Raw genomic sequence first — 288,358 nt, 5'->3', positions numbered from 1 at the left:
TTCCCTACTCCCCAATCCGACTTTTGGCCGTTTCCATCGAAGAAAGCCACTCTCCAAGATCACACATTCACCAGCCGTCCCGCTATGGCATCATCGATTTTTTCCAGTGGTCAAACTAGACTACTAAACAAACATTTGCAGCGGTCATGGAATCATGCCATCGACGTTGTGAAAAGTTTGTATGACTGCAGGTAGATTGCGTCGAGAAGTGACAGATGTTTCACAGTTCTCGTGTGATCAGTTTCTTAGAGAAAAACCAGAAGTGTTATAACTTGAACGCACCTTGCAGCATTTAATCGTGTTACCCAACATACTCTTCGGGATGTCCTGTAATTACTTTGACCTTCAAGGCGACCAGGCCTGCCCCCATGGAGTATATGTGACACACAATGCGATGAGCGTTTGGTCTAGTTCACATTACTGGCAACATCCATTGACCAAGGTGACTACAGGTGGAAATAGTGAGACTGTGTACCACTGTCTCCAATAAGAATATTCAAAGTATATACAATCGTCTCTATGCATTACTTTAGGACTTTACTGTTTCTACAGGAAGCTACGAATGAAGTTACATTTTTTGCCGAAGACAATCTATCATAGGTGTCTAATCTGCTACTATAATAATACACTCCTGGAAATGGAAAAAAGAACACATTGACACCGGTGTGTCAGACCCACCATACTTGCTCCGGACACTGCGAGAGGGCTGTACAAGCAATGATCACACGCACGGCACAGCGGACACACCAGGAACCGCGGTGTTGGCCGTCGAATGGCGCTAGCGGCGCAGCATTTGTGCACCGCCGCCGTCAGTGTCAGCCAGTTTGCCGTGGCATACGGAGCTCCATCGCAGTCTTTAACACTGGTAGCATGCCGCGACAGCGTGGACGTGAACCGTATGTGCAGTTGACGGACTTCGAGCGAGGGCGTATAGTGGGCATGCGGGAGGCCGGGTCGACGTACCGCCGAATTGCTCAACACGTGGGGCGTGAGGTCTCCACAGTACATCGATGTTGTCGCCAGTGGTCGGCGGAAGGTGCACGTGCCCGTCGACCTGGGACCGGACCGCAGCGACGCACGGATGCACGCCAAGACCGTAGGATCCTACGCAGTGCCGTAGGGGACCGCACCGCCACTTCCCAGCAAATTTGGGACACTGTTGCTCCTGGGGTATCGGCGAGGACCATTCGCAACCGTCTCCATGAAGCTGGGCTACGGTCCCGCACACCGTTAGGCCGTCTTCCGCTCACGCCCCAACATCGTGCAGCCCGCCTCCAGTGGTGTCGCGACAGGCGTGAATGGAGGGACGAATGGAGACGTGTCGTCTTCAGCGATGAGAGTCGCTTCTGCCTTGGTGCCAATGATGGTCGTATGCGTGTTTGCCGCCGTGCAGGTGAGCGCCACAATCAGGACTGCATACGACCGAGGCACACAGGGCCAACACCCGGCATCATGGTGTGGGGAGCGATCTCCTACACTGGCCGTACACCACTGGTGATCGTCGAGGGGACACTGAATAGTGCACGGTACATCCAAACCGTCATCGAACCCATCGTTCTACCATCCCTAGACCGGCAAGGGAACTTGCTGTTCCAACAGGACAATGCACGTCCGCATGTATCCCGTGCCACCCAACGTGCTCTAGAAGGTGTAAGTCAACTACCCTGGCCAGCAAGATCTCCGGATCTGTCCCCCATTGAGCATGTTTGGGACTGGATGAAGCGTCGTCTCACGCGGTCTGCACGTCCGGCACGAACGCTGGTCCAACTGAGGCGCCAGGTGGAAATGGCATGGCAAGCCGTTCCACAGGACTACATCCAGCATCTCTACGATCGTCTCCATGGGAGAATAGCAGCCTGCATTGCTGCGAAAGGTGGATATACACTGTACTAGTGCCGACATTGTGCATGCTCTGTTGCCTGTGTCTATGTGCCTGTGGTTCTGTCAGTGTGATCATGGGATGTGTCTGATCCCAGGAACGTGTCAATAAAGTTTCCCCTTCCTGGGACAATGAATTCACGGTGTTCTTATTTCAATTTCCAGGAGTGTAGATAGTACGTAACCTGAAGAATACATTCGCAGCTTCATTCATTAGGAACAATGCTTCAGGGTGATTATTCTTTTGTGACTGGTATTACGAGGCTAACAAACAATCACGCTATTGCAGTGCCTGAAAGATGAAGTTCTGTCTATGTATCGACATTATTGTCAGCACTGGGATATGTTGCATAAGAAGATGAGTTTGGAAGACAATGAAAGGTTGATAATCCCTGGCTCTGTCAATTTTGTGCTGCTGAACGGTTGCCAACACAATGGCTATCCGATGGACCCCTGTACATGTAGGCTAATCCTTTAGGCATTCAGAAGTCCACTGAGTCAATCGCGCGTCCTTGGTCTCATACTGAAAGACAATGTCACCCGGTGTGATGACCTGTGCAATTGTTAACAATCCAAAGGCAATTTCTAACACAGGAAATGCATTAAGTTTTGAACTTTGTAGCAACATTATCCTATTTACTAAAGTGGAGTCGTTCAAAAAGTAACTCGATTCGTGAATCTGTGTCTCATTACTGGTGACCTTGTCTATTTATTTCATAAACAGACATCTCAAAATTAGCACACCCACCAATAGTAAACACAGATAAGCACCTACATGGAATAGTCCAATGTAAATGCAGTTCTGCACACACATAAATATAAATATTTTGAGATGTGCTGCTACAGAACAATGCTGAAAATTAGATGGGTAGATCAGGTAACTTAACTGAATCGGGGAGGAAAGAACTTTATTTCATAACTTCACCATAAGAAGGAATCATTTGAAAGGACATATTCTGAGGCACCAAAGAATAGTTAATATGGTAATGGAAGGTAAAAATTGTAATTATAGACCAAGCTTGACTACAGTAAATAGATTCAAATGGATGTGGGAACTTTTTCAAAAAAAGTAGAAAGTAGTTGTTAGGTAATAACCATCGAAGAAGTGTGGGCCAGATAGTGCAGGAAAAATTAGGTGACAGGTAGCAGGTCACAAGTTTTTTCAAGCCCAGTCCATATCTTAACCAAGTGATCGAGGATGTCGCATCATTGTGCAAGTGTTTTACAAAGCAGGATCATGTTGTGATGATGGAGTGGGAAATAGTATTCACGGGGATCATGACCACAATATTGAGTGTGACCTGGTAAAAATAGCATCTGCAACGAACCATACAAATAGTGGCTTGGTTCCAGCTTTTATGATCGGCCCCAATTGAACAGGTCTATCAGGAGGGTCAATATGGAGCTAGATATGCTATTTCAGGTGGCTGCTTTGTCAGGCATAGGTTTGTTTCCAGTTGATGGTATTGGTAGGTGGGACTTCACAAGACATGGCCTGTATCTCAAAAGGAATGGGAAGGGTAAACTGGCTGGGATGATAGCGAAATCTTTAAGGGGGAGCACTGAAACTCATGGGAGTACCTCTTTTCTAGACTAAGATCAATGTCCAATGATTCAACATTGAATGAAATTAAGCTTAATGAGAGACAGACAGGTACTAGAATTAAAATATCACAAGATTCTCATAAAAAACAGTGAAACATAATGTTAGTATACTGCTTAAGAATATCAGGGGATTAAAAACAAAGTAGATGAGCTTCTTGTTTGTTTAGAAGATTTAGAAACTGAGGGTAGAATAGATATACTATGCCTATCTGAACATCATGTAGCCGGCCGGTGTGGCCGTGCGGTCTAGGCGCTTCAGTCTGGAACCGCGTGACCGCTCCGGTCGCAGGTTCGAATCCTGCCTCGGGCATGGATGTGTGTGATGTCCTTAGGTTAGTTAGGTTTAATTAGTTCTAAGTTCTAGGCGACTGATGACCTCAGAAGTTAAGTCGCATAGTGCTCAGAGCCATTTGAACCATTTGAACATCATGTAGTCACAGACATGGGGACGGTAAATGTCGGTGATATAAGCTTTCAACACATGTAAGTAGAGACACTATGGAGAGAGGGTGAGTTGCCATATGTGTTAAAATATATCATAGTGTGAAAAATTTAGAAACTAAAACATTTTGTGTAGGGCAACATACAGAAGCATGTGGATGTGAGCTTAAACTAAATAATGGTACTTTTATAATTGTAGCTGTGTATAGGTCCCCATTGGGAAATTTTCAACTGTTTTTGAAAAACTTGGCTTCTTTGTTGTGCTATCTGTCAAACAGAGAGAAGCAAATTGTTGATTATGGGGATTTCAATGTAGATTTTCTGAAAGATAGAAAGTTTGATCTTGAAGTATTACTTGGTTCTTTCAATTTGACATCAGATATTGATTTTCCTACTCAGGTGGTACAGGAGAGTAGCACCTGATAGATAATGTTTCTATACACCAAGATAGATCTAATCAAATAAAAACTTTTCTGTTAAGAATGGTCTGTCTGATCATGATGCACAGCTAGTTACAGTATATGACGAAGCCCCATGATGATGATGATGATGAGGTCTCATACTCCGAGGAGCGTAGGGGACGACGCGGGAGACCTGCACTGCTGACTAGGCAAGGTCCTAGCGGAGGTGGTTTGCCATTGCCTTCCTCCAACCGTAATGGTGATGAATGATAATGATGAAGACGTCGCAACAACAGCCAGTCATCTCGAGGCAGGGAAAAATCCCTGACACCGCCGGGAATCGAACCCGGGACCCAATGCGCGGGAAGCGAGAACGCTACTGGAAGACTACGAGCTGCATATAGTAATGCAAAACCGTCCTCCAAAATAGTGCATTCAATTAACCACTTAACGATCAAAAATTTTAGGGAAAGCCTGCGACAGTTAGACTGGGATGAGGTGTACAGAGAACCTGATCCTAATTTAAAATTCAACCTATTTCATGATACTTTTGTAAATATATTTGAAAACCGTTTTCCCCAAAAAAAACAGTGAAATGTAGTTGTAAGACACCATCCAAAAAGCCATAGCTTACTAAATGATTAAAAATATCTTGTAAACAGAAAATGGAAACATATATTATAGCTACAAGGAGCAATGATCCAGAAACAGTGAAAAATTATAAAGCTACAGCACCGTATTAAGAAATGTTACTAAAAAGTCCAGAGGTTAGTGCATTACGTCTGAGATTAGCATGTCTGATAATAAAATTAAAACAATTTCGAATATTGTTTAAAGGGAAACAGGGCAACTGAGAGCAGGGAGATTGTATTTCTGTCAAACTCAATGAAAAGGTTGTTAACAAAAAGTCAGAAGTAGAAGACATTTTTAACAATTGTTTTTGCGTGTTGTAAACAAAATAGGATCCAGATATTCATTAGAAAATGCAGGGCAGTACATGGAAGAGGCAATACCTATGCAATTTGATAAATTTGAAATTCAACGCATCTCTCCTACTGAAATTAAGAAAATGATAAATTCACTCAAATTATGACATTTCCAACAGAATACTAAAGGCTTGTTCCCAACAGACAAGTAGGATTCTCAGCCACATATGTAGCAGCTCACTGAAACAGGGCATTTTTCCAGATAGATTGAAATACGGTATTGTTAAACCATTCCAACCATTGCATCAAAAGGGGGATAGGTCTGATGCTAACAACTACTGCCCAATCTCACTTCTGACAGCTTTATCCAAAATTCTTGAAAAAGTAAATGTATGCAAGTTTAGCATCACATATTTGTGAAAATGAGGTACCACCAAAATGTCAATTTGTTTTTCAGAAACGCTTTTCAACAGAAAATGCTATATATTCTTTCGCTGATCAAATATTAAATGCTCTGAATAACTGAACATCACCCACTGAGATGTTTTGTGCCCTCTCAAAGGTTTTTGACTGTGTGAATCATGAAATTTTCTAGAAAAGCTTATGTATGGTGGTATGAGTGGGGCAGTACACAAATAGTTAATTCATATTTAACTGGAAGAATGCAGAAGGTTGAAATTAACATTACAGATAGTCTGCAACAATCAGCAGAGCCCTCTAACTGGGGAGGGATCAAAAATGGAATCCCACATGGTTCAGTCTTGGGTCCCTTGTTGCTCAATATACTATACCCTACATTCATAAAGATGCAAAGCTAGTTCTTTTTGCTGATAATACAAGTATAGACTCACTTCCATCAAACAAGAATCAACTGAGGAAATTGTAAATGATGTGTTCAGAAAATTATTATGTGGTTCTATGCAAATGGACTCTCACTAAATTTTGAGAAAACACAGTATATACAGTTCTGTACATTAGATGGCATAACACCATTAATAAATATAGATTTTGCACAGAAATCTGTTGCCAAGGCATAATATTCAAAATTTCTGGGTGTGTGCATTGATGAGAAATTGAATTGGAAGGAACACATTTATGATCTGCTGAAACAGGTTCAGTTACTTATGCTTTTAGGGTTATTGCAAATTTTGGTGATAAACATATGAGTAAATTAGCCTACTATGCCTATTTTGATTTACTGCTTTCACATGGCATCATATATTGGGGGTAATTTATCATTAACAGAAGAAGTATTCATTGCACAAAAGGGTGTAATCAGAATAATAGCTGGAACCCACCGAATATCACCTTGCAGACATTTATTTAAGGAACTCGGGATATTCACAGTACCTTCGCTGTACATGTATTCACTTTTGAAATTTGTTATTAATAACCCATCCCAATTCAAAAATAATAGCGAAGTACATAGCTACAACACTATGAGAAAGGATGGTCTTCACTATTCTGGGTTAAATTTTAATTTGGGACAGAAAGGAGTGAATTATGCTGCCACAAAAATCTTTGGTCTTTTACCAAGTAGCCACACGGGGTAGCCTCGCGGTCTAAGGCGCCTTGTTACTGTCCGGTCGACTCCCACCGTCGGAGGTTCGAGTCCTCCCTCGGGCATGGGGGTGTATGTTGTCCATAGCTTAAGTTAGTTTAAGTTATGTATGTAGTGTGTAGGCTTAGGGACCAATGACCTAAGTAGTTTTGTCCCATAAGACCTTACCACAAATTTCCAAATTTCCTCTTGCCAAATTGCATTAAAAGTCTGACAGATAGCCAACAAACATTTAAAAACAAATTGAAATAATTTCTGAATGACAACTTCTTCTACTCAATAGATTAATTTTTAGACATGGAGTAGTAACTGCAGTTAAAAAAAATAATATATAGTGTAAAGAAAACTTACTTTAAACTGACACGTTCCAAAACATTACGAAATGTCGCATTCATGGTCTATGGAACAAGTATTAATGCAATGTAATGTAGTTATGCAGCGACAGTTATGCACAAGATAGACTAGTATTGAGACCTGCATCAAACCAATCTTTGGAATGAAAGCCACAACAAACAGCAACATAGTGTCAACATGTATGTAAAAGATTAGAGTTGTCATCACCTGCGATGGATAGGACAGCCACCACAGTGTATTAGCGTTGTTTGGTCGATCAAGTCTGACCGCATGAGGAGAGGAGCGCTGTTAAGTGCGCCAGGCATACTGCAACCCCTCCACATCAACGCCTGCCCTCCAGGCACGAGTGGTAGACTCACTACTGTACACTAGCCGGCCTGAGTGGCCGAGCGGTTCTAGGCGCTACAGTCTGGAACCGCGCGACCGCTGCGGTCGCAGGTTCGAATCCTGCCTCGGGCATGGATGTGTGTGTGATGTTCTTAGGTTAGTTAGGTTTAAGTAGTTCTAAGTTCTAGGGGACTGATGACCTCAGCAGTTAAGTCCCATAGTGCTCAGAGACATTTGAACCAATTTTTTACTGTACAGTAGACGCCACTGCTTGGAGACTAGCGACAGCAGGGCTACTGAATTGCCCATGAAATTAGAAGGCTGCTGTTAGCGTCAGAACATGGCCAGCTGCCTTTCGAGTGTTTCTTTGGAAGCATGGATTGCCGACGAGAGGCGCCGCATCATTTTCAACGATTAATTTCAGTTCTGCACCACCTCAGAGGCCATAGTCGGCGAGTATGGCGGCGCCGATGGAAGAGAACAGAATTTACCAATATCTTGGAGACACACTGGTGTTATCCTACAGTCGTTCTGTAAGGAGGAACGGGTATGACTTCAGTTCAGCTCTTGTAGTGATTCAAGGAAATCTTGCGTCGCTGTTGTATGCCACAGACACCTACAGGTTCGTTTTACGTCTGGTGAGACAGTATCCTGGTAGCTGACAACAATCCGATGCCATCTTTCAACAGGATAACGCTGTCCTCTCACGAAATGTATCTCTCTGAGCTGCCTGTGTGACGTTGAGGTACCCACTTGACCAGAAATATCCCTCGATTTGTCTCCAACAGAATATGTGTGGGAGGAGCACGAACGTCAGAATCGTTGTTGTACTAATATACAGTATATCGAGGGCCAGTTATAACAGACGTGGGCCCTTATCTGAGAGGAGGATATAATGGCTGTATTACAGTCTGCTCAAACAAATCAGTGCATGCGTCCAGGCAATAGGGAGTTCTGTGTCTTACTGAGAAGGGACCATCAGTTTGTTCGTACGGCTAATGTCGCTGTTCAATTAACTTCATGCTGCAATGACTGAAATAACACAACACAACCTCTCTCAATTTTCTTCCTCCACTTCTCCTAAGTAAGTCAACATTTTTACCACTGATTGTAGATAAAAATATCTTATTTTAGAAGGCACAGCAATAATGTAGTATCGAGACAAACACTTGACTGGGAAACGTAGTTCAACTGGGAACGAGAACATGCAAGACTTTGATAAGTACTTCTTAGAATAAATCAAGTAGAATGATCCTTTCTCGCTGTCTGATATCAGTGTCAGATTCTGAGATGGAAAAAAATTACATTGTCCTGTGATCATTCACACAACTGAAAGACTGATTTAGTAGTGAAGTTACCAAGCAACAATCACCTTTGTAATCTGTACATCAGCTTCTTCCGCATCAAAATCTCTTCTTTTCTTGCCCGCGGTTATTCGCAGTGTTGAGACATCTCGCATGGTCCTTGAAGTTTCGTCCCAGAAGCAGGCAGCGTCTGTGAATGAATTCGTACGTATGAAAAATTGTACTTTCTCTACCACACGCAACCCAGCGCTGTCATTCGTCTCAATTACGCACAACTGTGATGAAAGAAATTTTAATTACTAAGCCCCACGGTGAAGCTTTGAGAAATATTGTTATTCACGTAATTATTTTCCGCTTTGGGCTCAAATTTACTTCTAGTTATATACTTCGTAAACTGGTTTATGATTAATTATTTAATGTAGAAATTTTTCTGGTGTCATCAATACCAAACGTGGAATTTCAGGAGTTGATAAAGTCACAAGGATACTGTAGCAAAATATTCATACAGACGTTCGAGGCTTTCCATCGCAGTAGAACATCCACAACAACAAAACAAATACTTATACACTGAAGTTAAAATCTTGTGGGTCATTAGGCCGCGTCATGTTTCTTCTAAAATGTTCGACGTTTCGACCCCTCTGCTGGGCCTATGACTATGGCCCACCAATGGCAGCCATATGAATTTTAACCAATACTATCTCTACTCCAGCACGAACGCCAGAAAATTCCCCTTTATCAGTGGACGCGACACTCGTCTCTGACAGTGTTCTAGCAGTAGTGGACACCAAAAGATCCTGAGGAAGATCCCAGCAGAGGGGTCGAAACGTCGAACATTTTAGAAGAAAAATGACGCGGCCTGATAACCCAGAAGATTTTAACTTCAGTGAGAACGGCCACTAAAGCCTGCAGACTTACACAAATACTTATACAGTTTCCTCGCAGATGAAATCCGTGCATTGCACCGGGGCTTTAAACCAGAACCTTGCCTTTCGCAGGCATTGTACCTACTTACTGTTCCATCTTACTGAGCTATCGCGACCCGCCATCGCAGTTTTACTTCCGCCAGTATCTCATCTCCAAACTTCCAAATGAGGCAGCAGCTCTCTTACATACATCAGTCGGTATGAACATTTCCCGCGAAAGGCAAAATTCCCGGTAGGGTACATAGTTTAAATTTGCCAGGAAGCTTCAAAACAGCGCGCACTCCGCTGCAAAGAGAAAAAGTCATTCTGCTAATACTCATACTTCATAACGAAAGCAGGCAGAGACAGGCTGTTTTTCAGTTACTCCCTTCGATATGTATTTTTTTATTTAGATAAACTTTTATTGATACACATCGTTGCTTACTTTTATTTATTAAAAAAGCCTGGCCACTCTTCTGTATTAGTAGTGTCACAATCGATTCCCCAATAGGCCAATTTGGAAAGATAGGGCCGCGCGGAGTGACCGCATGGTTTGAGGCGTCATCATGTCACGGACTGCGCGGCCCCTACCGCCGGAGGTTCGAGTCCTCCACCAGGCATGGGGTGTGTGTGTGTTGTTCTTATCATAAGTTAGTTTCAGTTAATTTAAGTAGTGTGTAAGTCTAGGGACCGATGACCTAAGTAGTTTAGTTCCTTAGGAGAGCTCTTGGCAGGTGTACGGAATTTAAATAGGAAATTTATCGGTTTAGTTTCTTAACAAGAAAAAAATATGTCATTAACAAATGGTCAAAACAGCAATTACGTAACAACGAAGTAACATAAGTGCCAAGTAATAAGTTATTTCTCATTCATGAAACAACTGAGAACACTATGCATTGAGAACACCATGCATCCATTATAACAGAAATACACGGCCTAGTCACTTGAATGTGGCCACCGTCTACGTTCGACGCCAGCGTGCAATGGCAGGTGGCAGCATCAGCAGTGGACGGTATATAAAGCGTGTCAGAGAGCAAAAGGGCGCTATCCAAAACCGACACATTTAGCTGTGGGACACCACGGGCGGTACATAACGGGGGTGAACGACGGTTAGTTGGTTGGTTGGTTTAAAGGCGGGAGAAGGGACCAAACTACGAGGTCATCTGTCCCTTGTTCCTAATTAAACAATGCCACAAGTGTGAGAATAAAACGGACGAAACATATAACACAAAACGGAAAGAAAGGAAAAGCCACAAGAACGAAGGGAAGGCAACGAACACTAAAAGGAACAAAAGAGGACAAAAAACAACAGAGAGACGCTAGGAACAGAAGAGAGTGAAACATGAAAGCAGATTATAATGGGTGTCCAACCACGAGAATAAAAAGGGAAAGCCAGCCACTGTGCAACACATTGAAACCTCCACCCTAAAAGCACTAGGGTGGAGGACACAGAGGGACAAAGGACATGCGCTAAAAACTGCATAGAAGTATAAAACCCACTCTCACGGATAAAAGGCAGTGTGCTGGGAAAGTTAAAAGTCTGCCGCATGGCGGCTAAAAGTGGGCAATCCAGTAAGAGGTGGACTCTGGCATTTGGGAGCCACAGCCACACTGAGGTGGGTCCTCGCGACGGAGTAGGTAACCATGCGTTAGCCACGTATGGCCATTGCGGAGCCGGCAGAGGACAACTGATTCCCTGCGAGAGGCCTACATGGAAGACTTCCACACATTCATAGTCTACTTAATGACACGCAGTTTGTTGTGCGTGCTGTTATGCCATTCCGTCTCCCAAAGCCGGAAAACCCTGCGGTGTAAGACAGAACGCAGGTCAGCTTCGGAGATGCCTATCTCCAGAAGCGGTTTCCGCATCGCCTGTTTGGCCAGCCTGTCGGCAAGTTCGTTGCTGGGGATACTGACATGTCCTGGGGTCCACACAAACACCACGGAACGGGTGAACGACGGTTTCGATGTCTACGGTTGACTACATGTGCAACTGTTAAGCAACCGACTTTGCAGATGAAATAAAGGACTAGCAACAGTATCTCCTAAACGACTGTTCAGCTTACGTTTCTCCATATGGGTCTCCACAGCGGGCGCCAGGTTCGTGAACCCTGCTGTTCATCAGCGACAAAGGCTCGAATTCAAAAGATAGTACCACAACTGGACGTCCACTGAGTTGACGACCGGTGACCTTTGCAGATGAATCACGTTAGCTGCATTGGCGTGAAACGTCTGAAAGCAAACACCCTGCAACAATCTTCCGAAGGGTCCAGGCCGGAGTAGGGGAGCATTACAGTCTGAGGAATGTTTCTGTGCCATTCCTTGAGCGAACTCGTCATTACGGAAGGCACAGTGAATCAACATAAGTGTTCAGCCATCCGTAGGGATGATATCCACCCCTACCAGTGGTTTGTTTTTCCTCGTCACGATGGCATCTACCTGCAGGACAACGCAACGTGTCGCATAGCCAACGGTGTACGAGGGGCGTTTCAAAAGTCCGTGAGATGGCAGCACCGGCGCGTATCGAGGTCATGTTTAGTTAGTAGCATCTTTGGAAAGAACGCACACCAAGTTTCACCATATTGGTCTATTTCTTTGTGTTTGGCATTCGTGTGAATCAAGGAAGTCGAGTGGCTGTCAAAAAATGGACGAAAAACATTACTTTATGAAAGGCAAAACGCCTCAGGAGACTAAAGAGAAGATTGATAAACATTACGGCGACTCTGCACCTTCGATTAGAACAGGTTATAAGTGGTTTCAAATTTTCGGAATGGCCATATGGGCACAAGTGATGCTGAACGTTCTGGACGCCCTGTGGAGGTTACGACTGCAGAAATCATTGATAAAATCCATGATATGGTGATGGATGACAGAAGAGTTAAGGTGCATGAGATTGCTAGTGCTGTGGGCATATCGAATTAACATGTACGTAATATTTTGCATAAACATTTGGACATGAGAAACCTATCCCCAAGATGGGTTCCGCGATTGCTCACGCTTGACCAAAAACGGAATCGTGTGAAGTGTTGCAAGGATTGTTTGCAGCTGTTCAGGAATAATCCGCAGGACTTTAAGTATCGTGTCGTCACTGTGGATAAAACATGGATACGTTACTATACTCCTGAGACCAATCTAAACAATGGGTTACCAAGGGAGAATCTGCACCAAAAAAAGCGAAGACAATTCCTTCGGCCAGAAAAGGGTAAAACTATTACAGGTGAAAATTATTCGTCGTTATCGAACCGTTTGAAAACCGAGCTGCAAGAAAAACGGCGGCGATTGGACCGCAAAAACGTCCTTTTCCATCAAGACAATGCACCAGCACACACCTCAGCAATTGTGGTCGGAAAATTAATGGAAACAGGATTCCAACTCGTTTCACATCCCCCCTATTCTCCAGACTTGGCTCCTTCGGACTACTATTTGTTCCCCAATTTGAAAAAAATGGCTGGCGGGACAAAGATTTTATTCAAATGAGGAGGTGATTGCAGTAACTAATAGCTATTTTGCAGACTTGGACAATTCCTATTTTTCGGAAGGAATCAACAAATTAGAACAGCGTTGTACGAAGTGTATAAGTCTACGTCTAAGAATAAAAAAGGTTTACCCAAACACGTAAGTAGTTTTTATTTTTGTACGGACTTTCCAAACGCCCCTCGTACTTGCGTGGCACGAAAAGCACCAAGATGAGTTTACCGTGCTCCCCTGGCCATCGAGCTCCTCGGGTTTAAATCCAATCGAGAATATGTAGGACCACCTCGATCGGGCTTTTCGTGCCACGGATCCTCAACGGAGAAACCTAGCGCAGCTGGCCACGGCACTGGAGTCAACACTACTCCAGATCCCTGGCGGTACCTTCCAGTATCTCATTGACGCTACCTGTACGGCTCGCAGCAGTCCGCGCTGCTAAAGTGCTTACTCGAGCTATTGACAGACGGTCACATTAATGTAACTGGACGGTGTATATTGGTTAGTCAGTTATAGCACTGACGTGTCCCAATATACAACTGACGCAATTTTACAACTTGTCTCTAAGGGCACAATATTATGAGACCGTATATCCGCATTTTGCCCCTCGAATGACATTCATCCAGTGGCCAGTTAGTTCTCAGTTAGTTCTACATGGATGAAACGAGCTCTTGTTCACATTCTAAAGAGCTCTCTAAAAACTAAACTCCGTCCGAACAGGCCTTGCAACGCCCAACAGTACCGACCGGCCGCCGTGTCATCCTCAATCCACAGGCGTCACAGGATGCGGATATGGAGGGGCATGTGATCAGCACACCGCTCTCCCGGCCGTAAGTCAGTTTACGAGACCGGAGCCGCTACTTCTCAATCAAGTAGCTCCTCAGTTTGCCTCACAAGGGCTGAGTGCACCCCGCTTGTCAACAGCGCTCGGCAGACTGGATGGTCACCCATCTAAGTGCTAGCCCAGCCCTACAGCGCTTAACTTCGGTGATCTGACGGGAACCGGTATTACCACTGCGGCAAGACCGTTGGCCAAAGAGCTCTCTAAGGGAAGGCAAAATTCCTTAACAGTTGTGATTGACAGTTTTCTTTCATCGCACAGACGGGACTTCCTAATTAATTCGAATACACTCTATTACTCCCGTTTTACTATTATTGATGTTTAAGTTCAACCTCTTTTCAGGCCACTGTCCAATATCCACTCCATCCACCTGACCTTCCTAGTGATTTGGTGTCTGACAGAATTACACTGTCACTGGCATAGGTTTAAGTTTTTATTTCTTCTACCTAAACGTCAATTATATTTTAAATTTTCCTCATTTTCATTCACTGCTTGCTGAGACTGTACACATTAACTAATATGGGGGATAGGGTACAATCCTGTCTTTAACTCTTTTTGCCCGCTATCTCTCCTTCATGCCCTTCAGTCCTTGTAACTGCATTATAGTTTCTTTGCAAATTTGCAGAATCATTTTTTTTTTCCTGCATTTAATCTCTGATAACTTAAGAATATGAAGAGCTGTGTACCTATGACGTTGTCAAAAGATATTAAATCTGCAAATGATACAAATGTAGGTTTGTCTTCTTTCAAATTATCATAAGTCGTAGGGTCAATATTACTTCATGTTTATAAATGTAAATGTAGATTTTGGAGGGAAATATAGAGTTTTCTTTGTAACTTACCAGTTACTACGTGTCTCCTGGAGACGATGGTGCCCGCACACTGGAGATCGAACCACTCCGGGCGTTGCAGTTGACGGTAGATGAGTGCGTGCCACGGGATGTTTCCAGCGTGGCCCGACCAGCAGCCTGTGTGACAAATGCCACGATTACGGTTTCCCCTGACAGTGGTAAGCGACTGGGTTATCGAGCTATTTATTCAGTGGGCATGCGCATTTGGAGATGAAAAATGGTTCAAATGGCTCTGAGCACTATGGGACTCAACTGCTGTGGTCATTAGTCCTCTAGAACTTAGAACTAGTTAAACCTAACTAACCTAAGGACATCACACACATTCATGCCCGAGGCAGGATTCGAACCTGCGACCGTAGCGGTCACGCGGTTCCAGACTGCAGCGCCTAGAACCGCACGGCCACTTCGGCTGGCATTTGGAGATGATAACAGACGTAATTCAGCTTTATCCAGATATTTTGGTGCAAGTATTAGATTTTCCAGTTGTGCTCACTGTCAGGCCAGACATACCAAACAGTTGTTCTACGAGGTGCCAATGACATGAACAACATCTGATCAAAAGTAACCAGACATCCATATCTATTGCGGAATCGACCACTAGATGTCACGAGAGGCCAACTTGCATGTCTTCGGACATGGCCTAGTCATTGGTTGTCACCTGAGTAGCTAATCTATCAGGGACATTTACACCATTCTAAAGCTAAATTGTTAAGGCTTTCGTGGCCACTTGTTGACAAACTGCCTGTTCTGTCCCGGGTTCTTCGGCCGACGTTCATCTAATGATTTTATTGACGTTTCGCCAGCACGAGTGGCTGGCATTGTCAAAGCTTCACCCTCCACTGCGGGTGGTGAACTGGAGCCGAGCTCGCGGCCGCAGACTATATGTACGTGGCGCGCCAACGTCCGAGGGCTTCTCCTCGGTCATTTCCGGTGCGGTTCTTCTCTTGCTACCTGCGACGGTCGTTCGCTGCAGCACGGGAAGCCAGGATCCGTTTACCTTAAGGCTTTCCTCTTTCATGTTGAAGCTGTTCGCGTGTTTTTGTATTTCTACAGCTTCTCTGAACAAGCGGGTGTGATAGTAATTCTCTACAGCCAGAACTTCCGTGTCGGCGAATTTTATTACGTGGTCGGTCTCACTCAGTGCGTGCTCTGCCGCTGCTGATTTCTCCACCTGCCCCAACCCACAATGTCGCTTATGTTCTTTGATCCTGGTGTTGATTGATTGTCCTGTCATTCCGACAAACTTTTCCGCGTGTGCATTCCCGACATTGCAAGTGGGTCCCTTTTCTCCTTTGCCGATCTAAGACACTCTTTGATCTTCCTTGTCGGTTTGAAAATCGTCTTTACGCCATGTTTGCACAATATACGGCCGATTCTGTCCGTCACTCTGGGAATGTATGGCAGAAAGGCCGTACCCGACAATGTCGCTTATGTTCTTTGATCCTGGTGTTGATTGATTGTCCTGTCATTCCGACAAACTTTTCCGCGTGTGCATTCCCGACATTGCAAGTGGGTCCCTTTTCTCCTTTGCCGATCTAAGACACTCTTTGATCTTCCTTGTCGGTTTGAAAATCGTCTTTACGCCGTGTTTGCACAATATACGGCCGATTCTGTCCGTCACTCTGGGAATGTATGGCAGAAAGGCCGTACCCGACATTTCTTCTACTGATTCCTTACTTGGCCGAGTGTTTGGTGTGTTACACTTCCAGTATAATTTGTGGAGTACCCATTGTTCCTCAGAACACTTTCCAGGTGTTGCATTTCGCTTCTGAGGTGCTGCGGCTCACATATTCCTCCTGCTCGCGTCCCTAGAAGATTTCAAGCCGTCATAGAGGCGAAGGGTGCACACGACCCATATTACTGTCAATTCATAGATCTCCAGATATTTTTAATCGGGTAGTTTCCGTGCCGCTAAACCTATATACAGGCTGTTCGAAAACATTATTGTACAGCTGTTTGAGCATCCTAACTGAGTACGTTGAGATAAGTAACTAATAGTGAGAAATGTGTATTTAGAGTTTTATTTACATAAGTAACTAACGTTTAATTGTACACATATACAACACAGTTCATTGAAATAACGGAACTCTGGCTTCAGATGTTTTTGTGATAGGTGTGTAATACCTGGTCCACCAGCAGTAACCACACTGCGGTCTCTAAATTGCGGGTTGCACGGCAACGTTGCTGATTGGTGATTCTCCTCTCACACTGTCCAATACGATCTCTTCTGATTCTACTGTACGAGATTCTTTCTCGACTACCTTAGCCAGCCCGCTGTGGCTTGAACAACACTCCGTGGCAAGAGCAAAGAACGGACTGGTACATGTATTGCCAAGAAATTGATTGCAATGGGGAGCCGTTGAAGGACATGTTGAAGGCTAGAGAGGAACAGAAAGAACAAGACGTGTGATGCTTGTTGATATTGAAATGGGCGAAGGTACGAGTACCTGCACATTAAGGAAGAGGCAGAGTACAGGAGAATACCGAAAAAGAAGTAGAATTACAATTTCAATATGGTTCAACAACGAAATAAACGTATAGAAGTAAGCATACTTTAATTCTGATATGAATGCTACTTGCCACAAAGACCTAAAGTCAAAGAATAATATTGTCTTCCTTCAGTTCTGGATCGTAAAGCCGGCCGAAGTGGCCGTGCGGTTAAAGGCGCTGCAGTCTGGAACCGCAAGACCGCTACGGTCGCAGGTTCGAATCCTGCCTCGGGCATGGATGTTTGTGATGTCCTTAGGTTAGTTAGGTTTAACTAGTTCTAAGTTCTAGGGGACTAATGACCTCAGCAGTTGAGTCCCATAGTGCTCAGAGCCATTTGAACCATTTTGGATCGTAAATCTATTTATACGAGGTTGCCGTTAAAAGGAATAAAGCACACTGTAAGGCAATAATATTGTAATATTTCGCGGCTATACGCTCTGAACTAAAAGTGCAGTTAAGCTGCGGTTTATATATCTACACTGGAGAACCGAATAAACTGGTACACCTGCCTAATATCGAGTAGGGCCCCCACGAGCACGCAGAAGTGCCGCAACACGACGTGACTCGACTTATGTCTGAAGTAGTGCTGGAGGGAATTGACACCATGAATCCTGCAGGGCCGGCCATAAATCCGTAAGAGTGCGACGGGGTGGAGATCTCTTCTGAATAGCACGTTGCAAGGCATCCCACATATGCTCAATAATGTTCATGTCTGGGGAGTTTGGTGACCAGCGGAAGTGTTGAAACTCAGAAGAGTGTTCCTGGAGCCACTCCGTAGCAGTTATGGACGTGTGGGGTGTCGCATTGTCCTGCTCGAATAGCCCAAGTTCGTCGGAATGCACAGTGGACACGAATGGATGCAGGTGATCAGACAGGATGCTTACATACGTGTCACCTGTCAGTCATATCTAGACGTATTAGGAGTCCCATATCGTCCGACTGCACATGCCCCACACCATTGCAGAGCCTCCATCAGCTTGAACAGTCCCCTGCTGACGCGCAGGGTCTTTGGATTCATGACGTCGTCTCCATACTCGTACACGTCCATCCGCTCGATACAATTTGAAACGAGACTAGTCCGACCAGGCAACATGTTTTCAGTAATCAACAGTCGAATGTCGGTGCTGACAGGCCCAGGCGAGAGGTAAAGCTTTGTGTAACGCACTCATCAAGGGTACACGAGTGAGCCTCCGAAAGCCCATATCGATGATGTTTCGTTGAATGGTTCACAAGCTGACACTCGTTGATGGTCCAACATTGAAATCTGCAGCAATTTGCGGAATGGTGCACTTCTGTCATGTTGAACGATTCCTTCAGTCGTCGTTTGTCCCGTTCTTGCAGAATCTTTTTTCGACGGCAGCGATGTCGGAGATTTGATATTTTACCAGATTCCTGATATTCACGGTACACTCGTGAAATTGTCGTACGGTAAAATCCCCATTTCATCGCTACCTCGGAGAAACTGTGTCCCTCGCCCGTGCGCTGACTATAACACCACTTTCAAACTCATTTAAATCTTGATAACCTACTATTATATCAACAGTAACCGATCTAACAACTGCGCCAGACGTTTGTTGTCTTATGTAGGCGTTGTCGACCGCAGCGTTGTATTCTGCCAGTTTACATATCTCTGTATTTGAATACGCATTCCTATATCAGTTTCTTTGGCACTTGGGTGTACATCTGTATTCCTCAATATCGTGATACGTGCTTGTAAATGACAACGTTTAGGAGTCCCAAGAGCAATCCCACATCTCCTAAAATAACGTCATTTCCAGCCAGCAAAATGTGTTTTTAAAAAACGAGAGTTACTCGGAATGAAAATCCAGGATACAGTAAAACAAAAAAAGTTGGCGCCTTGTCATCTATGCTCCACATTTGAAGTGAAACTTGGCATCAACTTCTTCCTCCTGAGCCATGATGTCGTCGGTTGATGATTCGCCTTCGTCGTAATGTCACTCAAGATCCTCCTCGTCGAGGTTCGACACGGGTGACTTCTCGCATGTGTGGCCACAGTAACGTATGCAAATGATAGAATACTGCAGTCTTGCTTTTTTTAAGCCGGAGTATCCTGTGCTACATCGTTCCCTACATTAGCAAAGAATGATTTTACGTGAGGCGTCCGTGGCTCCATTTTTTGTTGCTATTATTGGAATCAACGCTCCTGTTATTGGGTCCACGGCCATAACGATGAATACCTTTCGTTACCCAGTTATGACTGTACTTGTTGGTAGGTACGGAAGGAATGGGACGGCAGTCTCGTAAGTTGGACTTTGGGCTTTGTCTCAGATTTAGAGATTTATCAGAGCGAAAGGTCGTCCAGCGTATCTCTGTTACTGTGTATTCGGTACAATGCCACACGAAACCTTTCTCTTGCTTCTGTAATTAGGCTTGCTGCTGCATGTGGATGTTTGAAAATACCACGTCAGTCAGGAAAGGGTTTCTCTCGAAAATGGTGCTGCTTTGGTAACAGAATCAGTAGGATCCTTCATAAACACAATATCAAGTGTGTTTTCTGTCCATACAACAAGATCGGGGGACTGCTGGGGAGTGTCAAAGACGACCTGGGGTTACGAAAACCAGGGATTTACAATATACCTTGTCACTGTGGCATGTCCTACATTGGCCAGACGACAAGAACTTTGGAGATCAGGTGCAAAGAACATCAGAGGCACACTAGATTAAGACAGGTGACTAAGTCAGCCATTGCTGAACACTGTCTAGAACTAGATGATGCCATGAAGTATGAGGATACCAAGATTCTAGCACAAAGACCCAGATTTTGGGACAGTGTTATAAGAGAATCGATAGAAATTAAAATGGCAGACGATCTTATGAACCGTGACACAGGGTACCAGCTAAGCAGAGCCTGGGATCCGGCTCTGGAATTGTTAAAGGAGCAATGGGGCCAGCTGCAACACTACACAAACAGAAGAACCAGAGACATGGAGATGGAAAACGAGCCCCTGACGGACTGCCAGGCGCACCAGACCGAAGATGAAACACCCAGAAGTGGGACTGGTGGGGGCGGACGGCAGAGGGAACATCCAGAGCCGCAGCGGACGAAAAACGGAGCGGCAACGCTCCAACAGGTCGTGGTGAGCGGGCGCGAAGCGCAGGGGGAATGCTTGGTACCCCAGACCGTAGATGAAACACCTCAGGAGCGGGTTTGGTGGGCGCGGACCGCAGAGGGAACACCTAGAACCCGCTATGACGGGTCCTTCGGTTGTGCAACTCACTGAGTCTGCCGACCATGCAAGGAACTCCCGAGAAGACGAGTCGCGGCCTGTCCCCCCTTTGTACGTCAAGTGCAAAGGCGGGTGGACAGCGCTGTTCGACACCATGACGAATTGCGCTCGGAACGAGGTGGTCTACGAGTCTGTCGATACAGACTCGCTGATCTGCGTTCGAGCTGCAAACGTGGCCGACAACATGGCGATCGAGGTCGCAGTGGCCGACCACATCGTCGACGCGCCGCCGGCGCGTGAGAAGGCACCTTCCGTAGGAAGGATGAAGACGACCGAGGCACTCCTCAGGGGGTTACCTAGGTGCTGTGATGAGGTAGCGGTCCGGGAAGGGCTGCTGCGAGCCGGGTTTGGTAATGCAACCGCAAGGTTGCACAACCGGACCAACAGGAAGAGGGCGCCGCTCTATGCCGTGACCGTGCAAACAGTCGACGGCGGGAGCGACATCTTCGACTTGCGGAGGTTGCTGGGCTTCCCGGTTACGACAGAGGCTCTCCCGACCGCCATGGACCCTCAGCCCCAGTGCTTCAGGTGCCAGGGCGAGGGCCATGTTGCGAAGTATTGCCGCAACGCGGCGCGGTGCGTCAAGTGCTCAGGCGAGCACGACAGCCGCGCCTGCGACCGCGGCAGCAACGTTCTGCCGACTTGTGTCCGGTGTGGCGGCCAGCACGTCGCCAGTTGGCGCGGTTGTGCGGTTTTCTCAAGCCGCAGCCGTGCCGGGGGCGGCGAGGCGGCCGCGGCCGCACCGAAGCAGCGGCAGAAGCGAAGACGACGTCGGAAACGGCGTAGGGCGCAGAACAGCCCGGCGCAGCTGAGGGACGGCGCAGCAGCAGATCCACCTGCCAGGGGCAGGGACGGCCGCTCGGAAACGGGCAGCCAAGACGCAGCTCGCGCTCCCGGGAAGAAATGTGGCCTCGAACTCGGCACCGCCGTGAGGGAGGCCACTGCAACCCTCAAAGCCGTCATGGCGGCAGAGAAGGAAGAGGCCTCGAGGCAACTGCGAGCAGTCTTCGCCCAAGGCCCCAGCGCAGTAGTACCTGCGAACACTCCTGCGACCTCGCAGAAGGACGTTCGCCCGCCTATCCCAGCGGTTGTCTCAGCAGCACCGCAGGTGAGAGGCGCAAAGAAAACAACCGCCGCCCCAGCGGAACCGGTGGCAACGCCGACTGCTGCGGGACCGGGCCCCACAAGGGAATGAGAAGCCAAAAGGGCAGCCTTCATCGCACAAGCGCGAGCGAACGGTAATACTTCCTCCGACGCTGAATTGGCGCAGCTCTCTGAACAAGCGAAGCTCATGGAAGCTACTTCACGGAAGGGCTGCGGCGTGCAGTAGAGGAGGACGCTGAACGGTAGCCGATCGCCGCCGTTCTGCACCAGCCTGATGAAGCTGCACCAAGTCACTGACGACAAGGCGCAGCAGACGGCCTAACAGCAACGCATGTGTTGCCGCGCCGAACTCTTATGTTACAGGGAGGAAGCCACTGCGGCCGGCCCAGAAGACTACAAGCGAGCCCAGCCGCAGCACCCGGACTGACCCAGCTAACGAAGACGCAGCACATAGGTAACGATGCACGATACCTCACGCTAACCCTACCTCACCTTGCATGCTCTGTCGCAGCTAGCAAGCCGCTACTGCCCTTACTACCCGCCCTTCTGTAGCAGAGGTTATTTTCCTTTGGCGCTGGCCTTGGCACTTTTTTTCCTCTGCTCTTACAACCGCTACCCTTCAATCGTTTTCGACCACTTCTATCTCCTGATGGACCATGTTAATGAGTAATCTTACCCAGACGCATGGATAACATCACAGCCCGCATCCTGTGACGCCTGATTCAAAAACTAACATGTTTATGGAGGTGACAGTAGAACTTTTGGTTTGGTCACCACGTTGGTGTGGGCGTGGAGGGGCCCCATTCACTCGAGTAGCAGTCTCAGGTCGCACCTGATGAAGGTTACGAGCTACGTGACCGAAATATCGTGCAAGTACGACGCTGATATCCGGCAGAACACCCGACAACCCAATATGTCATTAGATCGCCGGGAAAGCCTGAAGAGTTACATCAAAAGTCTCTACGGGGAGGAGATGTGTCAGAAAATCAAGAAGCTGGACAAGCTTCGGCAGAAGAAAGGGAAGATGCTGAGTTCTCTCAGTTTTTTGCTGAGGTGTCGAGATGGAGAAGTGGTACCAGTATTTACCAGAATTAAACATCACATCAACTCCAGAGCGGCGAACAAGATAAAACGCAGAGCCAGCATGGCACTGGTGAGAGAGAGGATTCGAGATATGCGCCACAGGTTAGATGTTGTGGCCAGGGAGCTGTTACACATTCATCTGTACATGGCAGCCTCCTTAACAAGAGAAGATTGGGATTGGGTAGACCGTGCCTCCTGGTCTTTAGCTGAGTGTGCTAGAAGGAATGCCTCATCTTGCCAATCTGCAAAGTTTGAGCGCCTGAGTAAGAAAGCACAGCAGATGGAAGAGACACGCGCTGTGACGAATATGAGTGGCATACAGTTTGATGATACAACCTTAAAGGTACTCAGCAAGGGTCTCAACTTTGCTACGACCCCTAGAAACGTACCCATTTCAGGTTTCGTCAGTGCAGTAGAGCAAGTTGCAGCCACACTTCCACCTAATGTGGCAGAGGAAATCCGCCGAGAGACCTGCAGGGCCCTCACCAAGGCCAGGCCGCCGAAACCGAACATCACAACCGAGGAGAGGCTTGCACTCAAGAAACTCCGGGAAGACAACAGCATTGTGGTACTGCCAGCAGACAAAGGGAACTCCACTGTCATCTTGCAGCGGGTGGATTATGATGAGAAAGTACGCCAACTTCTGGAGGACCCTGCATACAGAATTCTGGAGTGTGACCCCACGGACAAGGTGGCCAAGAAGACTAGTGCTCTCTTGAAGGAAACAGGGATGCCCGATAAGATCATCAGACAACTACGGGAAAAAGCGCCAGAGCCACCTACACTGTATGGTCTGCCTAAAATACACAAGGAGAGCGTGCCCCTACGTCCAATTCTCAGTAATATTGGGGCACCTACGTACACAACAGCCAAGTACTTGAAAGGTCTCCTGTCTCCATATGTGGGGAAATGTATTCACCACATCCGCAACTCAGAAGATTTCCTGCAACGCCTCAAGCAACTGCACATCACAGATTCGGACATCATGGTTAGTTTTGATGTGGTATCGCTGTTCACCAGGGTCCCACTGAAGGACTCACTAGAACTGATTGCAGAGAAATTTGACGGTGCTCTGTTGGACCTGTTCAGTCATACACTGACATCCACGTATTTCCTGTACAGAAACCAATATTATGAGCAAACTGAAGGTGTAGCTATGGGCAGCCCACTGTCCCCTGTGGTTGCCACCATGTTTATGGAGAGTTTTGAGGAGAGGGCATTGGAGACAGCCACATTTAAACCCACATGCTTCTTTAGGTATGTGGATGACACCTTTGTGATCTGGCCACACGGGATGGACAGGTTCAATGAGTTTCTTGAACATCTTAACTCATGCCACCCTAATATCAAGTTCACCATGGAACTGGAGAAGAATGGCCAGCTGCCATTTCTGGATGTACTAGTCCAGAGGAAAGCAGATGGATCAATTGGCCACAGTGTGTACCGAAAACCAACACACACTGATTTATATCTGCAGGCCAGCAGCTGTCACCACCCTGCACAGAAGAATGGGGTTCTGAAGACTTTGGTCCACAGAGCACGTGCCCTGTCTGACCAAGAGAATCTACCTATAGAGATAGAACGTCTCAAAACAGTTTTCTCCAAGAATGGATACACGGACAGACAAATTGAGAGGGCACTCCAACCAGCCACTATACCACAGGTTCCTGAAGAAGACCATGATCAAGCAAAGAAGGTGGCGTATCTGCCCTATGCTGGCTCTATTTCTGCCAGAATCAGTAGGATCCTTCATAAACATAATATCAAGTGTGTTTTCTGTCCATCCAACACGATCGAGGGACTGCTGGGGAGTGTCAAAGACGACCTGGGGTTACGAAAACCAGGGATTTACAATATACCTTGTCAATGTGACATGTCCTACATTGGCCAGACGACAAGAACTTTGGAGATCAGGTGCAAAGAACATCAGAGGCACACTAGATTAAGACAGGTGACTAAGTCAGCCATTGCTGAACACTGTCTAGAACTACACTCCTGGAAATGGAAAAAAGAACACGTTGACACCGGTGTGTCAGACCCACCATACTTGCTCCGGACACTGCGAGAGGGCTGTACAAGCAATGATCACACGCACGGCACAGCGGACACACTAGGAACCGCGGTGTTGGCCGTCTAATGGCGCTAGCTGCGCAGCATTTGTGCACCGCCGCCGTCAGTGTCAGCCAGTTTGCCGTGGCATACGGAGCTCCATCGCAGTCTTTAACACTGGTAGCATGCCGCGACAGCGTGGACGTGAACCGTATGTGCAGTTGACGGACTTTGAGCGAGGGCGTATAGTGGGCATGCGGGAGGCCGGGTGGACGTACCGCCGAATTGCTCAACACGTGGGGCGTGAGGTCTCCACAGTACATCGATGTTGTCGCCAGTGGTCGGCGGAAGGTGCACGTGCCCGTCGACCTGGGACCGGACCGCAGCGACGCACGGATGCACGCCAAGACCTTAGGATCCTACGCAGTGCCGTAGGGGACCGCAGCGCCACTTCCCAGCAAATTAGGGACACTGTTGCTCCTGGGGTATCGGCGAGGACCATTCGCAACCGTCTCCTTGAAGCTGGGCTATGGTCCCGCACACAGGCCGTCTTCCGCTCACGCCCCAACATCGTGCAGCCCGCCTCCAGTGGTGTCGCGACAGGCGTGAATGGAGGGACGAATGGAGACGTGTCGTCTTCAGCGATGAGAGTCGCTTCTGCCTTGGTGCCAATGATGGTCGTATGCGTGTTTGGCGCCGTGCAGGTGAGCGCCACAATCATGACTGCATACGACCGAGGCACACAGGGCCAACACCCGGCATCATGGTGTGGGGAGCGATCTCCTACACTGGCCGTACACCACTGGTGATCGTCGAGGGGACACTGAATAGTGCACGGTACATCCAAACCGTCATCGAACCCATCGTTCTACCATTCCTAGACCGGCAAGGGAACTTGCTGTTCCAACAGGACAATGCACGTCCGCATGTATCCCGTGCCACCCAACGTGCTCTAGAAGGTGTAAGTCAACTACCCTGGCCAGCAAGATCTCCGGATCTGTCCCCCATTGAGCATGTTTGGGACTGGATGAAGCGTCGTCTCACGCGGTCTGCACGTCCAGCACGAACGCTGGTCCAACTGAGGCGCCAGGTGGAAATGGCATGGCAAGCCGTTCCACAGGACTACATCCAGCATCTCTACGATCGTCTCCATGGGAGAATAGCAGCCTGCATTGCTGCGAAAGGTGGATATACACTGTACTAGTGCCAACATTGTGCATGCTCTGTTGCCTGTGTCTATGTGCCTGTGGTTCTGTCAGTGTGATATGTAATGTATCTGACCCCAGGAATGTGTCAATAAAGTTTCCCCTTCCTGGGACAATGAATTCACGGTGTTCTTATTTCAATTTCCAGGAGTGTAGATCATGCCATGAAGTATGAGGATACCAAGATTCTAGCACAAACACCCAGATTTTGGGACAGTGAATCGATATAAATTAAAATGGCAGACGATCTTATGAACCGTGACACAGGGTACCAGCTAAGCAGAGCCTGGGATCCGGCTCTGGAATTGTTAAAGGAGCAATGGGGCCAGCTGCAACACTACACATACAGAAGAACCAGAGACATGGAGATGGAAAACGAGCCCCTGACGGACTGCCAGGCGCACCAGACCGAAGATGGAACACCCAGAAATGGGACTGGTGGGCGCGGACCGCAGAGGGAACATCCAGAGCCGCAGCGGACAAAATACGGAGCGGCAACGCTCCAACAGGTCGCGGTGAGCGGGCGCGGACCGCAGGGGGAACGCTTGGTACCCCAGACCGTAGATGAAACCCCCAGGAGCGGGTTTGGTGGGCGCGGACCGCAGAGGGAACACCTAGAACCGTAGCGGACGGAAAACGGAGCAGCAATATAAGAGTTCCTGTCCTCCTCATGGAAGACAATAACATCGCTGCGAACATCGCGGCGTTGGTCGCCGCGTCAGAGCACGCTCTGGCGGCGGCCTCCGGCGCCCCGACCTCCGCGGCTGCTCCTCCGCCAGGGTATCGCCCACTCACAGCAGTCGAGCTTTTCGCGGTATTAAACCGCGTGGCCCAACCCGAAAACGCCTCGGAACGCGAGGCCGCGGAAAGGGCCTACATCAGGTTCCTACAGTACGATCTCCCCGCCGCACTGCCAGGCGCAGCCAGTGAAGAGGCCAAGGTACCGCCGGGAGCCCCGCCAGGCGTGTCCACGCAAGAGGACACTGCACTGCCGGAGGCGGCCCCGAAGGGAGCAGAGCCACCAGGCGTGGCGTCGGAAACACCCACTGCCCTGCTGGCCCCCCCTACGGTACAGGCCAGTCAAGAGGCTGCTGACCTGCCAGCAGCATCTCACCAGGACGATATTCCAGAGGCCAACCTGGAAAAACTAATCCGCGATGGCGAGGCTATGGAAGTCTCACTCCCATCGCGAAAAAGGCCGGCGGATGACGATGAGTCGTCCGAAAACACCTCTTCTTTTGCCCACAGAATGCCGCAGCAGAAGAAGAAGCAAAGCGCCACAGAAGACAATGAAGCCGCAGAGGAGGAGGAAGATGAGTTTGTCGTCCCCAAGCGGAGGCACACGGCTCGGGCAAGGAAGCTCGAGCAGGTGCAGCCGCTCCCGACGACAAACTCGTTCGAGGCCGTCCCAATCGACACCGAGGCTATGGAGGAGGCGCCAGTGCCGCCCAAAAGGGTGGCCCCACCACCAATCAATGTCCTATGGAAGGACACCTTTCGAGCCTTCCTTGAAAAATTCTCTGATGGTGTGTCCACACCACCCAAAATAAAATCCCTCGGGCGTGAGTTGTTGCGCATCACACCTGCAAACATGGAGGACTACCGCGCAACCATGAGAAAGATTCGGGAGGAGGGGCTGTTCTGCTACACTCATGATGCAGAGCGGCTCCCTCTCCTGAAGGTAGTCCTCCGCCGTTTGCCCATGAGTATGGAACCTGACCACCTCAAAGAGGAACTCCTCGCCCTGGGGTACAGCGTTAAATCCGCAGGCCTCATGAAGTCACCCAGGACACGGAGGGACATGCCGCTGTTCCTCGTTGTCCTGGTGGACAGCATCGAGGCAAGAAAGATATTTCAGCTCAAAACAGTAGCCACAGTTGACGTAGAAGTTGAGCCACTCCGGGCCAAGGGGCGAAGAGCACAGTGCTTCTCGTGCCAAGGCCTGGATCATGTGGCCCACTTCTGCACAATGCCAGCCCGTTGCGTCAAATGCGCGGGCTCCCATCAAAGCAGAGATTGCAAGAAGACCAAAGATGAACCGCCGAAATGCTGCAACTGCAGTGAACAACACGTTGCCAGCTACAGGGGCTGCAACCTGTTTAAAAAGACTAGGCGCCGCGGTCGCGGACGTGGAACGTCACGCCCAGTCCAACAAGGCACCAGCTATGCCACAGCCGCAAAAGGCGCGGCCCCAGCCCACCAGGGGCGACAGCAAGCACCCCCAGACGCCACGAGCAAGCCGGCTGCCACAAACCAGCCACCAGCAGCCCAGCCAGGCCCCACACCACCCGCAACAAGCACCAAAGACTGCAGTCAGGGACCACTGCGTCCCACCACCAGCCCCCCACCCCAAACACTGCAGGCAAATGCACAGGTGGCCAGTCGCATGGCACCTGCTGCACACATCCCACCGGTTCGGAATACTGCAACAGCCATTCCTGAGCCCCACAGTAAACCCTGTTTGGAGACAACACAGCTAAATGCCCTCCTGCACTCGTTGACCACAATGCTCCAGCAACTACCGGTGCTAGTGCAGGCAGTCACGGCGGCCCTCCAGGCCAGCACCGTCCCAGCCCCACACCATGGATAACCCACACATACATGGGCTAACCGTCTGCGGTTTCAACGCAAACGGCCTGGTAAGGCAGCAAGGTGAGTTTCGCAACTTTCTGCAGGATGAAGCAGTTGATATATGTCTCGTTTGCGAAACCCACCTTAAGCCTGGAGTCCATGTCAGGGCATCCAACTACGCCTGCTACCGCTATGATAGGCCGACTGCCGGTGGCGGGACGGCCGTGTACGTCCGACGTGCACTGCTGCACCACGCCACCCACCTCCCCGATCTAGTGTCGGTGGAAGCCACAGCAGTCAGCGTGTCCACCGCAATAGGACAGATAACTTTTGTTGCTGCCTATAAGCCACCACGTGCCACTCTCGCAGATCAGGATATCGACGCGCTCCTGGCGGCTGGGAGGCGGGTTTTCATTGCGGGTGACTTCAACTCGAAGCACGCGGAGTGGAACTCCCGCCTCACAAATGCCAATGGCCGCCGTCTCCTCCGAGCTGCCCAGAGAAATGGCGCCCTAGTGCTGGGGCCATTCGAACATACCATTTTCCCAGGTCGCCAGGGTCTGTTGTCCGATGTGCTGGACATAGCACTCCTCAAAGGTATAGGGCACCACATATCTGCATCGACGCGCTGTGCACTGTCATCAGACCACGTCCCAGTGATCTATGACGTGGACATCGTCGGCGCGGCCCTTCCGCCACGTCGCCCGAACTTCAGGCGCCTAAATCGAGAGCGCTATCAGGAGGAGATCCTCCCTCTCCTGACAGACGCCCCAGACCCTGCCACGGTCGGCACGGACGCTGCCCTGCGGTATCTCACAGAGAAACTAGTCCAGGCCGCCGAAGCAGCCTCACCGCCTCCGCCACAACATCCACCGGTGAACTCCCGTCGCCTCCCGCCCGAAATCAGGGAGACGATCAGGGAGAAAAACAGGCTCTTCTGAGAGTGGCAAATTACACGCCAACGTCACACGAAGGCCCGGCTGAACCACATGCGCCGGGAGATCAAGGCTGCAGTCGAGGCCCACCGTAACAGGGAATGGGCGGCCCTGGTGGAAACTCTTGACCCTGCTGACGGCAACGCCTGGTGCGTCGCAAAATCATTTTTGAGACGCCGTAGGCGCGTCCCACCAATTCAGGTAGGCCAAGAGGTCTTCAGCCACCCCGATGAAAAGGCGAACGTGTTGGCCGACCACTTCGCGGCGTCTTTCACACCCATGGAAGACGTCGTGGACGCAGATCACGTTCGCCTGGTAGAAACACAGCTCCCCACCTTCCTGGCGGCCAGAGCAGACGGTGACGACATTGAACAGATATCAGTAGAAGAAGTAGCCTTGCAGCTACGGACAATCAGCCCGAAAAAGGCGGGAGGGGTTGACGGCATCGTCGGCATCCTCCTGCGCGAACTCCCAGCAGAGGCATACCAGACGCTCGCTGACATTTTCAACACCATCCTGCGCACGGGAATCTACCCTTACGAGTGGAAACACGCGGAAGTGGTAGCAATCCCAAAGACGGATAAGGACCCCCGTCTGGCGGCCTCCTACCGCCCGATCAGCCTCCTGCCCATACTCTCGAAAGTATTCGAGCGCCTCTACGCCAAACGCCTCCTCAGACACGTAGAGGCAGAACATCTGCTTCCCGATGAACAGTTCGGTTTTCGTAGGGGCCACTCCACAGCACACCAACTCATGCGTGTCGTGGAGGAAGCCATGAGAGCCCTAGAGACCCGGGAATACCTTGGGGCGGTGTTCCTGGACGTCTCTAGGGCGTTCGACTCCGTGTGGCACGACGGCCTCGTGTACAAACTATTCGTGCACGGGGTCCCGACGTCGCACGGGGTGCTACTGAAGTCCTACCTCGGAAACCGGACCTTTCATGTGCGTCTTGAGGAGGGAGTGTCCACTCAACGACCGATACAGGCTGGAGTGCCGCAGGGGTCCGTACTCGGCCCCCTGCTGTACTCCCTCTACACTGCAGATGCTCCGCGGGTTGCGCGGGTGTCGCTCGCATTATATGCCGACGACACTGCGCTGCTCGTCCGGAGCATGAACTTGCAGGAAATGAGACGGCGTCTCCAGCTAGGGTGTGAGGCTTTAGGAAGCTGGTCCACGAAATGGCGGCTGAAATTTAACGCCGCCAAAAGCCAGGCAGTAATATTCACCAAAAGAGTGCTGCCACCTGACTTAGAGCCGCTGACGATCGCGGGAGGCCCCATCCCGTGGTGTAAAACGGCCAAATATCTCGGGGTAACCCTAGACCAGCGGTTAACATGGCGTCCCCACATACAGGAGGTAAAGGGTAGAGCTGCAGGGCGTCTTCGTGTCCTGTACCCCCTACTCAACCCGACTTCGACGCTTCCCCCTCGCCACGGCATCACCCTATACCTGGTACTGGTTCGCCCGGTGCTGGAGTATGCTGCCGTGGTGTGGGGAAATGCGGCCGAAACTCACATTGTTGAACTCCAGAGGGTGCAGAACCGAGCACTTCGGCTCGCCCTCCGTCTACCCTGGCGATATCCAACTGCGCAGCTGCACCAGCAAACTGGTATACCTCTGCTGAGAGATCGCTTCCGACAAACAGCGAGACAGTTTTATGTAGAGGCCAACAGGTCTCAAAATAGGCTAATCCAGGCACTTGGCCACCAAACACACCACAGGCCGACCACACGTTGGCCCGACCTGTTACGAGCATAAAAACTCGCAACAGCCAATGGATGCTACGCATCCGATAGGCCAGCCCGAACTAAGCCAGTTCCCTCCCGTACCATGTAAGTAAATATTAGCAGGAATAGCACCCGATGCTCACCCTGCCCCTTCACGAGCAAGGATTGCTCGCAAGTAAAGTGCGTGCGTGCGTGCGTACGGAGCAGCAACGCTCCAGCAGGTCGCAGGGAATGGGCGCGGACCACAGAGGAAGCACCTGCAGCCATTGGTGGAGGGGGAAGGCCATAGGCATAAATACTGGACCAGGTCCACTCGAGGAGCCCCCACAGTCGAGTTGTGGCAGCCGTAGCGCGTAGGTCACTGTAGCACTCGGCGCTCTGCTGCTGCGGGAGAGTAAGCGAGAAGATCGTACTGCGCACGGGTGGCAAATTGTCGTGCTGCTGTTCTAACGGCAAAAAAGCAAATTGTCAAACCCTAGCGCGCAGTATGGTAAAGATGAGCAGCGTGGGACGAGATGTCGCGAGAGGCGGCAACTTGGCGACAGAAGTAGTTTCCCCCGCTCGCGCTCTGTACATCAAGTGCAGGGAGGTCGAGTGGGTGGAACTCTATGATGAGATGGGGCAGAGCTGCGACAAGGAGGTCGTCGTTGAGTCCGTCGACTCCGACGCCACCATCAAGCTCCAGGCCGCTGACTGGGACGACTACAGGGCCCTGAAGGCCCTTGTGGCCGCTCACACAGTGGACGCCCCGGAAAGAGGTGCGATGGGTCAAAAGACTCGTCGCAAAGAAGTCACCAAGGCGCTCCTGAGGGGACTGCCTTGGATCCTCACGGAGCGAGCGGTGAAAGAAGGACTGCGCCGCCAAGGTTTTGTTGAGGCAACCGTCAGGCTGCACAACAAAACCAATAGGAAAAAACCGCCGCTGTTTATTGTCGCCACACCAGCGGCGGACAACGGCGGGAACATTCTCGACATCCGGAAGCTCTTGGGCTTCCACGTGCAGCCGGAGACTCGCCCCCCCCCCCCCCCCCCCCCCCCCACCTGGACACGAAGCCACAGTGCTTCAAGTGCCAGGAGGAAGGGCATGTGGCAAAGCACTGCCGCAACTCCGCCAGGTGCGTCAAGTGCGGACGTCACCATGACAGCCGCACCTGTACCAGCACCAAAGAAGTCCAACCGACGTGCGCCCGCTGCGGCGGTGAGCACGTTGCTAACTGGCGCGGATGCCAGGCCTTCAACGGCCGAAATCCCGCCACTGCACGGGAAACGGCGCCCCAGGCAAAGAGGCGACGCCGCAGGAGGAGGAGACGGCAACGTTCTGCAGCCGCTACGAGCAACGGAGGGACAGAGGCAACAGCGAGAGGAGGCAACGCCGCGGGAACAACGGCGGCACCCGGAGGAGATTCGACGACGGCCACCGCTCACGTGCGGCCGCCTTCCGCCGCCGCCTGTGGCAAGGGTGGTGGGGGGGGGGGGGGGGCGCGACGCAGCGAGTGGGAAGACGGCGGCGAGAGCTGGTCCCGACATCGAGTCGGCCCTCCAGGAGGCGGAAACACGATTCCGCATGGTTCTCCATGCAGAGATGGAGGCCGACTGCCTCACTCTCCGTGAATCCCTCCGCCGCGATACCACCAAGGAGACGCAGGCGCTGCAGACGGATGAGCAGCACAAAGACGACGGGCCGGCAACGAAAACAGCACACCCCAGTCGTGACCAGGCCACACAAACGGCCTGGCCGAAGAAGATGACGATCAGTCGAGCCACACAGGTCTCGTCATAAGGCAAGGGAGCACCGGCAGCACGTCAGGACTCAAGCGTCCAAACCAAGGAGTTCGTCAATCACTGGGCCGCCCTTGTGGACAGCGAAATCCTGGACGTCACCAACCCAAACTTGTCCGACCGAGATGAACACCAAATGAGCTTCCTGCAAAGCAAGGAGCTCATAATAAGAAAGGCGGAAGCCAGAGACGAGCAGTTCAGAAGAAGGCAAGAGGAGCAAGAGGTGGAGTGTGACAGAAGACGCGAAGCCGCACTTGCCCGCCGTGAACGCCAACGCCAACGCTGGCAACACTGCAAATAAAGAGTAGGCAAGTCATAACAAGCAGCTCTGGCCGGGTTTTGCAGGTTTTCCTTGGCCGCTAAGGTAAATACCGGAACTGTCCCCAACAAACTCCTGCAAATAAATAAATAAATTCCCAATTGGGAGAAGCCCCCCCCTCTTTTTTTTTCTTTCTTTTTTTTTTTTTTTTGCACCCCAGCGAGAGAAATAAAGAGTGCCACAGCAGAATAAACTTTACCCCTTGGCTGAAAAGAGCTAAACGCACGCTCTACAACAGCCCGCCCTTCTCCATCTGAGAAGGGAATGAAAAGTGCAAAAAAAAAAAAAAAAAAAAAAAAAACTCGAGGAGCAGTCTCAGGTCGCACCTGATGAAGGTTACTAGCTACGTGACAGAAATATCGTGCAAGTACGACGCTGATATCCGGCAGAACACCCGACAACCCAAGATGTCATTAGATCGCCGGGAAAACCTGAACAGTTACATCAATTTCTTTATTGGTAGATGTTACAACACGTCAATAACAGATTTGTAGAAATCGCCCATAAGAGTCAGTTTGTAGAAACAACCGACAGGGTGACTTTTTGACGTAGTGAAAGAGGAACTTGACCGGGTCAAATCCGGTCTGACCGGGTTAAGATACGAATAGTTCCGGCTACCAGGAAACCTCAAGTTGTTCCCGTTCACAGCCAGCACAAAATTATGTTCCGCTTCTAGAAAGAATCTCGCAATGGGCTCTGTTTTAATACATCCTGAGAGACTGAAACTGTTTGCCAGACCAGAAATAAAACCAGGGGCCTAGCTTTTGGCGGGTAATGCCCTTACTGGCAGAGGTTACCAGCCACGACTCATGGCCTGCCCTCACAACTTCAACCCTGGGAGTACGCCTCTCCTTCATCAAAGCTCTCTTGCGTACCTTGCGGATCTAGCACTCCTGGAAGAAAGTATACAGCAAGCAATTTTGCTCTGCTTGCTTGTCAAAATGACATTGTTCATCGACTATTCAGAACTATTGTTTTCCGATCGCAGATGACATTTGGTACGCTATACGTTATGATCTTTTGATGTAAACTATGTTTCATTTGGAAAGTGCCAATCTGTTCACGGGAATTATTCAGGAGATCTAACGCACAGCTTCAGCGATGCCAGACATACACTGATGAGCAAAAACATTATGACCATCGGGTTAATAACTTGTTTGTCCGTCTTTGGAACGAAATACATCACAGATTCTGGGTACCAGGGATCGGACAGATTGTTGGTAGGTTTGTTGAGGTAAGCGGCATTAGGTGTCGACGACAGATCATGTAATTCGCGTTAATAACGGGCCGCTGATCTGCATACACTTTGATGACGTCCGGTCAGACCAGATGGGTTCCATAGGATTTACATCAGGGGGGTTTTATCACCGAGACGTCAACGTGAGCTCATTATAATACTCCTCAAACTGCTATAGCATCGTTCTGCCTCCGAGACGCAGACAATTGTACTGCTGACAGATGACATCGCCAACGGAAAATACATCAAACATGGAGGTGTGAAGGTGGTTCGCAGCCGTCAGCGTCTCTTCGATTACTACCATAGGTACCATACCAGCGCAGGAAAATATTTCCCTTAGCGTAATACTGTTCCCACCATCCTGAGTCCGTGGTGCGCTGCACGTTTCGAGCCGCCATTCACACCTATGACGGCGTTTGTGGAGACGACCATCGACCTAGTGTAGCAAAAATGTGATTCACTCGAAGATCCTACACATTTCCGTTGATAGACGGTCCAATCCCGATGGTCCCGTGCCCACTGCAATCGTAATTGACGATGTCGTTGGGTCAACATATGAACACGTAGCGGTGATCTGCTGCAGGGCTCCATGTACGAGGCGTGTTTTTTTAAGTAAGTACCGTTTTGAAATTGAAAAAAGACGTGCTAAGATATCTCAATAATTTTATTTTTACATGAAAGCCTGTACCTTTATCTACTTTTCTACACAATTTCCGTCAATATTGATGCACTTGTCATAACGTTGTACCAGTTTATGAATACCCCCCTCATAGAAGTCTGCCGCCTGACTTGTTAACCACTGCATCACCACTGTTTTGACTTCGTCATCGTCTTCAGGACGCTGACAGCCCAGGTGTTTCTTCAAGTGCAGGAACAGATGGTAGTCACTGGGCGCAAGATCGGGGCTCTACGGAGGATGATCTAGAGTTTCCATCGAAAAGATGTGATGAGATCTTTGGTCTGATTCGCCACCTGCGGGTCGGGCATTGTCTTGCAAGCAAAACGATGACTTTTCTCAACTTGCCACGTCTTTTGTTCTGAATTGAACGGCGCAGATTGTGCAATGTCTTACAGTAAGCTGCTGCATTGATTGTCTCATTACGAGGCACAAATTCAACAAGCAATACTCCTTTTCTGTCCCAAAAAAACTGTGCGCATGGTTTTCTGGACAGAAATTGTTTGTTTAAACTTCACTTTTCTGGGTGAATCTGAATGCCGCCATTCCATGGACTGTTGCTTTGATTCTGGTGTGAAATAGGCCACCCATGTTTCATCCCCCGTAACAATTTGGCTTAAGAAATTATCACCGTCGTTGTGGTACCGCTTGAGGAAAGTCAATGCACTGTCTAAACGTTTGGTTTTGTGCACACCCGTCAACATTTTCGCTACCCAAAATGCGCATACTTTCCGGTAATTCAAGTGCTCGGTCACAGTGCCATACAAAACACTACGAGAAACATTAGAAAAGTTATCCCGCAAGGAGGAAATCGTAAAGCGTCTGTTTTCTCTAACCTTATTGTCCGCTTCCTGCACCAAACTTTCATTAACGACCGAAGAACGCCCACTCCGTTGTTCATTTGTGCGACCATCTTTAAATGCTCTCACCCACTTTCCTACCATTCCATCACTCATAACGTTTTCTCCGTAAACTGCACAGATCTCACGACGAATATCGATCGCTTTTAGGCCTTTAACACTAAGACATCTTATAACAGCCCGTACTTCACAGTCGGCGGGACTCACGATTATCGGAGGCATCTAAACACTCAGTACACAACGTAAACAAGAAAGAATTAGACTGTAATGGCGCCAGTGCGTAGATTAAGGTACAGGCTTTCATGTAAAAATTAAATTATTGAGATATCTTAGCACGTCTTTTTTTAATTTCAAAACGGTACTTACTTAAAAAAAAAACCACGTCTCGTACAACAGTGTAGGATGAACGGAGTGCTACGAAACACTCATGTGTGCACCAGCACTATGCTCTTTTGGCACAGATGCCATAGATCACCATCTAACCTATAGAGAAGAAGAACCTCCGAACCCTAAGTTCTGTGAAGAGTCGTAGACGTCCAACCATTTAGCGCCGGGTGGTAGTTTCAATGTCCTTCTAGCTCTTTCCGTACATATTCATGACAGCAGTAGCACTTGAACATTCGATCAGCATCGCCGTTTTTGATATAATCACAAGCTCAGCGTTGTAATAATCTACCCTTTGTCAAAGTCGTTTATGTCAATGTTTTTCCCCATTTGCAGCCGATAGCTTCGCTACGGTGATCCCCTCTCCGTGTCCGCTCCACTTGCACAGCTTCGTTACCGCGTCACGTGCCTGCAACGCCAACAGACGGCAACGTCGCGGCGGGCAGTGGTCATAGGGTTTTGGCATATCACTGTAAATGGAATAGCAGCTTTTGTTTGATAGGACAGAATGCACTCGCTCCCTGCAGTTCTCTTTTTGATGCTGAAATGAACAAACATACTGAACGAAAGTGCAGTTCCTTGTAGGAGAGAGCAGAAATGGATATGATTTTTTTTAATTGTACACGATCTATTTTTGAACCTTCAACACTGTCGTTCTGTGATGTATGGCAAATCGGCAGATTTAACCAAGAGTCCAGCCTTCAAGAGTTCGTGGGTTGGGTTGGGTTGCTTGGGGGAAGAGACCAAACAGCGAGGTCATCAGTCTCATCGGATTAGGGAAGGATGGGGAAGGAAGTCGACCTTGCCCTTTCAAAGGAACCATCCCGGCATTTGCCTGGGGCAATTTAGGGAAATTATGGAAAACCTAAATCAGGATGGCTGGACGCAGGATTGAACCGTCGTCCTCCCGAATGCGAGTCCAGTGTGCGTGGGATGGTGACAAGGAAAAGAAAAGTAACGATAAACACAGAGGTTCAATGAATAGTAAGAAGACGATGCGAAACGAAGACAATCTGTGCTGTCAGACCGTCTAAAACTGCGTTGAAGCTTATGCAACATCTTACAGTGGCTATATATATATATATATATATATATATATATATATATATATATATATATATATATATATATATATATATATATATAATACGACATTTTACGTACCTCTGACTCCTTCAGGTTTCAGCAAGGATTGTGGAACGGAAACTGCAACAGTAAACAAGAACATCAGTGTACCATTCGAATGATACTGGAAAGAAATTCATGAAACAACAGTTCCAACTAAATTATGCTAACAAAAGATCACCAACAGCCTGAATGTACCTTACTCGCTACGATACTCGATCTTAGTTATCACTGATTCGCATGAAGATATCTCCTTTCTCCCATCTAGCATGCTGAAACTTTCTGAAATGTCAAACTTGAAGAACCCGATTGTAATCAGAACCGCTATAAAGAAATCATGGGGTGTGATACAAGCCGGCTCGTGTTTACTGTCCGTTTTAACGAAATGCGCAGTGTTTGTTCGGTACTGATATGTAACTTAATTACAGATGAATATCCAATTTTCCTTGAAACTGATAAAATATTTGACCAAATTCGAGTGCAGCTCAGATAATAGGGATATACAGGTACACACTTCACACTCGCGCATTCTCTTAATCCGGTCCTCATCTACTTCGTAATGTAGTGGATATGAGTGATACCTATATCATCCTGTCTGCAGTCAAGCTTACTGCCTCTCCCACCACCTGCTGTACTTCTGCCCTACTCTCCAACGCTCTAGTTTTTTAGCATTGTGTCCTTACCCCTTCTTTATTAATGACAGGCGATCTTTCAGCACTCACTGGATAAGTCAAAACCATTTCCGCTGTTGCTCTTGAATAATCTTCTCCGAGTACTTCGCATTTTCATTTTTCCGGATCACAGAATTTCGGATCCTGTCCCTGCGGAGGTATTTCATTTGTAAATAGCTTACGTCCTGTCCAAAGGAACCATTCCTGCATTTACCTGAAGTGTTGTATGGAAACCACGGAAAATTTAAATCTGGATGGTAAGGAGGGGATATGAATCACTATCCTAATTTTTTATGTATATGAAACGGTACTTGTCCGGGAAAATAATATATCAGGACCAAAGAGATGTGTTGTTTATAATCGAATCATTATGTAGTTGCTGTGGAATATAATCACTCGACTATTGTCAGTCTGGATGTTTACCGAATGATATGGAGAATATTAAAAGAAAATTCCTCACTGGTTTCTTTGGTCAGCCTGAGAGCGCCACTAAAATACTCGGCAAACTATGATGGGTGAAGACACGAGAAAGCGATGTCATCGAGGACTGGCTCTGTCCCAAAATTCGAGTGCCGTTCCAAGACGCACATTGTCTTACTCTCGCTTTACCTCAGTCATTGACCACGAGGATGAAAGTAGAGAAATTCGGGTTTGTGAAGAGTGTACCGACAATATTCTTTACCGTCTATACGAATGGAACAGTGAGGAGTAGGGAGGGATAATTTTGTTACTGTTTTTCCTTCCGTTGCACCTTATAGGATAGCCTTGTGGTGTTACACCTCGCCTTCTTGCACTTCAGCCAACAAGCGGAACCCAATGAGGATGATTCCTTAGAGTGTGGCATGTGACTTGCTGGTGCGAATCTAGCAGTCACTTAGAACTTTGTTTAGTCGAAGATAATCATGGGAATATACACTAATGTGGTTCAAATGGCTCTAAGGACTATGCGACTTAACATCTGAGGTCATCAGTCCAATAGACTTAGAACTACTTAAACCTAACTAACCTAAGGACATCACACACATCCATGACCGAGGCAGGATTCGAACCTGCGACCGTAGCAGCAGCGCGGTTCTGGACTGAACACTGCGATAGCGGTATGAACGTATACCTATGGTGTCAGTTTCGCGTACACAAGGTATAAAAGAGCAGAGTATTGGCGGAACTGTCATTTGTGCTCACGTGATCCGTGTGAAAATGTGTCCGACATGATTATGGACGCACGACGGGAATTATCAAACTATGAACGCGGAATGGGAGATGGAGCTAGGGAATTCAATATTCCGAGATGAAGGGTGTCAAGAGTGTGACAATAATACAAAATTTCAGGCATTACTTATCACGACGGACAACGCAGCGGTTGACGACCTTCACTTAACGACCGAGAGCAGCGGTTTTGCGTAGAAGTTTCAGTGATAACAGACAAGCAACACTACATGAAATAATAGCAGAAATCAACGAGAGACGTATGAAGAACGTATCCCTTAGGACAGCGAGGCGAAATTTGGCGTTAATGGGCTATGGTAGCAGACGACCGACGCGAGTGTCTTTGCTAGCAGCAAATCGCCTGCAGCGCCTCTTCTGGGCTCTTGACCATAATGGTTGGACCCTAAGCGACTGGAAAACCGTGACCTGTTCAGACAAGTCCCGATTTCAGTGGGTAAGACCTGATGGCAGGGTTCGAGTGTGGCGCAGATCCTTAGAAGCCAAGGAGCCAAGTTGTGAACAAGGCACTGTGCTAGCTGGTGGTGGCTCCATATTGGTGTAGCCTGTGTTTACATGGAATGGGCTGGTCCTCTGGTCCAATTGAACCGATCATTGACTGGAAATGGTTATGTTCGGCAACTCATAGACCATTTGCAGCCATTCATGGAATTCATGTTCCACAAAAACGATGTCATTTCACCGAGCCACAATTGTTCGTTAACAATTCTGGACAATTCGAGCAAATTATTTGGTCACTCAGATCGCCCGATAGGTCCCATAGAAAATTTATGGGACATCGAGTGGCCAGTTCGTATATAAAATCCTGTACCAGCAAAACTTTCGCAATTATGGACTGCTATTGAGGCAACATGGCTCAGTATTTCTGCACGGCACTTCCAACGACTTTAGTCCATGCCACATCATGCTGCCGCATCACACCAGGCCGAAGGAGTTCCGAACGAGATTAGGTATCCCGTGACATTTGTCAACTCAGTGTATACACGGTGTTAGAAAACGATACCGACAAACTTGGAGGTGTTGTAGAAGGTGTCATGAGAAACAGATTGAAAATAGGAACCAATGTCCAGATATGTCATCCAACGATACTACGGAGTGTCGAAGTTATAGACGTCGGCACCTGCGGGTAGGCCATCCTTCAGGCAGCAAAAGTGACTTTGTAACATCCCTTAGGCAGTAAAATTGACTTTGTTTGCTGACGGACCATTGGCGGAACGTCTCTCAGTGTTGTTCGTTATTCAGTGATCGCGACTGATTGCCATGATCACTAGTGGAGGAGATAGAGATAGCTGCAGCGTAGACAGGTCTTCTCTTGTGGCGCTCTGTTGCCTTGGTGGTTGATGGTTTTGATCAAGGGTTTCCATTCATAGTTTATTTTTCTCCTATATACTGAAAAACAATGATTTTAGAGGGTTCCAGGAGAAAAACAAACTGCAGATGGAAACTTGAGACTGAAACCGTCAACCGACGACGCAACAGAGCATCGTATTCATGGGAGACAAGGCCTGTCTGAGCAGCAGCTATCTGCACCTTCTCCACTGGCAATCGTGGCAGTCAGTCGCAATCACTGAATAACAAACAACATTGCGAGAAGTTCCGCCTGTGGACCCTCAGAATGCAGAGTCACGTTTGCTGCCGAAGGGCTGCCCTTGTAACAGGCGCCGGCGCCTGTAACTCTGTAGCGTCGTTGGATGACGTTGCTGGGCACGAGTCCCTATCCTCAATTTGTTCCTTACGACACTCTCTACAACCCCTGGAAGATTTTCAGTATCGTTTTGTAACATCTTGTAGTTACAGAATTGGCAGTACCGCAACAAAACAATGAGAAGAGCACAATTTCTACTCCTTAGTGCCATGTAGGAATTAAAATCCATGGAGACTTTGAGGTTCGCAGATGACTTTGTAATTCTTTCGGAGACAGGAAAGGACCTGGAAGAGCAGTTGAACGCAATGGACAGTCTCTTGAAAGGAGGATATAATATGAACATCAACAAAAGCAAAAGGAGGATAATGGAATGCAGTCGAATTAAATCGGGTGATGCTGAGGGTATTAGATTAGGAAATGAGACGCTTAAAGTAGTAAATGAGTTTTGCTATTTGGGGAGCAAAATAACTGATGATGGTCGAAGTAGAGAGGATATAAAATGTACATTGGGTATGGCAAGGAAAGCGTTTCTGAAAAAGAGAAATTTCTTAACATCGAGTATAGATTTAAGTGTCAGGAAGTCGTTTCTGAAAGTATTTGTATGGAGTGTAGCCTTGTATGGAAGTGAAAGATGGACGGTAAATAGACAAGAAAAGAATAGAAGCTTTCGAAATGTGCTGCTATAGAAGAATGCTGAAGATTAGATGGGTAGATCACATAACTAATGAGGAGGTATTTAATAGAATTGGGGAGAAGAGAAATTTGTGGCACAACTTGACTATAAGAAGGGATCGCTTGGTAGGACATATTCTGAGGCATCAAGGGATTACCAATTTAGTATTGGAGGGCAGCGTGGAGGGTAAAAATCGTAGAGGGAGACCAGGGGATGAATACACTAAACAGATTCAGAAGGGTGTAGGTCGCAGTAGGTACTGGGAGATGAAGAAGTCTGCACAGGATAGAGTAGCATGGAGAGCTGCATCAAACCAGTCTCTGGACTGAAGACCACAACAACAATAACAGTGCGATGTATTCTGCATTAAAGGTTTAAAAAGCAACAGAAAATGGATATTAATTACTGAAATCTGGAAGAAAGAGTACACTAGTGTTCAGTATCAAATTCGCGCGTTATCAAGCATCAATCAAAATAAAAATTACAAAATGTAATCAAGGAAATCCCTGTAAGGTTGAGATCAGCAAGACAGAGAGGAGCAACAATGGAGCACAATGGTGCATTATCTGCCTAATGGGCCATAGCATCCCGTCGAGTTTTACCGACGGTGGCTGGGTGCTGTCCAGGAGCTCCTGTGTGATGGATGTGGACGTTATGTACTGACTGATGCAAGACACCGACAAAAGTGAGGCTGAGTGACCCTGCTGTGTCGTACTTAAAAAAATCTCGATCCCAGCAAGGAAACATCAGCTTTCCAGGGTAGGAATTATTTCCAGTTCCTCCTTAAATGGCTGTCCGTGCAAAAATCTATGTCTACCGGACCAGTGAATTCCGAGGTAACGCTCCAGGTCTGTTAGGCTGCCAGTCCTTGCCCGGTCCTAACCGCCAACTACATCCCAGGAATGTATCCCTCCACTCCTGCAGTTCTTCTTTCAACCAAGAAGCCTGAACGGTCACCACCGTCTTGTTACAGTTTGAAAGGCGTTGCCTTAAAATTACCCTGGCCCAAAATCATTCCTGAACAACGGGAATAATTATAAATAATGTCCGACTCACTCGCTTCCAGGGGTTTCGCAAAAATTCTGGAGGCAGATTTTTTTATTATAATTTGTAGCTTAATTCTCTAATACAGTTCAAGTGGTGTCACAGACTTTTAGTCTTCGTTAAAGGAAAGAAGTAACATTTGCTTTAAAGTGTCGTCGACGACTAGGTCATTCGAGACTGAACACGCGCTCGGAGGACTGGGGAAAAATGTACAACGAATTCGGATGAGTACTTTCCGAAGGAGCCTTCTTGGCATTCGTCTTAAAGGATTTAGAGAGACAACGGAACAACTAAAACTGGATTTCCTGACTGGGATCTTAACCATTGTCCTCTCGAAAGCGAGTCTAGTGTCTTACTCCTGGGAAGGTCGGTCGGTAGTCTAAGTTAGTTGTTGGACTAAAAGATGTGAATTGCAAAGAAGATATCATTGAGTTGGAAAACATTTAATACTACTTCCTGCTGACAAATTCTAAATTTGGGGTAGTTTATCTTTAGAAATCACTAATTGCGCCACCTGGTGAGGAAACTACAACGGATCTACACGGTTTCCAGTATTACTAAAACGTTGTGTGTAAGTGTAACCAGAGACATCGTCAGTAATTATCCTAGTTAGTTAACTTGGTACATGTCCCATGGGTCACTTTGCACGATATATCATAATGAAGTGCAACAATTCAATTCACGAAATATTAACAGAATCGGTAAATAATAGAAAGCAATATTCAGTTTAACAATGTAAATAAATATGTAATAGTTTTGCACAAGATAAGCTACTACTCTCTAAGTAAAAATTATACTGAGAGGTGCCCAGAAAGACAATTTTCTGCATATTTTGAAATTTATCTTCGATATCTGCAGGCATTTAATGTTGTTGAGTTACTGAGTTTCTGGTACCTATATTATTCAAACTTTCTTACTTGAAGTTAATTTTAATGAAGAGTAATAGAGATTAATTTTTCTTATAGTATTGTAATTATGGTGTCATTATTCATTCTCTATTCTAGTGAATTATTTGCAGCAAATCTACGACGGGAAGTATGCTCTATTTTAAAAACTAACTCCGTCTGAACAGGCCTCGGAAGGTCAGGCGGTACCGATCGACCGCCGTATCCTCCTCAGGCGCTAGGCTTCACTGGATGCGTATACGGAGGGACATGTGAGCGGCACGTGACTCACGCGGCTGCTGTCACTTTTCATGGACGGAGCCCCTACTTGCCATCAAGTAGTTCCTCAATTGGCCTAACAAGTGCTGAGTACACCCATCTTGCGAACAGCGCTTGCCAGACCGTGCAGTCACCCATCCAAGTGCTAGCCAAGTCCGACAGCACTTAACTTCGGTGGTATGACGGTGTTATCACTACGGTACGGGATTGGCTGTACGTACCATTATACTGCGTTTACAACATCTAACTCCTCAAGTAGTTGTGTACAAGTCGGTTGAGGGTGAGCAACAGACATTGTTATAGCAGGCTTTTGTACAATGAAGACATTCTTACTTTCTTAGGGATGAGTTACCCAAAAACAATAATATGAAGTGGAAAGCAAAATAACAGAATTCAGAGCTTATTAAATTGAATTGTTTAAGAAGCTCTAAACTGCATCTTTTTCTAATTTAAACTCTCATCAACAAGCACAACCAATCTTTTTTAAGCTTCCGCCTCATTTAGTACCTCTTCTTCATGCTTGAAAAATTATCGAATTTGTCGTACCGTTTCAAGTGCAGAATTTCATATACTATTCTTTTCTTAAAATTAAGAGAAAGGACATTTACATAAAATCGGCCAATAATCGTTATTTAAAATTTCCTCTTTTGTTATACACTACTGGCCATTAAAATTGCTACGCGACGAAGATGACGTGCTACAGACGCGAAATTTAACCGACAGGAAGAACATGCTGTGATACGCAAGCGATTAGCTTTTCAGAGCATTCACACAAGGTTGGCGCCGGTGGCGACACCTACAACGTGCTGACATGAGGAAAGTTTCCAACCGATTTATCAAACAGCAGTTGACCGGCGTTGCCTGGTGAAACGTTGTTGTGATGCCTCGTGTAAGGAGGAGAAATGCGTACCATCACGTTTCCGACTTTGATACAGGTCGGATTGTAGCCCGTCGCGACTGCAGTTTATCGTATCGCAACATTGCTGCTCGCGTTGGTCGAGCTCCAATGATTGTTAGCAGAATATGGAATCGGTGGGTTCAGGAGGGTAATACGGAACGCCGTGCTCGATCCCAACGGCCTCGTATCACTAGCAGTCGAGATGACAGGCATCTTATCCGCATGGCTGTAACGGATCGTGCAGCCACGTCTCGATCCCTGAGTCAACAGATGGGGACGTTTGCAAGATAACAACCATCTGCACGAACAGTTCGACGACGTTTGCATCACAGACAGGAGTGCCTGCGATGGTGTACTCAACGACGAACCTAGGTGCACGAATGGCAAACGTCATTTTTTCGGATGAATCCAGGTTCTGTTTACAGCACCATGATGGTCGCATCTGTGTTTGGCGACATCGCGGTGAACGCACATTGGAAGCGAGTATTCGTCATCGCCATACTGGCGTATCACCCGACGTGATGGTATGGGGTGCCATCGGTTACACGTTTCGGTCACCTCTTGTTCGCATTGACGGCACTTTGAAGAGTGGACGTTACATTTCAGATGTGTTACGACCTGCGTCTCTACCCTTCATTCGATACCTGCGAAACTCTACATTTCAGCAGGATAATGCACGACTGTATGTTGTAGGTCCTGTACGGACATATCTGGATACAGAAAATGTTCGACTGCTGCCCTGGCCAGCACATTCTCCAGATCTCTCACCAATTGAAAACGTCTGGTCAATGGTGGCCGAGCAACTGGCTCGTCACAATACGCCAGTCACTACTCTTGATGAACTGTGGTATCGTGTTGAAGCTGCATGGGCAGCTGTACCTGTACACGCCATCCAAGCTCTGTTTGACTCAATACCCAGGTGTATCAAGGCCGTTATTTCGTCCAGAGGTGGTTGTTCTAGGTACTGATTTCTCAGGATCTATGCCCCCAAATTGCGTGAAAATGTAATCGCATGTCAGTTCTAGTATAATATATTTGTCCAATGAATACCCGTTTATCACCTGCATTTCTACTTGGTGTAGCAATTTTAATGGCCTGTAGTGTATGTCTTTTAGGACTGATTATAAGAGGACCCAATATTGAACCTTGTGGAAATAACAGCAACTATAGAAGATATTGGTGAGAGTGTCTTTACGGCGTTGTTGTGTATCGAGGATCCAGTGCAGCGAGTGGTCCACCGAGGTGAAGAGGGCGTTGCCCTTGGGGCAGGCGTCGTCGCTACTGGGAGGCTGTGGCGTCGGCGCCAAGACGCCCCTCAGCGTCCACCAGGCGCCGCGGTCCGGGGCCCGAGTCAGCATGGCAGAACCCTCGTTACCTTGGCACACAGCGGCTGCAACATGGAGGCACGCGGCAAAGTTGTCACCACAGACTGCGCCTTCGAGAAATAAATCCCGCTGCTGCAAAATATCCTTACAAGGAAAGCATCCGCCCAGCAGGTCATCGGTTCTCTTCACCCTTAGCAGGGTTGTAGTACATACTTAGATGTCACAAATACTGCTCTAGTGCGATGTGGTTCTCGAGAGTTTCCGAGAAACTGCGATTCAAAGTTCTTTTAATCTGTTACTTACCCAGCAAGAGCACCAGCCATCAAGCAGCGGCGTGAGCACGACTGAGTAGGGCAGAAGACTATCTTTCGTCAAATACTCATTCGATGGTTCTTCAATCACCGCAGAAGGTTCTGGTAAAGGTTACATTTCAAAAATGCTGTAAGCGTATCTTTGCAGTGCAGTAACGAACGAACGTCGTAACGTCCTGAACGGTTATGAACTGTTGACTAACAACTCGATCACCTTTGGTACTGAAACAAAGCAGTCTGCAACATAGCAGGTATGAAGGCAGGCCACCCCGGCCCGTTCCACGAACAGAGTTCATAGCTGCTTTCTATTTATGCTCCAAAAGTAATGCAAATAAAAGAGTACATCGTTAGAAGCATGTTTAACGAGGTGCAACTTCACTGTAATGCCGACATGAATCTATCGATCAATAGCCGAAGTGGCGTCAAATCGAAAGACTTGCACCCGGCGAACGGTCGACCCGACGGGAGGCCCTAGTCACACGACATTTATTTATTTTATCACGATTCCTTGCTGTTATTCGATTGTACTGTACAGCACCCTCCGAATATACCATTATGATCATTACCATCATTATACCTGGCGGAAGAAACATGATTGATTACAGTGACATAAGTCTTTGATGGAAGGTTAAAACAAAAGATGAGACTCGAACGCAATACAGGCGGGATTGTAGTCTACGGCCTTAAGCCGTCCTCACACGGGACGAGTTAGCTGACGTTGATGTGGGAACTGTACGAGTTTCGTGACGTGACTTCTTGCCATTTCGTCACGTGAAACACATATAATACACTGCTGGCCACCGTAAATGCAACACCAAGAAAGACAAGAGGTAGCACAACAAAATTCATTTTGTAGATAACATGTTGACCGAGTATCAAATGATTACGTTTACAGACGTCTGTGACATGTGGTTCCTGCCAGAATCAGTAGCCAGAGTAGCCGCCATTGTTGGAGATCACCGCTGCCACACGTCTCGGCATTGAGTCAAAGAGACGTTGGATGTGTTCCTGGGGTACAGCAGCCCAAGCAGCTTCCACACGTTGCCAAAGATCATCTTGTGCGGCAGCTGGGGATGTAATCTGGGTCACTCGTTGAGCAACCATGGACCACATGTTTTCTATCGGCGAAAGATCCGGAGAGCGAGCCGGCCAGGGAAGCACTTCAATCTGGTTATCGACGAAGAACCTTTGGACAATGCGTGCCACGTGTGGTCACACATTATCCTGTTGAAATATGGCTGTGGCCGAGCCCTGAAGGTAAGGAAGGACAACTGGCTCCAGCACCTCGGATATGTAGCGCCGGCTATTTAAAGTACCGGCAATGCGTTCCAGAGGCGTGCGAGAGTAATATCCAATACCGCCCCATACCATAATACCCGGTGCAAGACCAGTGTGGCGGTGCATAATGCAGCTGTCCAGCATCCTCTCTCCACGGTGTCTCCACACTCGAATCCGACCATCGTGGTGCTGCAGACAGAAGCGTGCCTCGTCAGTAAAGACAAAGTCATTCCATTCTGCCGTCCACATCCGTCTGTCATCACACCATTGGCGATGGAGACGTCTGTGGTTCTGCGTCAATGGTAGACGAAGCAATGGACGTCTTGCGGACAGACCACTCTGCTGTAAACGGCGTCGAATGGTACGCGCAGACACTGGATGATGCGTTACAGACGCAATGTGCTGTGCTATGGTTCGGGATGTCACTGAGCGATCCGTCACTGCCATGCGCACAATTTGCCTATCAGCACGTGCAGTGGTGCACCGAGGTGAATGCGATCGACCACGTCGGTCCGTCGTACCCTCCTGCATCCAACGGTCACATATCCGCATTACAGTTGTTTGGTTTCGTCCAACACGACTAGCGATTTCTCTGTATGATAATCCACAATCTCGGTAAGCCACTATCCTTCCTCTGTCGAGCTCGGATACTTGATCAAACGATGTTCGCTGTTGTCTACGAGGCATAACTGATCGTCTTGTGAAACAACCAGAAGGTAAACACACGTGCCGAACGTACACTCGTCGAAATCGCCAAGCCTTAAATGGCGCTATGAGGTGGCGCCACAGGCGCGCGTGATGTGCGTTTGCGCTGAAATTCTAATCAGTTGCATATCTCATCGCTGCAAACCCATGGTGTAAATTTCACTTGATTCGGATGCTTCCTTCGGGGTGTTGCATTTACGGTGGCCAGCAGTGTAAGATCTGCGTTATTTTGGCAACGTGGCGCGTAAAGTAGAACCAATTCGAAGTAGGTATGCTCTCTACGACACAATCAGAGCTTGCGAGACGCCATATTGTATTTGTCGTTTTCAGCTGAAGGCCTTATTTGATGAGTTTTGTGTTATTAATTGCCGGCCGGTGTGGCCGAGCGGTTCTAGGCGCTTCAGTCCGGAACCGCGCTGCTGTTATGGTCGCAGGTTCGAATCCTGCCTCGGGCATGGATGTGTGTGATGTCCTTAGGTTAGTTAGGTTTAAGTAGTTCTAAGTTCTAGGGGACTGACGACCTCAGATGTTAAGTCCCATAGTGCTCAGAGCCATTTTTTGTGTTATTAATTACACCCTATGAATATGTTTTGTTTCTAAGCACTAGTACACTGAGGCTCTCGCAAAAACGTCATTTTTGGTACGATTTGATGCAATAAATTTACGTGAAACGTGCTTAAAGAATTTTTGTATTTGGTTGTCTTCGTGTTATAAGTCGCGTTCATGATAGAACGCCATTTTAAGGTAATAGCACATTGAAGATTCATCAAAAACGCGTCGTTCTTGGTAGGATTTGTTATAACTAAATGCCAGTTAGTAACATATCAGCAATTAGAGTATTCAGAAGATCGTGACAAGATCGTTCATTGCAGAACTTTAGTGTAGCGTGTTGGTAGAGGCACTGAATTACAAAAAACTGCGAATAAATTTCATAAAACGGTATTAACGTGTTCGTGTATCGTCGTATCCAGTTTCCAGTTTTTCATCTTCGCGTCTTCTAAAAGGTTGTGGGACTTCCTTATTACATTAATAGAAATAATTTCTGTAATATTTGATATTATGCAAATATAAGTTCGCTCTCTTTTAGGAGTGATTTTGTCCGATTTTTTGAAGTTTTATAAGTTGAAGTTCTTTTCTTTTTGTCTTATAACATGTTCATGGATTTTTGAAGTTCTTATTTATGTATACTACAGACAGAATAATATGACTAGAATATGGACAAAGAAGGAAAAGTACTTTTTTAATACAGCTTACGTAGGAATTTTACGAGCGTCCATTTTCGTAAACATACTGTGTGGTTTGCCGACATCTGCCGGTGGGGAAATCTGAAAGCACTAATCGCGTTAACCAGTTCGTCTAGTGTGCCGATGGCTCTGTGTCTCATGAGGTTGGATTTCGCGTGCGTGTCCACGTCAACTTTTATTTGCCTCGTCCAGTGTGAGGACAGATGTAGCAGGTTGCGCTAACGCTGCCGCTCGACCGCTGTCGATCTCGTATGGTATTCAGCAGATTCGGGAAAAAAACTTTGAACCTCGATTTATAGAAAATCCTTGAGAAGCGTATAGTGCTAGAGTTCACGTTTTTACTTCAAAGTAGGTACTACAAACGTCTTAAAGATGAGCAAATTTAGTGACCCTCTGAATTGAACGTAATTTACCGAGCGAGGTGGCGCAATGGTAAGGCTCCAGACTCTCATCCGGGAGTAGGGGCGTTCCCATTCAGATTCAGGTCTGCAGTGATTTCCATACGACCTTTAACAGAAGTGCCCCGACACAGGCATTTTAAGGAACCACCTAGCTCAGTCTGAGCTTGTGCTCCATCCCTAATGAGCACGACGCTGAGTTAGCTCCTCATCTTTCTTTCTACTGTAGTGATTTGAAGGAAGATGCAGACGATTAAGGTTTAACATTCCGTCAGTGAGGAGGCAGTCAGAGACGGGGTACAAACTTGAATTCAGCGAAGAGTGGGGAGGGAAAAAAACGCGCCCGTTTCAAAGGAACCATCCCAGCATTCACCTTCTTCGAATTAGGGGAACCGTGGAAACTTGAAACAGCCGATTCCTTCTTTATGCAAGTGTAATGGGCCACCCCGCTTGGTCAAGGTAAAAACTGATTTCACCTACCGGATGAGTTGAAAACAGTGATGTCAAATACCATGTATAACAGTTTTGCGAGCTACGGAGTAAGAACCAAATGTCGTATCAGGCTGCGTAACGGGAACTTCTGCAGACCGAATCAGATGAATGAGCTGCAGAAATACAGGGCGTCCAGAAAAGGTATTCCATAATTCGAGAGATGGTAGTTTTGACCAAAATAAGATAAAAAAGCCGGCCGCGTTGGTCTAGCGGTTCTGGCGCTGCAGTCCGGAACCGCGGGACTGCTACGGTCGCAGGTTCGAATCCTGCCTCGGGCATGGGTGTGTGTGATGTCCTTAGGTTAGTTAGGTTTAAGTAGTTCTAAGTTCTAGGGGACTTATGACCTAAGATGTTGAGTCCCATAGTGCTCAGAGCCATTTAAGATAAAAAAGTGCAATAAACAGACTCTAAAATGATGCGTTACGACCTATAATACTTGTCCATAGTCGCTACTGCAAGCTTCTTCCTATGATGAACGGCTATGATGTCCCATGGACCAGATTAGGAGAACTATAAATTATTAAATATTTTTCCACGATATTAAGCAATTACAGGGTTATTACAAATGATTGAAGCGATTTCACAGCTCTACAATAACTTTATTATTTGAGATATTTTCACAATGCTTTGCACACACATACAAAAACTCAAAAAGCTTTTTAGGCATTCACAAATGTTCGATATGTGCCCCTTTAGTGATTCGGCAGACATCAAGCCGATAATCAAGTTCCTCCCACACTCGGCGCAGCATGTCCCCATCAATGAGTTCGAAAGCATCGTTGATACGAGCTCGCAGTTCTGGCACGTTTCTTGGTAGAGGAGGTTTAAACACTGAATCTTTCACATAACGCCCTGATCATGATCTCCACCACGACCGATCCATCGGTTTTCCAATCTCCTGTTTAAGAAATGCCGAACATCATGATGGAAGTGCGGTGGAGCACCATCCTGTTGAAAGATGAAGTCGGCGCTGTCGATCTCCAGTTGCGGCATGAGCCAATTTTCCAGCATGTCCAGATACACGTGTCGTGTAACGTTTTTTTCGCAGAAGAAAAAGGGGCCGTAAACTTTAAACCGTGAGATTGCACAAAACACGTTAACTTTTGGTGAATTGCGAATTTGCTGCACGAATGCGTGAGGATTCTCTACCGCCCAGATTCGCACATTGTGTCTGTTCACTTCACCATTAAGAAAAAAATGTTGCTTCATCACTGAAAACAAGTTTCGCACTGAACGCATCCTCTTCCATGAGCTGTTGCAACCGCGCCGAAAATTCAAAGCGTTTGACTTTGTCATCGGGTGTCAGGGCTTGTAGCAATTGTAAACGGTAAGGCTTCTGCTTTAGCCTTTTCCGTAAGATTTTCCAAACCGTCGGCTGTGGTACGTTTAGCTCCCTGCTTGCTTTATTCGTCGACTTCCGCGGGCTACGCGTGAAACTTGCCCGCACGCGTTCAACCGTTTCTTCGCTCACTGCAGGCTGACCCGTTGATTTCCCCTCACAGAGGCATCCAGAAGCTTTAAACTGCGCATACCATCGCCGAATGCAGTTAGCAGTTGGTGGATCTTTGTTGAACTTCGTCCTGAAGTGTCGTTGCACTGTTATGACTGACTGATGTGAGTGCATTTCAAGCACGACATACGCTTTCTCGGCTCCTGTCGCCATTTTGTCTCACTGCGCTCTCGAGCGCTCTGGCGGCAGAAACCTGAAGTGCGGCTTCAGCCGAACAAAACTTTATGAGTTTTTCTACGTATCTGTAGTGTGTCGTGACCATATGTCAATGAATGGAGCTACAGTGAGTTTATGAAATCGCTTCAATCATTTGTAATAGCCCTGTATATCTGTCATAAGTAAAAGAAACTCTACTGAAAGTCAAGGAATAATGCGATTATAAAGAAAAACTATGATATGTAACATAAGTATTATTACTATCTTTGTTCTTTTTGGTATCGGCGTGAGACAAAACGCGCCAGACTCTCTCTTCCTTTGTCTTGTTCGGATAGGACGCCATTGTGAGCAATGTACGTAATACGGTGTGTACATGTTTTATTATTTGAGCAAAGAGCTCCAATATTTATCTAAAGCATTGCTGTTGTTAATTTTAACTGTAACCTGTACCACACATCACGTTTGCTTGTCCCATCATTTTTAAAAGAATTTCGGACGGCCCGCCGGCAGCAAGCTGAACATCGCTGGTCGGCGACAATTGGCCGCCATCAAGCGGCAATTTCAAATTATCATAATCATTATCTCGTTCTTCCCACAGGCGACGCTGGAGATCAGCGATAATATTTATTTCATTTATGGTCTATAGGAAATTGATACTTTCAAAGTGCTTAACGACTTATTCGGACGATTTACATTACGTGCAATAGGACACAGACTTGACCTGCACTAAGACGAAATTAAATCACACGTAGGACCTTACGTGTTGAAAATGGCGAAATACATTTTGTATTTGTGTATATAGCCTATAATGATTTACTGTTTTTGAGCACGGATTCGTCTAAGTAGCTTCAGTAATCATACAGGATCCCTCGCTACATTTTTGTGTCAGTAAAATATAAGCACGATCCGTGCCTTCGTATATATTTGCACTGAAACAAAAGCAAAATAAAATAAAATAATAAAAACCCACATTCTCATTCCATTGAACAACATACACATTAATAGATTGTATATACATACATCAAAAAAGTTTTGCATTACCCTGGTTGCCAAAACTCCTGAAGCCAGACGTTGATTGTGGATATTGTGTAAGTAGGCTGTTTAGATGTTGTTAACGTCACATAGCGCTCTGTATGAAAATCACTGACCGTGCTGTGTGCAGTCTGTGGCTGGTTTGCATTGTTGGAATTTGCTACTGTAGTGTTGGGCAGTTGGCTGTCAACAACACGTAGCGTTGCGCAGTTGGAGGTGAGCCGCCAACAGTGGTGGATGTGGGGAGAGAGAGAGAGGAGTTTAGAGAGCGGATGATCTGGACGTGTGTCCATCAGAGAGAGTAAATTTGTAAGACTGGATGTCATGAACTGATATATACACTCCTGGAAATGGAAAAAAGAACACATTGACACCGGTGTGTCAGACCCACCATACTTGCTCCGGACACTGCGAGAGGGCTGTACAAGCAATGATCACACGCACGGCACAGCGGACACACCAGGAACCGCGGTGTTGGCCGTCGAATGGCGCTAGCTGCGCAGCATTTGTGCACCGCCGCCGTCAGTGTCAGCCAGTTTGCCGTGGCATACGGAGCTCCATCGCAGTCTTTAATACTGGTAGCATGCCGCGACAGCGTGGACGTGAACCGTATGTGCAGTTGACGGACTTTGAGCGAGGGCGTATAGTGGGCATGCGGTAGGCCGGGTGGACGTACCGCCGAATTGCTCAACACGTGGGGCGTGAGGTCTCCACAGTACATCGATGTTGTCGCCAGTGGTCGGCGGAAGGTGCACGTGCCCGTCGACCTGGGACCGGACCGCAGCGACGCACGGATGCACGCCAAGACCGTAGGATCCTACGCAGTGCCGTAGGGGACCGCACCGCCACTTCCCAGCAAATTAGGGACACTGTTGCTCCTGGGGTATCGGCGAGGACCATTCACAACCGTCTCCATGAAGCTGGGCTACGGTCCCGCACACCGTTAGGCCGTCTTCCGCTCACGCCCCAACATCGTGCAGCCCGCCTCCAGTGGTGTCGCGACAGGCGTGAATGGAAGGACGAATGGAGACGTGTCGTCTTCAGCGATGAGAGTCGCTTCTGCCTTGGTGCCAATGATGGTCGTATGCGTGTTTGGCGCCGTGCAGGTGAGCGCCACAATCAGGACTGCTTACGACCGAGGCACACAGGGCCAACACCCGGCATCATGGTGTGGGGAGCGATCTCCTACACTGGCCGTACACCACTGGTGTCGTCGAGGGGACACTGAATAGTGCACGGTACATCCAAACCGTCATCGAACCCATCGTTCTACCATTCCTAGACCGGCAAGGGAACTTGCTGTTCCAACAGGACAATGCACGTCCGCATGTATCCCGTGCCACCCAACGTACTCTAGAAGGTGTAAGTCAACTACCCTGGCCAGCAAGATCTCCGGATCTGTCCCCCATTGAGCATGTTTGGGACTGGATGAAGCGTCGTCTCACGCGGTCTGCACGTCCAGCACGAACGCTGGTCCAACTGAGGCGCCAGGTGGAAATGGCATGGCAAGCCGTTCCACAGGACTACATCCAGCATCTCTACGATCGTCTCCATGGGAGAATAGCAGCCTGCATTGCTGCGAAAGGTGGATATACACTGTACTAGTGCCGACATTGTGCGTGCTCTGTTGCCTGTGTATGTGCCTGTGGGTCTGTCAGTGTGATCATGTGATGTATCTGACCCCAGGAATGTGTCAATAAAGTTTCCCCTTCCTGGGACAATGAATTCACGGTGTTCTTATTTCAATTTCCAGGAGTATATATATATATATATATATATATATATATATATATATAGGGTGTTTCAAAAATGACCGGTATATTTGAAACGGCAATAAAAACTAAACGAGCAGCGATAGAAATACACCGTTTGTTGCAATATGCTTGGGACAACAGTACATTTTCAGGCGGATAAACTTTCGAAATTACAGTAGTTACAATTTTCAACAACAGATGGCGCTGCAAGTGATGTGAAAGATATAGAAGACAACGCAGTCTGTGGGTGCGCCATTCTGTACGTCATCTTTCTGCTGTAAGCGTGTGCTGTTCACAACGTGCAAGTGTGCTGTGGACAACATGGTTTATTCCTTAGAACAGAGGATTTTTCTGGTGTTGGAATTCCACCGCCTAGAACACAGTGTTGTTGCAACAATACGAAGTTTTCAACGGAGGTTTAATGTAACCAAAGGACCGAAAAGCGATACAATAAAGGATCTGTTTGAAAAATTTCAACGGACTGGGAACGTGACGGATGAACGTGCTGGAAAGGTAGGGCGACCGCATACGGCAACCACAGAGGGCAACGCGCAGCTAGTGCAGCAGGTGATCCAACAGCGGCCTCGGGTTTCCGTTCGCCGTGTTGCAGCTGCGGTCCAAATGACGCCAACGTCCACGTGTCGTCTCATGCGCCAGAGTTTACACCTCTATCCATACAAAATTCAAATGCGGCAACCCCTCAGCGCCGCTACCATTGCTGCACGAAAGACATTCGCTAACGATATAGTGCACAGGATTGATGACGGCGATATGCATGTGGGCAGTATTTGGTTTACTGACGAAGCTTATTTCTACCTGGACGGCTTCGTCAATAAACAGAACTGGCGCATATGGGGAACCGAAAAGCCCCATGTTGCAGTCCCATCGTCCCTGCATCCTCAAAAAGTACTGGTCTGGGCCGCCATGTCTTCCAAAGGAATCATTGGCCCATTTTTCAGATCTCAAACGATTACTGCATCACGCTATCTGGACATTCTTCGTGAATTTGTGGCGGTACAAACTGCCTTAGACGACACTGCGAACACCTCGTGGTTTATGCAAGATGGTGCCCGGCCACATCGCACGGCCGACGTCTTTAATTTCCTGAATGAATATTTCGATGATCGTGTGATTGCTTTGGGCTATCCGAAACATACAGGAGGCGGCGTGGATTGGCCTCCCTATTCGCCAGACATGAACCCCTGTGACTTCTTTCTGTGGGGACACTTGAAAGACCAGGTGTACCGCCAGAATCCAGAAACAATTGAACAGCTGAAGCAGTACATCTCATCTGCATGTGAAGCCATTCCGCCAGAAACGTTGTCAAAGGTTTCGGGTAATTTCATTCAGAGACTACGCCATATTATTGCTACGCATGGTGGATATGTGGAAAATATCGTACTATAGAGTTTCCCAGACCGCAGCGCCATCTGTTGTTGAAAATTGTAACTACTGTAATTTCGAAAGTTTGTCTGCCTGAAAATGTACTGTTGCCCCAAGCATATTGCAACAAACGGTGTATTTCTATCGCTGCTCGTTTAGTTTTTATTGCCGTTTCAAATATACCGGTCATTTTGAAACACCCTGTATGACATTTGAACACTATTAAGGTACATACATTGATTGTTCTCTATCAAAATCTTTCATTTGCTGACTATGCCTCTCAGTAGTTAGTGCCTTCAGCAGTTAGAATCTTTTATTCAGCTGGAAGTATTGGCGCACGCTGTATTGCAGTAGTTTGACTAACGAAGATTTTTGTGAGGTAAGTGATTCATGAAAGGTATAGGTTATTGTTAGTCAGGGCCATTTTTTTGTAGGGCTTTTTGAAAGTCAGAGTGCGTTGCGCTAAAAATATTGTGTGTCAGTTTAAGCACAGTCATTTATAATTTTTCTAAGGGGACGTTTCATAATTGTATCACAGACACAGTCCCTTTGACTGTTCACAGATGTCACTAAACCCGTCCAAAGACGTAAACAAACATGAATGAGCAGCGTCTATTAGACGGACGGGGTTCGACAGCCGATCAGTTCCAGTCATTCCACCAGAAAGGAGGTACACGGCTCGTGTTGTCTGTAGTTAACCATGCCTAGACGATCAATACCGCAGTTAGATCGCGTCCGCATTATTACTCTATGCCAGGAAGTGCTCTGAACAACGGAAGTGTCCAGGCGTCTCGGAGTGCACCAAAGCGATGTTGTTCGGACATGGAGGAGATAGAGTGAGACAGGAACTGTCGCTGACATGCCTCGCTCAGGCCGCAAAAGAACTACTGTTGAAGTGGATGACCGCTACCTACGTATTATGGCTCGGAGGAACACTGACAGCAACGCCACCATGTTGAATAATGCTTTTCGAGCAGCCACAGGACATCGTGTTACGACTGAAACTGTGCGCAGTAGGCTGCATGATGCGCAACTTCATTCCCGACGTCCATGGCGAGGTCCGTATTTGCAAACACGACTCCATGCAGCCAGGTACAGATGGGCCCAACAACATGCCGAAAGGGCCGCTCAGGATTGGCATCACGTTCTCTTCATCGATGAGTGTCGCATGTGCCTTCAACTAGACAATCGTCGGAGACGTGTTTGGAGGCAATTTGGTCAGGCTGAAGGCCTTAGACACACTACGCAGCGAGTGCAACAATGTGGAGGTTCCCTGCTTGTTTGCGGTGGCATTACGTGGGGACGATGTACGCCGCTGGTGGTCATGGAAGGCGCCGTAACGGCTGTACGATAAGTGAATGCCATCCTCCGTGCGATAGTGCAACCATATCGGCAGCATATTGGCGAGGCATTCATCTTCATGGACTACAATTCACGCCTCCATCGTGCACATCTTGTGAATGACTTCCTTCACGATAACGACATCGCTCGACTAGAGTGGCCAGCATGTTCTCCAGACATGAACCCTATCGAACATGTCTGGGATGGACTGAAAAGGGCTGTTTATGGACTTAGTGACCTACCAACCACTCTGATTGATCTACGCCGAATCACTATTGAGGAGTGGGACAATCTGGACCAACAGTGCCTTGATGAACTTGTGGATAGTATGCCATGACGAATACAGGCATGCATCAATGCAAGAGAACTTGCTACCGGATATTAGAGGTACCGGTGTGTACAGCAATCTGGACCACCATCTCTGAAGGTCTCACTGTATGGTGGTACAAGATGCAATGTGTGGTTTTCATGAGCAATAAAACGGGCGGAAATGATGTTTGTGTTGATCTCTATTCCAATTTTCTGTACAGGTTCCGGAACTCTCGGAACTTAGGGAATGCAAAACTTTTTTTGATCTTTTGAAAATTTGTGATAAGGTCTTATGGGACCAAACTGCTGAGGTCATAGGTCCCTAAGATTACACACTACTTAATCTAACGTAAACTAACATACGCTAAGGACAACACATACACCCAAGCCCGAGGAAGGACTCGAATCTCCTACGGGGAAGACCCGCACGGACCGTGACAAGGTGCCCAAGACCGCGCGTCTACCCCGTGCGGTTATACACCCACCTACCCACACACACACACACACACACACACACACACACACACACACAAAGTGGTGTTACGATAAACTGCATTTACAGTCATCAATCAGAACTTTGAGTTGACCACATCAGTGCGTTACTAGGCATGGTCCTGTTGAAGGTGGTGTGCCGCTACCTTCCCCCGACCTCTGAACTGACTCACGCAGCCAGTTACAGGGGTACCTACAGTCTAGTTTCGATTCTGAACCAGGGTGCAACTTGGTATTTTTCGCATCAATAAACACTGCCAGAGGGGAAGGAAGTGAGAAGTGACAGGTGAATGTGCTAGGACTGATCAGGGTTAATCCGATACCTTTGGATTTGCAATCTGATACTGAACCGTGATTGATTTTCAAAGAATATTCTTAAGAATTTATTTTATTTTCTAGCGATTCATCAAGAACATTAACACATTTAATCACACTATGTAAGCATGGAAGTAGTTGCCAGGGAGTAACTGATGAAATCAGAACCAAATTCCTTTTAACAAATGGGAATTTTATTCACTTTAATAGTGCCTAAAAGCATTTTTTAAAAGAAACAGATTTAAAATTATAATCAGAAAGCATCCTCTAAATATCAAAGTTACAATTTATTCAGAGGCAAAAAGAAACAAGTTATGACTGTATGAGCTTTCGGGCAGAGACCTTGCTGCTCCCTTTTGACACGGCCGTAGTTACGACCGCTCACAACAGCCTCTGAAAGACCACATTGGTGCAAATCTGCAACACACCAGATAACTTCAAACTAAGAGTTTTAACAAAATTACACAAGCACACAAAGTATTCAGCCCCCCCCCCCCTGTAGGAGGGATGGAATGGTTCAAAACACTAACAATTAAAATATTAACCTTGCCACCAAAGGTGCAACCTGATTTTAACTTCTAAGAAAAGTCTTACGGCGAAAGGGTGGCAACTTTATATACTAAAATGATCATTTAAATAAAAGCCCATGAAATGCAATCTTATATAAAATTCTACAACGTTGGCCAAACAATAGTTAAGATAAGATGCTCTACAGTACACAGATACCGCCTCTCAAGACCATAGGCAATAATATCAAAGTTTCCAAAGATCAAAACATATTTCAGGTATTAGTCCGTTACATTCCAATTCGTTAACACACCAAATCCGACAAACATGATAGAGGCAGCTACTAACGTACGGTAGATTGATAGGGAGATTACCGAACAACCAAAACCGCAGGTTGCTCTAACCCGCCCCTGCTCCACAAGGGAAAAACAGCTACTAACGTACGGTAGATTGATAGGGAGATTACCAAACAACTCGAACCGCAGGTTGCTCTAACCCGCTCCTACTCCACAAGGGAAAAACGGACCACCCAATTTATAAACAACCACCTTCCCATGGGTGGGCAAACGGAGAAGAATGGTGGGACGACCACAAAGCAAAACGGCTGGTGACCTCACCAAGAAAACAAGTAGAGTTTAACAAGAGTAAATCAAACAACGTATCACCAATCACTTAACTTCTAATAAACTGCGATTTCTCGAGAAAACCTGGCGCAGCACCCCCAAATCTCTCTCCCGAACCGTCCGCTGCCAGCCGCTTCAACGGACGCAGGAAGGCGCGCCGATCTCCCGTCTCACGGCGTCGCACCTCGCACTGGCCAGACTGACGTCGTGGGTTGACTCCTGTTGCTCTCGTGTCGACCGCGAAGTCACTACCCCTCGCTATACGGCGCGGCCCACTGGACTCACGTGGCGACCTCACATGCGCCGACGCTCAAGACGGACAAGTCATCTTTTGTCTCAGTGCGCGACAGACCAACCTATCGATCCAACCGCCAATGACCATTGCCTGAGCAAACTCGAGCAGACTGGCGGCCTAACGCGCAGACGCAGATGCAGGAACTAAGCCCCGACCGGGCTACCACTCGCTGAGTTCTCTTACTGGCGGAGTGGAAAGACTCTCATTTTTCCAGCTTTAAAGGTTGATCCGAACGACAGACATACTAGCACTCCGAACGACAGACAGACACTAACTGCCTAACAAATGCGGACGAGAGACAGACTAGCAAGTTGGGGACGAGAGACTGACCCAGATTGACCCACTGGTGAGCTCATAGCGCCCCTTAAATGCACGTGAACAGGCAACCTTTCCCCTTTCCCACCAGAGGGAGACACCAAAGCTGCGATTGCCACAGCGGCGCCACCGTCAGAAACGGAGGGCGACTGCTTCACACTACGCGCTGCGGCGAGTTCTTCAAAACAGCAATTTTTACCATGGCTCAGATACTTTATCACATTTTTTTTTAAATTGCAGTAATATATTTCTCCTTATCATTATAATGGAAGACTATCACTCTACGCGGGAAATGGCAGACATGATCCTCTGTAATCGACTAGCAAATGGAACCAATGTAGCAGCAAGCAGATTACGTTAGAAGCTCTGCTGTTTCACAGTAAGAGGATAATGTGTTCTCATTTGTTTACAGCATTCTGTAGGTCAAATGATATTGCTTGCTGTTACATTGGTTCCATTTGTCAGACCATTACAGAGGATCACGTCTGACATTTCCCGTGTAGAATAATAGTCTTCCATTACAATGATAAGAAGAAATATATTACTGCAATGCAAAAAAAAGCGGTAAAGTAACAGATTGCAAATCCAAAGGTATCGGATTAACCCCGATCAGTCGTAGCATTTTTACCTGTCACTTGTCGCTTGTTTCACCTCTGGCAGTGTTTGATGCGAAAAATGCCAAGTTGCACCCTGGTTCAGAATCGAAACTAGACTGTAGGTACACCTGAAAAGGTAGCGGCGTACCACCTTCAACAGGACCATGCCTAGCAATGCACTGATGTAGTCAACCCAAAGTTCTGATTGATGACTGATTTACTTTACTTTTAAAAGCGTTTAACAATCTTATCAAAGCCGACCGTGGTGGCCGTGCGGTTCTAGGCGCTTCATGCCGGAACCGCGTGACTGCTACGGTCGTAGGTTCGAATCCTGCCTCGGGCATGGATGTGTGTGATGTGCTTAGGTGAGTTAGGTTTAAGTAGTTCTAAGTTCTAGGGGACTGATGACATAAGATGTTAAGTCCCATAGTGCTCAGAGCCATTTGAACCCTTTTTCTTACCGAGACTGCGCACAGTAGCGCTGTCGCGTCGTTCATTGCAACACTTGTGTTAGTGAGGTGGAGCTGGTGATAAGGCGCAGTCTTTGCAATTAATTTAGAATTGTTACTCTCCCGCTTTTTTTAATTGGCTGCCATAATTGACTGTATAGACTTACCCTTCTTGTCGGTGGCGCAAAATTTAGCATCTGATAAGAATGTCTTGAACCCTGGCTTTTCGACTAAACACTTGTCGGAATCTACGACGTTCACGTACAGCAACTTCAGTACAGAGTTTTCTGTAGGGCTGAAAGTCGCCACCTGTAAGTGACAGAAATGTTTAACTCGCTTCGGTGTCACATTAGCACAGTCTTACATGTATTACTACTCACTAGAAAAGCTTTCTCCTTTCTTATTTCTTCAAGTTTCTGAAGGAGTCTAATCGTCGTAGAAAGTTAATATTGGTGAACATTATTTGGCAGCCCAAAAATCTGCAGTGCGTCTATAGAACAGAACAAATTGAGTCTTTCTCTTTAATTTTGTATTGTATTGAACCAGGGACCTAGAAACGACGGAGACGCTTCGTCCCTGCCATAGCCCACAGTGATACACAATCCCACAACAGGCTACAGCAGTCCACCCACCCCACCGCCACCTCACACCGAACCCAGGGTTACTGTGTGGTTCGGCCCCCAGTGGACCCCCTCCCCCCCCCCCCCCTCAACCCCCTTCCCGGGAACGTCTCACACCAGACGAATGTAACCCCAATGTTTGCGTGGTAGAGTAATTATGATGTACGCATGCATGGAGAAAGTGTTTGAGCAGCAATCGCTGACATAGTGTAATCTTTAATTTTAGGTTAATTAAGTAGGAACAGAAAATATTGACAGAGAACTGCTCATACATAAGGGAAGATAAAAAAGTTTCCTTTCGAGCTTACACCCTTACCTACACGTCAATAAGGAGGGCATAAAAAGCAGAGTGGGACAAGCAAAGAAAACATTCTTGGTCTGAAGAAGTGTGCTAGTATCAAGCGTCGGGCTCAGTTTGAGACAGAAATTTCTGGGAATGTGCGCTTGGAACGCAGCATTAAATCACGGAGTGTAGGAAAACCGTAGAAGAGAATAGGAGAACCGAACCGATTCAAATCTGCTGCGTAGAACTATGTTGAAAATGAGGTGGTATAGTAATACAAGGAATGAGGAGGTTCCCCACAGAATCAGCGAGGAAAAGAGCCTATGGAGAACACTGACAAGAAAAAGGGACAGAATGACAGGACACGTGTTAAGACATAAGAGAATAATTTTTGTGGTGTCACCGCCAGACACCACACTTGCTAGGTGGTAGCTTAAATCGGCCGCGGTCCATTAGTACATGTCGGACCCGCGTGTCGCCACTGTCAGGATCGCAGACCGAGCGCCACCACATGGCAGGTCTCGAGAGACTGACTAGCACTCGCCCCAGTTGTACGGACGACATTGCTAGCGACTACACGATCGAAGCCTTTCTCTCATTTGCCGAGAGACAGTTAGAATAGCCTTCAGCTAAGTCCATGGCTACGACCTAGCAAGGCGCCATTAGTTACTTCATGAATCTAAAGAGTCTCACTTGTATCATCAAGAATGCTGTATACCAAAGGACGATATAAAAGTTAAGTGTTCTAGTAGCTACGTTCTTTTCTTTATCACATTCATTACGAATCCTGTTCCAGACTTAACGCCAGACGGCGTGAGTTGACGCGTGCCCTTTCGGCTACTTCACTGTGGACTGGCTGCCTTAACAGTCCACTACAATTTTTATGATGCTTGAAGGAGCTGTAGGTACAGACTTTGAGGGAAGACAGAGATTGGCGTACATATAACAAATAATGAACATTGGTTACAGGTGCTGTTCTGAGATGAAGAGATTAGCAAAGGAGAGGATTTCGTTGCGGGCCGCAGTAAACCACTCAGAGGACTGATGACGCACCCCAGCCCCCCCCCCCCTCCCCCAAAATAAACAGGAAAATCGGCCCATTCTCTTCGGAACAGCAGCATCCTTCCTCTGGATATCGGAAATAGGTCCTAGCTCACAAAGTAACGAGAAGACAAGCGCAAAGGGGTGGTGAGGAAATGACATATTAAAAGAGTGTTAATGAAAGACGAGCGCAAAGGGATGGTGAGGAAATGGCATGCTACAAAGAGTGTCGATGATTTTCGGTGTAGATTGTAGATTAGAGGGAAGAATATATATAGGGTGGTCCGTTGATCATGACCGGGCCAAATATCTCACGAAATAAGCGTCAAACGAGAAGCTACAAAGAACGAAACTCGTCTAGCTTGAAGGGGGAAACCAGATGGCGCTATGGTTGGCCCGCTACATGGCGCTTCCATAGCTCAAACGGATATCAACTGCGTTTTTTTTAAATAGGAACCCCAATTTTTATTACATATTCGTGTAGTACGTAAAGAAATGTGAATGTTTTAGTTGGGCCACTTTTTCCGCTTTGTGATAGATGGCGCTGTAATAGTCACAAACATATGGCTCACAATTTTAGACGAACAGTTGGTAACAGGTGGGTTTTTTAAATTAAAATACAGAACGTAGGTAGGATTGATCATTTTATTTCGGTCGTTCCAATGTGATACATGTACATTTGTGAACTTATCATTTCTGATAACGCGTGCTGTTACAGCCTGATTACCTGTAAATACCACATTAATGCAATAAATGCTGAAAATGATGTCCGTCAACCTTAATGCATTTGGTAATACGTGTAACGACATTACTCTCAACACCGACGTTTTTGAGATTCCAGATTCTCGCGCAATTTGTCTGCTACTGATGTGCTGATTAGCCGCGACAGCAGCTAAAACACCTACTTGGGCATCATCATTTGTTGCAGGTCGTGGGTGACGTTTCACATGTGCATGAACACATGATAACGTAACTATCCGGCGAACGGTCCAGACACTTGGATGATGTCGTCCAGGATGCCGAGCAGCATACATAGCACACGCCCGTTGGGCATTTTGATCACAATTGCCATACGATATCGATCTCTTCCGCAATTGGTAAACGCTCCATTTTGACACGGGTAATGTATCACGAAGCAAATACCGTCCGCACTAGCGGAATGTTACGTGATACGACGTACTCATACGTTTGTGACTATTACAGCGCCATCTATCACAAAGCGAAAAAAGTGGTCCAACTAAAACATTTATATTTCTTTACGTATTACAAGAATATGTAATAAAAATGGGGGTTCCTATTTTTAAAAAACGCAGTTGATATCCGTTAGGCCTATGGCAGCGCCATCTAGCGGGCCAACTACAGCGCCATCTGGTTTCCCCCTTCAAGCTAGACGAGTTTCGTTCTTTATAGTTTTTTCGTTTGACGCTTATTTCTTGAGATATTTGGCCCGGTCACTATCAATGGACCACACTGTATACAAGTGTGTGTGTGTGTGTGTGTGTGTGAGAGAGAGAGAGAGAGAGAGAGAGAGAGAGAGGGAGGGAGAGAGCTTACCACGGCAGGCACTCCGCCCGCTAGCGGCCGCTGGCTCGCCGTGTTGAGACACACGGCTGCCACGCTTTCTCCCAGAACCGCCGGTACCTCCAGTTCCACGATCGCCAGGCCGCGACCCCCGTCTTGCAGCTCGACGCGTGAGACCTGTCAACACGAGGCACTTTACATTTTCTAACATCACAGGTTTAATATTCGTACAGGGTGCTCTAGAGACAACATAACCTTCACGGAAAATAACATTTTCATAATGCGGGGCCACAGTCATAATACACTCCTGGAAATTGAAATAAGAACACCGTGAATTCATTGTCCCAGGAAGGGGAAACTTTATTGACACATTCCTGGGGTCAGATACATCACATGATCACACTGACAGAACCACAGGCACATAGACACAGGCAACATAGCATGCACAATGTCGGCACTAGTACAGTGTATATCCACCTTTCGCAGCAATGCAGGCTGCTATTCTCCCATGGAGACGATCGTAGAGATGCTGGATGTAGTCCTGTGGAACGGCTTGCCATGCCATTTCCACCTGGCGCCTCAGTTGGACCAGCGTTCGTGCTGGACGTGCAGACCGCGTGAGACGACGCTTCATCCAGTCCCAAACATGCTTAATGGGGGACAGATCCGGAGATCTTGCTGGCCAGGGTAGTTGACTTACACCTTCTAGAGCACGTTGGGTGGCACGGGATACATGCGGACGTGCATTGTCCTGTTGGAACAGCAAGTTCCCTTGCCGGTCTAGGAATGGTAGAACGATGGGTTCGATGACGGTTTGGATGTACCGTGCACTATTCAGTGTCCCCTCGACGATCACCAGTGGTGTACGGCCAGTGTAGGAGATCGCTCCCCACACCATGATGCCGGGTGTTCGCCCTGTGTGCCTCGGTCGTATGCAGTCCTGATTGTGGCGCTCACCTGCACGGCGCCGAACACGCATACGACCATCATTGGCACCAAGGCAGAAGCGACTCTCATCGCTGAAGACGACACGTCTCCATTCGTCCCTCCATTCACGCCTGTCGCGACACCACTGGAGGCGAGCTGCACGATGTTGGGGCGTGAGCGGAAGACGGCCTAACGGTGTGCGGGACCGTAGCCCAGCTTCATGGAGACGGTTGCGAATGGTCCTCGCCGATACCCCAGGAGCAACAGTGTCCCTAGTTTGCTGGGAAGTGGCGGTGCGGTCCCCTACGGCACTGCGTAGGATCCTACGGTCTTGGCGTGCATCCGTGCGTCGCTGCGGCCCGGTGCCAGGTCGACGGGCACGTGCACCTTCCGCCGACCACTGGCGACAACATCGATGTACTGTGGAGACCTCACGCCCCACGTGTTGAGCAATTCGGCGGTACGCCCACCCGGCCTCCCGCATGCCCACTATACGCCCTCGCTCAAAAGTCCGTCAACTGCACATACGGTTCACGTCCACGCTGTCGCGGCATGCTACCAGTGTTAAAGACTGCGATGGAGCTCCGTATGCCACGGCAAACTGGCTGACACTGACGGCGGCGGTGCACAAATGCTGCGCAGCTAGCGCCATTCGACGGCCAACACCGCGGTTCCTGGTGTGTCCGCTGTGCTGTGCGTGTGATCATTGCTTGTACAGCCCTCTCGCAGTGTCCGGAGCAAGTATGGTGGGTCTGACACACCGGTGTCAATGTGTTCTTTTTTCCATTTCCAGGAGTGTATATTTCTTTAAAGTCAGTACCACCATAGACTGTTGTTTATTTACAGTGTTACATTTACACCTACACAATCATTATTTCGGATTCGAAGTGCCATTATCAAGTGTTCTCTGAAAGCAGGTTAGACAATAACAGTGATATACATAACAAGTGATATAACCATATAACAATCCATATTTGTAATGCTTACGTAAAAGTATTATAAATTGCCTAAGATGGCGTACTGTCGTATTGTCTAAGAGTCGATATTTCTGGCAGAGCCTACAGCTTTGTTTCGTTACTGAGTACACCATCTTGACTGAATGACAGTTGGCTAAGTATCAAATTGTCTGTCAAAGACCTTTTTTTCATTTTTAGTCTTCGAACTCAGTGTCTGGTAGAATAGGAAATGTTAGGAACAATTTATTTTCTTTGGTGGTTGTTACATCTTTGCAGTACTTGTTTATCTTAGTATACAATGAAGTTACCTGCTCATAAACATAAATAGTATTAAACCTCTCGATAATATTCGCTTCATCCAAACATATAAAAGTCCAGCTGGTCACTGCTGTTGTTTAAAGTACATTTTAGCAGGTAAATATACAGCTTTGTACGTGAAATTAACACATGGCCAACTCTAAGTTGTGCAATTTTGCCTCAATTCAGAATGAATACAGTGCGGTGCAATTACTTATTCTACTCACTCATTAATTAACCAGTGAGGTTTGAAGCGATATTTATGATGTACATATCATCAGGCATGTAAATCCTGTTATATATGTTGGAACATTACTTATGAATAAGTGCAAATAACATGTCATGTACATAAAAGCATTTAAGCAAATAAAAGAATCAAAAGATTTCATGCTAAACAACATATTAAATTTAACATAATATAAAGAGTAGGGATATCCTAGTATTTGTTAATGGTTGATGAGATACAATTACAATGGTATTGATACATATGGCTGTAATCTTGGTGCTATAAATCTTATTTACATGTTATAGTAGTGACATCTTATTTATATGACGTAAAGATGACATAGTAATGTTAACAACTCGATCAGCTACCACATATGAAAGCCCCAAGTGGATTAATTCATATTTCTTAACAACAAAGATAAATGTAACATTATTGATCATAATAACTTCTTAGAGAGGTAATAAACAATTGAGAAGAAACAGAACACTATAAATCATTCATTGAAGACTGTAGGCATGTGGCATGTGTAAGGCGGGAGGTGTAGAAGGATGGGATGGATGGGGGGGGGGGGGTTATAAAATGACTAATGAAATTAAGAAGAAGCTATTATAGTGGGGTGTGGGCGTGGTGGGAGACAAAAGGGTAACTAACAAAGGAATAAGAATAAAAATGTGAAGCGAATGACTTTTTTTGTGAAAATGTGAATAAGTAATGAAAGAAAGCCGTAGACTCTGCCAGAAATATCGACTCTTAGACATTGCGTCTAATAGTGTATTTTAATACGACAGTATGTCATACCACTTATAACACTTGTAAGTAAGCATTACAAATATGGGTTGTTATAAGGGTTGTATCACTTGTTATGTATTTCACTGTTATTGTCTAACCTGCTTTCAGAAAACACTTGATAATAGCACTTTGAAGCCGAAATCATGATTGTGTAAGTGTAAATGTAACACTGTAAATATTCAGGGAAAATGGCTAGGTAAGTAATAAACGTCGTTGGAAATGGCCTCCACCATGCGATTCACACTACTCAATACAGTGCTGGAAGTTTGAAGACGTTCTTTTGTAAAATGAAAATACCTGCATTTGCATACACACTATATCCTGTCACCCCTGAAATGCTGAATGGACCACTCACTACATGTCACGAGAGGCAGACCCGCCAGTATCGACGGAGAGAATTGAGTTGTCAGCAGAGAGGCAGTAACAGGAAGGTGAGACGTTCAGGAGAGCTCAGTGGCCTCCAACGTGAAGGAGTCTCTGGACGTCACCAGAGTAACAGAGCCATTTTAACTCGTTTAAAACTGTTCAAGTTGGCTGTTGTGATTGTGAAATGGAAACTGTTATGATTCCCGTCGTCAGTTGTTATGATGACAGGTGGCCAATGCTAAATAGAAACATATATTGTAGGTTTGGCAGTGAAGTCGGTAAGGAACTGACTGCATAGTCTGTATCTGCAACGACTGAAATAATTAGTAGTTGTTGGTAAAAAATATATATATTGTACTTAACTTGTTTTACAGGCTTCTACATATAATTACAAACAGATATCTAGAAAGGCATTACTTATGCCATACTTGACTATGCGCCTTGTTAGAGGTTGCTTCCTATCAGGTGAAGGCTGTGCTACGTTCCCAGTTGACGTCCCGAGCAATAATGGACGAGAGCTCGCTAGATACTTGTCAGAAGCCTTGGAGCGGCGCTAGCGGTGCTGGTCGCGACTCGCGGGTCCAGCGATATCTATTACGGACCGCGGTCGATATCTGCAACCCCTAACAAGTGTGGTATCGAACGTTGATACCACAGAAACAAGAGGAAGAGCCACAACTATCATAAACTGACAGACAGGGACCGACGAGCATAGCGGAGGGAGCTTGTAAAAAGTTGCATGAAATCAGCAGAAGGACTTGGACGTAGAACTACTTAAACCTAACTAACCTAAGGATATCACACACATCCATGCCCGAGACAGGATTCGAACCTGCGACCGTAGCGGTCACGCGGTTCCAGACTGAAGTGCCTAGAACCGCTCGGTCACCCCGGCCGGCAGCAGAAGGACTATCTCGTGAGTTCCAAAGAGCTACCAGTAGTCCACCCAGCACTGTGACTGTGTGTAGGGAGTTATTGACAACACGGTACAATGGCAGAGCAGCTCCTGGTAAGCTAGACATTTATGTAGTCAGTACTAACCGACGCTTGAGATGCGGTGAAGAGTGACGTCGCTGGATAGTGGTTTACTGGAAACGAGAGATTTGGAGTGATAGAGTATACTCTGTGAAAATCAGATGGAAGGGCTACGGTTTGGCGAATGCCTGGGGAACGAACGAACGAACGAACCGGGCTTCAGCAGGGGCCCCCCGACCCCTGGTTGGCGAAGTCCTAGTAGGCTTACCCTACTTTGCCTCCAAGTCTTCTTACTTTTGGAGTGATTAATTCTTCTCTTTCATTTGTGTCTTCTTGTGGCCCTTCTCAGGTTGGTTAAACTTCTTGGTGTCAGCTCTGCAGACACTGGGTGGGCCCATGACAGGCCGACTTCGCTGCTCCCGGCGCGGACGGGACCTTATTTCGACGGCTGTTGAACAGCCGCCGGTGAGGCGGTCATCACTGTTTCAGCCACTCTTTGCAGCGTGTCGGCAAGGTGTGTTACCTTGTCGATTGCCGCAGAGAGTGCTGAAATTGCTGCGGCCAGCCCTCCTTCATGCGCTGTTGTAGCGGCGCCTTGGCTGGTTGCTGCTGGGTGACGTGAGGCGGCTGGCGCGTTACCACGCCTTTCGCCTCCCGTCGATGCGTGCTCTTCTCTGCGCGCCTTCCCTTGGACGTGGTAGGCGCGCTGGTCTTCGGGTGTGCGCTCGCGCGCACGTTTTCCAACGCGGATGCGCCGGCTTCTGTTGCCCCCTTCAGTGGGGACGGAGGTGGAAGCATTGGCTGCCGGCGTCTGTCTTGCGTGTGCCGGCCGCCTCGCCGATTTTGCGCCTAGGCGCGGACGGCGGAGGGAGCGGTCGGCAGTCGTCGTGGCCTGCTGCCCGTTTTGGCGAGCTATTGCGGCTTTGAAAACTTCGCAGCCGCGGTAGCTCGCCACGTGTGGGCCGCTGCAGTTCGCACACTTGGGAGCGTGCGACCGCGGTAGCGGACACAGTCTGCTGGCATGGTCCCCGGCACATTTCACGCACTTCTCGGGGAAGGAGCAGTGGCGAGCCACGTGCCCCATCCCCTGGCAGCGAAAGCATTGTACCAGGCCCCTCTTCTGCCTCAAGTTTTCGACGGTGACCTTAGTGTTTGCCACCCTCGTAAGCTGGTAGAGCCGCCTGTTTTCTGGTGTATCGGTGGCGATCACCAGAAGTGACGGCGACTCCTTGTGACTGACGTGCGACTTCACGCGCGTCACATTGCGCACGCGGAAGTCGAGCTCCGTCAGTTCTTCATGTAGCAGCTCGGGTTGAGCCGCCATGGGTAGTCCTTTGAAGACTATCTTCAGCAGTCGTTCGGGGACGGCGGCGTGTGTGTACCAGTGGAGGCCCTGGTTTGACGCCTCGCTCGTCACCCGAATGTAGTCTTCGGTGTTGGCGACTTGTAGCCGCACAAGGTTCCCTGTCGCAGCTCGCAAGGTGAAGTCGGCAGTCGTCCACTGCCTCACGAGTTGCAGGAACCCTTTGTAGTCTTCTGCCACCTCGAAGACTATGGGCGGCGGCCTCCGGTGTGACCGTCCGGTGGTGGAGACGGCTTCTTCGTCATCTTCTTCATTTGAACGGCCTGCTTGGGCAGCGGTCGTGGGCGCCGACTGCTCGGAAGTAGGCTGTTCAGTCTTATCTTCGACCGCAAGTGCCCCAAAGCGGTTTGCGGTCGATGTGGGCGGCGGTGAAGGCGTCGTCCTTGGTCTGGCCGCACGTCTCGACGTGACGGTCGTCCAGGTCGCTCCAGCTCCACTGTCGTCTGGTATGGCGCGTCGTCTGCCCCCGTTTGTTGAGACAGCGAGCTGCCTCCTCTTCTTGGGCGTCTTTTTGGCGCCGGTTGCTGCGGTTGTGTAAGACCTCTTGCGCCGCTCGCCCGCTGGGCGTTGCTGCGCGCTGGTCTTTATTCTTCGCGCCATCTCGTCGGCCGGGAGTGCGTGGTGCACTATGATATCCTCTTCTCCAGATACGTCGTCCATGTCGTAGTCCGTGGACGGTGGCCGGGTCGTTCTAGGCGGCGGGTCAGACGGGGCCGCCGGGGAGCACGCTCCTCCGGACGGCGGTCTGCCACACCAACATCTCCAGTTGGGGGGCCGGATGGGGCCGTCGACCGAGCGGGCTCGGCCGAACGGCGATCCGCCACACCCATTGCTCTGCTGAGCGATCCTCGAAACTCCGGGCGTGCCCACGACATCACTGCTCACTGCCGGAGCGACGACTGAGCCTGCCTGGGGAATGTTACCTGCTGTCATGCGTGGTGACAACAGTGCAGTGCCGAGAAGTTGGTATTACGGTATGGGATTGTTTTCATGGTTAGGGTAAGATCCCCTTATTGCGCCTACGGTAACGCTAAGTGCGGAGCGATATGAGCAGCATTGTGTTCTGCGTACTGTAGAACAATTTGCAGATGGGAGTTATTTGTATCAGCATGACAGTACATCCGGTTATAAAGCAGCATCACTGGCAATGATTCGTGGACAATAACATTCTTGAATCTGACATAGTTGGGATGCGTTAGAACGTCAACTTCGCTCAATGACTCGACCGTCCAACCCCACTATCTTCTGTGGCTTCGGCTCTTGAGGAAGAATGGGCTCTCATTCTTCCACAATACATACAGACGAGTATCAAATATAGGCCTTAATGTGAGGAAGAAATTTCTGAGAATACACGTCTGGAGCACACACTGTACGGTAGTGAAACATGGGCTGTGGGAAAACTGGAACACAAGAGAATCGAAGCATTTGAGATGTGGTGCAACAGGCGAACGCTATGAGGAGGTTCTGTGCAGATTCGGAGAAGAAAGGAATATGTGGAAAACACTGACAAGTAGAAGGAACGGGGTGATAGGACATCTGTTAAGACATCAGGAAACCACTCTCAAGATACTAGAGGGAGCTGTAGCGAGCAAAAACTGTAGAGTAAAACATCCAACAAATAATTGAGGACGTAGGTTGAAGTGCTACTCTGAATTTTCGAATTGGCTCTAAGCAATATGGGACTTAACATCTGAGGTCATCAGTCCCCTAGACTTAGAACTACTTAAACCTAACTAACCTAAGGACATCACACACATCCATGCCCGAGACACGATTCGAACCTGGGACTGTAGCAGCCGCATGGTTCCGGACTGAAGCGCCTAGGACCGCTCGGCCACAGCGACCGGCTACTACTCTGAGATGAAGCGGTTGGCGCAGGAGAGTAATTCGTGGCGGCCCGCATCAAATCAGATGACCCCCTCTTCCCCAACCCCCCCCCCCAAAAAAAAAAAGTAGTGACACCTCACGGAAGGTGTCCCCTGCAGAGTTCAAGACATCATGATAGTCAAGGATCGACACACCTCATATTCATGTCCGCTAATCGTTGTCTGTATACTTTTGGTCAGATAGTGTACGGGGTGTTTCAGATAATATGTTTTGCTCTGCAACTTGCAAAGTAATAAATGAAAGGAAAATTTATGTAGATAAGCAAACGTAAGAAATGTCGATAAGTAATAAACGTAATCTAAATCGAAGTATATATTTACTGTCACACAAGATTAATGTGGAATTTTCGTAAACGCCAGTGTTTATCAAAGAAAATCTATCCTACTGTGCAATGTCTTTGAGCATTAGTGTAAGTCACACTCTTTGGTTTGTTTACATCCTGTAAAGCAGTTGGGAGTTGTTACCTGCAGCAAAGTTTGAGTGGCGTTGTTACCAACGTAAATGGGAAACACCATCTACGTTTTCCGAACTGACTTGATCGCCAGGTTTAAATCTATGGCTGCAAGTAGCTGCGAATAATGCGTTCAAGTCGATCTTATAGTGTAAGTAATTCCATATACCTCACCACATTTAGTTCCTGTTTCGTTTTTTCGGTTTTGCGACAGATGCACAACGAGCTCCATAATGTTACAAACAATCGTTGATAGGCAAAACATTTTGACCACTAACATTTTGACCACTGCCCACCGCGATGTTGGATGCAGCCTGGTGGCGTTGCGACCATTTGACGCGATAACGAAAGTATGTAAGCGAAGCAGACACGGATGGGATCATCCTGGCGAAGATATGGACTGCAAATGGGTAATCTGTTGAGATAAGTGACTTTGACAAAGGGCAGATAATTATTACGCACAGCCTGTGAACGAGTACCTCAAAAACGGCGAAGCTGGCTGGGAGACCCGATCTGGGTTGTTGGGTCACCTGGTGCAAGTCTTTTTATTTGGCACCCCTTCGGTGTCATGCATGTCGATGATGATGAAATAATGATGGGAGAACATGACACTCACACAGTCCCAATGAGATAAAAACTCCCGACCGGACTGGGAATAGAACCCGTGCCCCCCGAGAGCGAGAACAGCAACGCGAATCACAAGACCACGAGCTTCTGGCGATGGCTCCAAAAAATCTCTTCAAAGTGGCTGTCGGAGGCTGCGTCGTGCAACATGAGTGTTTAATGTCTACCAGGCCCTGTAATCATCTCAATCTATTTTATCTTAATCTCGTGATGCCTATGTGAGATATACGCAGTCTTCTTCAGATATAGGTTCTACAAATTTATCTAAATTTCGCGAGGATACGTCATATTTATTCTCAAATTTACGACTTCAGTCCCCGAATGTTTCTATTGCAGGCTCCTATGGATTGAACCGACCTGTTAAGAGTCTAGTAGAATGTGTCTTAATCCATTCCATGTCTGCTGTCACGGCTACCTTTTAAGGACTCCGAACACTCGAACAGTACTCTAGAATTGGTCGCGCTAGCGTCTTGCATGCGAGTTCCTTTAAAGATACAATCCACATTACCGAAAACTCTTCCAACAAATCTAAGCCTACCGTTCGCCTTCGCTAATACTGATTTTAAGTGTTCGTCTTACTTCACATCACTTCTTGGTATTGCCACTAATTACTGTACCATGTGACAAGCTAAAGATGTTCACCACATATCTAGTTATCAGATACTATATGGTTCTTTCCCAAATATCTTAAATTTATCATCGATTACACAGAGCAGGTGTACATTACACCAGGTGGAAATTTTCTCAAAATACTTTTCTGTTATACTCCTCCTTACGCTACCTGGTTAATCGTTTGTATTCTGTGGAACACTGACGGTCCGATATACTGTACAGGCTTCTGTCAGTTAAATATTCCGCGAGCGAATAACAAATGAAATTAATATAACTTGACAATCACTAACCGATAAAACTGTAGATCAAATTTAAAGAATATTTTGCTTAAAGAAAAGGGAAGACTAATCAGATTAGGTATGGAAGAACAGGGCCTCAGTATGATAAAGTCTCAGAACGAGATAATCAATAGTATGTAAATGCAAAAAAAACGGGTTTTCACAACAGTTATTAACAATCGACCTTGAATCGTCTTAACAGAGGACTGAAAAACTCTGCATCTGCAAAGGGAAGTACGTCACCTCTAGTAATATATTCAGTATGATTTTGATTAGAGAGTGGAGTGTGGCTGTCATGAACTGCAACAGCGACGTCATCTGGAGGAAGTGTCCGGAGAAGACGCTCTGTGTACCCCGTCGTCGACCCGTTGCCTCTTTGTACAGTTCAAATGATAACAGGTAATCTCACTTTTCAGACAGCAGGTTCGATGGATGTATCCATATGTTGAAGTATATCTGCATACGTCACTGGCTGAAATGGCCATATTAGTTTTATGGAAAGTCTCCCTGAGAAATGTAAGAGAACGTCAACCATTTAAGCCTTCAACCGAACCGTGTAAGAAGTATCTTAGTGCTTTTACGCGCTTAAGCACCGAAACTCCACCATACCAAATATGACAGGATAAATTTCGGTCATCAGTTGCCAATTAATTTTATTATGCTTTACAGGTTTCGACAATTTAATTCGTCATCTTATTTAGCTGAGAGTCAGTATATTCTTCACAGAAATATAATGCCATAGTATGTACAGAAATTTACATATTGTGTATGATTATTTTAAACACTATTTATTTTAAACACTGTTTGACAATAACTGAATGACATCTACGAGGTATCTGTTGTGCTAGAAGTGAGGAATGTTCCTTGCTGCTTGCTTAACAGATACTTAGATGTCATTCAGTTACTGTAAATTGTCAAACAGTATTTAAAACAATCCCATACAATATGTAACTTTCTGTACATACCATGGCGTTATCGTTCTATGAATAATACGTTCGCTGTCTGCTAAACTAAGCTGCTGAGGATGACAGATTAAACTGTCGAAACTGGTAAATTATTTGCAACTGATGACTGAGATTTATCCTGAAAAAATAATACTTTAGTTGCTGAAAATTACAGCCATAAATCAAATAATAACGTAATAAGATGGCTGCGATGCTGGGGTTTATTTAATTTTTATGTAATGATATGGCCATTCACCAACAATTGGCTGTCTACAGAGCATTGTATTCGCTATTGCAGTGTTCCTTACCCGTATCAAAACAGCAAAATTTTCAGGGTGTCCTGCAACTTTTTGTGTCAGACTCCATCAAACCAAACGATACAAGCAACGTCTGTTAAATGATTTTTCCGACGCTGCCTCAGCATGAGCGGCTGGCATTGCCAGAGACCTCCCTCCATTGCTTGTGGCGGACCACACCAGCAATAGAGGGTGCATCACTAACACCGCCCTCCCTCCACCCCAGTTCTTTATTGAATAAAACTCCGCGCATAAAACAGCTTCAAATGTCGCGTTACTTTACAAATGAGTCAATGATATGATGTAAACCGTGTAAAAGCCTGTTGACTGAAGAAATAAAAAATTGAAACGTCTTGCTTCATTCTGAAGATCTACTGAATGAAAAGCGAAAATTTAGCAAGCGATAAACTTTTTTTTTATTTCAATATTTTGTGGAAGCATCAGCGCCGTGAGCTATGCTACCTCAAGATATATACTAAGTTTCTGACTTTAATATCTGACTTATTGTGTAAATCTTTAACGTGAGATTATACACCTTGATGAGCAGATTATGACAACATTTTAATTTTTTTTTAAATCGGTCAATAAACGAAATACTGAAAACTAATTTTTAATTACCCTTGGCCATTACATAGGCAACTTACAACTGCTACCGGGCGATTTTAGCCGTTTACAAACAAACAAGGGAGTTAAAAGAATGTATTCCGTATTTTGATAGTATGGACCAAAACAAGAGAAAATGCCCAGTAAACTTGGCCCATACTACCACCTGTAAAAATATGGAATACTTTTATTTTAACACACTGTGTTTGCCCAGCCACTCGTGCTGGCGAAATGTCAGACAAGTCATTAAACGAACGTCGGCCAACGGGCAAGATATCAAGAAGTGGCCACGAATGGTCTCAACAACTTTGTGAAAGATCAAGTTCGCTAATTTTATTCCGAGGCCGTGCACCAGGCTGCATTGTGAGTAAAGGATATTTAGAGAAATGCCATTCGTGTGACTGCATATTAAAATTACAAAATGTTCAAATGTGTGTGAATTCCTGAGGGACCAAACTGCTGAGGTCATCGGTCCCTAGACTTACACATTACTTAAACTAACTTAAACTAGGATCATCATACACACCCCTGTCCGAAGGAGGACTCGAACCTCCAGCGGGAGGGGCCGCGCAGTCCGTGACATGGCGCCTCAAACCGCGCGGCCACTCGATGCGGCTATTACAAATTACATTAATTCCTTGACAGCTTTTGATTTCCAATGTTGTGCGTCATACCTTTAGAATCTGAGAGCCTGTCTCTATCGCCTGTAGGCTCTTCACCTTCTTCCCCAGAGCCACAACGAACCCCGAGGCGTCAGTCGAATTGTTGGCAGTTCTGCCTTTAAAACAGCTGCCGTCTGAAACCACAATGATCAAACGATCCTTTTAGAAATCACCAAAAATGTTGAACACTTTTTAAAAAAGCGCGAAGCTGGCTATCACAATATCTGTATAATTTTTAAAGTTACGGAAGTGACAAATCCTGCTCAACTACTATGTGTACGCGATACTGCAGAATTTTTTTCCATGTGGATAGTGAAACTGTTATTATTATCACTATACACTCGCTACACGTGGTACATTCTTATTTTCAGGAGTTTTCGAAAAAGCAGGGAAGAGGCATTAAGTGATTCATAGAGAAATGAGGTACATGGTAAAAAATAAATGAACTTATTCCTGGGAGGATAAAAGGCGCTACGCGAACGCACCTTCTAAGTGGGAACAACGGCAAAGAAATCAAGTGAAAACAACGGCAAAAAATCGACGAAAGGCAAGGATCTGTCAATGTAGTATGAAACACCAACGAGTATAGAAATTTCAGCTTTTCGACGAAATTTCAAGAAATACCCAAGAAAGGCAATGTAAAGGAGAAACTAAAAATTACAACTGTGAAAATATTATTTCGTAACACGCATACACGATTCACTTAGGAATCGTACCAAACGAAGAGGTAGCAAACTTCAAGCACAAAAGTGAATAAAAATGTATGCTATCTCTACGTCTCGTGCGAAAGAGATTCCGTAATGCAGTTACGGCTGAAAAAGGATCATGTGACTGTTAGAAAATAGTATACTACCTGTCGCATGATTAACGTTTCCTCTGTTTGAACGTTAATAATCAGAACAGAAATAACAAGAATAATAAACTATGTTTAAATAAAAATCGCAACTGTTTGAAACGTTATAAATTACATTATGCATATGTTTTAGGGCAGTTTTATTTTCTAAGTCAAGTTGAATCCTTTTTTGTTGAAATGTGATATACACAATTACACTACTGGCCATTAAAATTGCTACACCAAGAAGAAATGCAGATGATAAACGGGTATTCATTGGACAAATATATTATACTAGAGCTGATATGTGATTACATTTTCACGCAATTTGGGTGCATAGATCCTGAGAAATCAGTACTCAGAACAACCACCTCTGGCCGTAATAACGGCCTTCATACGCCTGGGCATTGAGTCAAACAGAGCTTGGATGGCGTGCCCACGCAGCTTCAACACGATACCACAGTTCATCAAAAGTAGTAAGTGGCGTATTGTGACGACGTTTTCAATTGGTCAGAGATCTGGAGAATGTGCTGGCCAGGGCAGCAGTCGAACATTTTCTGTTTCCAGAAAGGCCCGTACAGGACGTGAAACATGCGGTCGTGCATTATCCTGCTTAAATGCAAGGTTTCGCAGGGATCGAATGAAGGGTAGAGCCACGGGTCGTAACACATCTAAAATGTAACGTCCACTGTTGAAAGGGCCGTCAGTGCGAACAAGAGGTGACCGAGACGTATAACCAATGGCACCCCATACCATCTCGCTGGGTAATACGCCAGTACGGCGATGACGAATACAAGCTTCCAATGTGCGTTCACCGTGATGTCGCCAAACACGGATGCGACCATCACGATGCTGTAAACAGAACCTGGATTCATCCGAAAAAGTGACGTTTTGCCAATCGCGCACCCAGGTTCGTCGTTGGGTACACCATCGCAGGCGCTCCTGTCTGTGGTGCATCGTCAAGGCTAACCGCAGCCATGGTCTCCGAGCTGTTAGTCAATGCTGCTGCAAACGTCGTCGAACTGTTCGTGCAGATGGTTGTTGTCTTGCAAACGTCCCCATCTGATGAGTCAGGGATCAAGACGTGGCTGCACGATCCGTTACAGCCATGTGGATAAGATGCTTGTCATCTCGACTGCTAGTGATACGAGGTCGTTGGGATCGCGCACGGCTTTCCGTATTACCCTCCTGAACCCACCGATTCCATATTCTGCTAACAATCATTGGATCTCGACCAACGCGAGCAGCAATGTCGTGGTACGATAAATCGCAATCGCGATAGGCTACAATCCGACCTTTATCAAAGTCGGAAACGTGATAGTACGCATTTCTCCTCCGTACATGAGGCATCACAACAACGTTTCACCAGGCAACGCCGGTCAACTGCTGTTTGTGTATGAGAAATCGGTTGGAAACGTTCCTCATGTCAGCGCGTTGTAGATAACGCCACCGGCGCCAACCTTGTGTGAATACTCTGAAAAGCTAATCATTTGCATATCGCAGCATCTTCTTCCTGTCGGTTAAATTTCACGTCTGTAACACGTCATCTTCGTGGTGTAGCAATTTTAATGGCCAGTAGTGTATAATTTTTGCATCCTCGTAAAGAGTTCAGAATGGAGTTACGTATTCTGGTGGTAAGATATTCAGTCAGCTCTCACTTAACGTAAAGGACGAAGTTGAGATCTCTACCAATTCAAAGGATAGTTAATTATATACCCCACTATGAACTCTTTCTGCCAATTATCTTAATGACTCGATTGAGGGATTCAAAAGTTCTGTTAGCTACATGGCAAGCAGCAGTCGTTGTTATAAAGCTGTACGGCAAGTAATAAGATACTATAAATAGGACTCAATATTTACAGATGTGAAAATATTTTCTTTGAAAAACACCACTGTAATCAAGTAGATACTAGTACAAATGGCAGATAAACTGCAGCTGAAATAAAAACGGAAGCAATTTTTTTCGAAGTAGAAGGTTTCGTACGATAAAATTTAGACGCCATCAGCGTGAATACCATTAAACACTAGCGACAGTTTATTTTTAATACAGTATGGATTAAGCTTCTCTGATTTTCTGAACTTTCGTTAGTCTCTCCCTTGCCTCGTTCCACATCCTTGAACATTCAACGGGAACGATGAATGAATGAATGGACGAATGAATGAATCTTACCGGTGAGAAGGTAACGATGAGTGAGCAGGGCAGCTGCGCATGCGTACTCGTGCCCGCGGCGATCCTTGGTACTCAGGTAGAGCTGCGCGTGCCACGGCGCCGTGGAGGGCCGACCGCTGAAGCACGCTGTGGACAAAACGAGCTCAGACTGTACTCATATCTACACGTGCAAGCAGTCAGACGTATGAAGCTGTTTCAAGCGAGGGAGAAGGGAGTTCGACTTTTAACGAATTCGGGGAGGGGGGAAGGAAGGAAGGTGCAGTCACTGGTACACTATACCCTATCGTTCAGTATGTCGGTCGAATCAGTGACATCGAGAGGCAGTGCACTATGGAATGATATGAAAAGTTTGATACCTTACTGGGCGCATGGAAATACAATCTAAGACAAGAACGGTTACGAAGGAATTATCCGAATGGGGCGGAAATCGGTAGATGTGATGTACATGTACAGACAAACAAATAATTACAATTTCAGAACAATTGGATGAGTTATTCAAGAGAAAGAGTTTCAACAATTGAGCAAGGCAATAATGCGTTGATCCACCTCTGGCCTTAGGCAAGGAATTATTCGGTTTGGCGCTGGTTGGCAGAGTTGTTGGATATCCTCCTGAGCCGTGTCGCGCCAAATTCTGTCCAATTGGAGCGTTAGATCATTAGATTCAGAGCTGGTCGGAGGGCCCTGTCCATAATGCTCCAAACGTTCTCAAATGGTAACAGATCCAGCAATCTTCTTGACCGAGGTAAGGTTTGGCAGGCTTGCTGAAGTCCAGGATGGCAGGCCAGGAAGTGCAACAAAACGGGGCGTAGAGTATCCTCGGTGTATCACTGTGCTATAAGAGTACACAGATGACAACCAAAGGGCTCGTGCTATGAAAAGAAATCGCACCCCCACACAATCACTCCCTGTTATCAGGCCGTATGGCGGGCGACAGTCTGGTTGGTATCACTGCTGTCTGGGGCTTTTCCGGAAATGTCTTCACTAGTCATGGTGGCTCGGTTCGAAACGGGACTCACCACTGAAGACAATTCTATTGCAGTCAATGAGATTCCAGGACGAAGACGAGTCTGGAAATGCCCCAGACAGCGGTGGGATGCCAACCTGACTATCGTCCGCATACGACCTGACAACCAGGAGTGATGTTCTGGGGTGCCATTTCATTTCCTAGCAGGATCTCTTTGGTTGTCATCCGCAGCATCCGTACAGCACAATGGCACATCGAGGTATTCTACGCCCCTTTTTGTTGGCCTTCATGGCAAGCCATCCGGCGCTTGTATGTCAGCAAGATAATTCTCGCCTGCACACAGAGATATTCTACTGCTTGGCTCCATGCTTGCCAAACACTATCTTAGCCAGTAATACCGCCGGATATCTAAATGGTTCAAATGGCTCTGAGCACTATGGAACTTAACATCTGAGGTCATCAGTCCCCTAGAACTTAGAACTACTTAAACCTAACTAACCTAAGGACATCACACACACCCATGCCCGAAGCAGGATTTGAACCTGCGACCGTAGCGGTCACGCGGTACCAGACTGAAGCGCCTAGAACCGCTCGGCCACTCCAGCCGGCGCCGGATATCTCCCCAACTGAGAACGTTTGGAGCATTATGAGCAGGGTCCTCCAACCACCTCGGATTCTGGACGTAACGTGGCACGAAACCCCTCAGGAGGGCATCCAGCACCTCTGTTAATCAATGCCAAGCCGAATAACTGCTTGCACAAGGCCAGAGGTGGACCGAGACATTACTGACTTGCCCATTTTTTGAAGCTCTTTCTCTTGAATAAATAAAGCAATTGTTCTGAAATTGTAATCATTCGTTTGTCTGTACATTTACATCACATCTACCGATTTCCATCCCCCTTAGAAAATTTATAAGTGGTGTGTCATTTTTTGTCTTACAGTGTATAATTATGGCTTCCGAAACGACAGTATAGTACTGGTAATGTTACTACGAGAAAGGGCTTTTAGAGACAAAACAGCTTTTTTTCCTCTTTTATTAAAAAAATCAGCGAGGCTCGTTCAGGAAAAGATGATAACGCGAGCGGATCTATTTTTATAGCATGGAGTGAAAATTGCGAAGTGAAACCCAGTGCCAGGATATAGCAGCTGCGGCATAAAAAGCATCTAGGGAGGCGCTGACATTTACGACCGCACCAGATGGATCTATCAGCATTAAAAGCATCTTTGACTTTGTGACATACACACCACAGATGAGATCAGTGTTCCACCAAGAGCAGCGCTTCATTGGCCGTTGTCCGGTATGTGTATGCCGCCTTCTTGCCGGCGGCATTGTGCGGGTAAACATTTCTTTGAATCAAAAGTTATGGATATTGCTCTTGAAAGCGAAATACGGCTACGTCATTAGAGGTGAAGCACAAACTTTGACAGTACAAGGCCGGAGGCGGCCATTGCCCGAGTCCTTTTCATAGCATCCGCCCGGTTCGTCCTACGGAAGCCACAGAAAATGTAAATCCGGGTGGTCTGACGCACGTTTGAATTTTGCTCTTCCCGAACGCTTCATCCTGGAGGTAGGCCGTCATTTTTTTCAACATTTATCGACTATCAGTTCACATAACCTGTTCCCTAATTTCCTGTATCTGATCATATATGTTCATCTTATATAGCATGACAATGGTGGTTTGCGCTTGTAAAAGATCTTCCAATGATAATAATAAATGAACAAAATATAGTATGCTGGAAAACGATAAAAAATAAAAATCTACAATTATGCACTTCTCAAATTAATTCCAAGCTTACACGCTGCTGTCCACCATCTTTCCGCTGGTCTCAGTAAAACTCGAGTTACAGCATTCTCTGGGCTAGCTGTATGGGATTTCTTGCTGAATGGTCTTGTGAGCCGCGGCACAGTCTGACTTGTGCCCCTTGTGGGCTGCTAGTTATTACGTTTTATGATACACAGTACGAACGAAAATTATGAAACACAGAAAAAATACATAGCTTAATAATTTCAGAAACAAACAATCATACAAGATATAATAAGAGAACGGAAGCAGCCGTTAAGTAGAATTTGAACACATTGGTGACGATAACTATTTATTACTGTATTAAAATGTAATTGACGAAACCTGAGAAGAATTTGGCAGTTCAGCTATTTGCATTCCTTTTTCCCCTGAACGTTAGCAGTTTCCTGCCATAAATTTGGCTGGCAATGTTATTTAAAATTGCTAGGAGTCAGGATTTTTTAAATATAAAGCAGATCTGTTTATCAATATAATGAGAGAACCAGACAGTACACGATTACAAGACTAGCGGTGAATATTTTGAACACACTACCTCGTAAAAGTATTTAGAGGTAATATTAAGAAGAAATACGATCATGTAAAATCAATATAGGGAAGGTGAACGGAACACTTAGATTTGTTAGAACGCTTCCGTGAAAATCCATTGCAGCTGTAACGGAAATCACATAAAAGATGCTAGTGCAACCAATTCTAGAGTAACGTTCCAGCTTTTAGAGTCCTCATCAACTAGGCATTAAGACAGAGATCGAATGAATTTAAAGCGACACTGTTAGGGTCCCACCAGGTCCCTATAGTCTGTATAAAAGTGTTACAGAAGTGCTCGGGGAACTTAAATGGGAATCCTCGGAAAAAAGCTGACGTATTTCTCACGAAACCCTGTTGGGTAAATTCAGACAATCTGTATTTGCAGAATTATGTGCGACCCTATGGTGCCACCGACGTAAATCTCCCGCAGGGGTCGTAAGGATATGATATGAGCAACTAGGATGTGTACAAACAAAGACATAGAATTTTCTCCCCGTTTGTTATGCGAATGGAATCGGAAAGAACATAGTAAATGTTCCTCAGCGATGCACTGTATTTGAACTGCGGAGTATCTGTGTGCATATAGATAAAGAATAACACCGTTTAGGGGACACTGTTATACAAGATGGTGTGGTGTCCCGAAATCTTGTCATTCACATATGGCCTATTGTCTTCTGTCTATTTTATGCAAGTAGGTTATGGTTCAGGTCTCATTACGAAATGCATTGTGCCCCTTCCTGGGTGCAAATACTTCTGTTTCTTCAAAAAATGTTCAAATGTGTGTGACATCTTATGGGACTTAACAGTTAAGGTTATCAGTCCCTAAGCTTATACACTACTTAACCTAAATTATCCTAAGGACAAACACACACACCCATGCCCGAGGAAGGACTCGAACCTCCGCCGGGACCAGCCGCACAGTCCATGACTACAGCGCCTGAGACCGCTCGGCTAATCCCGCGCGGCTCTGTTTCTTCCTCTCGCGAATGTCCAGGAACAATGTGTGAACACGAAGTCCCATGTGTTTGTGTCTACTCCCTCCGCTACGTATTGGTTCGCCACAACTGTAATTGGATTTTATTCGTGATTTTATCCCCAGTGATCTAACTATCTCCTCAGTATCCCTTTTCCGTAACCAATAGCGCGTTTATGGTCTTTAGTCTGGAGTGTGGTTTGATAAAGTCTTCACGCTAGTCTATTCTGTGCACGCCTCTTCATCTCTGAAAAATTACTGTAACAACCTACATCCATTCGAACATGCAAAATGAATTCCTACAGTTTTTTCCATCCACTTTTCCTTCCATTACTAAACTGATCATTTCTTAATACCTCAACTACCATCAACCAATCCCTTATTTTAGTAAAGCTGCTCCATAAATTTATTTTTCCCCCAATTCTATTCTATATACCCTAATTTGTTATTCAATCTGCCCATCTAATTTTCTGTTTTGTACAAGGCTACACTTCATACAAATCTATTCAGAAAATGCATCCTAATATCTAAATTTATGTTCTATGCAAACATATTTCTCTTTTTCAAAAACGCTTTTCTTGCTATTGTCAACCTGCTCCTTATATACACTATACTTCTCCCATCATCAGTTATTTTGCTGACCAAACGGGAAATTTAATCTTCTACTGTTGGTGTCTCATTTTTCATGTAATTCCCTCAACATCATCTGATTTAATTCAACAAAATTGCTTTACCCTTGTTCTACATTCTTAATCTTACATCTTCTTTTCAAGATACTATCCATTCAATTCTACGACTATTCTAAAACCTTGTCGTTTCTGACGGAATTATAATGTCTTCGGTAAACCTCAAAGTTTTTATTTTCTCTCTTTGAACCGTAACCCCATTTCGAAATTTCTTCTTTATTGCCTTCACTGCCTTCCCGAAGTAGAGAATAAATGTCATCGAGTAGAGGCTACAACCCTGTCTTACTTTCTTCTCAACTATTGTTTCCCTCTCATGTCCTTCGAGTCGTCTTATAACTGCAGACTGGTTTCCGTATAAGTATTGTACACCTGCTGCGTTCGGTATTTCAAAGAGTCTATTCCGGGCAACACTGTCTTAAAATTAACGTAAATTTAGAAATTATATACACTGAGGTGACAAAAGTCATGCAACGGCGATCTGCACATACACAGACGCTGCTAGAATCGTGTACACAAGGTATAAATGGCCTTTTCACTGGCGGAGCTGTCATTTGTCCTCTGGTGATTCCAGTGTGCGATTTGTGCTTTTACCAGTGGGGGGGGGGGTCTTAGGGGGTTAGTACAATTATATATGTTACTAGCTTGGACCGTGGCGTTACCCATGGTTAAACAGTTATTTTTAAATAGATGTTAATGCCGAAACTCGCTATTCACGCGTATGCACTATCAGAAAGGCCACTTTGTGAGATGTTTTAGTAAACCTTCAAATTTAAATCTCTTCTGAGTTGGTCAGGAATCATCATGTCTCAGTTTTTCAAAAAGATGGACAAGAGAACTGTGACCTTCAAGAAAAGCTCGAACAGCATTAAATGAAGAAGCAACCCAACGTACGCAAAAAAATACGGCCTAGTTTTAATAGCTGCGAGGATAATTCTTGTGAAACACTTTGTAGTAGTCTCTGATTTTTGGGACTTCGAGAAAACACAGAATATAAGGAATCTAAAAAAAACCTGTATATGGTATACATCTGCTACATCATTCATAACATCGTGGACAGCTAATTTCATTTTGTGGTTCATACAATGAACGACAGTTAAATCCTTATGTAAATGACTACGCAGTAGAGCTGCTACGCCTTTGTAAGGTGCAAGCATTGTTGAGCCACCATCTGTTGCGATACCTACAACGTGGTTTTTTAGTTCATCATTTGTAATTCCATACTTTTCAAGAGCTGCTAACAGTGTGCTGAAAATGCACTCTCCTATCCCACTTTCTAATTCAACAATGTCAAAAAAATAATCGCAAGCAACTCCCTCAAAGGACAAACGTATATACAGGGTGAGTCACCTAACGCTACCGCTGGATATATTTCGTAAACCACATCAAATACTGACGAACCGATTCCACAGGCCGAACGTGAGGAGAGGGGCTAGTGTAATTGTTTAATACAAACCATACAAAAATGGACGGAAGTATGTTTTTTAACAAAAACCTACGTTTTTTTAAATGGAACCACGTTAGTTTTGTTAGCACATCTGAACATATAAACAAATACGTAATCAGTGTCGCTTGTTGCATTGTAAAATGTTAATTACATACGGAGATATTGTAACCTAAAGTTGACGCTTGAAACCTCCGACGTTCAGTTGCGTGTTGTAACAAACACGGGCCACGGTCGGCGAGCAGCATCTGCAGGGACATGTTTACGATGACGACCGTGTTTACGAGTGTGGCTGTAGTGCACTGTTCTGGTTTGGTCTAGCTGTCGCAGTGTCCGCATGTAGCGCTTGCTGCTATTGTTATTCCGCATTCGTCTCCGCACGCAGAACAACTGTAGTACACCGTGTTACCAGACGTCTGTGATAGTGTAGTGTTGTAGGAACTGTGACCATGGTGTATTCGAACTCTGAAAAGGCGGAGATGATACTCATCTATGGCGAGTGTCGACGAAATACAGCTGAAGCCTGCAGGGTGTATGCAGAACGGTACCCGGACAGAGAGCATCCAACGTGCCGCACATTGCAAAACATCTACCGCCAACTGTATGCAACAGGTATGGTCGTAGCACGCAAACGGGTCCGTAACAGACCCGTCACAGGAGAAGCGGGTGCAGTTGGTGTGTTAGCTGCTGTTGCCATGAACCCACACATGAGTACACGGGACATTGCGAGAGTCAAAGTAGTGTCATGCGCATACTGCATCGTCACCGCTTTCACCCGTTTCATGTGTCGCTACATCAGCAATTACATGGTGATGACTTTAATCATCGAGTGCAATTCTGTCAATGGGCATTAACAGAGAATGCGTTGCAGTTCTACCTGTTTACCGATGAAGCGGGTTTCACAAACCAAGGGGCAGTGAATCTACGGAACCTGCATTACTGGTCCGTGGACAATCCTCGCTGGCTCAGACAAGTAGAGCGACAGCGACCGTGGACTGTAAATGTATGGTGCGGAATCATTGGCGACCACCTCATTGGTCCTCACTTCATTGCAGGGGCCCAAACAGCTGCAACATACATCGCGTTTCTACAGAATGATCTGCCAACGTTGCTCGAAAATGTCCCACTGGAAACGCGTCGACTTACGTGGTATCAGCGTGATGGTTCACCTGCACATTCCGCAATTAACACTAGGCTGACCCTTGACAGGATGTTCGACGGGCGTTTCATAGGACGTGGAGGACGCATAAATTGGCCAGCCCGTTCTCCTGATCTTACACCTCTGGACTTCTTTCTGTGGAGTACGTTAAAGGAGAATGTGTACCGTGATGTGCCTACAACCCCAGAGGATATGAAACAACGTATTGTGGCAGCCTGCAGCGACATTACACCAGATGTACTGCGGCGTATACGACATTCATTACGCCAGAGATTGCAATTGTGTGCAGCAAATGATGGCCACCACATTGAACATCTATTGGCCTGACACGTCGGGACACACTCTATTCCACTCCGTAATTGAAAACGGAAACCACGCGTGTACGTGTACCTCACCCCTCATGGTAATGTACATGTGCGTCAGTGAAGAAGACCAATAAAAAGGTGTTAGCATGTGGACGTAATGTGCTGTTCCAGTCTCTTCTGTATCTAAGGTCCATCACCGTTCCCTTTGGATCCCTACGTAATTCGGTGCTCTCCGATACACACGATCGAACAGCGGAGGAGTGGTACTCAAGCGTCAACTTTAGGTTACAATATTTCCGGATGTAATTAACATTTTACAATGCAACAAACGGCACTGATTACGTATTTGTTTATATGTTCAGATGTGCTAACAAAACTAACGGAACACCATTTAAAAAACGTAGGTTTGTGTTAAAAAACATACTTCCGTGCATTTTTTTATGGTTTGTATTAACCAATTACACTATCCCCTCTCCTCACGTTCGGTCTGTGGAATCGATTCGTCAGTATTTGATGTGGTTTACGAAATACATCCAACGGTAATGTTAGGTGACTCACCCTGTACATATTATTAAACAAGTTTTATTGGAAACATAATGATATTTCGGCATGTATGGTCAGAATGAAGCATATTACCGACTGATAAACCGTTAAGCTTTTGTAGTTCGATTACTGCAGGATACGATTTGAATGATAATTTCTGTTTAGCTATTACATATGCAGATCTGAACAACGAAGCAGTTGCGATTACTTTTTCTTGATGCCGCTTTCCCCACAATTTTGCACTTCAATGACGCATTTTTCTAAACTTTTCTTTTATACTCATGATTTCTATGCACTTCATGTGTGATTTGCACTTTGCATGATCCTCGATTTTATCATTTAGTTTTTTGGCGTTATTAGCAGAAACACCAGCTAAAAACGCGTTATCGATACGCACACGTTCACTGCTTTCCACCTTAAGTTCACGAACTTGTGACCACACTGTGCATATTACTAATTTTTTGTCATTTACGGAGAGCCACGCCTTAGTCTTTTGCCAGTTTTGAAAACTTGATAAGGCAACACAGTTTCCTACTATAATTTCAAGAGTACTGTCACTCCCATTCCTACCTTAAGACATGTCACAGTTTTCAGTCACCGGAGATTCAGTCTCTTCCCCTGTATTAGCACTATCATTACCGTTTTCTTTTTTACATTCACGGTCTATTTTAACTCTTTTAGCACCACTGTTAGTATCCTGACTGTCAGAGTTTGTACACGTATCCGGTAACGCACTGCTCTTAAGAAAATCAGAAATTTTGCTTTGTTTGAATGACATCCTGAAATTCCGTAGCTCTTACAGGCCCGGACGCACTCAACTCACTAATGAAGCTACTGAAGCGGGAACGTGTGAACATCGCCGTGTGTTTGGCGGACGCGAGGCAACGAACGAACGGCACCAATTAATTTGGAGTACGCGATGCTGGGGAGCCTGTGTTAAGCTCCACCCACGTGGTTCACGGCTAGCGATATCAGACTGTCCGATCCCGTCTGACCAGTACCGTTGCTCACTTCGCACTACTTTGTGCTTTCGTCCCAGAAGCGTTAGTCCGCGCCATACCGTTGCCAAAAGGTGGCCTAACAGTAAATGTTCGCACAGGTACCGGGGCGGTCACCGCCCTGTGTCAGAGCCCGGGGTGGGAATTTCAGCCTCCAGCTCACCCAACTCTCCGGTACGACTGCTGCGGTATGACTGCCACACTACTTCGCTCGCAAGCTCGCATGTAAACAGATGACGCACCTTAGACGAAAGCAACAATGGCAACATGATAATGATGATTTATTTCTAAACGTTTTGAAATGCTTAACTACCACATGCATGGAGAGTTGCATCAAATCAGTCTCTGGACTGAAGACAACAACGACAACTACTAGATAACACTTTTTCAAAATGAATAAGCAAACATATTAATAGTATTAATAGTAAGACTGTATTAAAAACTTTCAGTGTTCGGCTCCACAAATTTAAATTATATGTAAAGCTTTACTCCAGTGCGTGGGAAATAAACATCCCACGTAGGGATGCATAAACTAAAACCAGAGGAGGGGATGGTCTGATGCAGAGAGGGGGAAATCTCCCCCCCCCCCCCATCCCCACCCGTAAATCGCACACTGGGTGATTCATATGAAAACGTATTCGACGTGATTATGGCCTCAATGTGGGAATTAACAGACTTCGAACGCGGAATAGTAGTTGGAGCTAGACGCATTGGTGATTCCATTTCGGAAATCGTTAGGGAGCTCAATATTCCGGGATCCACAGTTTAAAGAATTTGCTGAGAATACGAAATGACCGAGTGCAGCAGCGTTTGCGTGGAGTGGTCAGTGCTAAGAGACAAGCAACACTGCGTGAAATAATCGCAGAAATCAATGTGGAAAGTACGACGAACATATCCGTTACGACAGTGAGACGCCCGGTAAATCACGCAGGGCTAACAGGTAATTAGGATTGTGGAAAGGACCAAGGGAGTTGCGGTGGGATTCATTTCACAATTGTAATTTATTATCATTTAGTTCACAAATACACTTTTGAAAGAATTAAATTTGCTTCGCGGCTGAAGGCCTCCAACCAGATGCTTTAGAATAAGTTCAATTTTGAAAAGACATGACACACAGTTAAATTTACGAATAAGATAAATCGTATACATATATGAGATCTGTGGTGTCACCGCCAGACACCACACTTGCTAGGTGGTAGCCTTTAGTTAGTATACGTCGGACCCGCGTATAGCCACTATCAGTGATTGCACACCGAGCGCCGCCACACGGCAGGTCTAGTCTAGAGAGACTTCCTAGCACTCGGCCCAGTTGTACAGCCGACTTTGCTAGCGATGGTTCACTGCCTACATATGCTCTCATTTGTAGAGACGACAGTTTAGCATAGCCTTCAGCTACGTCATTTGCTACGACCAAGCAAGGCGCCATATTCAGTTACTATAATTACTTCAAGAATGTATTCTGAACAGGTAATATTGTGAATCATGTACTGTCAAGAGCGACGTTCATCATTAATGGATTAAAGTTAAGTATCAAACTAATTACGTCCGCTTTCTGCATTCTTATTCCTTGTCATGTTCCAGACCTCACGTCAGTATAGTTCTTCCCTCTTCACGCCAGCCTGCGTGAGCTAAAACGCGTGCATTTCGGCCTCCACTCGTAACATGGTGTTGGCTCTTTTGCTAACACAAAAAGATCAGCAAGCGGAGCGGCTGAAGGCCGCCGGATTAAATCTTCATAATTGCAAATATACTATGATGATTACTGAAGGCAGAAGGCCACAATGTTTTAAGATGCTAACAGGGCTGATGGCCCACAAGGTGCACAGAAAGAGATAAACGCAATAAGATGCCTGAAGGCCGCAAAGTTCAAAATGGTTCAAATGGCTCTGAGCACTATTGAACTTAACTTCTGAGGTCATCAGTCCCCTAGAACTTAGAACTACTTAAACCTAACTAACCTAAGGACATCACACACATCCATGCCCGAGGCAGGTTTCGAACCTGCGACCGTAGCGGTCAGACTGTAGCGCCTAGAACCGCTCAGCCACACCGGCCGGCGCCGCAAAGTTAAATTCTGCAAATTAAGGAAATATATATTGCAACAATCGGTAAAACAATACATTAAGTTTAAAAATTTCCTTTTTGCAACACCAACAGCGGAAGGACAACAATAATTTGTAAAATCTTTCAGAGGAAATTACAATAACCTTTCAAGAGGACAGGGCGATAATGTTTGGACTTGAAGGAAACTCTGAGAACATGTTTCCAGGGCTGAAGACCCACAACTAACCTTGCCAAATTAAAAATATAAAATACAGTTATAACAACATTAACACTGCCAGAAGGATAATTAACAGAAAGGCACTCCTGAGTCTCCAGTGGATCGATCTGCCCTCGTTCACTTAAGGCGATAAGGCGAGACAGGTGGTGAGTCCAACTACACGTAATTCGTGCGAACCCAACCACAGGACAGTCACGGACCGACCGACCAAGGGCTTGCTTGCCACGACGGAGTACACGAGAATTCAAGGCCCCAAAAACAGATTACAAGTATCACTATCCCCAAACAAACGTGTACGTGAACTGACCTGCCAAAACTACACACCATGTTGGGCAGCAACAACAGGTGATGAAAAGACACTGCCTAAAAGCTACGTTAGAGGCCAGGGCAAGTAACCAGAACACAAGGCAGAAAATTCCTCTGGTGCACTTGACTATGAATAAATTAATTTGATCAATTACACCTGATGGCGGCTATCTCGAACACTTCACCCGTTGTTGCTCACAGGAAAACCTCCACGACAGCAACGCCGGAATCAACAACGTAATGCTCATGGACCAAGTTGTCAACACGGTACTGTGCAAGCTGGTGGTAGCTCATAATGGTGTGGGCCTGTGTTCACACGGAAAGCCCTGTGTCCGCTGGTCCAACTGAATCGACCACTGACTTGAAATGCTTAAGTTTGGCTACTTGGAGACCGTTTGCAGCCATTCATGGACTTCATATTCCCAAGCAACGATAGACTTTTGATGGATGACAATGGGTCAGGTCACGAAGCCGCAATTGTTCGCAGTTGGTTTGAAGAACATTCTGGAAAATTCGAGCGGATGATTTGGACAACTAGATTGCCCAACGTGAATTCCATCGAAAATTTATGGAACATGATCGAGAGATCAGCTTGTGCACAAAATCCTGCACCGGCAACACTTTTGTAATTATGTAGGACTGTAGAGGCAGCATGGCAGGAGACGAGGTACTGGCAGAAATGAAGCTGTGAGGACGCGGCGTGAGTCGTGCTTGGCTAGCTCTGATGGTCACTTGCCTGTGAATGGCAAAGGTCCTGAGATGGAGTCTCGGTCCGGCACACAGTTTTAATCTGTCAGGAAGTTTCAGCATGGTACAATGTTTCTTCAGTGGACTTCCAAAGACATAAGTCGACGTCAGGTCGAGTTGCTGCACTGCGGCGGGCAAAAGAAGATCGGACACGGCATTAGGAGGTATTCCACGACTTTTGCCACCTCGGTGTAAATGTAAGATTGCCTTTGATCGGTGTATCTCCAGAGATAAGCCGTGTGATCAGTTTTGCCTCGAGTGTTCCTTCTACCACTCGACCTTGGGGAAGATCACTTTAGGTTCCGGAGAAATGTAGGAACGCGCGAGGCAAAACTTATCTTCGAAGGATAGATTTCTAATACCGCTAGAGAGTGGCGTAGCGGAAGGCGCTCTGCGCTGACGCTAGAGGCAACTCACAGGAGAGCAGCAAGCGGCGCAGCAGCGGCAGTTGGCTGTCGACGGCGCTGAAGACGTGCTGGCCGGTGACGCAGCGGCCGGGCTGGTCCCAGTCGCGGTGCGCCGTGTTCACGCTGGTCACGCCCTCGAGCAGCCAACGGCCGTCGGCGGCGCGCCACACCAGGGCGCTGCCCCTCGCGTGCTGGCACACCGGCTCTGCAAGCAGCAGGACTCGCCTCACTCACTCACACTGATGCTGCAGGATGTGGTCGTTCGAGGCCCCACACATAGTTCACTCCCAGCCTGTCGAGGCCTGGGCCCAACACTTAAAAAATCAGCAAAATTTGCAGGGGTTATTGCACATCAACAGAACAATTTGCCATTAAAATTGGACACAGTGACGAAGAGGGAGGAAGCAGGGCTGGGAAGGGGGCTACATGCATGTGATGCCAGGGCTGGGGAAGGGGAAACTGTGTTGTGTACTTACGGTTAGTCACTGTTTTTGCTTATTGTACACTACTGGCCATTAAAATTGCTACACCACGAAGATGACGTGCTACAGACGCGAAATTTAACCGACAGGGAGAAGATGCTGTGATATGCAAATGATTAGCTTTTCAGAGCATTCACACAAGGTTGGCGCCGGTGGCGACACCTACAACCTGCTGACACGAGGAAAGTTTCCAACCGATTTCTCATACACAAACAGCACTTGACTGGTCTTGGATGGTGAAACGTTGTTGCGATGCCTCGTGTAAGAAGCAGAAATTCGTACAATCACGTTTCCAACATTGAGAAAAGTCGGATTGTAGCCTACCGCGATTGCGGTTTATCGTATCGCGAGATTGCTGCTCGCTTTGGTCGACATCCAATGACTGTTAGCAGAATATGGAATCAGTGAGTTCAAGAGGGTAATACGAAACGCCGTGCTGGATCCCAACGGCCTCGTATCACTAGCAGTGTAGATGACAGCCATCTTATCCACATGGCTGTAACGGATAGTGCAGCCACGTCTCGATCCCTGAGTCAACCGATGGGGACGTTTGCAAGACAACAACCATCTGCACGAACAGTTCGACGACGTTTGCAGCAGCATGGACTATCAGCTCAAAGACCGTGGCTGCAGTTACCCTTGACGCTGCATCACAGACAGGAGCGCCTGCGATGGTGTACTCAACGCCGAACCTCGGTGCACGAATGGCAAAACGTCATTTTTTCGGATGAATCTAGGTTCTGTTTGCAGCATCGTGATGGTCGCATCCGTGTTTGGCGACATCGCGGTGAACTCACATTGGAAGCTTGTATTCATCATCGCCATACTGGCGTATAACCCGGCGTGATTGTTTGGCGTGCCATTGGTTAAACGTCTCAGTCCCCTCTTGTTCGCATTGACGGCACTGTTAACAGTGGACGTTACATTTCAGATGTGTTACGACCTGTGGCTCTACCCTTCATTCGTCCCTGCAAAACACTACATTTCAGCAGGATAATGGACGACTGCTGCCGTGGCCAGCACATTTTCCAGATCTCTCACCAATTGAGAACGTCTGGTCAATGGTGGACGAGCAACTGTCTCGTCACAATACGCCAGTCACTACTCTTGATGAACTGTTATTACAGCCAGAGGTGGTTGTTCTGGGTACTGATTTCTCAGGATCAATGCACCCAAATTGCGTGAAAATGTAATCACATGTCAGTTCTAGTATAGTATATTTGTCCAATGAATACCCGTTTATCATCTGCATTTCTTCTTAGTGTAGCAATTTTAGTGGCTAGTAATGTATTTCAATTCCCCATCGGGGCAGGCTGGCAGCAGCATATGCGCTACTCTTCAGCCGAAAGACATAGAACAAACAATAGAAGACTTTAAAAATAACAAAGGAGGAAACATGGTGGGCACAGATATAAAAAAGAGGGAACATAATCGAAGACAATAGACAAAAAAGGGGCGACTGTAAAATGGAGGTAAAAACCGTAAAAAGTAGTGCACACAAAAAAACCACGCATTGGGACAATTAAAAGAACACAAGGCAGTGTATGACCGGAGCATAAAAAGTATCGACGGATGGCGTAGCACATAACAAATACTGAAAGTAATACTAAGGCCAGCACAGAATTAAAATCACACCTCTCGACGCACAGGAGAAACAGCACTAAACACAACACTGACGTGGTACACTGACGATGATCAAAATGGGGGATCTGCCAGATGCAAGGAGATGAGAGAGAACGGAAGAAGGGAGGGAGGGGAAGAGAGGGGGGAGATGAGCAGGGGGGGGGGGCGCCGAAGAGGGCCAGGTAGGGAGGAATGTGGGAGGGAAAGAGGCAAGGATGGGGTGCAGGGTCTCAGGGGAGGGGGAGAGGGGGGAAGGCGGAAAATCCGCTCTGGGAGAAGGAGGGGAGAGGAAAAAGGGGGCCCTGGGGAGGGGGGGAACAAGGCCAGGTTATAGTTGGAAGGAAGGGCGAAGTTCATCATCCGGGTGGGAGGGTAAGTTACTGTGTTAAGATGTATACATATGATTAGCAAGGTCTCAGACAAGGCGAGATTTATTCTTCAGGGAAGTCATTGTCCCGTACTGGCTCTTCTTATTTTAGAAATAAATCCTTCATTTCATAATTTTTCGCTTTAGTTAATTTCGCAGACATGGGCATTTTCAAGCTGCTTAATAGCAGTAGCACCATGAACAGAACTTTTATGTTTTACTCACGTCATCTTCATTTCCAACGTCGGAGTAAATGGAAAGGTCAGCCATTTGACGGGCGGCCAGTTAGCGGATTCAGTTAACTAGCAAGTAAATCAAAGCTGCTCACTAGTGTGCTCCCTCCGGTTGTCTACAGTTCTCTCATAGGAGACGATGAGGAAAAAGTTGAGGCAATTATCTAACGAATGAAGCAGACAGACGTTAACATTGTTGAAAGGATACAGTGTCACCCATCACATATCTATTTGGTGATTCGCCCCTTCGGCTGTCCATCAGTCCGTAAGAGCACGAGGGGGCGGAGATCTCTTCTGAACAGCACGTTTCAAGGCGTCCCACAAATGCTCAATAATGATCATGTCTGGGGAGATTGGTGACCAGCGGAAGTATTTAAACTCAGAAGAGTGTACCTGGAGCCACTCTGTAGCAATTCTGGGCGTGTGGGGTGTCGCATTGTCCTTCCGGAAGTGCCCAAGTCCGTCGCAATGCACAATGGACATGAATGGATACAGATGACAGGATGCTTATCTACGTGTCACCTGTCAGAGACGTATCACTCCAACTGCACACGCCCCAGACCATTACAGAGCCTCCACCGGTTTGAACAGTCCCCTGCTGACATGCAGAGTCCATGGATTCATGAGGTTGTCTCTCTACCCGTACAAGTCCGTCTGCTCGATTTGAAACAAGGCTCGTCCGACCAGGCAACATGTTTCCAGTCATCAAAAGCCCAGTGTCGGTGTTGACGGGCCCAGGCTAGGCGTAAAGCTTTGTATCATGCAGTCTTCAAGGGTACTCGAGTGGGCGTTCGGCTCCGAAAGCCCCTATCGATAATGTTTCGTTGAATGGTTCGCACACTGACACTTGTTGATGGCCCAGCAGTGAAATCTGCAGCAATTTGCGGAATGGTGCACTCCTGTTACGTTGCACGATTCTGTTCAGTCGTCGTTGGTCCCGTTCTTGCAGGATATTTTTCCGGCCGCAACGATGTCGGAGATTTGATATTCCTGATATTCACGATACACTCTTGAAATGGTCGTAGGGAAGAAATCCCCCACTTCATTGCTACTTCGGAGATGTTATGTCGCATCGCTCGTGCGCCGACTATAACACCACGTTCAAACTCACTTAAATCTTGATAACCTGCCACTGTAGCAGCAGTAACCGATCTAACAACTGTCCGAAAGAACAGATACCATCGGTGACCATGCAGCTCTCTTAGAATGAAATGATAATTAAATCGAGACCCGAAGCTGTCGACAGGCGTTGATATACACCAACAGAGACAGTTGGTGTGCCCCGACCGGGACTCGAAACCGGGATCGCCTGTATATTCTAAGAGAGCTGCATGGTCACCGATGGTATCTGTTCTTTCGGACATGTCCGAAAGAACAGATACCATCTTCACATATAGTTACATTCTGGACAGTACGAGCGAATGATTTGGCCACCCATATGCTCGACATTGGACATAATCGAGATGTCAGTTCGTGGACAAAACCCTGCACCGGCAACTCTTTCGCAATTATGGATGGCTATAGGGACAGCATGGCTCAATATTTCAACGGGGGACTTGTTGAGCCCATACCGCGTCGGACTGCTCCACTACGCCGGGAAAAAGGAGGTGCGACACGATATTATGAGGTATCCCATGACTTTTATCACCTTAGTGTACAAGTGTTCTTTCTTCACAAATGGAGTCAAAAGAGAGTAAACGAATCTTGGGGGGAATAAAAGGTCGAAATGAGTAGCTTTGAGGGTCATGTTGAACATACAGGAGCTACAAGTATCTCACCATCTGAGCTGTCAGCGCAGAATTTGTGTTCGGGTACCCGTGCATATATCGAGTCACCGATGCAGTCCTCTCGGCTGGTGTGTTTTATCTTCTGCAGTTTCAGAGTGAGATTTTTGTTCGAATCTGGAACGACCATCTGAAACAAAACATTATTTCACTGCAGAAATCGATTTGAATTTAGAAATAAAACATGATATAAGACTGAAAATAATGGAGTTATTCTTCGATTCAAGTTGTAGTATCAAAGTAGACGTTTAGTAGTTGACATGTTTTTTCACAGTTCCCCTTGTGCCATGACAACCGACATGTTTGTTTCGCCCATAGCCGGAAAGTTTTGCAGAAGGCAGACTGCCCATACATGTAATCGATACGAGCGCCACTGGGGACGAAGTGCGAGCAGATATGGATTGAGGCAGTCAGTCAGTGAAGAGTCAGCAACAAGAAGCCTCTTCCAGAGATGGTGCGCTGACGATCCGACACTGGGACTTCACTAACAGCCAACGCAATTCAGTGATAAAGCCGCGTTTACACGGAATGGTATCAACGACACACATAGCAATCATCAATGGTCGCACGAAAATTCGTACTCTATAGTGAGAACCAATTTCTAAGTCGGTTTTTCAATCAGAGTGTGGTGTGGAATGATCGATAGCATGTTGATAGGTTCAGTCACTTTAGAAGAGCGAATGGCGGGAGAGAATTACATGCATTTCTTGGAAATTTTGTTTGTCGAACACATTGCTGACATTCCTCTGACCACGCAGACTACAATGTAGTTCCAGCATGACGGAGTTACTCCACATTTCACCATATGTGTGAAGGAACATCTTACGCGCGCTTCTCCTAACCGCTGAATTGGTGGTGGTAGTGCAATTAACTGGCCACCAAGACCATCATACGTCATACCATTACATTTTTGTTTATGGCGTTGGATGAAATTTTAGGTATCCAAGTGAAAGGTAAATACGCGAGATGCATGCTTGACCAAATCGTGGACTCTGCTACCCCCAAAAGGGAACGTGCAGAGGAACTCAGACAAGCAACGTATGTCCTCCCAAGCGTGTAATATTTACTAACTGGTGTATATGTATACGTATGTAAACCTGACAACTTATTGAATAACACAGAAAATAAATAAAAATGTACATTAAATGCGTTCTATCTCGGGAACAATTTCGAATAGGAAATATGTCAATACGAAGTTTTTTGTTTCAAATGAGCGTTCCTGTAATATCCTTCTATTTGCAGTTTATCGTGCGTCGCTGGAGCGATGAAGGGCACTTAGCGACTGGAAAAAAGCGCAGGTCTTTCCCGTTTTGAAAAAAAAAAAAACAGCCGTAGAACATATGCACACAATAATTAGGCCTATATCGTTGACGTCAATTTGTCCTAGAAATAAGTAATATTTTTTATGCTTAAGAATTATGATGTTTTTGGAGAATGAAAATTTCCTCTATAAATATCAATGTGGATTCCGCAAACAGAGATCTTGCAAAACTCCTCCATGAGGAACGGCGCACAGGTTGATTGCCGTGCTGCTTGAGTTCGGATAGGCATTTGACCTCGTCACGCATTACCGTTTAGTAAAAAAATACGACCTCACCGGCTACAGGACTAGATTTGTGACAGGATTCAAGACTTCCTAGCAGATCGACGTCAACACGTCGCTCTTAACGGAATAAAATCGCAATCTAAACGTAGTTCCGGAGTACCCCAAGGAAAGCCCGCCGGGTTAGCCGTACGATCTAACGCACGGCTTTCCGGATTGGGAAGGAGCGCCTGGCCCCCTGCATTTGTGCACCGCCGCCGTCAGTGTCAGCCAGTTTGCCGTGGCATACGGAGCTCCATCGCAGTCTTTAACGCTGGTAGCATGCCGCGACAGCGTGGACGTGAACCGTATGTGCAGTTGACGGACTTTGAGCGAGGGCGTATGGTGGGCATGCGGGAGGCCGGGTGGACGTACCGCCGAATTGCTCAACACGTGGGGCGTGAGGTCTCCACAGTACATCGATGTTGTCGCCAGTGGTCGGCGGAAGGTGCACGTGCCCGTCGACCTGGGACCGGACCGCAGCGACGCACGGATGCACGCCAAGACCGTATGATCCTACGCAGTGCCGTAGGGGACCGCACCGCCACTTCCCAGCAAATTAGGGACACTGTTGCTCCTGGGGTATCGGCGAGGACCATTCGCAACCGTCTCCATGAAGCTGGGCTACGGTCCCGCACACCGTTAGGCCGTCTTCCGCTCACGCCCCAACATCGTGCAGCCCGCCTCCAGTGGTGTCGCGACAGGCGTGAATGGAGGGACGAATGGAGACGTGTCGTCTTCAGCGATGAGAGTCGCTTCTGCCTTGGTGCCAATGATGGTCGTATGCGTGTTTGGCGCCGTGCAGGTGAGCGCCACAATCAGGACTGCATACGACCGAGGCACACAGGGCCAACACCCGGCATCATGGTGTGGGGAGCGATCTCCTACACTGGCCATACACCACTGGTGATCGTCGAGGGGACACTGAATAGTGCACGGTACATCCAAACCGTCATCGAACCCATCGTTCTACCATTCCTAGACCGGCAAGGGAACTTGCTGTTCCAACAGGACAATGCACGTCCGCATGTATCCCGTGCCACCCAACGTGCTCTAGAAGGTGTAAGTCAACTACCCTGGCCAGCAAGATCTCCGGATCTGTCCCCCACTGAGCATGTTTGGGACTGGATGAAGCGTCGTCTCACACGGTCTGCACGTCCAGCACGAACGCTGGTCCAACTGAGGCGCCAGGTGGAAATGGCATGGCAAGCCGTTCCACAGGACTACATCCAGCATCTCTACGATCGTCTCCATGGGAGAATAGCAGCCTGCATTGCTGCGAAAGGTGGATATACACTGTACTAGTGCCGACATTGTGCATGCTCTGTTGCCTGTGTCTATGTGCCTGTGGTTCTGTCAGTGTGATCATGTGATGTATCTGACCCCAGGAAAATAAAGTTTCCCCTTCCTGGGACAATGAATTCACGGTGTTCTTATTTCAATTTCCAGGAGTGTAGATCCGTAAATACACTACTGGCCATTAAAACTGCTACACCAAGAAGAAATGCAGATGAAAAACGGGTATGCATTGGACAAATATATTACACTAGAACTGACATGTGATTACATTTTCACGCAATTTGGGTGCATAGATCCTGAGAAATCGGTACCCAGAACAACCACCTCTGGCAGTAATAACGGCCTTGATACCCCTGGGCAATGAGCCAAACAGAGCTTGGATGACGTGTACAGGTACAGCTGCCCATGCAGCTTCAACACGATACCACAGTTCATCAAGTGTAGTGACTGGCGTATTGTGACGAGACAGTTGCTCGGCCACCATTGACCAGACGTTTTCAATTGGTGAGATATCTGGAGAATGTGCTGGCCAGGGCAGCAATCGAACATTTTCTGTATCCAGAAAGGCTCGTACAGGACCTGCAACATGCGGTCGTGCATTATCCTGCTGAAATGTAGGGTTTCGCAGGGATCGAATGAAATGTAGAGCCACGGGTCGTAACACATTTGAAATGTAACGCCCACTGTTAACAGTGCCGTCAATGCGAACAAGAGGGGACCGAGACGTTTAACCAATGGTACGCCATACCATCACGCAGGGTGATACGCCAGTATGGCGATGACGAATACACGCTTCCAATGTGCGTTCACCGCGATGTCGCTAAACATGGATGCGACCATCATGATGCTGTGAACAGAACCTGGATTCAACAGAAAAAATGACGTTTTTCATTCGTGCACCCAGGTTCGTCGTTGAGTACAACATCGCAGGCGCTCCTGTCTGTGATTCAGCGTCAAGGGTAACCGCAGCCATGGTCTCCGAGCTGATAGTCCATGCTGCTGTAAACGTTGTCGAACTGTTCGTGCAGATGGTTGTGGTCTTGCAAACGTCCCCATCTGTTGACTCAGTGATCGAGACGTGGCTGCACGATCCGTTACAGCCATGTGGATAAGATGCCTGTCATCTCGACTGCTGGTTATACGAGGCCGTTGGGATCCAGCATGGCGTTCCGTATTACCCTCATGAACCCAACGATTCCATATTCTGCTAACAGTCATTGGATCTCGAGCAACGCGAGCAGCAATGTCGCGATACGATAAACCGCAATCGCGATAGGCTACAATCCGACGTTTATCAAAATCGGAAACGTGATGGTACGCATTTCTCCTCCTTACACGAGACATTACAACAACGTTTCACCAGGCAACGCCGGTCAACTGCTGTTTGTGTATGAGAAATCGGTTGGAGACTTTCCTCATGTCAGCACGTTGTAGGTGTTGCCACCGGCGCCAACCTTGTGTGAATGCTCTGAAAAGCTAACCATTTGCATATCACAGCACCTTCTTCCTGTCGGTTAAATTTCGCGTCTGCAGCACTTCATGTTCGCGGTGTAGCAATTTCAATGGCCAGTTGTGTATTAACCGTTCCTCCTTGGACACCCTGTAGAAATCAGTGGATTGATGAGAATGACACGGCGTGGCGTACGTACAAATGAAATATCCCTGTGATGCGGTTGGGCGCCATCGTCTACGCAGATTGGTCGCACAGAGTCCGTAAGGACCAGCGGCACCTCCAGCTCCACCACGGCCAGACTGTGCTCGTAGGCGGCGTAGACTGAAGAGTACGCGTCGTCCACCAGGACACGGGACACCTGTCAGAAAAATAAGGCAATTTTTGTAGTGTGGGACAAGCAAACTTATTATCTAATGGTTGACAGACCGACAAAAAAGTGAACATCCCAGAAGACATGATCGGACCTCAATGTAAATTCACTTCGTACACATGCTCACTGTTGGTGAGTATGTACATGTTTAGAGCTGCAATTCTCCGTGATAGGTAGAATGACCACCAAAAAGCATCAGTCTTGTTCGTATATAGTGTTGTTATGAGAGGTGGTGTGGTATAAATTATAAGGAGCATTAAAAGCGTCAGATGTTGGTTCACTATGAAAGACGCAGAGATGGCACAAACTCATTGGAAACACAGGATGAACACTTAACAGGGTTTGAAAGGGGCCTCACTGTATATCTCCATTCATCCAACTGGTCCAATATTCAGATTTGTGGAGCCTTGGGATGTGACACAGTGGCCTGGTGATGGACTGCATGGGAATGTGGTGGCAGACGCGCTCAGCATTAATGTTCCAGTCGACTACATTCTCCTAAGTAAATTAGAGTATTGTGGTGTCACCGGCAATGCTGTGAAATGGTTTGAGTCTTATCTATCTAACAGGAAACAAAGGGTGTTGTTGCGAAATACCTGTGCAGTAAGCAGTCAGCCTTCAGCGGACTGGGAATTAATTACATGTGGTGTTCCTCAAGGTTCCATTTTAGGTCCATTGCTTTTTCTTGTGTACATTAATGACCTCTCATCTGTTACATTGGCAGATGTTAAGTTTGTTTTGTTCGCAGATTATAAAAACATTGCAATAAGTAGCAAGTCAAGTACAGATTTAGAAATACATGCTAATCAAATTTTCATTGACATTAATAAGTCATTAAACTTTGAGAAGACCCACTATATGCAGTTCAGAACCTGTATGAGATTTATTTCCAACATGAGTATAACATATGAACACATGCAGATCAAAGAGGTTGACAGTGTTAAATTTCTGGGATTACAACTCGATAACAAATTCAGTTGGGAAGAACATGCCACAGAATTGCTTAAGCGGCTAAACAAGTCTGTATTTGCCTTGAGAATGATGTCAGATGTAGGAGATACAAATATAAAAAAAGTTGCATACTTTACTTACTTTCATTCTATTAAGTCGTATGGGATCATATTCTGGGGCAACTCATCAAACTGAGCAAAAGTTTTTAGGGTGCAAAGGCATGTAATAAGAATCATTTGTGGTGTAAATTTGAGAACATCTTCTAGAAACCTGTTCAAGGAACTTTGTATTCTAACCACTGCTTCTCAGTATATTCATTCCTTAATGAAATTTGTTGCAAGTAATACATCTCTATTTCCAACCAACAGCTCAGTACACAGTATCAATACTAAAAATAAGAAGAATCTACATAAAGGCCTAAAATGACTTACCTTAGTCCAAAAAGGGGTCCAATATTTAAGAACATACATTTTTAATAAATTGCCAGCTACCATTAAAAACTTGGTTTTAGATAAAGCACGGTTTAAACAGAGTTTGAAAGACTTTTTGATAGGCAACTCCTTCTACTTCATAGATGAATATCTTAACAGAGACTGTTAGGTTAAGTAAAAACATCTGTTAGATTTCAGTTTTCCCAACACTTGGTCACAACAGTCAAGATTTGGTATTTTATGTATAATAAATTTATTAATAATGCATAACAGTGTTTCATTCCGACAGTGTGTTAGTTCTGTAAATATTAGCTGTCCCAGTTTACTGCATTGTATTAACTTATTTTCGACTATCTCCTAAGAAATGATCAGGGTAGTAAGTATTATATTCAAATGTTTTATGTTTTATGTTTTTATGTCATACTTTCTGACACGTTCCATGCCCACGAGAATCATCTCATTTTTTGGGTCTATGGAACGAAAACTGAACCTTATCTAATCTAATCTAATCAGTCACAAGGAAGGATCGCCGTATTGTGTACGAACCACATGTTAACATCCTGACATATGTGCCGATATCCAAGAACAAGTGGTAACCCACCTGCAACACACTGTCATCCTGCACCATTGGTAAGAGACGAGTAGTAGCAGCCGTACTAGGGAATTGCCATCCGATGCGTGGGTTGTTGTTATCATCACAAGGGAAACAGCTCCGGTCCCGGAGGAGGTTCGAGTCCTCCCTCGGGCATGGGTGTGTGTGTTTGTCCTTAGGATAATTTCAGTTAAGTAGTGTGTAACCTTAGGGACTGATGACCTTAGCAGTTAAGTCCCATAAGATTTCACACACATTTGAACATTTTTGAAACAGCTGCATTGGGAGTCGTGCTGTGACTGTGAAGTATAGGCTGCTCATGAATGACATCGCATTCTGTTCAACGATTAACTACGGTTCTGCACTACACCAGACGACGATCGTCTGCGAGTATGGTGGCGACGAGGGCACAAGTCCCATTCTTCCAATGATTGCAGTGTTACTACTGTCGTCACGTTGTGGGAAGCCACTCGGTATCTTCAGTTCGGGGCTGGCAGTGATTGAGGGAACTCTGGAGGTACAACGGTACGACACGGACATCCTGCGTCCTCATGAGTTACCTCACAATTGACGGTGCCATTTTTCAGCAATACGTGTCCCTTCCCACTGTCTGCGAAATACTGAAAAACTCCCGTGGGCAGCGAGATCCTCAGATCTGTCCCTGATAGAACATGTGTGGGACCATCTCGGACATCAGCGTCATCCCAGTGCCAGTATTCATGATATCAAGGACCAGTTACAACACTTGTAGGCCAGCTTGCCTCAGGAGAGGACACAATGACTTTATGATCCCTTCCTAACCGAATCAGTCATGAATCTAGGCCTGAGTGGCTGCAGCCTCATATTAAAAAGTGGGCCCATACTGCCAAGTTCTTCGTAAATTTGACTCGATTTTGTAGTCACATACCCTTTCAGTCCGTAAAGTTTCATTTTGTTTCCTCCTCATCTGCTGGGCGCTTCACCTATTTTTGTCAGACAATGTATGTACGTATATTGATAGTGAAGGAAGACTTTAGACAATCAGTGGTATGTTGTTCACAAAAAGAAACAATTTAGTAATATTAAAAGTCGTAGATGTGGTTCAAATTTTAATTTTCTGCTTCTTGGAAATAATTTCGTTCCCTCGATTTTTTCAAGACGTCTCATGGCTGGGTAGATATTAGTTACACATTCCTCTGAGACTATTTACAAAGAACATTTCATATTTATTATAGTTTGCAAAAACGTTTGACAATTGATAAACATCTTATAATTATTATCAATATTATTACTATTTTAGAAACACTGTCAAACGAATCAAAATTTAGTTTGAAAAAGGAGGCATTTGCTTTATCTCTTTTTAGACACCAAAACTTTTACGTATCTTTTCCGAACGTAGCTTTTCTTTCCACAATTTGGCAAACAAATTCTTTCATACCATTTTCCTTGGCCTGGCTTGATAAACATGTAAGAAGTGTAACTGGATGAGTCTCGACTTGGTCATTGTGCATTCTCGCAGAGAATGCCAGCGATACTGAAACTGTGATAATGAGAAAAATTAAGTAAATAACTTCCTGAGACATTTCTTTAACCCTGCCACTTTCAGAAGCAAGTTGTCTTCCAGGAGAGGATACTTTACAGTTTAGAAGTATATCCATGGGAAATCTGATCCACTTCACACTTAAATATCCTTGAAAAGAGCAAGTGTTAGTGGTGGTAAGCTACATTCCAGGGCAAACCCATGATGACACAAGCTACGTCCCTTATCTATATCATCATCATCATCATCATCGCATGACAAGCCACACTTATTTTCAATAATGTCAGCATGCCCCCTCCCCTTCTTGCTCCACCTCCCCACTCCTTTCCTCTCCAGCCAATCACAGCGTACTGTTTCAACTGCAATTTAAATGAAACAAGCCAATCACAGTGTACCTGTCAAATTATGTAATCTTCACTTGAAAAATGGTGCTACGTTCAAAAAATATACAATATTTGCGTATGGAAAAAAATGTAACCTTCTTCTGAAATGGTATGGTGTCCAGAGATATTTGCGAACGCTACAGTATTTCCATTTCGAAGAAATATATATGCTTCACCTAAATTGTGCAAAAGTGATGCCATGTTCAATGGAATTTGTCAGTACTGCAGTATGTTATATGTCGAAAAAAGTTGTTAACCTTCACTTGAATTGGTGCCATGGTCAAAGAAATTACATAAGTATCTTCAAGTGAATTGTGTAAATTTGCGGCCGGCCGAAGTGGCCGTGCGGTTAAAGGCGCTGCATTCTGGAACCGCAAGACCGCTACGGTCGCAGGTTCGAATCCTGCCTCGGGCATGGATGTTTGTGATGTCCTTAGGTTAGTTAGGTTTAACTAGTTCTAAGTTCTAGGGGACTAATGACCTCAGAAATTGAGTCCCATAGTGCTCAGAGCCATTTGTAAATTTGCGCTATTCATCATAAAGACACAGAAACATACGTATCAGAGGAACTGAGTGTTGTGGGAACGCTGGAGGGAGAGAGAGAGAGAGAGAGAGATCGTTACGTCGGTGCTGGGATGTTTGTTTGTATGGCCAGATGGCTGCTAAAGGGTGCTAGCGCTTACTTCTATGAAGGACAAACGATATAATATATTGCAGATGAAATAGGGAGGGGAAAACGAACAAAAATACTCTAAATACAAAAGTTATTGTAAAAATGATTATACCCAAACAAAGGGTAGACGATCACTTGGTTGAATTCACACATTTACATACACCCTTTAGCATAGCGTATTATGATCACTTCATATATGATGAGTGACATTCAGAGTTTCAGTTGTACAACATTTTTACAAAGCTCATTCAACGTTTTTATACACTCCTGGAAATGGAAAAAAGAACACATTGACACCGGTGTGTCAGACCCACCATACTTGCTCCGGACACTGCGAGAGGGCTGTACAAGCAATGATCACACGCACGGCACAGCGGACACACCAGGAACCGCGGTGTTGGCCGTCGAATGGCGCTAGCTGCGCAGCATTTGTGCACCGCCGCCGTCAGTGTCAGCCAGTTTGCCGTGGCATACGGAGCTCCATCGCAGTCTTTAACACTGGTAGCATGCCGCGACAGTGTGGACGTGAACCGTATGTGCAGTTGACGGACTTTGAGCGAGGGCGTATAGTGGGCATGCGGGAGGCCGGGTGGACGTACCGCCGAATTGCTCAACACGTGGGGCGTGAGGTCTCCACAGTACATCGATGTTGTCGCCAGTGGTCGGCGGAAGGTGCACGTGCCCGTCGACCTGGGACCGGACCGCAGCGACGCACGGATGCACGCCAAGACCGTAGGATCCTACGCAGTGCCGTAGGGGACCGCATCGCCACTTCCCAGCAAATTAGGGACACTGTTGCTCCTGGGGTATCGGCGAGGACCATTCGCAACCGTCTCCATGAAGCTGGGCTACGGTCCCGCACACCGTTAGGCCGTCTTCCGCTCACGCCCCGGCCGGCCGAAGTGGCCGTGCGGTTAAAGGCGCTGCAGTCTGGAACCGCAAGACCGCTACGGTCGCAGGTTCGAATCCTGCCTCGGTCATGGATGTTTGTGATGTCCTTAGGTTAGTTAGGTTTAGCTAGTTCTAAGTTCTAGGGGACTAATGACCTCAGCAGTTGAGTCCCATAGTGCTCAGAGCCATTTGAACCATTTGAACCGCTCACGCCCCAACATCGTGCAGCCCGCCTCCAGTGGTGTCGCGACAGGCGTGAATGGAGGGACGAATGGAGACGTGTCGTCTTCAGCGATGAGAGTCGCTTCTGCCTTGGTGCCAATGATGGTCGTATGCGTGTTTGGCGCCGTGCAGGTGAGCGCCACAATCAGGACTGCATACGACCGAGGCACACAGGGCCAACACCCGGCATCATGGTGTGGGGAGCGATCTCCTACACTGGCCGTACACCACTGGTGATCGTCGAGGGGACACTGAATAGTGCACGGTACATCCAAACCGTCATCGAACCCATCGTTCTACCATTCCTAGACCGGCAAGGGAACTTGCTGTTCCAACAGGACAATGCACGTCCGCATGTATCCCGTGCCACCCAACGTGCTCTAGAAGGTGTAAGTCAACTACCCTGGCCAGCAAGATCTCCGGATCTGTCCCCCACTGAGCATGTTTGGGACTGGATGAAGCGTCGTCTCACGCGTTCTGCACGTCCAGCACGAACGCTGGTCCAGCTGAGGCGCCAGGTGGAAATGGCATGGCAAGCCGTTCCACAGGACTACATCCAGCATCTCTACGATCGTCTCCATGGGAGAATAGCAGCCTGCATTGCTGCGAAAGGTGGATATACACTGTACTAGTGCCGACATTGTGCATGCTCTGTTGCCTGTGTCTATGTGCCTGTGGTTCTGTCAGTCTGATCATGTGATGTATCTGACCCCAGGAAAATAAAGTTTCCCCTTCCTGGGACAATGAATTCACGGTGTTCTTATTTCAATTTCCAGGAGTGTATTTTCACTCATACACCAAAATCAGTTACAAATCACGTCTAATATTTTTACATTTTCGCAGTCTGAGCAATGACAGTGGTCATTCCCTAATAATGAACATATGTGAACAAACGATGGCAGATGGTGATGAAAAAGCAAAACTACATGCAGGTTCTGTTTCCCTGCCTGACATCCTTCTACGCTGCTGTCGAATATGGAAAAATGCAAATCAGTTACAAAGAGTATTGCAGTAATGCACTAAGAGAGGAAATGTGATAAAAATTTCCGATTTATTAATTTCCTTAGCTTTTTGGACCTGTCTTGAAAAGTGTACTTCATACGTGAAATTAGGCTAACTCAGGATAATGAGAACATGAAGTGATTTCCATACACGGTTTGATACTTCAGGTTTTCCAGTAAATTATAGATTCAGTATTCCATTTTTGAATGTGAATGAGATTTGACTAATGAAAAACTTATCGAATGGTAAACCAATCACAACATTTGTTGGTCTATGAGCTAAAATGTATGTACCTGAGTCGGAATAGAACGCATAATGTCCAAAGCAAAGTGTCTGAAACACTCTTCTGTTGAAGGCGTTAGCAGCATCGACGGCGTCTTCGTCGAGGGCACCCAGCGTGACACAGGCCACACGCAGCTACAATGCAGCCGTCACCGGCACATTTAAATCTCCAGCCGGCGTGCAGCCAGCGAGCTTGCTTTCCATTACTCGCTATGTCCAATGGGTGCATCAACTGGCCGGCGCATCTTTTTAAGCAGACGCACTCGGCGGTTTGCCCCAGACTCAATAACTCTACAGACTCAGATCAACGTTAGTATGGAAGACTGCAGTCAGGAAAATGTATCAACGTAGCACGATGCTACTAACCATTTCTACGTGTCAGTGTCTTACCAGATTGTATCAGCATTCAAGACCTCATTACATACAATCTGTGATAGAACCTTCAGTCAAAAACTTCGCAGTAGATAATTCAAAGTGCTATGTAGCTGCTACTGTTACACAGGCTAGGATTAACAGCACAGGATGACGAACATTTTCTACTTCTGATTGTTGCCTACCTTAGCCTGGCGCCATTACTGTCTCCTCCTCATTTGGGCTGAGAGGAAACGCCATTTCAGATTTCCCTACCCAAAAACAGTCTGAGAAGGTACTAAGAATCGAATCTGGGTCCTTCCACACTGAAGGCAGTGATGCTAACCATTCATATGTCGATTTTATTGTGTATGTGAGAAAAATGCAAAAATATTAAATAGCCTCTCTGAAGCATGTAAAAGTATTAAAAGTTATCTGAATGAAGGCGTCAAAAATGTAAAGATCACTGAATGTGATTTTAGTGTATGTGTAAAAAGTAAAAAAATTGTGCAATTTAAATGATGAATATCCCTCGTCATAACTAGAGTGTAAGTAATAGATTTTGTTGTATCGTGTATGCAAATGTGAACTGTCAACAAATGTGTATCTAGCTTTTCTTTGGACTGCAATATTTTACATAATAAATTTTATTTCTAAAGTATTTTTCTTTGTTTTTTTATCTTACATTCCCTCTGCGGTATAACATATTGTTCCTGCTTCATGCTAGTAAGCATTAAGTTAATTAGGGGAGTTGACATGAGTTGCCTTTTATCAGCTGGCTTGGCATGCAAACACTTCAGTGCTGATGTAACGAGGTCTCTATCTCTCTGTCTCTGTCTCTCTGTCTCTCTCTCTCTCTCTCTCTCTCCAGCTCCCCAAGTCCATTTGAGTGCATAATGTGTTTCCTCAGATTTGTGTACACGAGCGCGCGCGCGCGCGTGTGTGTGTGTGGGGGGGGGGGGGATGAATAGGGTCAATTCGGGCGAAACATTGTAATTATTAGAGAAACACCGTAGTATTGGCAAATATATTCCAACACGACCCCATTTCAGGTGAAGGTTAGGTTGCATATTTTTTCGATATGGAAATACTGTATGTCTTTTAACATGATGCCATTTTTATAAAAATCAAATGACAGCTACATTGTAATTAGTTGTTTAATTTTAATGGGCTGTAAAAATACTAGGTTTTGGTTGGTTGGAGATGGGAGAGGACAGGCCTGGGAGGCAGAGGGGAAGGCGGAGGCCATGATGCCGTCCCTGTTAGGAGGTGTGGCTTATCACATCATGACGACAGCACCTCAGACAAGTGGGGTGTTGTCAGTTTTTCGCGTACTCCATACATTTTTTTTTCCTTTATGGAGTTACGATTCCCCCCAAAGGGGGCGGGCTGGCAGCAGTTTAGTACGTCGCTCTTCAGTCTACAGAATTTTTAAAACATAAGAAGAAGATAATAAACAATAAAAGCAGGCAATAAAAATGGTGACTTAAATTGTAAAATGGCGGAAAGTTGTGGAAGTTAAAACATAAAACAGAAGGGGTGGCGATGCTAATTAAATACACAGGAAGCAGAGAGGTAAAATACTAGACAGACAATTAAAAGTACACGGCGACAGTCTGGTTTCTGTTCGCAAGAGATATAAAAATGACACCCAGCGACAGTATGATTTCTGTTCGCAACACGGAAAAAGACGCACAACGCTTAACACTCACTTAAAACTGCGCTAAAAAGTTGTCACACCACAGCCAAGGGCATATAGGGGGGACCTGGAAAGATTGGGGGGGGGGGGTGAGGAGAAATGGAGGAGGAGAGGAAAAACGAAACGGGAGGGGGAGGAGCCTACGGAGAGGACTCATAAGGAGGGGGGCATGGCAGACGTGAGAGGGGAAAGGCAGAGGAGGGGAATGCAAAAGGGGTCTAGGGAGAGAAGGGAGTCAAAGAGAGTGTAGGCGGGGAAGAGGGAAAAAAACAAGATGGAGGGTGGGGGGGGAGGGAGTCTAGGAAAAGGACAGGGGGAGGGAGAGGGAGGTGAGGATCAGAGTTGATAGGAGGGATAAATGGAGGGAGAGAGGGCATCATCCGGTAGGTGGAGTCGATAGAAGCCACCTTTGGAAAGGAGATGCGGGGTTTAGAGGTGGAGGGTAGGGAGGACTCAACGGTGAAGGTGCGGCAGAGGGCGGGGGTTTACTCCACATACTTCAACAGCAGCTGTCATATAAAAAGAAGTCTCAAACTATTCGAGCCAATTCGCATAGCTCTACAGGTCTGACTGTCTTTCGTATCTAACAGAGCTGTGTGTAACTATTTTGTGGACCCAGTCACAGTTTTCTCCGAAATGTTTCAAAGATTTTATCCTTACAGCTCATCAAGTTGGATACATTGGTATCAGCTGTTGAACTTTCTTATTTGGATTCGTCTCGTCGATGCCAGACGGTAGCACAAAACAGAGAAAATGTTTTTTCTGTTTGTGGGTTCCAGAATTATTCTTGAGCTGTCTTTCACAATTACCCTGACGTAGCACTTTACGAGATCCAAACAATGATTACTGCAGTGGATATACCAGCTCTCTGGCTGGTCTAGTAGAAGGATTTACTTCGCACACTTGTTCTGCTCAGAGGTACTGGCTGCACACCAAAACAATGGGAGCGTAGAAACTCAGTTCCTAGGAAGAACCTTTAAAGGATGTATCTCTTGGCAACGTTTGTGTCCTAGATTCCATCGAACGATATAAGCCCAGAAAATATTCTTTTCCTTGTGCGTCTCTGGGTCGACGCAACGCACAGAAAGTGTGAACTGTACCTGGCTAACTACGTTCATCTTTGAATCTGCCATAATTCCACAACATAGAAAAAATTTTAATTGGTCAGATTTTGTCACATGTGAGCCATAATTACGAGTACTTCGTTTTGTACATCTGGCAAGTGTCTCGGTGCTTCAGGCAGATCTTCAGTTGAGGTATACGGTTTTGCCTCTCCTTAAATAGTGTCACGAAGCTTGCAGTGTCCGTTTCATGACCTCACAGTGTGTCCAATTCAGAAACCCGAATGAAGTGATTATTGCAAGTAACGCGATTCTAACTTCCTCCTCATCGGACAGTCGCGGGCAATGTGAAGTAAACGCAGCACGAATTCGCCACACCAGTAGAGGCCGCGCTTCTTACAAGGGAACCTCCCCATCGCACCCCCCTCAGATTTAGTTATACGTTGGCACAGTGGATAGACCTTGAAAAACTGAACACAGATCAATCGAGAAAAACAGGAAGAAGTTGTGTGGAACTATGAAAAAAATAAGCAAAATATACAAACTGAGTAGTCCATGCGCAAGATAGGCAACATCTAGGAGAATATGGACTCAGGAGCGCCGTGGTCCCGTGGTTAGCGTGAGAAACTGCGGAGCGACAGGTCCTTGGTTCAAGTCTCCCCTCGAGTGAAAAATTTATTTTTTTTATTTTCGCAAAGTTATGATTTGTCCGTTCGTTCATTGACGTCTCTGTTCACTGTAATAATTTTAGTGTCTGTGTTTTGCGACCGCACCGCAAAACCGTGCGATTAGTAGACGAAAGGACGTGCCTCTCCAATGGGAACCGAAAACATTTGATCGCAAGGTCATAGGTCAACCGATTCCTCCACAGGAAAACACGTCTGATGTATTCTATACGACACTGGTGACGGCATGTGCGTCACATGACAGGAATATGTTGTCGACCCACCTAACTTGTACGTTTGGCGAATGGGTAAAAAGATTCTTCTACCTTGCCCGGTTTAGGTTTTCTTGTGGATGTGATTATCACTCCAAAAAAAGTGATGAAAACATAAGAGTTTGTCACATAAAGTGCAACAAATGAATGCAACAGTTTCGCAGTCGCACAGTTTTCCCGTGCTCTGTCAAAACGTATGTTTTTAACGTTTTCAAATTTTTCCGTGTGTAGACCGTCAAATCCTACATATGTCCAAGCAAATCTGAACATGTCCTGGAATTTTGGAGAGCGAAGTTGATTATGTGTGAGTGCCTAAAGTTTGATAATTGACGTCCGCAGCTCGTGGTCGTGCGGTAGCGTTCTCGCTTCCCACGCCCGGGTTCCCGGGTTCGATTCCCGGCGGGTTCAGGAATTTTCTCTGCCTCGTGATGACTGGGTGTTGTGTGACGTCCTTAGGTTAGTTAGGTTTAAGTAGTTCTAAGTTCTAGGGGACTGATGACCATAGATGTTAAGTCCCATAGTGCTCAGAGCCATTTGATAATTGACACGGACGGACAGATAATAATTTTCTGAAAAAAAAAATTTTAAACTTGTCACTCGAGGGAAGACTTGAACCAAGGACCTCTCGTTCCGCAGCTGCCCACGCTAACCACGGGACCACGGCACGTCTGAGCTCATAATGTCCTTGATGTTACTTATCATGCGCATGGACTACTCAGATCGTATATTTTGCTTATTTTTGTCTTAGTTCCACACAACTTCTTCCTGTTTTCTCGATTGATCTGTGTTCAGTTTTTCAAGGCCTATTCACTGTGCCAACTTATAACTAAATCTGAGGGGGGTGCGATGGGGAGGTTCCCTTGTTAGGTACATGATTTATTCGAACAGCACAACCACCGCACTAGGTAAGAATTATTACTCACTGAAGTGAATTAAAATTGTTCGTTGCACTTCATTTTGTGGTTATCTTGTAGTCTCATTCGATCACAGCGCCATTCACTGTCTGCATCGGCTACTAACTGCATACTTCTGACATGCCACACATCTATCGCCATCTGACAGTTCAGTGCAATTTTAGAGATTCCTTCCACTACATTTTTTTCCACGTAGAACATACCGCCGATATTCAGTTTAATAGCTATTCGGTTACGATTACATTCTAAAGATCGCATTAAAACCACTTACAAATTAATCGGCTCTCTATGAACTGGTTAACGATCAGCGAGCTGTTGATTTCCCATCCATGCTACTGGTGTAAGCACTGAACACCGCCGAGCTGGATTAGCCGAGCGGCGCAGTCATGGACTGTGCGGCTAGTCCCGGCGGAGGTTCGAGTCCTCCCTCGGGCATGGCTGTGTGTGTTTGTCCTTAGGATAATTTAGGTTAAGTAGTGTGTAAGCTTAGGGACTGATGATCTTAGCAGTTAACTCCCATAAGATTTCACACACATTTGAACAACACAGAACACCAAATTATGAGAAGCGCAAGGCCCATGTTAGGTTAAGGAAGCAGAGAAAGATAGCAGCGCTCTTAGTGACCTGATAGTGAACTTTGAATACAGGAAAAGTATGGCGTTTTTGTCAGTCTGCGTATTCTAGAAGACTCCGTCAGAAACTAAGATTAACTTCTCTTAATTTGGGTTAAAAGTCACGTAAATTTTTTAAAAAGACATCATATTTGCTTTTTGACAGTAAAGTTATTTATTTGTAAAACCCACTATTAGAATTTCGGCCATGTGGCTATTATCAAGTGGAAATAATTTTGCTTTAACTTTGTCAGAACCTTAGAAATTATCTGACATGACACAGAAGCTGGCTTCATTGTATTGTGTTCCTGATTAGGATTTTCCTGTGCCTATTGCACTCTTTGAATTACAGTGTAAATATGTTGCTCGTGTTCTGCTTAATTTTTCCTCAGATCCGTAATATTGACTGGGATACATGATATCCTTTTTTGTTTCCTACGAAACAGAAACTGTCTCGTCGCATGTGGACTCATGTCTACTTGTTAGTACTTGTGAATCCGTGTGTGAACAGCCCGATTTAAATATATAGTTTGTTGCTCCTATTCTCCGTATTTTCTTTTTTTTTTTTGCATCCGTTTTTCGTAATTTCTCGCATTTAATGAGGGACTCCGAACTTTTCATTGAAGAGGATGATGCATGATTCTAATACATTGATTTCTGCTAAAATGTATTCTTTGCAGTATTTGTTAATAACGCATGAATACTTCTGCGTAACTACCGTTACATTTTTAGCATTTGTAAGGAAGAATGTTCTAATCGCTAAGCTACGAACATACTTATTTACCTCTATATCCATTCTCTGCAAGCCGCTGTGAAATGCATGGCACTCAGTGGCAAGAAGCAAAGCCATTAAAAGTAAAATTACATAGTTTTTCCGTCACAAGATGTAATAAAGATGAATACCAATTCTGTCAAAACCTGCTAGCAGAGAGTTCTCCATTAAATATGGAAAAGTTCACAACACAGATGCTAACAAAAATGAAGTAGAACACAAGCAATATACTTACAATGCTTGTAAACCGAGCAGTTCATACACGGGTCGTAAGCAGTATCAAATATACCGGGTGATCAAAAAGTCAGTATAAATTTGAAAACTGAGTAAATCACGGAATAATGTAGATAGAGAGGTACAAATTGACACACATGCTTGGAATGACATGGGGTTTTACTAGAACCAAAAAAATACAAAAGTTCAAAAAATGTCCGACAGATGGCGCTTCATCTCATCAGAATAGCAATAATTAGCATAACAAAGTAAGACAAAGCAAAGATAATGTTCTTTACAGGAAATGCTCAATATGTCCACCATCATTCCTCAACAATAGCTGTAGTCGAGGAATAATGTTGTGAACAGCACTGTAAAGCATTTCCGGAGTTATGGTGAGGTATTGGCGTCGGATGTTGTCTTTCAGCATCCCTAGAGATGTCGGTCAATCACGATACACTTGCGACTTCAGGTAACCCCAAAGCCAATAATCACACGGACTGAGGTCTGGGGACCTGGGAGGCCAAGCATGACGAAAGTGGCAGCTGAGCACACGAGCATCACCAAATGATGCGCGCAAGAGATCTTTCACGCGTCTAGCAATACTTTTTTTTGTTTGGTTCTAATAAAACCCCATGTCATTCCAAGCATGTGTGTCAATTTTTACCTCTCTGTCTACGTTATTCCGTGGTTTATTAAGTTTTCAAATTTATACTGATCACCCATTACATAAGTCCGCAGAAGAACATGCTACAAAACTAGCTCCTGTTTTACGTGAAACAAAAGCCTATACTTAATTATTTACCCCACCCAGTTTTGCAGATGGAAGCATAATATGAGTAACGTATGTACAATGCAGTTCAAAGGGTGCAATACACACAAGTAGGTCGCAGACAGGAACACAGTGGAATGAAACCAGCTTCTATTTTGTACTAAACCACAATAAATATTGAAGACTTTAAATTTCCCAAGAATAAGATAAGATGATGGAAGAAATTTGGAAATTTGTGGTAAGGACTATGGGACCAAAATTGCTGAGGTCATCGGTCCCTAGACTTACGCACTACTACATCTAACTTAAACTAACTTACACTAAGGACAACACACGCACACCCATGCCCGAGGGAGGTCTAATGGGGGGAGCCACGCGAACCGTGGAAAGACACCTTAGACTGCACGGCTACCCCGCACAGCGATGATGGAGGACTGAATAGCTTTCAGCGCTCCAAGTGGCCTGGCAGCGAACCAAGGTCGTGTTACCGGAAGTCCCTACATAAGTTTAACCCCCTTATATAACAGGGCAAAGTGGTTTACCTTGCTTATGACGGCACCAGGTGCATCGGGATCCCAGTTGGCCGTGGCAGCGCCCAGCACGACGAACAGTTGGGACGGCGGCCTGCGCTCGTAGTCGGGGGCCTCGCCTTCCAGCCCGGACATGTCTGTAACATACCCATACGGCGGCACTCACACTCTCCACACTGTTGCTGCTGCTGGCAATTTGGTGCACAGCTCCTCCACTCTCTCTCCAAAACAAATTCTATTAACAATTGCACACGACTTCTTTGAGGTGAAAGGTGCTAGATAAGGCGGTACTGATGGAATGAACTGATGAGTTTAAGGGATCAGCCCACTAGCTCATTATTCCCTCCATGCTGAGAGTGTCAAATCAGTATTTCTAAGAGGAACGAGATGGACAGCCAAACATCTACACACATAGATCGAAAGCAACGTTAGAGTATGTGGTGGAGGGTACGTATGCTACCACTATCTGATTCCCCTTCTCTGTACCATTCCCGAATGACGCTTGGGAAGAGTGATGGTCAGTAAACCTCCGCATTAGCTCTAACTCCTCGAATTTTCTCGAAACAGTTGTGGGAGGAAGTAATACAGGGTGAATATTTAAACCGACAAACTCTGGGCGGTTGTTGGGGACATCAAAACAAATATTTTTCCCTAATTTCATTTTTTCCTATGAGGAGTATTTAAACTGGTAGAGGAAGATTTCTCTGGCGGCAAATTAATTAAACCAACAAACACTTTTCCATTTTTTGTGATCAAGAGACAACACATTAACACAACCCAATTTCAACTACAGTAGATTTTCAAATATACCTCCATTGACACGTAAACAAAGGTTACACCGGCGGATCATGTTCTGTCTGACACGGGCAAAAACCCCAGGAGTATCCTGAATTGTCCCTGCTGCTGCTACTATATGAGCAACCAGATCCTCTTCTGATGCAACAGGAGTTGCGTAAACAAGGTTGCGCATCTCTCCCCACACAAAAAAGTCCAGAGGGGACATATCTGGTGATCGAGCAGGCCGTGGTACAGGATCACCTCAGCCAATACACGTTTCTGGGAACCGACGGTCCAGGAATCGACGCACACGACGACTGAAATGTGCCGGCGCCCCGTCATGTTGGAACCAAATGTGTTGTCTTACAGGGAGCGGGACGTCTTCCAGCAATTCTGGCAATGCTCTGGCGAGAAAATTGTAATAGTGCCTACCATTTAATGGCTTAGGTAGCAGATATGGCCCAATTAAACAGTCCCCAACAACACTGACCCACACATTAAGGAAGAACCGCACTTGATGGGCGCTTGTAACTGTGGCATGTGGGTTATCCTCACTCCAAACATGCGAATTGTGCATGTTGAAGAACGCCCGAACGTTGCTTCATCGGTAAACAACGCAAACGTTGGAAATGTAGGAAGCGTTTCACAGTGTTCCAGGTACCACTACGAAAACTGTGCTCTGGGTGGATAATCAACTGGTTCCAGGTTGTGGACACTCTGTAAGTGAAATTGACGTAACAACCGCTCTCGAAGGACTGTTATTACATTCGTCTGATTCGTCCTCATGTTACGTGCAATTGTACGAATGCTGATTCAAGGATCCCGCTCCACATGCTGCAAGACAGCTTCCTCAAATTGCGGCGTTCTTACCGTGCGACGGAGTCCCTGATCAGGTAATGTGCCAAATGACCCGGTCTCACGCAGACGTTGGTACAGAGCAGCGAAGGTGGTATGATGCGGGATACGGCGATTAGGATATTGTTGTTGATAAACCCGCTGTGTAGCTCGTCCGTTGTAGTGCGCTACGTAGTACGCACCAACCATATCAGTGTACTCACTCCAGGTGTATTGCTTCATTAGTAAACAGAGACTGGTGGGCAGCAGTTGCCTACAACTGAAGAGCGTAATACGGTCTCTAACAATTTAAGAGCGTAATATGACCTCCACCAGTTTAAATAATCCTCATAGGAAAAAATGGCATTAGGGAAAAATATTTGTTTTGATGTTCCCTACAACCTCCTAGAGTTTGTCGGTTTAAATACTTTTCACACCGCCGAGTGCGTATTGCGCGCAGTTATTCGGTTTTTGAACGCAAAGGGCACTACGCCGATTGAAAACCATCGCCAATTGGTGAGTCGTGCATGAATGTCAAAAATGTTCGTAAGTGGTGTAGAGAGTCTGCAGCTGGTCGGACCGAAATTCACGACGAACAAAGGAGTGGGAGACCGCGTGGCTGCGAGCTGGCATGACATGGGCATACAAAAACTGCCACAGCGTCTACAAAAATGCATAGACAGAAATGGTGATTATGTCGAAAAATAGCTAAATGTTCAAGCTGTAAACTGATGTAAACCATTGTATAAAAAAAATAGGAGACCTATTTTTGGGATTACCCTCGTATTAATCCAACCTGGTAAAGGTCCCAGACTTACGAGTAATACTCAAGAATACGTCGAACGTGTGCTTTGTAGGCCACTTCTTTCGGGGGTGAATTATATTTCCTTAAGATTCTTCTTATGAATCGCTGTGTCGCATCTACTTTTCGAACAGTTTGTTTCAAGTGGTCATTACACTTTAGGTCGCTCCAGATGATTACTCATACGTATTTGCCGCCAATAGCGGATTTATTCGCCAATTTTTGTGCAATATGTTACATTTACTTCAGTTCAGTGTCAACTGCTAGTTGATGTTTTATCCAAACTTTTCTTTAACGTTACGTGGAAAAATTAGTAAGAGAAGCCAAAGTGGCAACAAATGGAAATATCACATATAGACAACCAAATATACTGGCCTATGCAAATGACATACTTTCAGTAGAAAATAACAATGGTGAAACTGAAACGCTAAGAATCTAAATGAAACTGCCATGAAAATAATGAAGAAAATTAATGAAAAAAGACAGAATAAACTATCACACAAAGCTAAAGAATGGCTACAGAACTACGCGATGACCTTTCCATAGAAGCTACAATTTCAAGGGCACTTCCGACTTCAAATACATTGGTTTAAATGCAAAGAACTGCTACAGAAGACAAATCGAATACCAAACTAGACTACGGAAAGCAAACAAAGTTTACCCTTAGCCACAAAACTTCTATCCTCCAAACTCTTGTCCAGAAAACTAAGCAGAAACACTGCAACACCATCAGCAGGTCAGTACTGCTACATGCAGCGAAAGCACAGAGCATGACCAAAAGTGGATGGCACCAACCATCAGTCTTAGAAAATCAACTGTAAGGAAAAATCTTTGAGCCAACATTTAACCAACCAACACAAAGATCGGTTTGGAGATCCAATGGATAATTAGTTAAGCTAGTCGACCAACCTTCTGTAGTGAACATTGCCAAACCGAGACATTTACTTTGGGTATGCCATGTTGTCAGAATGGACCCTGGCAGAATAATCTATTAGGTATACAGCAGGAACATGGAAGGCTCAAGGCCCCTGGACAACCAAGTAGCAGGCAACAAGAAGAGGTGACCTCAGAGAGTTAAGTAAGCTCCGAGGTAGCGATGAAGTGGGGATTTTTTCCCGTACGACCTTTTCGTGAGTGTATCGTGAATATCAAGAATCCGGTAAAACAAATCTCCGACATCGCTGCGGCCGGAAAAATATTCTGCAAGAACGGGACCAACGATGACTGAAGAGAATCGTTCAACGTGACTGAAGTACAACCCTTCCGCAAATTGCTGCAAATTTCAGTGCTGGGACATCACAAGTGGCAGGGTGCGAACCATTCAACGAAACATTATCGATATGGCCTTTCGGAGCCGAAGGTCCACTCTTGTACCCTTGATGGCTGCACGACACAACGCTTTACGTCTCGCCTGAGCCCGTCAACACCGACATTGGACTTTGATGACGGGAAACATGTTGCCTGGTCGGACGAGTCTCGTACTACAACGTGTCTTCACGACTTGCTTCCAAATCGTTGGATTGGACGCATAGGACCTGTATTTTGGCCGGCCTGTTCCGCGGATTTGACGCTTGTAGACGTTTTTCTGTAGGGAAAGCTGAAAGATGCTGTCTACAAGGACATAGCAACTACACCCGATGATGTGCAACGACGTATTACTATAGCCTGCTTGGACATCTCCGCTGAGGTGCTAGCATGTGTGCAGCAGTCGTTTCATATCAAAGCGTGTACCCCCACTGCTAGTGGTCAATTTGAACACAACCTGTGATGGTCAGCTGTCTCGTTACTGCTCAGAATCCACATGACAAGTGTATGCAGTTGTTCTTTAGTGTGTGCTACCACAGGTATTCTACAAGTGGCTGTGTGGGAACTTTTCAAAATACGATATCTCGTAAACGACTCGCACTAGAATCCAGCAAAAAACAGTATTGAGGTTCTGACGTACCCTACTTTTAGTCTGTTACTATCAACAGGCATTGTCCCGTTTAAAAAAGTATATGTTCGCACAAAAAATACACTTTCTAGATATTATTTCAGTCTGTTAATCGGCTGAAAATGTGATCCCCTGACTACCAATTCATTCTGTGAAAACCCCACATCAACAGCACTTTCCACATCCACAATATTTGCGGTGCAAGTTTTAGGTGATTCCCCCGTATAGTATATACACCAGGTGTCTCTCCTAAGATTCGTCAGGCGCAATTTTTTTTCTAGTGTTCCCACAAATATTTTCAATTTCGTTCTTGCGGTGTGTAGCCAGGGCTAGCCCGAACAAATACGGCTCATCGCACGTTTTATACAACGCCCAGTGTCGACGGAAAGCGACAGTTTGTTTCCAATTTCAAACAAAATTATTGTTAAAGCGGAATTTTACGTGCCATTCGGTAGAGCGCTCGCAAATTGGTGTAGTGGAATATTTGTTTCTTCGATTTGAATTAACAGGGTCAATAAGACAGGAATAATATAATAATCAGTACTCAAGGAGCGACTGAGCAGCAGCGCTGCTGCTTGGCGGTAGCACTCAGCACGGGCCAGGTTCATAACTGTTGCTGCTCTAGCACGGATTATTCTTCGTGTTTTACTGTACCTGTTAATATATACCGGTAAAACGAACAACGCACTAAATTAATTTGGGTCCGCTCTATTGAATGAGCATGTAAAATTCTGCTTTAAAAATCATTTTGTTTGAAATTGGAAACAAGCCGATGTTTTCCTGCGACATAGCGCGTCGCCTAAATACTTGGTGAGCAGCATTCATTTGGGCTGACTCCAGCTACACAATGCGAAAACGAATATGCAAATACTAGGAGAAACACCGGGGAAAACGCTCCTGACGACTCTTTGGAGAGACTCCCTGTATATACTCTAACACGAAAAGCGACGCATCACGAAGGAATTATCCAACTCAGACGGAAATTGGTAGATGCGATGTACATGTACAGACAAAAAAATGATTACAATTTCGGAAACATTGGATGATTTATTTAAGGGAAACAGCTTCAGAAACTGAAAAAGTCAGTAAGGCGTTGGTCCACCTCTGGCTTGGCATTAATTGACAGATTTGTTGAAAGTCTTCCTGAGGTATATCGTGCCAAATTCTGTCCAACTGGAACTTTAGATCGTAAAAATTCCTAGCTGATTGGAGGGGTTTGCCCATAATTGGAAAGAGATGTGGTGCTCTTGGTCATCAAGGTACGGTTTTTTTGTGACGGCCTTCGTAGTGACAACACTTCGCTGTAGAAACGGCCTACGAAGTCACCGCCACACTTTTAATAGCGGGCCGACCGGTCCGCTGGAACAGTGAACAGAAAGATGAAAACCCAAACACTCGGATTAAATGAAAGTCGGTACTTATCTTTATTAACGACGATACAGAACACAGTGGTGAACATGGTCTACAGAAATCTGTCTAGTTCGAGTCGGTGCGGCTAGGTCAGCGTCGGCTGACGACAAACAACAACTCTGCTGCGATGAACACACAACTGACTAGCAGGTACACAATTCGGTGGCGAGTATACAACTGAGCGGCGAATACAGAACTTTCCTAGCGCTCGCGACTCCAGCGCTTAAGAAGCCAGAAGCCAGCGGTGGCGCGCGCAGACTTGCGGCGATTTCCTGTATCGCTGGCGCTGCTTATGCGGACGGCGTCCGGACTTTGATGCTGCCAACCTTTTTGGCAGCGGGCTCGGTTGGCATTACTGGCTATGATATAACAGTCCTCCCCCCCCAAATCGCCGCACCGTCGTTGAATAATGACGTGGCGAGCGTCGACGGCGGGGGAGGGGTCTGGCCGCAGACGTAGCAGAAGAGACCGGGGCGGAGACTGTTGTCGGTGGCAGTCCCCGGTCCGCACCCCAGCATTGGCTGCGCGGGGCCTCGGGAAACACCGACGGAAAACCGAGGTCAGGGTGCACGCCTGTGACCACGGGCGCAGCTTCTGGTACTGGACGCGACGGGGTGTCGGGACCCACGAAGAGAGGCAGCGTCTCCTGACGCTGCGTCGACGGCTGCCGAGTGGGCGCCGGACAAGGCGCTGCGGTGTCAGACTCCTTGGGGGTGCCCAAGGAAAGCGGCTGCAGTACAGGCTGCACAGCCACCGCTTGGGAAGGCGGCCCGGCTGAGGGGTCGACGTCCATCAGCTCCGAAGGCGGTGGCGACTGAAGAGGGACCGCAGGCGCCGGAGCGACCACCCGGGGCGCTCCCGCATGAAGCTGCGCGGGAGGCATCAACGGGACGGGCTGTCGGCGTGGTAGCGGCGACGGCTGCTGCTGCTGCCCTGGGGGCGGCAGCGAAGTCGGAATGCGCGGCTGGAACCCGCCGCGGACCAAATCTGTGGACAAAGAACGAGCGGCAGAATCCGGGCGGCCAGCGCGGCGCAACTGGTTCTGATGCCTCCTGTGCACCCCAGTAGCACCTTGAACAGTATAAAAACCGCGACCCTGGACACGTATCACGATACCACGTTCCCAACGACGGCGACCGTGATAAACTCTGAAAAAAACGGCGTCGTTGCGCTGAAAACGCGTGCGATGCTCAGAAGCGGCGGGTCGATCCGGGGGGTGCAACAACCGTAGTAGGGTGCGATGACGACGGCCGTGGAGAAGCTCCGCAGGCGAAGGGCCGTCGCGTGGCGTGGTCCGGTACGACGACAGGAACGTGATGAGGGCCTGCTGACGAGAGTGCGTAGCACGAAGGCGGTCCATATGATCCTTGAATGTGCGGACAAAACGTTCCGCCGCACCATTCGATTGAGGGTGGAACGGCGGAGTAAGAACATGGCGAATGCCATTGGCAGAACAAAAATCTTCAAATTCAGCAGAGGTAAATTGTGGACCATTGTCAGACACTAAAACTTCTGGAAGACCCTCAATACAAAAAATTGAAGTCAACGCCTGTATAGTTTGTGCAGACGTTGTAGACTGCATGGGCACAACAAACGGAAAATTACTAAATGCATCTATCACGATGAGCCAACGAGAATTCCAATATGGACCAGCGAAATCAACATGTACTCGCTGCCAGGGACCGGCAGGGCGTGCCCACTCAAAATAGCGTTGAGGCGGAGCAGCTTGGTGTTCGGCACACGTCGAACAATCTGTAGACATCTGCCTAATCTGCGTATCAATGCCGATCCATGTACAATGACGGCGGACAAGCTGCTTGGTGCGGACCACTCCCCAATGACCTTGGTGCAACAAGTCGAGGACCTTGGATTGGAGCACTTGGGGAACCACTACACGAAGCTGGTCATTCTCGGTGCGTAACAGCAAAACTCCGTGCGAAACAGACAACAGATGACGTTGCGGATAATAGCGACGAACCACAGGATCCGATATGTCCTTTGCCGTGGACGGCCAACCACGTTGAACAAAACGTAATAGTAAACTCAGATGAGGATCCGTAGCTGTCTCACGTGCCACCTGACGATAATCAATCGGAAAATCCCGGAGGGATTGATGCTCATCGGCGTCAATCTGATGGCAAGAGTCGTCAGAGGAATCGAAGACATCATCCGCAGCAATCGGCAATCTAGAAAGCGCGTCAGCGTTTGCATGCTGAGCTGTAGGGCGATACAGTATCTCATACTGGTATTGTGATAACAAAAGAGCCCAACGTTGTAGTCTCTGAGCTGTCCGCTGAGGAACTGGTTTAGACGGATGAAACAGTGACGTCAGGGGCTTGTGATCTGTTACTAAATAGAATGGTCTACCATAGAGGTAGTGATGGAATTTTGTGACACCGAACACAATAGCCAACGCTTCCTTGTCCAATTGGCTATAATTACACTGAGCTTTGTTTAACAATTTAGAGGCGAACGCAATAGGACGTTCGGTGTTACCGACTCGGTGAGACAACACAGCACCGAGGCCGAAAGAAGAAGCATCACAAGCTAACACCAGAGGCTTGTTAGGGTCGTAATGGACCAGACAACGATCATTCAATAAAGCCTCTTTAAGCTGCTGAAAGGCTGATTGGCAATCAGCTGACCACACAAACGGAACATTCTTACGGCGGAGACGATGCAACGGTGCAGCAATCTGTGATGCATTAGGTATAAACCTAACATAATATGTCAATTTGCCAAGAACTGCTTGCAATTCATGCAGATTGCGAGGGGCGGGCAAATCACGAATAGCTGCTAAATGTGACTGGGAGGGATGAATGCCTTGAGCATTAATAACATGTCCCAGATACTCCAACTCCGTAAGGAAAAATGAACATTTATCGATGTTGCAACGTAGGCCTGCCTGAGACAACACTGTAAACAAACACTCCAAATTACGGAAATGTTCAGCAGGCGTCCGACCGGACACAACAATATCGTCTAAATAGTTGCAACACGATGGCACATTAGCCAAAAGTTGGGACAAAAAACGCTGAAAAACAGCTGGAGCTGACGCACAACCAAAAGGCAAACGCAGAAAACGGAACAACCCCAACGACGTGTTTATGACAAAATACTGTTGTGATTGCTCGTCGAGGGGCAATTGCAAATATGCTTCACGGAGATCAATTTTGGAAAAGAAACGAGCTTCCCCTAACTTATCCATCAGCTCGTCCGGTCTAGGCAAAGGAAAAGAATCAATGACAGTCTGAGGATTAACTGTCGACTTAAAATCAGCACACAAACGTAACTTGCCAGACGGTTTCTTTATAATAACTAAGGGAGAAGCCCACTGGCTCGCTGAAACGGGTTGAATAACACCGTCGTTTTGCCAACGACGAAGTTCATCTTCTACAGGTGCCCGGAGGGCGTGAGGCACTGGACGAGCACGAAAAAATCGAGGCTGAGCATTATCTTTTAACGTAATATGAGCGGCAAAGTTCGCAGCACAACCGAGTTCGTCTTTAAATATGTCACTGTATCGTTTACACAAATCGGTTATGCTGTCTTGAGGAACAACAACAGAATTAAGTTGCAACACATTGTCTTGGATAGACAGGCCAAACAAGTCAGTCTAATCCGAAAATGTTTACACTGTCTGTAGCGCGGAGCACTGTGAAGGAAACTGTTTTTGTATTGCCACGGAATGTGGCTGGCACGCTACATACACCTAACACAGGAATTTGTTCTCCACTATAAGTAGCCAAAGAATGTTTTGCCGCTGAAAGTTTAGGGCGGCCGATAGCCGCATACGTAGCACTATTTATGAGAGTCACAGACGCACCAGTGTCTAATTGAAAATTGAAGGTCTTATCCTGGATGCGTAGCGTCACAAATAGTTTATTACACTGTCTCTGGATCGGTGCAGCGGAGGCGGAAGACACAAAATCAGCGCGTTTAGCGCGTGTTCGCTGCTTACGACAACTCGTGGGTTGGGCGGGTGGAACAACAACTCCCGCTTCACTTGCAGTCTGTACATTACTTTTTACAGCGTTTGAATTACGCTTGGGTCGCATAGCAGAGGGCTGGGTGGGTGGCTTATTGCGAACAAGTTTATTACCCACACGAACCGTGAAAGAGTCTTTAAATGCGACCTTCTGGGCGGGCTGGCTTTGAAGAACATGAATATCCATGGGCTGGGCAGCACTAGAATTGTTCTTGCGTTTACGCAAACAAACAGTCTGGATGTGTCCTTTCCTTTGACAAAAGTGACAAACCGCGTTTCTTAACGGGCAACGTTCACGAGGATGAGCAAGAACACACTTAGGGCAAGACTTAACTCTATCATTTTGCACACGCGGCTGACGAATGTGTTTAACATGACGCGGCCGGCTAGTGTTTACAGTCTGACTCTGCCGGTGGGGCCGCGGGCGTGACATAACTTGCTTAGCACAGGCAATTTGAGAAATACATGGCTGATCTAACTCACACTCAGCATAGTCAAAAGTATCTTGGGCTTCAATAATGTTCATCACAGTCTCTAATGACGGGTCAGGCAACTTTAAGATAGCAGCACGAATACGAGAATCTGCAATGTTTTGAGTAATAGCGTCGCGTAACATGACATCACTGTAGGAAGCTCCACACACACAATTAAATCGGCACTGACGGGTGAGGCCCCGTAAATCTGTTAACCACTGTTTATTAGATTGATGTGGCAGTTTCTTTAATCTGAAGAACTTGAATCTGGCAGCTGCCACATGAACTCGCGACTCGAAATACTCAGCAAGCTTGGTAACAACAACGTCATAGTCTAAAGCTTCTGGCTTGGATTCCGGGAACAACTTACAAAGTAGTCTATAGACTTCCACGCCTGCAGTGGAAATTAAATAAAGCTGCCGCTCATTACCTGTGATTTTGTAGACTGACATGTGCGCCTGCAACTGCGCGAAATATTCTTGCCATTCTTCTCGTGATGCCTCAAAAGCACGAAAAGGCGGTGCTGCCTGTGCTTGTTCCTTGTGTGGTGGTGGATTAGCCGCTTGTTTGGCGATTGCTTCCACCAGACTTTGTATTTGCTGACTCTGTAACAAGATCAACTGTTGTAAATCGGCAGACATAGTGAACACAAATTAAACCAGCCCCCAAAATTCTATCTCAAGAAACAAGTTGAACCAGCCCTTCACACGAGTTCGGAAGTCCTCGTCGCCAGTTTTGTGACGGCCTTCGTAGCGACAACACTTCGCTGTAGAAACGGCCTACGAAGTCACCGCCACACTTTTAATAGCGGGCCGACCGGTCCGCTGGAACAGTGAACAGAAAGATGAAAACCCAAACACTCGGATTAAATGAAAGTCGGTACTTATCTTTATTAACGACGATACAGAACACAGTGGTGAACATGGTCTACAGAAATCTGTCTAGTTGGAGTCGGTGCGGCTAGGTCAGCGTCGGCTGACGACAAACAACAACTCTGCTGCGATGAACACACAACTGACTAGCAGGTACACAATTCGGTGGCGAGTATACAACTGAGCGGCGAATACAGAACTGTCCTAGCGCTCGCGACTCCTGCGCTTAAGAAGCCAGAAGCCAGCGGTGGCGCGCGCAGACTTGCGGCGATTTCCTGTATCGCTGGCGCTGCTTATGCGGACGGCGTCCGGACTTTGATGCTGCCAACCTTTTTGGCAGCGGGCTCGGTTGGCATTACTGGCTAGGATATAACAGGTTTGGTAAGCACGAAGACAAGTAGTAGAATAGTAGAAACTCTCGCAGTATGTTGCTGAAGTCTAAGTTCAGCATGTGAAATCTGGTTTCGCAGGACAGAGTGGATCAGGTTGTGGAGAGGGGCCCAAATCAGTTGTTGCTAGTTGCACAAACATACAACTTTATGTGCTTAAAAACACTTAATCACACATGACCTTAAAATAATTCAGAAACAATACAACAATGCAGCTGAAGGCCAGAACACAAGCTATTAAAATTGCATTAAGGAATACACACAGCTGAAGGCCTTAGCTACAAAACAGAAGAACTGAGTGCTTAACGCCTGGATGACAAGAACTCCAATAAGGAAATTTTAAAAGGTTTTAGACAAGGAGCTTTCAAATTTTAATTTAAGTAGGCTGAAGGTCTAATCTTAAAATATTTCACATAGGGTTCGTCTGAAGGCCATATACTGAACATAGAACAACTCAAGGCTTAAGGCCTGGATAACAAATTACGGTAGAGAGGAAAGTTTTGAAATTTCAAATGATTTTTTCTTTGATGGCTGAAGGCCATATTTTAAAATACTTCACATAAAGTTCGGCTGAGGGCCATATACTGAACATAAAACAACTCAAGGCTTAAGGCCTGGATAATAAATTAAGATAGAGAGAAAATTTTCAAATGATGATTTTTTTTCTTCAAACAGCTGAAGTCCATATCTCAAAATATTTCACATAATGTTCAGCTGAAGGCCACATACTGAACATTTAAACAAACTGAATTAATACACAGCCGAAGGCCTCGCACAGTACTTGAGACAAAAGAAAATCGGTTAGGTGAGATAGGCAGCCAAGCGTAACACTAAATAATCGGGTGGCAGCACCACCTAGGGACAGCTGAAGAACCAACCAACAACCCAATCAATTCCCTTCCACTCGACCAACGGCACGACAACCGAAAATATCAGCGAGAACGGAGATCGCAGCAGCAATACGTCTTGATTATTGGCATCTAAACACAGTCAAGGCAAAATAACGACTCAAAGAAAAAAAAAGGAAAAGGGAGAACAACATCAAGCTGTCGAACTACACGCCGTGCCGGACAGCGTCAACATGGCGAGGAAAACACACTGCTGGAAAATACGCTAACGACCAGGGCAGGTAACTGGAACGTTAATGGCCACAAGGCAGAAGATACCGCTGGTGCACTTCACTAGTAAGTTACAATCATTTCAATAGTTAAACACCACACAGGAAGACGCCTGCCAAATTTCGCCGACTCCAGCACACCGTACGTTGCTACTTGCAGGAACAGCCCAGGAAGCAACAACGGGCAATGAATGAAGAGATGTCACAGTAGTGGAGGTTTTGTAACAGGTTAACTGATTACTCAACTCCAGTATCCAGATTCGGTGGGCGACGAACCCGGCAGCTCTCGCAGTTAGTGCCTCACCAATCCGACCGCGCGTGCACGCCGCCAGCGGCCTCGGCCTGACCACACGCCGCGGAGGCTTCCTCGCTGCTCTGTCGCAGTCGACGGACTCCTCACACACACCACCACACGGAAAATATAGCGGTCACACCAACGATGGTACAGCAGTACTAGTATCGACAAACGCTGCTGCAGCCACTGACAGAGGCAAGTGAGCAACTCGTTGAGGTAGTAACTGGGGGATCAATAAGGCACCACTCGATGGTGAGAATATGCCAAAAGAGAAAACTGCAACAGCGCGAGCCACCCACGCATCAGGATGGTTTGCCACGAAGAGGTAGAAAACGTATCGCAGAATATGCTCGACGTACCGCCGTGTTGTAAGGGTGCCGTGAATGACAGCCAAAGGGGTCCTGCTATAAAAAGAAATGGCACCTGAGACCATCGCACCTCGTTGGCGGCCCGCAGTTCAGACAAGAAGGGAACAGAAGGGGCAGTCAGGTTGGTATCCCACTGCCGTCTGTGGTATCGCCAGACAAGCCTTCACTGGACATTGGGGCTCATTTCGAAGAAGGATCATCAGTCAATGATATTCTAGGCCAAATAAGTGTCTGGAGATGCCCTGGACACGAACAGCAGAATAATGCCAAGGTGACAGTCGCCAGCCATACGATCCCACGACCAGAAGTGATCGTCCGGGGAGCCATTTTTTTTTTCATGGGAAGACCTCTTTGGTTTTCATTCGCAACGTCCTTACAACACATAGGAAGGTCGCCGATATTCAACACCTCGTTTTGTTGCCCTTTATGGCAAGCCATTCTGGGCTTATGTTTCAGCAGGACAATGCCCGCTCGCACACGGCGAGAGTTATTGCTTGTCTTCGTGTTTGTCAAATCCTACCTTCGCCAGCAAGTTGATCGGATCGCTCTCCGATCAAGAAAGTTTGTGGCATTGTGGGCAGAGCCCTCCAACCAGTCTGGAATTTTGAAAAATTTGGTACGATATGACTCTGAAGGACATACGGTGAAAGGTGGCTACACTGAGCCACAGCGCCAGAGATCGCGCTAGAGAGTATTGTTCCGCCGCCTCCACTGGCAGTGATTCTTGAGATGTCGTGGTAGGCAGTGCTTGTTTAGAACTCGCAGTAGGCAGTGATTATTGAGATGTAGTAGTGGGCAGTGCTTGTCGAGGACTCGTAGTAGTCAGTTCGTGTTGAGGTGTGCTAGTGGGCAGTGCTTGTCGAGATGTTGTAGTAAGGAGTGCTTGTTCCATGTTGTTTGATGGGATAGACAGTAGATGGTTCGAATGGAAATACTGTAATGATCAGAGTGCTTTTCGTCAATATATATGAAGGTAAAATATTCCGTGTTTTTTTTCATTATTTCAGTGTCTTAAATAATGCGTCATTACAGGTTCAGCCAACAAAGCATCTGGCTTGTGTTCTTGGATTAGAGTGTAATTCTGGTTCTCTTGAGTAATTATGGTATTTTTATTTTCTTTAATTAATTCAGTATAAATGATATTTAAAATTTCTTGTGTTATTGAAGAAGAACCGTGCCAGATAAAAGATAATATTAATGCGTAAATATCATATAACTAGATAAAATTTTGGCTTTGCACTGACCTTTCAATAACCTAATATATAGAATACAGTAAGCAATACAAATTCTTTCATACATGTGACTTTACATAATAGTTTACACAAGTATTATGTGGTTAAACAATTCAATCAATAGCGTCAGCAATGACGAATATGTGCAGGTAAGAGTCTCATAACTTTTCACAACAGTAATACACAAAAAATCAGTTTATACAAATATTCACATAAACGCTTTCCATAGCCCAAGAAACAAGTAGTTGACAGTTCCAGCAGTAGCACCCAGCAATGGTCAACAGGTGCAAATACCAACAAGTAACATTATTTCAATAGAAGCAGTCCATCAGTGGCACCCAGTAATGTTGAATAGGTGCAGACACCAACAAGTAACACCATTTCAGTATAAGCAGTTCCATTAGTGGCACCAGCAATGTTGAGCAGGTGCACACAGCAACAGTTGACATCTTTTCAGTAGAAGCAGTCCATCAGTGGCACCCAGCAATGTTGAGCAGGTGCAGACATCAACAGATGACATCTTTTCAGTAGAAGCAGTCCATCAGTGGCACCCAGCAATGTTGAGCAGGTGCAGGCATCAACAGGTAACACCATTTCAGTATAAGCAGTTCCATTAGTGGCACCAGCAATGTTGAGCAGGTGCACACAGCAACAGGTGACATCTTTTTAGTAGAAGCAGTCCATCAGTGGCACCCAGCAATGTTGAGCAGGTGCTGACCGCAGTCCATAAAATTCACTATCACTAATCACACTGTTCATCAGCAGAAATTAAACATGTCCTAGTGGCACCAATCATGTAGAAAAAGTGCAAGTAACAGTCCATAATATTCCCTATCACTAATCACACAGTTCATCAGCAGAAATTAAACATGTTCTAGTGGCACCAATCATGTAGAAAAAGTGCAAATAGCAGTCCATAATATTCCCTATCACTAATCACACAGTTCATCAGCAGAAATTAAACATATCCAGGTGGCATCCACCATGTTGAATAAGTGCAGGTAACAGTCCATAATATTCACTATCACTAATTAGACAGTTCATCATACAAATAATAATAAACACACAAATGATATCATATAATTGTCATATTAACTATTACAGTACACAATAACAGTAAACCTATAATATTTATGGGTATCAGTGCAAGCCACAACAAACAAGTAAAATAATATTTAGGAGATAGGTTGGGATCACTTCTCTGGGATTATAAAAGGAAAAAACACAAAACACACTCACTCATCTTTCAACCACATTAGTGCTACTGTGTAATTGAATAGTGTTAACTGTGTAAATGCAATTCTGTCAAAATTTTATGTTCATCATGTGTATCACGTAGTAGTGGCAGCAATGTATAACAGTCAATAATAGTTAGTCAACGTCATAGTCATCATGTCAAGACCAACGTTTAAACACTGTTCAATTACACAGTAGTACTTAATGTGGATGAAAGATGAGTGAGTGTGTTTTGTGTGTTTTCCTTTCCTAATCCTACCCACCTATCTCCTAAATATTATTTTACTTGTTTGTTGTGGTTTGCACTGACACCCATAAATATTATAGGTTTAGTGATATTTGTGTATTTGTAATAGTTATTATGACAATTATCTGACATCATTTGTGTGTTTGTTATGATTTGTATGTTTAGTGTAAAAGCATTTGTATGTGCATTCAAACTATTGTTCATGCCTGAACTGTGTGATTAGTGATAGTGAATATTATGAACTGTTACCTGCACTTGTTCAACATTGATGTGTGACACTTAGAAATGTTTAATTTCTACTGATGAACTGTCTGATTAGGATAGTGAATATTATGGACTGTTACCTGCACTTGTTCAACATAATGGGTGCCACTTGGAAATGTTTAATTTGTGCTAATGAACTTTGAGTAACTGACTGATTAGTGATAGGGAATATTATGGATTGTTATTTGCACTTTTTCTACATGATTGGTGCCACTAGGACATGTTTAATTTCTGCTGATGAACTGTGTGATTAGTGATAGTTAATATTATGGTCTGTTACTTGCACTTTTTCTACATGATTGGTGCCACTAGGACATGTTTAATTTCTGCTGATGAACTGTGTGATTAGTGATAGTGAATATTATGGACTGTTACTTGCACTTTTTCTACATGATTGGTGCCACTAGGACATGTTTAATTTCTGCTGATGAACAGTGTGATTAGTGAAAGTGAATATTATGGACTGCGGTCAGCACCTGCTCAACATTGCTGGGTGCCACTGGTGGACTGCTTCTACTGAAATGATGTCACTTGTTGGTGTCTGCACCTGCTCAACATTGCTGGGTGCCACTGATGGACTGCTTCTACTGAAATGATGTCACTTGTTGGTGTCTGCACCTACTCAACATTGCTGGGTGCCACTGATGGACTGCTTCTACTGAAAAGATGTCACCTGTTGATGTCTGCACCTGTTCAACATTGCTGGTGCCACTAATGGAACTGCTTATACTGAAATGGTGTTACTTGTTGGTGTCTGCACCTATTCAACATTACTGGGTGCCACTGATGGACTGCTTCTACTGAAATGATGTCACTTGTTGGTGTCTGCACCTGCTCAACATTGCTGGGCGCCACTGATGGACTGCTTCTACTGAAAAGATGTCACCTGTTGATGTCTGCACCTGCTCAACATTGCTGGGTGCCACTGATGGACTGCTTCTACCGAAATGATGTCACTTGTTGGTGTCGGCACCTGCTCAACATTGCTGGGTGCCACTGATGGACTGCTTCTACTGAAAGATGTCACCTGTTGCTGTGTGCACCTGCTCAACATTGCTGGTACCACTAATGGAACTGCTTATACTGAAATGGTGTTACTTGTTGGTGTCTGCACCTGTTCAACATTGCTGGGTGCCACTGATGGACTGCTTCTATTGAAATAATGTTACTTGTTGGTATTTGCACCTGTTGACCATTGCTGGGTGCTACTGCTGGAACTATCAACTACTTGTTTTTTCTAAATCAAAAGCGTTTATGTGAATATTTGTATAGACTGATTTTTTGTGTATTACTGTTGTGAAAAGTTATGAGACTCTTACCTGCAAATATTCGTTATTGCTGACGCTATTGATTGAACTGTTTAACCACATAATACTTGTGTAAACTATTATGTAAAGTCACATGTATGAAAGAATTTGTATTGCTTACTGTATTTTATATATTAGGTTATTGAAAGGTCAGTGCAAAGCCAAAATTTTATCTAGTTATATGATATTTACGCATTAATATTATCTTTTATTTTTGTCTGTATTTTTTTGACGAATTTGGTGGTATTTTCACCACCAATGCTGGCAAAAATACCATCAAATTCTAGCCCGTGGAGGAAGGGCATATGAAAGGTGGCTACACTGAACCACAGCGCCAGAGATCGCGCTAGAGAGTATTGTTCTGCCGCCTCCACTGGCAGTGATTCTTGAGATGTCGTGGTAGGCAGTGCTTGTTTAGAACTCGTAGTAGGCAGTGATTATTGAGATGTCGTAGTGGGCAGTGCTTGTCGAGGACTCGTAGTAGTCAGTTCGTGTTGAGGTGTGCTAGTGGCCAGTGCTTGTCGAGATGTTGTAGTAAGGAGTGCTTGTTCCATGTTTTATGCAGTTGTTTGATGGGATAGACAGTAGATGGTTCGAATGGAAATACTGTAATGATCAGAGTGCTTTTCGTCAATATATATGAAGGTAAAATATTCCGTGTTTTTTTTTTTTCATTATTTCAGTGTCTTAAATAATGCGTCATTACAGGTTCAGTCAACAAAGCATCTGGCTTGTGTTCTTGGATTAGAGTGTAATTCTGGTTCTCTTGAGTAATTATGGTATTTTTATTTTCTTTAAGTAATTCAGTATAAATGATATTTAAAATTTCTTGTGTTATTGAAGAAGAACCGTGTCAGATGCGTACGTTGAGTCATACTTCCACACACAGAACAGTTACACTTGTGCTTTGGTTCCGTAGGTTTTATAGTTGCTGGGGACTTAATTAATTTCCATTTCATTCTTTGTTGTTGTTCTATGCAGTCAGATTGCGTAATAATACTAGCCAGGGCCAACCGTTTACGAGACTTCGTAATCGGACAAACAGCAACCAAATCAAGAAATTAAAATTATTTTCATTGTATTTTAATTAAGCCCCCATGCAACGGCAAATCCATCAATCAATGCCAAGCTGAATAAGAGCTTGCATAGAGGTCAGGGATAGACCAACGCGTTGTTGTCTTGCTCAGTTTGTGAATCTCGTTCTCTTGAATAAATCACCCAACTTCGCTGAAATTGTAATCATTTGTTTATCTGTACATATACATCACATCTACCGATTTCCGTCTCATTCAGATAATTCCTTGGCTTTGTTCTGTTTTCGTCTTAGAGTGTATATACAATGCTAACGGCTCTATGACAATTCCTTTGGGTACTCCTGAAATTGCCTCTACATTTGGCTATTCTCTTCCTGTAAGAGCGACCTGTTGACTTCAGTCTGTAAGGAAGACCTGAATCTAGTTATAATATCATTATTATGTTCAAATAAATACATTCGTCTAGGATGGACAAAGTAGATGAGACGGGTAAGGGAGGCACCATGGAGGGACGTATGCCAGCTCAAAAGAGCCTAAGGCACTCCGAAGTATATCAAATAGGGAGAGGCACACCTTCTAACATTGGACCTCATCATTACAAAAGATTGGCCAGTAAAATGTACGGAGTAAATAAGGTAACAACACCGTTAGACAACAACGATGACGTGTGTAGGAGGATAAACGAACTGGCGTCAGGTCAACCGACCAGTCAGGGGCAACCGTAGCGGCTACAGGGCATAATTTTCAACGGAAGACCAGCAGCCACCTCTGTCCTGCCTGACCTTCAATTAAGATTATACAAACTTCACTGCCAGACAAAGTGTATAATAAGTTCATCGCTAGGACGCCATCGGCAGAAATGAGCCTATTGTGACAGCTAGCTTCAGCGTCAGCCTTATCGCGGTAAAAGTGACTCACTCAACTAAAATGTGCGCCGCTGATAAACGGACACGTCATCCGCAGTATGATGGAGTGCTTTGTTTAAGAGAACGTTCATGGGTCAGTCCAGTGTGGTCGGCGTGGAGCCGACAGAGAATTGTAGATTACTGACGGGACGTTTTGTATGAAGAGATCCATGTAGAAACTTTCATGGTGCGTAGCTAGTTAGTTGTAGAATGGCTCTGAGCACTATGGGACTCAACTGCTGAGGTCATTAGTCCCCTAGAACTTAGAACTAGTTAAACCTAACTAACCTAAGGACATCACAAACATCCATGCCCGAGGCAGGATTCGAACCTGCGACCGTAGCGGTCTTGCGGTTCCAGACTGCAGCGCCTTTAACCGCACGGCTACTTCGGCCGGCCAGTTAGTTGTAGCTGTAGCACATCACTCACTATTCCGTGACGATAGAAGTTGTCGGGAGAGAGTCGCGAGAGTGTCTTTAGTTCTAGGATATAATTTTTGGCAGCCTTGTTGGTCAAATGATCTGCAAGTTCTTTACCTCAAATTACGGCGTTACGGTGTTTTGGAACTCGGTGGTATGGATCAGAATCCCAGTTTTGTTACTGTCGTATCGTTGTATATAACTTATTGCTTTCCACATGTTTCACCACATAAGAAGCTTATTTCTTCGTCTAGAGGAATTTTAGAGTAGTTACGGTTATCCCTTAATAACTTTTTGCTTTTGGGTTACAACCTTCTCATTATTTTTTCTTTAGGATGTTCCAATAGCTATTCATCATATTTTGCTGCTCTTTCCCGTTCTTTCAACATTCCTTCATTGTTTGTTTCTTTTATCTTTACTCCGCCGTCTAGTGCCTGTTTCCTATACCTTCTTCCCATAAGAAACCTTTTACTTTTAGAACTTTCCCTCTAAACTTTCATCTTTACGTTATTTCTTCTTCTCTTAGGTTTTTCTTGCGAAGTTTTTCTTGACCTCTTGAACCGAGGTGTTTGATTTTATATCCCCCCCCACACACACACACACAAAGAATTGGAAGCTCTTTTTGGTTAGGCTGATCTCATCAATTCTGAAACTACGTCTAAAGAACAACACAGGAGCAATCTCCTCTTCCTAACTGTATCTGATGCTTTCTGTCTTCTGCTAAATTTCATTGTTACTTCTTAATTTCTAAAATTCTCAAGTTTTTAGATAACCCATCATTTTCTTATAAATCTTCTTTCTAATACCTCTAATTTTTCAAGATTATAATTCAGTAATAAGAATTCGGTGGAATACATGCATGTGTTCACTGCTGTGTGGTAGTGCTTTATTTTAAGGTTTTCCTACATACGATTTCTTTGTCGTATGTATGGATAGTCATAATACACGCAGTATTTACCATTAAAGGTATCATCCTACACTGAAGATCCAGAGAAACTGGTACACCTGTCTAATATCGTGTAGGGCCACCGCAAGCAAGATGAAGTGCCGAAACACGACGTGGTATGGACTCGACTAATGTCTGAAGTAGTGCTGGAGGGAATTGACACTATGAATCCTGCAGGGCTGTCCAAAATCCGTAATAGTACGGGAGGGTGGAGATCTCTTCTGAACACCACGTTTCATGACATTCCAGATATGCTCAATAATGTTCGTGTCTGGGTAGTTTGGTGGCCAGTGGAAGTGTTTAAACTCAGAACACTTCCTCATTTTCTTATCTAATTAAATGAAGGCTGATGTGGAATGCCAAACGCTGGTCCCCGTCAGATGAATCGCCAGATGAGGTCTGACAAAGAACAGCAGTGGAAGAGACACATGGGTTGATTCCACTGGTGAAAGTGAAATTGGTGGTTTTGAGCTCACATAGTAAAGCTGCTTATGGGTCCCCTGACCAGAAAGTTTTGGGAACTGCTGTTTTATTACAGCGTTCATTCTTCGTGGGGAATGTGCCAGATTCATTTAGACTCGAATTCAGCTGATAATATGATTTTAGATCCGAAGGAAGTAGGGTCATCATCCCTAATGTTTACCATATTCTCGATAGTCTGGCGCTCTAACCTGAAACAGAAATGTTGGCACTTGATGGGTGCGGCAGGCGTCAGAAACAAGTCGAGAGAATGAATCCATATGGTTTCAGAGACCTTTTCAAGTCTAAAACATCTATGATATATATGTGCAGACTGAAGCGACGAATGGATATGTGTACCAAGGCCAGGATTCGAACCCAGGTCCCCTGCTCAGCAGGCAGATGCGCTAACAACTACGCCAGTGGTTTTGTACAACTGCCTGGACTACACTAGTACGCCTACTTCTTCAATCCAAACTCCCTTCAAGCCACAGCCCACTTGGTATTCCCCCTAAACTCGGATGGCGTTGCAAATGCTCACCAACGGTATTGGAATAGCATCTCAGCATTGAACAAAACGGGGGATCCCGCCTGAACCCAGTGAAAGGTCTCTGTTGGATTCTCTTCATGTTAATTTCTTAAATCTGTTGTCATTTAAGGCATAAATTCCTCTTCTAAATTTACTGTGGTGTTTCTGACTCTATCTGGGAGGAGACTGAGCAGTGGAACGCGTTACTTTTACACATAATCAAGAACGATCTGTCACACAATTACACTTTAAAACACAATTTATATGTAATTCACGTCACACAGTCTCATACAGAACCTACATCCGCTTTCTTTTATATACTGTATATGATAAGATACTGTCATCCCCCTTCCCTTCTGTGTGAAAGGATGAATGAGCAAATGTATTTCTAGTTGCATGCTCGATGGTAGCAGACAAGCTGGTCTGCTAGAGAACAGTAGGACCAGTGTCGGAACAGGTAGCTACGCTTTCTAAAAGCAAAGAGGTTTCTATTCTTAGTATGGTCCTGTCCGTCCCTTGTCATATTGGTATAGGAAGCTGTCTCTCTGGTCACTTCCGTTTTGTATCTGTGAAGCAGCCTCGGTAGGGGCCCACGCCAGTCTGTCCGCGGCGAGCGTCTGAAGTGGTAAGATCTCCAGCTAAGTGCGTCTCTGCTAAGTCCTTAGGACAATGGATTTCTTAAGTTCAGCCTAACTGAAAATTTAATCAACTTTATTTCAGGTTCAGATCTAAAATATCTAATGTGTTCTTAAATTGCAACGCAGTGTAATTTGAGTGTGAAGTTCAGAATATCTTCCAGTAGTTGCTTTGACACTACTTTGTGAGTAAAGTGGAACCACATGTTGATGGTCCTTAACTCTAACTAAGATCGTCAATCTTAAATGCGAATGTGCGTGAGATTATAACGTCTCGTCCTGACAATATTTTTCAATATAGCAACTTTTCTTTGTGTTCAACCCACGTGGGGTGTTCTTTGTGAGACCAGTACCATGTGCTTATACAATTGTTTGACCCATCAGGTTAATAGTAAGACAATAGTAACCAGTTCGAGGTTTTTCTTTTGTTAATTTGTGTTTCGATATAATTTATTTTAATTATCAAAATTATTGTGGAGTTACACTCTTTGTGTAAACCAAGTTGACCACGTGAAGCATTTGGTGTAATCATCAAAGTAGCCCTCAGCTATTCTTTTCGAGAAGATTTCACAGAGAGTTAGTATGAATTTAGTATACGAGTGTGTGGTAATTTCATGACGGACAGGATTGCGCTACGAACGTAACTTCTTTGGGTGAAAATTGAATCGGTTGATTGTGGTTAATTTCCTCTTGCATATGTTTCAACGTTCTTCGTGTGTTATTTTATGACTGCAGTGTTGTATGCAGTCTCCCAATCTTGGCTCCATATTTGATGTGTTCCGTAAGATTACAAACTCACATTTTCACAATCCTAAATAACGCACCAGTTTAGTTATGAATCAAGTTTAATACGCTGAAATCTTAACGGAACAATGATCAATGTTAAAATAAATGTCCAAATATAAACTGATTTATTTCTTTTTATTTAAATTAATTTAAATTATATATATATATATATATATATATATATATATATATATATATATATATATATATATATAAAAATCACCGGTTGTTGTAAGATGACTATTAAAAGATTATAATTAGTGTTAGTCTGGTTAGCAATTTGGTAAACTAGACTGGATACCTGGTGAAACAGCTGCTCAGTAATGCAAGGATAACTTCCCCAGATAGCTCACAGCTTTTAACCCGCTTTTATTATCTTAAATATCAGCACTGCTTTCAGAACAACTTAATGCATCAACTTTACACCAGGCATAGGTGTTTAAATGAAATGAAACTATATGGTTCCAGATACCTTTTCAAGTCTCAAATATCCATCATGTATATATGCAGGCTGAAGCGACGAATGAAAATTCGTACTAAGGTTGGGTTTCGAACCCAGGTCTCTTGCTCACTAGGCAGATGCACTAACCACAGAAGCTTTTCACAACTATGTGGTCTACCATAGCACGCCTCCCTCCTTAGTAAGTCGTCAGGAAGCTCAGTGCTCCACTCACCTGTGAGGAGGTGTCGGTCAGTGACGAGGACCCCAGCACACAGGTACTGGAAGGCTCCGGGCACCTCATCCAGCTGCAGGAAGATGGGCGCGTGCCACGGCAGCCCTGAGGTCGCCACGTCATCCCCAGACCAGCATCCTGCGGCAGAGCAAACTTCTCTAACAGCCACGGTCACCTTCTGCCTGGGAGAACACTGTTTCAAAGGCGTGTTCTAATGAACCTTCGGTTTTCTTACTGCTGTGAGTTGGTGTTATGGATACTGCTGCTGAGCATGTAACATTTTGAACAATTGTCTAATGGCAAACCTTTACGCTCCAAATAATATATAATAACGGTTGTCTACACTATACTGAAAGAAATAATGAATTAATGGTCGGAAATGCCAATTACCTTTTTATTATCATAAACATCTTACACCTTATAAAAAACAGCTTAAGCTCATATCAACAATTCACTCTTGTCTTAGTATTACAATGGCAAATAACCTTTTACCACACACTTTCAAGCATCCACGTTGTCTGTTGTACAAGGAGAAAAGCAGACAGGATCCTACCAACATCTTCCCCTTAGGTGTTTTTCTGGAGTTTCATAATTCATCGGTGAGCGTATCTGTTATTAAGGTGCTCATCGACATCAATATCAAAGTGGATGTTGTACCGTCGTTGAAAGCTCATCCTCCCGCAGAGAACAAGAGGTAGAGCCTCCAACAGTAGTGGCGGAACATCGTCGATGAACAACATGTGTAGTGCACCATACAACTGGGGTGGCAGCAAAAGGATCACATTACATCTACATCTGTGCTACGTAACCCACCTCACGGTGTGCGGCGGAGGGTACTTTGCGTGACAGTAAAAAAAATGTTCAAATGTACACTCCTGGAAATTGAAATAAGAACACCGTGAATTCATTGTCCCAGGAAGGGGAAACTTTATTGACACATTCCTGGGGTCACATACATCACATGATCACACTGACAGAACCACAGGCACATAGACACAGACAACAGAGCATGCACAATGTCGGCACTAGTACAGTGAATAGCCACCTTTCGCAGCAATGCAGGCTGCTATTCTCCCATGGAGACGATCGTAGAGATGCTGGATGTAGTCCTGTGGAACGGCTTGCCATGCCATTTCCACCTGGCGCCTCAGTTGGACCAGCGTTCGTGCTGGACGTGCAGACCGCGTGAGACGACGCTTCATCCAGTCCCAAACATGCTCAATGGGGGACAGATCCGGAGATCTTGCTGGCCAGGGTAGTTGACTTACACCTTCTAGAGCACGTTGGGTGGCACGGGATACATGCGGACGTGCATTGTCCTGTTGGAACAGCAAGTTCCCTTGCCGGTCTAGGAATGGTAGAACGATGGGTTCGATGACGGTTTGGATGTACCGTGCACTATTCAGTGTCCCCTCGACGATCACCAGTGGTGTACGGCCAGTGTAGGAGATCGCTCCCCACACCATGATGCCGGGTGTTGGCCCTGTGTGCCTCGGTCGTATGCAGTCCTGATTGTGGCGCTCACCTGCACGGCGCCAAACACGCATACGACCATCATTGGCACCAAGGCAGAAGCGACTCTCATCGCTGAAGACGACACGTCTCCATTCGTCCCTCCATTCACGCCTGTCGCGACACCACTGGAGGCGGGCTGCACGATGTTGGGGCGTGAGCGGAAGACGGCCTAACGGTGTGCGGGACCGTAGCCCAGCTTCATGGAGACGGTTGCGAATGGTCCTCGCCGATATTCCAGGAGCAACAGTGTCCCTAATTTGCTGGGAAGTGGCGGTGCGGTCCCCTACGGCACTGCGTAGGATCCCTACGGTCTTGGCGTGCATCCGTGCGTCGCTGCGGTCCGGTCCCAGGTCGACGGGCACGTGCACCTTCCGCCGACCACTGGCGACAACATCGATGTACTGTGGAGACCTCACGCCCCACGTGTTGAGCAATTCGGCGGTACGTCCACCCGGCCTCCCGCATGCCCACTGTACGCCCTCGCTCAAAGTCCGTCAACTGCACATACGGTTCACGTCCACGCTGTCGCGGCATGCTACCAGTGTTAAATACTGCGATGGAGCTCCGTATGCCACGGCAAACTGGCTGACACTGACGGCGGCGGTGCACAAATGCTGCGCAGCTAGCGCCATTCGACGGCCAACACCGCGGTTCCTGGTGTGTCCGCTGTGCCGTGCGTGTTATCATTGCTTGTACAGCCCTCTCGCTGTTTCCGGAGCAAGTATGGTGGGTCTGACACACCGGTGTCAATGTGTTCTTTTTTCCATTTCCAGGAGTGTATGTGAAATCTTAAGGGACTTAACTGCTAAGGTCATCAGTCCCTAACCTTACACACTACTTAACCTAAATTATCCTAAGGACAAACACACACACCCATGCACGAGGGAGGACTCGAACCTCTGCCGGGACCAGCCGCACTGGCCATGACTGCAGCGCCATAGACCGCTCGGCTAATCCCGCGCGGCGTGACAGTCACTTCCCCCTTTCGCGTTACAGTCGCGAATGGTATGCGGGAAAAACGGTTGCTGGAAAGATTCCATGTGAACTCGAATCTTTATAAATTTACGTTCATGGTATTTTCTCGCGTTGTACGTAGGAGGAAGCATATATTGGTTGACTCCTCTAGAAACGTACGCTCTGGGATTTTAAGAATAAACCATGCCGTGATGCAGAACTCCACTCTGGTAGCGTCTCCCAGTGGCGATGTCTGAGCAGCTCTGGAACGCCGTCGGTCTTTCTAAATGAACCAGTTACGAAACGCGTTGCTCGTCTTTGGATCTTCTCTGTCTCCTCTGTCAATTCTATCTGTTATGGACCAATATTCTGGCTAGGTCCTTTGTAGGTTGACTGCACTTCCTGAGGATTCTTCCTATGAATCTCAATCTGGCGTCTGCTTTACCTACGATTACTTTTATGTTGTCATTCCACTTTAAAACGCTACGTACGCATACTCCTAGATATTTTATGTGACTGCTTCCAGTGATTGTTCCGCAATGATGCGTCATTCCGCCTGTTCATGAGCAGTACGTTACATTTGTTTGTGCCGAGAGTGAACTGTCACACCATGCACCAAGCGTCGATCTTCCGCAGATATTCCTGCATTTCACCATAATTTTCTAGCGTTGCAACTCCTCTGTATATAACGGCATCGTCCGCGCAAAGCCTCATGGCACTTACGACGTCATCCACAAGGTCATTTGTATACAGTGTGTCCAGAAACAGTCTGAAAAGCTTGTAAGGATGTTGCAGGGTACGTTGAGCTGAGAGAACTGCCAGCCAAAAAAACTGATACGTTGCGAAGTTTTCAAGGTAATTAGCATTGAAGTTCACCAATCAGGCACTTACGCGTGCAAATTCAAGAGGCCCGCCAGCGACGGTGTCGCCAAACGAGTTCTTCGTCTCCTTTCCCACAGCGATACAAAATTTGCTTGTAGGACGGTAGTAAGGATCCAACAAGAGCTAAAGGCTGACAGCGAAATTGTATCTGCCGGGCCACTTGAATTTGCGTGCGCTAAGCCGTAACTGGGTAACTCCAATGTTAATTAACTCGGAAACGTCGCACCGTATCGTATTTTTTTCTTAAGAGTTCTTTCTTAGCACAATTTACCCTGCAACACCTTCACAAGCTTTTCATACTGCTTCTGACCACAGTGTACCTTGTGAAAAGTGTACCAAGTCCAGGATTCGAACTCAGGTCTCCTGCTCAGCACTCAGTCCCTTGGTGTAAGCCCGAATTTACTTTCATGTCTGAGGCTTCGTCTCCACTGAGAGTGACAAGCTGTGTTCTGTTTGCTCTAAACTCTCCAATTGAAGCACATTGGGGTGGCGCCATTGAGTTAGTAGACTGTCTGGCGCCACAGGTTCAAGGTGTAGTATCGGCTATCCCTCTTGCGACCCCATTGCCTATATCTGTGAGGAAGAGTTGGTATCTGTAAGTTCTGTCCTCAGAAGGTCTTTCCTTGCCGATATGTATACGGGGTTCGCTGGCCCGAGAGGGGGGCACGAAGTTTGGGGATTGGCGGTAGCGTCGCGCTAAGAGGTGGTCACGAGGTACCAGCGGCCGAAGCCACGAGCTGTGCAAGAAGTGCCTGCGCACAGCGAAGATACCTGAATAATTCACCGGGGTCAGCGTCGACTACAAGCAGCAGGCCGACATTCCATCGGTTGGTTGGCAACATTCATGTCGGACGACCGCGCGTGGCCTGGCTGCCCTCTTCTACCTGGCTGTCACCGGCATCACTCACAAGGGAACCTCCCCATCGCAACCCCCTCAGATTTAGTTATAAGTTGGCCCAGTGGATAGGCCTCGAAAAACTGAACACAGATCAATCGAGAAAACAGGAAGAAGTTGTGTGGAACTATAAAAAATAAGCAAAATATACAAACTGAGTAGTCCATGTGCAACATCTGCAACATCAAGGACAATATGAGCTGTGGAGCGCCGTGGTCCCGTGGTTAGCGTGAGAAACTGCGGAGCGAAAGGTCTTTGGTTCAAGTCTCCCCTCGAGTGAAAAATTTACTTTTTTTATTTTCGCAAAGTTATGATCTGTCCGTTCGTTCATTGACGTCTCTGTTCACTGTAATAAGTTTAGTGTCTGTGTTTTGCGACCGCACCGCAAAACCGTGCGATTAGTAGACGAAAGGACGTGCCTCTCCAATGGGAACCGAAAACATCTGATCGCAAGGTCATAGGTCAACCGATTCCTCCACAGGAAAACACGTCTGATATATTCTATACGACACTGGTGACGGCATGTGCGTAACATGACAGGAATATGTTGTCGACCCACCTAACTTGTACACTTGGCGAATGGCTAAAACAATTCTTCTATCTTGCCCGATTTAGGTTTTCTTGTGGATGTGATAATCACTCCCAAAAAAGTGATGAAAACGAGAGTTTGTCACATAAACTGCAACAAATGAATGCAACAGTATCACAGTCGCACAGTTTTCCCTGTGCTCTGTCAAAACATATGTTTTTCATACAACGTCCCCATACTACGGCGCAGTTACCTCGCATCGAACGGACAGATAATAATTGTCTGAAAATAAAAAATTAAACTTCTCACTCGAGGGGAGACTTGAACCAATAACCTCTCGCTCTGCAGCTCCTCACGCTAACTACAGGACCACGACGCTCCTGGGTTTATGTTGTCCTTGATGTTGTCTATCTTGCGCATGCACTACTCAGTTTGTATATTTTGCTTATTTTTTTCATAGTTCCACGCAACTTCTTCCTGTTTTCTCGATTGATCTGTGTTCAGTTTTTCAAGACCTATCCACTGTGCCAACTTATAACTAAATCTGAGGGGGGTGTGATGGGGAGGTTCCCTTGTCAGTAACCGCTGCGACGCACCGTGGATCCCTTGAACTGCTTGCTGATAAAGGGGAGTAACACTTTGTAATCCTCGTGGTGGTTTTTTTTTGTTTACCTGTCCTCCTCATTATTTACTGGTTTGTACCCAATCCTCTGAGTTCTTCTCGGTCGGGTCTTTGGTCGTAAATATAGGCAGGAGTATTGTACTAAGACACTAGTTGTCGTTTGAAAATTTGTCCCGCTATTATATTGTGTTTCCTTTCTGGTTTGTACCCGATCATTAATGTTCTAATTAATCAGCTTTTGGTCGTAAATACAGCTGGAACAATTGTACTACCGCACATGTTGCCGTTAAAGAAAAGAAGGACCTTGTGGTTAGATTTAGCTATTAACCGGTTGTGTCGTTTGATTGTAATTGCATTTCTCAGTCATTAGTTATAATCTGAACAACCTGTTGCACTAAACTGTTCGTTTCTATGTTTTAAAGGCCGGGTCATTATTGGTGTACGTTAGCTGGAACTTGTGGTGCTGTCGAGTGAGTTAATTGGTAATAAGTGTTCATAAGTAATGTTTTAAGACGTTACTTCAGAGTGGCCTTAATAACAGCCAATCAGTTTAACCTTTAAATATTAACAGCCAGCTGCCACCAGGACTTTAGTCAATTGTCAAAAGGGACGGGGTGGGGTCCAGTCACACCTTGGTTGCCGACTGAAATTAAGAGGTTGGTTGCTTTGAAGTAAGTCTTATCATTGTCATATTGTTTGCTAATCTAACCTTTGAGCACAGGTGCGCATCTTAACCCCGAACCTTTCGACATACTTTTTTACAAATCTTCAACATAGTGCAGCGCTTCAGCAACCGTGAATTGTTCAGAAATTAAGAAATTCAGCCTTCAGTTGTAGTTAATTTCTTTCGACATACAGCTTTCAAATTAAAAGTTAAGTCATTTGTTTTGAGTAACTGAATCACTCTTGCCATCAGTGGTGCTTACGTAGCTTTCATGTGGTGCAGAATGATATTTAATAAGTGTCCAGCGAGGTAGTAAACACCGCTGTTTTACCCGATAACGGGCGGGCTAAAGGTCCGGCCGTCTTGTAATCATTGTCCTATTGTTTGCTGTTTTGCAATACAGCATTTCAGATTTATTTTGCAAAGATTAAAAGCTTATTCAGCTTAAGGTTTAAGGTCAAGATAATTCTACAAATTTGTTCATTTTCTTAAAGAAAGTTTTATGGTTAAATGCTTCGATTATCTGTACAACACAGTTTATATATTGTTAAATAAACAAGTTGTGTGAATAGAAAGTTATATTGGTGGGCCCTCCCTTCCATGTTTTCCTTAATTCCAGTAAATACTACGCATCACACACACACAGCAGGTTTGATATTCCGTAGCTCGTATTTTGTTCACAGGGTGGCAGTACGAAGCTGTATCAAGCGCCTTCCGGAAGTCAAGGCATACGGTATCAACCTCGGCGTCGGTGTCTGCTGTTTTCTGGGTCTCGTGGACCTTCACAGCAAGCAGCGTTTCACGCGATCGTTATATTCGGAACCCATGTTGACTCCTATAGGGGAGATTCTCTGTCTCCAGAACTGTCATAATATATGTGTATAGAATATGTTTCAAAATTTTACAGCAGACCGTACGTCAGAGATGTACGCTACAGTTCTATACGTCTGTTCGACTACCCTTCTCGGAATCATATGATCCACGTTTTTCTTCCAATCGCTAGGAACGCTTCATTCCTCCAGCAATCTGCGGAACGCTGCTGTTGGAAGAGAAGAAAGTTCTTTCGCATCCTCTAGGTGGAATCGCATGGGCATCCTATGAGATATAGTGGCCTTTCCTTTGTTGAGCGATTTTAGCCGCTTTTCTATCCTGTGGCCACTTATTTCGATATCTTTCTGACGTTCGTGCGACGGTTTAGAGATGGAAACATATAACAATATTCTCCAGTGAAACCATTCTGGAAAAAGCCGTTTAGTATTTCCGCCTTCTCTCGGATACCGTCCGTTTCGATCCTGTTATGGTCACAGAGTGTCTGGACAGATGGTTTCGATCCATTTACTGATTTAACATAAGACCAAAAATTCTTAGAATTTTCTGTCAGCTTAATAGATAGAATTTTACTCTCTGGTTCACTGAACTCTTCACGCATAACTCTCATTTAGCTAATTTTGGCCTCGTTCAGTTTTTATATTTTATTTTTTTATGAGGGTTTGGCTACGTTTAAATTTTCAAAAAATGGCTCTGAGCACTATGGGACTTAACATCTGTGGTCATCAGTCCCCTAGAACTTAACTAACCTAAGGACATCACACACATCCATGCCCGAGGCAGGATTCGAACCTGCGACCGTAGCAGTCGCGCGGCTCCGGACTGAGCGCCTAGAACCGCGAGACCACCGCGGCCGGCCTTAAATTTTCAGTGGAGATCCTTTACAACATTGCGTGGCACATACTGTACGTGCCTAAGGCTTGTTGTACATTATTCTTGAACTTCGTTAGTTGATGCTTAACGTTTTCCGTTCTGGAGATGAGTTTTTCATATCCACCTCTCAAGTAACCTGAAATGTAATTATTTTGCTCGTATTGATATTGTACAAACAGATAGAAAACCATTACTGGTCATCCGTGACTAGCATTGCGTATGGAGTTTCATCATTCCAGATATAGTTAACGAGGGAGTTGAAATACAATCACGAAAAGAGGCAGCCTCCATAAACCACACCGACTGTAGGATGTTCGGCATTGCCGTACTGCGCTGGATAATCTATTGATACAATAAACCTCTTGGTTCAGAATCATTTGGACCTCTTTTCTGCACACGTTGTTTGTTCGAGATGTGCATTTTGCGGGCTGGATGGCTGATGCTTAGTAATGAACGTTCTCCCGCACGATCCAATACACTCGAATATTGCTGATCGAACAATTCTTTCCCGTGATCCGTCGATAGCTCTCCTTTGTTTCTGTCCACCCCGACATATATCTTCAAATTAGGATGACACTAGTTGCAAAATTTTTCCCCGTAAATTTATTTGGCTTCCAAGGCCGTGCATCCTGCTGCCTCATATATTAAATGAATGTTCGTAAGTTCCTACAACACGAAACGATCCATCGTTTTACAATCGTTAACTGTAAACAGTGCTAAGCTCCACCGTGAACAGGTCACAGGCTGTTTTGCATTGTTTTTCAAGAGACAGCCATTAATATCCTACGAGGTTCATTCCAAAAGAAATGCACACTATTTTTGTAAAAATACAGTATTCCTTCTGCATGTGTGAAAGTTTTACAGTGTGTAGATACATCCTTCCCGCTTGTTCTCAAACTTAGTTCAACCTGTTCCCGTGGGTGGCCCCGTCACAGCATGTCTTCAAGATGGCTGCTACACTTGACGTTCGTCAGAAGCAACGTGCTGTCATAGAATTCCTGTGCTGTGAAAACGAGACAGTGGGAAACATCCACAAGAGTTTGAAAAAGGCGTATGGAGATGCTGCTGTCGATCGCAGTACAGTTAGTCGGTGGGCAAGCAGGTTACGTGATGAAAGCGGGCACGGCAATATTGAGGATTGTCCTCGCAGCGGCAGGCCTCGTACTGCACACACTCCAGACAATGTGCAGAGTTAACGAATTGGTGACTGCTGACATACGCGTCACAGTGAACGAATTGTCACGCTACGTTGGGACAGGGGAAGGAAGTGTTTGCAGAATACTGAAAGTGTTGGCGTTAAAAAAGGTTTGTGCCAGGTAAGTTCCCAGGATGTTGACAGTGGCTCACAAAGAAACAAGAAAAACGGTATGCAGCCAACTTTTGGAACAGTATGAGAATGGTGGAGATGATTTCTTGGAAGAATTGTGACAGGTGATGAAACACGGCTCCATCATTTTTCACCAGAGACGAAGAGGCAATCAGTGGAGTGGCATCATGCAAATTCACCCAAAAAAAAAAAAAAATCAAAACCAGACCTTCTGCTGGAAAAGTTATGGCTATGGTGTTTTTCGATTCCGAAAGACTCTTGCTTGTGGATATCATGCCAAGTGGAACCACCATAAATTCTGATGCATATTTGACGACACTGAAGAAACTTCAAGCTCGACTGAGTCGTGTTCGACCACATCGGCAAAAGCAGGACGTTTTGCTGTTGCACGAGAATGCACGGCCACATGTCAGTCAAAAAACCACGGAAGCGATCAAAAAACTCGGATGGACAACACTGAAACACCCGCCTTACAGTCCTGACCTGGCTCCGTGTGACTATCGTCTCTTTGGGAAACTGAAAGATTCTCTTCGTGGAACAAGGTTTGAAGATGATGACTCCCTTGTGCACGCTGCCAAACAGTGTCTCCAACAGGTTGGGCCAGATTTTTACCGTGCGAGTATACAGGCGCTGGTTCCAAGATGGCGTAAGGCAGTTGAGAGGGATGGAAATTAAGTGGAGAAATGAAAATATTGTTCCTAAAGGATGTATCTACACAATGTAAAACTTTAAAACATGTAGAATAAAATATGAATTAAAAAAAAATAGTGTGCATTTCTTTTGGAGTGACCCTCGTATTAATTTTAAACAAATTACAGACACTTGCCTCGTAAACGCGTATCAGCAGAATTTCGCAGCACTGGTTCCGTATCAGAAGCGATCGCTCCTGCAGTGAGCTGCCAGTCCCTTCCTTCAGGCTTGATCCAGTAGCTGAGGCGCTGTAGTCGCATTCTGAAGAAGCAAGCTCAAATTACTATTCGACCAGTCAGGTATAGGTCGGCCATAACGTCTTTCAACTATAAGCGGCAGTCAAATGAAAACGAGATAAATGGAAAAAAGTAAGTAAACTGTTCATTATTTTAAAAGTAGTTGGCATAACTGTTAATACTGTTATTTCAGTTGGAGACATGGAAAAATGTCTGTGGTTGCCTGCGGAGCCACAATTGTGCCCAGACGTGCACCTCTTCGTCCGAAGAAAATCGCAAGACACGAATGCCTTTCTTCAGAGCTCCAAAAATATGGAAATCGCATGAGGAGAGATCGGGCTGTATGGAGGATGTGTAAGGGCTTCCCAGTGAAACTTCTGCAGTGTAGTCGAAACAACCTTGCTGTGGTGCCACCGCCAGACACCACACTTGCTAGGTGGTAGCCTTTAAATCGGCCGCGGTCCGTTAGTATACGTCGGACCCGCGTGTCGCCACTGTCAGTGATTGCAGACCGAGCGCCGCCACACGGCAGGTCTAGAGAGACTTCCTAGTACTCGCCCCAGTTGTACAGCCGACTTTGCTAGCGATGATATACTGACAAATACGCTGTCATTTACCGAGACGATAGTTAGCATAGCCTTCAGCTACGTCATTTGCTACGACCTAGCAAGGCGCCATTACCAGTTTATATTGAGATTGTAATTATGTATCATCAAGAGCGATGTTCTCCAATTATGGATTAAAGTTAAAGTATTCCAGAAGCTATGTACTATTTTTGGCTACTATAATTACTTTACCTTGTTCCAGACCTCACGCCAGCCTGCGTGAGCTTAAAAGCGTGCATTTCGACCTCCTCTAGCAACACGGTGTTGGCTCTTCTGCCAACACATCACTTGCCAACATGTGGGCGGGCATTACCCTCAGCAGAATGAGGCCGTGCGTCATCATTGCTGGGCGTTTCAACTTGATGCGGCGCTTCAACTTCACGTGGACATCCTTTATACAGCCACGATCTCTCCCCCATGCGATTTCCATATTTATAGGGCTCTGAAGAAAGACAATGTTGCCCGTCGATTTGCGTCGGATGAAGAGGTGCACTCCTGGGTACGATCACGGTTCCCCACGCAAACGCCAACGTTTTCCCATTAAGACACTGATCGTCTTGTCTCTCAGTGAGATGTACTAACAAGTATGGCGATTACTTTTAAAATAATAAACAGTATACTTAATTTTTCCACCTATCTCGTTTTAATTTGACTGCTCCTTAAGAATTTTGGACTGTTCCTCCAAGTATGATTGTGTTTAATATCACATCCCACATTTGTTCAAGCCGAGTTAGTGCCTGAATACCGGTCCCTGCAGCTCAACTGCTTGCTGCCAGACTCAAGTTTTTCGCACATCATCGCTTCTATAAATAGCTCACATTTTATCACCTGTTTAGCACGCTTTTGTAAAGTCATGATTAGTCATAAGCTTCTAATGCACGATTCTTTCCGAGTGCTGTAGTTGTGTGCTATGGTCTTCAGCCCGGAGACTGGTTCGATGCTGCTCTCCATACCGCTATATTCTGTGCAAGCCTCTTCATCTCTGAACAGCTGTTGCAACATACATCCATTTGAAACTGCATAGTGTATTCATCCCTTGATGTCCATATACAAATTTTACCTACTGCGCTTCCCTCCATGCCAGGGGGTGCGTCCTATCATTCGACCTCTTCTTTTAGACAAATTGAATCATACATTTCTTTCATACGCAATTCTATTCTGTACCTCCATACTAGTCTCTCTATCTACGCATCTGATCATCAACATTCTTCTGCAGCACAGTATTTCAAAAGACTTCCTACCAATTCAGTTTATATTGGATGCTTACGAACATCTTTTCTTCAGAAGTGCTCTTTTTGCTAAAGCCAGCCTGCATCTTATTCCCTCTCCGTTGCGGCCGTCATCAGTTACTTTGCGGTCCAAATAGCAAAACTCATCTGTTACTTTTAGCCTCTCATTTCCTAATCTAATTCCCCCAGCATCACCTGGTTTAAATCTATTACTACCTTGTTTCGTCCCGTTCAGTTGTTCTAACAAGTCCATTACTGTCTGATAGAATTATAATATACTCGACATACTTCAAAGTTTTTATTTCTTCTCCCTGAACTTTTATTCCTTTTCACAATTTCTCTATAGTTTCCTTTACTGCTTACTCAATGTACAGATTGAGTAACATCGAGGAGAGACTACAACCCTGCCTCATTCTCTTCTCAACCACTGCTTCACTTTCGTATCCCCCTATTGTTATTGTTAAGTCGTGTTACATCGCTACACGATAGCCTCTTAACACAGAACACAAGTACAAGTCTCGAAACTGAGTCCAGGAATAACAGATTACGAATTGTATGTGAAAATCCGTCCGGCACAATAAAACTCACGAAGTCCAAGTCCGTCGCATTGGCCATTGCTGAAATAGCAGCGAGATCACAGGGTCTCAACATTTATCCAGGATATCACACAAGTGGTTCTCCTCTGACGGCACGTGAAAACGCGCGTGGACAAGGAGCCGGTGACGTCACAGCTTGGAACTGGGGGCCAGCAAGATAGAAATCAACTTGTGACTTCACACTAGTAGGCTTGTACGCTACATATCGGGATCGCTCAGCCCCGTCCAGGGCCCACGGGAAATCAATATTTAATTGAAAAGGTACCCACTAGAGGTCTTAGTTTTACTGTGTGCTATCGAGAACTTGCATGCTTTTAAAAGTGCAGTCTAGAATTATTAAACTCTTATGAAGCAGTTACTCGCTCCCCGGCAGAGACGGGTGCTGGCACTCGGAGGACCTGCAGAGTCACGTGCTGTGACGTATGGGCCACGGCTGTCTTTCTCGTGGGCCTCGGTGGAACTCCACATTCCAGTACACTGCAGAGCGGAGCGCAGCTTGTGTGATGTTTGCTTCACGGCGAAGGACGTGGCCAATGAGTTGTGACATCGTTTTGCGTCACAAACAGAACATAGGGGCAGCGATATTGTACTGAGCTAAACTACATATTCAGGCAATTTTGGGTTTTCCTTCTTGTACCATACGCGGTATGAATATAAGCTGCTCCAAAGCATCAGCAAATTGAGTATATCTCGAAGACGCGTCGTTCTAGCTACGATTCGTTACAATAAAATGACAAAAACTATACATCAGTAGGTACTCGGCTTTCTGTTGTCGATATTTTTAGTGTCACAGCTTGTGTGCTGTGGAAGTATATCGTTTCAGTGCTGCGGCACAATGATGATGTATCAAAAACCTGTCTTTTTGGTACAATTTGCATATTAAATTTCAAATAATAATTTAGACGGTGCATTTCCTATACGGAGCCCCAGTTGCTATGTTGAAGCCGGTCACGGCAAAAGGTAGCAGAATCACATCAATCATCACCAAAAAAAAAGTTTCTCCTTTCGTTTCCTAAACTATTCTGGGTCTTTCTTATTAACTTAAGAGAAGTATTACCTGCAATAGTCGGTGTTATTTATTATAAATAGTGTATTTGTTGCAATTCCTGTTGGGAAGGCCAACGACTGGAACATTTTCCCAGTTGCCGGTCTTTGTCAGAATGTAAACACAAGTGACACACTTCAACTTTTTGCTACTACGAAATTTTCTGTATATAGGGTGTTACAAAAAGGTACGGTCAAACTTTCAGGAAACATTCCTCACACACAAAGAAAGAAAATATGTTATGTGGACATCGGAAACGCTTACTTTCCATGTTAGAGCTCATTTTATTACTTCTCTTCAAATCACATTAATCATGGAATGGAAACACACAGCAACAGAACGTACCAGCGTGACTTCAAACACTTTGTTACAGGAAATGTTCAACATGTCCTCCGTTAGCGAGGATACATGCATCCACCCTCCGTCGCATGGAATCCCTGATGCGCTGATGCAGCCCTGGAGAATGGCGTGTTGTATCACAGCCGTCCACAATACGAGCACGAAGAGTCTCTGCATTTGGTACCGGGGTTGCGTAGACAAGAGCTTTCAAATGCCCCCATAAATGAAAGTCAAGAGGATTGAGGTCAGGAGAGCGTGGAGGCCATGGATTTGGTCCGCCTCTACCAATCCATCGGTCACCGAATCTGTTGTTGAGAAGCGTACGAACACTTCGACTGAAATGTGCAGGAGCTCCATCGTGCATGAACCACATGTTGTGTCGTACTTGTAAAGGTTCAAAAATGGTTCAAATGGCTCTGAGCACTATGGGACTCAACTGCTGAGGTCATTAGTCCCCTAGAACTTAGAACTAGTTAAACCTAACTAACCTAAGGACATCACAAACATCCATGCCCGAGGCAGGATTCGAACCTGCGACCGTAGCGGTCCTGCGGTTCCAGACTGCAGCGCCTTTAACCGCACGGCCACTTCGGCCGGCCTACTTGTAAAGGCACATGTTCTAGCAGCACAAGTAGAGTATCCCGTATGAAATCATGATAACGTGCTACATTGAGCGTAGGTGATATATATTGGCTTTAAGTACTGGTTCATGTTTCTATCTTTCCAATATATTTCTTTTTCAGTGATAGCGAGCAGCTTCGAAAAAATCTTCTGTCCCATTCGTATGAAATTATCAAACGGATCCCGGTCTCGAAATATAATAATGAAGTACGTTACCTCAGTTTTGGTAGTCGATAATGTTACGCACGCGCCAACCGACATTACACTATACCTGACTTACATTCAATTAAAAACCGAAAATGGGATGAAAATTCAATCCAGTTATCGAATAACTTCTATTGGCATGTATCTCAGATCATTACACAGCAATCAGCAGTTCGCTGTTCAAGGCTCGAGTCTAGATTTTCTTCACGATTTTCCCCGCTCTTCTTCGACAATCACTAGTAGAGTTAACGCAACTACTTTAGGCGGGTCGACTTTCGTAAGGAAACTGCGTGATTCGCGAGCCAAATAAAACCGAGGACGGCCGTTGAAGAGCGCGAATCACATTAACCAGTTCGTCCCGCGTGCCGACGGCGCTGCCTCTGATGAGGTCGGTTTTCCCTTCCGCGTCCACGTCAAAATTAGCTGCCTCGTCACGTGCGAGGGCGGCTTAAGAGCGTTGGCACAAGCTAGTGATCTGCACCTGGACTCGGCGCGCTGTCCTGGGCATTTATGCGGCCACTGTTCGACACAGAAACGCCGATTAGCCTGCTAGTCAAAATGCTGCGGTGCCATTCCGGGTAGGTCCTGCACGCTCCGTTGTCTCTCTAGCCTTTCTCACACGATTATACAGAAACTATTCATTAAAAAAATTGATTTTTACTCTACGTATAGTTTTACATGTCAGCTTCGTGGAGAAGTGCTCATTAACTGTCGAGCGGCTCTAGGCGCTTCAGTCCGGAACCAGGCGGCAAGTTCGAATCCTGCCTCGGGCATGGATGTGTGTGATGTCCTTAGGTTAGTTATGTTTAAGTAGTTCTAAGTCTAGGGGACTGGTGACCTCAGATGTTAAGTCCCATAGTGCTTAGAGCCATTTGAACCATTTGCTCATCAACTCGCTAATGGTCATACTTATTGTGATATTCGAAGTTAAGCAAGACGGTAGGCGAATGTTAAAAAAAATTGTAATGAAAAATTTTTGTCGCTATCATTTTGGGTTTGGTACATATCGCGACCATACGTTGTTCCGGATGAAATTTATCTAAGATATTGACTTTTTCTTTAGACTTGGGAGAAGGTCTCTGTCGCCAGTCTCGAGAAAACGGAATTTATGTAGTACGCTTCCGCGAGAAAGTCAAATATCTCGGTGTCTGGCTGGACCGGAAATTACTCTGGGGGGACCACATACAACACATTACCAACCGAGCTAGCGCGAGGCTCAAACAGCTCTATCCTATGCTCAACAGGCGTAGCACACTGAACAGAAGGGTGTCGAGGTCCATGTACATGACACTTATCCGACCCCTGATGACGTACGCAGCTCCTGTCTGGGGATACGCTGCGCCTACACGCCTGCGCCATCTGCAGCTCATACAAAACAAAGTACTCAAAATCATAAGCAATGCTCCACGATACACACGCATCGCGGACCTTCACCGGGAATACCGACTTGAGACTCACGGAGGGAATCCACAAACTCACCACAAGACTATACAGAAACTCCAGACATTCGCAGAACCCGTTTATTCTGAATCTGGGGAACTACGACCACAACCATAGATGGAAACATAAAAGACCAAAAGACACACTTGTAAGGACATAACATCTATGGCCAAGCATACGCAAACATAACGGCACAGGCGAGCCCCTGTTAATCAGACGCCATTACTGGATATCCAGCTGAAATACACTGCCACTGGCACCACACAGGGAAGCCGTACCGTACATTGCATGCAAACAAGCTCCACACATCCCCCACACAGTGAGATGATCTATGGCCGATCTCCCACTACTGTATAACGATCTTTATTGTTCCAGGAATGTAGCAGCTGCAGCAACTGGGACACATCGCCATCGCTTGTCACGGTAATGATGCATGATACCTATACTAATAAATCCAACCTTGCATGAGCTATCGCAGCTAGTAAGCCACTACTGCTCTTACTACCCATCCCACTGTCGCAGAGGCTTTTTCCCACGGCACGAGCCATGGCATTTTTTTTCCCTCTGCTCTTCAAATCGGTACCCTCACTCGCGTTTCGTCCACTATCTATCACCTGATGGACCGTGTTAATGCGTAGTCTTACCCAGACGCACGGACAACATCACAGCCCAGCATCCTGTGATCCACTTACTTGATAACTAACATGTTTACGGAGGTGACAGTAGAACTTTTGGTTTGGTCACCACGTCGATGCGGGCGTGGAGGGGCCCCATCTCTTTAGCAAGTTCACTTCCGACCGCACACTCGCGAAGGTAAAATATTCATAACATACCTCATATCACCCACACCACTCGAGATAACGAAACGAGATTTTGCAAAATGATAGAGCACGCCGGCCAGGGTGGCCGTGCGGTTAAAGGCGCTACAGTCTGGAACCGCGTGACCGCTACGGTCGCAGGTTCGAATCCTGCCTCGGGCATGGATGTGTGTGATGTCCTTAGGTTAGTTAGGTTTAAGTAGTTCTAAGTTCTAGGGGACTGATGACCTTAGAAGTTAAGTCCCATAGTGCTCAGAGCCATTTGAACCATTTTTGATAGAGCACAATGAGGAGAGTATTTAATCACATTGCCGAAGGATTTTCTTTCTACACCCCATCTATATTTCATATACGAAAAAGTACAGCAATTAGCATATCATCTTTCCACTCCTACCCCCCGTGCAGTGTGAGGGAGTGAATCTTCTTACTACAAATAGCTTCTAATTCGTCGATGATACTGACTTTGACGAATAGTAGACAAGGTTCTGCAAGTTGCCACTGTGTTCACAGCTTGAGAGTTGTGAAAGAGTTATATTGGATTAGTTCTTCTCTGCAGCATCGTTCTAATAGAAATAACAAATTTAGTGCCTGTTTATCTGTATATAAAAATGTTACAAGAACATGATAGTTATTACTTTGTGAACTCCTTGAGACTATTCAATACAGTTAAAATAGATTATAAATATGTATAACCTATCTTTAATACATCAAAAAACAATTAAGGTGAATAAGATAACCACTTCACTCTGAATGGGGACACGAACAAAAAATTGGCACACTATTTGCTGCAAATTATTTCCATATTTCTCAGATAAATAACAGAGACATAATCCTTCGGTAAGTTTCCATTGCAGTCGATCACTGCTAAAAATACAATGGGTTATGGAATTCCACTAAAATTGCTAAAGAACTGACGAGTTATTTTTGTCTCTATTTTTAACCTATTCTCATTGGAAAAAGCAACTTCATTTATGAGTAACGACGACATTTCTCTTTGACAGGTTTAATTTTACCTCGTTTACAAAATTGTTAAGGCTTTCGTGGCCACTTGTTGACAAACTGCCTATTGGCTTCTGTTTCGGGTTCTTCGGCCGACGTTCATCTAATGATTTTTCTGACGTTTCGCCAGCACGAGTGGCTGGCATTGTCAAAGCTTCACCCTCCATTGCCGGTGGTGAACTGGAGGCGAGCTCGCGGCCGCAGACTATATGTACCTGGCGCGCCAACGTCCGAGGGCTTCTCCGCGGTCATTTCCGGTGCGGTTCTCCTCTTGCTACCTGCGACGGTCGTTCGCTGCAGTACGGGAAGCCAGGATCCGTTTACCTTAAGGCTTTCCTCTTTCTTGTTCACACTGTTCGCGTGTTTTTGTATTTCTACAGCTTCTCTGAACAAGCGCGTGTGATAGTGCTTCTCTACAGCCAGAACTTCCGTGTCGGCGAATTCTATTACGTGGTCGGTCTCATTCAGTGCGTGCTCTGCCACGGCCGATTTCTCCACCTGCCCCAACCTGCAATGTCGCTTATGCTCTTTGATCCTGGTGTTAATGGATCGTCCAGTCATTCCGACATAAACTTTTCCGCATGTGCAAGGTATACGGTATATTCCCGACATTGCAAGTGGGTCTCTTTTCTCCTTCGCCGATCTAAGACACTCTTTGATCTTCCTTGTCGGTTTGAAAATCGTCTTTACGCCGTGTTTGCGCAATATACGGCCGATTCTGTCCGTCACTCTGGGAATGTATGGCAGAAAGGCCGTACCCGACATTTCTTTTTCTGGTTCCTTACTTCGCCGAGTGTTTGTCTCTGTTACACTTCTAATGTAATTTGTGGAGTACCCATTGCTCCTCAGAACAGTTTCCAGGTGTTGCATTTCTCGTTCGAGGTGTTGAGGCTCACATATTCGTCCTGCTCTCGTTACGAGCGTACTAATCATGCCTCTTTTCTGGCTCGGGTGGTGGTTTGACAGTTTGTGCAGGTATCGGTCCGTGTGTGTCGGTTTTCGATACACGCTGTGTCCCAGGTTTTCGCCGTCCCTTGTGACCAGCACATCTAGACAACTGTCAAACCACCACCCGAGCCAGAAAAGAGGCATGATTAGTACGCTCGTAACGAGAGCAGGATACGCTTGGGCATTGAGTCAAACAGAGCTTGGATGGCGTGTACAGGTACAGCTGCCCATGCAGCTTCAACACGATACCACAGATCATCAAGAGTAGTGACTGCCGTATTGTGACGAGCCAGTTGCTCGGCCACCATTGACCAGACGTTTTCAGTTGGTGAGAGATCTGGAGAATGTGCTGGCCAGGGCAGCAGTCGAACATTTTCTGTATCCAGAAAGGTCCGTACAGGACCTGCAACATGCGGTCGTGCATTATCCTGCTGAAATGTAGGGTTTCGCAGGGATCGAATGAAGGGTAGAGCCACGGGTCGTAACACATCTGAAATGTAACGTCCACTGTTCAAAGTGCCGTCAATGCGAACGAGAGGTGACCGAGACGTGTAACCAATGACACCCCATACCATCACGGTGGGTGATACGCCAGTATGGCGATGACGATTACACGCTTCCCATGTGCGTTCACCGCGATGTCGCCAAACACGGATGCGACCATCATGATGCTGTAAACAGAACCTGGATTCATCCGAAAAAATGACGTTTTGCCATTCGTGCACCCAGGTTCGTCGTTGAGTACACCATCGCAGGCGCTCCTGTCCGTGATGCAGCGTCAAGGGTAACCGCAGCCATGGTCTCCGAGCTGATAGTCAATGCTGCTGCAAACGTCGTCGAACTGTTCGTGCAGATGGTTGTCGTCTTGCAAACGTCACCATCTGTTGACTGGCTGCACGATCCGTTACAGCCGTGCGGATAAGATGCCTGTCATCTCGACTGCTAGTGATACGAGGCCGTTGGGATCCTGCACGGCGTTCCGTATTACCCTCCTGAACCCACCGATTCCATATTCAGCTAACAGTCATTGGATCTCGACCAACGCAAGCAGCAATGTCGCGATACGATAAACCGCAATCGCCATAGGCTACAATCCAATTTTTATCAAAGTCGTAAACGTGATGGTACGCATTTCTCCTCCTTACACGAGGCATCACAACAACGTTTCACCAGGCAACGCCCGGTCAACTGCTGTTTGTGTATGAGAAATCGGTTGGAAACCTTCCTCATGCGGTAGCGTTCTCGCTTCCCACGCCCGGGTTCCCGGGTTCGATTCCCGGCGGGGTCAGGGATTTTCTCTGCCTCGTGATGGCTGGGTGTTGTGTGCTGTCCTTAGGTTAGTGAGGTTTAAGTAGTTCTAAGTTCTAGGGGACTTATGACCACAGCAGTTGAGTCCCATAGTGCTCAGAGCCATTTGAACCATTTGAACCTTCCTCATGTCAGCAAGTTGTAGATGTCGCCACCGGCGCGAACCTTGTGTGAATGCTCTGAGAAGCTAATCATTTTCATTTCACAGCATGTTCTTCCGGTCGGTTAAAGTTCTCCTCTGTAGCACGTCATCTTCGTGGTGTTGCAGTTTTAATGGCCAGTAGTATATAATAAGAGAAGAAATTTCACGTCAATTTTCATACTAGTAAATACTCCTTTTAATAGCTGCTGAAAACTCTTAGAAAATTACAGTACTGGACTGCAAAATAAAAAAAGACATAGCTTCTGCTACTCGCTGTAGATCAGAAAGTTTTTTATATTAACCATATAGCAAAATACTCTCTTCTTTGTGTACAATCACTTGCCAAAATCTTGTGTCATTGTCTGACATAGTTTACGATATATGAGGAATAAAACAGATGGAGACTCCCTCCCAAGCAACAAATAAAAAAAAAACTGTATCTCAGCTAAATTTCATTTGCGGCAACACATGGTGCAATATGCACCAAAAACAAAATCATAGCGACCTCTATTTCTTGTTGCAAACTTCTAGAATTTCACGCAGTGTCATACTTAAATGATAATATTATGTTAAGTATGACCATTATCGAAATTTTGACGGAAAGTCATCGAGTAAAACAGAAGTAATATCAGGCGTTCCCCAAGGAAGTGTTATAGGCCCTCTATTGTTCCTGATCTATATTAACGACATAGGAGACAATCTGAGTGACCGTCTTAGATTGTTTACAGATGATGCTATCATTTACCGTCTTGTAAAGTCATCAGATGATCCAAATGACTTGCAAAATGATTTAGATAAGATATCTGTATGGTGCGAATAGTGGCAATTGACCCTGAAAAACGAAAATTTGAAGTTATTCACATGAGTACTAAAAGAAATCAGCTAAATTTCGATTACGCGGAAAGTCACAATGAAGACTGTAAATTCAGCTAAATACTTAGGGATTACCATTACAAATAACCTAAACTGGAACAATTGGTCTACCCACAATAATATTGTGGGTAGACCAAACCAAAGACTGCGATTCATTGGCAGAACACTTAGAAGGTGCAACAGGTCTACTAAAGAGACTGATTACACCACGCTTATCCGCCATATTCTGGAGTATTGCTGTGCGATGTGGGATCCGCATCAGGTGGGACTGACGGATGACTTCGAAAAAGTACAAGGAAGGGCAGCTCGTTTTGTATTATCACGAAATAGGGGAGACAGTGTCACAGACATGATACGTGAATTGGAGTGGCAATCATTAAAACAAAGGCGTTTTTCGCTGCTACGGGATCTTCTCATGAAATTAGTTTTCTCCTCCGATTGCGAAAACATTCTGTTGTCACCCACCTACATAAGGAGAAATGATCATCACGATAAAATAAGAGAAATCAAGGCTCGCACAGAAAAATTTAAGTGCTCGGTTTTCCGTTCGAGAGTGGAACGGTAGAGAAACAGCTTGAAGGTGGTTCATTGGATCCTCTGCCAGGCACTTTACTGTGAAAAGCAGAGTAATCAAATGGTTGAAATGGCTCTGAGCACTTTGGGACTTAACTGCTGTGGTCATCAGTCCCCTAGAACTTAGAACTACTCAAACCTAACTAACCTAAGGACATCACACACATCCATGCCCGAGGCAGGATTCGAACCTGCGACCGTAGAGGTCACGCGGTTCCACACTGTAGCGCCTAGAACCGCACGGCCACTCCGGCCGGCGCAGAGTAATCATGTAGATGTAGATGTAGACTGGTTTGATGCGGCCCGCCACGAATTCCTCTCTTGTGCCAACCTCTTCATCTCAGAGTAGCACTTGCAGCCTATGTCCTCAATTATTTGCTGCATGTATTCCAATCTCTGCCTTCCTCTTCAGTTTTTGCCCTCTACATTTCCCTCTAGTACCATGGAAATCATTCCCTCATGTCTTAACAGATGTCCTACCATCTTTTCCCTTCTCCTTATCAGTGTTTCCCACATATTCTTTTCCTCTCCAGTTCTGTGCAGAACCTCCTTACCAGTCCACTAATTTTCAACATTAGTCTGTAGCACCACATCTCAAATGCTTCGATTGTCTTCTGTTCCGGTTTTCCCACAGTCCATGTTTCACTTCCATGCAATGCTGTACTCCATACGTACATTCTACGAAATTTCTTCCTCAAATGAAAGCCTTCGTTTAATACTAGTAGACTTCTCTTGGCCAGGAAAGCCCTTTTTGCCATTGCTAGTCTGCTTTTGATGTCCTCCTTGTTTCGTCCGTAATTGGTTATTTCACTGCCTAGGTAGCAGAATGTGGTGTCACCGCCAGACACCACACTTGCTAGGTGGTAGCTTAAATCGGCCGCGGTCCATTAGTACATGTCGGACCCGCGTGTCGCCACTGTGTGATCGCAGACCGAGCGCCACCACAAGGCAGGTCTCGAGAGACGTACGAGCACTCGCCCCCAGTTGTACGACGACTTTGCTAGCGATTACACTGACGAAGCCTTTCTCTCATTTGCCGAGAGACAGTTAGAATAGCCTTCAGCTAAGTCCATGGCTACGACCTAGCAAGGCGCCATTAGTTACTTCATGAATCTAAAGAGTCTCACTTGTATCATCAAGAATGCTGTATACCAAAGGACGATATAAAAGTTAAGTGTTCTAGTAGCTACGTTCTTTTCTTTATCACATTCATCACGTATCCTGTTCCAGACTTCGCGCCAGTCGGCGTGTGTGTACGTGTGCCTTTTCGGCTACCCGTCTCTGTGGACTGGCTGCCTTGTCAGTCCACTACACAGAATTCCTTAACTTCATCTGCCTCATGACCTTCAATCATGATGAGAAGTTTCTCGCTGTTCTCATTTCTGCTACTTCTCATTACTTTCGTATTTCTTCGGTTTACTCTCAATCCATATTCTTTACTCATTAGATTGTTTATTCCATTCAGCAGGTCATGTAATTCTTCTTCACATTCACTCAGCATAGCACTGTCATCAGCGCATCGCATAATTGATATCATTTCTCCTTGAATTTTAATTCCCACTCCTGAATCTTTCTTTTATTTCCATAATTGTTTCTTAGATGTACAGATTGAACAGTAAGGGCGAAAGACTACATCCCTGTCTTACACCCTTTTTAATACGACACTTAGTTCTTGGTCGTTCACTCTTATTATTCCAGCCGCGCGGGATTAGCCGTGCGGTCTCAGGCGCTGCAGTCATGGACTGTGCGGCTGATCCCGGCGGAGGTTCGAGTCCTCCCTCGGGCATGGGTATGTGTGTTTGTTCTTAGGATAATTTAGGTTAATTAGTGTGTAAGCTTAGGGATGATGACTATAGCAGTTAAGTCCCTCCCATAAGATTTCACACACATTTAAACATTATTCCATCTTGGTTCTGGTACATATTGTATATTACCCGTCTCTCCCGATAGCTCACCCAAATTTTTCTCAGAATTCCGAACTTCTTGCACCATTTTACATTGTCGAACGCTTTTTCCAGGTCCACAAATCCTATAAACCTGTCTTGAGTTTTCTTTATTCTTGCTTCCATTATCAACCGCAACGTCAGAATTGCCTCTCTCGTGCCTTTACCTTTTCTAAAGCCAAACAGATCGTCATCTAGAAATCCTCCAGTCTCTTTTCCATTCTTCTGTGTATTATTCCTGTAAGCAACTTGGGTGCATGAACTGTTAAGCTGATTGTGCGATAATTCTCGCACTTGTCAGCTCTTGCCATCTTCGGAATTGTGTGGATGATATTTTTCCGAAAGACAGATGGCATGTCGCCAGACTCATACATTCTACACACCAACGTGAATAGTCGTTTTGTTGTCGCTTCCCTCAATGATTTTAAAAATTCTGATGGAATATTATCTATCCCTTCTGCCTTACTTGCTCTCAAGTCCTCCAAAGTTCTTTTAAAATCTGATACTAATACTGGATCCCCTATCCCTTCTAAATCGACTCCTATTTCTTCTTCTATCACATCAGATAAATCCTCCCCCTTATAGATGCTTTCAGTATATTCATTCCACCTATCCGCTCTCTCCTTTACATTTAACAGTGGAATTCCCGTTGCACTTTTAATGTTACCACCCTTGCTTTTTATGTCACCTAATGTTGTTATGACTTTACTATACGCTGAGTCTGTCCTTCCAACAATTATTTATTTTTCTCCTTCTTCATATTTTTCATGCAGCCATTTCGTCTTAGCTTCCCTGAACTTCCTAATTATTTCATTTCTCAGCGACTTGTATTTCTGTTTTTCTGAATTTCCATGAACATTTTTGTATTTCCTTCTTTCATCGATCATCTGTAGTATTTCTTCTGTTAACTATGATTTGTTTGCAGTTATTTTCTTTGTACCTGTGTATTTCTTTCCAGCTTCTGTGATTGCCCGTTTTGGAGACGTCTATTCTTCAACAACTGCACTGCCTACTCGACTATTCTTTATTGCTGTATCTACAGCCTTAGAGAACTTCAGGTGTACCTCGTCATTCCTTAAAACTTCCGTGTTCCGCTTCTCTGCGTATTGGTTCTTGCTGACTAATCTCTTAAACTTCATTACCACATAGTTATCTGAGACTATATCTGCTCCTGGGTACGCCTTACAATCCAGTATCTGATTTCAGAATCTCTATCTGACCATGGTGTACTGTAACTGAAATCTTCCTTTATCACCCAGCCTCTTCCAAGTATACGTCCTCGTCTTGTGCTTCTCGAACACAGTATTCGCTATTACAAGCTGAAATTTATTACAGAACTCAATTAGTCTTTCTGCTCTTCCATTTCTTGTCACAAGCCCATATTCTCCTGTAACCTTTTCTTCTACTCCTTCCCCTACAACTGCATTCCAGTCCCCCATGACTATTAGATTTTCATCTCCCTTTATGTACTGTATTACCCTTTCAATATCCTAATATACTTTTTCTATCTGTTCATCTTCAGCTTGCGACGTCGGCATACATACCTGAACTATCGTTGTCGGTAATGGTTTGCTGTCGATTCTGATAAGAATAACCCTATCACTGAACTGTTCACAGTAACACACTCTCTGACCTAGCTTCCTGTTCATAACGAATCCTATTCCCATTATACCATTTTCTACAGCTGTTGATATTACACTATACTCATCTGGCCAGAAATTCTTGTCTTCTTTCCATTTCACTTTACTGACCCCTATTGTATCTAGCTTGACCCTTTGCATTTCCCTTTCCAGATTTTCTAGTTTCCCTACCACGTTCAAGCTTCTGGCTTACCACGCCCCGACTCGTAGAACGTTATCCTTTCGTTGATTATTCAACCTTTTTCTTATGGTCACCTCCCCCTTGGCAGTCCCCTCCCGGAGATCCGAATGGGGATCGTTTGCCAATGGAGAGATCATCATGACACTTTTCAATTACAGGTCACATGTCTTGTAGATATACGTTCCGTGTCTTTAATGCAGTGTTTTCCGTTGCCTTCTGCATCCTCATGCCGTTCATCATTGCTGATTCTTCCACCTTTCACAAGGCCGTTGGCAGAATGAGGTTGACTTCTTATGCCGGAAGTCTTCGGCCGCCAATGTTGATTATTAACCAAAATGTAAGCAGTAGAGGGTTTCAAACTCGGGAACGAGGGCGTTTTGATTACTAGACCACGGGTACCACTTTACAAATGCTTAATATGTAGATTTTTTATTTTCAATGTATCTTCTAACTTGTAAGATCAGTATTACAAAAACTGATTTTGCACGAGGTCAAGCTACTACTTGTTTTTCCATTTTTTTAATAATTCGTGTCATTATACGACAAAAAAGACTTATTAACTGACAGTTCGACAAGATTCATATCTGTCAGCATCTGTCTTCTTTGAAATTGAAATAATCACTTTCTTCCTGAAGTCTGAGGGTATTTCGCCTGTCTCTAATACACTATGCACCAGGTAGAAATGTTTTGTCCTTTCTGATTCTCTGAAGAGCCAATGGCCTTGCTGCAGAACACTGGTCCCCATCAGATCACCGAAGTTAAGCGCTGTCGGACTTGACAGGCACTTGGATCGGTGACTGTCCGATCTGTGGTGCGCTGTTAGCAATTGGGGTGACTTGTAAGGCAATTTGAGGAAGCTGTTTGATTGAGAAGTAGCGGCTCCACTCACGATAACTGATAACGGCCGAGAGAGTGGTGTGCTGACCACAAGCCCCTCCATATCAAAATCCAGTGACGTCAATAGGCTGAGGACACTGCGGTCAGTCAGAACCGTTAGTCTTCTGAGACCTGTTCAGACGGAGTCTTAGTTTAGTTTAGGTTCTCTGAAGGATCTCAGTAATTCTAGAGGAGTGTTGTCTACTTCATGGGCCTCGTTACAAGTTAGGTCTTCTCAGTGTTCTGGCAAATACTTTTCGCAGTGCCAGATCTCTCATCTCATCTCCATTTACTTCATTTTCCCTTTTTATGATAATAACTCCTAGGACATTCTCCTTTTATAGCCCTTCTCTAGATTCCTTCTGTCTTTCAGCTGCCCCTTCTTTGCTTACCGTTGGCTTGCGATCTGTGTTCTTAATTTTCATACAGCTGCTTCTCTTTTTTCAAAAGATCTCCTTAATTTTCCTATAGATGGCCTCTATCTTCATACTAGTTGTGCGTGCTTCTACAGCCTTACAGTTGTCACCTATCCATTCCTTCATAGTCATTTTGCACTTCTGTCAGTCTCAATTTTTAGACGTCTCTACTTCTTTTCACATCCTTCATTTCCTGCCTTTTTACATTTTCTCCTTTCGTCAATTAAATTCAGTATCCCCTGTGTGATAAAAAGATTTGTACTTGGCGTTCTCTTTTCACCTATTTTATACTCCATTACCTTCACTATTTCATATCTAAATGCTAACTTCCATTGTATTCCTCATCCGGTTTCAGTCAACTGTTGCCTAATGTTCCCTCTGAAACTCTCAACAACTACCATATCTATCAGAGTACAATGCTAGAACATTAATGTAGCACAAACTTTTGAAACAAACAGCCCAATTACAAGCCTAGGACGTACTTAAAGGAGTTCTAACAGTGCGCAGAGAGACACTGCACAAAAATAGAATGGTCTCTGATTTGTTCTGTGGAGGTGGGTCAGGTAACTGGTTAACAAACATGTAAGATGACAGCGTGTCAAGACGACTGGAAGAACCTTCTCCAGCTGGAGGCAGAACCGATTATTCGCTCTGAAAAGTGAATATTACGAGGGTAATACAGGAAATAACGATTTATTATGCATTCCAGATATGCAGATTGATACCCGGCTTCTATTCAAGATGGATTAGTTTTCTCACCATCTTGGATCAGTACTTTTAGCGCCACTTGTTCTGTAATGTGCGAGTGTTGGCGATGGACCTTGTCACACAATTTTTCCAACTGTGAACTCGGAGATGTTATTCGTTTGGGAATGCTCCAAAGTTGAAACATACACAAATTTACCGTCATTTTAAGGAAGTTTATAATGATACGATAATAAACGAAAAAGATGTGAGGGAGAGTATGACATATAGACGAAAAAATGAAAACTGGAAATGTCAAACGCTCCAAGCGACTTTTTTTTTCACAAAACTCGATTTCAGTGTTACTGTTTTCTCGGTACTCTGCTTCACGTCCCTAAATGTGTTGCAAGGGCCAAATCATGGAGTAAATGTTTCAAACTTTCATTATTGGATGATACGTCATGTTAGTGCGAAGCATTTCTGTACTTCTGTTATCACAAATAAAACAGAGTGTATCAATATTAATGTACATTCACTAAGGTATCTGTCTCCATCAGGCTAGTGTTATACCCTAACAATTGTTTTGATATTTGTATTACACAAATGTGTAAGACGGATGTATCGAAAAGAATAATTACTAAACATATTTGTGGAAGGCTAAATAAAAGTAACATACAATTCCATTTTAAACAAATCGCAATAGATATATTCATTAAGTACAATCATAACGAGGAAAAATCAAGTACAGCATTACAATTAATCCATGCTGACATAGGAAAAGCAAGTTGTAAGCGAAAATATAGGTAAAGTATTTTAATTACCTTCATATCCGAGGGACTCGGAAGAAACGTGAATCACCAACACTGAAATAGAAACATTCATATGTTGTAATTAATGCGTTATGCTGCTTTGAAATATTCAGATCTATAACAAATTACTGGTTACCGATCACTTAGTAATTATTAACTTAGTTCTGCTTCACTATTGTGGGTTAATAGCTATCATCTGGTAAAAATATTTCACGTCTTCACATTTGCTTTACTTGAGTCGGTACGTACTTCCAGAAACACAAGTTCGCACAATTTATACAAAATGGGATTTTATTCATTTATCGACCATAGCGTCATTTATTTCCCTTAGACATTACTTCCCCCATCCTAATTTTGCTGCAAAAGCGTCGAAACTCATAGTATTTAATGAAAATTTTTCTTAGTTCATCTTCCAGTAACTTCTCACAGGGCGCAAACCTGTTCATTCATCTGACATGTCACTGATGTTACGCTCAGATTCAGTCTAACTTCGCTTTTTCAAATGGAACTATAGTAAGTTCTGTTGCAAGTATCGTAGTTTTAACTGAGATAAATTAAGCGGCGTTCCGCTCTCCAAACTCCGACTATCACTTTCGGAGAAATTACATTATTTAGAACTTAGGCCTTATCTGTTTTGAATAGGAAACCTATTGGTGTCTGGAAGGTCGGAACTGCCGCGTCACGCTGATTCGGCGCTCTAGATACACGGAGCTTAGAGAGTCTACTTACAAAAGCGTAACAATGGAGAAAAGATTAATTTAAAACTAATATTAACCAATACTTGGCTACAAGCGATTTGGCGGACACATTGGAAGGCCAAGGACGTGGCGCCTAAGAGTGATTCACCAGTTAACGATGGTAACTGTTCAGTTCTTGTTCCGCCAGAACCTTGAAAGAAAGGTTGAGGTCAAAACTTGAACAAATTTGCAAAACAAGGAAAACGAGCTTCCGGAGTATCGGAGCAGATTTGTGATTGGATTCAAGACTTTCTTGCAGGTAGAACACGTCGCTCTTAACGGAAATAAATTGACAAATGTAAAGGTAATATCCGTAGTACCACAGGGAAGTGTGATAGGACCGTTGCTGTTTACAGTATATATAAATGCTATAGTAGATAGCGTCGGATGCTCTCTAAGGCTGTTCACAGATGATGCAGTTGTCTATACTAAAGTAGTAACGCCAGTAAGAATTTGCAGAACGGCCTGCAGAGAATTGATGAAAGGTGCAGGCTCTGGCAGTTGACCCTGGATGTAAATAAATGTAACATATTGCACATACATAGGAAAAGGAATCCACTACTGTAGAACTACACCCTTGATGACAAACAGCTGGAGACAGCGTTTGCCGTAAAATATCAAGGCGTAACTATCCAGAGCAACCTTAAATGGAATGGCCATATAAAACAGACATTGGGAAAAGCAGACACCAGACTCAGATCATTCGGAAGAATCTTAAGGAAATGTAACTCATCCACGAAAGAAGTAGCTTATAAGGCGCTTGTTCGCCCGATTCTTGAGTATTGTTCATCTATCTGGGATCCCTATAATAGAGGAGATACAGAAGATACAACGAAGAATGGCGTGTTTCGTCACGGCATCGTTTAGCTGGCGAGAGAGCGTTACGGAGATGCTAAACAAACTCCACTGGCAGACGTTACAAGAGAGGCGTTGTGCAGCACGGGGAGATTTACTATTGAAATCTAGGGACAGCACTTTTCAGGAGGAGTCGGACAACATATTACTTCCCCCCACATACAAATTCAAATGCTTCAAATGACTCTAAGCACTTTGCGACTCAACATCTGAGGTCATCAGCCCCCTACAACTTAGTACTACTTAAATCTAACTAACCTAAGAAAATCACACACGTCCATGCCCGAGGCATGCGACCAGAGCAGCAGCGCGGTTCCGGACTGAAGCGCCTAGAACCGCTCGGTCATCTCCCCCCCCCCCCACCCCACGTACATCTCGCGTATTGACCACAAGGAGAAAATTTGAGAAATTAGAGCCAATACAGAGACTTACCGACAATCAGGGTTGGAGGGACCAGACAGTGGTACCGAAAGTACCCTCCGCCACACACAATTAGGTGAATTGCGGAGTATGATTTAGATGTAGATGTAGAACTGAGATATAAGGATTTTAAATAAGAATTTCACATTATATTTAGATTTATATCAAGATACACTAACATTTGAAAATCCAATGAGCAACAGCCCCAAAACGGAAATCACAAAAGAAAGCCGTCATTAACTGTAAATTTCATTTATGACATCAAGCGTTCGAAAGGCCCACCATCCACAGTATAATACGTTTGCAGTCGCTGGTGCAAGGACTTCTAGACAGAATGAAGAGATTCCTTCCATATCATTGCATATGCTGCAGCAATGTTTCAAATCCTCTTGGGTGAAGCTTGTAAACAGACATCATAACTGAATTTAGCTCGGAGAGAGAGGTCCGGTGTATAGGTCAACTGATAAGTAGGTGGGTGAGCTATTTCCTAACCAAAAGCGGGTAGTGAGACGGGCAGCCACCTTGCTGGTATCACATACATGTGGTATTTGAATTGGTAGTTCCTCTCGGAGAGCCGGTAGCAGTTTGGTAAACTGTACATACTGTAATGAGCTATCACGTAGCCTCCAATAACCCCACACCACACTTTTACACTCTACTGCCTCTGACATTCAATCTGCCTCAGCTACAACAGATTCTCACCGGTACAACAATGCATATTTCTTACATTCAGCTTTCCATAATTTGTGAACGTAGCTTCCGTCGGCAAAGAGAACTCTTGGAAGTAACAACCTATTGTTACTGAGCGACAGATTTCCATGCGTCTTTTGCATTCCCACTGATTATTCTGCTTGTGAATTGACAAATGATGCAGATGGAAGCCGTTTGTACGCAAAGTAGGAACAACGCTCTCAGTTTCTGTGCAGCTAACATATCGATTTGGGACTGTCACAACATCTAAATCGTTTGCTCCACTCGCTGCAGATGTTGCATCGTTCAGAATCGCACTGCCACACCAAAGCCGACAATGCGAATCGATATCAGGGATATTATCGAGAGCTCGCTACAATCCGGAACGACATAGAGGAGGCGTTCCACAAGACCACGCCTCCCTCTCAGCAACAGCAGCTCCCTCACACTGAGGTCAATATAGTATCGAGCACCCAAGAGCTCAGCCCCAATTCGAGACCTCAGCGACAGCAGGAAGCATCGTAGTACAGGACCAATGAGTAGTGACAAAACGCGTCGCTCTTTGTTGGATCTTGCCTGTCTCTTTGATTAGTCCTATCTAAGTAGTCATTCCCCTTAAGGTCTCTCTGGATAGTTACTCCTAGATAATTTTACGGTATATACTGTTTCCAGAAGTTTCTCATCACTGGTGTAGTTGTACAGGAGTGGCTTTCTTTTCCGATATATGCGTAATATGTTACGCATCATTCATAACTCCTTTGGAAGTTATTCTGCAAGTCGATACTGTCTTCTGGCGCTGCTACTTTCTTATAGACAACAGCATCATCTGAGGACAGTCTTAAGGAGATTTCGTATCAACTTCCTTGAAGTCCTCCCGAAATTACCTTTACATCTGTCGATTTTGTTCCGTTAAGAGCGACGTGTTGAGTTCTTTCTGCAACGAAGTCGTGAATCTAGTCGCAAATCTGGTTCGATATTCGGTATGCACGTTTTTTTTTTTTTTTCTTTTAGCGCGCCGCGGTGGCCGAGCGGTTCTAGGCGCTTCAGTCTGGAACTGCGTCGCTACTACGGTCGCAGGTTCGAATCCTGCCTCGGGCATGGATGTGTGTGATGTCCTTAGGTTAGTTAGGTTTAAGTAGTTCTAAGTTCTAGGGGACTGATGACCTCAGATGTTAAGTCCCATAGTGCTCAGAGCCATTTGAACCATTTCTTTTCTTTTTTTACTAAACGACAGTGCGGGACGGTATCAAATGGTTCCTGAAGTCAAGGAACACGGGTCAACCTGTGTGCCGTTGTCTGCAGTGCTATGGATCTCATGGAAGAACAGAGTGAGCTGAGTTTCGCAAAATCTCTATTTGCGAAATCAATGTTGATTATCATAGAAGAGCTTTTTGTTCTAAAGTCATAATTCTTTAGCATAAAACATGTTCCATACTTCTACAACAAATTGGCGGTGGGTCTATAATTATGTGCTTCTGTTCCTAATGTCCGTCCTACTGCCAGTCCTACAGTCCTTCTTGAAAACGGGAATGACCTGAGCTTTTATCCAGTCGCTAGGTACCCTTTGTTGCTCCAGCAAGCTACCATAAACTGCTGCTAGAAGGGGAGCAGGTTCTTTCGTATAATCTTTGTAGAATCTTATAGGTGACTCGTCTCGTCCTGGTTCATTTCCATTACTAAGCGATTGTAGTTGCTTCTCTAGAATTCAAATGTGTGTGAATTCCAAAGGGACCAAACTGCTGAGGTCATCGGTCCCTAGACTTACGCACTACTTAAACTAACTTATGCTAAGAACAACACACACATCCATGTCCAAGGGAGGACTCGAACCTTCGGCGGGAAAGGCCGCGCATTCCGTGACTTGGCGCCTCAAACCGCGCTGCCACTCCGCGAGGCTTGCTTTTCTATTTTATGGGTTTTACTAAACAGTTACGATCCTAAAACCGCGTCTCTGAGTCCGTTAATTACCTGTTGTCACGCCTACTTGATACAGTCTTCATTCGTTGGAGTACAACTCTTAAAACAGGTTTCATTAGCGCCTTGTAAGCTGTTTCACTTACAGATGTAACGCAATTTCCCAGAACCTTTCCAACAAATCTGAATCTTCTAATTCACCTTTCCTGTAACTAATTTCATGTGTTTGTCCCATTTCATACCTATTCATGTCATTATCTATGGATAATTGAACGATGTGACACTACACTTCTTCGTCGTGGCAAGCTGACTTACGAGGGACGTTCAATAAGTAATGCATCACATTTTCTTTTTTTCTGGAAGCAGAGAGGTTACATTCAGGATTCCAGCACACCATATTATTTCCCGCTCTTTTGACTACAAATCCCTATTTTCAGCATAATCTCAACTGAATTCATATGCCTTACCCTGCCTTGCCCTGTCTTACTGGGAGGGACTGTAGGGCGGATGAGGAAGAACAGTCCATTGGAAGTCTGTGAGCACCTCTCTGGTGTGCAGACTTATGTGGGCACCGCGTTGCCATTGAGACGTTCGTTTGCATTTTTGTGGCGACGAACTCACTAAAATAGTCACAGATATGTCACGTTGTAGTCTGGACAGGCTTGCGCTACGTTGTTGCGATGTTGACAGGCGCCTCGCCCAGCGACTCACAGAGCTTCTGTTCACTGTCAAGCCTCCGTAGACATCCTGTAAGCGCCTATGAACATCTGCTACGGTCTGACTTTACACAAAAACAAGTTTAATGATATCTGCCTGCTTGGAACCCTCCTCCGTTACAGACGGCATTTTGAAGGATACTTGTAGCGCTGCCACCTATTGGAACTTCTTGACACTACAGAGGCTGAAGCGGGAATATCCCTCAATTTCCCATAACAATTTCAGCACTTTTTCAACTGAAACTGACAGAGAAAACAATGTATTGCATTAATTATTTAACGTCCCACGTATCTTTGCCAAACTGCGATAATACAGTACTATCATCTCGTTGTTACTAACAAGGGAACCTCCCCATCGCACCCCCCTCAGATTTAGTTATAAGTTGGCACAGTGGATAGGCCTTGAAAAACTGAACACAGATCAATCGAGAAAACAGGAAGAAGTTGTGTGGAACTATGAAAAAAAAGAAGCAAAATATACAAACTGAGTAGTCCATGTGCAACATATGCAACTTCTATGAGGGCGTGAGCTCATGAGTGCCGTGGTCCCGTGGTTAGCGTGAGCAGTTGTGGAACGAGAGGTCCTTGGTTCAAGTTTTCCCTGGAGTCAAAAGTTTAATTTTTTATATAATTAACTTCGCTCTCCAAAATTCCAGGACATGTTCTGATTTGCTTGGACATATGCAGTATTTGACGGTCTACACACGGAAAAATTTGAAAACGTTAAAAACATATGTTTTGGCAGAGCACAGGGAAAACTGTGCGACTGTGATACTGTTGCATTCACTTGTTGCAGTTTATGTGACAAACTCTTACGCTTTCATCACTTTTTTTGGGAGTGATTATCACATCTACAAGAAAACCTAAATCGGGCAAGGTAGAAGAATCTTTTTACCCATTCCCCAAGTGTACAAGTTACGTGGGTCGACAACATATTCCTGTCATGTGACGCACATGCCGTCACCAGTGTCGTATAGAATATATCAGACGTGTTTTCCTGTGGAGGAATCGGTTGACCTATGACCTTGCGATCAAATGTTTTCGGTTCCCATTGGAGGGGCACGTCCTTTCGTCTACTAATCGCACGGTTTTGCGGTGCGGTCGCAAAACACAGACACTAAACTTATTACAGTGAACAGAGACGTCAATGAACGAACGGACAGATCAAAACTTCGAGAAAATAAAGAAAGTAAACTCTTCAGTCGAAGAAAGACTTGAACCAAGGACCTCTCGTTCCGCAGCTACTCACGCTAACCACGGGACCACGGCGCTCCTGAGTTCATACTCTCCTTGATGTTCTATACATTGGGCATGCACTACTCAGTTTGTATATTTTGCCTACTTTTTCATAGTTCCACACAACTTCTTCCTGTTTTCTCGATTCATCTGTGTTCAGTTTTTCAAGGACTATCCACCATGCCAAGTTATAACTAAATCTGAGGGGGGTGTGATGGGGAGGTTCCCTTGTAAGTATTTTCCTTGAAGCAGACGTTTTCACGGAGTACTACTGGGTGTTTCAAAAAAAATCTTCTTCTTTCACAATATTATACACTCCTGGAAATGGAAAAAAGAACACATTGACACCGGTGTGTCAGACCCACCATACTTGCTCCGGACACTGCGAGAGGGCTGTACAAGCAATGATCACACGCACGGCACAGCGGACACACCAGGAACCGCGGTGTTGGCCGTCGAATGGCGCTAGCTGCGCAGCATTTGTGCACCGCCGCCGTCAGTGTCAGCCAGTTTGCCGTGGCATACGGAGCTCCATCGCAGTCTTTAACACTAGTAGCATGCCGCGACAGCGTGGACGTGAACCGTATGTGCAGTTGACGGACTTTGAGCGAGGGCGTATAGTGGACATGCGGGAGGCCGGGTGGACGTACCACCGAATTGCTCAACACGTGGGGCGTGAGGTCTCCACAGTACATCGATGTTGTCGCCAGTGGTCGGCGGAAGGTGCACGTGCCCGTCGACCTGGGACCGGACCGCAGCGACGCACGGATGCACGCCAAGACCGTAGGATCCTACGCAGTGCCGTAGGGGACCGCACCGCCACTTCCCAGCAAATTAGGGACACTGTTGCTCCTGGGGTATCGGCGAGGACCATTCGCAACCGTCTCCATGAAGCTGGGCTACGGTCCCGCACACCGTTAGGCCGTCTTCCGCTCACGCCCCAACATCGTGCAGCCCGCCTCCAGTGGTGTCGCGACAGGCGTGAATGGAGGGACGAATGGAGACGTGTCGTCTTCAGCGATGAGAGTCGCTTCTGCCTTGGTGCCAATGATGGTCGTATGCGTGTTTGGCGCCGTGCAGGTGAGCGCCACAATCAGGACTGCATACGACCGAGGCACACAGGGCCAACACCCGGCATCATGGTGTGGGGAGCGATCTCCTACACTGGCCGTACACCACTGGTGATCGTCGAGGGGACACTGAATAGTGCACGGTACATCCAAACCGTCATCGAACCCATCGTTCTACCATTCCTAGACCGGCAAGGGAACTTGCTGTTCCAACAGGACAATGCACGTCCGCATGTATCCCGTGCCACCCAACGTGCTCTAGAAGGTGTAAGTCAACTACCCCGGCCAGCAAGATCTCCGGATCTGTCTCCCATTGAGCATGTTTGGGACTGGATGAAGCGTCGTCTCACGCGGTCTGCACGTCCAGCACGAACGCTGGTCCAACTGAGGCGCCAGGTGGAAATGGCATGGCAAGCCGTTCCACAGGACTACATCCAGCATCTCTACGATCGTCTCCATGGGAGAATAGCAGACTGCATTGCTGCGAAAGGTGGATATACACTGTACTAGTGCCGACATTGTGCATGCTCTGTTGCCTGTGTCTATGTGCCTGTGGTTCTGTCAGTGTGATCATGTGATGTATCTGACCCCAGGAATGTGTCAATAAAGTTTCCCCTTCCTGGGACAATGAATTCACGGTGTTCTTATTTCAATTTCCAGGAGTGTACTATCTACATGAGTTAAGATAGGAATCTGAGGTGTATTTTAACTTAGACATCGAAACTGAAGTTTACCAACCGCGCTGGTGCTATGGTCACAGGTTCGAATCCTGCCTCGGGCATGGATATTTGTGATGTCCTTAGGTTAGTTAGGTTTAACTAGTTCTAAGTCTAGGGGACTGATGACCTCAGATGTTAAGTCCCACTGTGCTTAGAGCCACTTGAACGATTTTTGAAGTTTACCTTGTCGCCAGTTGTAAGTCGCTAGTTCACGTGGTTGTCGGTAGGGATCTCGATGGTGCAGTAGCTCAGTCGCTAATTACTCAACGTCTGTTGAGTCGGGACCCACGAAAAACAAGGGCCCTGCAACGAACATGTGACGTCACACTAGTCGGCTTGTCCGCCACACTTCGCGAACGCTCAGCTCCGTGCAGGGCCTACAGGAAATCAATATACGTAGGTTTCAACTTAAATAGTGGCAAAACTACTGTGGAGACACTACGCAATGGAATCTACTATTGTCGCTGATAGCACACGTTGTTGAGATACCTACCTTACCTCCGAGCAAATGGACTCGCCCGTCCCACGTCACCGGCGTGCGCACAATCGAGCGAAACAGTCACTTGTGAGCGAGCGGTCTAACGTAACTGTGTCACTATGTTTTCGAAACAGGAACAACGGAGTTGGATCAAGATTGATTGTGCCAGAGGTCGTACAACACGACAGTGTCATCAAGGCCTTCAAGAGATGTGTGGGGAATAGGCATTGCTGTACAGAACAGTGGTAAGTTGGGTATAAGCCTTCAACGAAGGTGTGCAAACTGTGGCAGACAGGCATCGGGCAGCTCATAATAGCATCGCCGAAGAAGTGCATGCTGTTGCTGCGTTTGTGGACAGTGATCGACGCCATACGATTCGTGAGCTCGCCCACGAAATCGCATTAGCTCATACAACTGTGCTTCGTATCTTGCAGAACGCCTGGGCATGCCAAAAATTGCATCACGATGGATTCCGCATGACTTGACGGAAATGCAGAAATGGATGCGTTACGACGCTACTCAGACGCACTTGGAGCGCTATGGGCGCGAAGGAGAGGCTTTATTACGCCCGTATCATAACACTGGCTGAGACATGCGCCACATCGTACGAGCCAAAAATGAAACGCCAATCCAACGATTGGCGTCATTATGCATCGCCGCGAAAGTCGAAAGTGCGTCAGAGCCCCAGTATGGTTAAAGTTACGACTGTGATGGTGTTATCCTAACGGATTAAGTTCCTCCACGGCAGACCGTCAATGCATAGTATTACTGTTCGTTTTTGGAGCATCACCTGCGATCAGCCTTGCGAAAAAAGCGGCGACACTTTCTACGCAACCCACCCATAATTTTTCACGACAATGCGCGGGCGCATACAGCGCAAGTTGTGGATGCTCTGTTCGGTCGATGGGACTGGGAAGTACTGTACCATCCACCATACTCCCCGGACGTCCTTGTGACTTTGATTTGATTCCGAAGATGAAGGAACTACTTCGTGGCATTCGTTTCAGAACTGTTCCAGAGATTCGACAGGCAGTAGACCGCTCCATTCACACCATCAACAGAACAGGCCCTGCTAATGGTAATTACGACTTCCACATCGCTGGCAAGTGGTTCTACACAACGCTGGTGACTACTTTGAAGGACAGTAACAGGTGCAAACATGTAACTCTTTTGTATCGGTTGTGAATAAATAGTTGCCACTATTTAAGTTCCAACCCTCGTATAATTGGAAAGGTACACAGAAAAGGCCTTAACTTTGTCGTATGCTATCGAGATGGTTCAAATGGCTCTGAGCACAATGGGACTTAACAGCTAAGGTCATCAGTCCCCTAGAACTTAGAACTACTTAAACCTAACTAACCTAAGGACACCACACACATCGATGCTATCGAGAGCTCGCATGCGTTTAAACACGCAGTCAAGAGCTGTGAAACTCGTCTGAAATAATTAGTCGCTGCCCGACGGAGGCGGCTGCCGGAACTCGTCACATGCCGTGATGTACGGGCCACGGTCTGTCTTTGCTGTGGGCCTCAATCCGAACAGAATGCTGATTAACACAGGAACAAAAGCTGTTCTGCTCTCCTTTTTAAAAGTCGGAGACCCACCAAACTGACACTTACATGTGGGAGTATTTCGTAACAAAGAGCTGCCTCAGCGATGGATCGGACGGACGGATCTCGAATTGCACGGTTGGTCTCCAATCGTCGCCAGATCTCACGGTATCTGATTTTTTGTTTGTTGATATTTGTGAACATCTCCGTCTACATGCCTGTGTAGCTTAAGTCGTGAATGCAGTAACTTCAGTGAACGCAGTAAACATATGTGAAAGTAAATGAACCTAAACGTAAGTGTTAAAAGTACTCATGGCTAACTGCGTACGCTTGTAAAAGACATAAAGACAAGGTAAAGTTCCGCGTTGTGGGCCTAGACGGGCTCACAGGCTTTGACTGACCGCCGTACCATCCTCTGGCACGGCTTCAGAGGATGCGGTATCGAGGGGCATGTGGCCAGCACACCGCTGTCCTCATAGCTGTCGCGATACTTGACCTTGTAACCCCTCAGCTGGCCTCTAGAGGATGAGTGTACCCCAATCCAGTCCTCCCACAAGAAAAAAATCCCTGGCGGCACCAGGAATCGGATCTGGGTCCTACGCATGCTATTCTGTCACGCTGATCCCTCAGTTACGGAGACGGTAAAAGATATACCCTCGTAAAACGTGATGTTCCCATTCAGATTAAAAACTTTCCAGCCCTCTGCGTAACTTAAATTTTAGCCCAAATTTCTGTTTTGAATCATGTAGAAGACAGTATTGCTACATCGGTGAAACCTTTTTATCACTTTCTAAGTCATGACTTTCACAAGCTGCGACACTTTCGCGAATAAAACAGTGACCCTATATACAATAAGTTTCCTTTAATTTACGTCTATGGTCACAAACTTTTTGTTGACAGATTACCGATTTCGGTCTATAATGACCATCATCAGATCTGCAGCAAAAAATGGGAAAAAACTGAAATACACTCGCAGATAGTCTACAGCTTAAAAACAATAAATATACCATAATGAAAAGTACTACTGACATATATACGTATTTGTGCGCTTAGAGTATGAAGAGGGATATCTGTTTTATAAAAACAAAGTCCTAATGTACTGTCGCCGTAGTGGCATCGTCAAATGTTAAATGCAAAATCAGCACCAGCATCGTCAAATATATATATATAAATAACGTCATATGCACGGATCATGTTGTCAGTAGCACTACTGTTCAAAACAAGCTGACATACAATAGCCACTAGATGTTTGTGTTGTAAGTTCACCAGATGTTGCTATGTAGGCATACACTAGTTTTCAATAATTAATTGAACAGCGTAAAATAAAGGGGGATACAATAGCTGAAGTCTGTAATGAGCTTATAACGTATAAAAGGCATTACAGTAATAAAAAGCGATGAAATAGAACACGACAAAAGTCAGATTGTTAAAAAGAGGAAGAGTCAAGAGACAGTAGTTGACATATGCTCAAGTGCCAATATTCTAGATACTGATATAAGTAATAAACACCTTTGACAGTGCACAGAATAATATTAAAAAACTATAAAACAAATCGCTAAAGAACCCACAATGAAAGAAAACAGTGCTGTACATAATCAGCGCCCTCTGTTAGCGCTAACGCCAGAATTACGCATAGGCGAGAAGTGGTTGGAGGAATGTAACAGCCAGAGGACCCCTCGTACCCTGCGGCACTCTGTTGCAAGAATGATAAAATTCCGTAACAATGCATGACCAACATTATCTAGTTAATGCCGTATATGCCCGCATCTCGTGGTCGTGCGGTAGCGTTCTCGCTTCCCACGCCCGGGTTCCCGGATTCGATTCCCGGCGGGGTCAGGGATTTTCTCTGCCTCGTGATGGCTGGGTGTTGTGTGCTGTCCTTAGGTTAGTTAGGTTTAAGTAGTTCTAAGTTCTAGGGGACTGATGACCATAGATGTTAAGTCCCATAGTGCCTAGAGCCATTTGAACCAATGCCGTATATGAAGTGAACATAGAAGGAACAAGAAAATACTAGAGTCATGCGTAAAACGTACGAAAACGAAGTAAATATGTAAGGCACTCAGTACTAGGCGAAACTATCAACAAACTATACATAACAGAGGCGTTCAGTGATTAAATCCATTCACACCCAGGTTGACGGCCACGACCTTACCCTCCAATCTCCTGATGACATCTCTCACACTGCTGCCTTACTGCACCAGACCTTGTCTGACGCCGTCGCCACCCATATCCCCACCAAAGCCATCCACCCTCACCGCCCCACCCTGCCTCCACAGGCCGTCGTTCTCCTTCGAGAGTCTCGCCGCCTCTACCGCTCTTTTCTCTGCACTCGTGACCAGGATACACTTACCCGCCATCGGCAATTACAACGACACATCCGCAACCTGCTTACTGCAAAGAAATGCCGTGCCTTGCGCCAGACATGTACACAACTCAACACCACGCTCCCCATAAACTCTTCCAAGTGTGGTCTGCTTTCCACCGCCTTAATGGGAACCGCCCCACCCCCCAGTACCCTCTCCTCCTTGATGACCGTCCCTTTTCTGACAACCTCAGTAAGGCCAACCACTTTGCCTCTCACCTCTCCGATGTTTTTTCCATCCCAGATGATCCCCACTTTATTCCCTCTTCCCTGACGTCATGGACCGTACGAATACCTCTGTTCCTCCCCTTGCTCCTAGCTTCCAGTACTTGGGCCGCACACCACCATCTGAACTCAACACTCCCATCACTACACAGGACATCAGCCTCACACTCCGCACTAAACGCAACACTGCTCTCGGCCACGACTGCATTACCTACCGCCACTGGCTTCTATCCCGACCTGTGGAAAACCTCCCGTATCCTGATGTTCTCCAAACCCAACAAGTCTCCATCTGATGCCTCTTGCTATCGTCCTATCTGTCTCACATCGGTGTTCAGCGAGCTCTTGGAATCCATCCTTTCCCGGTGCATCCATCATCACCTCCGCCAAAACCACTTCCTCCCCAACACCCAATGTGGCTTTCGACCTTCCTTCTCTGCCGATGACCAACTCCTCTGCCTCACTCATCTCCTTCCCCTCCAGCTTAACTCCCGTCGCTCCGCCATTTTTGTCTCCCTCGACCTCGAAAAGGCATACGACCGTGTCTGGCATCCCGGTATCCTGTTTAAACTCCAAACCTACGCCCTTCCTATCAACTACATCCGTCTGATGGCCTCCTTCCTCTCCCGCCGCCTCTCCTATGTTACCATCCATAATGCCAATTCCCACACCTTCTACCCCTCTGCAGGTGTGCCCCAGGGCTCTGTCCTCTCCCCTCTCCTCTACCTCCTGTACACGACAGATATGCCCCAACCCCCCCCCCTCCTCCAGTACACCTCTTGCAATATGCTGATGACACCGCATTCCTCGCCCTTGCTCCTACCCTCCAACAGTCCCAACGCCTTCTCCAGAATCACCTTGACCTTTTTGCTGCGAGGTGTAACCAGTGGCTCCTGAAAATCAATCCTTCCAAGACCCAGGCAATCATCGTAGGTCATACCACTCGCTCCTTCCGGCTCCTGGATTTCTCCCTTACTGTCTGTGCCCGTCCTGTCCACCTCACCCCCACCCTCACCTACCTTGGCCTCACCATTGACCGTCACCTCACCTGGATCCCTCATCTCTGATCCATCCAATCCAAAGCCCACTACCGCCTCCAACTCCTCAAACTCCTCTCTGGCCAGACATGGGGGTTTCATCCCTCTACCATCATCCACACCTACAAATCCTCAATTCATCCCATCCTCTGTTATGCCAGTCCAGCCTGGATATCTGTCCCCCCCCCCCCCAAATTCTATAAGTCCCTTCACATCCTTGAGCGTCATGCACTCCGCCTCGCCTTCCATATACGCCTCCCGTTCCCCATGCGGATCATCTATGACCTCATTCCTTTCCCCCATCTGCTCCTATTCCTCGAACATACCCGCATCCTCTACACCTCCCACCACCTTGATCCCCCTCACCCCCTGGTTGCTCCTCTCGTCTCCCATCCCTGCCCCCTGCCACGTTTTCACTGTTGTGTCCCCCTACCCCCCATCTCTATACCTTTCATCTCCTTTCCCAAGGTGGCTTCCATCAACTCCCACTCTCGGATGATGCCCTCTCTCCCTCCATTTATCCCTCCTATCAACTCTGATCCACACTCCCCCTCCTTTCCTCTGTCCTTTTCCCGGGCTCCCTCACCCCCCTTCCATCCTCTTTTTTCCCCACCTCCCCTTTCTCTGCCCCCTTCTCTCCCCCGAGTCCTTTTGCATTTCCCCCCTCTGCCTCTTCTCATTCCCTCTCGCGTCTGCCCTGCCCCTCTCCCCCCTTATGAGTCCTCTCCTTCGGTTCCCCCCTTTCGTTTTTTCCTCTCATCCCTCCTTGTTTTCCCCCTCCTTCAGGTCCCCCCCCCCCCAATCTGCCTTTGGCTCAGGAGTGTCATATTTGTGCCGCCATTTTGTGCAGTGTTTTACAGTGAGTGTTTTACAGTGAGTGTTACGTGTTGTGTCTTTTGGGAAGTGTTGCCAACGGCCATCATACTATCGCTGGGTGTGATTTTTTATCTCTTGCGAACAGAAACCAGACTGTCGCCATGTTCTTTAATTGTGTGTCTACTCTGTTACTTGTCTGATTCCTGTGTATTTTATTAACATTGCCAACCCCTTTTGCTTTCTGTTCTAACATTCCGCATTTTACAGTTTAAGTCACCGTTTTATCGCCTGTTTCTCTTGTTTCTTTTCTTCTTCCATTTTTTAAAAAAGTCTGTAGGCTGTAGAGCAACGTACTAAGCTGCTGCCAGCCCGTCCCCCTTCGAGGGGAATTGAAAATCAACAAAGAAAAAAAAAGTGATGAAAGTAAACAATTGTCAAACAAAGCAAAGTAAGCATTCGGCTCGAAGTCGCCCTGTCAGTGAAGCAGTTTTGTTGGTTCTTTCTTTTTTGCTTTATAAATTTCAAGCTCCTCTAACAAATTAAAAGCATGGCCTTTTTCCACTCTGTGAAGAATACGCATACAATTCTCATTGCTCCATATGTAATGACCAATTTCAGATAAATGCTGTCCCAAAGCATTTATGTTCTGTGGCTGTGGGTGCTCTTTACACCTTAATTTAAAAGAGCGGCTTGTTTGACCGATATAATATTTATCACAGTTACTGCAGTCAATCCTGTATACTACAGAGCTATCAGATTTGTCATACTTCCCTTTCAGTTTATGTTTTATTCGCAGTTTTACGGTGTTGTTAGCCTGAAAGCCATATCTGACATCAGACTTTTTAAAACATTTTTCGATTTGCAGGGACATTTTGCCGTTCAATTTCATAGGAATGGTTTTCATTCTATCTTTACCGGTTCTATTTTATGTGTGGGTGACAAACCGGTAATCTGTTAACAAAAAGTTTCTGATCACAGACGTAAATTATAGGAAACTTATTAAGTCAAGACTGTTCTGTTTGGTTTCCAACTCGGGTAAACGGCTTCAGACTCGGAGTAGGCCTATAACTCTACAATTAACCAATCTTCCGTGGTTCTCCTCTTGAATTTAGGTCACGAACTTCTATGCTAATTACTTGATAAAAATTAATGTGTGTCGCAAAGTAGATGACAGAGTGTCATTGACATGATACAGAATTTTGGATGGACATCATTAAAACAATGGCGTTTTTTGTTGCTGCGGAATCTTCTCACGAAATTTCGATCATCAACTCTCTTCTACGATTGCGAAAACATTTTGTTGACGCCGATCTACATAGGAAGGAACAATCATCATAATGAAATAAGGGAAAACAGATCTTACACGGAAAGATAGAGGCGTTCGTTTCTTCCGCACGCTGTTCGAGATTGGAATACAGAATTACAGTGAATGTGCTTCGATGGACCCCGTGCCAGGAACTTAAGTGTGATTTGCAGAGTATCCATGTAGATGTAGATGTTAAACAGTTTTAAAATAGTCTATACTTTCATTCTTGAAATGGTATTACAATTTTTGAAAACAACCATTTGTCATATTCTCATAGTTTTTCCGTGACTGTGTTGCCAAAAATGCATATAACCTTTTTTATACTTTTCATTTTCGATGACAGACTGACCAATAATGTGCTTACAAATCCTTAAAGTAGCTTTTAAATAGTAGTTCGTATTTTTCTGTTCAAACGTAGTTAGTTACTTTTTCTCATGTTTAGTGATTAGACACTCCAAGTGTTTTGCAAAAGCAAACACCGTACACAAGAAATCTGATGCCAGACAATACACACTGCAGCGTCAGCCACTGAGTACATTTTTAAATACTGGTCACCGTAAGGTTAGTGGAGATCGGATTATAAACTGGAGGTGGACCAGGGAGAAAATTGCTCAAATAATAAGAACTTCAGCAAACAATGTACCGGCTAACATTTTCATCAGACCAGAAGAAAGTTTCTACCCTCAGGCAAAAAATAACGCAGTGATTTGGTTAATGGGCAAATATACAAGTTACGTTTTTAACAATATTGGGAGGGATGAACATATTGAATACAAGATGTATATCGAAATTGAAATCGAGAAAACACTTAAATATCCGAATCACAATAAGAAATATGGTAACATGATCCGAATCGTCTTCAACAGAATGGGTATAGGTCAGGAACTAACCTCACCTGCAAGTCACACATGAAAAAGAAATCAATAGTACAGCAGATACAAGAATACGACGGCAAACATCTGGTGTCTGATATAAAGGAAGATCTTGAACTCCCTAAGGATGCGTTTAGAAGGCTGGAACTCACAAAAATAACAAGACAGTGAAGGACTTTGCGATGTCGCTGTTCGAGACTGCTCTCCTGTCCACGTAATTTACCCTGGAAGGAACTCACATCAAGGATTTACTGAATGATTAATTTGGGTCTGGTAAATGATGATGAGAAACTTCAGGCTGCAGAAGAAGAAAATGTGCATGCTGAACTGCCACCAGTTGAAGGTGACAGTGAAGGTGCTAAATGTGTGCTACTGCTAAAGACAATATGATTCCTCATTTTTTGAATGCTGTAATTTATGACTGCAATTATCTGTCATCTTATTTATGTCATTTCATTGTACCCATTTTTGTTACTGTTTTTGTGGATTTAAAAAAAAATGCAGTTCTAGGCGCTTCAGTCTGGAACCCCGCGACCGCTACGGTCGCAGGTTCGAATCCTGCCTCGGGCATGGATGTGTGTGATGTCCTTAAGTTAGTTAGGTTTAAGTAGTTCTACGTTCTAGGGGACTGATGACCTCAGATGTTAAGTCCCATAGAGCTCAGAGCCACTTGAACCATTTTTTAAGGTTAATTAACTAAAACCATGCGCTGAGCTCGTGGCTCATTTTCACTATAGCACCCACAGCATTTTTCAATAATGTTTCATACCTCAGTAAAAAAAATTACACCCAGATTAATTCAGTAATTATGTTTATGTTATTCGATTTTTAAATTTAGCAAGCAGAAAGGATACCAAGGAAAATTATGAAAAGAGGAGCTGAATGAGAAGATATAAAAACTTCGAGGCTTACCAGACTGAGCTAATGGAATGTGGTCAATTTAAATCAGATGATGCTAAGGAGGTTGCATAAGGAAATGAGACACTAAAAGACGTAAATGAGGTTTGCCATTTGAGCATCAGAATAATTGACGACGGTGGAATAACGGAGGATATAAAATGATGACTGACTGTAGCAGGAAAAGGAGTTTTGAACAGAGGAATTTCTTATCATCTACTATCAATTAAAGTGTTGGGTAGTTTTTTCCGAAAGTATTTGTCTGGAGTATAACGTTGTTCGCTAGCGAAACGCTGACGATAAAAGTTATGAACGGCCTTAAAAGAAAGAAAACTATTACGAACACCATCTTTAGATAATGTCGGAAGTTCCATACGGCTTTTCGCGGATGATGCTGCAGTATACAGAGAAGTAGCAGCATTAGAAAATTGCAGCGAAATGCAGGAAGATCTGCAGCGGATAGGCACTTGGTGCAGGGAGTGGCAACTGACCCTTAACATAGACAAATGTAATGTGTTGCGAATACATAGAAAGAAGGATCCTTTATTGTATGATTATATGATAGCGGAACAAACACTGGTAGCAGTTACTTCTGTAAAATATCCGGGAGTACGCGTGCGGAACGATTTGAAGTGGAATGATCATATAAAATTAACTGTTGGTAAGGCGGGTGCCAGGTTGAGACTCATTGGGAGAGTCCTTAGAAAATGTAGTCCATCAACAAAGGAGGTGGCTTAAAAAACACTCGTTCGACCTATACTTGAGTATTGCTCATCAGTGTGGGATCCGTACCAGGTCGGGTTGACAGAGGAGATAGAGAAGATCCAAAGAAGAGCGGCGCGTTTCGTCACAGGATTATTTGGTAGGCGTGATGTTTAGCAAACTCAAGTGGCAGACTCTGTAAGAGAGGCGCTCTGCATCGCGGTGTAGCTTGCTGTCCAGGTTTCGAGAGGGTGCGTTTCTGGATTAGGTATCGAATATATTGCTTCCCCTTACTTATACCTCCCGAGGAGATCACGAATGTAAAATTAGAGAGACTTTCCGGCAGTCGTTCTTCCCGCGAACCATACGCGACTGGAACAGGAAAGGGAGGTAATGACAGTGGCACACCGTTGGGTGGCTTGCGGAGTATAAATGTAGATGTAGAGCATTAGTAGTAGGTAGTACCCCTCCCTTCCACAGTGAGGTAGAGACTGGACACAAAACATACTTCCCCTGTATTATTCCTCTCCATTGCGGCTCTTGCTTGACCTGTACACTGCAACCCCATTTAAAATCAGACAGGTCCAGATGTGTGCAGTATACGTACTATTTGTAAATCACTTGATTGCTACACTCCTTACTTCTGATCTGACAGAAATTGGGCGACTTCAGGCTGTTAATCCTTTGTGTCTAACCACTCTAATAATAAAAATAATAATAATAGTAATAATAACACTGTGTACAGCACTACAGTAGCCTTTATGCAGTTACTGCTCAGTCGTGCTGTCAATTAATTCATTTATCTGTCTCGAAGCTAGTAGTGAAGCAATTTCTGGAACACTGCAGTTGCTATCTACAACTCGGAAAAGATATTTTCTTGACATATCTAGCTTTTGGTATGTATGTGTCTTACTTTTATCATCAGCGATGCACGGGAGAAAGCACAACAGATGTGCGTAAAGAGTAGACTGTTTGAGGTACCTGTAACCTCCATAACGTTAATGCTACCAATTGAGAAAATATAATCATAACTTCTATGACTAACACACACCAAAAAAGTTTTCCATCACATCGGCTCCGAGAGTTTCGGAACCTGTACAGAAAACTGGATCAACATAAACATCATTTCCGCCATTTTTATTGCTCATGAAAACCACACATTGCATGTGTACCACCATACAGCGAGACTTTCAGAGGTGGTGGTCCAGACTGCTGTACACACCGGTACTTCTAATACCCAGTAGCACGTCCTCTTGCATTGATGCATGCCTGTATTTGTCGTGGCATACTATCCACAAGTTCATCCAGGGACTGATGCTCCAGGTTGTCCCTCTCCTCAAAGGCGATTCCGCGTAGATCCCTCAGAGTGGTTGGTGGGTCACGTCGTCCATAAACAGCCCTTTTCAATCTATCCCAGGCATGTTCGATTTGGGTTCATGTCTGGAGAAAACCCTGGCTACTCTAGTCGAGCGATGTCGTTATCCTGAAGGAAGTTATTTACAAGATGTGCACGATGGGGGCGCGAATTGTCGTCCATGAAGACGAATGCCTCGCCAATATGCTGCCGATATGGTTGCACTATCAGTCGGAGGCTGGCATTCATGTATCGTACAGCCGTTACGGCGCCTTCCATGACCACCAGCGGCGTACGTCGGCCCCACATAATGTCACCCCAAAACATTAGGGAACCTCCACGTTGTTGCACTCGCTGGACAGTGTGTCCAAGGCGTTCAGCCTGACTGGGTTGCCTCCAGACACGTCTCCGACGACTGGTTGAAGGCATATGATAAACAGAACATGATGCCAATCCTGAGCGGTCCATTAGGCATGTTGCTGGGCCCATTTGTACCGCGTTGCATGGTGTAATGGTTGCAAAGATGGACCTCGCCTTGGACGTCGAGAGCGAAGTTACGCATCATGCAGCCTATTGTGCACAGTTTGAGTCGTAACACGACGTCCTGTGGCTGCACGAAAAGCATTATTCGACATGGTTGCGTTGCTGTCAGGGTTCCTCCGAGCCATAATCATTCATTGCAGTAGTAGACCTTGGGGGGCCTGATCGATGCATGTCATCGACAGTTGCTGTCTCTCTGTATCTCCTCCATGTCCGAACAATATCGCTTTGGTTCACTCCGAGACGCCTGGGCACTTTCCTTGTTGAGAGCCCTCCTGGCACAAAGTAACAATGCGGACGCGATCGAACCGCGGTATTCACCGCCTAGGCAAGGTTGAACTACAGACAACACGGACCGTGTACCTCCTTCCTGGTGGAATGACTGGAACTGATCGGCTGTCGGACCCCCTCCATCTAATAGGCGCTTCTCATGCATGGTTGTTTACATCTTTGGGCGGATTTAGTGACATCTTTGAACAGTCAAAGGAACTGTGTCTGTGATACAATATCCAAAGTCGTCGCCTATCTTCAGGAATCTGTGCTGACCGTTGTGGCCGAGCGGTTCTAGTCGGTTCAGTCTGGAACCGCGCGACCGCTACGGTCGCAGGTTTGACTCCTGCCTCGGGCATGGATGTGTGTGATGTCCTTAGTTAGGTTTAAGTAGTTCTAAGTTCTAGGGGACTGATGACCTCAGATGTTAAGTACCATTGTGCTCAGAGCCATTTGAGCCATTTGAAGGAGTACTGTTAACTGGAGTGATGCAAAACTTAGTTTATGTGTGTTTAGTGTCTTGTAAAATTGTGATAATAGTAATGATCTTTTGAAAACAATTTAGTTCCGTGATAGAATCGAATCGTTTAGTTGTTAGCCCTCAGAAAATTTCATTTTTACTCCATAGGGGGTAATTACCCTCAGGTTGGGAACCACTGATCTAGAAGAGGGAATAAATCAAAAATTTGTCGTCAAGATGAAATATCTTGGATTTAAAACAACGAAGTATATGTAAAGAATGAATAAAAGTGCCCATCCTAGATTTTATCTCAAAGCACGACTAGTGTCTCAACGTCGCTGCTAGCTTTTCGTTCCTTATGTAGTAACTAGAATGAAATTTTCGCTCTGCAGCGGAGTGTGCGCTGGTATGAAACTTCCTGGAGGATTACATAAGTGTGCCGGATCGTGACTCAAATTGGGGACCTTTGCCTGTCGCGGGCAAGTGCTTAACCAACTGGGCTACCCAAACACGATACACGAGCTGTCCTCACAGCTGTACAGAGGACGAGGTACTGGCGGAAGTAAACCTGTGAGGAGAGTTGTGTTTAGGTAGCTCAGTTGGTAGACCACTTGTCCTCGAAAGGCAAAGGTTCTGAGTTCGAGTCTCGGCCCGGCTCACAGATTTAATCTGCCAGGAAGTTTCAAGGCAGTATCTACTTCGCGTAAGGTTGGCTCACTGTCAAAGCCATTAGCAGCCTAGAGAATGAAACTGTTCTCTGAAAAAGCTGTAGTGTCTCAGTAACATTCCTGAAACACAAAACCTTACACATCTGACTGGTTGTATATCTAAACTCTGCACAATAATTCTTCGTTTATGCCGTACAACCAGCACCAGCACGTGACATATCCTGTACCCAAAATACCACTAGTCGGAACGATACCATCCCAAACCCTCAATCCTCCTCCTCCTAATTTGTGAGGTATGGGTCAATCCGATTTAATTTTGTGGGAGGAAGTTGGCCTAAGTCTTAGTGACATGTGTAGCCACAGTTATCAACATACTTATTTATATGATAAAATAAAGTCATTATCGTGATTTAATCATCTCTTTGGTCCGATTACACTCAAATTTTTGAACCATTATCGATTTTCACGACGGTTGATCATGCTGTAGGATTCTGCGCCAGGAATCCGAGGCTAGTATCCGACCGAAATTCCCAGCCTTTATTGTTCCCCTGCACAAACGGCGCCAACCTCGGAACAGTTTCTCTTTCCATTATAAATAGGCGCCTCTCCAGCTTTCTCTGCCTCCCCGCTGAGAGAAATCGAAACACTCCTGACCGTTGTCACTAAGTATGGAGTGAAAGATAGCGGTGACAACGCTATTAAATGTGCAGAAACAGAAGTTGGAAAAAGTAACAACAACACATTTTAAGAACTTTCTTTTGGACCTCTTTTAAAACGTGGCGGTTTATTTTATCGTCCCTCCTGTCGCGTACGCTTTTAGCTTTGTGTTTATTGGTACTAATTTCATCGTACCTAAATTACAAACACAACTTTCAACACAAACGAACGAATGTATCGGGAAAGTAAGACCTATGACAGATAGAAATAAATCAAGAAGCTTATAATACTCGTTAAGTTTTAAAGAATGATAGTTGATCCTCGAATTCGATTTTAGATTTACTTCGTGTGAAATATGACTTCTTTATAAAATCTGAGAGTAAGTAGAAAAGAATAGAAGGTAAAAGAAATAAAAGAGAAAATTGTTATAAGATAGCGAAAAGAAACAATGTAAAATGACAATAATTGTATCCAGCAGTTTAAGATTGACTGAATTAAGTGTACATGTTTCAATAAGTCAGAATGCAGAAAACTGAAAAGGACCAATGACCACACTTTGACGCCTCCTTCGCTCATCTACGTATGATGATTTTGTTCTGCGTCTGATTCTGTTCTGGAAACCTATGACAGCCTGAATTTCTTATCTGAAAGTTGACCTGCTACAAATCTGTTTCCTGTACTTCCATTTCTTCCAGATCCCTTCGTACCTCTTCGATCCAGTGTCTGTTGCTGCTCTTCTCCACAACAAACTACATTACATAATGTGCAATTTCTTTCTGAGGATATGGTTCAAATGGTTCTGAGCACTATGGGACTTAACATCTGTGGTCATCAGTCCCCTAGAACTTAGAACTACTTAAACCTAACTAACCTAAGGACATCACACACATCCATGCCCGAGGCAGGATTCGAACCTGCGACCGTAGCAGTCGCGCGGTTCCGGACTGCGCGCCTAGAACCGCTAGACCACCGCGGCCGGCTTCTGAGGATATGCTCGAAGAACATGCTCCCTGCTCCGGTCGCAGGTTCGAATCCTGCCTCGGGCATGGATGTGTGTGATGTCCTTAGGTTAGTTAGGTTTCATTAGTTCTAAGTTCTAGGGGACTGATGACCACAGATGTTAAGTCCCATAGTGCTCAGAGCCATTTGAACATGCTCCTCCTTTCCCGATGGTTGTGCCAGATTTACTCAGTCTGTTTATACAGTTCTTCTGTATTGAACAGTGTGCTACATCGACTGTCTCCTGTTCTTCAGGGTCTCAATGTACTTCTGAGGATCTGTCGTGTTCCAGGTTCTGGGCTCTTACATAACCCTATTCTTACAACGGTCAGACTTTCTGCAGCATATAAGGCTTTAGGGTGGTTCATTGTTTGGTAATGTCTCAATTTTTCATTGATCGTAAGACTTTTCTTAATGTAGTTAGTGTGCACACTAAATTCTTCGTGTTTCGATAGATTCTACTTCTGTCCTAGATATTTAAATCTCTCCACCTTCTGTATTTTCCCTCCTCCACTTGTCATCGAACTAGTAGCTGCCTTGATGGCCATCGTATGCTGTGTCTTATCGACGAAGATTTGTTTACCTGCTTTATCCACTAGTTTCTGTTGTTGGTTGGTTTGATTAGCCGCCTCTTCCAATTATTCCGAGAATATCACAATACTGTTTGCAAATGCCATACAATCTACCTCTTTCCTTTTCTCTTCCATCTCTGTCATATTCTGCCCATTCCTTTCATTTCTAGATGCCGTTCCCCGTTTACCCTACCAACGTCACAGCTAAAGAGCAAAGCGGAGAGTCTGACTCCGTTTTTAAGGTTCCGCACCTTAACTGGTAAAAGCGAAGCCCTTAAAGGATCATTTTTAAGTCCGTCTGTCTCTCTGTCGGCCTGACTTTTCAAAAACGTTTTTCTCAGGAAGGGGAAGATATATCAAGTTGAAATTTATGTCGCATATTAACGTCCACGGTCCCTTGGTGATGTAAAAAAGCGAAGTTTCTAAGGCGGTGCAATCAAAAGAAACGGTCATTTGTGTCACACATTTTGATACTCGCAAACTCGTTCATCAAACCCTAACAGGTAATTCTCGTTGACCTAGGATCATGAAATTTGCCAAGAAGAAAGGTTTCACACTACAACCAAAGGAAAAAGACCCGAAAATCCTAAATCTGGAGCAATATCAGAGGAAAAAAAATTTATCACTTGTTATCAGACTGTCTGTGTGTCCGTGCGCCTGTTAAGACCCCTTCTTCACAGTAACGGGTAGACGTGTCAAGTTTAAATTATTGTCACATACTGTGGTGTATAGTTGTTTAATGGTGTAAAACTGTAAGCTTCCAAATCAATGCAATCAAAAGATGCAGCCATTTATGTCATATATTTTGATACTCGCAAAATAACTCATTCAAACCTTTCCCTGAGACAACAGTTCCTGAGACAAGGGGGTCTTAACAGAAGAACGGACAGATAGTCAGATAACAAATGACGAAAAAAGTTTTTTCTTATATTATAATTACAAATGAAAAATTTTCGGATTTTTTTCCCTTTAGTTGCACCGTGAAACCTTCCTTCTTGCCAATTTCATGATTCTACGTCAACATGAAGTACGCTATGGTTTTAATGAGTGAGTTTGGGAGTATCAAAATATGTACCATGAACGGACATATGTTTTGATGTCGTTGACTTGGAAGCTTCAATGTTTTACAGCGCCAAAGGACCGTAGCCCTTAATACGTGACATAAATTTCAACTTAGTACGTCTACCCAATCCCGAGAAAAAGGGTTTTGAACAGTCGGACAGACAGACAGACTCACAGACAGACGGACAACAAAGTAATCCAATATGAGTTCTGTTTTTAGCGTATGAGATACGAAATTCTAAAATTCAGAAAATTGTTAATTTGTAATTATATCACATGAACAAACTGTTTCGTTTGTCACTTGTTATCCTACTTTAATCTTGAAACTACAATGTTCTCGAAAGTCTTGGAATCCCTGGGATCGCCAGTATCAATGTCGGTAAGAGACAAAAATCGTTGAGATCCTCGACTACCGGAAAGGATGAATTATCTATACATATAATTAAGTTTGTACGGAACGCTCAGTGCGCGATTTCTACTCGCACCTGGCCAGTTTTTAATCTGTAGGGTAGCTGAAAGCTTTGCTTTGAATTTTATCTTCGATATCATGTTGATTAAGGTCTACTTAAGGGGACCACACCCTGCCTATCTAACCCATGTTAATTTAAGCAAGTATTTGACCCATTTCTGAGAGAAACTATTTGATGCAGGACCTTAATATTTTTACTGTATGTTACATGATGCTAATAGAGTCAACTGTATTAAAATCTACTTTATCCATTTTATAGTTTTTAAGAAATACTTTTTTAAATTTATTAACAAAAAATATTAAGTTCTTTACATCTACATCTACATCTACATCTATACTCCGCGAGCCACCTTACGGTGTGTGGCGGAGGGTACTTATTGTACCACTATCTGATCCCCCCTTCCCTGTTCCATTCACGAATTGTGCGTGGGAAGAACGATTGCTTTCTGCAGAAAATATTTTTTGTGAACTTCCTAATGGGGGAATATTAATGAATTTAGTACCGGAGGTGGCTTTTTATGTTATGCAGACTCTCTGAAAATTTCATTCATTTATCTGTGATAGTTTTTGACATAATCGGGCATATGAACTGAAAATTTTAGTTTGCAGTTAATTGACTTTAAAGAAAAATCTTTTAAAATTTGTTACTTGCAGTTAATTAAAACTGTTCTGCTGCATACTATGGCCTTCCTTTGGCCTCTAGATGGTCTTCCAGCTTCTTTTTCACCTTCCTGTATGTTTGTCTTGCTTTCTTGGCTATATTAGATGCAGACCTGTCTGCATCGGCTATCCTCATTTTATCGCAATGTTGCAGCCCAGTGATCATATTTTCACCAGGATTAATTCCCAGCTTTTTAAGTACCAAACACTTTCCAATATTACCACAATTGAATGTAATAACAGCATCATGAACTAGTTTCATTGTGTGCATGCCTACAAATACAGTTTTAGGAAGGCGGTTCCAAATTATGCTGTTGAAACATTCATTAGCGTTCTGTGTCTGCCCATGCAGGCATTTACTTAGAAGGTCAGGATGAGCCAAGTCTCCGAAAATAGGTTTAATTGCTGTAGTAACAGCAACAGGAAGAGAATGCTGGTGAGAATAAGATTCTCCAGTTGCCTGAGCCCTATTGTATTTGCACCACGAATTTTCTCCTGATGGACACAGTCCATGACATGGCTTATCATTAGTAGAGGACTTTTGGAAGAATATGGCCTAAACATCTCTCTTCATTGCCTCCGTATTTTCTTTATTTCTCGTAATTGCCTGCCCATAGTATACCTGCAAGTTTTCTATTTCAATTTTAGTTAACCGACCCTGTCCGGTCAACAATTTTCCATGTTCTAATTTTTATCCTCTCACATCAACCATTAGTTTTCTCAGCCTTGTTCCCAAACTCTTTTGAACACGGCCTACACATTCTATTTTGCTAATAATGGCATCTCCATATAGGTTAGAGTTGACGGCGGGTGGGTTGACAGTGGGTGACCGAATAGTGGGCGTAGCACATAAACACACGTGGTAGGAAAATGCTCTTTAAATGCTCGAAGCAATTTTTTTTTCAGAAAAATGCTTTTCAGAGTACTTAAACAAAACCTTAATCTATCGAAATATGATGAAAACCGAAAATCGATTTTTTTCGACCTGAACCACGGCGTGGTCCACTTAAACAGTTTACTGAACCTTACATCCAAATTCATCTCCTCCAATATTTAGAACAATCTAGGTTTATTCACTGAAACTTACGGTTTCTTGAAGTTTACTAATGTGATAACGAAATTCTTGCTTCTTTGTCGTTGATACACTGTTACCTGTTTCATATTCAAGATTTATTCCGCGCATGACCCGCCCTATCTTAAGGCTCCTTGGTACTCAATTTGTAGTCTGTTCAGTAATACTTTCGAACTCGCGGAAGCTACGTTACTGTACTAATACAGCATCTATAAGACGTCGTCATAAATTTCTGAGCATTAAATGTTGAAGTTAGTAAATTTGTATGTGCATAAAAGAACTGTGTACGTAAGCTTTAACTGTCTCAGCTAGCACTAATAAGTACTTGTAAATGACTGTAATGCTTCTAGGAAACCTGTAAATGGCTGTAAGGTTTCCCTCAAATAGCCAATACAAAATAAAGTATGTTTTTCCCTAAACTGCCGGCCGGTGTGGCCGTGCGGTTCTAGGCGCGTCAGTCTGGAACCGCGTGACCGCTACTGTCGCAGGTTCGAATCCTGCCTCGGGCATGGACGCGTGTGATGTCCTTAGGTTAGTTAGGTTTAAGTAGTTCTAAGTTCTAGGGGACTGATGACCACAGATGTTGAGTCCCATAGTGCTCAGAGCCATTTTTTCCCTAAACTAATTTTTCTAAATTATCGGTGAGAAGCCGGCCTCTGTGACCGAGCGGTTCTAGGCGCTTCGGTTTGGAACCGCGCTGCTGCTACGGTTGCAGGTTCGAATCCTGCCTCGGGCATGGACATGTGTGATGTCCTTAGGTTAGTTAGGTTTAAGTAGCTCTAAGTCTAGGGGACTGATGACCGCAGATGTTAAGTCCCATAGTGCTTAGAGCCTTTTTTTTTTTTTATCGGTGAGATTTTTTGCTGGAAGTGTTGCACATAACTGACAAGATACAAAGGGCGACAGCACATTTAAAATATGTTTATTCATTTTACCTTTCGCTCCGTGATTATTCAAACGTTGTGATTATAGCATAATAACATCACAATAAGTGTGTCATTTCTCAAACTCAATCTAACTATACACTTTTTTGCTTCCATTGTTAATCATTATCACCATTCCTACATTTTTATTCCTTTATGCCTGTGTACAATGACTATATGTACTTCTTCAAGTGATATTCATAGATTTATTCATATTCGCCTCCGTTTCGTTGCGTAATTTTTTCGAAGGCTATTAGTATGCTTCTCCTCCCTCCCTCTTGTTGGCCATCATACACAAATAGCGATGATAAGAACCTCCTGCTCAGCCAAGCTGTATGCCTTGTTGTTTCGAGTTCCCATTGTTCTTCTTAGGACCTTCTTTTTCTATTTTTAACACACATGGAACAAAATTTCAAATTGTAACACAGAGGTGAAAGCGTAATAGTTTTGATTGGACGTCATGCATCCTCGGTGCTGACAAGGGGAAGGCCTCAGACACGGCCAACTGATTCAGCTCAAATTTGGCAGGTCGCTTGTGTACAACCGAAAACGAAGGAATCTAGGATATTTTGGGTCAACACCCCCGCAATTTTGAGAAAATCACCCCTAAAGGTTGCGACGAGCAATCGACTCAAAATTGGCGGGTTCGACAGATAATTGTAAATAGAGCATTTTTCATCATCAGGTATAGAGACCGAAAATGCATACATTTTCAGAAATCGAGGTAAAAACTTTTACAACTGCCGCTTCTGTACCCACATGGTAAACGCTTTTCGCCGACAGCACCGATAGCGCAACGGTCAAGGTAATTGGCTGGGACTGGGAAAACCCGGGTTCGAATCTCGAAGAAACCTCGCGGATGTTGTTCTTTTCGTTTGTATTTTTCCATATATCAATTCATAGGGATAGGAGGGTTAATAAGGTCAGTATTACTATCATTCCTTATTGATTTACTTACCTTATTAACCCTCCTATCCCTATCAATTGAGATATGGAAAAATACAAACGAAAAGAATAACATCCGCTACGTTTCTTCGAGATTCTAACTCGGGTTTTCCGACTCCCAGCCAATTACCTTGGCCGTTGCGCTATCGGCGCTGTCGGCGACAGGCGTTTATCATGTGGGTAGAGAAGCGGCAGTTGTAAAAGTTTCTTTCCTTGATTTCTGGAAAATTTTGTGTTTGCGGACCCCATACCCGATGATGAAAAATTCTCTATTTACAATTATCTATCGATCCCTCCAACTTTGAGTCGATTGCTCGTCATAACCTTTGGTGATTTTCTCAAAATTGCGAGGGTGTTGACCCAAAATATCTTAGAGTCCTTTGTTTTAGGTTGTACACAAGTGACCTGCCAAATTTGAGCCGAATCGGTTGGCCGTGTCTGAGGCCTTCCCCTTGTGAGACTTGTCCAACAAAACTATTAACTTTAAATATCGTGGTACGTAGACGAGAGAGTCTGCCCTGTATTAAAAGTGAGAAAATTACTAGTAAATTTATTCTACTGATTACAGACGTTAAGCGTACGACTGCAGTTAAAATACCGGGAGCTACGTATTGATAATACGAACAGTCACTTTATACTGCTTTTTCTTTTTTTAAATTCTTTCAGTAGCCAGCTTTCGAACTACAGCACGCTCGTCTTCCGACTTCTTTATAGAGGAAAAAAGGATATTCTCTTTCTGTCTTTATTCCACGCTGTTCTCTATATTGTGTTAATTCATTGCAGTCTGTTTCGAAGTAACTGCTGCTTCATCTTTAGACACTTTAGCACTTTTATCCTGTATTATTCCAGATATAGAGTGAACGTGCCACAGCATTTTCTACTGTGGTAACTAAACGACTTTCACAGTTACGATAGCAGAGGAAAGGATGTAATTGCGGAGGACCATCACATCAATAACAGACCGTAATACGTCGCAAATGAGTTAATGCAATAAACACAACTGAGTGGAAGAAAAGTAGCAGCAGCACAGGCTTTGTTTCCTCCATAACTAAATATTTCATAGCTTACATCCCCAATCCCAGCACTATAGAAACAACAAGATCCTCCCCAGATGGAAGGTTTTTTTTAGAAGCACTGTAGAATATACAGTGTAAATATCAGACATCTGAGGATGAATCTGCTGTGGCTTGAAAGCTAACGGAAGAATAAAAAGGTTTCTAAAGAAACCTTATGAAAAGACTACCAATATGAAGCATCCCATAAAATGGCGAGTGTTGTGCCCATACGGTAGCGACAGAGTCCCCCAGCAGACGCAAGATGGGGCAGAAAATCAAATAGGACTCACCCAGAAGTGAAGCAGCCGCGACGCAAGCCGTCTCCATGGCAACTGCAGTTCCCGTTATCCCCTCTAGCGCACGGCACCGCTGTTCACCGGGAACTCGTGTTTAGCATAAAGACACAGTTCGGCTTTCCCGCTGCATCACCTGTACACTGATGATTTTCCACTGCTTGCAGGACGCCAGACCTTACGATGAAACGAGACGGCTGGCCACGTTGGCAGACGTCAGACGTAGTAGCTGTGCGTCACCACATTGCTCAGGAACGCCATTGGCTGCTTACCATCGCTTTATCCGAGTGGTTCCCAACGTTTCAAGTCAGTTACCCCTCAGAAAGAACAGATGACATTCGATATTTTCAACAAAGCTTAGGGCTATTTCAAGAAAATCGACAATGTCCCAGTGCGTAGGTTTTGGCGAATATTGGACGAAATGGCCAGCTAACCGCGCGTAACTGGGGTACGTAGCAGGTGGGAAACCGAATAAGAACCCGCGATATACTTAATCGTGATTCTGCTTCTTTTGAAACACTTGTGCGTGAATGTGCGAACGTTTATGACACTCTTTTTTGGGGCCGTGGAGGGGCTCATATCAGACTGTTCGTTCCGGAGTAAAAATTCCATCCAACTTCGTCAATTATTTGTTGGATATATTCCAATCTATGTCTTCCACTTAATTTCTTACACCCGCCGCAACTTCAAGTACCATGGAAGTTAATATATAAGAAACTATCAGCCTCGATTGCGGTAATGAAACCAACCTTTACCTACGTTTCAGCCCAAATAATTGAGCCTTCTTCAGAAGATATACCTGAATCTATAATTTGTCTAAGAGGGCACGGTCTAGAAATAAAACTAAAACAGCCTGAATAGGCTGTTTGACGTGAGCTCCCGAGGCCCACCGCACGGCGTCCATGGAGGCGCACGCCACAGCTAAAGTTAAGTCTTGGTGTTACTTAGTACTTATGTACCGCATTTTTAAAATGTGACTACGCCACTGCAGGCTGTTTTAGTTTTATTTCTAGACAATGCCCTCTTAGACAAATTATAGATTCAGGTATATCATCTGAAGAAGGCTCAATTATTTGGGCTGAAACCTAGGTAAAGGTTGGCTTCATTACCGCAATCGAGGCTGATAGTTTCTTAGATATTACATTATCACGATTGCTGACTGGGCTGGTATGTTGAAAGTACAAAAATACCATGGAAGTTATTCCTCAAACCTGATGTCCTGCCATCCTGTCCCTCCTTGTTGCAAATATTTCCCACATGTGTCTCCTCTCGGCTGTTTTGCGGAGAACCTCATATCTTGTCTTATCAGTCCACCTAATTTTCAGCAAACTTCTACAGCAACACCACATCTCAAAGTCCTCGATTCTCTTCTTCCCTCCTCTAGTTTTCCCACAGCCCATGATTCACTTCCACACAACGCTCTGCTTCAGACGTATATTCTCAGAAATTTGTTCTTCAAGTGAATGAGAATTTTTGAGACTAGTAGGCATCTTTTGGCCTGGAACGCTCTCTTTTCGGTACTAGTTGGTTTTTATGTCTTCCATTTTTCGTCCATCTTGTGTCACTTTTTTTTTTTTCAAGTTATCGGAATTCCTTCACTCCGTCTAGTTTGTGTTCTCCAGTTTTGGTGTTAAGTTTATCTCAATCTCATTTCTGTTACTCCTCATCACTTTCGCCTTTCTTCGGTTTACTCTCAGTTCGTAGTTTGCGCACATTAGAGTGTTCATTCAGTTGACATGTTCTGCAGTTCTTTCTCACTTTCACAGAGGATAGTATTTTATAAACGAATCTTATCATTCATGTCCTTTTACTCTGAATTTTAGCACCACTCCTCAATATTTCTTTTATTTCCCTCATGTCTCATTACTAGTTCGATGCACAGATCGAACAGTAGGGGCGAAAGACTGCATCCCTAATCAGAGTTCTTCGTTCTTGGCCTGTCTTATTTTCCTCTCTTGGTTCTTGTACATATTACACGTATATTACCCGTATTTCCCTATGAGCTACGCTTATTGTACTTTGTGTGTCGTAAATCTTAGACCTTTTTATATCGTCGAGCGCTTTTTCTAGGTCGACACATCTTATGAATATGTCTTGATTTTGCTGAAGTTTTGCTTCCGTTGTCAAGTGCAACCACAGAACTGTCTCACTGATGTCATCGCCTTTCCTAAAGACAAACTGACCCCTATCTAACACACTAAACGCTCTTTTCTGTTTTCCTATGTATTATTCTCGTCAGTAGCTGAAATGCATGAATTGTTAAACTGACTTTATGACATTTCTCGCACTTACCTGCCCTTGCTGCCTTCGGAAATATGTGGACGATGTTTTTCCGAAAGTCTGCAAACGAATAATCGTTTGATTGCCACTTCGCAAATGATTTTAGAAATTCCGAACGAATGCCATCTACGTTTTTGCAAGTCTTCCGAAGCTCTCTTAAACACTAATACTGGATCCCATATGCCTACCGTATCGGTTCATATTTCTCCATCTGTCACTTCACCATACACTATATCTGCGTAAAAAGGAAGTAGTGAACAGATGCCGTTTCTTCCTGCTTCCAAGGATTGTAACATAGCCGGTAAACTAGCTGCATTCGTGTTTATCGAGCAGTTTACAAGAAACCTACAGTACGCTGCTATGGGTTTTTGCAGCTCGTCCTCTTGCGTTTCTTCATGAGTACTTGCGCATAACGTCGATGCACGGCTAGCCAACCTCGAGGAAGAATTTTTGTACGGGTAGAGCAGTGGTTCCCAACCTGGAGGTAAAATTAAATCTCTGTGATGGATAGAAACAAAAGGATTTCGATTATGGTTCAGTCACAAAACTTAAGAACAGCAAACCCCTGGTTACTCTGTTAAAATTAAAAAGGACATTTTCGTAAATTTATCGTTGTGAGTACTTATGGACGAAAACATCCGTTAGTGGTAAAATAGCGATGCCTGTGAATCGGGATTCGGGCATTTAAGTGATGGAAATACGGGGGAACAAAGTCTGTTCGGCAGAGTAAGACTAGACGATTGAGGAACACGTTATCATGGCACGGCGAGCCACTATAATAATAAGATATTCGCGTGACTAAATGGTCAACTGCAAGTCTTTCAATTGGATGCCACTTCGGCAGCTTACTTTTCCCTAACAAACCCCAGTAATCCTACGAGGGAAAGAGGACCTACAGTTTAACACGGAATCCGAAACGTGTGCCGTTCATGGAAAAGCTTCAGATTGTAGAGAGGTGAAGGCTAGTTAAAGGCAGACAGACATATACCGTGGTCGAACCATGAGTCTATCGCGCGACCTTTTGCTTCACAGGTACGCGCTTTACCTTCTGACGAAAAGGTCTGATCACCGAGGCACTGGAATGGGCAGATTTGTTATTAGGTTATGTAGGACTAAATTCGTTTGACTGTGCACATGTATTGACTCTCCGGAAATTGAGGACAGCCACGGGATAAGGTGAATGACAACCATATACAGAAAAATATTGGTCTGAGGCGCCTTGCCACGGTTCGCACGGCTCCCCCCGTCGGAGGTTCAGTCCTCCCTCGGGCATGGGTGTGTGTATGTTGTCCTTAGTCTCAATTAGTTTAAGTTAGTGTGTAAGCCTAGGGACCAATGACCTGAGCAGTTTGCTCCCATAGGAACTTACCACAAATTTCCAAATGATCCCATTGGCAAGCACAATTTCAGTGACGTCCCTAACATGAGCGTTGTCGGTAGACGTCAAAGGGTGTCCTGAATAAAGGTCATCTTTAATTTCCATCTGGCCGTTTTTAAAAACAACGTGAACCATTCGCATCATTTGGTGAGTCTCTGTAAAGGTTTTCTTCAGATTCACGCAAAATTTAATGAAGACGCGTTGCTCCTCAACTCTGTCATCTTCAGTTCACAAACTGAACAATAACAAACAGACATACAACAGTGAAACATCCAGAAGTTACACATTAAACACAACGTGTGCAGGGATGCCAACCGCATTTCGCTCCAACACACCGCTGGCGCGAAGTTACGAATGTTCCGGAATTTTTTGAACTGACATCGTATTTTAAGAGTGATTTTGTAAATAAGTTGTTACTTTACAGCAAATAACGCGAAAGTAATGTTGCGGGCTTTCGAACTGACATGTACCGCGTTTTGTAAATACACAAAGTAGCAGTTCCCGATTAAAACATGTTTATTTTGTTTTATCAGTATTTTTAGTGTGTGTGCATTCTCGTGTCCGCATTAACCTGGATAACCGGGAGTCTGCTGTATTTTTAAAATAATCTATTATTGCTGCACTGCTTGACAAATAAAAGTAAAGGACCCGAAAGTGACAGAGGAAAGGAAATGAAACTTCACGGGTTGAGAGCGTGTGTGATCTTATTTCAATGATTACAATATGGACTCAAATTTACAAATAATTTCGCAGTATCAAACCATTTTTGAGGAAGATGTTACACCCCCTCTGACTTAGATGCAGACACTGATTCGGTTAGGGAGGGTGTCGTAAGGCCGTTGGTTGCATCCTCTCTTGAGGCAACTGTTGTAACTTGCCTTTGATATCCTGGGTAATTACAGTGTTGCGGAGATGACATGCGAGATGATGCGACGCGCGTTCTATCGGGGACGGATAGGAGGGTTTTGTTGGCCACGGTAAAAGAGCCCACTGTTTACAGACTATCCAAACCGTTTAAATATTGGTAACTCATTCGTCGATGGGACGCTCTTTCGCTATATGATATATATAGACTTTACGTAACCACAAGCTTCCTATTCATCAAAGCAGTGCTTAACATCTTCTAGCTTCCCCTGAATGCCAAGTGGTCTGAAATCCCAGAAATAATAACTAATGTGCCCCTTGGGTCTATCACAAAGAAAACGCACAACGGAAATCTAACTACCGGAGATCAGATCGACCTATCAGGGACTGAACTTTACTAAATGCTTCCCAGTGACTCGTCTTGCAGGGTACACGAGATTAGCGGTCAGAGGTGCAGGAAGAGCGTGCTGGTATGCGCATTGGGGAAAATCTGAACGTATGAAACTGATGCTTAAAGGATATTTATTCATAAAAATAGAGTGTACTCCTGAATTTGATTAAACATGGAACACTTATAAAGTCAGAACACTACGGTTATGGAAGGGTAAACTGTATTATCATCATAATTGATCATGCTGGAACATGGACGCCCATGAGCTCACAAGCAGTCTCAAGCATCAACAGAACAACAAAAGATAGTATTTACCACTTTCTAGCAAACGCTGAGTCGCTTAAACTGGGTTGTGACTCACAACCGAAAGAAATACGAAACTCAATCGTGTTACAATGCGTAGAGTGAATCCTGACTGGAGTCCCATCTGAAGCCACTTACCATGGTTTTGACAGATGACCTTAAAACCACGGGAAGTTCGTAACTCGAAAGAACTGTAATGGCCTGAGTTGGGACCCCTACTGTGTCGGGATGTAGGAGCCTGGAGGAGCAGGACAATCGGCGGGCTGGGCGCTAATAATACAACATTAGCAGAACAAGAATTTCCTACAGTAAAGTTGAAAATCGTGTATTGTTCTGTGTGAGAGCCCGGGCCGGCGGCAGTGCAACGCACGGCCTCGGAACTTGCTGATGCTGTCTCAGCAATCTCTGCGGACGTCACTGTATGGATGCTGTCTCAGTAATCTCTGGCGGACGTCACCGTATGGCGTCTTGCTCGCGTAACCGTGGTGTCGCGCAGTGGCAGACTACGTTTGCGATCGGCGTAGTCCGTATAATAGGCATTGCTACCCAGGATAGATACTGTGTTTTTAGCAGAATACTCTCATAGACATCGAAAGTACGTGTTTCGGTAATCTCTCAGCAGCTCTCCACAGTGTGGAGACGAGCAGCAGCAAAGCTCTTCCACCGAAGAAGGCCTAGAATGTAGATGAGTGCTTACAGGTACTAGTCGGGGGCAGCAGCGGTTAGCACATCTCCTGAATACTGCAATATGTAGACAGTGCGCCAAACGCCATCACTTCAGCTCACTAAGCCGGAGGTAGAAGTCTCCAAGTCTTCTCATTAGTGGTTGCGAGGTCGACAGCTCAAGGGACTGAGTAAGCACGATAGATAGCAGTCTCGAAGTCAGATGTCACCTTGCGAACGGTAAAATGGAAATGAGCGGACGGCATTGTGGGCCGGGAGTCCCCCATTCGGGGAAGTTCGCCCGCCGACGGCAAGTACTATGCATTTAACGCCACACTGTGCGACTTGCGCGTCGGAGATGAGGATGAAATGATAGTGAGGACAATAATTTTTTTTAGAAGAAACAGACACCTTTATTATTCACAAAATAATCGTAGTACGTACTTACACATTATCACATTATAACTGTCCTGGAAGGAACCTCGCTGCCGTCCTACCATGCAGCATGAAATAACAAAGTCAAAGTGGGGCCACCTCCGGCACCCTAAAGAAAAGTATTTATAGATATGAAAACAAAATTAGAAGTACATTCCATTGCTAACTGTGCAAGCGTTAGTTTTCCCTAGGTCGCATACTCGCATAGTTGTCCTTAGCTGATCACTTTACTTGGTCGGTTTCACAACGCCAGCACCACCGCTCATCTTTGCGCACCCGGCACACCCCAAGTATATGGCGGGTCCGCAAAAACCTTTACTAGGAAATTGGCGTACCAGTCCTTGTACTTTTGTAGCCGTAACAGTTTTGTGTGTCCATCTTGCACAAGTATTGCCAGTAATCCAGTACGTTCAGACGTGATATAGACGTAATGTACCGTCACACCTGTGATCCACGCTACTGCGTTCGTCTCATGACGCGGAAAACACGTTTCCTCTGGAAAAAATACTATGTCAGAAGAGACTGCTGTATAGATAGTGCGTCGCATGAACGCTACTATCTTCCTTGCGAGAGTCCAGACAGCCAATGCCTCGCCGCAGACCAGCCGATGGTCGTCCGTATCCAGCACGCCGCATTGCTGACACATGGGTGAATCCGCCAAATGTATTGCGTACTTTTTATTACACTATACCTTCTGTATACTGCGCTAATTCTGTAGTCAGTTCTCTCACCGTTCTCTCGTTATTAAACACATTATTTTCCATGTTTGTCAACTGCGTATTATGCCATTCTGCTGTAGTGGTATCCTCTATTTCTCGCATTTGTTCTAGTATATTATGTAGGTACCGACCGCTGTGGCCGAGCGGTTCTAGGCGCTTCAGTCCGGAACCGCGCTGCTTCTACGGTCGCAGGTTCGAATCCTGCCTCGGGCATGGATGTGTGTGATGTCCTTGTGTTAGTTAGGTTTAGGTAATTCTATGTCTAGGGTCCTGATGACCTCATAAGTCCCATAGTGCCTGGAGCTATTTGAATATTATGTAAGTTTTGTATATCTTTATTGTCTTACAGGCGGAATACTGTAACTTCCCTTCTGCATCAAACTATCCTCTTTTCTTCCTGATAAACATCGGTGGCGCTGTTTCTGTCAATTGGTTTAGTTGTGCTCTCAGTTTCTCATATGAAAGTCTTAGCTCGTGAAACTTCTTTTACGTTTCCTCCAACACATTCTCTTTCTGCTCTTCCTCACGTAATTCCGTGAAAACTTCTTGTAACCTAATTACTTGATTTCGTATTTCCCATATGTTGAAGATTAGTCTTAACGTCCATCGATAACTAGAACAATATCTCAGAGCTAAGCAGCTGGTTCTGAACTGTATTTGGTACTCCTTCCTTGACGAAGTGAATTGTTATCATGATAACATTGCTTTATGTCCACAGTGGTAAACCACTTAAGAGAAAGGAATGTTTCCTCAATTCATTCCCTTTTCCGAAAATGCACACGCGTAAAGAAAAACCAATAAATTTTACACTATTCAGTTCAAGCTTCTGAATACTATCGTGTGCGATTCGTCAATAAATACATAGAAACACTTAAAGATAATATATATTGCTGTCCCGGAAGCATGTCGAAAGATAATGGAAGAATCACAGATAGTGGTTAGAAGTAGAACTGTAAAAGTAGCGTCGGCTACCTTAGATTACTGTAGTTTTCCTAGTAGTCTTGGACAGTGAAGGTCGTAAGCGTGTTACATGTGCCTTAGGTGTGTTGGATATCTCTCGGGCGTTATCCCATAACTGTCGCTTTCTTCCCGTATGCGATCAGTATGTTACTAGAATCCCCTAGATACAGGATCGGTGAAATGTCTAAAAACTGAGTGAGGATATATAAAGGCACCCATAACCTACGGAACAGTTTTGTTCTACATCGTTATCCCCCTGTCTATTACTTAAAAATGAAGAGTATTTATAGTAAAACTGAAACTCAGTATTTAATTCACACATATTAGAAAACTGTTGATTTGTAAGGTGAAACAGAGAGACGTTGTAGTCAAAACAAAGAAAACAATACAGATTTATCATATACCGCTAGGAAACGCAATTACCTCAAAAAAAGGTAAAATGATAAAAAAACGCAAAACAAACATATATCAAACATCGCTTCAATATTTCGTCTAATTTACTTAAAACATATTTCTGTTATCTATAAACAACTTTCGCATTATCAGTAATAAAAAAGCTCTTGCCTTTGATCGATGAAAAACGTCCTATTGAGTACAAAATAACAATAATAATTATGTATATTTTTATGTTTGTGCAAGTCAGCTCTACTTTCATAAAAGTAATTGTTTTGGTTACATAAAGTCGCAGAAGTTACGGGATCAAATAATTTTTATTGCTTATAAAATGCAATTTATGTTCTGTAAGGCTGTAAAATACACAATTGACTAACACTGAACGATGCGCAGGTCTAATTATGGGCAAAGCAAACAACCGGACAAACGAAAAAACAGAGAAGTCATCGGTTATCAGTTTCTTTCTTATGCATTCGTTTATGCTTCTTTCTCTACCAATTTTTCTCTGTCTCTAGCAATACTGCTCGTACTATTTCCTATGTCTTCGCATATTTTTGGGTGACTCTGACCTTGTCATTCATTAAGCGAAACTGTAAGTTTACTGCACCGAAATAATGCCTCAACTATGTCAATGACTGATAGATTTTACCTGGCCTTATTACATCAAAAACGAAGTATTGTCAATATTTACGATTAATATTACAACAATTTGCCGCCCATTCCCCGAGTCACCTCCGATCTATACGTCATGCTGCAAGGTATCTTCTCGCGTGCGCTTCTCACAACTGACCTGCTGTGAGCACCATACGTAGCAACGTCCATAGGGTGGACAAGAATGTGGAAACAAGACAAACAACATATTACCACGCATAATACGTATCACGATCGCTCTACACAGCTTTCGTCCCCGTTGTGATTTAGCGGATGATGTTTCTCCACTGTCCCTGTATGCGGGTTAAATCTTGATGTGGTGCCTCTTGAAACTTTGGTTACCTTGGTTACGGGAGCAACCACCATACAAGCACCAACAAAATACGCCCACATTCAAATTCACATGACCACCGACAGAAAGTACTCACTATTACACAGAACACTGGCCTGACCACCACTGACACTATGTATTGTGGACATTGTACAGGTGCCGTTTGTGGCCAGATACAACAGCAAAATTTGTAGGCTTGGCTAGCATCCGCATTAATGTCCAAACAACCGTTTCTCCCGGTGTTTCCATATTTTTGTCCAACCCCTATATACGCTGCTTAGGCTCTCTCCAGCCATGGGAACTATGACATGCTGTGTCACACAAGGAATGCACAAGGCAGAACAGCTACTTTCACCAAAAACTGTGAAACTTGACCAGAAAAAGATTAATGAAAAGTTATGTTTAGAGGTCAACCGGCGCGAAACGTGGAAAATGGATTGAAGAGAAATCACACGATTAGACGGCTTTGCAACGTGGTGTTACAGGAGACTGCTGAACAACAGATGGAGTGATCGAGCGACGAATGAAGACGTCCTAGCAACAGTTCCCCGTTCAATAAATTTCTTTTCTTCCCAGTTTAATTCAGTATCTCTCTCTTACTTTCCCGATCTACCCATCTTATCGTATGCGTTCTTCTGTAGCATTTTAATCCTCATTACTTCGGCCATCCGCCAGTTATCTAGCTCCCCGAATACCAAAACTTGTTGACTTCAGTCCGGAACCACGCGGCTGCTAAGGTCGTAGGTTCGAATCCTGCCTCGGGCATAGTTGTGTGTGATGTCCTTAGGTTAGTTAGGTTTAAGTAGTTCTAAGTCTAGGGGACTGATGACCTCAGATGTTAAGTCGCATAGTGCTTAGAGCCATTTGAACCATTTTGTTGACTTCTTTTAGCCTTTCATTTCCCGATCTTACTCACTCACTCCTCAGTGTCGCGTGATTTAATTCGTCTAGATCCCATTACCATTGTATCTCTTTTGATGATATTAATCATTTACTCTCTTTTCAAAAGAGCGTCCATTCAGTCCAATTGATTTTTCACGTCCTTTGCCGTCTCTGACTGAACAGCGGTGTCATCCGTCTCACAATCGTGCATGCCATTCCGTTACAGTTTATTTCTTCAAAACTTGGCGAGAGTAGAATGGAATGATGTCAGTTTTTTTTTTTTTTTTTTTTTTTTTTTTTTTTTTTTTTTTAAGTTGATCGGTGCCTCATGCATCCATAGTGTGACGACGCCACACATGCAAAACTGACATTAGAAGAAGGCCGAGCACGTGAGCTACGAGTGCGGTTTTTCCTTGTGCTGCGGTGTTGTGCCAGCTGCTGCCATCTCGTATCGGCTTACAGAAGCTACTTGACGCATGCAGCTGATACGGCGGGGGGTGATGCAGAAAAAAGGCTAACAACTTCTGTGATGGGCGGAGACTGCATCGTTGTAAGAGTGACAGTAGGGCGTAACTTGTTAAGACCAACGGAACTGACGAAGGAAACATACTCGTTTGCGTTTTAGCATGACTACACAACATATAAATAACTACGCGAACTTCAGCTATTCTCTTCTTTCGTAACGTCGTAGCGCTGAATTATTTCCACAATCAACACTCACTGCAGATGATTTCGTATTAGGAAGGCAAGGTTTGATTCAACTGTTGAACGAGCCAAGCTGCAGACTACAGGCTCTGTAATATTTCTCTTCTAATTAAATTCTTAATAAGTCAACTAATAGGGTGATTACAAACAGTGACGTGATATTTATTTATCTTCTCATCATTTGCACTAACAAGAAATGTCGATCACGTTCTCAGTTGGTGACAGTGTTACATTCGTGAATAGTGAGTAGTTGGCAGCCCTGCAATGCTGAAGTTCGTAAAATAGAACTGCGTAAAATCAGATAGCGGTGTATAAACTCCAGTGAAAGAACAACTTGTAGTGTGTGTTGGTTACTCGTATTTGCGGACTGCAAATGTGACAGATGACGCTGCGCTAATAAACAACGACAGTGCCATCAGAAATTCCGGGAGAGTCGCTCGGTAAGTACGTGGTGACACATTATTAAATATTTATTCAGGCTACTCGATTAGATACTAACGTTTGAATATTCGGTGCGTAGTCAGTTGCTTTCACTCTCACGTTGAGCATTACATTAACGCGGTGTCTGCGGAACAAGTACAGTTGAGTCGTATAGGCCTACCTGGCCTCGAAATGGTTTTCTCCGAGTAAAAATAGTGACATAAGTAGATTATCACTATTCCGGCGCACTGAAAAGTTGATAATGTGTTCTGAATCGGCATTAACATGGTTAAAGTCACTGTTTCTTAAATCTCTCTGGCCCTCGCTCTCGATACTTGAAACTCATTGTGACAAATCCGTGGTGTAATCCGCCTGTGAAATTTAATACGGCACGTTAAAGATATTGTGTCTGTCAATACTCCTGATTCTGGCATTCTCTTGTATTATCCTTTCTATTTAAATGAGTGTAGACTTTTGTTTGCCTTATTGAGATCTCCAAATTCTATTGTGATATTAGCAGAATGGGTCCCTCTATACATAGTGTCGATAGAACGAAAATACAAAGAAACGAATATGCTTGAAGAGCGACGAGGAGCATCCCAACGCAATTGTAAGACCAAAAGAAACAACGACTTAATAGGAAACTGAAAGAAGAAGTGTTTTTGCCAGAATAAGTCGCAACTTTGTGCATACAATCTAAATAGCTATAAAAATAAAGATAATTTCAGCGAAACAAATTAGTTTCAGGTGAACAGAAAGCTAGGTACAGTTTCAATGAAAGCACAGCGTTTAGAGCCTTATAAGTCCTATGCTTGCTGGTATGAAGATAGACAGCGTATCATACGGCATGTTTTAATGAGGATCTAAGTTTCAAAAGCGACAAATATTTATTCCAAGAGAATGTGAAATATTTGAAGCAAAATTCACAGAGCCTCCCTCCCTAAAACGTCATTTTTGAGCACCTTGTCACCTCACACAGCGTCAGAAGTCTGTGCGCAGTATATTTATTATATCTTGCCTTTGCAGTCCCTCCGAGAGATATGTGAGATGCCGCAGTATGTTCCTCGATTCGCCACATAACATTGAGGATGCCAAATTGGTGTCAATAGTTTTTTTAATGCTAAGAGAAATGAAGAAAATATACCGAGTTAAGAAGACAAAAGTACATTGAGGCTAACGTTCTCGAATATCTTAAGCATAAAGAATGGCTTCCAGAGTTTAACACATTTTAATTTTTGTCGATGTGGACCCAAGGCATACGGAAGTGAATCAGTGGCTTTCAGGTGTGGATAGCTTTGAGATTATCCGCGGAAACCTCGACATATAACCTGATCAAACCAAATGACTAACTGGTGATGTGCGTTTATTCATTCGTTCACCAATGGTATTCCTTAAATCCTATCACGAAGAAAAGCCTTCAGGGATGTCAGACGAGACAAATTATAGAGTAACAGGCAGAAGCAGGCTCTGCAGACAACTTCTGTAAAGTAACCAAACAACAAATTATGAATACTACTAATCTATTCACATTAAAAATTAAGGAAATTTTATAGCATGTTTCACAATTCCTATTACTGACTTCTACCCGGTTGTAGAGGGGGGACAGTCAATAAAGTTTTGGTAAGGAGTTCATGCCTGGAAACGTACCGTTTGGCTGTAAAATAAATTTGAAGACATGGTCACTTTCAAACCTTTCGGTTCAGGGTATGACACAGTGGTGCCAAAAAGGTGCGGACGTACCTGTTTCCTGGAACCGTTGTTGTGAGGTCGGACCGAAACGGTAAAATTACACCAGCAACTGATGATGGTGCTATCTTCTCAGTGCACACGTAAGGTGAAGCGGGAGATATGAAAGTGACCAGATCTTCAAAGTTCCTTTATATACAGATTGTACATTTTTGCATATGGGTTCCTTACCAAAGCTTTATCTATTAAGCCCCCACTGCAAACGCTAGGAGTCTGTAATAGGACTTGTGAAACAGTAACAGCAGTCTGCATTACAACTGTGTTTTTCTGTCGGTTTTAAAAAGATTCAGATGATTATTGCAAAACACTTAAAGTTGTTTAAATTTTTTCATTTGAGACAACTGGCCGACGCTCTGTTTAATTGTTAAAAACCATTCAGCAACATAGATCGCATAAAATATTTCTTTATCTAAGACAACCGGTTTCAAAAGACAATGCTGTCATCTACAGGCCTTAAAACTTTTTTATTGTGAAACGTGTTAATTTTAGGTGGACCTCACGCACAACATGTCAGTTGGATAAAATAATCACATTATTAAAGGTTTGTCAACGCTAAAATATTTAAAAAGATAAGTCATCTTGCGCAACAGGCTGTGTCCTTGTACATATTGCGCACAGTTGCTTGTTGCGTCATACAAACACGGTACACAATAGCACAGCTGTTTACATATGTTGGACACATTCTAGACAGTACAAATGGTTCAAATGGCTCTGAGCACTATGGGTCATCAGTCCCCTAGAACTTAGAACTACTTAAACCTAACTAACCTAAGGACAGCACACAACACCCAGTCATCACGAGGCAGAGAAAATCCCTGGCCCCGCCGGGAATCGAACCCGGGAACCCGGGCGTGGGAAGCGAGAACGCTACCGCACGACCACGAGCTGCAGACTCTAGACAGTGCACTGTTTTCAATATGTCCAGCATATGAAAACAGTTGTGCTATTGTGTACCGTGTTTGTATGATGCAACAAACAACTGTGAGCGGTATGTATATGGATACAGCCTGTTGCACAAGATGCTTTCTTTTTAAAGAGTTTAGCGATGACAAACCTTTTATGGTGTGCTATATTGATCCACTTGACATCTTGTGCGTGAGGTCAGCGAAAAATGAACATGTTTTACAAAAAAGGATTTCAAGACCTGAAGATGACACCATAGTCTATGGAAACCGGTTCTCTTATATAGCGAAACATTTTCTGCGATCTTGGCCGTTGAATGGTTTTTAACGCTTAAAGTTGTATATGGCGTATAAATAAATTGCAGTCTAGAGAAATCTGTGTATAGTAAGCGTCAGTGTGATCAAAGCACGAATGAAAATTATGTAGTAGCTCACAGGCATTAATACAAGGAATGAACACAGCTTTCTTTGGTGAGACTGTAGAATAACCACAACGGGACTCCATTTCCTCTGTCTTTATTTTGTATATTTTTAGTGGTTAACATGGTGTTGATAAATTACAAGACACTGAGCATCGTATTGATTTTGACAAGAATGGGCCAGAAATAAAAAGCAGAAAACGGTAGTCCTGAGCTCCAATGGTGCAGATGTGGAAGCGTACATGACACTCTGTCACATGATTATGCTGGCACGAAAAAAGAAACGTCTACCTCTAAAGTCATACCATGCAAACTGCCCTGAATTAGATTGAAGAGGGTAGTTCCCATTGGAACAATATTAGGTTTTCTTCGTGTACTATTCGAGTATGGAGTGAGGGAAGAGTGGCTGTTTAAATATCTCTGTGTTCTGTAGTTAAACTTGTCTTTTTTGTTTCTTACATAGGATGCTGTAGTATATTCGTAGATTCTTGACATAATACTGGCTCTTGAAACTATGTAAATTGTAGGTCTTCGAGGGACTGCAGCCTTAGCTTTTCTAACGTTTCTGTGACATTGTCCCATGTGTCAAACCTGTGACCATTCGCGCTGCTCTCCGCTGTATAAGTTCAACATTCATTTTAGTCCTGTCTGATCTGGATCCCACACACTTGAGCAGTATTCCACGATGGGACACACAAGTTTTTTGTAAGACAACTCCTTTGCAGAGGCACTTATTTTACCTGCAATTGCCTGTGTGATCATTGCATTTCATATCCCCATAAATTATTAGATCCAGCTGTTTGTATTAGTTGACTGATTCCAGCTGCAACTTATGCCATTGTGATCACAGGATACTACGTTTTTGCGCTCACTGAAAAGCACAACTTTACGTTTTTGAACAATTAAAACAAGTTACCAGTCTTTGCATCTCACTGAAATTTTATAAAAGTATGAAAATATTTGTGAAATATTGTGACTACAAATTTTTTATAGATAACTGTATCATTTGTCCGAAGTCTGAGGTTTCTATTAGTATTGCCCGAAAGGTCATTAATATTCAACATGAAGAGCAAGCGTCCTTACAAATGTTACTACGGTACACCTGAATTTAATTCTACACCTGTCAATGATCTTCCGTCCAAAATAACATGCTGCATGCTCCCTATGGAGAAGTTCCGATGTCAGTTGTAAAGTTCTTTTGCAGCGACTACTGTCACGGAGGTAGCAAGGTGGTTGCCGGATGTTGTCACCAAGCAGAGGGGCCAGCATGAAGGCAGAACCACGATGGCGTGAGTAGCCTCATTACTTCGTGCCCACGTCGTGGTTCCGCTGTGACGTGTGTGGTGGAAAAAGGTGTTTTAGCAAAACGGGGACGGGTCAGTTCCGTGCAAATATTGTCATTTGCAGTCAGAGGTGTAGTCTGAAGGGGAACAGCACCGAGGTGGGAACTACGACGGTCTTGATCCATGAGTCTAAAGGTCTAACAATCTCCATGGTACTACAAGTCTTCTCCTCCGGACTTAGCTTCTGCTAACTGCGGCGCTGCTCTATGTGTTGAGACCAATACTGTGGACTTAGCGGCCTTCAAATGGCAGGTCCCTTGCTAGGAACCTCATGAGTGCGAGGTCGCAAGTTCATTCTTTAGTAAGGATCATTTGAAAGTGTTGTGTTAACAGTTATGACAGTAAAGATATTAGCTGTTAATGACTCACCACGTGCATCAGGAGGGCGACAGAAAATGAGTGTCGGGGAGGTGCAGTGGACTTTTTGTGAGGTGTATGTACACTACTGGCCATTAAAATTGCTACACCAAGAAGAAATGCAGATGATAAACGGGTATTCATTGGACAAATATATTATACTAAAACCGACATGTAATAACATTTTCACGCAATTTGGGTGCATAGATCCTGAGAAATCAGTATCCAGAACAACCACCTTTGGCCGTAATAACGGCCTTGATACGCCTGGGCATTGAGTCAAACAGAGCGTGTACAGGTACAGCTGCCCAAGCAGCTTCAACACGACACCACAGTTTATCAAGACTAGTGACTGGCATATTGTGATGAGCCAGTTGCTTGGCCACCATTGACCAGACGTTTACAATTGGTGAGAGATCTGGAGAATGTGCTGGCCAGGGCAGCAGTCGGCCATTTTCTGTATCCAGAAAGGCCCGTACAGGACCTGCAACACGCAGTCGTGCATTATCTTGCTGAAATGTAGGGTTTCGCAGGGATCGAATGAAGGGTAGAGCCACGGATCGTAACACATCTGAAATGTACCGTCCACTGTTCAAAGTGCCGTCAATGCGAACAAGAGGTGACAGAGACGTGTGACCAATGGTACCCCATACCATCACGACGGGTGATACACCAGTATGGCGATGACGAATACACGCTTCCAATGTGCGTTCACCGCGATGCCGCCAAACACGGATGCGACCATCATGGTGCTGTAAACAGAACCTGGATTCATCCGAAAAAATTACGTTTTGCCATTCGTGCACCTAGGTTCGTCGTTGAGTACACCACCGCAGGCTCTCCTGTCTGTGATGTAGCGTCAAGGGTAACCGCAGCCATGGTCTCCGAGCTGATAGTCCATACTGCTGCAAACGTCGTCGAACTGTTCGTACAGATGTTTGTTGTCTTGCAAATATCCCCATCTGTTGACTCCGGGATCGAGACGTGGCTGCACGATCCGTTACAGCCATGCGGATAAGATGCCTGTCATCTCGACTGCTAGTGATACGAGGCCGTTGGGATCCAGCACGGGCGTTCCGTATTACCCTCCTGAACCCACCGATTCCATATTTTGCTAACAGTCATTGGATCTCGACCAATGCGAGCAGCAATGTCGCGATACGATAAACCGCAATCGCCATAGGCTACAATCCGACCTTTATCAAAGTCGGAAACGTGATGGTACGCATTTCTCCTCCTTACACGAAGCATCACTACGTTTCACCAGGCAACGCCGGTCAACTGCTGTTTGTGTATGAGAAATCGATTGGAAACTTTCCTCATGTCAGCACGTTGTAGATGGCGCCACCGGCGCGAACCTTGTGTGAATGCTCTGAAAAGCTAATCATTTGTATATCACAGCATCTTCTTCCTGTAGGTTAAATTTCACGTCTGCAGCACGTCATCTTCGTGGTGTAGCAATTTTAATGGCTAGTAGTGTATTACACTTCACAAAATAGACATTGACGACATTCAAGAAATGTTCAAAACATACCATTAACTTGCACCATGAAAACCAAATGAAAAATGGCGCGCCGCAGTGATCACAAAGAATCGCACCATCCAGATCGAAGACGAACATTTTGAGAACTGATGGATTGTGATGGCATGCAACCAAATGCGAAACAATATCTCGTTTACATTATCGTGAAACTGGCTATCCTTTAAAGGATAGCTGGCGATCGTGCGATAATATATTTTATAGGCAAGGAGAAAACGAACATCCGGAGGTTGAATTTGTCCAGTGGTTCCAGGTGGTATGAAGTGCGATGCCACTCACTTTCCAGGAGGGACAGTTGCTCTAAAGGAGTATGATTTTTATATGTAGGTCAGGTATCAAGCTACTGGCCAAAGGCAATTGCTCATACCGTAGTTGTAGTTCTCTTACTCCCATTTTCCCACTCTTGCTTGCTGTGATGTAAACATTCCCTACTGTCCTTGCAAGATCACGCACACGAGCCAGGATCGTAGGGGGTAGAGCACCTCCAACTTCTCGCAGCACTATAAATAACTTTTTCAGCCAATTTATCCTCCAGATTAACTGTCGGAATAATTGTATACGAATGCGTTAAGGCATTGATATTAATTGATCTTGATACAACTCTCTTGGTACCTCTAATTTCCAGGTTCCTTTCATTTGCATTTCCTCTTCAATTCCGGATTGGTCGGAGTTGCAAACAAATTCCTGAAGTATGAGATAATTTATCTCATCTAAAAATTCGGATCGATTCGGCAGTTTGCTGTGCATCAGCAGGTTGACGCTTTGTTTGAATTTTCGTTGCCTTACGTCTTGCAGTTCTGTAGCGCTGTTCAAAGTTATGCAGTCATCCACTGCTTCACTTGAAATCACTGCAATATATGTCATGCACAATTTGATGTGCATAACGTAGTAGGCCACTATCATGCAGGACATCCTGTAAACTGTATCGAGCACCCTTGAAACTCTCGGGCGCCAGTTTTTGTAATAAGTGTGCCTTGTCCTCACTTGAATAGCCGTAGGTTTTCTTACGCACTACACGGTCACATTACTATGGACTTAATTCGAAATCTGTTCATATTTTTTTTTACTATGCTGCAGATTATCTTTATACGTACGTAATAAAGTCTAGTACTCGCTCCTTGGACAACGATTGTCCTTTACTGTGTTTCACTGGAGGCGTGATTTGTGGCTCCCAATCCGATAAGGAGGATGAACTACATGGCTCGACACTTGTTTTAGTGTCACTTGTACTTCTTAAACACTTACCGTCATCACTGTACTTCTCATGTACATTGTCGGCACAGTCAAGTGTATACAATAACACAAATCCCACTGACTCATCTTGCAGAAACGCTAATATTTCGTCTGCCACATCTTTCTCAATCTGCAAAATTGCTTGGTTACTCGTCGACTAAGCAGTTCAACTACTCTCCTTACCCTCATGCTTTGCTCCAGTGACGCCCCCTGTTGCCATTAGCAGCCAATATTGTGGTTGATGGTAGATCACACGAGGGGCATCGAATGCCATGAACATCATTGGCCTTCTGCCACCTCGCTCTCAAGGTATTCCTTGTTAGTGGCCTGCAGTTCGAGCCTGCGGCGGTGTAGCCCCTCATCCGCCATGGATTGGGTAGGCAAACTCCTTCCCACCAGCCTCTTCTCGTGTGGGCTACTGCTGTTGTGAACTGTTTCCTCTATACTGAGCACACACCGTGAACCCGCATGTCGTCCCGACAAGCTTGGCTGACTGCCCTCTAGGCAGAGAGGCTGCCGCTGTGGGGCGCCGTCTTGCTGTTGGCAGCCTCACCATGCCGTTGGCGACATCACTGCCTCGCCTGCACGACACCACCGGCCTTTGACCATGAGCCACCTGCTGACCACAGCGCCTTCATCGCCGGTTACTTCGTCAATTATTGTAGTGCTGAGTAATAGTGGTTGACGACTGCCAGGCAACCACTATCTCGCCGTGGTTAGTGGGTTACCGGCATCCAGACAAAGTATCCGTCCCACCATCCACCTTAATAGCCCATCACCACTATCGCTATAAAAACTGAACTAAACTCCGCCCGAACAGGCCATGAAGGCCCAACGGTACCGACCGGCCGCCGTGTCATCCTAAGCGTCACTGGATGCAGATATAGAGCTCAATCAAATAGCTCCTCAGTTTGCCTCATAAGGCATTCCGCTTGCGAACAGCGCTCAGCAGACCGGTTGGTCACCCATCCAAGTGCTAGCCCAGCCCGACAGCGCTTAACTTCGGTGATCTGAGGGGAACCAGTGTTACCACTGCGGCAAGACCGTTGGCACTATCGCTATAAAGCGATACGATATAGAATGTTTAAGAAAAATGCTAACGCAACTGGAAATTCGATAAAGTATCTGACAGGAATTACGTCACATTGTGAGCCCTTGTGGAGGTTTAGTGATTTCAGCTATTTCTCAATTCCGCTGTCACTGATATCGATATCGCCTATTAACGGGAGCAGTAACCCTATATACTTCTTTGTAAAGGAACATTTGAAAACGGAGGTCAGCAATATAGCTTTTGCTCTGCTATTATGAGGTCGATGCTACAAGTAACAATTCCAATTTTTTAAGTATATAATGTAAGTGACAGTTAGCATGTCGAATTAAGTCGGGTGATGCTGAGGGAATTAGATTAGGAAATGAGACACTTAAAGTAGTAAAGGAGTTTTGCTATTTGGGGAGCAAAATAACTGATGATTGTCGAAGTAGAGAGGATATAAAATGTAGACTGGCAATGGCGAGGAAAGCGTTTCTGAAGAAGAGAAATTTGTTAACATCGAGTATAGATTTAAGTGTCAGGAAGTCGTTTCTGAAAGTATTTGTATGGAGTGTAACCATGTATGGAAGTGAAACATGGACGATAAATAGTTTGGACAAGAAAAGAATAGAAGCTTTCGAAATGTGGTGCTACAGAAGAATGCTGAAGATTAGATGGGTAAATCACATAACTAACGAGTAGGTATTGAATAGAATTGGGGAGAAGAGGAGTTTGTGGCACAACTTGACAAGAAGGGACCGGTTGGTAGGACATGTCCTGAGGCATCAACGGATCACAAATTTAGCATTGGAGGGCAGCGTGGAAATTAAAAATCGTAGGAGACCAAGAGATGAATACACTAAGCATATTCAGAAGGATGTAGGTTGCAGTAAGTACTGGGAGATGAAGAAGCTTGCACAGGATAGAGTAGCATGGAGAGCTGCATCAAACCAGTCTCAGGACTGAAGACAACAACAACAATAAATAAATAATTCCTACAAGTAACACCTCCAATTTTTTAAAAATATGTATATAATAAATAAATCCAATTTTTAAGTAGATGGCCCTGAGTTACGACAAGATGATTGTGTTATGTACCCAATGGCACCCAGTACCATCACGCAAGGTATAGGGCCGGTGTGACGGTGACAAACGCAATCTGACAACGTTCACTACCTTCGTGGTGGTGTATGTGGAAAGGGACCTCATATGGAAAGAAGTGTCCAGTGTTAGTGGGCCACACCACAGTTAGCATCGATCTCTGCTGCCGCCTTATGGGAAGGAGTAACAACTGTCGCCTTGTTGACAAGTCCCTGGAGTCCAAGACGTCGTCGCACTGCCCCTCAGGATACGTTTTATACTGTAAACAGGCCCGTTTTCAGACGCGAGGAGCGTGACGTGGCTTGTGACATTTCTGGCGCTGTGACCCATGGTATTCACTCCCAAGTCTCACTTCGTACTGGAGAAAGAAAATATTCGCTCAGGTATCACGTAACAGGTAGTGAGGTGCAAACATACGTACATTAATTAACATTTCTTTAATCTACACAGAATGTCTCAAAAGGTGCGGTACAACTTTAATGTCTTGTTGCAGTCTTCAGTCCGAAGACTGCTTTGATGCAGCTCTTAAAGCTACTCCATGTAAGCCTCTTCATCCCCGAGTAGCTACTGCAGCCTACATCCTTCTGAAACTATTTGCCGTATTGATCTCTGGTGTCTCTCTACGATTTTTACCTCCTACACTGCCCTCCGGTACTACAATGGCGATCCCTTGATGTTTAAAATGGTTCAAATGGCTCTGAGCACTATGGGACTTAACATCTGAGGTCATCAGTCCCCTAGAACTTACAACTGCTTAAACCTAACTAACGTGAGGACATCACACACATCCATGCCCGAGGCAGGATTCGAACCTGCGACCGTAGCGGTCGAGCGGTTCCAGACTGAAGTGCCTAGAACCGCTCGGCAACACCGGCCGGCAAGAAATCCCTTGATGTCTCAGAATGTGTTCTACGAACCGATCCCTTCTTGTAGTCAGATTGTACCACAAATTTCTTTTCTACCCAGCCGGCCGGAGTGGCTGTGTGTTTCTAGGCGCTACAGTCGGGAACCGAGCGACCGCTACGGTCGCAGGTTCGAATCCTGCCTCGGGCATGGTTGTGTGTGATGTCCTTAGGTTAGTTAGGTTTAATTAGTTCTAAGTTCTAGGCGACTGATGACCTCAGAAGTTAAGTCGCATAGTGCTCAGAGCCATTTTTTCTACCCAATTCTGTTCAGTACCTTCTCATTAGTTAAGCGATCTGCCATCTAATATTCTGCATTATTCTGTAGCATTCCATTTCAAAAGCTTCTACAAGTTTTCCATTCGTCTGTAATGAATTTGTGTTAGCATTTTGCAGCCGTGACTTATTAAACTGATAGATCGGTAATTTTCACACCTGTCAACACCTGCTTTCTTTGGGATTGGAGTTATTATATTCTTCTTGAAGTCTGAGGGTATTCCGCCTGTCCCATACATCTTGCTCACCAGATGGTAGAGTTTTATCAGGAATGGCTCTCCTAAGGCTATCAGTAGTTCTAATGGAATGTTGTCTACTGCTGGGGCCTTGTTTCGACTAAGGTACAGTCTGGAACCGCGCGACTGCTACGGTCGCAGGTTCGAATCCTGCCTCGGGCATGGATGTGTGTGCTGTCCTTAGGTTAGTTAGGTTTAAGTAGTTCTAAGTTCTGAGGGACGGATGACCTCAGAAGTTGAGTCCCATAGTGCTCAGAGCCATTTTTTTGTTCCGTATTCTCTCATCGATCAGGCCCTACAGCTTGTACACTGTGCAAAAATCATCCTGTGCATCCTCCACTGCTACTGCTGCCACCTGCCGTCTGTGAATGGTTACTGTTCGTTAACGTCCAACATGGGCGGTGATAATATTAACGTGTATAAATCGCAACCATGTCAAAAATAATGAAAAATGGTTCAAATGGCTCTGAGCACTATGCGACTTAACTTCTGAGGTCATCAGTCGCCTAGAACTTAGAACTAATTAAACCTAACTAACCTAAGGACATCACACACATCCATGCCCGAGGCAGGATTCTAACCTGCGACCGTAGCGGTTTCGCGGTTCCAGACTGTAGCGCCTAGTACCGCACGGCCACTCCGGCCGGCAATAATGAAAAATCCTATCACAATTTTTGTCGCTTTTTGAGCTAACGTGAGACAATAGTTGCATAGTTTTCAAAAAGGAAACTTGCGATTTTTATTGCTGTAGCGAAGGAGTGGGGGGGGGGGGGGGGATGAGCATATTGTGTGGTTGAAGAATAGATATCGGGGGCAGCTTTTGTACCAAGTATAAGAAGTGCTGAGTAAGGAAAGAGAAATGTCGAGGACGGCTGCCCAATGAGACTGCATATACGGTATGGCAGTCCTCCCTATCCGGTCTCCATAATCCTTTCCCTTTTAGCCTTGGCTTGCTCATCATGTCCTGTGCTGCGAGATTGCTTCTGAACCTGTTGTTCGCAGTCTCTCAACTCTGAAGCACTGTTGCCTTTGTAGACGTCCGTGAATAATCTATTTACTAATTCTTCACGTACAGTTGTTAAATCAACTCTACGATGTACCTATAGAAACAACAGCCGCGCGGGTTAATAATACGCTGCTTCTGAGATTCGGGGAGGCGCGCAGACCTCGGATCAAATTCGCCCGAGGGTCGTTGTGTCGCCCAGGCAGGACGTGCGTTTTTAGGCAGTTTTCTACATTAGACTAGGTAAATCGTACTGGTATTCACGTCTCACCTCAGTTACGTGATTGGCAAACATTTTGGAAACGTTATCGCCCTTTCACATAGGATAACACTAGATTCAAACAGATGGGGTACGCAAATTCCGACACGGAGGAGATGGGGTGGGGTGGAGGGTAGAGTGAAAAAAAAGGCATTCAGCCAACCTGTACCAGTAACATTCCCAAATCCATAATAACAGGCCCACCCCTTGTAGATAGGGGAGAAGGTCAGGAAAAAGGAGACTGCTGTGCCAAAAACAACTGTTAATACAGTAGCAGCACATCATTTCATACGAAGACAACACTATTCACATAAAATGTGACTCAAGGGTTAAGTCTGTGAGTGTCAGACTACAAATTCCAAGGCAATAACTTCAGTCCTCGGTCGGCCTTTATCACCTTTCCGCTTCTGTCATCTCTGCCTGAGATTTGGATATGTGAGAAATGCCGAGTTGCACCGCGGTTCTGAGTTCACGCTAAACACTAGATCTCTGTGTAACTGGCTCGGTTTAAGTTAGTTCAGATGTTTGAGAAAGGAAATGGCATGCGACCTACAATGATACCATGCCTAGTAGAGCAGTGTGGTGTCCAAATCAACCTTCTGGTTGTGGGAAGCCATGTTTTTATGACTAAGTAGGTTGAATTTAATGGATGAAAGGAGAAAATATAAAAATGCAGTAAATGAAGCAGGCAAAAAGGAATACAAACGTCTCAAAAATGAGATCGACAGGAAGTGCAAAACTGCTAAACAGGGATGGCTAGAGGACAAATGTAAGGATGTAGAGGATTATCTCACTAGGGGTAAGCTAGATACTGCCTACAGGAAAATTAAAGAGACCTTTGGAGAAAAGATAACCACTTGTATGAATATCAAGAGCTCAGATGGAAACCCAGTTCTAAGCAAAGAAGGGAAAGCAGAAAGGTGGAAGGAGTATATAGAGGGTCTATACAAGGGCGATGTACTTGAGGACAATATTATGGAAATGGAAGAGGAGGTAGATGAAGATGAAATGGGAGAAACGATACTGCGTGAAGAGTTTGACTGAGCACTGAAAGACCCGAGTCGAAACAAGGCCCCAGGAGTAGACAACATTCCATTAGAACTACTGACGGCCTTGGGAGAGCCAGTCCTGACAAAACTCTACCATCTGGTGAGCAACATGTATGAGACAGGCGAAATACCCTCAGACTTCAAGATGAATATAATAATTCCAATCCCAAAGAAAGCATGTCTTGACAGTTGTGAAAATTACCGAACTATCAGCTTAATAAGTCACGGCTGCAAAATACTAACGCGAATTCTTTACAGACGAATGGAAAAACTAGTAGAAGCCGACTTTGGGGAAGATCAGGTTCGATTCCGTAGAAATATTGGAACACGTGAGGCAATACTGACCTTACGCCTTACCTTAGAAGAAACATTAAGGAAAGGCAAACCTACGTTTCTAGCATTGGTGGACTTAGAGAAAGCTTTTGACAATGTTGACTGGAATACTCTCTTTCAAATTCTAAAGGTGGCAGGGGTAAAATACAGGGAGCGAAAGGCTATTTACAATTTGTACAGAAACCAGATGGCCGTTATGAGCGTTATGAGAGTCGAGGGGCATGAAAGGGAAGCAGTGGTTGGGAAGGGAGTGAGACAGGGTTTTAGCCTCTCTCCGATGTTATTCAATCTGTATATTGAGCAAGCAGTGAAGGAAACAAAAGGAAAAATTCGGAGTAGGTATTAAAATCCATGGAGAAGAAATAAAAACTTTGAGGTTCGCCGATGACATTGTAATTCTGTCAGAGACAGCAAAGGACTTGGAAGAGCAGTTGAACGGAATGGACAGTGTCTTGAAAGGAGGACATAAGATGAACATCAACAAAAGCAAAACGAGGATAATGGAATGTAGTCGAATTAAGTCGGGTGGTGCTGAGGGAATTAGATTAGGAAATGAGACACTTAAAGTAGTAAAGGACTTTTGCTATTTGGGGAGCAAAATAACTGATGATGGTCGAAGTAGAGAGGATATAAAATGTACACTGGCTATGGCAAGGAAAGCGTTTCTGAAGAAGAGTAATTTGTTAACATCGAGTATAGATTTAAGTATCAGGAAGTCGTTTCTGAAAGTATTTGTATGGAGTGTAGCCATGTGTGGAAGTGAAACATGGACGATAAATAGTTTGGACAAGAAGAGAATAGAAGCTTTCGAAATGTGGTGCTACAGAAGAATGCTGAAGATTAGATGGGTAGATCACATAACTAATGAGGAGGTGTTGAATATGGGGAGAAGAGAAGTTTGTGGCACAACTTGACTAGAAGAAGGGATCGGTTGGTAGGACATGTTTCGTGGCATCAAGGGATCACAAATTTAGCATTGGAGGGCAGCGTGAAGGGTAAAAATCGAAGAGGGAGACCAAGAGATGAATACACTAAGCAGGTTCAGAAGGATGTAGGTTGCAGTATGTAAGCCGGCCGCGGTGGTCTAGCGGTTCTAGGCGCTCAGTCCGGAGCCGCGCGACTGCTACGGCCGCAGGTTCGAATCCTGCCTCGGGCATGGATGTGTGTGATGTCCTTAGGTTAGTTAGGTTTAATTAGTTCTAAGTTCTAGGGGACTGATGACCACAATGTGAAGTCCCATAGTGCTCAGAGCCATTTTTTGCAGTATGTACTGGGAGATGAAGAAGCTTGCACAGGATAGAGTAGCATGGAGAGCTGCATCAAACCAGTCTAAGGACTGAAGACCACAGCAACAACAACAACAACAACAACAACAGGTTGAAAGCTACCAAACATGAAGTGTGAGCATCGCCCGGTCTTCGAACTCTTTTGACCATTGACCAGTGTATGTGTCTCACAGCTAAGGCTACTGTCGCAATACCACTGACATGGGTGGATTCCGCCGCCGACCGACTTCGGCTGAAGACGATCGATCTTTGCAATACTTTCCAATACGAGCGCCCTCGCAATGCAGCCGTCACATCACCCCAAAGTACAGACTTGGACGACAATCAAAATTTCATCCTAGCCCTGCCCCAGTTGAAACATAAATTCAAGATCTTACATTCTTATACTTGAAATCTATCTGTGTTATTTGTCGTTATCACCCCTTGATACATTCTAAGACAAAAAAAGGCAAAGTGTGTGTAGGACTCTCGCACTGAGGTTTCCGTATAAAACTTAATTTTATCCTTCCTTGGAATCGAGCATCTCAACGATTTTTGCGTATTATCTATATCAGTACTGGCAGGATATTGGTCCCAGGAATTCGAATACCGTATCAAAATTTTTACAGTAGTTCCTCAGACTAGCCTGAACATAAATAGGAAGCGACCAGGTGACTTCAGTTTATATACGTAGAGAGAGGTTATTCAATAAAAATATTCATTTACTTACTATAAAATGACTACAATTTACATATGTTTGCACGCAGTAATGTTCGTTTGGTATGCTTTGGATGGTGGTATGTGGCAAAAGATATTTATTATGTGATATTACTACAGTTTAACAAGTTTCAGAGTTTTTACTTTACTTCTACTGTCAAACCTTGCTTCTTTCCGAATTGAATGATTCTATGTCACTGGAAGTACCGTTGTATAGGTTTTGATGGAGTTTGCGAGTATCAATTTAGGTGACATAAAAGGCTGAATCTTTTGATTTCATTGACTTAAAAGCTTAAATTTTTAAACCGCCAAGGGACTAAAGATTTTAGTACCTGTATGTGACATAAATTTGAACTCGATGCGGCAACATGTTGCAGAGGAAAATGGTTCTTAAAAGACGGACAGACGGATAAAAATGACAAAAATATTTATTTTCCTTTGATATAATTACAAATGAATAGTTTTGGGATTTTTTCCTGTACTTGTACTGTGAAGACCTGCTTCTTGCCAAATTTCATGATTCTAGGTAAACGGGAGGCACCCTATATGTTTTGATGACTTCGTTTTCGAGTATCAAAATGTGACATAAATGTCCGTATTATTTGACTGAAGCGACTTAGAAACTTATACATCGCCTAGGGACCATAGACCCTAGTATGTGACATAAATCTGAACTCGATACGCCTACCCGTTCCTGAGAAAAAGGGTTCTTAATAGTGGGACGGACAGGTGGACAACAAACCGATCCTCTAAGAATTCCATTTCTGTAGATAGAGCCGCGAAATCCTAAAAGAATGACGCACCCAGAAGGAATTATCCGAATGGGACTGAATAATATGATGTACGTATACAGACAAAATAATAAGTGCAATTTCAGAGCCGGCCGGAGTGGCCGTGCGGTTCTAGGCGCTACAGTCTGGAGCCGAGCGACCGCTACGGTCGCAGGTTCGAATCCTGCCTCGGGCATGGATGTGTATGATGTCCTTAGGTTAGTTAGATTTAATTAGTTCCAAGTTGTAGGCGACTGATGACCTCAGAAGTTACGTCGCATAGTGCTCAGAGCCATTTGAACCATTTTTTGCAATTTCAGAAATGTTGGATGATTTATTGAAGAGAAACAGCTTCACAAATTGAGCAAGTCAATAACGCGTTGGTCCACCTCTGGCCCTTATGTAAGTAATTAGGTGGCTTGGCACTGATTTTTAGAGTTGTTATATGTCCTCCTGAGGGATATCGTGCCAAATTCAGTCCAACTGGCACGTTAGATCGTCAAAATCTCTAGATGGTTGGAGGACCCAGCCCATAATGCCCCAAACGTTCTCAATTGGAGGGAGATCCGGCAACGTTGCTGATCAAGGTACGGTTTGGAAGACACAAACAGTAGAAACTCTCGTCGTGCGCGAGCGGGCATTCTCTTGCTGAAATGTAAGCCCAGGATGGCTTGCCATGAAGGGCATCAAAACGGGGCGTAGAATATCTTCGACGTACAGCTGCACTGTAAGGATGCCGCGCATGACAACCAAATGGCTAGTGCTATGAAAAGAAATAGCACTCCCACACCACCAGTCCTGGATGTTGTGCAGAATGGCGGACGTCAGTCAGGTTAGTATCCCAGCGCTATCTTGGACTTCTGCAGGAAGGATTTCGCTTTTCATCGCGACTCAGTTAGAAGCGGGACTCATCACTGAATACAATGAAATTCCAGGTCGAAGCGGTGCAAGTGTCATAATCCTAGAACATTTTTCTGCTTTCAAAAGCCGGCCGCGGTGGCCGTGCGGTTCTGGCGCTGCAGTTCGGAACCGCGGGACTGCTACGGTCGCAGGTTCGAATCCTGCCTCGGGCATGGGTGTGTGTGATGTCCTTAGGTTACTTAGGTTTAAGTAGTTCTAAGTTCTAGGGGACTGATGACCTCAGAATTTGAGTCCCATAGTGCTCAGAGCCATTTGAACCATTTTTTTTTTTTTTTTTTTTTGCTTTCAAAAATTTATAAGATTCGTTCGGCAGTGGTAACAACGATCCCATTCTATGACAGAGTTGTCCTTTAATCGGAAATATGTGATTTAATTGATGTTCTTCACTGCTCATGATGTAGCAAGCATCGTACTCTCATATTTTCTAGAAAATGTTTTGATTCCGGTCACGTACTGAAATAATTTCGGTGGAGGCACTTGCAATGCTGCTAATCGAATGTTTCAACTCTTCAACACATTCCTAGTGTTTCTCTACAGAATTTGTCACCGCATAAGTGACACAGTTGATCCGTTTCGCCAATGACAACGTGTTTGTGTTTGTTGTATTCTTTAGTGGGATAGTAACGGAATGCTTCACCTGCCAAAGGGTAATCTCTGTTTCTTTTACTTTGCACTTTTCGTACACTAATGTTTTGTTCATGCGCTTGTGATTATTATCGTTCACGAACTTCACAAATTGCGCTTCTACATAGTTCATTTAGTAATCTTGTTCCTTCATCAGTTTATATGTCTTCTTGCTGACTGACTCACTCGATCCTGTTCTCAGATTTCACCTCTTTATTCCTCTGTCGCCGGCCGCGGTGGTCTCGCGGTTCTAGGCGCGCAGTCCGGAACCGTGCGACTGTTACGGTTGCAGGTTCGAATCCTGCCTCGGGCATGGATGTGTGTGATGTCCTTAGGTTAGTTAGGTTTAAGTAGTTCTAAGTTCTAGGGGACTTATGACCACAGCAGTTGAGTCCCATAGTGCTCAGAGCCATTTGAGCCATTTTATTCCTCTGTTAAGTTTTCTGTCACTTTGTTCATTCTCTTTCGTTGTGAAACTAAACGTTCTTCTCGCCCCTCGTCTGCCTCATTTCTTCGCTGTTCTTTCCGTTTCCTTCCTTTCAATTCAACATTGGCGAGATCTCTTCCTCCTCTTTATGTGTCAGCATCCCATTAAATAAAAAAAAGTAAAAGGAATTCAGCAATCAGTAGTAAATACAATCGGAATTTTTAATTGAAGATCTAGATTGAATAACTATTTCAAATGCTAAAAAAGTACAAAAGAATATACAAGAATCAGTGCTTAAAAGCGCTACAATAAAACGACATTGTACAATAGTAGTCACGAAGTTATGTAACGTACCGTTTAAATTGAGTGTTACAGACTCGTTAAGCATTTGACAAACGTTGCCGGCCGAAGGGGCCGTGCGGCTCTAGGCGCTACAGTCTGGAACCGAGCGACCGCTACGGTCGCAGGTTCGAATCCTGCCTCGGGCATGGATGTGTGTGATGTCCTTAGGTTAGTTAGGTTTAATTAGTTCTAAGTTCTAGGCTACTGATGACCTCAGAAGTTAAGTCGCATAGTGCTCAGAGCCATTTGAACCATTTGACAAACGTTGCGAGACTCGTTCACCGAGCAGTACAAGCAATCGCAGCTTACATCACATGGTAGAGTAACGCCGTCCATATCACTAACATCGAGACAAAATTACCAGTACAATTTTTATTAAAATTGATATTAAAAAGTAAAAGCCAAGTGACCTGTAATAAAATTAACAATTTAGAGTAAAAGCAAATCACATGTTAAAAAAAAATTACCAAATATTGGGTATGTGGAAGATTGACCGCTAAATAAAAGTGGAAAACCACTTTAAAAGCTCTAAAATATTTTTACAAAAATTATACTTTCATAAAAGCCTAGAGTAACCAGCATACTCAATGATTATTATTACATTTTCATCTGTTAAAAAATATGCCCTTCTTACTTAACATAAAAATACGGTTTGAATTCCAGCGCCTGCGAGTTCGCTTTCTCCTCCACTCACTAAATAAATACCGAAGAAGTAAAAGAAATGCACATTTTAAGTGTCCCACATTGTTGTTGGGAGCAGCGCAACTAAAGATGCGGACCGGTAGAGTTTTTTAACATGCAGATTGCATATCGCTATCTGATAACCGATTTGTCCTGTGTGATCAGTTAACATTCTCGGACTACTTCCTCGAATGTGTGTAAGTTTAAGTTGTACAGTAAAAAAAACTGAAAATGAGTAACAAAGTCAACGATGCTTACACAAGATCAGGTCGGTAAAAGACAAAAGCGAACAACCAAGCACCTCCTAGCTGCCCTCGAAGAAAAAACTGAAGGCGCTCCCCATTTATTTGTACAGATAGTATAAGTATTGTCAAATGGACTCTCTGGCACGTAGTCTACATATCAATTCTATGTTCCTTTACACAAGGATACACAACGTTTTATTGCCTGACAGTTGTGTTGGCGGAAGGATTACTCGGCCTTGTCGATAAACATATTTTGAGTACTTTGTAGTAGTCCTCCTTCATCACGCGCATTAGATGAGTTAATACACTCCTGGAAATTGGAATAAGAACACCGTGAATTCATTGTCCCAGGAAGGGGAAACTTTATTGACACATTCCTGGGGTCAGATACATCACATGATCACACTGACAGAACCACAGGCACATAGACACAGGCAACAGAGCATGCACAATGTCTGCACTAATACAGTGTATATCCACCTTTCGCAGCAATGCAGGCTGCTATTCTCCCATGGAGACGATCGTAGAGATGCTGGATGTAGTCCTGTGGAACGGCTTGCCATGCCATTTCCACCTGGCGCCTCAGTTGGACCAGCGTTCGTGCTGGACGTGCAGACCGCGTGAGACGACGCTTCATCCAGTCCCAAACATGCTCAATGGGGGACAGATCCGGAGATCTTGCTGGCCAGGGTAGTTGACTTACACCTTCTAGAGCACGTTGGGTGGCACGGGATACATGCGGACGTGCATTGTCCTGTTGGAACAGCAAGTTCCCTTGCCGGTCTAGGAATGGTAGAACGATGGGTTCGATGACGGTTTGGATGTACCGTGCACTATTCAGTGTCCCCTCGACGATCACCAGTGGTGTACGGCCAGTGTAGGAGATCGCTCCCCACACCATGATGCCGGGTGTTGGCCCTGTGTGCCTCGGTCGTATGCAGTCCTGATTGTGGCGCTCACCTGCACGGCGCCAAACACGCATACGACCATCATTGGCACCAAGGCAGAAGCGACTCTCATCGCTGAAGACGACACGTCTCCATTCGTCCCTCCATTCACGCCTGTCGCGACACCACTGGAGGCGGGCTGCACGATGTTGGGGCGTGAGCGGAAGACGGCCTAACGGTGTGCGGGACCGTAGCCCAGCTTCATGGAGACGGTTGCGAATGGTCCTCGCCGATACCCCAGGAGCAACAGTGTCCCTAATTTGCTGGGAAGTGGCGGTGCGGTCCCCTACGGCACTGCGTAGGATCCTACGGTCTTGGCGTGCATCCGTGCGTCGCTGCGGTCCGGTCCCAGGTCGACGGGCACGTGCACCTTCCGCCGACCACTGGCGACAACATCGATGTACTGTGGAGACCTCACGCCCCACGTGTTGAGCAATTCGGCGGTACGTCCACCCGGCCTCCCGCATGCCCACTATACGCCCTCGCTCAAAGTCCGTCAACTGCACATACGGTTCACGTCCACGCTGTCGCGGCATGCTACCAGTGTTAAAGACTGCGATGGAGCTCCGTATGCCACGGCAAACTGGCTGACACTGACGGCGGCGGTGCACAAATGCTGCGCAGCTAGCGCCATTCGACGGCCAACACCGCGGTTCCTGGTGTGTCCGCTGTGCCGTGCGTGTGATCATTGCTTGTACAGCCCTCTCGCAGTGTCCGGAGCAAGTATGGTGGGTCTGACACACCGGTGTCAATGTGTTCTTTTTTCCATTTCCAGGAGTGTAGAAAGATGCTTACGTGTCACGTTGCAACTAAAGTCTTTGTTTGACTGCCCTGCATTTATCAACGACAACAATTATTCCACCAGATCCTTGTCTGCACACATTAAAAATCAAAGCTTTCATCGACCCGAAGATTGATTTGAACAGTGAAGTGGTTTATTTGGTATTGTGCTATCCCCTGATCTGAGAACAGTCTCTGCCTGTGAGCTGCAGGCTAATGTGGAATGCGAACAACGGATGCAGCGAGGTGGCACAGTATTAAACGTACTGCATTTGGGTTAGAAAAGAAGAGGGTTCAAATTTACGTATGACCATACAGCTCTAGATTATATCGAAACAAAATTACTCATGAAAGAAACCTCGTGTAAAACAGTTTCGGCATCAGAATAAAACTTCGAGCGTTCCATGATAACTTCCACTGTCTCCGTCAGGGAAAAATTACCGTCATAATGCTGTCAGAGATCATGTCGATGTCTGTCATGTAGCGGCGCTCGTTGGAAAGTTAACCGCTAGGTGAATTTCTCTACAAGGGTCCGAATTCATGCACGACTATAAATAAGACTTCCGCCGCAGCCCAGGTTAACTTTAGCAATATCAACGCGTTTTCAGTAACGTGTACTTCCAAGCTGGGAATACTTCAAGGCCGCCACAAAAAATAAAAAAATAAAAAAATGTAAATTTCGTTAATTGCTGTTGACCTTTACTCACAACATACATTTTAAAGACATATCGATGTCTAAGAAAAGTCCTGAACCCGAAAATATTGAATATTACATTCATTGTGGAAAGTGACATCTATAGCTAAGATTTAAATTTTTGGGTTCAGTTTAACTGAAAAATTTATAATATTTTGTGGAACCTGGCAGAGGAATTAATCATAAACGGTATTTCTTTTTTCAAAATTTTAAGATACGCGTCCCCCTTGGTACCGCGACGGTTAAAGTTATTTCTCACATTCTGATCAAACATTTTGATGACAGCCCTAGTAGGTTGATGCTTTGGACAAGAATGCTTTACTATTCCAGTGCTTTAAAATCACTAAATGTTCATGCGCTTATAATCCAAAAAAGTATTATTATTTTCAATTGAAAACTACTAACAGGTAACTTGTCGCTCAAAAGAATATGAAGAGGGACGTAGGGCCCGTTGATACGTGCTGCGACACGGAAATTGCAAATTCTCTTGGCTAGATTTGGCAGATGCTTACGTAACGGATGTGGTTATAACTAGGCAACAATTTCGCGAATGATATCATATTTTGTCAGAAAAAATATTTTTTTAATATAATAAGCCGAAATGTCGCTGCTTCCTGAATTACTTTTGTATTTTCTCACACTCGAATCACTGCCAGAGAGAAAGCATACCTCTCTTAATGAACCCACAAGTGCCAACCTCATCGTTAAAAATCAATTTGGTCAGTTAGGACAGTTGCATCGAGTAGTAAATCTCGGATCGCATGCCGTCTGCAATCTGAGGCTTCGGTTATTTTTCAGCGGTACGAAGAGACAACAAGGCTTGCCATCATATACAGTCAGGCATGTGAACTTCGAGCTGCTGTTTATCGCCTCACCCCACGCCACCCCCTCCCCAGCGTCCTCCACCTCCCATGCGTAGAGACAAACCGGACGCCCGTTATATTAGACGCACAAGTAGGCGTCGCCGAGTGCACAGCTTGCTTCTCCAGTCAACGGGATCGAGTTACGGGCGTTATGACGTGTAGCTCCTTGCGTAAGCTGTTACTCACAAGCTTGCGCCTGCCTGTCTTCGTGTGTGGGGGAGTGAAGTGAGTGTTGGAGGGGAAAAGGGGGGGGGGCAGCGTACGTTGCCGCTATGAAATTATCAGCGTCTCAGTACTACACGAAGATAATATGTATTGTTTTATTTAATTACCCTCCGATAAGACTCCGGAATTGTAGATGACAGGCAGATGCAAGAACTTGGAGATATTACGTGCTGGTTTATCCCCGTATCATGTGCAGCACTCATAAAAATATGTATCAAGTCAGAGTAATTTATTCAGAGATAAGTAAACCAGAATTGCGTGCATCTCTCTTTATTGTCAGCATTCGCTGTTTCTTAATGATACACACCATTACCTATCGTGTAGAACGACTCAAACTATACTAACGCAGTATCAACACAACGTTTTTTTGAAGGGCTTAAATGTTCTGTACTGAGAGTCGATTTGTTGAATTTAACCAATACCAATAATTGATTTGAACTAAATTATCAAGTTAATTTATGATCGAAAGTGGATGGCAAGGACAGACGTTCGAAGCATGCCTCGACATCTATCAAGTTTTAAGGCATTTCAAAAGAGAGTTATCTTCTTAGTATAAGTCGAGAACAATATGATATTAGCGCTACATTATTACGTTCGTATAAAAAGGGTGACATTACGCCGTTTAGACGATTTTTAATTATGGGAACATGTATTAAGTTACTAGCTCTCGTACGGGCATAGTTCTCTTCACGTAATTATTTTTACAAGGTCCTGTAGTGGCCATTCACGATGAAGTTCTTGTGGTCTTCAGTCGGAAGACTTCGTACTTTCAACTTATCTAGGTTCTATCTCCTTAATTTCTTATCTTTTTGCAGTTTCTTCAGTTTTCATCTGCAGTTCGTAACCAATAAATTATGGTCAGTGTCTACATCTGCCCCTGGAAATGTCTTACAGTTTAAATCTGGTTCTGATATTTGTCTTAGATGTATGTAATTTGAAACCTTCTAGTGTCTCCAGGAGTAGTTGCACGTCTATTTGCCTGTATACATCTCCACAGTCGCTGTTCACTCCTGTCACCTATGGCCCATGGCGCACCACAGTTACCTCCGCGCCAGTTTTGGATAGCGCCATTTTGCCATGCACAATGTACTTTAACCACGGCGGCATGTGAACAGTTTACAAACTTATCCGTTTCGGAAATGCTTCCATCCTAAGCGCGAAAGAGAATAATCATGCCCTTTTGTACGTCACATAAACCGCTCAGTTCCCGCGTTATGACAACAACGGCACTGTTTTCCGCGTCCTCCCCGACATGGTTTGTATACCCTCTAGCGCTGGTGGTGCCACCTGTAGTCCGTGAGTGGTTATTGCACGATGAGGCTGAACATGGGCGATAGCCCCATTAATGTGGCTGGACTGTGTGTGGACTGTGTATGTCCTCAATAATGAAAGAGATCAGAATAAAAAGAAACAGATAAAAAGATGGTCAGCGTGTGGCCGAAACTGGTATTAACTGAATCATATGAGAGGCGTTCAGTAAGTAATGCAACACACTCCTTTTGAAAGTAGGTTGGTTTTATTCAGGATTCCAGTGAACCATGTCAATACAGTATAATGTACTACTCTACTGGTCAACGTCGGAGCCAACGTATTGATGCTTCAATAAACTCCCATCATCTACGTACTGCTTCCCGCAGAGTGCACCCTACATTGGGCGAAGCAGATGGAATTCAGAAGGTGCGAGATTCGTTCTGTAGGGAGGATGAAGGAGAAAAGTCCAATGAAGTTTTATGAGCTTCTCTCGGGTGCGCAGACTTGTGAGAGGCCTTCCGTTGTCACGGAGAAGGAGAAATTAGTTTGCATTTTTGTGGCGACGAACACACTGTCGTCGTTCCTTCAATTTTCTGAGGCTGCGGCCGGACGGAACGCGGGGGGTAAGGCAGGTATGTGCGACCTTGTCGCGATGACGACATACGCCTCAGCCGACGACTCACCGTGCTTTCGTTCACTGCCAGGTCCCCGTAGGGCGTAGACATTCCGTAAGCGCCTATGTGATATCTGCGATGCTCTGGTTTCCCGTCAAAGGAAACTCAGTGACAGTTCTCTGCTTGCCACGCACCTCCATTACAGACACCTTTTTGATGGTTACATACAGGGTGAGTCACCTAACGTTACCGCTGGATATGTTTCGTAAACCACATCAAATACTGACGAACCGATTCCACAGACCGAACGTGAGGAGAGGGGCTAGTGTAATTGTTTAATACAAACCATACAAATATGCACGGAAGTATGTTTTTTAACACAAACCTACGTTTTTTTTAAAAATGGAACCACATTAGTTTTGTTAGCACATCTGAACATATAAACAAATACGTAATCAGTGCCGTTTGTTGCATTGTAAAATGTTAATTACATCCGGAGATATTGTAACCTAAAGTTGACGCTTGAGTACCACTCCTCCGCTGTTCGATCGTGGGTATCGGAGAGCACTGCAACATACATCGCGTTTCTACAGAATGATCTGCCAACGTTGCTCGAAAATGTCCCACTGGAAACGCGTTGACGTATGTGGTATCAGCATGATGTTGCACCTGCACATTCCGCAATTAACACTAGGCTGACCCTTGACAGGATGTTCGACGGGCGTTTCATAGGACGTGGAGGACGCATAAATTGGCCAGCCCGTTCTCCTGATCTTACACCTCTGGACTTCTTTCTGTGGGGTACGTTAAAGGAGAATGTGTACCGTGATGTGCCTACAACCCCAGAGGATATGAAACAACGTATTGTGGCAGACTGCAGCGACATTACACCAGATGTACTGCGGCGTGTAAGACATTCATTACGCCAGAGATTGCAATTGTGTGCAGAAAATGATGGCCACCACATTTAACATCTATTGGCCTGACATGTCGGGACACACTCTATTCCACTCCGTAATTGAAAACGGAAACCACGTGTGTACGTGTATCTCACCCCTCATGGTAATGTACACGTGCGCCAGTGAAAAAGACCAATAAAAAGGTGTTGGCATGTGGACGTAATGTGCTGTTCCAGTCTCTTCTGTACCTAAGGCCCATCACCGTTCCCTTTCGATCCCTACGTAATTCGGTGCTCTCCGATACACACGATCGAACAGCGGAGGAGTGGTACTCAAGTGTCAACTTTAGGTTACAATATCTCCGGATGTAATTAACATTTTACAATGCAACAAACGGCACTGATTACGTATTTGTTTATATGTTCAGATGTACTAACAAAACTAACGAGGTTCCATAATTAAAAAACGTAGGTTTGTGTTAAAAAACATACTTCCGTGCATTTTTGTATGGTTTGTATTAAACAATTACACTAGCCCCTCTCCTCACGTTCGGTCTGTGGAATCGGTTCGTCAGTATTTGATGTGGTTTACGAAATATATCCAGCGGTAACGTTAGGTGACTCACCCTGTATAGTGTCGTCATCTATGGGAACTTCATGAAACTATAGAGCCTGAGGCGAGAATATTCCACGGTGTTCCACAACAAATTCCACATTTTTTCGATCGAAATTGGCCGAGAAAAGAGTATATTGCGTTACTTATTGAAATAACTTCGTTTCCTGTGCATGAGTCTAAAATAAAAAGAAGTCTATAACGTCAATCATTTTTCTTCACAAACAGAAAGCCACTTTTCCCATATAGAAAAGTGAAGAGGGCTGCAGCCAAAAGAATGACTTCTTAATGCCTGAAAAACAAGTATATATGCCGCAGGGCGGTCAGAAAGTGCGTGAAGAGCTTGTAAGGATGCTGCAGGGTAGGTTGTGCTGAGAAATAACTGTTAAGAAAAAAATTCAATACAATGTGCCGTGTCAGAGTTGTTTGTCATTGAAGTTAGCCAATCAGGCCGTTGCGCTCGTAAATTCAGGCACTTGCATGCGCTAAAATGCGGTAATGAAGTACTTTTTTCGGAACAGATAATTGAAAAGTGTGTAAGTAGGCTGTTTATGTTTTCTTATTGGCAACGTTACGTAGCGCTCTGTATGAAAATCACTGGCTGTGCTGTGTGCAGTCTGTGGCTAGTTTGCATTGTTGTCTGCCATTGTAGTGTTGGGCAGCGGCAGCTGGATGTTAACAGTGCGTAACGTTGCGCAGTTGGAGGTGAGCCGCCAGCAGTGGTGGATGTGGGGAGAGAAATGGCGGAGTTTTGATATTTGTAAGAATGGATGTTATGAACTCCTATATATATTATGACTTTTGATCACTATTAAGGTAAATACATTGTTTGTTCTCTATCAAAATCTTTCATTTGCTAACTATGCCTATCAGTAGTTAGTGCCTTCCGTAGTTTGAATCTTTTATTTAGCTGGCAGTAGTGGCGCTCGCTGTATTGCAGTAGTTCGAGTAACGAAGATTTTTGTGAGGTAAGTGATTTGTGAAAGGTATAGGTTAATGTTATAGTCAGGGCCATTCTTTTGTAGGGATTTTTGAAAGTCAGATTGCGTTGCGCTAAAAAATGTGTGTCAGTTTAAGCATAGTCTTATATAATTTTTCTAAGGGGACGTTTCAAGTGGCCATTTTGCACGTACGTGGAGTCCGCAAACGCATATTTTTCTGGGAATCTAGGACAAAAACTTTTCCGAGTGTCGCTAATGTACCCATTAGGTATGCGCTGTTAAACGAAAGCACTGCTGGCGTAGCGACCAATCGCCGGCAAGGTAGCTCAGCGTGTTCGGTCAGAGAGCTGGTTGGCCTCTGCAATAAAAAAAACTGAGTCGAAGGATCAACAAACGAGCTTGAACGGATGTCATGTGACGTCCACAAAGATCAATAACGAACAAACTGCAAAAAAAAAAAAAAAAAAAAAAAAAAAGACACATCTTGCACGGAAGCAGAAAACTCGTGTTCGATTCCCAGGTACATTCTGCATTTGTTTTTTTGTTTTTTTTTTGTTTTCTTTTTTTTTTGCATTTGTATTTTCTTCTACATCGAAACTGTCAGGAATAGGAGGGTTAATAATGCAAACAAATCGACAAGGAAGGCAAATAAACGTGTCGAACGACTTGCGTTATTAAAGAATTAAAATTTTAAGCCTCGTTGTATGAAAATAATTCCGAGTAACATTGCTACAAAAACGAACATTTGGTGCACGTTATTGCAAAAGGGAGAAAACTGCTCTTGTCGCTGTTAGTAGTTTACATAACGTAATGCATTCGTAGACGATGCAATGTTCCATCACAGCGCTTAGAAAAGTGTTGTCTTACGTTTTCGCGTGCTTATAAGAAACTAATGGTTAATTTTGTGCTCGGGGTACAGAAGAGGTCAGTCGTTCAAGTGACACTTAAAAAATAGTTTAATTCACTGTCTACAAATCAAGGAAATATAAGGATCCAATTTACAAAACATATCTTGAGAATATAAACCCTACGTTGCTGATTACAAGTTTTGTCTAATATTGGATTCCTGGGGTGGGCAGACTAACACCGTCATGTACTCGTATGATAGCATTTTTGTGACGAGGGTCAACCGATGTGCACGGTAGAAGTAATACCGCCAAACTGCCCAACTGAGTGCTACCCGTCTGATTTTTAGTTTCATCGCCAATTTAAAAAGTTTAGTTCGAGGCTTGAAAATTACACTCTGGTTCTGGAAGCCAATTCTTTACAGACGAAAAACTAGTAGAAGCCGACCTTGGGGAAGATCAGTTTGGATTCCGAAAAAATATTGGAACACGTGAGGCAATACTGACCCTACGACTTGTGTTAGAAGCTAGATTAAGGAAAGGCAAACCTACGTTTCTAGCATTTGTAGACTTAGAGAAAGCTTTTGACAATGTTGACTGGGATACTCTCTTTCAAATTCTGAAGATGGCAGGGGTAAAATACAGGGAGCGAAAGGCTATTTACAATTTGTACAGAAACCAGATGGCAGTTATAAGAGTCGAGGGGCATGAAAGGGAAGCAGTGGTTGGGAAGGGAGTGAGACAGGGTTGTAGCCTCTCTCCGATGTTATTCAATCTGTATATTGAGCAAGCAGTGAAGGAAACAAAAGGAAAAATTCGGAGTAGGTATTAAAATCCATGGAGAAGAAATAAAAACTTTGAGGTTCGCCGAAGACATTGTAATTCTGTCAGAGACAGCAAAGGACTTGGAAGAGCAGTTGAACGGAATGGATAGTGTCTTGAAGAGAGGATATAAGATGAACATCAACAAAAGCAAAACGAGGATAATGGAATGTAGTCGAATTAAGTCGGGTGATGCTGAGGGAATTAGATTAGGAAATGAAACACTTAAAGTAGTAAAGGACTTTTGCTATTTGTGGAGCAAAATAACTGATGATGGTCGAAGTAGAGAGGATATAAAATGTACACTGGCAATGGAAAGGAAAGCCTTACTGAAGAAGAGAAATTTGTTAACATCGAGTATAGAATTAAGCGTCAGGAAGTCGTTTGTGAAAGTATTTGTATGGAGTGTAGCCATGTATGGAAGTGAAACATGGACGATAAATAGTTTGGACAAGAAGAGAATAGAAACTTTCGAAATGTGGTGCTACAGAAGAATGCTGAAGATTAGATGGGTAGATCACGTAACTAATGAGGAGGTATTGAATAGGATTGGGGAGAAGAGAAGTTTGTGGCACAACTTGACTAGAAGAAGGTATCGGTTGGTAGGACATGTTCTGAGGCATCAAGGGATCACCAATTTAGTATTGGAGGGCAGAGTGGAGGGTAAAAATCGTAGAGGGAGACCAAGAGATGAACACACCAAGCAGATTCAGAAGGATGTAGGTTGCAGTAGGTTCTGGGAGATGAAGAAGCTTGCACAGGATAGAGTAGCATGGAGAGCTGCATCAAACCAGTCTCAGGACTGAAGACCACAACAACTACAACTGGAAGCCCACCGGGAAGGGCACAACCGAGCGTTTCAAGTAACGATTCACAGTATGGTCAACTTTCAGCAACGATTTTTCGGACAATGTTTTTCGTATGCGTGATATGCGTCAAAATTCTCTCCCGAAAAAGAAATATCTTTGAATGTAAATCAAGTTTGTTTTGCTCGCGCCTTCGGAAGGAACGATGAAGCTGCGCGAACTCTGCATTCGTTAGGTGCTTTTGGTTTCGCGAGTTTATTTGCTTGGCATGTTTATATAAGGGGCTATAAAAAAGTTTCCGTTTCAGGGCGTTGCTCCACTGTACATACAACGTAGCGCGACTCCGAAGCGGGAATATACGCACCGACATGGGTTAGTTTAGCATTCGTGTCTTTCCAACGTGCGTGTGGTAAATGCGGAAACGTGAAATATGGGGAAAGTATTAAAAAATGCGTGCAAACAGTACCAGCGTGCTGTTATTGTTTTCATGGCTGCCGAAGAACAAACGCCGATGGGCATCCGTGAATGAAGAATGTGTATGCCATTAAGGCGAAACGTCCGGGAAAACTGCGACGAGGGATGCTGCTGCTTCATGATAACGGACGTCGCCATACCGCAAATGTAACGCAAAAGTTGCGCACACTCAAGCGGGAAACATTTGAGCATCCACGCTATGGTCTTGATTGCTCCCTGTCTGATTATCACGTCTTCAGCCCCTTAAAAAAAGGCCTTGTAGGATCGTCGATTCCTGTTCGACAAGGATGTGCAACAGGCAGTTACAGACTTCTTCATCCACAAGAAGTGGTTTTTTTTTTTTTTTTTTTTTTTTCCGAACGGGTAACTCCAACCTGATGCGTTGGTGGGGTGATTCTCTCGTTGATTTCGGCGATTTTGCCTGATTGGCTTAAGAAGTACCAACCATCTACGTAGTTTTTCGAAGGAAAATGAGGACACGTAACAAAGTGCGTGAAAGATTCATTGTAAGGCGACCAAGATTAAATTTTTACTTCTTTAGTAATCCAATCTGAGAAATTTATTTGCCTACCTTGACATTATTTCCTATTGCTTTACTAATTTTATTAACCCTTCTATGCTTAGCAATTTCGAAACTGAACAAATACAAATAAAAAAACCTGCAGATTGCAACTAGGATCGCATACAGGTTGCCCGCTCCGCTGTCAGAAACCTTCGTCGCTGCAATAGCAGCGCTTTTCGTTGAACAAGTCTGACTGTATGGGTACATAAGCGGCAGTCATAAAAGTTTCTTTCCTCGCTTTAAAGAAAAATAAGCTTTTGCGAACGCCAAACATGTTGCTGAAAAACTCTGTTTTCAATTATCTATCGATCGCCTCAATTATGATTCGATTGCGCTTCATGAACTGTGGGTAGTTTCTTCAAAATCAGTAGTTATTAGGCCAAAATAACTGAAGAATCTTTCATTTTAGGTTGTACACAAACGACCTGCAAAGTATGAGCCGAAAAGTTTGACCGTGTCTGAGGCATTTCCGTTGTCAGTGACTTCGAACAAAGACTGGCCATTGGATGTCACCTGAGCAACATATGAATCAGGGACGTTTCTGTCCTTCTAAAGCTGGCCAGATTGACTGCTGGTGATGTGATTCTCATGTGGAACGCGAAGGAACAACCACAACCAAATCAAGAGCAGGCAGATCTCATGCTCTGACGGACAGGGACCGTCTAGCACTGCAGAGGATGGTTATAAAAATCGCTTGAATCCAGCCAGAGCAATCACTCTTGAGTTCCGAAGTGCTACCAGTAGTCCAGGTATCAGGATAACTGTTCATGAATAGTTGAACAGGGTACAAAGATCGAGTGCTCCTCACACACATTCCACATTTCTGTAGTCATTGCTAAGCACTCTAGAGGTGCTGTAAAAAGCGACACCACTAGACAGTGAATGACTGGAAACGAGTGACTTGGACTGATGTATCACGCTATACCCTCTGGCTATCCAATGGAAGTGTGTGGGTTTGGCCAATCAAAAATGGTTCAAATGGCTCTGAGCACTATGGGACTTAACATCTGTGGTCATCAGTCCCCTAGAACTTAGAACTACTTAAACCTAACTAACCTAAGGACATCACACACGTCCATGCCCGAGGCAGGATTCGAACCTGCGACCGTAGCAGTCTCGCGGTTCCGGACTGCGCGCCTAGAACCGCTAGACCATCGCGGCCGGCTTTGGCCAATCACTGGAATATGTTACCTGCTATCATGTGTAGTACCAAGAGTGTAGTACGACGGGGTGGTGTTACGGTATGGGGGTGCTTTTCGTGATTAGGGTGTGGTCCCCGTATTGCGCTTAAGAAAGCGCTAAATGCTAAAGGATATGAACCCATTTTACATCATTGTGTACTGCATACAGTAGAGCACCAGTTTGGAGACGATGATTGTTTGTATCAGCATAGTATGTCATAAAGCAGCATCTGTGAGGCAATGTTTTATGGACAATAACAATCCTGAAATTGACTGGCCTACCCAGAGCCCGTCCTGAACCCAGTGAAACACCTTTGGGACGAGATAAAACTCCGATTTCGCTCCAGACTCTAGCGTCTGGCTTCGGCTCTCGAGGAAGAATGGTCTGCTATTCCTCCACAGAGGCCCGCCCGATTAGCCAAGCGGTCTAATGCACAGATTTCCGGAGCGGGAAGGAGCGCCTGATCCCCGGTACGAATCCGCCCGGCGGACTTATGTCGAGGTCCGGTGGGCCGGCCAGTCTGTGGATGGTTTTTAGGCGGTTTTCCATCTCCCTCGTCGAATGCGGGCTGGTTCCCCTTATTCCGCTCAGCTACAGTATGTCAGCGATTGCTGCGCAAACAAGTTCTCCACGTACGCGTACACCACCATTATTCTACCATGCAAACATAGGGGTTACACTCGTCTGGTGTGAGACGTTCCCTGGGGGGGGGGGGGGGGGGGTGTCCACTGGGAGCCGAACCGCACAATAGCCCTGGGCTTGGTGTGGGGCGGCGGAGGGGTGAAGTGGACTGCGGTATTCGCCGTGGGGTTGTGGACCACTGCGACTACGGCGGGGACGGAGCCTCTCCGCCGTTTCTAGGTCCCTGGTTAACATACATTCCTCTACAGATATTGAGATCCCAGCAGAGATCAAGCCATCATAAAGGAGAAGGGATGCTTTTGATTGAATAGTGTGTAATGTCCTTATTAACTGTAATTAGCCAGAGCGAGACTTTTACTCGTGGCAGAAATGGAGTGGGTTTACTATTGCCGAACGTATAAGAGCGATGTGGCCTGAAGAGACTGGTATGTAAGAAGACGAAAAGGCAAGAGGCGGCGTCTGTAACGTGTTCTTGCGGCTTTCGCACACGCACTTGGTCACAACTACATTAAATGCGAGGAATGAGACTTAAACCGTAGCATCTTTTGCTACCGAAAGTCAGGCTCGCCACTAAATTGGGACTGCAGGTAATGTGTCCTGCTGTGCATTTCTGTTGCTCGTCTCAGAAAACTCACTGTCCTTGAGTTGCCTTTTTCCAACACTTGTAATCGGCTGCCTACGAGAGTAAACAGTTATCGTTGTCTGTAATGTAATTTCTCGTCGACGATCGTGTCCTAATCTTTTTGGCTAGTCTCCAGTTGTTGAAATGCGCAGCCGTAGTCGCAATGAAAGCACACACCCGAGGTCCCAAATTTTGCTCATCTTTCGCGCAATTGCAGTATTTGCTTATACATAATAAAGGCTGCTCTAACACGGTGAGCTTCTCACGAGCTTCCGAGAAATCAGTTTTACCAGCCCGTTGAATGTTACAGGAAAGCGCCAGCAGTGACGTCAATGCAACCGGCTGCGGCGGCAGATAAGTCAGGCCTTTCTACGTTCCAGTCACGTTTATTTCTTTTTTTTGTCATTTTTAGCTAACATTCTTTGAAATACTAGCTCCGCTACAAAGGAACAATAATGACAGTCAATGCGGTACATTCGTAACGATATATAACCAAGATACACACTATCTGAACAAAAGTTTCCAGACACCTATTGGTATAAATATGGAGTGAGTCCACTCTTAGCCTGTATGATGGCTTCAACTCTGCTGGAGATGTTTTCGATGAGGTGTCGGAATGTCTGTGGAGATTGGCAGCTCATTATTTCTCAAGAACCGAAACAAAGAAGGTAGGGATTTTTGGCACACAGGTCTGGAGCGAAGTCGACGTTCAACTCATCCCAAACGTGTTCCATTAGCTTCTGCTCGTGATTCTGGGGAGGCCACTCCATTTCAGGAATGTTATTCTGAATAAGCAATTGCCTCACATATGCTGCTTTGACAGGGCGCATTGTCATGCTGATATAAATAATCATTGTCTCCGAACCGTTCCTCCATTGTACGCAGTACACAACAGTGTAATATGTATTCATATGTTTCCACGTTTAGCGTTATCTTAAAGGAAATAAGCAGACCACACTGTAATGACAAAAAACACCATCATGCCATATAACACCACATCCTCTGCACACCACTCTTGCCACCACGCATGACGGCAGGAAGCGCTCTCCAGGCATTCGCTAAACCCAAACCGTTCCAGCAAATAGGCACACATCAATAGGCATACATCACTCATTTCAAGTCATCAACTGTCCAGTAACACAGCTCTTTGCACTACCTAAAGCGTCTCTTGGTAATGGCTACAACAATTTGTGGTTCATGAGTAGCAGCTTGACCAGTGTAATCCATTCTTTTTAACTTTCTACGCACAGTCACTTTGCTAGCTGGACTCCTGGCAGCACTTCGGAGCTCGCGGGTGATTTCTTCCGCTGCTTTTACGCAATTTTTTACAACCACTCTCCGCAGTGCTCAATTGGTTTTGCTTTGGTGATTTCTTCGCGTTTCCACTTCACAATCAAACCATCAACGTTCGACTTGAGAAACTTTCGAAAGATTGAAAAGGCTCTGATGTATTTGTTACTCAAGCGACGTGCCAGCCGCGGTGGTCTCGCGGTTCTAGGCGCGCAGTCAGGAACCGTGCGACTGCTACGGTCGCAGGTTCGAATCCTGCCTCGGGCATGGATGTGTGTGATGCCCTTAGGTTAGTTAGGTTTAAGTAGTTCTAAGTTCTAGGGGACTGATGACCACAGCAGTTGAGTCCCATAGTGCTCAGAGCCATTTGAACCATTTTGAACTCAAGCGACGTCCAATGACTACTAGCTCACGTTCGAAGTTACAGAGTTCTCCTGACCGACCCATTCAGCTGTTATGCTTCTCTACTGACAACACAATACTCCCCCCCCCCCCCCCCCACGTTTTGTACTTGCGGGTCCACTGCTCGTGACATCTGGTGGTAAATTTCGCATTACATAGTGGAATCTGGACTTTTTTTATCAGGCAAGTGTAATAAAGAATCGTGATGAAATCATCACTTATTTGTGGTCTGAAACTATTTTGAATGACTTAGTCTTTATTTGCAATACGCGCCTGAGTGTATATACCCTACTGGCCATTAAAATTGCTACACCAAGAAGAAATGCAGATGATAAACGGGTATTCATTGGACAATATTATACTAGAACTGACATGTGATTACATTTTCACGCAATTTGGGTGCAGAGATCCTGAGAAATGAGTACCCAGAACAACCACCTCGGGCCGTAATAACGGCCTTGATACGCCTGGGCATTAAGTCAAACTGAGCTTGGATGGCGTGTACAGGTACAGCTGCCCATGCAGCTTCAGCACGATACCACAGTTCATCAACAGTAGGTTTCGCCACCGGCGCCAACCTTGTGTGAATGCTCTGAAAAGCTAATCATTTGCATATCACAGCATCTTCTTCCTGTCGGTTAAATTTCGCGTCTGTAGCACGTCATCTTCGTGGTGTAGCAATTTTAATGGCCGGTAGTGTATAAATAAACGATATTTCATCACGATCCCGTTTGAAACCCCGTTTACACTTGTTCACGTATGTACCACAATGATTACCTTTATTATTGTTACTGTTCTTTTCTGAAGGAACATGATTTCTTGTAGCGATGCAAGTGTTTGGTGCGAATTTAGAAAAAAGAAATTAATATGTGTCGAAAGTAGTATTTACAGACGTCTAGTCTGCCGCCTCCGTTTGTACTAACACTGTTACTCGACAGCTGCCTGTGATATGGCATTCAACAGACACGTAAAACTTTTGACATCGAATTCTCGAAGACGCTTGAAAAGAACGTCCAACTAGAACAGCAATTATTATATCTAAATGTGAACTACGATTATGCGAAAGATAGGAAAATCTGTGAACAGTTGTATATATGCCTCTCTTGTCAGCACCAGTTCAATTGCATTTTTCTCTCACATTGCCACTGACCAACTTGTGTCTCACAGTTTTCTCGCCATGCCACATATCTCCGACAGTCACAATTTGCAACATTAGGCCACATTAGTCGTTACCTATAACAGCTAGCATCTCACTCCAGAAGGACAAAGAGGATCCCTGGCAGTGGGTGGCGCTGTTGCCAACTTTAAACTGGAAAGTACAAAAGACAACGGACAAAGATAGCTACGCACAAGAATTAAAAATAGTCAGACAGATTGCCAGTGACATTTTTTTCAACGTAACATAGATGATGCTCCTCTAGACACCGTGAAATTTAGCATCAGGGTTGCGAGCACACCTTCAGTTGGCAACTTTTTAAGGAGCTTTTGAGGATGCGCAACTCGGGTGATGTAATTGCCTTATGGGCTAAATACCTACGAATTTGATAAACAATGTGCACGGTTCATGATGTACACAGCTAGCTTCTTGCTACTCAGCTAGAAATTTACGTCAGTGCCACCGGGTGGTAGCACACTGCGGCAGATTTTTACCCCTTTCTCTCGGCATAAATCCTGCTAGTTAATAACACACTCCTCAGATTTGTTTATTCACTCACTATGTACTGTACTAAAATTCGATCGGATGTCAGTATATTGTAAAGCTGTACTGACAGTAAATCTATTTTGTGGGTTTCTGAATGTGTTATAGTATTATTATGAGTATTATTACATAATAATCCATTTGAGGCGCTGGCAAGGAAAACTTCCCATCACACCCCCCTGAAATTTAGTGGTAAGATGACCAGTGGTTAATCCGTCAAAATCTGAACACAGATCAAGCATGAAAACAGGGGGTACTGAATTGTGAAAGAAAAGCAAAATAGAAATTGTGAACTATCCAAGCTTAAGAAGTACAACATAGCGGAGTCGAATAGCCACAATGTTGTGGTTCAGTGGTCACGATATTGTACTGCAAAGCGGATGAGCGGTGTTCAAAATTCCCTCGTACCAATTTTTTTATTTATTTTTTTACAAAATTATCAACTGTTCGTCCGGTCATTTAAATGTTTGTTCTCTTGCTGTAATCTTGGCTATTGTAATACTATACACTGATTATAGAATATGAGTCATGTGGTAAGAATACATTACTTCACAAGTAAATGTGATGAGTAGTGAAAGCAGGCGAGATACCACGTTGACATCTCACAGAAATGAAAACAACAAATAAACGGGACTGAACAATGTTACAACAAAGGAATTCAAGAGTCCAAACTTCCAAAATGGAGCGCAACTTCAAAAACGTTAAAAACGTATGTTTTGACAGAGCACAGAGAAAACCGTATGATTGTGAAATTGTTGCGTTCATTTGTTGCAGCTTATGTGACAGACTATTATATTTTCATCACTTCTGTTCGATTGATCACATTCACATTCATACGAACACCTACATCGGGAAAGGAGGCGTATCTCATTCGCTCATCATTCGTTCAAGTTAGGTGCGTCCATAAGACATTCCAATCATATGACATACATACCGTCACTAATGCCATGTATGACACACATCAGATCTGTTTTTCGGTGGAGAATTCAGTTGACTTGTCGCCCTGTCATGCGAACGGCTCTGCCGCATTGGTAACACCGGTTGCCGTCATATCACCGAAGTTAAGAGCTGTCGGGCTTGGTTAAGTGACCATCTGGTCTGCCGAGCGCTGTTAGTAAGTGGAGTGCACTCAGCCCTTCTGAGGCAAACTTTTCACCTTTCAGTTCACCTCCTTCTTCCTGTTTTCATGCTTGATCTGTGTTCAGTTCTTGACCGACTGTCCACTGGACCCTCTTACCACTAAATCTGAGGGGGAGGATCATAAGGGCCTAAAGCACATCACCGTCGCTTGTGAGATTGTACATTTATTCATGTTTCAGAAATCTGTCAATCTTACGGTGCGTCAGTTTTATGTGTGCTGTAGGCCCACACTGTATGTCTGAAAATTCACGAACAGCTATCACTGGTTTCTCTGATATTCACTTACATGTGGGATCGCTCGTGGTCGTGCGGTAGCGTTCTCGCTTCCCACGCCCGGGTTCCCGGGTTCGATTCCCGGCGGGGTCAGGGATTTTCTCTGCCTCGTGACGACTGGGTGTTGTGTGACGTCCTTAGGGTAGTTAGGTTTAAGTAGTTAAGTTCTAGGGGACTGATGGCCATAGATGTTAAGCCCCATAGTGCTCAGAGCCATTTGAACATGTGGGATCAACGGCGGCGCGCTTTGGCCCATATGAATCTCAGCGTCTCATTTGTATTCTAGGAAAGTGACCATGTTGGTAGACATTACTACTTGAGTTTAATCATTTCCACAAACGGCACTTTGTGTTTGCAGTTTACTATGCGGGGACCGGCTTTCGTGTACAGCTTAAACATGAACTACATTGAATCAGTTTTAAAAGCTACCAGAAAAGTAAAGCTGTGAGGACGGGTCGTGAGTCCTCAGTCGGTAGAACACATGCCCGCGAAAGGCAAAGGTCCTGAGATCGAATCACGGTCCGGCACACAGCTTTAATCTGCCAGGAAGTTTCATATCAGCGCACACTACGCTGCAGAGGGAAAATCTCAATCCGGGAAGAGAAAAGTAAATTAGCAGGAAAAGTTAGCCGCAAAGGAACTAGGACTGCCGAGAACAGATCCTTTGGTTGAGAGAGTGACGAAATCAAATAAACTTGATTACGAGCGAACATTTAACAAGGAAATGTACAGTTATCACAAGTTATTGTGTGGGTGCAGCGTAAGAATAATTGATTTTCGGCCCACAAGTAAATTCGTAAACTAGTACGCATGTTCGGGATCTTGTACATTTGTGCGAAAAAATGGAAAAGCACAGAAACTCCCACTTACACAGAAGTGCGAAATGGAGAGTTGCGAAAGTTTGCACTTATTTCGTTATTGCCCTAAACTGTTATGTAAAAAACAACAAAATTCCACAAAAGCATTTCTTTCTTTCGTCAGATAAATTATTATTATTATTATTATTATTACCACTACTGTTATTATTATTATTATTATTATTGCCGGCCGCGGTGGTCTAGCGGTTCTGGCGCTGCAGTCCGGAACCGCGGGACTGCTACGGTCGCAGGTTCGAATCCTGCCTCGGGCATCGGTGTATGTGATGTCTTTAGGTTAGTTAGGTTTAAGTAGTTCTAAGTTCTAGGGGACTTATGACCTAAGATGTTGAGTCCCATAGTGCTCAGAGCCATTTGAACCATTATTATTATTATTGGCAGTGGCTGTAGTTGTATAAACTTGTTGATAAGCATAACTGTTGTATAGCAGATGCTATTAATTTCACACTCTCAAAATTTTCTGAATCTAAAAAAATGTTCTGATGTGTGTAAATTCCTAAGGGACCAAACTGCTGTGGTCATCGGTCCCTAGACTGAAACACTACTTAAACTAACTTATGCTAAGAACAACATTTACACCCATGCCCCAAGGAGGACTCGAACCTCCGGCGGGATTGGCCGCGCGGCCACTCCGCGCGGCAAATGTATACCCGCGAGCCGCCACCGCACAACAGTATTACAGCACAACACCCGGTGACGACCATACAGCACAGAACACACAAAGCAAACAATATGAAAAACCACAAACAGGAAAACATGGCACACACTGATATTTGACAATAAAATATCACACAAAATAAGTAACATTATGAGAAAACAAGGAATACATGTGGGAATAGAACAAACAGTACACTGCAGGAAAGAGTAAAAATATCCAATTCCACCATAGATAAATTCAACAAAGCAGGTATATCCCAGCTAACCTGCATAGACTGTGATTCAGTATTTATCAGACAAACATGTAGAAATTTCAGGATTCGATATTCAGAATGCCGGCTGAAGTGGCCATGCGGTTCTAGGCGCTGCAGTCTGGAGCCTCGAGACCGCTACGGTCGCAGGTTCGAATCCTGCCTCGGGCATGGATGTGCGTGATGTCCTTAGGTTAGTTAGGTTTAACTAGTTCTAAGTTCTAGGGGACTAATGACCTCAGAAGTTGAGTCCCATAGTGCTCAGAGCCATTTTTTTTTTTTTTATATTCAGAATCTTTAATATCACTGAAAAGTGCCAGCACACGCTTCACATTTGCAGACTACCTCATTAAAAACAACCATCACCCCCAGTGGCACAGAAACAGACCACCAGATCCTAAAACACGGTAATTATTTGTACCGTTGTTAACAATAGAAAAAATTTCCACATGTTAAAGCTATCACGCAGGGCAAAAAACTCATCAATGACGAAATCGTACTCTGCGACGAAACATTATTCTACATTCTAGACGAACTATCAAATAACTCTCACTTTCTCTCTCTCAAATACACACACACACACACACATCACAATTAAACAAACGGAACAAATTCAAATTTTGCAGGCGGCAACCGCAGACAAAACAGGAAACAAGACTTTCAGAAGCGTATCAAAAACCTAAACTATGCAGTGAAACGTGTGTCCGGCTCACAGCAACAGAGCGACTCCAGATTGTGGTTTTTTTCGCTGTTTGGGGGAAAGTTTTTTGGAGGGAACATATGGGAAAACGGAAACTTTGGGGAATTTTTTTGGGGAAAAATTTCAGTACCGGGGAATATGGGAAAGTATTTTACCTGGCTAGCCGTACTGCTAATGCCATCTCTGATATTTTAGTTCAAAGAACACGTACTTAGTTTTCTGAATATTCTCTCTGCAAATCAGGAAATACAGTTTTCTCTTTGCGGCAGATAGGCTCACGGCAGTGATACCTCTCCATGACGTCACTATGACGTATATTTGCCTAGTTTCGACCGTTTGGAACGTCTATACACGTTCCTCGCCGTAGTGACTCCTGAATAAACGCCTCATCGGATTTTGTCGTTGTAGTTGAAACTTCTATTTGATGATTTTAGCCGTTCTAGGCGCTACAGTCCGGAACCGTGCTGCTGCTATGGTCGCAGGTTCGAATCCTGCCTCGGGCGTGGATGTGTGTGATGTCTTTAGGTTAATTAGGTGTAATTAGTTCTAAGTTCTAGGCGACTGCTGACCTCAGAAGTTAAGTCCCATAGTGCTCAGAGCCATTTGAACCATTTTTTGATGGTTTTATACAGGGTGTACATAAAGTCTGGGAACACTTTCAATTATTTATTGCACAAGAACTAAACATTTTACAGATGTCATACATATTGCATTTTGAAGAGAAACCTTGAAAGTTTTTTTTTACGAATTATGAGTGACCTGGGAGACGTCCATACGGCAATCGAAGAAAATTGGTTCAAATGGCTCTGAGTGCTATGGGACTTAACTTCTGAAGTCATCAGTCCCCTACAACTTAGAACTACTTAAACCTAAGAACATCACACACATCCATGCCCGAGGCAGGATTCGAACCTGCGACCGTAGCGGTCGCGCGGTTCCAGACTGTAGCGCCTAGAACCGCTCGACCACACCGGCCGGCCGGCAATCGCATTCTTGCCTTAACCGTCCCAGCATGTCATCGTCGATTGTGCCAGTCTCTTCCCGCATTCTCTTAGGTACCAACGAACTTCACAATGAAAATGGGGTGGAGCCCCATCCTGGTGAAAGGTGAACGGAGAGTCCGACTCCATTTGAGGCAGCCGGCCGCTGGTGGCCGAGCGGTTCTGGCGCTACAGTCTGGAACCGCGCGACCGCTACGGTCGCAGGTTCGAATCCTGCCTCGGGCATGGATGTGTGTGTTGTTCTTAGGTTAGTTAGGTTTAAGTAATTCTAAGTTCTAGGGGACTTATGACCTCAGCAGTTGAGTCCCATAGTGCTCAGGGCCATTTGAACCATTTTTGAACCATTTGAGGCATCAGCAATTGCTGCAACATTGCCAAGTATGAATATCCAGTGACAGTGCTCTCGGCGGAAGAATGGCCCGTACAGTTTTCGACATGACAAGACACAAAAAACATTTACCTTTGGGGAATCACGCTCAAATTCAAAACATTCGTGTGTATGCTTTGTACCCCAGATTCGACAATTATGGTTCAAATGGCTCTGAGCACTATGGGACTCAACTGCTGTGGTTATCAGTCCCCTAGAACTTAGAACTACTTAAACCTAACTAACCTAAGGACATCACACACATCCATGCCCGAGGCAGGATTCGAACCTGCGACCGTAGCAGTCCCACGGTTCCGGACTGCGCGCCTAGCACCGCGAGACCACCGCGGCCGGCGTCAATTATGCCTGTTCACTTTCCCATTAGTGTGAAAAGTGGCTTCGTCGCTAAAAATTAAGCGACCAACAATGCTATCGCCATCCTCATTCAAGTGTTGCAACTGCGAACAAAATTCAAAATGCCTGTCTTTGTCACCGTCATTGAGCTTCTGCACTAGCTCCAATTTGAATGGTTTCATAGACAGCTTCTGTCGCAGGACTTTCCATACTTTCATTGAAGCCATTTCGAGATCACGGGATGCACGACGCACAGATTTCTTTGGACTCCTTTTGAATGTCTCTTGTACGCGCTCCACATTCACTTCACTCACACTGGGATGTCCGCTTCTCTTTGTCGGACGCAAGCAACACGTCGTAACGAATTTGTTGTGCCAGTGGTAAATGGTCTTCCTTGTTGGTGGCTTCTTACCGTACTTGGTTCTAAACATCCGTTGAACAGCTGTAGCACACTTGTTTTTGTGTAACTCCAACACACACAAATCTCGCTCCGCACCTGAACTCGCCATGTTTGTTACTAGTGCTCCCTATCGGCAATTTACCAAACTACGCTGTGGCGGTATACATGAAAAAGAACTTTCAGGGTTTGCTTCTTGTGCAATAAATAATTAAGTGTTCCTGGACTTTATGTACACCCTGTATTATAACAATGTAGTAAAATACACTCCTGGAAATTGAAATAAGAACACCGTGAATTCATTGTCCCAGGAAGGGGAAACTTTATTGACACATTCCTGGGGTCAGATACATCACATGATCACACTGACAGAACCACAGGCACATAGACACAGGCAACAGAGCATGCACAATGTCGGCACTAGTACAGTGTATATCCACCTTTCGCAGCAATGCAGGCTGCTATTCTCCCATGGAGACGATCGTAGAGATGTTGCGAATGGTCCTCGCCGATACCCCAGGAGCAACAGTGTCCCTAATTTGCTGGGAAGTGGCGGTGCGGTCCCCTACGGCACTGCGTAGGATCCTACGGTCTTGGCGTGCATCCGTGCATCGCTGCGGTCTGGTCCCAGGTCGACGGGCACGTGCACCTTCCGCCGACCACTGGCGACAACATCGATGTACTGTGGAGACCTCACGCCCCACGTGTTGAGCAATTCGGCGGTACGTCCACCCGGCCTCCCGCATGCCCACTATACGCCCTTGCTCAAAGTCCGTCAACTGCACATACGGTTCACGTCCACGCTGTCGCGGCATGCTACCAGTGTTAAAGACTGCGATGGAGCTCCGTATGCCACGGCAAACTGGCTGACACTGACGGCGGCGGTGCACAAATGCTGCGCAGCTAGCGCCATTCGACGGCCAACACCGCGGTTCCTGGTGTGTCCGCTGTGCCGTGCGTGTGATCATTGCTTGTACAGCCCTCTCGCAGTGTCCGGAGCAAGTATGGTGGGTCTGACACACCGGTGTCAATGTGTTCTTTTTTCCATTTCCAGGAGTGTATATGCTGTTTCAAATATTGAGGATGTCTCGAAAACGCGTCGGTATTCGTATGACCTGTTATAATTAAATGTAAGGTAATGACAGATTAGGGGTTAACAGTCTTCAGGAGGTGGAAGTAAAAATGATAGGCAAGGATTTTGTGTGTTCACAGTAGTGTAGTGGATAGAGGTGTTGAGTTGTGAAGTGAGATGTAGGCAGAGTGCTAATGGTAAGTCAGTAGAACGATGAAAAATGCATAAATAAAACAAATGTGGCCGACCTATAGCAGGTATTTTATTTTAATGACCACGTTATTGTTTGTATTTACAAATTAAAAATATAGTTTTTGATATGTACAATAATTCTATGGCCTGTACACATAATTCCACTACTTCAAGCTGCCAATAGTGACAAATAATAATCCAGAATTCACCAATGAACAGGAGAAAACGTGAGTGAACGCTGCTAAGATTACGGAACATAATCTATAAATAACAAACCACAGCCGGCCGCGGTGGTCTCGCGGTTCTAGGCGCGCAGTCCGGAACCGTGCGACTGCTACGGTCGCAGGTTCGAATCCTGCCTCGGGCATGGATGTGTGTGATGTCCTTAGGTTGGTTAGGTTTAAGTAGTTCTAAGTTCTAGGGGACTGATGACCACAGCAGTTGAGTCCCATAGTGCTCAGAGCCATTTGAACCATTTTTTGAACAAACCACACCAAATAGTTCTTTATTCCAAAGCCTCACAAATTTTTACCGATGTTCACTTATTGTTCTAAATGCACAAACAACAAGGAAAAACGCATCTGCCAGATGAATAAACACCCACAGCTCATAAAAGGCAAATATAGCAGTGGTAAGTCTACAGAAAAGCGGCATGTGACACTATTTTACCGGAATATACATTTTTAAAGGTTGTATTTTAAACGAAAATTCTATTTATAGCACGACCCATCCCTTGTTTGTAGATGACATGGTGTATTAATTTAGACTTCAGGTTGATGTTTTTTGGCGGTACACACAATGTATACGAAACTTAAACTACAGTACGTATGTAATTTGAACAACAGTAAAGTCAGATGTAACTTATTTCCTAACCTAAATAAAATCTATACATATGTATTTCAGGAAAAATGAAAGAAAACAGTACCAAATAAGGATGCCGCAAGTGTTTGTGTATTGAAGCAAACAACAATTGTGTACTTGCAAAAAGGCGGACCTTCTCTAATTCGTTATTACCCTTCAGAGAAATTGAAAACTCTTAGATTATGAATTGCATAAAATTGCTGAGTGGCCCTTAGCCGTTGGTGGATAACGGCCTGTTGTGCTATGACATACCCCTGGACTGTCGCTTGCTGCAAGACGGTTGCCACTGCATTCAGTATATCTTGGCTTTCTTTTTTATAGTAATCAAAGTTTTCCTTGTTTTTTCAACGGGAATGAAGTCAACGTTGCCAAGTGGCAAAGGTAACAGGTCTACACGACGTTTATTTGCCATTTAATATCTGCTGAAAATACACGTTGCTTACATTATAAAAAAAACACCTACCCCATGTCAACTTACTACACCAAATCCGTTTTATAGTGCGGCAAAGGCATATGTATGACTCGAAGGACGAGTGTGTATTTTAAAGTTACTCGACTTGAACTATGGCAAGAATATTTTTGAATTCATTCGTTAGAAGAAAATAATAAGCCTTGTATGTGTTTTCCGTAGGGACCACAGAGACAGGATTAGACTAATTACGGCGCCCACACAAGCATCCAAGCAATCGTTCTTCCCGTGTTACATAGGCGAGTACAACAGGAATGATCTCCAAAACGTGGTAAACTACAAAAAAAAGCAGGTACCCTCTGCCACACACTGCATAATGTTTTCCAGGGTATAAACGTAGATATAGATGGTATAGTATTCTTAATTCAACGCTATGAGAGAAGGAATAGTCGATGTAATGCTGCTGCTGGTGGGTCTTCAGTCTGAAGAATGGTTTGCTTCAACTCTGCATGCTAGTCTGTCGTCCACATACCTCTTCATCTGTGCGTAACTACTGCAGCCTACAACCATTTGAACCTGGTTAATTTATTCAAGTCATGGTCTCCCTCTACAATTTTTCTCTCACAGTTCCCTCCATTGACAATTCCTTGATGCCTTAGGAAGTGTCTTGTAAACCGATTCCTTCCTGTACTCAGTTTGTACCATACTTTTCTGTTTTTCTCATTTGTTATTCGATCTAGCCAACGAAATTTCAGGATTTTTAGGTAGCACCACATTTCCAAAGCTCTTATTCTCTTCTTGCCGGAACTGCTTAGCGTCCACATTTCAGTTCCGTCGATGACAAACCGAGGGCGTGCTGAAAGTAGTGTATCCGAATTTTTTATTTGTAAAGTCTTACAATTTTTAAAATAAAACAAATGTTATTAACATTTCACCTCGTTATTCTTCATGGCTACATATCTGGGTCCTTCTATCGCTTGGGCCCGCATCTCGTGGTCGTGCGGTAGCGTTCTCGCTTCCCACGCCCGGGTTCCCGGGTTTGATTCCCGGCGGGGTCAGGGATTTTCTCTGCTTCGTGATGGCTGGGTGTTGTGTGCTGTCCTTAGGTTAGTTAGGTTTAAGTAGTTCTAAGTTCTAGGGGACTGATGACCATAGATGTTAAGTCCCATAGTGTTCAGAGCCATTTGAACCATTTTTCTATCGCTTGGGAGCTCCGAAATGTAGTGTGTAACATGGCTGTGTGTGTAACGTAACTATGTCAATGCGTGAGAAAGAGCCTGCTGTAATCGTGTTTAGAACTCGAAGAGCTCGTCTCTCCTTCAGCACAACAGTGCCACAGCACACACGAGCCGTGCGACATCTGCAACAATCCGACGCCTTGGATTCACTATCATCGATCATCCTCCATCAGTCTCGACTTGGCCCCATCCGATTTTATCTGTTTCCAAGACTTAAAGCTCACATTCGAGGGCTTCACTTTGATAACGACGAAGCCGTGTAAGCAGAGGTGAGATTGTGGCTCTGTCAACAAAGTCAAACATTCTACAGTGGCGGTATCAACAAAATGGTCTGTCGTTGGGCGAAATGTGTTCGTCGCCAGGATCACTGCATTGAGAAATAAATATATGGACCCTAACAACCGGTATCTCTTTAGTTTTTACATCAATTTCTGCCTTCTTGTTACTGCAGTTTCGTGCACCGACCAGCCCATATATATTGTTTTTCAAGTTAGCGTCACTAACTTAGATGCAGGAACACGACCTCATACGAAGGACAGTAATAAAACTGTCCTGATCCTTAAAGTTGATTTTAACGCCACAGCGATTTATTAGGCATGGCGCCGTTGGAGGAACTAAGCACTTGTCTTCCCCCGACCACACAATTGATCTACCCAACCAGTTACAGAGAGACCTACATTTTAATGTGAACTCCGAACCACAGTGCGACTTGGCATTTTTCATGTAGGGGCACTAGTGACAGAACGGGATAACAGGATACAATGGGATTGTGCTGTTTTCTAGACAGGAGAGTGCTGCGACCTATTGTACTGACACATAACTATGTCTGTGGATAGAAGGGAAGGTGTGGCAGCCATTTTGGTTTGGAGTGCGATTTATGAGTGAACGGTTGTCCTACACATTTCCAGTTGTGTTTTATAAAGTTTAGACAGAAGATAAACTTTTAATTCTTAATCATACATCCTTAAATGACAGTTAATCTAGTGCATGCCATTTCGTATACGTTAGTTGTATAATACGTTTAAATGCATCAATTGTTCTACTCCATAAATATTGTTAACGAAGAACATGCTCTTGGGTCAAAATGGGCTAGTGTCCTCCTGAAGCATCTAAGAAGATTAACTTATCCAAATGAATGTTGGAAAATACATTCACAAAGCCAAAAATAATCCAATATAAAGAGTTGATAAAAGAGATGGAAAATTTAAACATGTTTTTACTGCATAATAAAAACGAACCGATAGCATACCTGAAGTCACTGGAGAGTGGATGTTTTAGTGCAATAATGAAACATCTGATCGTCAATCATTAGACTGTCAGCTAGCGAAAGAAATGGCTTACCACACAGATTTGATGAAGAAACTTGTCTAGCTGGGCAGGACTGGTTATCGGATCCCATATTGTCAGTTTGCATTCTAGAAAATACAACTGGTGCACAATCAATGGGTTTCAATAAAGTATCTATAGCAGTAACTTGGTATTAAGCATAAAAAAAGACAGTACACTCTTCAAAATGCCGGCCGCTGTAGCCAAGCGGTTCTAGGTGCTTCAGTCTGGAACCGCACTGCTGTTCCGGTCGCAGGTTCGAATCCTGCCTTGGGCATGGATGTGTGTGATGTTCTTAGGTTAGTTAGTTTTAAGTAGTTCTAAGTGTAGCGGTGATGACCTCAGATGTTAGGTCCCATAGTGTTTAGAGCAATTTGAACCAATTTTTTTTCGAAATTACTTCAAATGTTTTCTTATTTCAAGGATTTTTTTTGGTGATTCCATATTTGTTAGTCTAAGCCATTCACTAAACAACTTTATGTCTTAGTTTTAAGATGATATTACTAATAATTACGACGTTCATCCAACGATTTTGCAAAAAATTGCCTTATCCTATTGTGCTCCATGGATGCGGCAAAAGCGCAAATATGCAGGCGTTTCTTTGAAAAAATGTAAAAAATAAGTAATATGATATGCAGTTTTAAGTGATTTTCACGTAAGGTATAGTGCACACAAAATGCCATGGCCGCTAGATGTGCAGTCGGCAAGAGAAGTGTGGGGAGAGTTGCATTGGTGGGGAGATCGCTCAGAGCGCTGTAGGGGAAATGCCGAGTACTGGAGGAGAAGTACTGTTCTAAACTGAAGCCTATGCTCATATTTTTTGTAAATTTTAAATAGGGCCCCTCCATGCCCAGATTCACATTGTGACAATTCAAAAAGATGTAGTGTGCCTGTGCTTTCTGCCAAAAATGCAGCAATTTATTTTCGCCTGGCTTGTTAACCATTTGTAAATTTCAAAAATGCGTCAAGAGCGGCGAATTTTAAGAAACTCCTACACATTTCTCTGGTTGCCATGTCAAAATTTGCACTGTCACACCTCATTAACATGATCAGCAGACCCAATTGTGAGAGAATTCTGAATTGTGATTTATTGAGGAAATGAGGAAAAGTAAAGTCAGTAGCTTATGAAAAAGCACATCCTCGGTACAAAAAAAGTGTACTGTCTTCACACGTGTTGTTCCAAAACCCATAGCTTTTCTCTTTTCACCAGCTATCGATGGCCCTTAAAAATTACATTCTTTCACCGAAAAAATCTGAAGTTATTGGAATAATACGAGGTATAATGAAGTCTTACTTAATAACGATAAGGTAAAATACTCTCCTCTTCGCGTGCTATCATTTACAAAAACCTCATTTTGATACCTGAAACCATGTATGAAATATGAGGAATGTTGTGGATATTTTATTCTGGCTTCATCACTGGCACAGCGCGATCGCAAACGAGTGTGCTACATCAGATCAATTTTCTCGGCACACAGATACCTCTACGCAAGTCTAAGAAAAATTCAATATGCTATAACATATTATGTAATATGCAGCAAATGCAAAATAATAGCAACCTGTATTTTTCATTGCACATTTTTCCGAATTTCCAAAAAATGACTCTGAGCACTATGGGTCTTAACTTCTACGGTCATCAGTCCCCTAGGACTTAGAACTACTTAAACCTAACTAACCTAAGGACATCACACACATCCATGCCCGAGGCAGGATTCGAACCTTCGACCGTAGTGTTTCCGAATTTCACACATTGTCTTACTTTCACGTTAATATCACAACAACTATGACCATTAACGAAATGATGGGCATATCATCATGAACCTGACCTATAAGTAAACCAAAAATGATAATTTTTTAGACAAATAGTTTCTGTAAAAGAGATTGAGAAAGATGGCAGTGTGCATGCCTCGATTCTGTCATCGCTGACCGGCCGAAAGATGCAAAACATTTATGGGCCTCCCCTTCTGAACAAACGAATGAACTCACCCAGCTCTATGGACGAAAACTGGTCATTGTGGATAGCCCACTATATCCTGCACGAGCAATACTTTAGGTTAAACTGCAAGGCAATGTTTCATACCTTTCATTATCATCAATGTTCAGCCAAAAGGTAGGTTTTCACATGGTAGTTCACCTGGCTTTCTGGTCTTCTGCCATCCTCTTCAGGTCTGAATAATTTCCTCTTGCCTTTATGTTGTCTATCATCTTGTATCTCCTTCTTCCTCTCTGTCTTCTCCCACAAACCAATCCTTCCAAAGCATCTGCTGGCAAACACTCTGTTCTCAATGAATGTCCCAACCAGTTCTTTTTCCTTTCTCTTGCAACCTTCAGCAGACATCTTCTCTTACCAACCCTTTCCAATACTCTATCATTACTCACTCTTTCCATCCAGCTTATTCTCTCCATTCTCCTCCACATCTCAAATGCTTCTAACCTTTTTTCATCCTCTCGTCTCAGCGATCATGTTTCTGCCCCATATAGTGAGTGCCACACTCCAGACAAAACATTTGCCAAGCCTTTTCCTTAGACCTTGATCTAATTTGCCTCTTTCTGTTGAATGCCTCCTTCGCTATGGCAATTAGAGTTTTCACCTCCTGGTGACATCTCAAGTCTTCAGGTATTGTGCTTCCAAGATACACTACTGGCCATTTAAATTGCTACACCAAGAAGAAATGATGATGATAAACGGGTATTGATTGGACAAATATATTGTACTAGAACTGACGTGTGATTACATTTTCACGCAATTTGGGTGCATAGATCCTGAGAAATCGTATCCAGAACAACCACCTCTGGCCGTAATAACGGCCTTGATACGCCTGGGCATTGAGTCAAACAGAGCTTGGATGGCGTGTACAGGTACAGCAGCTTCAACACGATACCACAGTTCATCAAGAGTAGTTAGTGGCGTATTGTGACAAGCCAGTTGCTCGGCCACCAATGACCAGACGTTTTCATTTGGTGAGAGATCTGGAGAGTGTGCTGGCCATGGCATCAGTCGAACATTTTCTGTATCCAGAAAGGCCCTTACAGGGCCAGCAACATGCAGTCGTGCATTATCCTGCTGAAATGTGCGGTTTTGCAGGGATCAAATGAAGGGTAGAGCCACAGGTCGTAACACATCTGAAATGTAACGTCCACTGTTCAAAGTGCTGTCAATGCGAACAAGAGGTGACCGAGACGTGTAACCAGTGGCACCCCATACCATCACGAGAAGGTAATACGCCAGTTTGGCGATGACGAGTACACGTTTCCAATGTGCGTTCACCGCGATGTCGCCAAACACGGATGTGACCATCATGATGCTGTACACAGAAACTGGATTCATCCGAAAAAATGACGTTTTGCCATTCGTGCACCCAGGTTCGTCGTTGAGTACACCATCACAGGCGTTCCTGTCTGTGATGCAGCGTCAAGGGTAACCGCAGCCATGGTCTCCGAGCTGTAGTCCATGCTGCTGCAAACGTCGTCGAACTGTTCGTGCAGATGGTGGTTGTCTTGCAAACTTTCCCATCTGTTGACTCAGGGATCGAGACGTGGCTGCACGATCCGTTACAGCCATGCGGATAAGATGCCTGTCATCTCGACTGCTAGTGATACGAGGCCGTTGGGATCCAGCACGGCGTTCCGATTACCCTCCTGAACCCACCGATTCCATATTCTGCTAACAGCCATTGGACTCGACCAACGCGAGCAGCAAATTCGCGATACGATAAACCGCAATTGTGATAGGCTACAATCCGAAATTTATCAAAGTTGTGATGGTTCGTATTTCTCCTCCTTACACGAGGCATCACAACAACATTTCACCAGGCAATGGCGGTCAACTGCTGTTTGTGTATGAGAAATCGGTTGGAAACTTTCCTCATGTCAGCACGTTGTAGGTGTCGCCACCGGCGCCAACCTTGTGTGAATGCTCTGAAAAGCTAATCATTTGCATATCACGGCATCTTCTTCCTGTCGGTTAAATTTCGAGTCTTTAGCACGTCATCTTCGTGGTTTAGCAATTTTAATGGCCAGTAGTGTATTTAAATCGACTTACTTGGCTAATGGTAGATTGCCCTATTTTAATATTGGACAGTCTGCGTCTTGTACTGATGACCATTCTCTTATACCTTTAAGAAGTTTTTTCATCTGCTCCTGTATTTTATAATAGTTGTTGAACGTTAAGTATCAAGTTCCACTCCAAGCTCCCCTATGCAAATAATTACCAGAGGTGAATGAAGTAAGTGACAGAAAAAAATCCAAGGATCAACAGCAAATTAAACCATGGACCTGGCTTTTACTCACGTGCCCGTATCCCAAGACTTTGTACCACATTAAAACATTAATTTCCAACCATTGGTCTTATACTCTACTGTCTGTAGATATAAATTCGAGTTTCATAAGATTTGGTACACTGTGCTCTTGCATGCCTTATGAAAGAGTGAAAGATGGTCACTGATAACTGAAGAAAATGCACATGTTTTCAGAATGAGACGAGAAGACCTGTTGAAAATGACGCCTGTGAAGACGAAATACACGAAGGAAGAAATCAGTATGTGGACGCCTCTGCAGTTTGCGGAGGTGACAGGTGCCTGGGATTTCGTCGAAAGGATGCTGCGAGCCGGAAAATCATTGCGGGAGCTGAAGGTGCTGCCGGGAGCGCTGAAGAGCACGAGCGAGGCCGTGAAGCTGGTGAACGTCTTCTGCGAAAACGAGCACTTGTCGCTGCTGAGGTACGCGCTCTCGGAGCAGCCGGAGGTGGCCGGGGCGCGCAGCGAGTCGGGGCTGACGCCGCTGCACGTGGCGGCGGGCCGCGGGCGGACGGCGGCGCTGCGGCTGCTGCTGCGGAGCGGCGCTGCCCGCGTGGAGGCGGGCGACCGCTGGGGCCGCACGGCGCTGCTGCACGCCGCGGCCGGCGGCTGCGCCGACGCGTTGCGCCTGCTGCTGGCCGCGGGCGCGCGCCACGACGCGCGGGACTACACGGGCCACACGGCGCTGCAGTACGCGGCGCGCGCCGGACACGGGCCCGCCGTCCGGCTGCTCTGCGAGGCGGGCGCCGCCCAGGACGCCGGCAGGTCAGCTGCTGCAACCAGCTCAAAGTATACACACAGTCTAACATTAACAGTCGCGGCACTTCGCCTCGATTTTGTTGCCTACCGCGCCAGCAGCGCCCCAAGCGGCCAGTTACTTAAACTGTGAGTCCGGCGCGATCGTGAAAGCTAATAGTGGTGGTTTTTTTTTTTTTTTTCGATTTCTACAATGGTTTTCACAAGCGGGAGCGTTTGTAGTGCAATAAATTGCAGCAACAACAGGAAGAAGATACCTGAGCTGTCTTTTTTAGGTTTCCTAACGATCCTGAGAGGTGTATACCATCACGTTACTAAACTGTATCGTCAGGTTCAAAATGGTTCAGAAGCTCTGAGCACTATGCGACTTAACTTCTGAGGTCATCAGTCGCCTAGAACTTAGAACTAATAAAATCTAACTAACCTAAGGACATCACACACATCCATGCCCGAGGCAGGATTCGACCCTGCGACCGGAGCGGTCGCTCGACTCCAGATTGTAGCGCCTAGAACCGCACGGCCACTCTGGCCGGCCTGTATCGTCAGGATTCACTTGCAAACTTGTGTATTAATGATCAATGTTTCGTTTTAGGAGCAGAAAATGGCTAGTTAATAGCAGACGAGAAGACCTTGTAAGCTACCGCTTCTGTTTTGCTCTTTTCTGCTGATGGGTAAGCCTGCGAGCCGAAAAAATTTGCACAACGGATTTGATAACGCTAATTTCTCGCCCTGACACTTATACATTCTCCAGAATGGTAAGCTTATCCATTGCTCTATATGTGACAACTAGTCGTATGCAAATATGGTTGGTTTCTAACCATATCCTCAGTATGCTAGAATGTTCAGCTGTGCTGACCTACAAACACTGCCTCCACCAGGTGGTTGCAAACATGAAATTCACAAATAAGGAGATAATAAAATGACAAAGGAAAGTACTAGCTATGAAATGATACACTCAGTAGTGTTAAATTCTTTACTCATCTGCAATTTACTCTATACAAGAGTACGCAGTACGAGCAACATTTTAGTTCTGCCTGTTCACATTTGGTAATCACTCTGTCTTGCTCTGTCCTGTGATATATTCGCGGTCGTTAATTCAAGCGCGGAATACTGACATCAGCTATGGCAACTGCAATTATATTTAGAACTACACTCGCGACTAGCAACGTGAAACCTCAGCATAGAACGAACAAGACACATGATCAGCAATTTACTTTACTTCCCTAACCGCCGTCACGAATGCACGACCACTACAGTGATTTAACGCTTATCGCTGCAAAGGTTCTCGCCTCAGCGAGATAACATAAATTCTACCTCACCAAAAGCTTCCGTAGGCACCTCCACGGCTGCCGTGGAACACCAAACGATCCTCAGGCTCTCGCTACAAGTACTCTGTCCCAGTAACGAGGTCGCACACCTCGCCAGGACCAACCTCTCTCCTTGACGCCCCAGGAACAAGTGTTTCCAGTCGCTACACTTTTCCGTAGCTCCTGTTCTTTTTTTCTTCCCCTCTTTAACCTGTTCTTTTTTCTTCCCCGCTTTAATGTGCGTGGCCAATCATGTTGCTGGAAGGCGTTCGTTTCCAAGCGCCGACCAATCTCAGTTTTGCAACTGATCGAAGCTTCTAGAAGCTTCCAGACTGTTTCAGAAGCTTCTGCTCTGGCCATTGGGAAAACCACCCATACGCCACCACGCGTTTTGTGAGCGAGCCTCTGTGTCTTCTCCTTGTCCTCGGCCACGTGGCTCCCGTTAAGCCGCGGTCCACCTGCCTGGGGTTTCCAGGAGCTTACGGGCGCTGTTGTCTTCAGCTCTCAGGCCTGCCTGCCTCACTTGTGTCGTTCCCGTTCTCCTGCCAGCCTCCTGTCTCTGTCCGCTTCACTCTCGCCCAACGTGCAGATATTCTGCTACGAATTAAGATCCCTAGCCGATGTTAGCATCGTTTATGGTTTCCTGTCTCGATGTTTATACTATTAAAGGGTCTTCTTTCCGGAGTGGTAGTTGTAATGTGGATCAAAATGATGCCACCTTACAATCTTATGAAAAAAGACCCAGTTTACCTTTATAATAATATTAGGTTTTGTTCGCTACATTTCGAACAAAACCAGTCCATGAACGCGGACAATAATAAACTCGTGTGGAATGCAGTACCCACACTGTTTGACATCCCAAGTAAGCCACCTCAGCTGACGATGAAGAGGAAACTGCCACAAAGATACGACAGTCCGTCTAAAGCGGTAAAACAGTACTATGACACAGAAGCAGCCAGTTCAACTCTCCATGTATCAGTGCCAGATTTGTGTGAATCGTCAACACAGACCTGCTTTGACGATGGTCAGATTAAGCACAGTTATTCGTGTCTTACAAAAAGCGTAATGTTTGGAATGTAATTCATTCACTTCTGTTGTTAGTCACTTAATTTTCCATGCTTCCTTAGTGTGATGACATTATTTTGTTAGCACCTTGTTCACTGACAGATTGTTTGCAAATTATTCAAATATTTGGTTTTGCGTGAAATGAAATGTAATCAGCTCATTATGATGTTTCAATATACACTCCTGGAAATTGAAATAAGAACACCGTGAATTCATTGTCCCAGGAGGGGGAAACTTTATTGACACATTCCTGGGGTCAGATACATCACATGATCACACTGACAGAACCACAGGCACATAGACACAGGCAACAGAGCATGCACAATGTCGGCACTAGTACAGTGTATATCCACCTTTCGCAGCAATGCAGGCTGCTATTCTCCCATGGAGACGATCGTAGAGATGCTGGATGTAGTCCTGTGGAACGGCTTGCCATGACATTTCCACCTGGCGCCTCAGTTGGACCAGCGTTCGTGCTGGACGTGCAGACCGCGTGAGACGACGCTTCATCCAGTCCCAAACATGCTCAATGGGGGACAGATCCGGAGATCGTGCTGGCCAGGGTAGTTGACTTACACCTTCTAGAGCACGTTGGGTGGCACGGGATACATGCGGACGTGCATTGTTCCGTTGGAACAGCAAGTTCCCTTGCCGGTCTAGGAATGGTAGAACGATGGGTTCGATGACGGTTTGGATGTACCGTGCACTATTCAGTGTCCCCTCGACGATCACCAGTGGTGTACGGCCAGTGTAGGAGATCGCTCCCCACACCATGATGCCGTGTGTTGGCTCTGTGTGCCTCGGTCGTATGCAGTCCTGGTTGTGGCGCTCACCTGCACGGCGCCAAACACGCATACGACCATCATTGGCACCAAGGCAGAAGCGACTCTCATCGCTGAAGACGACACGTCTCCATTCGTCCCTCCATTCACGCCTGTCGCGACACCACTGGAGGCGGGCTGCACGATGTTGGGGCGTGAGCGGAAGACGGCCTAACGGTGTTCGGGACCGTAGCCCAGCTTCATGGAGACGGTTGCGAATGGTCCTCGCCGATACCCCAGGAGCAACAGTGTCCCTAATTTGCTGGGAAGTGGCGGTGCGGTCCCCTACGGCACTGCGTAGGATCCTACGGTCTTGGCGTGCATCCGTGCGTCGCTGCGGTCCGGTCCCAGGTCGACGGGCACGTGCACCTTCCGCCGACCACTGGCGACAACATCGATGTACTGTGGAGACCTCACGCCCCACGTGTTGAGCAATTCGGCGGTACGTCCACCCGGCCTCCCGCATGCCCACTATACGCCCTTGCTCAAAGTCCGTCAACTGCACATACGGTTCACGTCCACGCTGTCGCGGCATGCTACCAGTGTTAAAGACTGCGATGGAGCTCCGTATGCCACGGCAAACTGGCTGACACTGACGGCGGCGGTGCACAAATGCTGCGCAGCTAGCGCCATTCGACGGCCAACACCGCGGTTCCTGGTGTGTCCGCTTTGCCGTGCGTGTGATCATTGCTTGTACAGCCCTCTCGCAGTGTCCGGAGCAAGTATGGTGGGTCTGACACACCGGTGTCAATGTGTTCTTTTTTCCATTTCCAGGAGTGTATTTCTCCTATTTGGCAGTTGCTTGTCCCACTTAGAATAATATAAAGATGTAGGTCATACTTGTGTTAACAGGTGACAGTGACAAACACAGTAGGCCTACAGAACGATAAATGAGCTGTCGATCGCTTTTTCTTGTAGAGGTACATGTCTGTGCTTCCTACATGTGAATCCGAGTGTTTATACTCTTTTGATATCAACGTGGTAAGCTGCAATTCTATGCAATGTAACGAGTGTTTCTTCACGAATGTGTTGTAGCTTGCCTCTCGATTCATGGTTTTTGTCCATACTTGCGCTTATTTTAGAATCATTGTTAGAAACATATGTGCCTTCTGATACTATACAAATACTTGGCGGCAAGAAAATAACTCAAATATTTCGTAAATTGCGTAGGAAATGGATGCAAAACAAACTTTATGGTTACAACGCGTCTGACGTTCACCTTACTCACCGCTTGAGCCCTAGTGTCACTGCATCTGTCAAACGGTAACAACTTTTATAGCAGTGAGTGACGCGACTGTTACGTTAGACTGTAGTATAGACATAACTGTCTTTCGATATGTCGACCTTTCGATATGTAGACACTACGACTTAATGAGTTTTCAATATATCGGTGTTTCATTACTTCAACTTTCGATACTGTTGTGTTTCCATGTGTTGACGTTATGGAAATGCTTATTTACAGAATAACTCAAAAGGATGGGAAATTTTCGAACATTTTGTGGCAACACTGCGAGGTAGGAGGCGCCAAATGGCATACAGTGAAGCGCCAAATAAACTGGTACAGGCGTGCGTATTCAAATATAGAGATATGTTAACAGACAGAATACTGCGCTGCGGTCGGCAACGCCTATACAAGACAAGTGTCTAGCACAGTTGTTAGATCGGTTACTACTGCTACAATGGCAAGTTATTAGGATTCAAGTGAGTTTGAACGTGTGTTATACTTGGCGCACGAGGCATGGGACACAGCATCTTCGAGGTGGTGATGAAATGTGGATTTCCCCCTACGACCAGATTCCTGAATATCAAATCTCTGACATCGCTGCGGCTGGAAAAAGATCCTGCAAGAAGAGGACCAACGATAATTGAAGAGAATCGTTTAACGTAACAGAAGTGCAACCCTTTCCCAAATTTCTGCTGATTTCAGTGCTGGACCATCAACAAGTGTCATGGGCGAACCATTCAACGAAACATCACCGACATCGGGATTCGGAACTGAAGGCCCACTTGTGTACCCTTGATGACTGCACGACACAAAGCTCGCCTGGGCTTGTCAGCACCGACATTGGACTGTTGATGACTGGAAACATGTTACCTGGTTGGACGAGTCTCATTTCAAATTCTATCGAGCTGACGGACGTGTACGATATGGAGACAACCTCAAGAATCCGTAGACCCTGACGCTGGTGGAGACTCTGTAATGGTGTGGGGTGTGTGCAGTTGGAGTGATATGGGACCCTGATACGTCTAGATATGACTCTGATATGTGACACGTACGTAAGAATCCTGTCTGATCACCTGCATCTATTCATGTCCATTATGCATTTTGACAGACATGGGCAATTCTAGCAGGACAATGCGACACACCACATATCCTGGAACACTCTTCTGAGTTTAAATCGGCCACAAATTCCCAGACATGAACAATACTGAGTATATCTGGGATGCCTTGCAACTTGCTGTTCGTAAGAGATCTCCACCCCCTCGTACTATTACTGATTTACGGACAGCCCTGCAGGATTCATGGCATCAGTTCCCTTCATCACTACTTCAGACATTAGTGAAGCCCACGCCACGTCGTGTTGCGGCACTTCTGCGTGCTCGCAGGGCCGTTCACGATATTCGGCAGGTGTACCAGTGTCTTTGGCTCTTCAGTGTAGAAGCCTAGTTTACACCCCGACAATGGGTTGCGCCACTCGTTGCTTAGAACGAGTTGAACGCAAATGGTTTCACACATGATTGTACAGACGGCGACACCAGTATACACTTCAGTTTCGCCGTCTTGTGGTGTCTGAGTCGTGTCTGAATTAAAAGTTTTGAAAGCTTCACAAGTTGCAGTGGAGTTCATGCTTATTTGCTTGGAATCGCTGAGTAAGAAAAAAGGTAAGAAACGTGTTTCGATTGGTTGGATAAAGGAAAGATGTCATGTCGGCTGCTCAGCGACCTTTCTGAAGAATTTTTAATGGAAGACCCAAGAAGTTCTTTCAGTCGTATTAGAATGTCACCAGAACAGTTCACATTTCTTCTAAATGGAGTTAATACTGCAGTACGGAAAAAGATATTGTAATGTAGGGAGCACTGTCGCCAGAACTGAAATTAGGTATCACACTCCGTGCATTTCACTCGAGATCACTCGGCCTGTTAGAAGATGGAGTTTTAGTTGGCGATAACGCTTTTTCGTTAACATCAGTAACACAGGGGAAAAAATTCTGTGGCATAAGTTTACGGAGTGTATTCAGATACATACGATGGTGAAGCACCTAACCTTCATATTATTTTGTTTGAAAAGACTGTTTCTCCTGATAAACCGTGCTACAAAAAAATGCACGTTTTTTTTTTCTTGATAACTATGACAGGAATCCCACAGATGGCACCTCATGTGCATTTAGCAAACTACGTTAACTATCTGTTCTTCTCACGCAGAGGCTGTGACTATCAGCCATTTCACTGGTGAGAATTTGTTGTTTGCTATTCAGTCGTTATTATTTTGTGCAGGTAAGCTTCTTGCGTTGCTCATTCGTTACAGTTTTTCAACAAACGTGATATTGTGTCATTTACTTCATGCAGCTGTCCTCTTTGGGCGCTTTTGGTAAAGAAAGTATCAGTTCTTCACAGAAATCTTGTGTTAATAATCCCGACCATTTGTGCTACGTATGTGGTAAACATTATCAAGAAAAGCAACCACGGACTATAAATGATTTTGTAAAACAAAGCAACTGGGCATATTTTGGAAAACAGTTTGGACAATAAAATAAATTTTGGGTCCCACACAATGTTTGTAAGACTTGCGTGGAGTCACTTCGATACTGGATTCATTGAGGACAAAAATGGCTACCGTTTGCAATACGGATGACATGGACAGAGTCAAGAAATCACCTTGATGATTGCTACTTTTGTGTTGTGAATGTAAACGGCAAAAAGCTCTCTCGCATTTACCCAAACGTATAATCCGCTAAGCCACCAGTCGTGCATATTGAAGATTTGCCAATACCGGTTTTTATTTCCTTATCAGACGATTACTTCGATGATGTCGAAATGTTAGACAGTCAGAGTGAAAGCAATAGTGAAAATGAATGAAAGTGAATTCGAAGAATGCCTACAACTGTGGAAAGCCTACAACTAGAGTTACCATGTGAGTATTAAAAAGAAAAAAAATATTTCATGGTAGTAGTAGTGTAACATGTTGTATTTTTGTATCTCTGGTTTATTTCTTATTTCATATTTTTATTTGTTATAGCTCACATGGTGAAAATGCAGCTTGAGGTGGAGGCAACGCTAGATGCTGAAACAATGTAGCAGTCACATGCTATGGAACAGCCGCCAGCAGTGAATACGCAGCACCAACAATCGCGTAAGTAGGAAGCCCGCCTGGTTAGCCATGTGGCACTGTTTTCTGAGTGGGGAGGCATGCCAGTCCCTGGCAGAATCCGTCCGGCGGATTAACGTCGAGGTCTGGTGTTCCGGCCAGTCTGTGGATGGTTTTTAAGGCAGATTTTCCATCTGCCCCTGTGAATGCGGACTGATTCCCCTTATTCCATCTCAGTTACCTTATGTCGGCGATTTCTGCGCAAATACTGTCTCCACGTACATGTACAACATAATTACTCTATGACACAAACACTGCGGTTACACTCGTCTGGTGTGAGACATTCCCGGTGTGTGTGTGTGTGTGTGTGTGTGTGTGTGTGTGTGTGCGTGTGTGTGTGCGGGAGGGTGGGGGGGGGGGGGGGAGGAGTCGACTGCGGGCTGAACCGCACAACCACCCTGGGTTCTGTGTGGGGCGGCAGTGGGGCGAGTGGACTGCTGTAGCGTGTTGTGGCTACATCAGAGATGAAGCCTCTCCGTCGTTTCTAGGTCCCCAGTTCAAAATAATACAATACGAGTATAGGAAAAAAGAAATATCTGTGCAGTAGCAGCTATGTGATTCAAATAAAAAAATTATTTTGTTACAGCAACAATTCTAGAGGCCATGGACCCAGAGCGTGACAGGTAATTAATCACTCTACTTACAAATAATCAGTGTTTCTTCCTTTCTTGCATCAGCAGCAGCAAACAATTTCTAGAACGTAGTACTTAATGTTGTTTTCGTTATTCTACAGCGGATGCGTCAGGGGAACAATTCACAAAATTTGGCGTCGCTTGGGTACCGTGGGGCCACGAAGCCTAAAGCATCGAGTCAGGGTACAGTGCGACATGCTTCGCTAGCAAGGACACCACTAGTCAATGCGCGGGAAGCCGCCGCCGCCACCGCCGGACCTGCCACGCCGTCCTGGCCATGGCCGCCACAGCCACTACAGCACCATGTGTCTGGGTCGGAGCAAGGAGCTACCATCCCTCATTCTACTGTCAGGACTGCTGCAGCAGCAGCAGCAGCAGCAGCGAGAACCGTCTCTGCAGGCAGGCAGTTCCCACTGGCCCGACACAGTAGTGCTGCCTCATCCTCGCTACCAGCCTTGTCAGAATCATCTCCTGCGATGGAAGGTATTTGTGCCCTGGCATATACCCCTGTGCATCTCTCCAACTCCATCATCGACAGGATGGACATCATTACCCTGTTGTAGTACTAGTATTAGTAGTAATAGAGATGATCCTGTGGCTAGCAGCAATTCCCTTTCCTGTCATTTTAGTCAATGACACCACGTCAGTGACACCACACCCCAGTTAGAATACTCGTTGATTCCAGATACCTTTGAGGAGATACTCTCGTTCACAAGGATCAAGAATACAGGAGGAGGGTACTGTAACCCTGTCGGGTTTCTAAGAGCATGCCTTCCTGTTCTGGAAACAGAGCTCAAAGTAGTCAGTGATCCATGGTATCCCGCTATTGAATGCAGTGCAGTGTTCTGCTTTGAAGTATCGCACTGCCCCAACGTTGCCTTTGGCATTGGAGAGACAAGTCTTCATTATCTTTTGGGGGAAAATGGCATGATAACATGGAGCACATCAACGCCAATTGGTTACGTAAATCCACCTTGAGTGCTATACTGGCCCAGTTTTCTGAGATGGAAGTGAGGGGTTCAGCTAAAAAGCACTCAGCTGAATACTATACCTGGACATACGTACAAATGTCTATGATCCTGTGAATGGAAGGTCCCAAAGGATATAGCTAATAAGCAAGCATGCATTAATGTCGAAAATTGAAAGGATTAGGTTTGTTTTACATGGTCAGTTCTGGCTTGCGAGGGAAATTACAATCGTAGGAATCATCCTGAGTGTCCAGAAACATACCATGTAGATATAATATTCGCGGGTGCTATAACTTTGATGGTATCAAGTTCCCCACCGAGATCCAGGACATACCTAAATTTGAGATGCAAAATACTGGAATATCGGTTCGTGTTCTTGGCCTGGAGGAAAAAGCAAGCTGGGCAGAGTGGCCGAGCGGTTCTAGGCGCTGCAGTCTGGAACCGCGCGACCGCTTCGGTCGCAGGTTCGAATCCTGCCTCGGGCATGAATGTGTGTGATGTCCTTAGGTTAGTTAGATTTAAGTAGTTCTAAGTTCTGGGGGACTGATGACTACAGCAGTTAAGTCCCATAGTGCTCGGAGCCATTTTGAAGAAAAGCAAGCCAGATGAGCTGGACATGCTTATAGTCGTCAGACCCCTCAATTTCTCAAAATTTGCCATTGAGTTTGAGAAGCTTGTAAACATGCTACTCTTCTCTGAAGGCGATAATTATCACTATGTTTGGATCAAAGATATGTCCGCCTTTTCGCCTCCCACATGAATAAACGTGGACATAAACAGCATATTTGATTAAGGTGCTCAATTATTTTTCCTCAGACAAGTTACTAGCAGCGCCTCTAGTACATAGCGCTTCCAAGAACCTAGTAAGTGCTATTATGCCAGCTGAGGAAGACAAATCTATAAAGTTTAAAAATGCTCACCATCAGGAGCAATGCCCTTTTGTAGTGTATGCTGACTTTCAGTGCCTCCTCGCTCATGTGACTCGCTCTGAAGGTGCCCCCATTACCTCACATACCACCTTTACAGGAAAACACGTACCATATGTGACAGCATACCAGATTGTATGATCCTATTATTCAAGTCCTGACCGCTACAAATCTTATGTCGGTGATAATGCTGCTGTTTGGGTGCTCTCTGAGCTCGAGAAACTTTCGTGGGAGGTTGATAAACCTTACAGCAACAACGTTCCCATGACCAAATCGAAGGAGAGTGAAGATTAGTACAGTAATGCGGTTGACTGTCATATTTGTGGGCTGCCATTAGATAAAAAAGCGGAAACTCTTCTTAGAGACCACTGTCATCTTACGGTAAAGTTCTGTGGCGCAACTCACAATACATGCAATTTGAAGTACTGGTTACCAAGGCACATATCCATTTTCTTCCATAATTTAAGAGGGTATGACGTTCACTTTCTAGTTGAGCACTTGGTTGATTTTGGCATGGAGAAAGATCATGTCAGTGTCCTTCCTGAGACCGTCGAGAAATACATTTTATTCTCCAAACGAATGACGCCCAGAATTACGCTCTGCTTCCTTGATACGCAACGTTTTATGCAGGCGCCACTCAAGGAACTCGTTGAAACTCTACCTTGGGGGGATAAGCATATCACTCGAGATGCATTTCCTGATGAGGAAAATTTTCAACTTGTAACTAGGAAGGGGGTTTTCCCATACGAGTATGTGGATAGTATGGCGAAACTCAACAAAACCAGGCTACCTGACATAACTGCATTCTCCAGCAACCTTACAGGCGATGCCATAACGGATGCAGAGTATGAGCATGCCGTGAATGTCTGGCAGGAATTCAATGTCTCCACTTTAGGAGAGAACACACAGCTTTGCATGGACACGGACCTGCACTTGCTTGCAGACGTTTTCGCGAAATTCAGGAGTCTATGCATGACCACATATTGTCTGGATCCTGCCTTCTATTACACAGCACTGGGGTGCAGTGCTTATGAGAACGAAGTGCAGCATCGAATTATTGACTGATGCTGACATGCTTCTTTTCTTTGAGCAGGGGATCAGTGGGGGACTCTGCCAATACGTCCATCAGCATGTGAAGTCAAATAACTCACGGATGGGTGACAGATTCAATGCATCACTTGATTTGATTTACATAAAGTCCTGGTAGGTAAATAACTTATATGGGCAGGCCATGCAGCAATGACTGCTGATTGGCGAGCTTTGATGTGTGCTCAAAGACAAATGCAAGGGACTTAATGGAAAAATCTTGGGGGGGGGGGGTGTATGGTGGCTGATTCTGATGTAGGGTATGTGGTGGAGGCAGAACTCATATATCCTATTAGTTTGCATGATGTGCACGCCGATATGCTGCTATGTCCAGAGCAACTAGTTCTGCGAGGAGGCTCCACCCCAAAACTGATGACAATGCTGAGGAATAAGCAGAGATACATTACTCCTTATTGTAATCTCCAGCAGTATCTCAACTTGTGGATGGCGTTGGTTCGAATCACCCAGGCTATCTCCTTCAAGCAATCCCCTTGGTTGAAGAAGTGTATTGATGTGAATGTGAGACAGAGAGCTTCTGTGACGTGTGACTTTGAGAAAGATTTATATAAATTAATGCATAATTCAATTTTCTGCAAAACAATGGAGAATTTTAGGGAATGACATGAATTATGATTAGAACCGAAAGGAGTGGGCAGTGTGGCGTAAGAAAATGCACTGCCAGACTAAATTTTAAGCGAGTCACCATATTCAATAAGAACTTTGTTGCTATGGAGATGAGGAAGACTGCTGTAGAGTTTACGAAACCTATTTATGTGGGGTTGTGTGTACTACACCTCTCCAAACTCCACATGTACCACTTTCATTATGAGCCTGCAAAAGCTCATTTTGGATATCCTAAATTACCTTATACGGATAGAGATAGCGTCATCTATTGGGTGAAGAACTGTGATCCATATGAAGTAATGAGGTACTACGGTCATGAATTCAGCGTGTCTTCATACATGGACGATAATCCTTATGGTATTGTTTCACAGAACAAGAAGGTTATCAGCCTTATGACATACAAGGCGAATGGATTGCCAATAGTGGAGCTTGTGGGGCTGCAATCGAAAATGTATGCATATCGCACATTGGAAGGTGCCACCCAGAGATGGGCTAAGGGTGTGTGTCATATGGCATCAAGAGCCCTCTCTATCAAAGACTGTTTGTAGTGCCTGTACAATGGTGTTCACGATGCTGTACCACAGCCACTGCATATAGTATGGCAAACTAGTATTCCGTCGAGAGGACATGAGGTGTACATTGTGCTGCGCACCATGTGTGTGAAAAAAGTAAAAAAAGAAAGCTAAAAGGCTAAAAATTATATTTATTAAAAAAATTTGTATATTCATTTATTCATATACAATGTATGTGAAGTCTGTATATATACGAGGTATGATTGGAAAGTTTTAAGAATGGGCTTGTAATTGTACAGTGGTGGTACTCACATGCAACTGTGTTTTCTGAAGTGCGTTAAGAACGCTCTCCGTATTTACCTGGGTGTCTTCAATCAAGTCAAATCGCTTCCCTTACAGTGAAAATTTCAGTTTAGGAAACAGATATAAGTCCGCAGGGGCCAAATATGGCGGTCCAACTAAAACATGCATATTTCTTTACGTACTACACGAATATGTAATTAAAAATGGGGTTCCTATTTTTAAAAAACGCAGTTGATATCCAATTGACCTATGGCAGCGCCATCTAGCGGGCCAACCATAGCGCCATCGGGTTTCCTCCTTCAAGCTAGACGAGTTTCGTTCTTTGTAGTTTTTCGTTTGATGCTTATTTCGTGAGATATTTGGCCTGGTTACTATCAATGGACCACCCTGTATACTCCTTGCCTGTACCTCAAGTGCGTCCAAAACAGGCGAACCTCATTCACACAGTTAACCACTGTTCAACAAGTTGTGCACTAGTGGTCAATACGAAACAGGTAACATGGGCGTCCAAACGCTGGGAGAGCCGTTAACTCAAGTTATATACATATATACAGCAGGACTTTAAGAACTTGAATAATTCCCACCACTTGATTCTGTAGCGTATCCGGTTGCAGGCTGTAACCTCCCCGCAAAATATGTTAAATAAAAAATGTGAAATGGAGCCAAGCGTAACCTCCCCACAAAAATCTAAGACTGATAATAGACCATAAACCACACAATAATATTAATTAAATAATGAACCAAGAACGAAATGTAACCTCCTAACAGAAATAATAATACCTGGTAAATTTTACAAGGACATCAGCGCTGACCTTCGGCCCTGTATTCTGAATAAAACAAGCAAAAATGCTTACCTCAATAAAACTGCAATTATATCTGCTCTTTACATTCTTCGACACAGCTTCATGCAATGCTGGCGTATATATATATTTTTTTTCATTCTTGGAAGGAATGCATAGGAAATATTCTTTAAATTGAAATGAATGTTTTTCTTTAAAAGAGTTACTTTATAAAAAATTATTATTGGGGCATTTTTTTGAACAAATTAATTACAATTAACATCATTATTAGTTATACGCAAGGCTGCTTCTTTACCTTCTACAACAATACTCATCCTCCAGAGTCCTGACCAGAGTCACGACCAGAGCACACGGTCAACGCATGCCGACTCCCGCAGACTACTACAGTCCACTCGCTACTAAAGCCGACCGACTACTACTGTATCCGACTGACTACTACTGTCGACTCGCGCAGACTAGCAACAAACAACAACTAACAATAAACTACTCTCTGGTCAGAGATTCTGTCATGCCTCGCCCATCGCCGGCGAAGCATACGCCTTACATAACCCTCCACTGGGGGGACAAAAATTTGGCAGCGATGGTGAGTCAATTGGACTTGCCATGAGCAACAAATTTTTCTTAATTAACTAACTTTACAATCACAGACCATGAAATAAAATATAGTGCACATGCACTGAGTACTGAACATATCAGCAAATCACAAAATGTATACGGAATGAGTGGAAATCACATTAATAAATGGCATAAAGTTCATATGCACTGTAAAACTCTAATATTTTTACAACAAATAAACATAATGAGTACAAATCATATTGACAAATGACAAAAGTGCACACGCACTGAAGTTCAGAACATATCAGCAAATCACAAAAATGTATATGCAATGAATACAAATCTTAACAAAATGACAAAAGTGCACACGCACTGTAATACAGAACATATCTGGGGATCACAAAAAAAATGTATACGTAATGAGTACAAATGGCACAAAGTGCACACGCACTGTAAAACTCTCTAATATTTTTACAACAAATAAACATGATGAGTACAAATCATATTGACAAATGACAAAAGTGCACACGCACTGAAGTTCAGAACATATCAAGTAAAGACAAAATGTATACACAATGAGTACAAAACATATTAACAAATGGCAAAAAGTGCACACGCACTGTAGTTCAGAACATATCAACAAATCACAAAATGTATATGCAATGAATACAAATCTTGTTAACAAAATGACGAAAGTGCACACGCACTGTAATACAGAACATATCTGGGAATCAAAAAATGTATACGTAATGAGTACAAATCATATTAACAAATGGCATAGAGTGCACACGCACTGTATATGTCTTTATCATTTTACAAGAATTAGGAAAGGAATGGGAAGGATTGCGTCATGGTTGTAGCACTTTAGTTTGCACGCAGCTGCACTGAAAGTCCATATCTTTCTACAGAAGCACAACACCAAGTGAGACAATCTGAAGCTCTTTTCCTTGAAGTATTAATCAGTGTAGCCAAGACACTGAAATCTCATAATAATATTCCATGCTATCATTTTGGTAGTACACTAGGTACACCAAACAGTGGGACCATAATAACATCTCCATCGCTCAAGGTGGTGGACAGCATGTCGTGTCAACACCATGTTCTTGTAAAGTAGACCAACGTAGAATTAGTGCAAAAACCAAATATAGTGCTCCATTATCATGAGGATAGACAGGACAAATGGATATTGCAGTAATTTCTGGTAATTAGGTCAGAAGGTGAAGGACATTAAGTCACATAATAGTCTTCATTGAGAATTACACTAGTCTAACAACTGATTTGAGTAATTGGTGGCACTCATCGCCCAGTTACTGAACATTTCTGTACCATGTATGTAGTATTACAGAATAATGTTCATAAATTATCTGAATATAGTAATTATTGGCACTCATTACCAAGTTACAAACCATCAGAAGTCATCATTCAAAACAGAAGCTAATGAATGGCATAGTATTAACATAATTCACTTAATTATAGTAATCATTGGCATCATAGGTCATCTTATTACAATAATCAATGGCATTCATTGGCCAGTTACAAAGCATTTTTTTTGTATGTATTATTCAGAAGTCATTATTCAAAATGAGTTAATTATTGACATAGCATTTATACATAATTAATCTAATTGTAGTAATCATTGGCATCATAAGTCATCTTATTACAATAAACAGTGGCCGGCCGCGGTGGTCTCGCGGTTCTAGGCGCGCAGTCCGGAACCGCGCGACTGCTATGGTCGCAGGTTCGAATCCTGCCTCGGGCATGAATGTGTGTGATGTCCTTAGGTTAGTTAAGTTTAAGTAGTTCTAAGTTCTATGGAACTGTTAACAGCTGTTAAGTCCCATAGTGCTCAGAGCCATTTGAACCATTTTTTTGAATAAACAGTGGCATTCATTGGCCAGTTACAAAGCATTTTTTTTTTTGTATTATTCAGAAGTCATTATTCAAAATGACTTAATTATTGACATAGCATTTATACATAATTAATCTAATTATAGTAATCATTGGCATCATAGGTCATCTTATTACAATAATCAGTGGCATTCATTGGCCAGTTACAAAGCATTTTTCTATGCATTATTCAGAAGTCATTATTGAAGTGACATACTATTCAGAGCTGATCAGTATTATTCAGAACTCTCTCAAACTAGTAGCATTATTTGGGACTGGTAATTCCTTCGTTTGTTTTTGAGTTATTGCTGCAAATGAAGATGTGTAACGTCATTCGTCATGAGTCAGCTGTAGCAAGGTTATGAAACAAGTAGAGTATATGTGATCACATTCATAAACGACATAGGTTTAATAAACAACAATTTATACCACATTAATTTCATGAATAATTTCTCCTGCAAAATATACAAAATGGATTATGAAACTGACAGAAGAAACGCATATTATGCTGAAAAGTAGTGAACTTCGAATTAACAGGTAGTGAAATGTGTATAAAAATATATATGTTCTCTAGCTGTCCTTTCCAAAACCTTCAGTCATCATACCATGCGATATAAGACATACTGTCAAAACGAACTGCAACAAATACTTAAATAACTACATAGCATCTCTTAACTAACAGCAAATATATAAACTTCATCATTATTTTCATCTGCAAAGAAAAAACTTCATTATTCATATCACCATAACTCTATTATTATCATCACCTGTAAATAAAAACTTCATTATCCATGTAACTCTTCAGGCTTTCCCGGCGATCTAATGACATCTTGGGTTGTCGGGTGTTCTGCCGGATATCAGCGTCGTACTTGCACGATATTTCGGTCACGTAGCTCGTAACCTTCATCAGGTGCGACCTGAGACTGTCTCAGGTCGCACCTGATGAAGGTTACGAGCTACGTGACCGAAATATCGTGCAAGTACGACGCTGATATCCGGCAGAACACCCGACAACCCAAGATTTCATTATCCATAGTAGCACATTCTTCATCACTATTCATCACCATTCATTACCATCTGCAAAAAAGCCACTTCATTGTTCATTATACAACTATTCCTTATTTCTAGCATATTTCATCACTAAAACTAAGATGTGTAGTTCTGTCTGACAGCCTGCATCACTCGCCTCGTATTCTGAAAGAAAAAATTAGTTAAGACTGCTATTCTACGATGTGTATAGTATATTCTTGTTAATGCTTGTTAATTCTGATCCATTTACTCTTCATCACGAGGTATTGCATCCTCTTTCGTTCATTCCGAAGGTGAAATTCCCATTTCTGTTTAATTTATTTCGTTTACACGTTATTTCTTTCTGAAAATGATGAACAAAGATTAATGTCTTGCATTTAATTCATATACCCATTAGATAAAAACTGGTTTATAGTAACATAATTGAGCATACAGCATAGCATGACAAAAAACGTAATATGTCAAAAACATCGACAGTGTTCAGAAGCAAAAATGTACACAGTGTATCACAATGTAGCAGAAAAAAAATGTAAAATAGTCACGATGTTTAGCTATCAAAAGGCAAAATGTTAAAGTCAACATAAAAAATATGCACGGTCTGATGTGTAACAACAAAAGCGACCAGCTAACCTTACCTTGCCGGGCACTTGCCAAGAAAAAATACGACAATCATCAGTAAGTAGTCACATAAATATAACTGCATAAGTGGTCATAAAATGTGTAAGTTCATCTGGAAAAATATGCACGGTCTGATGTGTAACGACAAGAAGAGTGACCTGCTAACCTTACCTTGCCGGGCACTTGCCAAGAAAAAATTACGATAATCATCAGTAGGTGTTCATGTGAATATAATTGCATAAGCGGTCATAAAAAATTAGGAAATGGCATTACAGTGTGATAAATCATAAAGTATCTTCATTCAATAAAAGGTTTGACGTTCGACACGTGGTGATTCCCTTTGGTTTTTCTGGTTCTCAAAGTTTCGACGTGTACTACATTGGGGTGAGGAATGCTGCGAATTCGATATGGACCTGCGTATAGAAGTTCAAATTTACTGCACCTACCTTTTCCTCTATTGGATAAATAGTGTGTACGTACTAATATCTTCTGTCCAATGTGAAAGTTACGGCGTATACTAACCTGTTTTTGCTGTCTTCTCCGGCGCTCTGCGGCACGTTTGATGTTGTTCAGCGCAATGTCAATTATTTCATGGTGTCGTAGTCGACGAGATGTAGGAAAGGTTACTAATTCTTTAATTTTGTTAGGTGGTTCAACATTTTTCAGTATAACCGACGGAGATAGTATATTCATTTGGTATGGAATTAATTATATCTTGGAATGAGAGTATGTGTGTGTCCCGATCAATATGTTTCTTATGGCAGTATATTCTACACAGTTTACCAATTTCTTTCATTAATCGTTCACAATGGTTCGAAGAAGCATGGTACCTGGATATATAGATCGGAGAAATGTTTCTAGCTCGTAACATACGTGTCCATATAGCAGATCGAAACTGTGATCCATTGTCGGAAATTACTTTCAACACATGCCCTACATGAAATAGAAAATGTTTTACAAATGCTTTCGAAACAGGTTTAGCAGTAGCTTTGCGTAACGGAGTGAAGATAGCAAATTTTGAAGTGAGTTCAACAGCGACAAAGATGTAGCAAAAACCTCTATTAGTTCTGGGAATCGGACCAAAAATGTCTACAGCGGCCATATGTCCCAATTTAACAGGTACAATGGGATGTAATGGAGGAATATGTGAAGTGTCTGATTTAGCTTTCTGGCAGATTTTACATGACGCTAAAACTCGTCGTATAAGTTTCTCCATGTTGGTAAAATAACAGTTCTGTCTCAGTATGAGAAAACATTTTCTGGCTCCGTAATGTGCGTAACTTAAATGAGTATACCAGATTAATTTGTTAACAAGTTCGTCAGGAATGCATAATAACCAATTGTTGCTGTCAGGATGAGAGCGGCGAAACAGAATATTATTGCGTACAGTGTAGTGGTTTCTAATGGTAACATTATTCCTATCTTGCCAAAGGTGTTTGATTTCTTTCCATACGTTGTCTTTACTCTGCTCTTGTGCTATGTCTTGTAATGACGACGAAATGAAATTTTCAAATGCAACTTGTTGAATGTACATGACGCTGAAATTTGCTTTGCAGAAGTTGGTTGCGATGTCTTGCTGATTGTTGCTGAGAGAACGGGATAGTGCATCTGCTACAATATTTTGTGTACCAGGAATGTGAACAATTGTAAAATTAAATTCCTGCAAATAAAGTTTCCATCTACTTAATCTGTCGTGTGTAAATTTAGCCGAAAGTAAAATTTTATCGCTCTGTGGTCTGTGTAAACGGTCGTATGTCTTCCATAAAGAAAATGCCTAAATCTGGTAAAAGCCCATACAACACATAATGTTTCAAGTTCTGTAACAGAATAATTTCGTTCAGCAGGTGACAGAATGCGACTCGCAAAGGCGATGTTTTTAATTACTGTAGAACCATCTTCTTCAATTTCCTGAAAAATGTGTACGCCTAAAGCGGTGTTAGAACTGTCGGTGGCAATGGAAAAATTTCTGGTAAGATCTGGGTGCGATAAAAGTGGTGCATTCAACAAAGCATGTTTCAAATAACATTCTCGTGAACAAGATTCTGCATGTCAAAAGTATTGCTTGCGTTACTGGAATATGCAACCTGTACTGTATTTAATCAAATTCTATCTGGCGTGTTATTATTTTCAGGAGGATGCTGTGGCATTTCAACTATTTGTACTGTTCTGTTATTTCTTCCTGACGTATTACGTTCTGGATGATACCTACTGTCTGGTTCATTCATGATTATTTGTTGTGGCGGATGTTCTTGCTGCTGATAAGATAGACTGTTATTAAATGTACACTGAAAATTGTGCTCATTATTTTTACGTCTGTCGTGATAGTCATTTCTATACGGTGAATTGCGATAGGAACTGAAATAGTGTGTCTTCTGTATGTACTGGTTTCCTAGTTGGTGTGCGTTACTATTTGTTGGGGCCGACGCTATACGCGTACGCGGCGAAACATTAAAGCTTGGTTGACTTTGTGCATTACATTGTTGGTTAGGTATGCTAACCGGCTGGTTTTGTTGCTGTTGCCGAGAAAAACGTCTATTATTACTAAAATGTGGTTCCTGTTGCTGATAATTTTGAGGATTGCTGAAAATGCTATACATACTGATGATTACAATTTTTATCTGTTATTAAAGTTCTGGTGGTTGTCGTTCCTGGAGCGTCTAATGAAAAATTGTCGCTTTCGGTAAAAACTTGTCTTATCGGGTTTTCTTTAGTCATTCTTAATACTAGGTAGAGCAATAGTTAAAGAGCTGTTTTGATAGATATAAAGGATAGTAGAAGAGAAGGCAGCAGTGCAGAAAACTAAAGATGAAACAGCACTACTACGGCTCGGGGCCCTGTGCACGCTACGGCACATACTCATTAAAGCGTAATGAATCCTCTGAGGTCAATTACGCGCTGCAAATAAATTTTAGCTTTTGCGTTACAGGCAATGCCGGTGAAAATTCAAAAGCAAGTTGTTGTATCCAGTCCAAAGCTAATTTCTGCATCACACGCAATGGCGGTGAAAGTACAAAAATAAATCGACGTATCCAGTTCAAAGCGTGTATCTGTGCTCTGTCATTTTCGAATACCTTAGATTTTCTTACAGAAAAAAATTGCTCGTAATCAACGTTATCGTCACTGAATGTGTGAACATGTTCAGAATTGCATAAGAATCTGTTTGTCTGTGTCTTTTCGAATTTTAAGTCGCGTAGTTTCTGGAAAATTCTTAAGTTATACTGGCTGTAAGAGTGTGAGAAATGTTCGGAATGTGGCGTATGCTCTGCCGTGTTATTGACTGAAACATTTTTCATTTCTGTCACTTTAATACGTTCGTCAATGTGGTTGTTCTGCTGTTCACATTTCTTATCGACTTCCGTATCCACAGTGTGTGAAAAGTTCTGGTGACTTTAAATTAAACTCGTCGTGTAACTGTGTCGCATTTTCAGAACATTGTTCAGCGACTGCATTAATTTCATCTCTAACTGATTCTGTTGTGGCTGCATGTGTATTATTTAATTCTTGTGCAACAGATGTAATTTCTTCATTACTGTTCCAAGCAAGAGCCTTACTCTCTTCACATGATTGTTCTTTCGTGTCGTGACGTTGCACGGTAACAGCTGTAATCTGTTCACTAACTTGTTTGTTCTGTTCGTTAAGGTTGTCGTGTTTTTCGTTCGTCAGTTTGAAACTTTCATTAATTAGTTCATTATGTTGTTTGAAATGGTTGTCGAAACTTTCATTAAGTTGTTTGTAATAGTTATCTAGCATTTCATTCTGTTGTATCGAATTTTTGTCTAGTTTTTCATTAAATTGTTTATTCATTTGTAGCAACAATGCCATAATTTGATCCAAGCCAATATTACCTACTGTATTCTCTGTGCTGTTTGATGGTGTATCTGCAATTGTCACGTTTTGTGTAACCATTTGGTCATTCTCTGATTCTTGAAAATGTTTGCTAATGGGATGTACACTGTTGGTCACTACACCGGAATTAAATAAATCTGTCGTACGTTGAGTACGCTGTTCATTGTCGTTAGAAAAAATTATCTGTTCATTACGTAAATTTTGCAAATCGGGTGTGTCAAGCCGGGCAGCGTTCATTGTAACAGAACGTCCCGCGTCATCAATTGTCGTCAAATTAACAGAGGACACAATTAAATTTGTTTCCTCATCATTAGCAATAAAATCATTACCGGTGATCAGTACGCACTGATTGTCTGTAAATGGGGAACTGTCATTATTACACTGCGTGTCGCAAGTACTATCGGTGAAGTTATTTGAGTCGGCTATTTCACTCATTGTACATCACAATGTACTATTAACAGTTTTTCGCGGCATTTTTACACAAATCAAAATTATTCACAAATAAAACACAGACAATGCAAAATGCAACAAACACAAATACAACAGAGAGCAACAAATTGCCGATGATCTGTGGAAGAAAGAGTGACAAATTAGTAAATGCGTTGCGCCAGATGCAAACTACATTTAAGTAAATAAGAGCAGATATATGACTACTTATCGGAAGATTCACAAAGAAATACGATCCTGGCCGGATGTCGCCAAGTGTAACCTCCCCGCAGAAATTATGATAAATAAAAAATGGAAATGGAGCCAAGCGTAAACTCCCCACACAAGAATTAATGAATGATAATTGACCATGAACCACACAATAATATTGATTAAATAATGAACCATGAAATGAACCATGAACGAAATGTAACCTCCTAACAGAAATAATATCTGGTAAATTTTATAAGGACAGCTGCGCTGACTTTCGGCCCTGTATTCTGAACAAAAAAGCAAAAATTCTTACCTCAATAAAAACTGCAATTATATCTGCTCTTAATTATACATTCTTCGACACAGCTTCGTGCAATGCTGGCGTATATATTTTTTTTTTAATCTTGGAAGGAATGCATAGGAAATATTCTTTAAATTGAAATGAATGTTTTTCTTTAAAAGAGTTACTTTATAAAAAATTATTATTGGGGCATTTTTTTGAACATATTAATTACAATTAACACACATTATTAGTTATGTGCAAGGCTGCTTCTTTACCTTCTACAACAATACTCATCCTCCAGAGTCCTGATCAGAGTCGCGACCAGAGCGCACAGCCGACGCATGCCGACTCCCGCAGACTACTACTGTCCACTCGCTACTAAAGCCGACCGACTACTACTGTATCCGACTGACTACTACTGTCGACTCGCGCAGACTAGCGACAAGCAACAACTAACAATAAACTACTCTCTGGTCAGAGATTCTGTCATGCCTCGCCCATCGCCGGCGAAGCATACGCCTTACAAAGCTGATACATTCCAAAACCACTTTCACATGTTCGTATTGTTTAGGAGCACAGACAGTAACATCACCCTCTCACTAGGCGCAGTACACACTCACCAACTGCACGCACATCTCCATTTGCAGCCCCACTGCCCATGTGACTTTCCCTCAAAAATGTGAACTTCCCACCATGACGTCACTGCGACATTGCAACATTGTGGCCGCCATATTGAATAAATTTTGAAACAATGCAGATTGGGGCCATAGTGGCTGTATCCTACTTATGATGATTGTACCCAAGTGTGCACCTCTTCATCTGAAGAAAATCGACAGCTACGAATGTCTTTCTTCAAGGCTCCAAAAATATGGAAATCTCATGAGGAAAGATCAGGACTGTTTCTAGGATATGTAAGGGCTTCCCAGCAAAACTTTGGTCTGCTCCAGGAAGCCATGATGGCCTTTTTGTTTGACTGCCAGGGCCTGATCCTCATTATCTTTATGGAACACATCTACACAGTTAATGCACAGTGGTATGTGGACACTTAGTAAAAATTGAAGCCCGCTGTCGAGTCCAAACGCACGGGAGTGTTCATGGATGGCAATCATTCTGTTGCAGGATAATGGTCGCCAACATACTGTCTAGGTTGTTTCGACTACGCTGCAAA

General features: G+C 44.7%; 1 protein-coding gene, 1 non-coding gene and 1 pseudogene across 2 annotated transcripts; 2 read left to right on the top strand and 1 right to left on the bottom strand.

Moving 5' to 3' along the window:
• Window positions 1-7,541: 7,541 nt before the first annotated feature.
• On the top strand, window positions 7,542-7,625 carry Trnas-gga (transfer RNA serine (anticodon GGA)). The gene is given in 2 exon segments: window positions 7,542-7,581; window positions 7,591-7,625. It is a non-coding gene; the product is annotated as a tRNA-Ser (tRNA).
• A 6,457-nt stretch (window positions 7,626-14,082) lies between these two features.
• Window positions 14,083-14,200, bottom strand: LOC126212597 (5S ribosomal RNA; annotated as a pseudogene).
• Window positions 14,201-156,746: 142,546 nt separating this feature from the next.
• Window positions 156,747-272,378, top strand: LOC126232688 (ankyrin repeat domain-containing protein 17-like). Its single transcript, XM_049942813.1, has 4 exons — window positions 156,747-156,821; window positions 158,059-158,106; window positions 264,345-264,932; window positions 272,354-272,378. The coding sequence occupies exons 1-4, from the start codon at window positions 156,754-156,756 to the stop codon at window positions 272,376-272,378; spliced, it is 729 nt and encodes a 242-aa protein (XP_049798770.1). The 5' UTR covers window positions 156,747-156,753.
• The last annotated feature ends 15,980 nt before the right edge of the window (window positions 272,379-288,358 follow it).

This window comes from Schistocerca nitens, chromosome 1 (genome assembly GCF_023898315.1).
Source record: "Schistocerca nitens isolate TAMUIC-IGC-003100 chromosome 1, iqSchNite1.1, whole genome shotgun sequence".
In the NCBI taxonomy this organism is placed as follows: domain Eukaryota; kingdom Metazoa; phylum Arthropoda; class Insecta; order Orthoptera; family Acrididae; genus Schistocerca; species Schistocerca nitens.
Note: the sequence above shows the minus strand (reverse complement) of the source record. Positions and strands in the feature narration are given on the sequence as shown.

Coding starts and splice junctions, on each gene's coding strand:
- LOC126232688 (XM_049942813.1), top strand. CDS start 156,754: ATGCGGCCACTGTTCGACACAGAAACGCCGATTAGCCTGCTAGTCAAA. Junction 158,107..264,344: donor CATCGCCATCGCTTGTCACG/GTAATGATGCAT, acceptor ACATGTTTTCAG/AATGAGACGAGAAGACCTGT. Junction 264,933..272,353: donor GCCGCCCAGGACGCCGGCAG/GTCAGCTGCTGC, acceptor TATTTGTTATAG/CTCACATGGTGAAAATGCAG.